This window comes from Phascolarctos cinereus, unplaced genomic scaffold (genome assembly GCF_003287225.1).
Source record: "Phascolarctos cinereus isolate Bilbo 61053 unplaced genomic scaffold, phaCin_HiC Scaffold_4;HRSCAF=312, whole genome shotgun sequence".
Classification (NCBI taxonomy): Eukaryota; Metazoa; Chordata; class Mammalia; order Diprotodontia; family Phascolarctidae; genus Phascolarctos; species Phascolarctos cinereus.
Window position 1 is genome coordinate 134,118,316 of NW_027555847.1, and position 256,355 is coordinate 134,374,670.

Here is a 256,355-nt window from a genome sequence, read left to right on the forward strand (position 1 = left end):
AAAGCACAGTGAGTCACACAAACAAAACTGGCTAGAGTGCTTGTGGCAGGATCAGAACCTACCCCGAGGACCTCCCAGCTGAAGCCCAAGCGCTAACTTCGGACCCGGGAAAGCTTCAGGGCCCCATAAGCCACAAGAGGACTGGAGGAAAATAAATGTGAGTTTGAATGCTGCAGGGTAAGTAGAGGTCAGGACACTGCCAGAATGGCACATTCAGTGATACGGGACCTAAAAGAGGCCAGGGTGGTAGAGTCTGCATCTGTCAACAAAGCCCTTGAGGTCAATTAAGTGGCCACAAACTAGCTCTAATTCTGTAGCTCTGATGGTGAGACTCAGACGACCACCCAGGGAGAATCAGAGATGGGGGGCCCTACAACTGGCACTCACTGGGAAATCCAAGGATTTTCACTCCCACTGTCTTCAACATGGAGTCAAAAGACTTCAGAGCTACCTAGAGAAAAAGAATCACATCAATTCAAAATAATTTCTGCAAGCTGTTTGGTTGTTTAAAAACAAGGAGACTTTAATTTATATAAAACAAAACATGTATATCACAGCTGAATTACATTTACTGTACAAAGAAATAAAAAGTCAAATAGAACACAGGAATGGTACAAGTGTCAAAACAGCAGCTAAGAATAGTGTTGATATCATAAATGCCAAAATCATTCAATTCTTCAACCCCTTCCTCCCCATGCCAACCCCACTCCCAATCCCCAAGTCAATTGTTTTGTCTGAAACTTCCAAAGAAAATAGATCCCATTTTGGCTAGGTGTCTGTAGGATCTTCCAGGTTTGACTTTTAGCATAGAAAAGCTAGGGAGGTCAGAAATGGGAGAAAGAGGTTATAATGAGCCTAAACTACCATCTCATTTCCCTCTGCTGCTATAAAGGCAAGAAACCCAATCCCTATCCCCACATATCAAACTGCAAATCAGTTAGTGGATGGGTGTTCCCCAAAATCATAGGATGACAATGACTCAGAATTCCCCAAGAGGCAGTGAGAGAATCTGTTCCAGAAAAGTCTCCCCAAGTCCAAAAACAATAACTCCCATGGCTATTCCAATTCATTCATTAGCCCGTGTTTCCCCTCAACATTCAGTTTTGAAGATGATGATTGTCTTCTGCTCCACTGGATTTGATGAGTTGGTGGCTGTGGGTGTCTTAAATACTGGCAGCCTTCATCTCCTGGGAAGGCCCAGTAAGAGACCATTTGCCCATAAATGCTAAGCATATTTTACTCTGCTCGTGAATTGCATGGGTTTCTAAAAAGCAGTGGGACTTGATTTGGGAAATTCCTGTTTGGGATTTGTTATGAAGTCTTTGGAGAAAGGGAGAGATGAAGATGCAACTAAATACACTGAAGGATGTTCCTGGCCAGCTACCACCGGCTGTCCATGGTTGCTGAGGGCAGTCTCCGCTCTTGGAAAGGTAGGAGCAGCTGCTATTTGTGGCCACACCAACACCGAGTTGGGAAGAGGTAGAATACAGCACCGATGTGACTCACGCCCAACACACCTCCCAGGCACAGATGTGGGTGAGACAGAACTCAGTGGGAAAGGCTTGAGCAGTGGGAGGAGTACAAGAATCAATCACAAGCTGAGGGCAGCGAGTGTCAAAATACAATAGCATGGGATTTTTATCACCAGTCTTTTGGTGACTGAGACACACGTTTAGCTCTTAGAAAGCATCTTCAGTGGTCCTCATGGACCAAACAAAAGAAACTACTTTGGGGATGTTAAAAGATAATATTTATCTCCCAAATTCACCTCACAGAATCTAATGAGTTGATGACAAATCTATTAAGTGTTGAAAATGGGTGCTCATGGTTCACAGTGTCTGTAAACCAGCATCCAGGGCTTTGTGTAGACTTCAATACTACTACACTCTCACTGACTTAGGACAGTTTCAGAGGGCTGTTATGCTTATTCTATTTTCTGACTGGCAGCAAAGAAAAGCATGTTTTTTAAGGAAAAGGAGTGATAAAAATATTAGGTTAGTATGCTGAGGCTGTTGGGAAAGTCAAGTCAATCTTATGCATAATTTACAAAGAAGAATGTGTGGCAAGCACATTTACAGTCATGAAGATGGACAGTGTCTACTTCTCTATGTCAGATGGAGTCCAAGAGTCCAGAATCATGGATTCGCTATCTCTGCAAAAGACCAAGGATAAAAGTAGCTCTACTACTCTTGGGTTTCCCTTAATCAAGTATTTAACAATTTGTGAATAGCTTTAGGGTCTTTTCGTTCTGGTAAATGCTGGCACAAATTTCATCTATTAAGCAACAAATGTGAGGACAGCATTGCATTTAAAGAGAGAATGATTTCCACGGCCAGTTTGGAGCAGCACATTTTCCCTAGCTAAAGAACATACTGGGTCATGGGAGTATATGAAGAAAGTGTTAAAATAATAATACACTGGAATAACCTCCAGATTTTTTCTCACTGTGAAACCTTTCAGTTTGGAGGCCTGCTAAAGCTCTCATGCCTTCAGAAGCAGGAAGTGATGTATGACAGGTGAAAACTGAGAGGACAGAGCAGAGCCAATGGAATAGGGAAGTTGTAAGCAGATGAAATCCAAATTGACTCCAGAAGCAAGCCCTGTGCTTCTCTAACTGCACACCTCCCAGCTTCAAGTGACTGTGCTTTTACTCTCTTGCAATGCCCACATTACCCAATACTGTATGACAGAGGTGAGGAGACCCACAGGAGCAAGTTGGTCCAGGTGTGTTCAGCACAGCTACCAAAAAGCAGGCAGAGAATGTGCAAAGCCAAGCCAACTCCCGGTCAGCATTCCTCCCTCTTCCTACTGGTGTCTTCATTTAATCCATAACATTCTTCCTGTTTTCCCATTGGGGTGAAGTGTATTCAAAGAAAGAACATTTCAAGCTTTAACAGTAAATTCCTTATTATCTTTGTGGAAAGAGTACTCAAACATCAAAAATACTTGCTACTGCAAAACACCTGTATCAGTTCATAGCTTTCCTTAAAGTGTTTTCATTTCCCCTTAGCAGATGCACTACTAATGAGTGCAATGCTTTTATCACATGGCTGCATAAAGGTTTCCCTGACTGCTTTTTTAAAAATTTACCCAAAAAAGTGAGATATTATATATACTTCTATATAAATAAGTGAAAAGGGCAGGCAAAGCTTCCTTTAAAATCCTTAACAGCCAGCTCCCCAAGAGCCTTTTTTTTTTGGCAATAGCAGTACTATCCACCGCAAATTTGCCATCCCCCAAACCTTTTCAGTCTTGTTTTTCATATTTTGAATCAAGGACCTCTATAGCACCGGCAATTCATTTATGAGTTTATGGGTTCATGTGGGAGCACAGCTTCCCCTCACCACACCCTATACCTCTCTAGTCTCCACTAATCCGTTCCTTTCGAGACTAGCTAAATTGTTTTCCCTCCCAGCAATCATATTTTTTTTTCCCACCCCCTCTTTGTCTAAGTGAAGAGGAAATCCCAAAGTTTTCTGGGTAGGGTGTAGGGTCCAAGTGTTCCCTGCCAATGACATGGGATCCAGCCAACCCAAGACTCCAAGCACACCATCAAGAACATTCCCTAAGTGAAATACCCTGGCAAGAGAGTAACCAAGGAATAACAGTGGGCTCCATTTTTTTCTTTTTTCTTTTAAGAGAGTTGAATGTGCAAACATTTGTACATGGGTGGGTGGGTGTGGGTGTCTTTACGCTCACTGAGTTCTTCATTTTGCTAAGAGATCTTGCAGTTGCTTCGTGAGCAGTTCTGTGGGGGGCTCTGTGGAGGACGGATGGATTTAGACCTCTTCAGGCTATTGCCTTTGCTGCTGCTCCCACCCCCGCTGCTAGCCAGAGAATACGAGCGTCCATGCATCATCACCGCATTCATTCCATTGGCCATAGAGAAGGATTTCAGGTGACTTTTGATGGTGACAGGCAGTGGAAGCTTGTCAATAAGATGGACTGGGGTACAGGAGACAATTGCTCGACAGCAGAGGTCCTGTAAACTGAACACTGAAGGAAAGCCAAAACAGAAAAGAAGGTAAATTTCTAGCATTCGCAAGGTTACATCTCTGATATGTAGCAAAGATGACCTGTGTTTCCTCTACAGAATTAGCAAATAAGTGATAGAATTATCTCATCAAAGGAAAATAATTTTTGGACACTGAAAATGAAGTTAAAAGACCGTTTAAGTTTAACTAGTTTAATTAGGAGCAGTAGCAAATGTGGAAGCAACAAAGAAAGAACAGAAATGGATAAACAAACACACTATCATAGATGTGGAGCTAGAAGATGCCTTAGAGTTCCACTAGTCAACCCATTTTTACAGATGAGGAAAATGGGGCCCAAGACTGGTTAAATACCTTGCCCAAGTTCACAAGGCAGTTAAGTGGATTTCTAAATTCTTCCCAGTTCTAAAATCTTTGATCATATCACCAAGTGGTAAAGCCAGGAGGTAGGTTCAGGCCCTCTGGCTCTAAATCCAGCTCCTTAATTCCACTGTCTTTTTTGGAGCCAGGACTTGAAGCAAGATTTTCTGAATCTCAGACCAGTGTGCTTTATGCTACAACATGCTGCCAATGGAATATCCCTTCAGCCCACTTACTAAAAGGAAAGTGCTTATGAAAAGCATCAGGACAGCTTCAATTGTCCACTTGATGGCACCCCTCTCCTGTTGGTCTGTCCAACAATAGAAGGGAATAATGAAAATTATTCCTGGTTCTGAGAAGAGCTGAGGACAACATTGAAACATTGCTTTGCTGAAACAAAGGCTTCTTTCTGGACCTGCAGTGTTTTCTTTAAAGCAACAGCTTTCAGTCTTCTTCTCTTACTATTTAGGAACTAATCTATACAAAGAGATGATATACAATAGTGTGGTTTTTTGTTTGTTTGCTTGTTTGTTTGGTTTTTTTTTTTGCACCAAGTCACAATAGGTTCTAAGATCTCTTTTCTAGCCTGAAGAAGTAATTGCTTACTGGAAAAAAATCAACCAAGTATTTTTTCTTGCATAAGATATGATTTTGTAGCAACCTTCAATTCTAAATTAATCAAATATTGTTTAATTTATTTAGCCTAAAGGAAAAAGAAAATCTGTGTGCTGTCACCCAGAGGACAACGGAACTATCTATTGGTGCAAAGCAAAAAAGGACTTCTAGGTTGCAGCCTTCTTACAATTTAGGCGGCCTTTAAGTGGACTGAATATGCCATTCATTATAGGCAGCCCTTGATTTTTAGAGTAACACATTCCTAGAAAGAGAATTGCAAACATAAAACAGATAAGTTTTCCCATAGGAGAAATGTTATATTTGGAGCTTATGCCCCGACCAAAGATTTGGCCATCAAATAGTCATAGGGTTTTTCAAGCTGGATGAAATCTTAGATTATCTAGTTCAACAATCTATTTTTGTAGCTATTTCTGAAGCCCAGAAAGGTTAAGTGATTTTCCTAAGGCCACTCAGGTCTTTCAGACTCCAAATTCCATGTTCTTTTCACTACACCATTCAGATGTTCAAAAATATCACAAAAGCTAAATGTGTAATTATAAACTTTTATAATTTTAGATAATAAAATACATAAATGTACTGTACAAATTGATTATACCCAAGGTGCCAATACATATGTACACTGCATATAAAACTACAACTGTATTAAAAATTTGATCTAAAAAGAACGCACTCATTATAAATACACATCAATCGCTCAACTCTGCTTTCTTAGACATTAGAATGACTTTTAGGGGGCTCCCTTAACACAGGGTGGGGAATAAGGTATGAACTGCAGGGTTTATGTCTCTCAAAAAGGGCAGGGATATCTTCGTTGATGTCTCTTTTTTTTCTTAATAACTTTCCTTGTCTGTAGATACATGTCACTTCAATCAGGTTCATTTAGCCTCTTTTCTTCACTTCAATGCCCCTTTCCTTCCCGCCAATCATCAAATGTAGCTAATGGAGGAAGAGAGAAATTACCAAAAGGCAGCCTGAGGAGTCAATGTAAAAGGGCAGTCATTCTCCTTTCTCTGAGGAAGGTGAAGATACCACACATAAGCCTGTGAATCTCAGAACTGCTTCTTTTTTCAATTTAATGTTTTTTTTTTTTAGGCAATTGGGGTTAAGTGACTTGCCCAGGGTCACACAGCTACAATTTAATGTTTTAAAAACACTTGGCTAAAGTGACCTTTCTATACATTCCTACTATACATGAGAAGCCCTGTGAAGGAACAAGAATGAGTGAAGAGAAGGGATGAAAAATGAAGTATAACTGGCATTAGCACTGAAGTAACAGAGCAAGGCAATTTCACAAAACTAGGTCATTGCCCATATTAAAGAATGTGACAACTTCTCAACCAGAGGTTGCTATAGCTAAGTGGCTTCTCTTGATTCCTAAGGGGAAAGGACTCCCCCATTTTCAACCCTTCTTAGTATGGTTAAACCAAAGTTCCTGAAGCTTTCCTCACCTCTGTTGGGCCTCCAGATCTTCTCCATGCCATGTCGCATGAGAACAATGCGGGACAGTTCTGTGAAGGATTCAATCACATTGAAGTTGCACAGGGGGCTGACCTCAAAGAAAGTCATGCAGTTTTTTTCGGCATAGGAGCGGGCTTGCTCTGTTGGCACCTGCCGCTTGAAGGCCAAGTGGAGCCTATTTCCCACCAGAATTCGGGGAACGCCAGGAGCGTGCTGAAGGAAGAAAACAGAATTCAGACCTGCATCAGGCAAAGAAAGGACTTGGCATGGAGGCTAAGGAAAGGAAGGAGATGGATTTAAGAACAGCTTTACTACTACTGCAAAGCATGGATATTTTTCTGACATTTTCACGTCTAACAGAAATTGACAAAGTTTTTCTTTTCTCTGGTTCTCTGGTTTAGGTGGGCTTAGAAGAGAATAAAATAGATTGACATCTTAACAGGCTATCTAAGCCAGACAACTCCAATCACTGTTCTGCTTCATTAAGACTATGGTCACTGGAGGCCCTTCTCAAGTGTGGCTGTGATAGCAGCAGCATTTTTCCAAATTTACTGTTTTGGAAAAGTCTTGAGTTTTTCCTGATACATTTCTATATTCAAAAAACACACACTTACCTCATCGATTTCCTTTATCCATCGATCTATGCCATCAAAGGACCAGCGGTTTGTGATATCATACACTAAAAGAATTCCCTATAATGGGGGGGGGGAGAGAAAGGAAAGAAGAGAGAAGATTTATAAACTTATAGTCATGGTTAATACATAAAGAAGCATTTATCTTGGTACTTACTCAGATACCTCAGGGAAAAGAGATTCCCATGATCTTTGTACCCAAAAGTAGAACATAGTCAACACTTAATACATGCAATCCAATATTCCTAGTAATTAGGGGCTACATTGCTCAACTGGGTGGAGACCAGGAACCTTATATTTAATAGTAAAAAATAAGACTGCCTATTTGATTACATGTTATATCTCCCTCCCTCCTTGAGTGTGGGATCCATTTCTTGTCTGTCTTCCCAGGGCCTGGCATTGTAGGTACTTAATGCCTCTCTATCTTATGAATTGCTTGGCAAGTTACATAAAATTATGAAAATCCTAAGCTTATTGGAAATTTAAAAGGGTACCTTTTGTAGTCTATGTGAAGTTCTGTTGACTTGGTCTTAATTAATAAAGAAACAAATTCAGGAAATCAAATTTACTGCTTAATATATCAACAGACCAGACTTAGGCAAGTCTGATCTTTTCCAAATTATTTCTTAGATTAAAATGCTTTATAAATGTCATAAATCAATTCATCAATAATCAATCCATCAGCAAGTATTTATTAGGTTACTATGTGACGGGCCCTGTGCTAGATGCTGGGGATAAAAAGAAAGCATTTGCATGCATATATGTTCACCCCCCAAAAAAACCGTTAGAAAAGGAGGGCATTAGCAGTACCTCCATGTTACAGAGGATCCCAAAGTGGGTGATAACATCCTCTGGGGGGCACTGGCCCGATCCAGGGGGGCAATAGTAGCCTTGAGTACAACTGGGGGTGGTAGTTGATGAATAAAAATAAGGGGGCAGTGGAAGCATAAAGAAAGAAGAACATTTTGAAAAACTGTCCACATATGTTTCACATATTGTGTAACAGTTAAAGTTGTAGTGATTATATCATTTTCCAAATAAATACACAAAATGCAAGTCATAACCAATCAGTGGTTAAGTCTACTTGAAAGGTCTTAACAAACAAGTGTTGGCAGGCGAACATGTTGCACATTGTTGGGAAGTCCAACATGCATGGGCAGGATTTCGTGTGATGACTTGTTTACAATATACTATATGGTTATATGATACAATATTGCATCATTAATATTTCAGTACAGGAAAAAACCCAATTTACAACAATTTACAACAAATGATTAAATTTATGATTTGTCATTAAAAAAAACAACATTAAAGGGTTAAAGAAAGCAGATTTCCAGGTGGGTGCTTAGTAATTTTTTTTAAAAGGGGAGGACCTGAGTTCAAATCCAGCCTCAGACCAAACACTTGACACTTACTAGCTGTGTGACCCTGGGCAAGTCACTTAACCCCAATTGCCTAAAAAATAAAATAAAATAAAAAATAAAAAGGGGGGCAGTAGGCCAAATAAGTTTGGGAACCTTTGATATAGAAGGTGGTGCTTGAGTTGTCTTAAAGGAAGCAAGGGATTCTATGACGCAGAAATCAGGAAGGGGTGTATTCCAAGGCATATAGAGACAGCTTGGTGGTAGTAGATAGTATTGGATCTCGAGCGAATAAGATCTGAGTTCAAATCTGTCCTCAGACATTCACTAGCTATGTGACCCTGCGCAATTTACTTAACCTGTTTGCCTCAGGTTCCTCATCTGTAAAACAGGAACAATAATAGCACTTTTCCCCCAAGGTTGCTAAGGATTACAAAAAGTTAGCTAAGCAGCACTGAGGTCCTTTTTTTTTTTTTTAATGCAACTTGGATTGCCAGAGTCATACAGTTGGTAAGTAACTGAAGCTGAATTTGAACTCAGGTCCTCCTGACTCCAAGACTGATGCACTATCCACTGTGCTACCTAGCTGCCCCAGCAGTGAGGTCCTAATTGAGAATCAATTGTATAAATAATTTTGCATCTTCTCCTGATTTTTTTTAAAGTAATTCTAGGTAGGGGAATGTAGATGGATAGGAAGAGAAAGCAAATGAGGGGAGGGGATGAACCAGGGTTAAGATGTCATGGATAGCATAGTGGAATGTCAACGGGGTAAGGGAATTCTATTCTGCTACTGAAGGCAACATTAAAATGGCTTATTATGGGGTCTAGGCTGCATAGGTAAACAAGTGAAGCTAGAAGGGGACTGTTAGGGTAAGGGCAATGGGTAAGGGTCTAGGGTCTAAAATCTAGATGAAGATAAAGAACACATTTGGTTATGAGGAAATGGTAGAGGTGGAAAGAAAGATTTAGGCAGAAAGGTAGAACTCTAACTTTAGTAGTTTGTTAAGAAATTTTGGTTTCCAAGGTACCTTTCTAGCTCTAAATCCTAGAAGGTGAGTGATGATATATTGGTGGGTGCAGAGATGAAGGTCCGAAGAACTAAGAGGATCAAAGAATTTCAAGGTCAAGATGTTCAGTCACTGATGACTACAGTTACCTCCTTTTCACAGATAAAAAAAAAAATTCAGCAATCATATATATAGACCAGTGAATAGCACAGCCAGGAGAGAATTTTTTCCAATTCCTGGTTGTAAGGTATTATAAAACCATACTTCTACTGGGTTTTTTTTTTGTTTGTTTTTTAGGCAGTTGGGGTTAAGTGACTTGCCCAGGGTCACACAGCTAGTAAGTGTCAAGTGTTTGTTCTGAGGGCAGATTTGAACTCAGGTCCACCTGACTTCAGGGCTGGTGCTCTATCCACTGTGCCACCTAGCTGCCCCCCATACTTTTACTGTTTATGGCACAAAGCATAGTACTCTGCATCATCCAAGAACTGCAATGTTTAATCTGGTAGTCTAGTAGTATCTCATAGCTTTTGAATACAAAGGAAAACCAAGATAAGCCCCACATCTCTCAAATTAGAGAACTAATTTAGGAGGTCCCAAATCTGTCAATCGCATATCCACAGAAATATTTCTCAGGAGGGTTAAGCTCAGGAGAAAACCATTACATTTTCCAGAAAGTATCTTTGAAATAGCCCCCCGGAGAGGGCAGAAACTCCTCTTCCCCTCCCCTCCCCTCCCCCCAAAAAACCAACCACCAGCACCACCACCACCAACAAAAACACAAAACCACCACAAGATTAAACTAAGAAAGAAGGACCAATCTGAACTCTTTCTACCTTATTCTCTTCTTAATAATTAGAAAGTCAAACCAATAGTGAAGATTGTATTGTAGAGGTCTAACCTCCTGGGTTCAATTCTATTGCAAGGAAAATTCATAATAGAGGGTCCAGCACCCCAAATCGTACGACCATAAGTTTAACAAAATAAAGCACGTTCCGTAAAATTAAAACAAAACAAAACTGAAAACAAAACCAAATGCAGCAAAAATTATAAAGGAAGAAATCCAAACTTATCAACATCCACATGAAAAAATGTTCCCAATCACTAATAATGGATCTATCAACCCTCTATCAGAAGGTGGGTAGCAAACTTCGTAATTGCTTCTCTAAGTCACAGCTAGTCATTCTACTGAATAGAGTTCTAAAGTTTTTCCAAATTTCTTTGCTTACAGTCTTGGTTACTATATAAATTGTTCTGGTTCCCTGCAATGAGTTTTACATGTTATTTCATTTGTCCTTCAGTTTCCTTGTGAAGTAAGTAGAACAGGCGTTCTCATTTTACAGATGAGAAAAAAAAAACAAGGCTAGGACAACATAAATTATTTGTCTATGGTTACACAGATAGTAAGAGGTATGAGTTGAAAAAAAGTGTTTTTCTGACTTTGAGTCTAGTATGCTCTTTCCACCACTGGCTTTGTCTTCCTATATTCTCAGAGACTGCCTTTGTACCTTGAAGATGAATTACAGCAGAGAGAAGGATTTCTACACTAAACTGAGTTCAGACTATAGCAATACTTCATGATAGTTCTCTGGTTAGGGGAACAACCTCCAAAAAAAATGGAGTAGGAGACGAGAGAGCACAGAAGATCATTAGAAGATTCAGATCATTATATTTTTCTTTCTTTAATTCCAGCTTTACCTGGAACTTTCATTTGTCCAGAAGAGGGAGAAAGAATGTTATTCTTTAGCACCACCATTGCCCTCCTCTAAATAAGGCTTATGTGATATTTTCCTATGGTATTTGCTAGGTTTTTTTTTTCTTACTATTAACTTTTAAATTTATTTAAAACAGAACTCTCAATAGAATGCATTTTTCAAAGTTAATAGCAATAATAAAAATATAAAACTGTATTCACCACCAGTGATCAAAGGGAATTCTAAGAATTATAAAATTTTAAAGCTGGAAGAGGTTACTTAGTCTGACTTTTTCATTTTTACAAATGAGGAAACCGAAGCCTTAGAAGAGAAGGAAGCACTGCTCAGGATCACATAGCAAATTATTGGAAGAATTGGCTGTCTTAGTCCAGAGCTCTTTCCACCATATCATGGGCACTAGTATCATTTAAAGAACACATTTCTATATTAAAAACAGCCAAGATAGATACTCCTTAGAGACAGAGACTACATCTTATACCTCTCCATACCTTCAATTCCTAGAACAAATACTTTGAACATCATAGCTGACATGTGTTTCATGATGATGATGATGTATTTATGGGATAAAGGCTATTTGAGCTCTGCTTATTTTTAGGTTTTGGTCAGCTTAGACTTATGTCAGGTGGGGTACTCTACATGCTTTAATGCTAATTCCAAAATGGGTTAGCACAGCCACTCTGCAAACCAGCTTCAAGTTCTTGGTAGCTTGGTCCACACACTGAACTCTGCCCCCAGGGGCACTCTGGGGATATTTATGCAGAGATGTTCCTGGGTTTTCAAACTAGAAACTTAGAGAATAGGATGTCAGTCACTTCAGGAGCATTTTACTGTGAAGCCTTCCAACAGTTCAGTGGATTAAGATCTGCTACAGGGACTTTTCTGTTATATCCCTTAGAGACCAATTACTCAGAATTTTAGAACTTTGGGATATTTCCACTCTACCATGGTATCATATTCACTTCTCTCTTCCTATGCCCCAAATATCTGAACATTTACACTATGTCTCAGGAATAATTTTCTGTGAAACCAACAGTGCTAACTAGAAAGAGTCATCTATAGTCAGTGAAAACAGATGAACAAGTTCTTCATTATACACAGGTCAAGGAACAACTAGAAGCAGAAAAAGATATACCTTACAATTTTCTCCCATCCTATAATGCTACTTTGAAAACAGAATTCAAGAAATAGAAATCAGAGTAAAAATTCATGTTATTTTTTTTCACAACTCCATTCAATATATATATAGTTTCAAAACTGCCACCTACTTCTCTATTAAAATGGATGGCAAAAGGAGAAAGTGTAGCTCACTACAATCGTTTTCAAAGATGACTTTTTCCTTTTGGAAAAGATAACCTTATACTCCCTTCCACTTAAAATTTCCTCCAAATCCTGGGAAATTCATGTCTAGTCCCTGAGGTCCTGTTAAAATATAAGAGAATGGATATAAATCTACCACTTTAGGTTCTTCTTCTACTCAGTACAGGCTAGCTACATGTACAGGTCACATCTTAAGGCCTATTTAAAACCAGCTGGCTCTACAAACATTATTGCGGGGGGGGGGGGCAGCACAGACCTTTATGGCCCAAACATTGAAGATGCTGGAAAAACAACCACAACTGGATAGCTCCTTCAAGCACCTCTCATATATTCAGCTATATTCTAAAGTCATTTCTATGTTTCTAGTGCCTAACTGCTCACTTCTTAACTGAAGCACTTTATCTGCTTCCCCCTCCCTTCAACAATCTTTTAGATAAACATAAGATCAGGCACGAGAAGATTCCTGGTGGCAAACTTTGCCACAATAATTTGGTGGCTATTTGGTAATGCTAGTTCCTACCTACAACATGTATCTTAATTCTTAAAGCCAAGTATAAATAGTAACAAGCCTCATCTTACAGAACATTAAGGTTCCTAGTGTCATTGAGGTTTTAAGCAGAAATATTTGTAAAAATCACAGGCAAAGAAAAGGTGATAGTTAAAATATATGAATATTAGTCAGAATTTTGCAATAATACATGATGGATAGTCTACGGTTAATAAATTTCCAGAAAAATTTTGTTATAAGAAACCCAAGCACCCTAAAAATATCATTCATCATTTATGTTTTCTTTAATTATGCTCCCATATTTTCAATAACTAATAAGGTATTGTTAAGAATTCCAAAACAGCACACCACCTAAAAAGGAGCATTGTCGGTTCTTTTAATTATTCATTATAATAAGTCTTGGGGAGGTTATTTATTTTTTTTGGTGAGGCAATTAGGGTTAAGTGACTTGCCCAAGGTCACACAACTAGTACGTATCATGCATCTGAGAATGGATTTGAACTCATGTCCTCCTGACTTCAAGGCCAGAGCTCTATCCACTGCACCATCTAGCTGCCTCCAGCAGAGATTATTTTTTTAACCCTTGATCTCTTTTTTCCAATGAACAGGCATTTATTTTCCTTCTCTTTCATCCCCTCCCACCCTCCTCCATTAAAATAACAACAACAACAACAACAACAAAGGAAAAACAAACCCTTGTAACCAATATTCATAGTCAAGAAAAACAAATTTCGGCATTGTCCATGTCTAAAGATATATGTCTCATTCTGCATCTTAAGTTCAGAGAGAACCTTAAACTCCAAATAACTCTTTTCATTCTAGCCAATGGCTGCAGTGGAGGCAGTAGAAATAGCACCATAAAATCCCCCAAAAGATGGGAAGAGCAGCTGAACGAGGGTATATACAGACAGGCCAAAGGAGATAGTCTTTGCTAGAGGCAAGACTATCAGTCATTTTTGTATATCTCCACTCCTCCCACATGAACGGTCCTTTGTAACAAAGGGAAATAAAAATCCGTTAAGCAAAACCAATGGACACACTGACGATTTTTGACAATTTTGACCAAATTTCATACCCACAGTCCCTTTACCTCTCCACTGGAAGAGGTTGGGGTGTAAGGCAACATACTTTTGAGAACGCTGAGACTGATTCTCAAACTAAAAGGGGAGGGAAAAGATACTGAATGTTTAGAAAAGGTCATGGATACCAAATGTTTGGAAAAATTAACTTAGTAATTACTGTTACAGGTAGGTAGTCTTACGTGACTGCTGTTGCTTTACCTCATGATTTGAGGTGCCACTGACATATGAGTTTGTCTGGAGAAGGCCAAGTTCTTAATATGCCTGTTAAAAATTCAACAGTTTTTTTCTATTTCTCTTAAACCTTTGCAAGAAGCCTTGCTGTGCAGATTTTATCACCGCTTCAATCCTCCCAAGATGATAATTTCTTCAAGGTAGTTCTTACAAAACTGGAAATAACTGCCAAGTATAGGTATCCTATCAAAATAGTAGCCACATGTGTCTAAGGCTACTGAAGATGTTGAATGTGAGGCAAGGCAAAATTGTTCAAAAGACTAAAGACAAGTTCGGAAAGCCCCTCTGCAGCCTGTCATGTGTGCCCATGCCCTATTAGCACTCTCTAAACCTTTAAGGTTACAATAAAGGTGAGACTTCCACTGATAAAGTAGATCAAAAGCAAAGTTCTTTTCACCTTATAAGAGCAACCCAATTTCAAATGGCACTGATGCCAAAGATTTACCACTTCCTTTCCTCCAAAGAAGAAGGAGCTCACTACTGCTGTGCACACATGAAGACTCTACACAGGCCTGGGAGGAACACACAGTGATGGTCCTGCACCCATTCTCTTCAGCTTGTGGCCTGTGGGCTGTACTATACCCACTATTAAATTTCACTTAGACACATGTTATATGTTGGGCCATGCCTTCACTCTTCAGTGGCATGTTGGTAACTACTTAATGATGCCTTTAGAGAGTATTTGCTTATAAGCATGTGTCACAATAAAAAGACTTCTTGAAACACCTAAAATCAGAAATGACTTATTTGAAAGGTCTCTGAATATTGATATCAATTCAGGCACAAGGAGACATAGCTTTCCAAAGATCTTTACCTGTGTCATGAATGATATTCAATGCAGATTCCAAACCAAAGATTCCAAAATGCTCCTGTTTGCTGATAACACTCTAGGGTTCTATCAAGCCAAAGAACACTACAGATCCTCCTTAAGGAAATCTACAATTATTCAAGGAAGTTGGTCCTGACTCTCCACAAAGAAAAAAAAAACCAAGTACACAAAAATGCTTGTTGCCCAGACAATGCTGTTTTATCTTAGATGGACACTGAAGCTGGACAATGACCCAGAACTGAAGAGAAGGAAGAGAATGAGTTGAATTGCATTTGTAAGATTGCAGTGCTTTTAAGGCTTCTCCCTGAAATAAAAGGGAATCTTTTTAACATTAATATTCTTGTGATGATACTATATGGCTGAGAGTCATGGAATACCACAGTCTCTGAAGAATTGCAGTTTCAGGTCAACTTCAAAGCAACTGAGAGGTTGCACAGCAGGTATGAATAGGCCATAACAAATTGCTAACAAAAGACTGCACAGGAGAAGCAGCATAAGGGCTATCCCAAAGAAATATCGCTTAGAAAAGAAGGCGAGCTGGCCACATAAGAAAGTAAAGCATTATTGGTGGACGGCCTGAATGTTCTAGTGAAGAGACCTAGAAGAAGGCCCTTAGCATACTAGATAGATTCCCTGTAAATGATTTATAAGAGAACATGCACAAGAATTATTCAGGATGGGAGGATGAGAAAGTGTAGCTAGAGTGCAATTTGCACTGAAGTCAGGAGGCACAATGATGAGATTTCAGATGCACTGAAGTACTACCAAAATGTTTTTGTTCTGCCCACTCCTCTGGTTAAGGTGCTAACAGGCATCTCAAAGTTAACATGTCCACAACAAAACTTATCATTCTCCCCAAACCCTCCCCCCTCTGAACTTCCCTGTTTTTGTCAAAAGCACCACCATCCTCTTAGTCAACCAGGTTCACAATCTCAGTGTCACCATTCTATCTAATTGACATGACATGTCTAATATGTTTGCAAATCTTGTTTCTATCTTCACAGTATCTCTTGTAAGCCCTTCTTTCCACTCTAGATGAAGCCTTCATTATCTCTTGCCTAGACCTAAATCATCAAATGCAATAGCAGTTCATCCAATCAACCCCACCCCAAAAACTGCCAATGTGATTTTTCTGAAGTGTATAGGTATGATCGTAATTCAAGGAGCTACAGTGGCCCTCTATTACTTCTACGATTAAATATGATTGGCATTTAAAGTTCTTCATAATCTAGTTCTACCTTTCCAGTCTTCTTATACTTTACTCCATTGGTGGACAGCCTGAATATTCTAGTGAAGAGACCTAGAAGGCCTTTAGCATACTGGATAGATTCCCTGTAAATGATTTATAAGAGAGCATGGACAAGAATTACTCAGGATGGGAGGATAAGAAAGTTATTCCAGTTACAATGGCCTTTTTATAGATCCTTGACTCTTAGCACATTTTTGCCCAGGCTGCCCCCATGTCTGGAATGTTCTGCCTCCTCACCTTTACCTCTTAGTTTCCTGGGCTTTCTTCAAGATTTGGCTCAAATTCTACTTTAGATGAGTTCTTTCCAGGTTCCCTCAGTTACTAATGCCTTCTCTTTTGATTTTATCTTATAATACCTGTATATACCTTTTATATATCTAGTATTTACATGTTGTCTTCCCCATAACAATTTAAGTTCCATGAGGACAGGGCCTATTTTTGTCTTTCTTTGTATTCCTGGTGCTTAGCACAATGCTTGCTGCATAGTAAACACTTTATAAATGAGAATATTAATTTTACAGATAAGAAAACCTAAATTTGGAAGATGTTTCAGAAGCAGGAATAGAACCCAGGTCTTCTCAAGTCCAGAGTTCTTTTCACTACAACATAACTCACAAGGAGTCTACAGAAATTTAAGACATTGAAGAAATTAAACTTTTTTACTGATGCCTGTCTTTTATGACATCACATTCATTTTAAAATCTACTTCCCCTTCCTAACAAAGCTAGCCTCCCTCTGTAACCAAGATAAAATGACCAATCAGCACTGGCCATCATCCGATCACATATGTAATTTCCCATATCTTGTAGGCCCTACTTCTGTTGAAACTTAATGATAAGATAAGGAAGACATGTGACTTAGCATCTAATGGAATCTGATGTTAAATAATACTTGTCCCATCTACTTCACCAGAGTAGCTGAGAACAAAGTTCCCTTTTAAGTTCTTCATAACTCAGTCCCTTCCTATCTTTATAGTCTTCTTACACTTTATTTTACTCCTTGAACTATACAAACCAGTCACACTGGGCTACCATACGATTTGTACATGTGAGCCTTTGCACTGGCTGCTGTACAAATCTAGAATGTTCATACTCCCTACCTCTGCATCTTGGAATCCCTGGTTTCCTTCAAGCATCAGTACAAGGGGCACTTCCTTCATGAAGCTTTTCCTGTTTCCTCCTCACACCCCAAGTACTAAGTCACCTCTTCCCAAAAGTAATTTGTAGTCATTTTTTATACATTCTGAATATACTCATATGTGTCTCCATGAAAATATAAATTTCTTGAGGGCAGGAGCTGTTTCCCTTTTATTTTTGTATTTCTAAGTACTTAGTATAAAATGCATCACATGTAACAGCACTTAATAAATGCTTGCTGATTGGCTGATTTATAAACTGTAAAATTAGTATAGATGTATTACTGTTAATTGGTTTTTAAAATTTTTATGAAGAAACATAGGAAGAATTTTCTTAGCAACTCAGATCTTGGACGATATTTGGGAATAAAAGAACTTAAAAAATAGCCTACATAATAAACAAGCTCACTACGGCCATAAAATTTTGCTAGAGATTTATTGCCTTTGATGTATCTGATACTTCAAAGCAAAAGAAAGAAAAAGCATAAACTTTCCAAATTAAAAAATCAATCCCTTCTTATATCCTTAATTTAGGCTTCCATTTTGTGGTATATTGGAGTCAAGGGACCTTAGAGGCCATGAAATCTGTTCACTTCATTTTGCAAATTAGGAAACTGAGGCTGAGATAGTTTAAATGACTTGCCCAGGGTCATACAGCTAATAAGTATCTGAGGGCAGCATTTGAACCCAGATCTCACTGACACCAAGTCTAGTACTTGATCTACTTTAAGGTGGAACCTCTCAAAACCAGAATCCCCCCATTTTGGCTTTGCCATTTACTAGTTGAGGGATCTTACTTCATCTCTTGGAGTCCATCTCCTCAAATATAAAATGAGGATGATAATACCTAACTCAGGATTTTTGTGAGGATAAAATATGATATGCACATAAAGAGTTTGCAAACTTTAAAGTGCTAAGTAAATATCAATTATCATCATTACTAGGTGAAGTGCTAATGAGTACACAGATATCAATTCAACAAGCATTAGGGGAGATAATAGACAAATGCATGAGATATAAAAAGAAAGTGCAAAAGGGAGGGAAGACACAAGGTAAAATTTGGTTTGGGTTTTTTTGTTTTTGTTTTTTTCTTAAACAAAAGGTTTATTTGCTCTAGGGTCAGGGTGAGTGCTCAGTCAAAGAGACCAAAGCCCACGTCGTCATCAGACTCCTCTTTCTTCTCCTCTGCAGCAGCAGGGGCTACGACACCAGCCACCAGCAGCAGGGACAGCAGAGCCAGCATTGGCAGCAACAGCGACAGCACCACCAGCAGGCATGGAGGCCAGCTTACTGCTCCCCTGGGCAATCACATCTTCTATGTTCTCGCCACTCAGCTCACTGATGACCTTCTTCAGCCGCTCCTCATCTGTCTTGATGCCCATGTTGTCCAAGATCTTTTTCAGGTCCTTGGGGTTGGGAGAATCATTGCCACTGAGGATGGCCAGGAGGTAGGCTGCCACGTAGTGCATCTCGGAGGTCTGGGTTCTACTCAGGTCTGGTCTGGCGTTCTCAGCCTAGTGCTGCAGAAATGGTGGTAGTGGCGGCGGCTGCAGCAAGTTCAACCTCGGTGGAGTCAAGGCCGGGAAAGGTGGGTTGGGTTTTTAAAAACAGGTAAGAATTCAACAGGAAGGAAGAAAAGAACACATTGTAGATGCTCAGAACAGCACGTGCAAAGGCTAGAAGGTAGCCAAATGTGGGAGTATGCATTGAAGACTGGGAGTAATACAGTTTGGCTGGAGTACAGAATATATGGAAGGAAGTCTTATGAAAAGGTAAAGTAACACCAGAGTGTGGAGTGCTTTGAATGTCATTCTGAACTTTACTCAAGCAATAGGGAGCTAATGAATGTTTTTGTCAGTGTAATGATAAGACCACATATATAAGGAATATTACAATAGCAGTGTGGTATGAAGAGAAAAGCAGAAGTGAAAAGTGTTAGGTTTATTGTGATAGTTCAGAAAAGTGGAGGGCTTACAATTGGGTGGCATCAGTGAGGAGAGAAAAGGAACACATTTAAAAATCAGAGAATCTAAGAAGTGAAAAGGACTTAGCTGTTATCTAGTCCAATCTTGGTAATAAAGATTCTCCTCTACAATGATGATGACATCAATCTCTGTTTGAAGAATCTCCAGTAAAGGGGAACCCACATCTCTCAAGGTGGCCAATTCCCTTTTTGGCCAGTCCTAATTTCTAGGAAGTTTTCCCTTCTCATTTGCATTGAGCTAAACTCTGCTACTCTGCAACTCCCACTGAATACTCCTAGTTCCCTCTAGAGTGAAGGAGAGCAATCAATCAGAAAGAGTTTATTTAGCACCTACTCAGTGCCAGACACTCTACAAGGTCCTGGGAGAAAAAAGAAAGTCTTTTTTCTTAAAGAGTTTATAGTCTATCAAAGAAACAAGTCTAACCACTCTTACCTCTGACAGCCCTTCAAACACTTGAAGACTATGTTATATCCCCCCTAAACTATCCCTTTTCCAGACTTATCTCTAACCCATACCACTTCCAGTTCCTACATATGATCCTTGTATGACAGACAACTCCAGGTCATTTATGTTCTTCCTAAAATGTGTTGTCTAGAATTGAACATAATAGCCCAAGTGAAATCTGATCAGGGCAGGCTACAACAGTATTACTGCCCAATTCTAGACATGGCTGCAGATATTTTAAACAGAACTGACAGAACTTGGTGATTGATTATAAGCAAAGAAGAAAGAGTATAGGATGATACCAAGAATTAGTACATGTGAGACCAGGTGAATGGTGTCATCTTTGACAGAAAAAGGGAAGTCAAAAAAGAGATTTTTAAAAAGGGCTTCCAACAGTTATACTTGTTCCTTCTTTTCTCTTCCCACTGTATCCTAGAACAGGCCTATACCATTACCTTCTCAAACTATGGCAATGGTCTCCTGACTTTGGAGAATGAAATGGAGTCAACTGCTCTGCCAGTATACCACAATACCCTAATAACATTAATCTGTCAACAAGTCAGTCAGTAATTATGCATTTACTAAGTGCTTACTATGTGCTGGGTACTGTGCTAAACGTTGGAGATATAAAGAAAGGCCCAAATATAGTCCTGCTTTCAAGGAGCTCACATTCTATCGGGTGAACAATATGCAAATAACCATTTACATACAGATTAACAGAAAGAAGGGTACAAGGAGTAAGGGGGTGGGGAAAGGCCTCCAACAAAAGGTGGTGTTTTTAGCTGAGCCTTAGACAGTGAGGAAGGAACGTGAAGGTGAGGAAGGAAACATTCCATGCATAGGGGACAACCAAGGGCAAATTCACGGAGCCAGGAGATGGAGGGTCCTACGTGAGTAATAGCAAACAGGCCAGTGTAGCTAGACTGCAGGTCTTTTCTCAGTCCTCATCCTTCTCAATCTATCTGCTGCCATCCTGTCACCTCTTGGATATCTCTTCTCTCTGGGTTTTTGTGACACTATTCTCTCCTGGTCGCTTCCTACCTGTCTGACTGTTCCTTGTCAGTCTCCTTTGCTGGCTCATCATCGACAACATATCCTCAAAACTTTGGATGTAACCCCAACGTTCTGTCCTGGGCCCATTTCTCTTCTCCTTTTGTGTTCTCTGTTTTGGCAAGCACATCAGCTTCCATGTGTTTAGCTATCATCACTATACAGATGACTCCCAGATCTACTTATCCAACCCCAGCCTCTCCACTCAAGATTCACTCATATCACCAATTGTCTATTGGATGTTTCAAACTAAATGCCATGGAAATATCCTTTTATTTAAAATTTTTTTAATTAACAAAAATTTATTGTTTCAGGTTCTTACCTAATCCACCCATTTGAAAAGAAAAACATCACCCTCGTGACAAACATGTATAGTCTGCCCAAAGGGCTATAAAATTATGCATACCCTTTGACCCACCAATACCACTTCTAGGGCTGTATCCCCAAAGAAATCACAAAAATGGGAAAATGAGCCACATGCAAGAAAATATTTATAGCAGCTCTTTTTGTGGTAGCAAAGAACTGGAAATTGAGGGAATGGCTGAACAATGAATGTAACAGAATACTATTGTTTCATAAGAAATGGTGAGCAGGCTGACTTCAGAAAAACCTGGAAAGACTTACATGAACTGATGCTGAGTGAAGTGAGCAGAACCAGAAGAATGTTGTACACAGGAACAGCCACAACGTGTGATGACTGACTTTGATGGACTTAACTCTTCTCAACAATACAAGGATCTAAGACAATTCCAAAAGACTTACGATGGAAAATGCTATCCACATCCAGAGAAAGAATTATGGAGTCTGAATGCAGATCAAAGCATACTATTTTCTCTTTTTTTTCCCTTTCTTGTGATTTTTCCCTTTGGTTCTAATTATTCTTTACAACATGCCTAATGTGGAAATATGTTTAATGAGTGTACATGTGTGGCGTACATCAGACTACATACTGCCTTGGGGAGAGGGGAGCAGACGTAGGAGGAAAAATTTAGAACTCAAAATGTTATAGAAGTAAACGCTGAAAACTTAAAACAAATAAATAAAAACAATTTAAAAACATGCATAGTCAGGCAAAAATTAATTCTCACATTGGCTATGTTGTGTGTGTCTGTCTGTCTATCCATCTCTATCAATACCTTGAATCCATTACCTCTCTATCAGGAAGCAGGTAACATGTTCCATCATGGGTCCTCTGAAAACATTGGTCACTGAAATAATTAGAATTCTTAAGTCCTTTAAAACTGTTTGTCTTTACAGTGTTATTTTCTAAACTCTTCTCCTGTTTCTGCTCTCTTCACTTGGCATCAATTCATACAAATTTTCCTTAGTCTCTCTAAAATCATCCCCTTCATCATTTCTTACAGCACTATAACATTCCATTACATTTATACCAGAATTTCTTCAGTTGTCCCTAAATGATGGATGTATCCTTAGCTTTCCAGTTCTTTGTCACCACAAAAAGAGCTGCTACAAATGTTTTTGTACATATGGGTCTTTTACCTCTTTCTCTGATCTCTTAGGGCTCTCCAGAGACATCTTAAAACTAAACATATCTAAAATGGAACTCTTATCTTTCTCCCAAAGTTTGGGTTCAAATTTTCCTATATCTGTCAAAGGCACCAACAGACTTTCAGTATTTCAGATGTGTAATCTTTTTTTTTCTTAAAGGCAATTGGGGTTAAGTGACAAGCCCAGGGTCACACAGCTAATAAGTGTCAAGTGTTTGGTGTGAGACCGGATTTGAACTCAGATGCTCCTGACTTTAGGGCCAGTGCTCTATCTACTGCGCCACCTAGCTGCCCCCAGATGTGTAATCTTGCCATTATTTACGACTCCTTTACTCCCTATTCACATAACCAAATCACTTGACAAATCTTGATGTTTCTACTTTCTCAGTATCTCTACCAGTCTATCCCTCCTCTCCACTGTTGTAGCTATCACTTTAGTTCAGGCTATCATCACCCCTTGGTCTAGGTAAGTCTTTCACCACTTAGTCCATCCTACATTCTATTGCCAAAGTATGTTTCCTTAAGCTCAGATACGATCATGTTACTTATCTCCTCAAACAATTCCAGTTGCATAACAATACTATTGCCTTTAGAATAAAATAAATTAAAATCTCTTTTGTTTTAATTTTAAAGTCCTACACAATCTGGCCCCAATCCACTTTTACAGCATCATACTTTTCACTTTAAACTATGCAATCAAACAAAGTAGCCTTCTCTCTGTTACTAACTCACAATATTCTATTTCCTATCTCTATGCCTTTGAAGTAGCTGTCCTCGGTGCCTGGAATGCACTTGCTTCTCCTCTCCATCTCACAGAATCCCTTTCTTCCTAAAAAAATGTAGCTTCAATATCATCTGCACAAAGACTTTCCTAATCCTTTCAAGTGCTAGTGCCCCTCTTCCTAAACTACTTTCTTTGTCTTTTGCATGTGTGTGTGTGTGTGTATGCATTAATTTTACCTTTACGCTGCATATATTATGTGCTCTTCTCCTCTCCCCCCCTCCCCCATTAGAATGAAAGTTCATTGAGAATAGGGATTGTGTTTTATTCTTTGTACTTGAACCCCCATGACCTACAACAGTGACTGGTACATAGTAGGTGCTTAACAAATACTTGCTGATTAAATGATTGAGTAAAGGCTAAGAAGTCTGATATCCTTTGACCCAGTAATACCACTACTAGATCTGTATCACAAATAGATCAAAGAAAAGGGAAAAGGACCTATATGCACAAAAATATTTATAACAGCTCTTTCTGTGGTGGCAAAGAATTGGAAACTGAGGGGATGCTCATCAATTGGGGAATGGATGAACAAGTTGCGGTATATGAGTGCAATAGAACAGTACTGTGCTGTAAGAAATGACAAGTAGGAAAAAATCTGTGAAGACTTATATGAACTGATGCAAAGTAAAGTGAGCAGAACCAGGAGAACATTGTACATAGTAAACACAATATTGTAATGATGATCAAATGTGAGAGTTAGCTACTCTGATCAAGACAATGATCCATGACATTTCCAAAGCACCCACGTTAAAAAATACTATCCACTGCTGGAGAGAGTTCCTAAGCCCTGGTTTGAAGTAAGAATACCATAGCCTCAGGTTGCAGGGATCTTTAACTAGAAACCTGGTACAGGTTCCATCTCCCTGACCCTGTAAAAAGCTTCAGGCTTCCATAAAATATGCTCCTGGTATGGGCTTTTCTGTTTGGATCTCTTTCCTAGTGTCAGCATGCGTTAGGCAGTCTTTCTGCATAGACTTGGGCTGGTAATATGCATTAACTGTTGTTTTTTTCTTGAATTTCTTGATCATTACTTTGTTTTAATAATCCTTTTTCATCCCTGCTAGAGTAGTTGTGAGATAGCTAAGTTATTCTGCTTCCATGTACTCTGTAATATTGAGGAATCTCTCTCCCATGGAATAAACCCCACTTTTTAGGGCTTTTCACATGAATAAATGTTTTCTTTATGTTTTACCAAAGGCTTTTTCTGCATCTAGTGAAATTATACATTGAAAAATTCTTACTTATGTGATTATACTAATTTTTTTCCTGATGTTGAACCAGACTTGGAACTTTGGGTATGAGTTTAATTTAGTCTTGTTTTCTAGATATATTTCTATATGGTCTATTTAAGATTTTACTTAAAATATGTGCATCGACAATTATTAGTGAAATTGGACTAAACCTCTTTCTTAGTTTTGTCTCTCTAGCTTTACTATCTGGACAATCTCTGTCTGAGAAAAAGTTTTGTAAAGTACCTTTTATCTCTATTTTATAAGAAAAATTTTCATACCATAGCTACACATTGCCTTTCAAACATCTGATAAAAAATCATTTGTAAATCCACCTGGCCCAGATGTTCCCTTCCTTTGGAAGTTTACTTGCTCAAATGTCTTTTCTGAGAATCTTTTATTTGTTTTATTAGCTTGGATATTTAAAATTTTTGTTATGCTTGCTTTTTATAAGGGAAAGGTTTCCATCCAAATAAACTATAAATCCTTTCATTTGAAAAAAAAACTTCCAAGTATATTTGCAATCACATTAAATGATGCAGTTATTCTATTACTAAAGCACATTTCTAATACAAGGGCTGATTTTCAGAGCTCAAAAAAGTACAGCAGGAATTACAGGCTAGATTACACACATGAATCCATCTTTTCTCCTCATCCTACCTAGATGGAAAGGAACTCTTCCAGGAAGAAAACAGCATATCTTACACAAAACATTTCAGTGAAAGGATTTTATTTCAAATTGGAAAAAAAAAAGGTACCCACAATAAAAATCTATTTAAACAAAATAAACTTCCTGGCAGGAATCTTAGGCAAAGAAAGAGAACTGCGTGCTCTGTGTGTGTTTCTTATTACTCATAACTGTCTTTTGATAGATGTAGAACCACTCCTACCAAGGGGACTTAGAGAAAAAACTATTTGGCTCCCTTCCTCAAGTAGACAGCTCAGATGCTAGAATACATATAGTGACTTAATAGTATGGAAAAATGTTATAAAGAAAATTTATCAAACTCCTTCCAATCCCCAAATAAAACAGAAAGAAAGTAACAAAAGTGCAGTTAAGTGTTGCTCTGGAGAACAGCAAAGAGAAGAGGCATGTACTTAGTACCATGAGTCTTCTTTCCTCATGTTTGCCTTGCTTGCCTGTCAAAAGCAGATGGGCTCATGTGATATGGCCCCACAAACTGTCAGTCACAGACATTACTGTACTGATTTATTTTCAGTTCAAATTCCTTAAATCTAAGCAGCACTAAAGAGAGGTTATTCACATAGATTTCAATTACTTCTTTCTTCCTTTCTCCTTCCTGCCTCAAGAATTTAAACAAATTCAGTCATGAAAGAATACTGAGAATGAATGACATCTGTCATGACAGAGATGAACGTGGGTGATAAAAATTGCTTCAACATAGGTTTTTAATCCCTGGAGAAAAACCATAAAATGGGAGAATTTCCAAGTCAATTCAAATGATTACCAATTCACTCTATTTGGCACCAGTAAAAAGCAGCACTTATGGAACTAGAACTACGTTACAAAAAAAAGACCGAGCCAGTTCCCCAACAGTCTTAGAACTACGCAGCTTATTTTTAAAAAATTTATATTAAAAACCATGGGGTCCCTATAAGTATGCAAACAAAGCAAGGTGAAGCATAAATTAGATGGATGGCTATGCTGTTGTATGTGCTATTAATTTAATTATAAGCATGATGTGTAAAGGTAGCCTTGATTTATAAGTTTAGGCATGGTTTACTGAGACACTATCCATCTTATTAGGATTATCATGGACCCACAGACATGCCGGTTCAATTTCTGTTAGCTACACACAAATCTGTTAGAAAAACCTCAGTCCTGGGGCAGCTAGGTGGGGCAGTGGATAGAGCACCGGCCCTGAAGTCAGGAGGACCCAAGTTCAAATCCGGCCTCAGACACATAACACTTACTAGCTGTGTGACTCTGGGCAAGTCACTTAACCCCAACTTCCTTGCCCCACCCCACCCCCAAAAAAAGGAAAAAGAAAAATCTGTCTACCAAAGCCCTTTTGCATTCAATTTGAGGTTTCAATTTCAAAAGATCTAGGTACTTGATAATTTTAGTTAAAGGCCTAACTTTGGGGAATCAGCTCCATTTCTCTCCTAGGCCACTGAAAGGTGCTAGAATATTATATAATGCACAATCACTTTATAATATTATACCTCACCTAAGTCCTGTTAAAGAACTGATGATAAAGTTGTGCTGATATATTTGTGGCGTGTTCTTAACAATTCTGATACTGAATTTTCAAACAACAGATAAAGATTAAATCTACATTTCTTTTGCCTCCATTAAATTTCCTCATTCTGTACACTCTCTAGTAGTAGTATGTGGAGAATCTGAATAGCATTATATCACAGAAACCCTAAAGAGAAAAGTTTAAAGAGGGGTAGGGGTTTTTTTTTTTGGTGGTAATGCATAGATTTTATTCAAATATCACTGTATCTGGACAGTACAAGCCAAAAGACCATGCTCACCCCTCCCTTCTCAGTGAAAGATCCCCAAGGAGATGGAGTATGGGGGCCTGGTGGGAAAACACTGTTACACTTCTGGGCACTAACCACCCCCAAGGCTTAGCACACAACTCACCTGATTCTACAGTCAAAGTTTTCAAACTGGGTTAAGAGCTCCCTGATTTCTGGACTCAGGTGTCCTGCTGCCTTGGCAGCTTCTGTAATAGGTTTCTGATATGCACCTTTCCTCTTAGGTTAAATGTTAGTTTGAAAAATTTAGAGAAAAGGGACAGTTAGGAAAAAGATACGAGATCTTACAGAGTATGAGGACTGAGAAAATGCCACTTGATTTAGTAATTAGAGGGTTATTAGTGACTTCTGTAAGAGCAGTTTCAGCAAAGGAATAGGGGTAGAAACCAGAATAAAGGAGTTAAAGAATATGTCAGAAGGAAAAGAATGTAGTGCAATGCTTCTTTTAACCATTTCCTCCTTTCAACTACCATAGGCCTCACTTTAGTTTCAGGTCCTCGTCTCTCATCAGAATTATTTTAGTAGTTTTCAAACTATCTTCCCTTATTCTTATCTCTTCCCTGTTCAATCTATCCTATGAAACTCAATTCAACAAACATTTATTAAGCACTTACTGTGAGTTATAAGGTTTGGATAAAGTGAGATACAAGGTTTAGATAAGATATGGCTCCTCCCCACTTGGAATTTACAATCTAGTACAATACGTAATAGCCAAATTCCTTAAAGTGCAGCCCACCAAAGATCTTCACTCATAACTTGGCCACAGTTTACTTTTATAGCCTTATCTCATTTTCTCTCCTAAATGTACCCACGCTTAAGGCGAAATGGACTGACTACCTGCCATTTTTTAAATAGTTTTGGTTCCAAAACCATTGAGTTAGTTTGCTTTGAACAAACATAAAATGTCTCCCACTAAAAGACTAGTTTTAGTCAAAAAATGAGATGACTTAATTAGCTAATTTTTTTTTTATCATGAACTTGACAAACACGAACGTTTCTATATACAAAAAACAGAAAAAGAGGATTGGAGATGAGTTCAAGGACTATTTATCATTTTTAAATTTTCTATCCTGAAAAACACAAAACATTGCACATAGTTGGTACTGAATAATGTTTAATTGAATTTAAAGCATTTTACTGGCATCTTTTAACGTATTAATGCATTATTTTTAAACTATAATTATTTGTATGTCATATCCCCCAGCTAAGCAGTAAATTCCATGAGTAGAGACTTTTATCTCCTCTAGCCTCTGGCCCAACCCTAGCCACAGAAGAGATACTAAACACAGAAATAACATCAGTTTTAATGCCCCTCCAAAATCTGCTACATTTTCCACCACTAAAGAATTTGAACCTATGTCTTCTAACTCCTAGACTAATGCTTTTCCCAAGCATACCACTGTTTTTAAAATACAAATTTTGGCAAATTTAAGAGTAAAGAAATATTCAGCCAAAATTCCAGGTTATCTAGATTTTGTTATCTCTGCAACATCAACCTCTCCTAAGGGTCTACAATTCAACAGTTTGTGACACTGACTTGGTCTCAGTAGAATGAGAAAGAAAAATAAAAAGATCAAGAGAAGGTGAAAGAAAAGTGAAAAGGAAACATTTAAGAGTAAGCTACCAAAAACTAATACAGACTAGTAACCATACTTTTTACTTTCGTCATTAATGGCAAACTAGAGTTACATGGCTAAAACATCCTACTCACCACTAGCTATTATTCCTTGAACACTAGTGAAGTGAGGAACACTCACTTGTGAAGAAAACCTCTACTTGTGACAGATCATCTGCATAAACTAATTAAGGAAAGAATGTAACATTCTTAAAAGAGGATTAAAACATGCACTTATGTACTTTAATTTTGTCACTGCTAACAATTCAGATTAAAAAAACACTAGAAAATCAATGACAAGAAAAGAAATTTTTAGTTTTACCTGAGCACCCCTGGAGTAGGATCTGAAAATGGTGCAAAACCTCCCCTGACCAGATGTATCCCTGAAACGCAAACAGAATTCAGAAAACTATATTGAAAACCCAAAACCCTGGCCATTCTTCCTTTTTCATTGTGCTCAACAGATAGGAGGGTTCTGCCTCAATGAACTAGGAAGATCAGAGGTAGGTAGATGCTGCAACAGAGAGATCACTGGACTTGGAGTAAGGAAGATCTCAGTTCAAATCCTGCCTCAGACACTTGCCAGTTGAGTAACCTTGGGCAAGTTACTTAAGCCCTCTCAGCCTCCATTTCCTCAATTATAAAATTGGGATAAGAATATTACCTATCTTACAAAGTTGTTATGAGGGTCAAATGAAATAACAAATGTAAGGTACTTTGCAAACTATAAAGTGTTATAGAAATGATATCATCATCATTATTATTATTAATATTAGATCTTATTTTGCATTTAACTTCACCAAAATTTTGCAAGGTGTTAAAGATTTAAGATTTAAGGAGGAAGATTTCCTAAGTGTGGGAAGGACCTAGCATACAAAGGCTGGGGACTAGCTCTTGTCTATTTGCCAATGATGACAAATCCTGTCAATAGACAAATGTTGTCACTAATATTTGTACCACCTACCTCACAGGGTTGGTTTGAGCAAACTTTATAAATTATGCATATAAGCCATTATGAATTACTGGATGAGAGGTATAGTACAGTTTAGAGGTAGGGGGATGGATGACTTCTCTTCCAGACCAAGCTATAGTTAAGACAAAGTATACATATTACCTCCATTTTTTTCCTTTGCAGGTTTATGCTTTCCTTCAATATTTGACTCTGCCTGAATTATTTATTTAATACTTATCTAGTAGTATCTGCAGCAGCTACTTATCAGAATACAGTTCATTGACAGTCTAGCTAACTTCATGGCTCACATTCTCAGAAGCTGCTACGAAATATTTATTCTAGTATGGCAATGCTTCTTGTAACACATACTATATGTGGCAGCAGAGATGAATTCCTGCTCTGAAGTGTTAAATAAAGGAATAAAACTATTTTGTGCTGTAAAAATTAAACCGTGTCAAAATGAATACATGGATAAAAAATCTAGCCCCTGTGACGAATAAAAACATTTTCTGGGTAATTAATAATCAATTTATTAATTAGGTTAGTCAACAATCAATAAATTGATGGTCAGTGTTTTTTCTCAGTAACCAAAGGGTCCAAGGGAGAACCTGAAAGGTCTTAAATTCTTTCTGAAAGGCAACACCCCTGACAAGTGATAATCAACCCTGATCGGTGGATGTTTAATGAGGAGATGAGCTAAAAATCTTTAGCTCCTCCTTCTGAGTACATGGCTTCATCATGAGACTCATGTGGGGCAAGGGGAAGCCATCTCCTTTTAGACCTCTCTGGCTAGTTTCTTCCTTCATGAGCTGGGTGGCTCTGAACTCTAATGGAGCAGGATGACCAAGGACAGGCAAAGGCTCAATCAGACTGAACTCAGGAACAAATCTTATCACTCAGCCATGCCCTTTAGAGGCTGACTGACCTTTTCAGGAGTTAGGTTCTAATAAAAACAATAGGAAAAAGGTGAATCACAAATTAATTGTTATTAATAATAGTATAATATGAGTTTCTCTCATTCCCTTTCCTAACTAAAGACTTTTGAATAGGCTGACAACTAGCACTGACAATTGCCAGTATGTCAAATACAGATGTCTAGGTGATGTGACTGACCTAAGGCAACTTAACTGTCCCTTACAAATGTCTACTTCCTTAGCTACTTAAAGACACGTCTTTGGAAATATAGTCCCTCTTAACTTTTTCTGAGGGATGATACTCTGGAGAAGGATGAAAAGGATGCCAAGATCTCAAGTCCTCTCCCTGTCTCTCCTCAATTGGACTTGATCTCTTTCAGCTCTAAAAATCCTAGGATTCTAGTGAAAAAATTATCATTTTATAGAGAAAAGGGGAACTGGATGTCTTTAACAATAAAACCTTTGAAGACTGCTTTCTCTGAAACAGAAGTTCTTGTATTACATATTGTGTTTAAAAAACAGAGACTTATTTTAAATGGGCTCATCTGCATATAAGTTAATCTAAATGAGCCATCTTCTTGTATGTATGTATCTTTACTTTTATCACCTAATGAAACTGGGACATAGATATGTGTTTTAAAATTTCACTTCCTTACCTACCAACTCACCCCATCTTTGAAGGTGCTATACCATCACCGGGTCAGACAGAAGAGCTTTCAACTAACTTTGTTCAGCAATATAAACTCACCAAAGTTCCAGCTTGACCCGTCTGCCATCCAGTAAAATTGTAGTTGTTTTATAGTCTATCCCTGTAAAAAAACAAACAAACAAAAAGGAGAAATAAAAATCTGAATGAAGAGAATGGGGCACAAGGAAACTAGGATGAGTCAAGACCCAATGCTTACTAAAAGCATTATTACCATTCTGGATGGGTCTGTAAAATTGTGTGGTGATGTAATTTTATCTTAGTCTCAGAAAGAATGCTGGATTTGCAATGAAGAAGACCTAAGTTCTGAACTATTTACCATCAGCAAGCAAGATGCCTCACTTCTCTGGACCTCAGTTTCCTCATTTATATAATGAGAGTTTTGGACTGGATGAGCTTCCTTTTAGCTCTAACTAAATCCTATGAGCCTATTAACAGATACTCCCTTCTCTATTCTCCCCCTCCTCTCCAACGAATATGTTTGGAGCACTAGGGAGCATAAAGTGATAAAATGACAATCTCAATGGAGAGTATTTTTGACTCTGATACTCCAACTACTTACCTTCATTATTTTTCTTCAGACAACAGGACATTTTTTTAAAATACCACTCCTCCCTCTTAAAACAATTTATCAACAGAGCAAAGTCAGTCTTGAAGACATTAGTAGGAACTGAAGTATTTGAAAATTATGAACTTTAATTTACTGTTAATTTAGAAACTCCCTGGCAGCATTTAGTTTTAGGGTTCTTCCCTTTTGCTCCGTATTTCAAAGTTTAAAAGCGCAATCACTTTTTTAACCATTCATAATATTTGGACCAACAGGCTAGGGTCGGGTTCATTTTCTTCACTAAATAATGCTTTACAATATTATTTACTCATTTTAAAGAACAATGATATAGTTTGAAGTTCTATCTACTTGGTTGAAACCTTCACTATCATTGAGATTTCTCTAGGAACTCACATATCACTTATTAGTACCACTCATTTGCCACTTAGATTGCCTTACATTTATACATTTATACATTTTTTTGTGTATACATATCTGGGCTTCATAGCTATACTGCGAATTTCTTCAAGTGAAGTGTCTAATTTTTTTTTAAGTTGGAAAAGATATATTAAGGAGAAAAATATATTTTGATGGGTGTTATTTTACAAAATATGCCATCTTTCTGTAACTGATAGACTTATCAGGCAAAGCCCTTCCTCTGGTCCCTGAATGATCTCAGACAAGATGTCCAAACTTATGGAACAACAAAGCAAGTACTCAAAACCTGTATATTTCACATGTTTCTCATGCTGAATGAGATACCAGCTTGATTTATTTCTTCAAAATCAAAATCTTTAAAACCATACATTTCATAAACATTTAAATATGCCCTTTTCACTAGGTTCAGTCACCCCAGACTTACTCACGATAAGACACAATAACAATAGAATAAATGCTTTAATACAAAAGCCTAGACTCTCAGCCAAAAAGCCTTTCATCTATGGTTTGAACAATATGGATGTAGATTCTAACAATTCTTCCTCAATACCAATGTCATTCTCTTGTGATAAATGGAAGGTACTTGGCTAATACTTCTATCTCCCCCCACTGTATCCCTACTCCACCTCCCCACACTTCACTTTGACATATCAAAAATGCTCACAGATTACTGACCGCCCATATCTATGAAATTTGAAAGATGGGACTTTTGTAGATGTAAATATAAGGGTTATGTGTAAGCAACTGCAACTCACCCCAAACATCCATATATGTATAAGTGTACTTAAAACATGCTATCAATTTACATAACTCAACTTCTCAAAGAATGGAAGACACTATGATTCAGAAAGTTTTTTTTCTTTTTTTTGTTTTGATATAGTAGAAACAGTGCTAGATTTTGGAGTCATTCATCTTGCTTATTACAAAGACCACCTTAAGCAAATCATTTAACCTCTCTAGGCCTTAGTTTCCTAATCTGCTAAACGAAAGTGCTGGACTAGATGACCTTTAAAGTCCCTTCCAGTTGTAAATCTATGATTTTATGATACCCCCCCCACTTAATTAAGTTCGCCCCAAAGAGTTAAGCAAAACCTATCAAATGTTATCAAACCATTTTTTATAGATATAAGAATATAGTTGAATTTTTTTTGTTTAGTTAATTAATCCAATTCTTTGTGACCTCATTCAGGGTTTTCTTGGCAAAGATAGAGTGGTTTGCCATCTCCTCTTGCAGCTCATTTTACAGATGAGAAAATTGAGGTAAAGGAGATTAGGTGATTTGCCCAGGGTCACACAGCTACTAAGTGTCTGAGGCCACATTTGAACTCAGGTCCTCCTGATTGCAGGGTCAGCATTCTATCAACTGAGCCACCCAGCTGCCCAGCTAAATTTTATTGTACCATAAGAAATGACTATGAAGAATACAGAAGACCCACATGTACAAAAATATTTATAGCAGCTCTTTCTGTGGTGGCAAAAAAATGGAAATTGAGGCGATGCCCATCAATTCGGGAATGGCTGAACAAGTTGTGGTATATGAATGTAACGGAATACTATTGTGCTATAAGAAATGATGAGCAGGCAGACTTCAGAAAAACCTGGAAAGACTTGTATGAACTGATGCTGAGTGAAATGAACGGAACATTGTACATAGTAACAGCAACACTATGGGATGACTGACTTTGATGGACTTAGCTCTTCTCAGCAATGCAAGGATCTAAGACAACTCCAAAAGACTTATGATGGAAAATGCTATCCACATCTAGAAAAAGAACCATGGAATCTGAATGCAGATGAAGTATACTATTTGCTCTCCTTTTCTTTTGTTGTTTTCTTTTATTTCTTCTCTTTTTGGGATTTCTCCCATTAGTTCTAATTTTTCTATACATCATGACTAATGTGAAAATATGCTTAATATTAATGTATAAGTAGAGCCTATATTAGATTACACGCCGTCTTGGGGAGGGGGAAGGAGAAACTTTAAAACAAAATGTTATGGAAATGAAAGTTGAAAACTAAAAATAAATTATTTAAAATTTTTCAAAAAGAATACAGAAAAGCATGAGAAAATATATATTAACTCATACAAAGTAAAACAGGCAAAACCAAGAAAACAATATAACTGTTAAGAGTAATTTTAAAAAAACAATAACCCTCAAATGCGGTGTAACTATAATGACTAAGCTTGGTCCTAAAAAAGAAATATACACCTCTCCCTTTAGAACAGGATATATTTAGAAAACTGATAAAAACAAAAGATATCAACACATTTTCAGAAGAGATATATCACTATTCATCAAATAAATTTGCCAGGGGAAAGCAAACTTCCAAATGTGAAAATCCATTTTGCCAGCAGCATGACACAGAATTAGCATTAGGAAATACTTTAACCTTTTATTCTTAAATGGAGAAATCTATATCAACAACACTTATATGATTTGCAGATATTCTTCTCTATCAGGGAAAGCTGTGCAAGGCAACATTTACTTTACTGACATAAAGCCTTTTTTTGTTGACACAAAGGATATATTACCACATGCTCTGAATGAGAGGTATTCATTAGCTCCTAGCGCTTCAAATAGAGAAATGGTTGATTAGAACTTATATTTATGCTTTCATTTACAACAAAACAATAGGAAGGCCAAAAGGTTTTGCCAGAAGGAGAGGGTACAACTTATATGTAATGAAATGAGCCTAGTGAGAAGTTCAGCTGGTCCATGTCCACCAATCTGCTCTCCCTCCTGGTGCTTGGCCAGGAAAATCTGCTTCCCTACAGGCAGCTGGGTAAAGTCAGATGTGGGAAAACAAATGCATCAAAATATCATAGTATTGAGGTCCTTTGATAAATAGTACAAAAACGAGCCTCTTCCTAGAATAGATTAATGAGTTCTAAGGTTTCTCAGTATTTGTTTCTGATACATATTGAAAAATAAATTTCCACTGTACCTTATTTAATAATAATAATAATTTAATCAATAATAAAAATTTAAAAATTCAACCAAACAGTTGCAAAACACAATAGCTGCTAAATTTTACCAAGACTCAGTTCTGAGCAAGCACATAAACACAAAGTGACTCTTCCTTTAGCTACACATCTGCAAGATACATTGGTCATTAACCTCATCTCTTACTCTATTTTGAAATGAGCACATATTAGGTAGAATTCTGGCACTGAGCAACACATCTAAGGAGAGGATTTAGTTGCTAAATTTTGCAGACAACTGGAATGTATAGTAGCAGTCACTCCCAGACTAGATATCCTTTCCATGTACGCAATAACCTTTTTGGAAGAAAGGCACTCAATTCTAGAAGAAAGACTTCTAAGGTTTTTTTGCCTATTGTTCTTACCAGTACCTAGCCATCTACTAATAGCTATAAATTTTATTGCCAACAAAACAAATGGCTTTTTATTTTCTAACAATGTCAGGAGTGGTCTGCTAAAGGAATTAAAGTGAAGCCCTGTTATAATGCTATAAAAAGCCATGAAACCTATTATCTTAAATTCTATCTACTTTTAGCATTTAATCACACAGAATGGACAGTTTAAACATTATCTTCAATTAGACATAGGTAATCAGTTTGGCCTTGCTTTCCTATAAAAAAAATATTCTTAGGTTCCTAGGTCCTGCCAATGACATAATAAAAAAAGTTCTAACATCACAAATGAACAGCTCAGTTTCATCAATGAGTACACCTCAATGCTTTCTCAGTGAAGGTCCCTCTGGTCACTTCTCTTTTAGACAGAACATGTTAGAGTATGAAGCTGATTCAAGAAAGCTTCTGCTTTATGGAGGTGCCAAGTAGGCACAAAAGCTCTCTGCTCAGGGAGGCAGCAGAACAGGATGTTTCAGTGTGTTCAAGGAATCTTAAAGTTGCTAAAATGCAGGCTGCACTATGAAACAGTGGAACATTATTAGGAGCCACAAAAGCCAAGTTGTTTTGAAATGCCATGTCCAAAGGGAAAAACAAAGGAAACTGGTCGTAGAGCAAGAGATGCTTTATTGCTCCTGCAAAGGTTGATATGATAAAGCACAAGAGATTTAAGTGAAACAGAAGGGAGTACTTCCTAGTAGAAGGAGCTGCTAAATATTACTATAAATTATTATTATATAAATATCATACTTAGTGAAGGAGGTTATGGCATCTCCTTTGGAGTTCTTTAAAATGGCTTTCCTGTCTGTTATACTTAACTTCATACAAAGTATTTCTAGAGAAGGGTTCAAGTAAAATCACAAAGAAATCTAAAACTCACTATTTCAAAACATCTTGTGTTTCAAACTTCTCAGCAGAATTATTCAAGCTATTTTCCAAGTAAAAGAAATTGGACAATCAGGCAAAAAGACTTTATCAAGCCTTTGATATGTACCAAGCACATACCATAACTAGTTAGTTCCTGACAAGGATGGACTCTATTCCCTTTCTAATGACTGCCTGGGTTTGGAGTCAGGAAGACGGGAGTTCAAATTTGACCTCTGACAGTTGCTAACTGTGTGACCCTGGGCAAGTCACTTAACCTCTGTCTCAGTTTCCCTATCTATAAAATGGAGGTCATAATAACACCTACCTCTTAGGGTTGTTGTGAGGATCAAGAAAAGAATTGTTAAGTGCTTAGCACAGTGCCTGGCACACAGTAACTGTTAGCTATTATAATTATTATTATTATTATTGACAAGGATGATATAAAAAATTATACATCTTGCTGGGTATAGACTATGTTTGATTCCCCAAAACCTTAGCTGTAATTTCAGAATCCCTTATATCTAGCTAGAATTTAGTGAATTTAATAGTTAACATATTCCAAATCTGAATTATTTTTTTCCCTTACATATTTTGTGAACACTTCTGACACTAAAACATTTTGTGGGATTGCAGAATTCTCACCTAATCAGGCCATACAAAAGGCAATTAGATTTCAGTGACAGCTATTACACTTTTCTTAGTCTTTCCCATTTAGATTTGGAAAGAGCTGTTATCAACAGATTCATTTCCTAATTTACCCCCATTATAAAAGTTAATACTGTGTCCCACTGATGTGTGGGTTCAATGAAGCCATGGGAACCAATGTTCCCATGACTCAATATCTTGTCAGCATCAAAACTTTGAGAAAAATAGGACTAGAAGGAGTAATTACATCAGGGTTTGAACCAAAGAAAGGCTTTCACACATGCTTAAGCTCAAGATGACGTTCCTGAAGAAGAGATCCAATTTATTTCCTGACAACTGTGTGACCTCTTCGTTTCCCTCCTTCCTATCCCTATCTTAATATGGATAATCTGTGGGTAACTATAGCTCTTTTGGGTTGAGGTTGCAAAGAATGAGTTGAATACTTGGATCCACAAGTCAATCCTTACCACTGACTCCATACCCGCCTCTTTTTCCTTATGTCTAGTTGGAACAGCTGCACTGAGGGTGATTAGGTTATTTTCTTTTCCTCTCATCTAGTTGACAAGGCAAGTAAAGTGATATCTCAAACGCTCACTGTTGAAATAAAATAAGAGAGTAATTGCTGTAACAGGCTACAGTTTCTTCTCAGTCCTGAAGAACTGCACTGTTTGTCACATAGTAAAACAAGGTCCATTTGTAAGTCTTCCAATAACTGACCATTGCTATTGTGTTAAAGTACACATGCACCTTACACAGAATACCAGAGGGTGAAGTTTCAAACTCCAGCCAGTCAGATGGCTTACTTCAACTGAAGAGCAGCTATGCTCGACTGCCTATAATTAGAAGTTAATTTTCATCTGGCTAGGTGCATCAATCATATCACCTTAACAAAATGCCTTTTGCAGCTGCGCCTCACAGAAAATAGTTATGTTCTACATCTATCACTAGATGTCGCTATTGGAAAACAGCTCTCAGCTCCTGTGTGTTATTTTCTGTTTCCTCACAACATAAGCTTTTTCCTACCTTCCCCACCCCCACTCAAAGTGCTATCTGCTTCTATTCTGAAGTGACTTTGGGAGAAACAAAACAAAATTTAGATAGTATGCTTAAAACTGGCTTTTCTGCAGTAGTGTGAGAAAGCAGTATTAATCAAAGAATCAGACAAGTCCAGAATTACAGCAAAAAGAAGACACTTTAATTCTCAAATATATTTCCTCAGAGGCAGGGCCAGACCACCTGAACTTATGGGAAGAAAGAGCCATTCGCCAGACAGCTCACGGTTCTGCCTCACTGCATCACAGTCCTATATTCTTCTTTGGCCAAATCATCTTCCTCAACAATAAAAGGATGGAATTGTTCTAGATCAGGGTAGCACTGAATACTATAAATGGAGCTACTCAATGTCTATGGGTGCTTCTTATGTGCCTTCTTCCAAAGTTGGGAGTTCAGAGAGAGAGGGAAAGGAAAAAAGTAAGGTGAATACAATGGTTGGAGAGAGGTACAGGGTCACCAATAACTGCCAGTTTGTCTACTGTATGGATCAGAGGTTCCTAACTTGCAGTCCAAGAAATTAAAAAACATTTTGACAAATATATTTCAATATAATCGGTTTCCTTTGTAGTCCTATGTATCTTATTTTATACGTTTAAAAACACTACTGAGGGGCAGCTAGGTGGCTCAGTGTCGATAGAGCACCAGCCCTGAAGTCCGGAGGACCCGAGTTCAAATCCGGCCTCAGACCAAACACTTGACACTTACTAGCTGTGTGACCCTGGCCAAGTCACTTAACCCCAACTGCCAAATGAATGAAAGAATGAATGAATGAATGAATAAAAACACTATTGAGAAAGGATCTACAGGCGTAACCAGACTGCCAAAGGGTTCCACAACAAGCTTAAGAATCCATGATCTAGATCAGATGTGTCAGACTTGTGCTGACCAAATTGAAACGTAATCTTGAAATGTTTAACAAATGAGTTCTTCCCCTGACTTCTTTGTCCTTCTCTTACATCCCAAAGTTCAATGGTTATAATTTCTCCAGTGTTCTCTCTTCATAAGCTACTTACAAAGAGTAGCTACTAATACATAACATATAGTTTATTGCTATACTACTCACACTACCCAGCTGCAACCTTTTTATGCACTTGAGTTTAAATTCTTAAATCTTTTGCGTTCTGCATATATGCTTTGTTAAGTTAATTTGGGAAGCAATTAGAGCATAAGGTACTCTAGACTTTGTTATCATAATCTTCCTTTATGTACTCTGGAATGTGGTTACTCAATCTTTCCTTGGCTAGTATACCACTTTTCTCCAACCCCCGCACCCCATCCAAAATATATTCATGACAATCTACACTGGTTTTTCTTATATCCTTTTCATATTACAAGCTCCAAAAAGACAGGAATTACCTTTTGGATATATGATAATGCCTGGCACATAGTAAGCTTTTAATAAAAGTTCATTGATAGATTGACTTGTCTTTCCTTTAGAATGTGAGCTGGAGAGCAAGCACTGTCTTTTGCCTCTTTCTGGATCCACAGGGCTTAGCTCAGTGCCTGCCACATAGTAGGTACTTAATAAGTGCTTACTGACAGACTTCTGTGATCATGCTGTACCTCCAAAGTCAGTCACTGTAATGTATATTTTCTAGAAAACTATTAACCTATCCTTAGAACTAACAACAGCATGAGAAGAGTACTATACCCCCCCCCATCCTTCTGCTTACTCAGTAGTCCTGATCAACAGGGTAAAAGTAGCCTTAATTTTGGCTTTCCTCAATTTAATATAAGAGAGCACTCTCAGTTAATAACTGTGAGAAAAAATGCTAAATAAATTACCAGAAAACAGCAACATAAAAAACTTCCAAAATAAAGTGAGGGATCCCATTAAGTCATCAGCAAACATTTAACCATTTACTACACGGCAGACACTGTGCTAAGCACTGGATACAAAAAAGGCAGAATGTCTTATATTCTAAAGATGAGGATAACATGTAAACAGTTAGATACAAGATCAAGATACATACACACATACACATACACACACACACACACACACACACACACACACACACAGAGCAAAGTAGATGGAAGATACTCTAAAAGAAGGCGGCAGCTATAGAAGCTGAAGAGACCAGGAAAAGCCTCATGAAGTAGGATGGGTTTTAGCTGAGGTAGAGGAAAGTGAGCAGAGCATTCCAGCTGTGGGAGTGAGCTTATAGGAAGCCAGAGTGCCATCTCAAGGCTCCACAACTAGGCCAGTGACGCTGTAACCCAGTGTGTAGAGAAGAATAAAGTACAAGAAGACTAAAAAGGAAGGAAACCACCAGGTCATGAAGAGCTTTAAATGCCAAACAAAGGAGATAATATTTGATCCTAAAGGTAACAGAACCGCTGGAATCCATTGAGCAAGAAGGATGACAGTTTTGCCTATGCTTTAGAAAAACAATATTGGTGGCTGAGAGGAGAACGAATTGGAGTAGGAAGAGACTTGGGACAGAAATACCAGTAACTGTTGTTTGTTCTGAGTTTTCAAAGAGGACCAATGACATCATAAGGTGATGCCTTGACTCGTGGGTTAATTGGATTTAAGTGAAGCAGACTTGCACAAAGTTGTCAGCCTCACTCTCTCTTCCAGAGTCAAAGAGTCCTGGCCAAGACAAAAAGTCAGAACGACTAGAGATGGCCCAGGACGCAATGAATGACTCTGGCATCTTTGATGTCTGACCAAGCTCTACGCCCTCCACAGGGCCTCCTTTAGCCTCTCATTCCACCAGGGGAAAGTCTTCACATGCTTGGAGTAGACCCCTCCCTAACTCACTGATGGGTCTGTAGCCTCTCAGTTACCCTTAACCTGATTTAACCCGATTTAACCCGATTTAACCCATCCACTGAGACCATTTACTGGAGTGTGGCTGCTGTGCATGCTACAGCTTCTTAAAGCCACAGGTGACTGCTGAATACCAGGTAGACACCAAAGGTGAATAAGCAGCCCTGAAAAGGGATAAGCAAACCTTCACACCAGAGCTCCTAGTCCTCCTAGAAGGCTATTCAAATAGTCTGGGTAAAAGGTGATGAGAGAGGGGCGGAGCCAAGATGGCAGAGTGAAAGCAGTGACTTGCTTGAGCTCTCCTCCAAACCCTTCCAAATACTCATAAAAAATGGCTCTAAACAAATTCTGAAGCAGCAGAACCCACAAAAAGACAGAGTGAAACAAATTTCCAGCCCAAGACAACCTGGATGATTAATCAGAAAGGTGTATCGCGCCGGGGTGGAAGCGTAGAGCAGCGCAGTGTGGGTGCACAGGCCGCAGCGTGGGCGCGCAGGCTGCAGCAAACCTGGAGCGGGCCTAAGAGGACTGAATCTCTGGCAGCTGTGGAGGTTTCCAGACTCCTCAATCCACCAATGCCAAAGACAAATTAGAAGGTCAGTGGGAAAAGTCTGTTTCTGTCGGTGCCTGAGAAAGGAAGGTGGGGTTTCAGCTCCATTCCCCAAGAGCGTGGCCCTGGGGGGTGCTTCCCGAGCTTCCGGGCCCGCAGACTGAGGGGGAATCCAGTGGCTGATCAGACAGGGATTGCAGGGATCTCTTTGCCAGTGCTGAGACAGGAATCTCTTGCTTTGCATGTGTTTGGATCTGGGCCACAGTTCTGGGCAGCGGTGCTGGGGTGAAGAGGAATGCTGGCATGGTGGAGCTTGTAGTGGCTGTGGAGAGGAACCCATCCTCACAGTTACAGGACAGAAAGGAGTACTTGTAGTGGCAGGTGAGGAAAGGAGTAAACACCTTGCCCCTTATCATACCCCTTGGAAGAACTGAAAATTTACAGGTCCCTAGAAGTATCTCTGAAAACAGCTATACAAACCCCCGAAGCTTGGGACAGTACATTCTCCACATTGGAAGCAGACTCTTACCTTAACAAAGAGTTTAAAACTCAAGTAATTGGCTGGGATCATGAGCAAGCAGTGCAAAAAGAGTCAGACTATATTATCTTACTTTGGTGAAAAAGAAGACCAAAATATACAACCAGTAGAAGACAACAAAGTCAAAGCCCCTACATCCAAAGCCTCCAAGAAAAATATGAATTGGTCCCAGGCCTGGAAGAGCTCAAAAACGATTTTGAGAAGCAAGTTAGAGAAGTAGAGGAAAAACTGAGAGGGATGCTAAAGGAGATCCAAAAAAATACTGAAGAAAATAACACCTTAAAAAATAGCCTAACCCAAATGGCAAAAGAGGTCCAAAAAGCCAATGAGGAGAAAAATGCCCTAAAAAGCAAAATTGGCCAGATGGAAAAGGAAGTCCAAAAGCTTACTGAAGAAAATACTTCCTTAAAAATTAGAATAGAGCAATTGGAAGATAGTGACTTTATGAGAAATCATGACACAGTAGAACAAATCCAAAAGAATGAAAAATTAGAAAACAATGTGAAATATCTCATTGGAAAAACAACTGACCTGGAAAATAGATCCAGGAGAGAGAATTTAAAAATTATTGGACTATCTGAAAGCCATGATCAAAAGAAGAGCCTAGACATCATCTTTCAAGAAATTATCAAGGAAAACTGCCCTGATATATTAGAACCAGAGGGCAAAATAGAAATGGAAAGAATCCACAGAGGTCCCCAAAGGAAAACTCCTAGGAATATTATAGCCAAATTCCAGAGTTCCTAGGTCAAGGAGAAAATATTACGAGCTGCCAGAAGGAAACAGTTCAAGTACTGTGGAAACACAATCAGGATAACACAAGATTTAGCAGCTTCTACATTAAAGGACCACAGGGCATGGAATATAATATTCCAGAGGGCAAAGGAGATAGGATTACAACCAAGAATCACCTACCCAGCAAAACTGAGTATAATCCTTCAGGGGAAAAAATGGTCATTCAGTGAAATAGAGGACTTTCAAGCATTCTTGATGAAAAGACCAGAGCTGAATAGAAAATTTGACTTTCAAATACAACTCAGTGGAACATGAAGAGGTAAACAGGAAAGAGAAATCATAAGAGACTTATTAAGATTGAACTGTTTACATTCCTGCATGGAAAGATGATATTTATAATTCACGAGACCTTTGTCAGTATTAGGGTAGTGGGAAGGGAAAAATTATATGTATGTATATGTAGATAGATAGAGGGCACAGGGTGTGCTGAAGATTAAGGAGTCATATCTGGAGAATAAAATTAAGGGATGAGAGAGGATTATACTCAGAGAAGAAGAAAGGGAGAGGTAGAATGGGGTAAATTATCTCACAAAAAAAAACCCAGAAAAGTCTCTTACAGTGGAGGGGAAACAGGGGAAGGTGAGAGGGAATGAGTGAATCTTATTCTCATAGGATTTGGCTTAAGGAGGGAATAACATACACATTCAATTGGGTATGGAAATCTGTCTTACCCTACAGGAAAATAGGGGGGAAAGGGGACAAGAGAGCAGGGGGATGATAGAGAGGAGGGCAGATTGGGAAAGGGGTTAATCAGAAGTAAATACTTCTGAGGAGAGATAGGGTCAAAAGAAAGAATAGAATAAATGGGAGGGCAGGACAGGATTAAGGGAAATAGAGTTAGTTTTTCACAACATGTCTACTATGGATGTGTTTTGCATAACTGCACACGTACAACTTATATTGAGTTGCTTGCCTTTTCAATGAGGGTAGGTGAGGAGGGAGGAAGAGAGAAAATTTGAAACCTAAAGTTTTAAAAACATATGTTTAAAAAAATGTTTTCACATGCTACTGGGAAATAAATATAGGAAATGGGGTACAGAAGTCTATCCTGCCCTACAGGAAAATAGAAGGGGAAGGGGATAAGAGAAGGAGGGGGGAAGAGACAGAAGAGAGGACAGAGTAGGGGAAGGGATATTCAGCATGCATTCCATCTTGGGGTGGGGGGAGGGGTGGATGGGGTGAAAATTTGGAACTCAAAAACTTGTGGAAGTAAATGTTGAAAACTAAAAATAAATAAATTTATATTTTTTAAAAGAAAGGTGATGAGAATCTGAACTAGGGTTGTACTGTGTGCACAGCAAGAAAGGGACATAAATCAAAAATGTTTTGAAGGTTGAAGGCCAAGGTTTGGCAATGGATCGAATATGTGGGAAAAGAGCAAGAATATTAAAAATGACACTGAAGTTGCAAGCCTGAGTGATGAGGAGGATGGTGGTGTTTTCAACAGTAATGGGGAAGTTGAGAGAAATGGAACATCTGGATAGAAAGTTAATGAGTTCTGTTTTGGACATGAAAAGTTTGGGATGTAGATGGAACATCCAATGCAAGGAGTACAAAAGAAGTTGCTGAGGTAGGGCTGGAGCTCAGGAGAGATACACAGATCTGGAAATATTAAAGTGAGAAGGATAAAGTATTTCTAAAAAAATTACATAACTACCTTAGCCTTACCAGACAACTGGCAGATGTCTATTTCAAAATAGCAGACAGTAATTCGCCCAGAAGGTGTTTCGTCTAGGACTCTGGGGACATATAAATACTGCAGTGGATTTGGACTTTCCTCAGCTACAGAGACTAATAATGATGAGGATGACCCATTCAGTCCCCAGAGAGGAACCATGAGACACAAAGGGATAGATAATTCTTGCTAAGCAACCTAGGGCAAGCTACATTCTTCTCTTCTTGCCAAGAGATAAAAAACACTGTGCTTGAATAACTGAGCTACTACTAAAAAGAGAAGTCAGACAAGGTAAGATCCTGGAACATAAAGCTTCATTTGTGAGACAGAAGTTCACTTAAAATAGAGCATATGCAATGACACCTGTTCCCCATGAGAAATAAGAAGGATCAAACTAGGAATGATGAGTATATTTACCTAAAAGAAAAATCTGAAAAGTACAGACTGGGACTTTAAATTTCAAAACAGTACTTAAGCTGATCAGAAGCTAATTTGAAACGTTTACTCAAAAAACTTTGACCATGGCCACAAAAAGAATCAAGTCTGTCTCCTTTTTTGTCTGCAATCCCTCTATTTACCAAGTTGGTATTATCAGAATTAATAAAACTTTGCTTTAAATGTTTTAAAAGTTAATTTTTTAGAAACAGCTAGATGGCACAGTGGATAGAGCACTAGCCCTGGAGTCAGGAGGATCTGAGTTCAAATTTGGTCTCAGACCAAACACGTAACACTAGCTCTGGGCAAGTCACTTAACCTCAATTGCCTCAACAAAAAAAAAAAGTTAATTTTTGGTTTACTGTAAAATATAAACATTAATTCCAAAGAGGCTGACAAATCTCTTTAAAATGGCAAGAAATCAGGTCAGTAAGAAAATTACGTTACACTTAAAAACCATTTGGGGAAAGATCATTATTCATGATAAAAGTTTGGTAACCTCCCTGTTTAGAACAAATACATTTTCGAGTTAATTTTATGTAACTTATAGGCAAAAAGGTAATCTGTGACCTCTTTCCCTCACTAAATTTAGAAATATTAGATCCATTGTACATTCTTTCTAACACCGAGGAGAGGGAGTGTGTGAGAGGAAAGCTGCCTGAACTTCCAACTCTAATAAGCCAGTTATTAGATCAGACAATTAGGCTGTTAAGAGTTACAAGAACCAATTCCCTTTCCATCCTTCCCTTCTCATGCCCACTCCACCCCGAAAAAGGAGACAACTTAAAATCCTTATATTCAACCCCCTTTTCCATAATATCTCTCAATTCCTGTAACTGAAAGAAAATGCAGGTCTTTAATGGCATTTCTGGAGAGAGAGCAAAACAGATACGGAGATGTTGAAACAAATGGGGTAGTGGTAGTGAAGGAATTCTATCAGTTTCTAAACTGGAGGGTACTAAGCAGTGACATGCAATCAGTATGCTTGCACACTGGCATTAGAGAACAGGCACCAAAATAATTCTGAATCCTACCAGACTAAGGGTAGAATCACCCCACAGGGGCAGCTAGGTGGCACAGTGGATAGAGCACCAGCCCCGAAGTCAGGAGGACCTGAGTTCAAACTCGGCCTCAGGCCAAACACTTGACACTGACTAGCTGTGTGAATCTGGGCAAGTCACTTAACCCCAACTGTCTTTAAAAAAAAAAATCACTGCACATAAATCATTTCTCTACTTACAAGACAATTTCTGTTTCTATCATGCATGTTAGGCATAGGCTTTTTTACCCCTTCAGTTATCTTTTAAAATTTTTATTATTCTAAATTTCACAAATACCAAACAGGAACATTTCACACTCAAAATACAGAAAAACAGGATCAAATGTGAATCTAAAAATCTCTTATATACAGCTTGCTTTAAAAAAGAAAGAAAAATACTACCCTTTTAACAAATAAGGGTAGTCAAGCAAATCAAATCCATACTTCAGCCATGTCCAAAATTATGCTTCATTCTTCAGGTCTGGTTCTAAGAGTTATTTCTCAATGACAATATTTTAGTTTTTAAAAATAACCACTACTAAAGGAAGAAATTTTAAACAGTAATATATCTGCTCAAACCAGACATCTTCTGAAACACATCTTTGGTCCAATAATCTTAATTCTATTTAGCAGCTGGGGAGACAAACACTTCTTGCAGAACCTAGCCAGGTCCAGCCTATGCCCTCTGAATAGCTAATAAAAAACAAGGCACATATGCTCTACTTGGAAACATGCATTCTCCAGGAGCCAAATCCTCAGGGAAAAGTTGCTGTAATTGTATGCATTCAATTCAAGCTGCCAAAAGGTTCCCCTCCTCCATTTTGTATAGAACATGAATTAAAGTAAACCTCTCTCATCTTTATACTGAACCAGTAGAGTCACAATTGCACCCCCGCATGCTGAACTCAGACAGGATTATAGGGGTTCATTTCCCACCTGCATTCTTTTATATACACTGCAATCTCTTGTCACATTCTCAATACTCTGATTAGAAGTGCTAATGCACAACACTAGCTAATTATAAAACTGGCAAGGCCTATTCAGCAAGTGAAATCTGGTAGTTAATAGCATTAATCATGGGTCACTGACTAATTCTGTATGATATGAGTTTACAGACAAATATTCAAAATTTGAATGTTAAGAATGGATAATCACTTGGAATTCCTCCTTGGTGAATGCTGACGATGGCATGCTTGTCATTTAGAGGTCACTTGTGAGCCACTTGGGTGCCTGAGGCAAAGGATTTCAGAAAGGAGCCAGATGGTTCTATCTGATACACTTGGATTGTCCAACTCTCTCCCCCAAAAAGAGTATGCAACTGCAAGCACAGTTTAACCACTAAAGACAATATTATTCCTTTCAAATTTCAATTCGATTTAGTATTTTGTTATAAATGGAACTATGTTTTTATAGTGTATATAAGATGCTTACTAGGAAAACTGGATATCGTTTAACTAGCTAGCCTAACACTAACTAAAGCTAACTTTTCCAAGAACTTCATATTAATGACAGTCTCCCCACCAAATTTGCTCTATTGTCCTGCTGATTAAAAGCTCCAGTCTTCTCTTTGCAACGCGGCTCTTGGAATCCCAAAAGCAGGCAGTTACTAAGGTATTGCCTAGAAACAGGCTTCCACAGATACTGCAATTTTGCATGTTACATAAAAACAGCTGAAAACATCCCCCAGTGACCGTGAATGTATTACTAACAGCATTAATGCCAGCAGAGCAGCGCAGTCTTCAACAATAAAAGACATGAACAAAAAAATTCTTTGGGGGGAAGGGGAAGTAGAACATAAGAATGTCAGATCTGCATACAAATAGGCTTGAGTATGGGCAGAAGAAGTCCTATCCAGGCATACAGGTAAACTGAATGATCAGTTAGGTCTTTTCCCATCTCTGGTCCTTATGTCTATCTCCATCTTGTCATATCAGAATCAGATTTTCAAAACAACAACAAACTGAAAGAGCTAAGAACAGGCACAAGGCTTTATCATAGAAAGCTCCTTCCAGATGAAACCACATCGTGGCAATGATCCCCCTCACCCCATCAAATGCTTATTATACGTCTCAATTTCCTAAGAGTACTTGAACCATTCTGCTGTACAACTAAGGCCAATTTTTAAAAGTATTAATATCTTTATTTATGTTTTTGAGTAGACTATAGTATATAACCAATGAAGAATTGTGAGTAATAAGACTAAAAAGAATCAAAGAACTGTATAATAGGAAGACACAAGACTGGTCATGTGGAAAGGAAAGATGACAGATAAACAGGGCACCCCACAACAACAGGAAGAAGCAAGGAATGTCTCCAGCGCATTGTGTGGAACCCTTTTAGTGAACTTTTGGGGGGACACAGACAATATTTAGATAGGGTACGTAGGCATGGATGGATTGTCACCTGCATTATTATTGGAGGCAACTTCCACAGGCTCCCAATACTATAAAGGGGAGGAGGAAGGAACATTTTCTGATCTTGTCTCTGGGATTAAGCATGGTTGGTTGCTTGCTTGTTTGTTTGCTTTTTCCTGTTCCTTCCTATTTAATTTTGTATATTGTTTTCTTGGTTCTAATTACTTTACTCTGCATCAGTTCATACCTCTAAATTTTTCATGGTCATCATTTTGCACCATGCAATATTTCATGATATTCAAGTACCAATTTGTTTTGCCATTCCATAATGGACATGTGCTTTGTTTCCAGTTCTTTGTGACCACAAAAAGTGCTGTTATTAATATTCTGGTGTATGAGACCTTTCTTTGTGTCTTTGACCTCCTTGGGACACATCCCTAACAGTGGAATCTCTAAGATATCAAAGACTATGGATGGGTATTTTAGCTATTTTCTTAGCATAACTGCAAGTTGCTTTTCAGAATGAGGAGACAACTCTAACAATAGCCTTATCAGTGTGCCTATCTTTCTGCAGTGCCTCCCTCATTGACTATTTCCAACTTTTTGTTATCTCTGCCAATTTTAGGGTTATGGGATGAAACTTTGGTGCTATTATACTTTGCATTTCTCTTATTTATTAGTGATATGGAACAATCCTATATATAGTTGTTAATAACTTGAATTCATCCTTTGAGAACTATCTGTTCTAATCCTTAGACCACCTGTCCAAAGGGGAGGAGCTCTTAGTTTTATATGTTTGGATATATATGTGTATATCCTACACACTACATATTTTTATCAGAGGTAATTTGATATGAAGATTTTTCCTATACCACAACTTCCCTTCTTATCTTAGTTGCAGTGATTTTGTTCTTACAAAAGTTTGTCATTTTCATGTAAATAAAATTACCTATTTTATCTTTTGTGTTTATTTCAACCCATTGTTAGATTTTAAAACTCTCTATACCAAATACTTGTGAAAGGTATTTGATATGGTTCTTTTAAAAAAAATTTATGATATATTACTATTCACGCCACAGGTTCATTTTTGAGCTTATTATGGCTTGTGATATGGGATGATAATTTAGACCTAATTTCTCCCTGCTTTCCAGTTTTTCTAGCAGTTTTGTCAATAAGGAGTTCTTTTCCAAGTATATTACGCTTACTGAATACTAGGCTATTGAATTCAATTGTTAGCTGCTTTGCTTTGGGCAAAGAAAGAGCTTCAGTATAAGTCTTCGTAAATGAAGTCCTCCACTACTTCTGTATTGTACCTTTGTGCCAGGCTTGTGATGTTTTCCAAATTTCTCATCTATTTCACCTTTCTGTCAAAATGGTCTGTAGCTTAAACACCGATTACAAAATTGCTTCTGATGTTGCTTCTACTGATCACACCCAAATGTTGTCCATCATACTCCCCTCACCCCTGACCTCAGTTCCTAGACTTTCTAATACAATGCTACTCTACACCACCTCTCCTTTTAACCAATTCTTTTCCTTTCAAATAAGGTATACCCTTCGAGAGCTGTATTCCAGATACGGGTCCCATACCAAGTCTTGCCAATACCTATGAGGTCAAATTTGTTTCCTTATATTCACCATGCTTGTCACTCATACTTCATACATTTGAGTTCTATCGCTCTATTAGCTCTATGAGTTCTATTAGCTCTCTCTAAAATATCTAACTTTATAGGTAGTTTTCTCTTCCTCCTCTCCTTTTTAATATTTGATTTGTAAAACTCCAGGCAAATACTCCACAGTATCACCACAAGTCTATTTCAATATTTTAAGCAACAGTCTAGAAATACAAAACTTAGACATCATCTTTTTAACCAGCTGCTCTTTTTAAAAATTTTATATATTTATTTTGAGTTTTCCACAATCACTTCCATAAGCTTTTGACTTTTAAATTTTCTCCTCTCTCCTCAAGATGGCATGCAATCTGATATAGGCTATACATATACATTCCTATTAAACATATTTTCACATTAGTCATGTTATAAAGAAGAATTAGAACCAATAGGAGGACCTGCAAGGAGGAAAATAAAACAAAACTCTGGAAGTAGATAGTATTTTCCCTTCATGAGACTTTCGGAGATGTTTGAGATCCTTGCAATGCTGAGAAGAGCTAAGTCTATAGAAGTTAGTCACTGTACAACGTGATTATTAACTGTGTACAACGTTCTCCTGGTTCTGCTCACTTCACTTAGCATCAGTCCATGCAAGTCTTTCCAGACTTTTTTGAAGTCCACCTGCTCATCATTTTTTATAGCACAAGTGTATTCCATTACATTCATACACCACAACTTGTTCAGCCATTCCCCAACTGATGGGCATCATCTCAATTTCCAATTCTTTGCCACCACAGAAAGAGCTGCTATAAGCATTTTTGTACATGTGAGTCTTTTCCCATTTTTATGATTTCTTTGGAACATAGCCCTAGAAGTGCTATTGCTGGGACAAAAGGTATGCACATTTTTATAGCCCTTTGGGCATAGTTCCAAATTGCTCTCCAAAATAGCTGGATCATTTCACAACTCCACCAACAATGAATTAACATTCCAATTTTCTCACATCTTCTCCAACATTTATCATTTTCCTGTTTTTTCAGGTTAGCCAATCTGATAAGTATGATGTGTTACCTCAAAGTTGTTTTGATTTGCATTTCTCTAATCAATAGTGGTTTACAGCATTTTTTCATATGACTAGATAGCTTTAATTTCTTCGTCTGAAAATCAGCTGTTCATTTTCTAAATTTGCCTTTTTTTTCCGAGGCCCTTACCTTTGAGTGGCAAGAGTAATGAAGACAGAACATGTGTGCCTAAGGTTTTCAGTTTTTTGCCTAATACTTAGCAGTGTTTTCTAGATGCATTCTGCAGTATCATTTGAACCACATGAATCACCAGAAGAGGATAATAGTCATATAAGATTGATAAGTTCTTTAGAAGTTCTCTTTATCTTTTTAATTTTGAAATTTAACTTAAAACACCCCAAAAAGAACATTTCCATACACAGAGCAAAACACAAGAGGATTTTATATGAAATCATAAATCTCCATTTTATAATGTTTTTCTTGGTGAGTAAAAACTGTCCTACTTGTCTATGCTTTCTTCAGCTCTCTTTTGAGAATTTTTAAAAAAATTACAATTGTTCTCTTCTTGGGAACATTACTACTAATTAACTTGCGCCCCATCCCAACTAAAACCAAAAAAGGAAACAAATTCTTGTAACAAATAAGTATAGTCAAGCAAAATGAATCACTATAGTGGCCACATTCAAAAATGTACGGCTCTGCACCTTGATTCCACAACCTCTGTCAGAAGGTGGGTAACATGTTTCCTGGGTCCTATGAAAACATGGCTAATCATTGTACTGGTCAGAGTTCTTAAGTATTCAAAGTTGTATTATGACGAACGCTGATAGACTTAGCTTTTCTCAGCAATGCAAGGATCTAAGACATCTCTAAAAGTCTCATGATGGAAAATGCTATCCATAGCCAAAGAAAGAACTATGGAGTTTGAATGCAGATCAAAGCATACTATTTGCTCTTTTTTTTTTCCTTCTGTTTTGTTTTGTTTCCTCTTTCTTGTGGGTCCTCCTTTTGGTTCTAATTCTTCCTTACAACATGACTAATGTGAAAATATGTTTAATAGGAATGTATATGTATAGCCTATATCAGATTGCATGCCGTCTTGGGGAGGGGGAGGGAGAAAAATTTAAAACTCAAAAGCTTATAGAAGTGATTGTGGAAAAAAGTAAATTAACTAAAAATAAAAAAGAAATATTGAGCAGGATTGCTCTCATAAAAACCTGGAAAGACTTGCATGGGCTGATGCAAAATCAAATGTACTGTGTACAAAATAATACCCATATTGTAAGATCAGCTGTGAATGACTTAGCTATTGGCAACGCAATAATCCAAGACAACTCTGAAGGACTAATGATGAAAATGCTATCCATCCCCAGAGAAAGAACTGATGGAGTCTGAATACAGATTGAAACATACCTTTTCATTTTCTTTATTTTTCTTGAGGTTTTTTTAAGTCTGTTTTCTTCCACAACATGACTATTATGGAAATGTTTTGCATGACTACGCATGTACAATGTATATCAAATTACTTGCCTTCTCAATGAGGGGTGTGGGGCAGGGAGGGAGGAAGGGAGAGAATTTGGAACTCAAAGCTTTAAAAATGAATGTTGGGGCAGCTAGGTGGCGCAGTGGATAAAGCTGCAGTGCATAAAGCTGCAGCCTTGGAATCAGGACTTAAGTTGAAATCTGACTTCAGACACATAACACTTACTGTGTGACTCTAAGCAAGTCACTTAACCCCAACTGCCTTACCAAAAGGCCAAAAAAAAAGTTTGGGCCAGCTAGGTGAAGCAGTGGATAGAGCACTGGCTCTGGAGTCAGGAGGACCTGAGTTCAAATCTGACATCAGACATATAACACTTACTAGCTGTGTGACCCTGGGCAAGTCACTTAACCCCATTGCCTAGCCTCCCCCCAAAGATGTTAAAAATTGTATTTACATGTAACTGGGGAAAAATAAAATACTGAGTAAAAAAAGAAAAAAGGTAAAACTTTTTAAAAGTTTATGGAAGTGATTGTTGAAAACTAAAAATAAATTAATTAATAATAAAAAAAGAAAATAAGTTTAATATGAATGTATATGCAGAGCCTATATCAAATTGCACACTGTCTTGGGGTGGGGGGAGAGGAGAGATGGGGAGAAAATTTGAAACTTAAAATCTTTTGGTAATGAATATTGAAAACTAAAATGAATTTTTTTAAAAAAAGACCTTTATGTATAAAGGAAAGGAAATTTGAATAACACAAGATTGTTCTGTACCAACCAAAAACTGTCAGAGGAGGAATGCGTTCTGAAGAGCAAAGCAGCTCCAGATCTGAGCCTAGTGAAACAAAAAGAGGGAGTCGAAATACGAACAAATGCATAAAATTATAAAGGAAATAATTTATATTGAAAAATTTTTTTTAATTTTTTTAAATTTACAGATACCAGGTTAAGAGCCTCTGTTCTAAGAGATCCTAAAGATGGAAAAGTGTAATTAATTTAATCCACCTATTTCAGAAAAGTTTGGAAATACAAACATGAACTGATGCAAAGTGAAATGAGCAGAACCAGAACACTGTACACAGTAACAGCAACGTTGTTTGATGATCAACTATGACTGACTTAGCTCTTTTCAGTAAAACAACGATCCAAGACAATTCCAAAAAACTCATGATGGAAAATGCTATGCACATCCTGAGAGGGAAATGATGGAGTCTGAGTGCAGATTTGAAGCATAGTATTTTTATTTTATTTTTTTCATAGTTTATTTTTTCCTTTTGTTCTGTTTCTTCTTTCACAATATGACTAATGTGGAAATGTTTTGCATGACTGCACATATATAACCTATGTCAAATTGTTTACCGTCTTAAGGAGGATGAAGGGGAAAGGAGGGAAGGAGAAAATTTGGAACTCAAAATTTTATTTAAAAATGAATGTTAAAACTATTTAAAAGAAAAAATTTTTAAAAACAAATATGATCCGCCTTTAAATATTACAAAATACAAAACACTTCCTTACAGCAAGTTCGTGGGAAAAGTGCCCAACCAATGTTACATGCTAAGTAAGTCACAAGGGAAGATCTCTTGACTCAGTCCAACAATCTTTTCAACCCATAAGGAGGCCTCTAATGGTGACAGCACACTCATTTAACTCTGCTGTTTAGATCTTACCTGAAAAGAAACTGGGATTCTGGGTTATAAACCATAAAAGTTAGATACATGAGGATAGTGCTCAACTCTCAAGGAGCTCCCAACCTCTACTCCATGAATACTGGTATTAACTTTCCAAATTATACGTGCCACTGAATCACTCTTCAGGAGTGAACTAATTTAAATGATGAGTCCCTGGAAGGGAAGAAACTGAACACAAAGCAGCTCCCAAGTTTCAGGTGGGTGTGGAAGTCACTCTACCAAACTGCTGACTGAATTTTAAAGGGCAAGAGTATCATTACCTAAATTGCTGACTCAGTCACCTTTAAAAATGGTTTTGCAGTGAGTACAAAAAAGGCAATATTGGAGAAAAAGGGAATTAAATAAAGAGGAAATTTCTTTTATCTTTTGAAGAGTAATAACACTGTTCTCCACTAGTCAACATCTTAGTAATACGGAGCTGTAACTATGAGAAATCCATTTTCCTGCATAACAATTTGATTCCACTGGGAAGTAGAAGCTGTAAAAAGAAGGCTGTTCTGAAAAGATGGAAAAACAAAAAAGATGGTCATGCTCTGGCCCTGGAGTGAAGTGGTGTCTGTCATCTTTCTGCAAACTCCATTTTTGGCAGCAGGAAAAGATTTAATACCTTCTCTGTGAAAATCTAATCATGTTTTCAGTTTTCAGCTTAGAATTGAATTTTCAAGACCAATTTAGTCATGAGGCTGTCTACATCTCCATTTGTGATTTCACTCATTTCTTTCAGTTCAATTATCACTTCTGAAGTCTATATCCCTCTCCTCAACTCTAGTTCTGTACCTTGAAATATCCGTGGGGCATTTTCACTTGGATTCCCCATTGGCACCAGAAACTGAGCATGTCCAAAACTGAATTTATATCCCCTCGATTCCCTCCACCCCAAGCCTTTCCTTTTCCTCCAAATTTACCTACTGCTTTCGAAAGTGACACTTATTACTCAGGTTCCTTTGAAGATGACTGATTCACGTTCATAATCTGGGAGCCATCTTTGCCTCTTCTGCCTCTTTTGCCCCCCATCCGCCATCCCAAACAGTTGCCAAGTCATTACGCTTCTATTTCCACAACACTTATTATATCCATCTCCTTCTCAACACTAACATCATTACTACCCTAATTCAAGCCCTTACAACCTGTCATCTAGGCTACTGTAATGATCTAACTATTATACTCTTTGTCATCATTCTCTCCCCTTTCTAATTCATCTTCTTAAAAAACTGCTTAGGCATAGAATCAACCATTCCCTGACCCTCCATTCAATGGAAACTGCTCTCTCCAAAATTACCAATGCCCTCTTAATTAACAGAACCTGAGAAAAGGTTGTTGGATCTAGTAATTAAGAGAATCACATCAGAAGCCAGAATGCAAGAAACTAAAAAGTTACTGGAAAGTGAGAAAGTAGAGTCAGAGAGTTTGGCAGTGAACAGAATAGCTTGAGGGAATTTTCAGGGTCAAGTGAAGGTTTTTAAAAGCTCAATCAATCTGAACATGTCTGTAGGAATTAGTGAAAGAATAAAGATAAGAGAGGGGGTGAGAAATGATGAACTCTTCCTCAGTAATAAAAGGAGGAGAGTATATGGATAAAGACATATAGGGGTTGTGAGACATCAAGTGGAACAGAACAGAAATCTCATGATGGACGACCTCTATTTTTCAGTCATGTAGGAGGTGAAAACATCGTTTGTTTTTTTTGTTTTTTGGTGAGGCAGTTGGGGTTAAGTGACTTGCCCAGAGTCAAGCAGCTAGTGAGTGTTATGTGTCTGAGGCTGGATTTGAACTCAGGTCCTCCTGAGTCCAGGGCCAGTGCTCTATCCACTGCACCACCTATCCACCCCAGGTGAATACATCTTGGAGGAGCACTGGGGGCTTGAGTAATTAAAAGTTTTGGAACAACCGTTCAGGGGAGTGGGATAGGGTCAATTAAGCTTTTAGAGCTATAAGGAATTGTAGAGATCTAGTCCCACTACCTTAATTTTGCAGATGCAGAAACCGAGGCTCAGAGGTTAAAATAACTTGCTAATGGCCACAACTAATTACTAGAATTCAAGCCTCTTATTTCCAGGTCAATGTTCTTCCCATTTCACTATTGTGCTTCTAAGAAAGGAGCAGGGGAGAAAAAAGGATTAAGGAAGCAGCAAAAAATTTAAAAAGTAGGCTCAGATTCTTAAAATCTAGCCACTGCTCATATTCCTTAAGAATCTAGACAATACTGGGGCAGCCAGGTAGCACAGTGGATAGAGCTCTGCCCTTGGAGTCAGGAGAAACTGAGTTCAAATCCAGCCTCAGACACTTGACACTTACCAGATGTGTGACCCTGGGCAAGTCACTTAACCTTGACTGCCTTATCCAAAAAAAGCACAAAAAGCTGTAAAAATGCTGAGTGAAATGAGCAGAACCAGGAGAACATTGTACACTGTAACAGCCACATTGTGTAATGATTGCCTTTGATAGACTAGGCTCTTCTCAACAATACAAGGATCTAAGACAACTCCAAAAGACTCACGATGGAAAATGCTATCCATATCCAAAGAAAGAACTACAGAATTTGAATGCAGATCGAAGCATACTATTTACTATTTTTTTCTTCTGTTTTGTTTTGTTTCCTCTTTCTGATGGTTCCTCCTATTGGTTCTAATTCTTACTTACAACATCACTAATGTGAAAACATGTTTAATAGGAAAGTATATGTATAGCCTATATCAGATTGTATGCCATCTTGGGGAGAGTGGTGGGGAGGAAGGGGGAGAAAAATTTTAAACTCAAAGCATATGGAAGCGATTGTTGATAAATCAAAATAAATTAATAAAAAGAAAGAACCATATCTGCTACATAAATACTTGAGAATCAAACATCTGATCAACACTATTTTTGTAAAAATTAGAATTTGTCCTTAAACACTCAACTTTGTCCAGAGAAGAATGCATAAGTAATGAAAAAGAGGCAAACAAACAAGCATTTATCAAGAACTTACTATGTGTCGAGCACTGTGCCTTTGGCCAATTCTTCCTTTCCTACCCTCCAACCTCACTATAGGTTTCAGATAGGATCTTGGAGGCAGTGTTCTTATTTATCCAGTAAGATTCCTATGTTTTAACCCAATCCAGAGTCTGAGTGCTAGAAAGCCATCTATTACTCTAGTCAAGAAGAAAGTAAAGTAGACTCTTTCTCAATCATCATCATCATCATCATCATCATCATCAATAGCTAACACAGCACTTATACTATGTGCTAGGCACTGTGCTAAGTACTTTACAATTAGTATCTCATTTGATCCTTACAACAGTCCTGGGAGGTAGGTGTTGAGGATACTGAGGCAAATAGAGGTTATTTGATTTGCCCAGGGCCACACTGCTAGTAAGCGTGAGACTGCATTGGAACTAGTCTTCCTGACTCCAGGCCCAGTGCTCTAGCCACTGTGCCACCTAGCTGCCTCACAAGTCACAAGTCACTATTCTGTATTTAGAAGGAGAACGATCACAAGAGAAATACATGAATTAAAAAGATTAAAATGTGGCAAATGACCATAGAAATCTAAAAATAAAGCATTTATCAAGACTATTGATTTCTTAAACATATAGAGAATCAAGTCAAATTTATAAAAGAGCCATTCCCCAACTGATAAATGATCAAAATACATTAACAGTTTTCAGATGAAGTAACCAAAGCTATCTATAGCCATATGAAAAAATGCTTTAACTCACTATAGATTGGAGAAATGCAAATTAAAATAATTCTGAGGTACTACCTCATGCCTATTAGATTGGCTAATAGGACAGAAAAGGAAAATGACAAACGGTGGAGGAGATGTGGGGAAAACAGGGCACTAATGCACTGTTGCTGGAGTTGTGAAACGATTCAATCATTCTGTAGAGCAATTCAGAACTATGCCCAAGGGGGTATAAAACCAAGCCTACCCTTTGACCTATCAACACAACTACTAGGTCTGTATCCCAAGAAATTTAAAAAAAAAGGAAAAGGAAAAGGACCTATTTAGAGCATCTCTTTTCTTGTGGCAAAGAATTGAGGGGATGCCCATCATTTGGGGAATGGCTGAACAAGTTATGTCATGTGACTGTGATAGAATATTATTTTGCTATGGGAAATGATGAGCAGGATGCTCTCAGAAAAGCCTAGAGAGATTTGCACCAGCTGATGCAAAGTGAAATGTACTATGTACAAAGTAACAGCAATATTGTAAGATGATCAACTGTGAATGACTTAGCTATTCTCAGGAATCCAATGATCCAAGACAACTCTGAAGGACTTATGACAAAAAATGCTATCCATCCCCAAAGAGAAAACTTGATGTATGCTACAGATTAAAGCATACTTTTTTACTTTCTTTTTCTTGAGGTTTTGTTTGTTTGGGTTTTGGTCTATGTTTTCTTTCACAACATGACTATTATGGAAATGTTTTACATGACTACACACATATAACCTATTATTAAATTGCCTTTTCAATGCAAGGTGGGGAGAGAAGGCAGAGAATTTGGATATCAAAGTTTTAAAACCAAATGTTAAAAAATGTTTTTACATGTAACTAGGGAAAAATAAAATACTAAATAAAATTTTAAAAAAAGGAACAGAAAGAAGCAATAAAATTTTTTTAAAAGACTACTGATTCATTGACACAAAATTAAAAATGATGATAGATTCTCAAGAGATGCAGAAAAAGCCTTTGAAGGGGCAGCTAGGTGGCGCAGTAGATAAAGCTCCAGCCTTGGAGTCAGGAGGACCTGAATTCAAATCCGGCCTCAGACACTTGACACTTACTAGCTGTGTGACTCTGGGCAAGTCACTTAACCCCAATTACCTCACCAAGAAAAAGAAAAAGCTTTGACAAAATACAGCACCCATTTCTACTAAAAACACTAGAATGCATAGGAATAAATGGACCTTACCTTAAAATGATATGTAACATTTATCTAAAACCATTAGAAAGTACTATCTATAATGGAGATAAGCTAGAAGACCTTCCCAAGACAATCAGGGGTGAAGCAAGGATGCCCATTATCACTTCAATTATTTTATATTGTACTAGAAACCTTAGCTATAGCAAAAATAGAAGAAAAAGAAATTAAAGGAATTAGGCAATGATGAAACAAAACTATCACTCTTTGAAGATAATGATGTTATACTGAGAAAATCCTAGAGAATCAACTAAAAAACTACTTGAAATTAACTAGCAAAGTTGCAGGATACAAAATAAACCCACATAAATCATCAACATTTCTATACATTACCAACAATGCCCAGCAGCAAGAGACAGAAAGAGAAATTTCCATAAAAAATAACTATATAAAATATTTGGGAGTCTACCTACCAAGACAAACCCAGGAACTACATGAATACAAATATAAAACACTTTTCACACAAATAAAGTCAGATCTGAACAATCACAAAAATATTAATTGCCCATGGGCAGGCTGAGCTAATCTATTCAGTGCCATACCAAACTGTCGAAAAATTATTTTACAGAACTAGAAAAAATAACAAAATTCATCTGGAAGAACAAAAGCTCAAGGATATCAAGGGAATCGATGAAAAAAATGCAAAAGAGAGTGGTCTAGTCAAAATCTAAACAATCTGGTAGTGGCTAAGAAATGAAGTGGTAAATCAGTGGAATCAGAGGTACAAATTACATTACAGTAAGTGATGGTAGTAATCTAATATATGATAAACCCAAAGATCCAAGCTTTTGGAACAAAAACTCATTATTTGACAAGAACTGATGGGAAAATCGGAAACCAGGAGGGCAGAAACTAGGTACAGACCAACATCTCACACTGTATACCAAAAAAAAGTCAAAATAGGTACATGATTTACACATAAAGGGTGATACCATAAGCAAATTAAAAGATCATGGAATAGTTTATCTGTCAGATTTGTGGATAAGGGAAGAATTTAGGACCAAAGAAAATATAGAGAGCACTATAAAATGTAAAACACATAACTTTGATTATATAAAATTAAAATTTTTTTAAATATAAATTTATTTTAGTTTTCAACATCTACTTCCACAAGATTTTGAATTCCAAATTTTCACCCCATCTTGCCCTTCCCCCCACCCCAAGATGGCATGCATTCTGAATACTCCTTCCTGTAGTCTGCCCTCCCTTCTATCTTCCCTCCCCCTTCTCTTATCCCCTTCCCCTTCTATTTTCCTGTAGGGCAGGATAGATTTCTGTACCTCATTTCCTGTATTTCTTATTTCCCAGTTGCATGTGGAAACATTTTTTTTAAACATGTGTTTTTAAAACTTTGGGTTCCAAATTTTGTCCCTTCCTCCCCCTACCCACCCTCATTGAAAAGGCAAGCAAGTCAATACAGGCCATACATGTGCAGTTATACAAAACACTTCCATAATAGACATGTTGTGAAAAACTAACTCTATTTCCCTTAATCCTATCCTGCCCCCCCATTTATTCTATTCTTTCTTTTGACCCTGTCCCTCCTCAGAAGTACTTCCTTCTGATTACCCCTTTCCCAATCTGCCCTTCTCTCTATCATCCCCCTGCTCTCTTGTCCCCTTCCCCCCTATTTTCCTGTAGGGTAAGACAGATTTCCATACCCAATTGAGTGTGTATGTTATTCCCTCCTTAAGCCAAATCCTATGAGAATAAGATTCCCTCATTTCCCCTCACCTTCCCCTGTTTCCCCTCCACTGTAAGAACCTTTTCTTGTCTGGCTTGTGCGAGATAATGTACCCCATTCTACCTCTCCCTTTCTCCTTCTCCTAGTATAATCCTCTCACCCCTTAATTTTATTCTCCAGATATAACCCCTTCATCTTCAACTCACCCTGTGCCATCTATCTGTCTATCTATCTATACATACATATAATTTTTCCCCTCCCACTACCCTAATACTGACAAAGGTCTCATGAATTATAAATATCATCTTTCCATGCAGGAATGTAAACAGTTCAATCTTAATAAGTCTCTTATGATTTCTCTTTCCTGTTTACCTCTTCATGTTCCACTTGAGTCTTGTATTTGAAAGTCAAATTTTCTATTCAGCTCTGGTCTTTTCATCAAGAATGCTTGAAAGTCCTCTATTTCACTGAATGACCATTTTTTCCCCTGAAGGATTATACTCAGTTTTGCTGGGTAGGTGATTCTTGGTTGTAATCCTATCTCCTTTGCCCTCCAGAATATTATATTCCATGCCCTGTGGTCCCTTAATGTAGAAGCTGCTAAATCTTGTGTTATCCTGATTGTGTTTCCACCATACTTGAATTGTTTCTTTCTGGCTGCTTGTAATATTTTCTCCTTGACCTGGGAACTCTGGAATTTGGCTACAATATTCCTAGGAGTTTTCCTTTGGGGATCTCTTTCAGGAGGAGATCGGTGGATTCTTTCAATTTCTATTTTGCCCTCTGGTTCTAAATTATCAGGGTAGTTTTCCTTGATAATTTCTTGAAAGATGATGTCTAGGCTCTTTTTTTGATCATGGCTTTCAGATAGTCCAACAATAATTTTTAAATTCTCTCTCCTGATCTATTTTCCAGGTCAGTTGTTCTTCCAATGAGATATTTCACACTGTTTTCTAATTTTTCATTCTTTTGGATTTGTTGTACTGTGTCATGATTTCTCATGAAGTCACTAGCTTCCAATTGCTCTATTCTAATTTTTAAGGAAGTATTTTCTTCAGTAAGTTTTTGGACTGTCTTTTCCATTTGGCCAATTTTGCTTTTTAGGGCATTCTTCTCCTCATTGGTTTTTTGGACCTCTTTTGCCATTTGGTGTTCTTTTCTTCAGTATTATTTTGGGTCTCCTTTAGCAAGCTGTTGACTTGTGTTTTTCATGATTTTCTTACATCACTCTCATTTCTCTTCCCAGTTTTAACTCTACTTCTTTTACTTGCTTCTCAAAATCCTTTTTGAGCTCATCCAAGGCCTGGAACGGACTCATATTTTTCTTGGAGGCTTTGGATGTGGGAGCTTTGACTTTGTTGTCTTCTTCTGGTTGTATGTTTTGATCTTCTTTGTCACCAAAATAAGATAATATAGTCTCTTTTTGTGAGGTTTGCTCATGATCCCAGCCAACTACTTGAGTTTTAAACTCTTTGTTAAGGTAAAAAGTCTGCTTCCAATGTGAAGAATGTACTGCCCCAAGCTTTGGGGGTTTGTATAGCTGTTTTCAGAGATACTTCTAGGGACCTGTAAATTTTCAGTTCTTCCAAGGTGGTATGATAAGGGTCGAGGTGTTTACTCTTTTCCTGGTCTGTGCTCTGGTCTCTGAGTGATGGGCCACAAGCAGTCTTTTCTCTCTTGGAACTGTGAGGAGGGTTTCCTCTTCACCACCACTACAAGCTCCACCGCGCCAGCACTCCTCCTCACCCCACGACCACCACCCAGAACTGTGACCCAGATCCAACCATGGGTAAAGCAAGAGATTCCTGCCTCAGCACTGGCAAAGAGATCCCTGCAGTCCCCCTCTGATCAGCCACTTGATTCCCTCTCAGTCAGTGGGCCGGAAGCTCACGATGCAGCCACTGCCCCGGCGCCCACACTCTGCACTCTGGAACTGGCTCTGACCTAGCTCTTCTCTCACCAAAAAAGCAGACTTTTCTCACTGACCTTCTAAGCTGTCTTTGGCGTTGGTGGATTGAGGAGTCTGGAAACTGCCACAGCTGCCTGTGATTCAGTCCTCTGAGGCCTGCTCCAGGTTTGCTGCGGCCTGCGCGCCCATGCCAAACTGTGCTCCTCTACCTGCCTGGTGAGATATGCCTTTCCGATCAACCATCCAGGCTGCCTTGGGCTGGAAATTTGTTTTACTCTATCTTTTTGTGGGTTCTGCTGCTTTATAATATGTCTAGAGCCTTTTTTTATGGGTATTTGGAGGGGTTTGGGGAAGAGCTCAAGCAAGTCACTGCTTTCACTCTGTCATCTTTTGACTAAAATTAAAAAATTTTTGCACAAACAAAACTAATGCAACCAAAATGATAAAGAAAGCAGAAAACTGGGGGAAAATTTTTTTGCAACAAGTTATCTCTGATAAAGACTCCATTTCCCAAATGCATAAAGAACTGAGTCAAATTTAAAAAAACATTCAAGTCATTCCCCAATTGATAAATAGTCAAAGGATATGAACAGGCAGTTTTTATACAAAGAAATCAAAGCTATTTATAATCATATGAAAAAATGCTCTAAATTACTACTGATTAGAGAAATGCAAATTAAAACAACTCTGAGGTGCCACCTCACACCTATCAGAGTGGCTAATATGACAAAAAAGGAAAATGTTGGATGTTGGACAGAATGTGGGAAAACTAGGACACTAACACACTGCTGATGGAGTTGTGAACTGATCCAACCATTCTGCAGAACAATTTGGAGCTATTCTCAAAGGGATATAAAACTGCAATACCCTTTGATCCAGCAATAACACTGCTAGGTCTATATCCCAAAGGCATCCCCAAAAAGGGAAAAGGACCTAGTTGTACAAAAATATTTATAGCAGCTCTTTTTGTGGTGGCTAAGAATTAGGAATCAGGGACAGCTAGGTGGCACAGTGGATAGAGCTCTGGCCTTGGAGACAGGAGGACCTGAGTTCAAATCCAGCCTCAGACATTTGACACTGATTAGCTGTGTGACCTTGGGCAATTCACTTAACCCCAACTGCCTCATCAAAAAGAAAAAAAAAATTGGAACTCAAAGAGATGCCCTTCATTTGGGGAAAGGCTAAATAAGCTGTGGTATATGACTGTAATAGAATATTATTATGCTGTAAGAAATGACAAGCAGGATGATTTCAGAAAAACCTGGATTACATGAACTGATGCATAGTGAAGTGACAGAACCAGAAGAACATTGTACACAGTAACAGCAATATTGTTTGCTGAAGAACTGTGAATGGCAATGCCAAAGGACTCATGACGAAGCATACTATCCGCCTCCACAGAAAGAACTAATATAGTCTGAATATAGACTAAAGCATGCTATTTTTCACTCTTTCATTTTAGTCTTCTTGTACAAAATGACTAATATGGAAATGTTTTACATAATTGCACATGTATAACCTATATCCCATTACTTACCATATTGGGGGGGGAGGATAAAAGAGGAAAGGGAGAGATAGAATTTGGAACTTAAAAACTTTAAAGAAAATGTTTAAAAAAATCAAAATAATGAAAAACTGTGAAATATCAATATAACTAAACATGCTGTATTTGTATTTAAATAACTATTTGTATTTAAATAAAATTTCAAATCATAAAATATAATAATTTTTCAGTAAAATTTTTCAGTTTTCTTTATTCATGAATAAATGGCTCTACAATTATTTAAGTCATCCTTTGTTTCAGTCACTATGATTTTATGGAACTTTATACAGGTGATGTGTATTTACAAGTAGATTAAGTCACAAATGTTTATGTCTTTTACTATCATAAATGAGGTTTTTTTACGAAGTTCTTTTGATCTTTATTTCTAGTAAATAAGACTGATATTTATAGATTAATTTTGTATCATGAAACTGCAAATTTTTATGCCATCTTTCTGTCTTAAAATCACTAAAATTTCTAACATGATGTGAAAGAGAAATGGTAAAAATGGGCACCCTTGTTTTCAGTAGGAATATTTCTAATGTTTGTCAATGGCAATATCATGATAGCTCTGAAACTATGACTGCACTTTGGATTTTATCAATGGCCTTTTCTACACCTACTGGTTTGAACAGCTTTGTTTATGTTGTATTATATTAGTAGTTTTTCTGATACTGAACAAAACTCACACAAGTCTTGGTTACAATAAAAAATTTTTCCATGCATAGCTGTATGCTGTGAGATAATGTTGCATTTAGCATTTTCCCATTCACTAAAAGGCATCAGTATAGCATACTGAAGAGCTAATTAGCCTTGGAATCAGAAACACCTGGGTTCAAGTCTTGCCCAAGATGCAAACATAACCATGTCATCATAGGTAAGTCAATTAACCTCTCAGTGCACCCAAGATAACTCTCTAAGACTATAAATCACAAAGGATTTGAAGATCTTTACTCATGGGAGGAGTTTCCACACCAGAAGCTCCTCACACTAAAGAAATCATAGGTCCAGTCAAAAAATCATTAGGGAAATTTGTAATTTTTTTTAAAGTGCTATCTTTGCTAAGGCTTTAAAAGGAACATTATATTTTCCTCACAGAAGGTATGGGAGACTGTTCCACATTTCTCTCTATTCAAAAACAATAAGAGGACTCTAAAGATTACTTGCTTTTGGAAGTTTTGAAAGAATTCATCTATAATCCTGAAATAGGCAGATTTATTTTTGTGTGAAGTAAACTCATTGATGAGTTTTATTTCTTCTTCCCAAGACTGGACTTTTAAACTATTAACTTTCTGTTCTTAGTTTATTTAAAATTTATATTTTTTCAACTAGTATATCACTATATGTAGTATTCCCTGTTTAAGTTTAATTTTCTCTTTTTCATTTAATTTTATTATTTTGCCATCTCTCTCCTTGTTTAAACTTTCTATTAGTTTATCAATTTTATCAGCCATTAAAAAGTTCTTGCTTTTAATGAAATTAAATTCACATTTTGAAAACATGAATTTGTACCAATGAGATATTTTTATATTAGGGAATGATCTGAGTATAACACAAAACAGTATCAGAGGTAAGATTTTAATCCAGATCCTGATTCTAGAGCCAGAGCTCTTCCTACTGTACTATCCTGATTATCAGTACTTCAACTTGTAGTGGAAGAAGTAATAAAAGAATTACCTAACATCTTTTTTTTTTACCTTACTCTAGTTACCTAACAGCTCTGATTGAGTATAAGGTGGAAAAGCTACAGAAGGGTGGACAAGAGATTTCCAGGAATTTTGGTCAGACTCTATAGTAGGGCTGAAGCCAGAGATTCCTTCTGACTCAGATTGGTAGGGCGGATTCACAAGCAGTGAGGTGGTGCAATGGAGTCTGGATGACCTGAGTTTTAATCTCATTTGAGACACGCACTAACAGTTTGTGACCCTGGACACGTCATTCACCTCCTTTCAGCACCAGGGCTACAGGTGGCAAGGTCATGCAGGCTCTGGGACTCTGGAGTAGCCTGGCTCCACAGGCAGAAACTGCAACAGGAGAGTTTTCAAAATTTTTTTCTTTTCTTTCAGGGTATGTGTGCAGTGGTAGAGAACTGGAACAAATAGTTACTATATTCTGTTGAAGGTATTCGGGCAGAGCTGGCTCCCCCAGTTTCCTTCTACTATGTCATTTTACAGGTAGTTCCCAAGAAAAACTTTATTCTACAACCTTACCTAAATATCAGACCCCTATTTGCACATCATTGCTTCAGGTTCTAAAGAGGATGATCAAAGTGACTCATGCATTTGTGAAATAGGAGAGATCAAAACATGCTTGCATGCCCTACCTGTCTGAATGAACAAGCTAGACGAGGTTCAATTTATAAAAGTTATCTGCCTGCAATAAAAGAAAAAGGACTGGTTTCAAGAGCAGTACTTAACTGTGTTTGCCACACCTTTCAGAGAAGTCAAGAACCTTCCTGGTTGCCTTTTGCTCCCTGGGTGGGAGGGCACAGTGTATGTTTACACACCAAAAGAAAAAACCTAGAAAAGTATTCTGAACTTTCTTGCCCTGCTTACTCTTAACTGTTCTGATAGCATGGTGGCAGCAGTGAGGTAGTTACGGCAATACTAAAGAAATAACAGGTGTTTGAGGGCATAGAATAAAACTTTGAAGCTGGATATTCTTTAGCAGGAACTTCAAGTTCTTTTCTCCAGAATTTTCTACTACTTCCTAAGTTCTCCTAAGACAATACAACACACTACAATATATATAAAGATACTTAAAGTCTCAAATTGAGAGAAATTTAGTTCACAAATCTATAACAATAAGTTGACAGTCAACATGGAATGTCCCAAAAATCTTAGTACAGTATTGAGCTTTAATAGTTTAATACGACACTAAGACTTTTAGGATTCCCAGTATAACGCTTTAAAGTTTAAAAATCATACAAATAGGGGCAGCTAGGTGGAGCAGTGGATAAGGCTCCAACCTTGGAGTCAGGAGGACCTGAGTTCAAATCTGGCCTCAGACACTTGACACTTGTAGCTATGTGACCCTGGGCAAGTCACTTAACCCTGATTGCCTCACCAAAAAGCAAAAAAAAAAAATCATGCAAATACATAATTTCATTTCAGCCTCAAAACGATCTTGTTGTGATTCTATCAAATGCATTATTACATTTTACACATAATAAGACTGAAGCTTAGAGAGATTTAAGTGACTTGTTGAGGGTCACATATTATTTATGAGTATTAGACAATTTTACCACTACAACATATGTACTCTCTTCAATCAACAAGGGAAAAGAAATACAGCATAATACGGAACAAACTCTCAACCCACTTAGTTTTTCAGCCAATGGACAAAGGAGAGAAAGCAACATAAACAAGGACCTCTTAAAAAGGTAACAAGAAAATAAGGCTTCCTGGAAAATACTGTATTGATCCAAATATAAGCCATGCCTTAATATAGACCATACCGCTACACAGAATATCTTTGAAAGACTACACATACACAGAAAAATATCAAGTATAAGTGGCTCTCAGGTTTTCTACAAGCCTAATTTGAAGAAAAGGTGTGGCCTATACTCACACCAGTATGGCAAACCTCCCTCAAAGGCTGCCAGTCATCTTGGGTGGAACCCTGAGAATTAGACTGTTCCCATGCTTCCAGACAGACAATTAAAAGGTAACAAAATACAAAGCAGACATCCTTATAAATAACTGGAATACAGTTAACCTAGGTCTTCTATTTTTCCAGTGGCAACAGCAGCAATAGTTGCTCCACACTATACCTTTTAATTGAGCTCGTGGAGCCCACAGTATAAGGGAAGACCTGTCTCTATGACATTTTATATCTGTCTTTTCTGCTATGTGCCAACAAAGAGACCAACATTAAAGAATGGCATATGCTACCTGTCCACAAAATACTCATCAATTTGTTGCAACACTGCAGGCTCTTTTTACCTTTTCCAATATAGGCAACTTTCCTGTTGGAAAATATCGAAAACATTGACTCTTTTTTTGTTCTTTACCATTATTTTGGGCAGATCTGTAAATTTTTACACAAGATCCTTTCCACATTTCAGTTTAGGGTTTCATAGGAAGTGTGGTAATTGGGCTTACAATGTAAACAAAAAAAAGACAAATGAGGAAGGCTGAATGAGTCAAAGGGTTCAAAAAACTTACTGGCTACAGACTGTAAATTCTGTCCCTTCTAGTTAGCTCTATAGCTAAAGTACGGTGTCAATAAAGTTAAGATTGAGGGTCTTATTCCTAAAAGAATAAATAAAAGAGAAAAACAATATGCTGCAGGGAAGATACATGCTCAGGTTGCAATGTATGATGAGCTCTCAGGTTTCTAATACTGCTAAGTTTCTATTATCTCTATTCCATGGCCAGAAAGAAAACCCTGGACCCCTGTCCTATAAGTGAAAAAAATCATTTACTTCATAGGCCACTACTGGGAAAAACACTCAAAGCATAAATCCTACTGTCTGAATCAGCAGCATCACCTTTGAACATGAAGGGCATATCATAAATTTACATTTTAATTAATCAGCAGTTAATTTCATAAACTAAGGATCCCAACTGGGACTCTCCTAAGTTTTCTGAGGAACTTCTCAGTAGTCCTAATACTTCTTCCTCTCACCTAAAAAACCAAAAAACTTAAGCTGATTAAATCAGAAAAAAAAATTATTTCCCTTCTTATCCTCCAAATTGTTTCCTCCAGGTTAGGTTTAAGAATACATTTTCTGTAGACTCTTCAAAGGAAATCTGTTGCTTCAGTCCCCTATTGAACTTATAGCAGGAAGACAGATATTTAGCTCCAGTACAGTCAAACCCAAAGCCTTGATGACTATTAAAATTTTAGAGATGAAGAAGCAGCAGGCAATATAATCTGTTATTTGAAGGCCAACAAATTAGCAAATTGCCAATGCTATAAATGCTCATAAAGACTAACAAAAAAAAAAACCAAACCACAAACCCCTAAGAAACAAAATAAGAAAAAAGGTATATTGGAAAAAGTAAAATTTTTTTCAATAAAACGATTTTTAGAACACACAAAAAACCTGTGTTTGGGAAGATTCAATACTAACTTAGAAGCTAAGTCAACATAATTGCAGCGTCATTGGGATAATGTACCCATTCCAGGTGTTACTGGTTATTCTGTGTTTCACTGAAGATATTAACTAGGTTTCACTGAGTATTTTTAAATACTTAAATTAAGAGGGAGGACAAGCAGTGACTGAATTAATGAATTTATTCATTTATAAAATTTAGGGCTGGAAGGGACTTGAAGTATGTAGTCAGAACTCCTCATTTTATAAACAGGGAAAATGAAGCCACAAGACATTAAGTAACTTACCCATATCCAGTAAAATCAAAATTCTAATCCATGTCCTCTGATTTCAAATCCTATGTTCTTTCCACCAGGCCATATTTCATTTCAAACATTTCCTAGCCCTGAGATCGTCTAAAAAAAAATGCTAAAGATAGGAAGCATTTTACTCAAGGCACAGCAGGCTGATTTCCTGAACACTAAGTATTTTCACACCTGATGGGAACAGTTTGCCTGTATCCATCTGTCTTCTGTATCAAAAACACACCCAACAATAACACGCTGACTACTAGATCTACACCCTGCCACAACCATGTCATATGACCCTAAGTAATGGACTGACAATAGGACTCCCATAGAACCTGGGCCACGATCAGATGACTGACACAAGACGAAATTCCACCTGACACACTCACACCCCTTAACATCCTTCTAATCATTCTCCTTTTTTTCTTAAGTCCCTTCAGCCCATCTTTGTAGAATCTAGAAGTCCACTGGGCAGTTCAGTAGAGGTGTTTAATGGGGGACTTTAAAATCTACCCTCTGCTACCCAAAAGAATATTTCAAGCAAAATATATACCTCCATATTACTGAATACTTGAAAGGGACTCAAATTCAAAGGGATTCAAAAATGCAGTTTGCTCTAAGCTCTAGCTGTATTCAACCTCTCTTCAACGCTTGAGACCTTTAAAATGACAAAAGATGGAACAGATTGCAAATTGTCATAGATCCCACACCCTTCTTGACAGTGTTACATTTTAACTACAGTGAAGGGATGAAGGAAAAAGGCAGTACCAATTATCAGCTCTTAATTATAGTCTTCAAAGCTATAGTAAATGGTCTGTCACAGTTTCCATTATACAGCTTGATTTCGAAGGAGGCAGGCAGATAAAGCTCGTACTAATGTACTAAAGAAAAGTCATAATAGCTTTGGATGGGACCTACTTTTAGAGGACTGATTATACAAGGTGTCCCAAAGTCTTCTGGTACACAGCTGGAACCAAATGGTGTTATTGATTCCCAGATTACATCCCTTACTGGCATATCTGGAGTAGACAACACTAACATAAAAGGTAATTTTCCTGAATTGAAAGTCTATTGTGGGGCACAGATACATAGTGTCTGGGATGAAGGCAAGGTTGTAATTAAATTTAATATACATTAAACACCTACTGTGTACCAAGCCTAATGCTTAAGGACTGGCTTAAGATACAAAGTTTGGATCAGAATGTACTTTTGAACTGATCCTTAGGAAAGAAAGGGTTTTAAAAAAAATTCAGGAAGACACGCTAATTTCAGTCCCTGATAGCTGAAGCAGCTTCCTGGATGGCTACAAAACAAAAATCTAAGCCAAGATCGAGTAGTTTAAACATATATAAGCAACAAAGATCTGGAGCTGTAACCTGAGCAGAAACTAAATTTATCTTACTGTTTTTATACTCCCTAATTACAACTGCAGTGCAGTTTGACTAATCCTCCCCCTTCCCCAAGTCCTTACCATTGCTGTAGGCGTAGGGGGATTCAGATGCTCCATCTTGAAGGCTCTCCAGGATTTCTCCCTTTCCAACATCACTGTCTCCTACCAGCAGGAATTTGAGCAGATAATCATAGCTCTTCACAGGGCTGCCCTGGGTCCCCATTCTCCCTCTCATTAGTGAAGAGGCAGGATCTGCATACTAAACATGCAGCCACACTGACACAAGACCACAGGTTCCAGCTTCCAATCTCTGAGAGATGATCCCCTGAGGGGGTGGTTGTTGAAGAGGGAGGGTGAAAGTAAGGTACTGATTCACCCTCTCAAAAGGAACTCTCCGTCCTGTTCACCTTCCATCACTGATCTTCCTGGTAAAAACACTCCTCCATCCTGACATAAAAGAAGATGCCAACTAAGTTATTAATATTCTTTATGGAGCACCACAAATGTTTTACCAAACCCAACATATGGCCTGAGAGTCCTCTGTAAGATGCTGTTCTCTTTGCTAAGGAGGGTGAAGTTGAGGGAGGTAAAGGTGACCACAAGAAGGGCAAGAAAAGCAGACAAATTTATTAGCCTGTATTTCAGGTTTTCACTTTCACTGCTCCCTCTCCTTAAAAAGGGATTGTCCCTGAAATGATTCAAACAGGACTGCAGCCAATATATATAATACATACACATATATATTAAATACCTCTTTCTACATATAAGTATATATAAATTAAATACCTCTATACAAAACAAAAACAATCTAGAGCATCTGAGAAGCCACAATCCAAACCATTACTAGGCAGGTCTTATCCACCCTCTTTACACTCTCTTATAAGGTTCCCTCTTCCCCCTGTCTCAGGTCTTTGCTCTCCTTAGCTTTTTCTTTTTTGGGGGGGTGGGGGAGTCCTCAAATACCAAAGACACGAGATCTGCTAAGATTTGGCCTCCCCGATCGATAAAATAAATAATTTAAATTCATGCCCATCTTCCCGCAGCTGTGTCCCCCACCCCCCAGCTCATTGTTCATCCCCACCCCACCTCTGAGCTTCCCTTCCACCAGCCGTGGGTGAGGGGGCCGCGGGTCCCTTCCCCCAGATCCCGTGCCCCTCGAGCCCGAGGGTCCCGGGGGCGCGGGAAGGGCCCACGAGATGGGGTGGGGGTGGAGGGTCAGGACTCGGGCGGGGGGTGGGCTTCCGAGTCCTTTTCCCTGAGGCGGACCGGCGGCTGTGGGGGCTGGAAGGCTGCCTCGTTCGAGACGCACCTGCTCCTCCTCAGGAGAGCCCCGAGGCGCGGCCCGGCCGACCCAGCCTGGCCCACCACCGATGTCGCCACCTCCTCTCAGGCCCGCGCCGGCTTCCTTCCCTCCCCGGGAGGCCGCCGCCCCAACGCGAGCCCGGGGCCGAGCGCTGGCTGACTGGGTGGGGGCCGCCCCCTCACGGCGGGAGGGGTGGAGAGGTGGGGGGTCCCGCCGGGAGGGGGCCAGGGAGGACTGAGCACCCGGGGAAGGCTGGGCGGAGTGTCTCCAGGCCGGCTGAGGAGCCGGTTCAAACGCGGCGATGAAGCAGTTCCAGGGCCGCCACAGCTTCCAGCACCCACTGCCACAGAGACCCGCCGCCCCGCCCCCCTCCTCGGCCAGCTCTCGCCCACAGGTCCCATGCTCCGCCTTCTAGGAATCCCGATTGGTCGCTCGCCACCCATCCTCCACGAGCCATTGGCCCGCTGAGCCCTCCATCACAACCCGCCCCAGCCCGCCCAGCCTACTTAGTACGCTCCTCCCTCTCCTCACCCACTCCGGCTAGACGACCAATTAGAAACTTGCGGCGCTAGGGTTTTTTTTGTGGTTTTTTTTTTTTTCTTCTTTGCACAAGCTTCCCACTGCGACCGCTGGGGGAGGAATGGCCCTCGACGTAGGAAGACGCCCTCCCTTCCGGGAAAACTACAGATCCCATCAGACCGCCAAAACACATTCTCTCGTGAGGCACCGGGGAAGAACGAGGCGCATTGCTTATTGGGAATTGTAGTTGTTTGCAGCCATCCTATCAGAAGCCGCGTGCGTGGCCTGGCCAATCGGCGCTCAGAGAAGTTACGGGCGGCGGGACTTCCGGTATCTGCTTGTGAGCGGTGGAAAAAAGTAAATAGAAGTTGGGGAGTTAGAATCGTCATATGAACCAAGAAGTTAAGGACGACACCGTTCCTTAATCTTGGGGAGTTACTGGGGTAAAGAAGCAGACTCAGTCCCTTTCCTGGGAGAGGCCTCAGTCTGCTGGGAAAGGACACCCGACTGTGCCTCAGAGTAACTCCCGGGATGAGGCGGGAGACTCGGGGAGCTTTCTTTCTGAGAACCCCAAGTTTGAAGAAGGAAGATAGAATAGGAAGGAATAAATAGCCATCAGTCATTAAATATGTATCATGCGCTACTATGTGCCACTCACTATGCTGAGTGTTTGAGAATACAAAGAAAGGTAGAAGACAGTCCCTTGCTCTCAAGGAATTGTAGTCTATTGGGGGAGCCAACATGCAATGACCTATGTACCAAGAATATACAGGATAAATTGGAGATAATCAACAGAAGGAAAGCACTAGCATTAAGGTGGAACATCAACAGAAGTGACCAAATTTTAAACCGTGTTAACAACCATCCCTAGCAGTAATGAGATTGACCTCAACCTATTCAGTACTGGGAAAAGCCCGAGGCAGATGGGGGGAGGGGGTTGCTGGAGTAACGGGCCCTGGGCCAGGCCTGATTGATACAGCAAGGAAATCTTGAAATGAAGTTTTTTTGGGGGAGGGGGGAAGAGTAGAATTCCAGATGATGGGAATGGTAGAAGCAAGGATTTAAGAGTTGGCCAGTGTGATATGCTTCATATTAGAACTTTCCAATTGGCAGGAACCTTGGAGTCAAACCAAGTCAACAAGAAATTAAAAGCACCTATAGTGTGTCAGGCACTGTGCTAAGCTATGGGGATACAAAGAAAGGCAACAAAACACAAAAAGCAGTGGAATCTTAGAAATCAACTAATCCCGTCCCTTTATTTTGTACACTAAGAAAATGAGGTCTAGAAAGAGGAAATGATTTGCCTGAGGTCATACCTTGTTTTAGTGGCAGAAGTAGAACTGGATTCTCCTGATATCTGTTCCTTTTGATTGCATGTCACAGATCTGGTTAACTGACCTTGGTGCTGTGTTCACTGTCATTGAGGGCATTTGACAACATGGCTGAAAGCATCATGCTAAAAAGCATGAGAGCAAGCGCACAGCCTTGTTTCACTCCATTGGTGACTGGGAAAGCAGGAGAGCACAGTTCATTATCCAGAACGTGGGTGAGCGTGCTATCAGAATTGCTTCCATTTGCATTGTCTTAACGAAGATTCTGAAGATCACCTGGCAGGACAGATACTAAGGTCCTTTCTCGAACTAAACTGCCAGGCATTCAAATTCTACTTCAGGGAGCGAAAAACTCTGATGGGCTGGCTGTTGGAATGCAAGAGATGTGCTTGCCAGAAAGACTATTTTATGGAGAACTCACACAGGGCAAGTGTTCACATGGTGATCAGAGGAAACTATACAAGAACACTCTCAAGGTCTCTCTTAAGAGCCTTGGAATTGATTGTGTGACATGGGAGACACTGGCAAAGAACTGCTCAGCATGGCATGCCCTCATTAAAGGAGCTATGTTCTATGAGCAAAGCAGAATTGAAGCTGCTCAAAAGTAACACGAGATGCGTAAATTTAGAGAATCCATTCCAAATGTTCACATGGACTATGTGTGCCCAACCTGTGGTAGAGCATTCTGAGCTCGAATTGGTGTGATCAGCCACAGTCAGACACACTATAACTTGACTCTAGCAGAGTGAGGTCATTTTGGTCCTCCTCAAGAACGAAAGACAACAACCAACCAACCAACAGCCACAGCTCTGAGATTGTGGTAAAGGTAATGAGAAGCGGAATTAAATCAACAAGCACTTAATAAACATTACAACAGCATTGGGTTACCATGCTAAGTGCTGGAGGGTACAAAGAAAGGCGAGAAATTCCCTTCCCTCTGGGAGGAGTGAGAAGTGATCTTGGAGATTCAGAACTTCTCCCCACTCCTCCATCCCCCTTCTTCCAGAGTTCTGACTTTAGGTTCAGTTTTCTTCTGGACATTACTGATAATGAGATGCATTAACAGCCCACAACCCAAGCTCGAAAGTAATTTAATCTGAAATAGGGAAGTCCTTTGTGTTCTACTCAAACTTGGGTGGAGACAGACTTTTTTGTCTAGGTAGCCCAAAACTGGGGGTGGTCTGGTATAGAGATTTTTTTTTCCTGTCCAGAGGTGAAACACTGATGGACTGACATCAGCCCCTGTTGGAAGGACATGTAAACTGTGCATCCTGACCTCAAAGTGAGCTCATTTCTGAACTGGGTCTTATGCATGCTACCTGCTTTGACAACCTAATTCTGTTTGTTTTTCTTACACCAAACTCTGAAGGTTGACAAGAGGTCACATTCTTCTACTGGGAGAAACAACATGCAAACAACTATATACAGGATTTCACAGGATATTTTGGAGGTAATCTCAGAGGGAAGGCACTGGCATTAAGAGGGATCGGGAAAGGCTTCTTGCATGTAGGAGATGAGACTTGAAGGAAGCCGGGAGGCACAGGGAGGGAGAGAATTCCAGGCTTGTAGAACAGCCAGTGAAAATATGCAAATTAGGGAGATGAAGGTTCAGGTTCTATCTGAAACAAGGAGACCAGGTGTGAAAGGGAGTGACGGTGTAAGATGACTGGAAGGGCAGGAAGGGGCCAGGTTGTTAAGGGCTTTAAAAGCCAAACAGATAATTTTATATTTGATCCAGGAAATAATGAGCCAGTAGAATTTGACACAGTCAGACCTGCTCTTTAAGGAAGATCATTTTGGCTGCTGATCAGGCTGGAGGATGAACTGAAATGGAGAAAGATGAGACAGGGAGACCAACCAGAAGGGTATTTCAGTAGACCAGGCATAAGATGATGAGTAGGAAGGGATATGTAGTGAGGCTTAACTGCTGCAGGACTGTTGCCCCCTGTGACCTAGAATATGACAAATACTATTGCAGTATCAAGACTGCAAGCTTTACCTTTGGGCTTTAAAAACAATCAGGTTTATAGTAAATTAGTGAATTGAATCCATGGTTTAGACTTACAAACATTTCAAATAGCTCAGATTTATTTAACCCGTTATGGTTTACAAAGTATATTCTGCACAACAATCCTTGACGTAGGTAGGAGTGCAATGTTGTCCTCCTGAATGGGGTGTCCCAGGGAAGACTCCTCAGCGTAATTAAGGTTTGGGATGAGGCTGAGTGGGATGAGGGTCCCGTGAAAACTTCTTAGACGGGGAATTCAACCCCCAAGTACTCCCCCCATGTCATTGTTAAGTAGTTAAAGTTTGCCAAGCCTGAAACTCCTGAAGAAGCCCCCCCTGCTCTTTGTTGATGCACCTGTTGCTATATTTGGATCACGGTGACCTGGCTGTACAGTACGGTGTCTAGCTTGACTGCACATCTTGTGTTCTTTGTTTTGTTTTCAGTTTCTATGGTACATTGAGACTGGGAGCCAAATAGTGGCCAGTTGGTGGGAGGGAGGAATTTGCCCATTAGGGTATTTAATCAGGTCTTTTGCTTCTGTCTGTGTCTCCCCTCATCAGAGCACTCTGGTGGAGGGACACCCAAATCTCGAGGTTTGATATATAATAATAATAAACTAACTTTCTGTTTCTCCTTGGATACCTCTGTGTTTTTTTTTTAATTTGAGTGGCATCCCACACACTCCCCCATTGTACAGTTGAAGAAGCTGAGGCTTAGATTAAGTAATTTGCCCAAAGTCATGAAACTAGTAAGTAGCAGAGCTGTTCAATAGGAATGTTTTAATAACCAAAAATCTATAAATGAAAACTTTAAAAGGGACTTTTGCTTTCCCCAGTAAACTGCCTTCACCAAAAGGTGCCAATGTAGGGAATAACCCTGATTAAGAGTAATAACAGTTTACACTTCCATAGCACCCACCTTCAGAGAGTTCAAAGCACTTGGCCTCATTATTTTTCAAAACTTTCTTGTGAGGCAGGCAGGAGGCAACTAATCTCCCCCATTATACAGATGAGTTAACTAAGGGTGAGTGATTTGCCTTAGGTCACACCTTGAGTCTGTGCCACAGCCAGGGCTTGATCATAATAGTCTGACTGGTAATTTTATAAGCCTCATTAAGTGCCCCCTTCAGGCAAAGTGCTTTGTGCTAAGTGGTGGGGATGCATACTTGAATACATAATAGGAAGGGGAGGGAGAGGGAAATGCAAAGATTTAAAAATGGTCTTTCTATATAAATGAACTTCAAAAAACTAAATCATGAACTAAGAATTAAATCCTGAACAAAAATGAAATATTTACAAGGCAAAGTGCATTATTGGGGCAATAGGTGCATTGAAATACATTTAGATAGGATACCTGAGTTGGGAGAAATTGTCACTTCACTAGATCAGTTCAGGAAGGCTTCCTAGAAGAAGTCATCTTCATGAAGTCTTCCCCTCCTTGCAGGCCCACCTCTTCGAAAAGGAGATCTCTTCATCAAATTTGCCTGAACCTCTCCTCTGTCCTAATGTCATTGTTATTTTGGATATTTGCTTTGTTCACCTCCCCCAACCCTTCTGCCCTTCACAGGCCTCTTAACAAAAGGATTTGTTCTGTAAAAAACTACAGGTGCTTTTTGGTTCCCTGAGGCTTACTTTACTCCCTTCCCTCTACCTTAAGAGTCTAGCCAATATGGCCGATCTTTAATAAACCTTATCTTTGGCTGAAAAAAAAAACTTAAGTTAAATTCATTTGGGCACACCTGTGTGTCATGATTTTGGGGTCTCAGCATCCCTAAACCTCTAAACCGCAACATACATATGTATTTATGTACAAGTTGTGTCATATTATAATGTAAGTTTCTTGAGAGCAGGGACTGTTTCATTTTTGTCATTGTATCCCTAGCAATAGTACATAAGTGTGTGTGTGTATATATACGAATGGTTTAAAATGAGGGATGGGGCAGCTAGGTGGCGCAGTGGATAGAGCACCAGCTCTGGATTCAGGAGGACCTGAGTTCAAATCCAACCTCAGACACATAATACTTCCTAGCTATGTGACTCTGGGCAAGTCACTTAACCCCAATTGCCTCACTAAAAAAAAAAATGAGGGATAAATATTAGTCAATAAATGCAACTAAATCAAAGCAAAAGCATTTACTAATATAGCACAGTAAAAACAGTACCTAAAAAACATCATTTCCCCACCCCACCCCCATAAAAGTGGGGCACATTTTTCCATAAATATACACAATATTCATGAAAAGAATGGACGTAAACTTAGAGTACAAAGGTAATGGGTGAGACATATGTTTAGAGAACCCATGTAGCTAAGGCATCCTGTGCCTCTAGTACTGCAGGGACCAGATGTCTGTTCTCTCCCACCCCAAAGCAGCATTTCTGCTAGGAAGGTGGCTTGGCGTGGCTCTCTAGATCAGACTTTTCTGAAATTTGAACCTTGACCAATTAGCCTAGTCCTCTCTTGAATCCACAGTGAACTTGGTTCTTTGCTGCCAGAGGGCTCTCTCCTTGAGGCTGCTTCCCTCCTTGAATGTTGCCTATCTATGTCTATGTCTGTGTCTCTCTGGAAATTATATATCTGTTCTTTGCCTCAAGCTCTGAATTACTTCCTGCAGGATACTGGTCTCTACTATAAAATGCCATGGATAATATGGAGGAAGAGGGAGAAGGAAATGGATGAGAATTCCCCTCTCACCCTACAAAGTAATTGCCTCTTAGACATTAGCTTCTTCTTTGACTGCTGACTCCCACTCAGACTGACTATAGAACCAGCCAGCTTGCTTTCTAAAGGCTACCCACCAGGGGTTTAGCCAATCTTCAACCAGCCTTTAGCAATTGTCCTTCCAGCTAAGAAACTTTGACAAGAGAGCCAGAAAGTAGACTCATTCATAACTCATTTTCTGCCCCGTTTTTATGCTTTTTGGTGAGGCAGTCGGGGTCACACATGTCAAGTGTCTGAGGCCATATAGATTTGAACTCAGGTCCTCCTGACTCTAAGGCTGGAGTTCTATCCATTTCGCCATCTAACTGTCCCATTCCTGGGGTTTTTTGTTTGTTTGTTTGTTTTTGTTTTTTTGTTTTTTGTGAGGCAGTTAGGGTTAAGTGACTTGCCCAAGGTCACACAGTTAGTGAGTGTCAAGTGGTGTCTGGTCTGAGATCAAATTTGAACTCAGGTCCTCCTAACTCCAGGACCAGTGCTCTATCCACTGCGCCACCTAGCTGCCCCTGTACAAATAAATTGTACTTTCTACAATTATAAACTGGACTGGTAGGGGGACACCAACTCTCCCCTTCTCTCAAGTTAAAGGTAATTTGATGAGGAGTAGTGGTGGTGTGATAGTGTACATGAGGGAGAAATTATCAAATGCGGTAATGTAAATAGAAGTCATTATTGTTAACATTAATTAAGTTACTACTGTGGGCAGAAGCACTGAGCTTGATGCTGGGAAGGAGAAAGGTGAATGAGGACTGAGTACCTGATAGTCTTACAGTCTTCTGGGACTAAACAAATTCAGTACCAGGGACTGAATATATGCTCTGAGAATCTGCCCAATTATTCTCCCTACCTCCATTTTGTTCTCAGGGATTGGTAATCAAATCAATATTGTCTTTACTATGAAGGGAATGACAATCTAATGTCCTTTAGCCCTACTCAGAGTCCTTATGATTCTAAATCATGGGTGGCATTTTCCTGAGCAGCACTCCTTACTCCTTCATACCCATCCATGTCAGCTCCAACCCTGCCATGTCACTGTCCCACTCTACCCTACTGTTCTAGGGTGCTTTCTGGAATACTTGTTTTATTGTTAACAAAGTGACCTCAGGGGCAGCTAGGTGACACAGCGAACAGAGCTCTGGCTTTGGAGTCAGGAGGACCTGAGTTCAAATCCACCCTCAGACACTTACTAGCTGTGTGACCCTGGGCAAGTCACTTAACCCTGATCACCTCAGTAAAAACCAAAAACAAAAAAACCCAAAGTGACCTCCATGTCAGACCTGTCTTACATCTCCCCCATTCCTTTGTACACTTTCTTATTTACTCATAAGTGTACGTGTTGTTTGCTTTCAATACAATGTAAATTCTTTGAGAACAGAAATTGTTGTATTTTTGGTTTTGTGTCTATAGCATATAATCAGTGTTTAATAAGTAGTTGTTGAATTAGAACATTGTATGAAGTGTCAAATTTTTAAAATGTACTGATTGTTTTGCTAAATTCTTTTCTCCTATTTTTTTTTATTTTAAGAAAATCTTTATTATAAGGGATGGATCTTAGAGAATCAATAGGAGAGGAGGAGGGATTTGGGACTGTTTAGGTGATGTAAAATCAAATAATAATGATCAGTTTTATCAAAAAATAAGAAAAATTTAATAGTATGGGAAGATAAGATGTACAAATTAGAAAATGATAAATGCAAAAGGATTTGTCAAAGAAGAATGTAATGAGTCAGTCAGTCAATAAACATTTGTTAAGTGCCTACTACGTGCCAGGCACTATGCCACCTCCTTGGATTCAAAGAAAGGCAGATGACAAATCTCTGCCCTCAAGGAGTTCACAGTCTAAAGGGGGAGACAACATGCAAACAAGCTTTATATAGGATAAACTGAAAATTATAGAGGAAAGACATGAGAATTCAAGAAGATTGGGAAAGAATTCCTATGAAAGGTAAGATTTTACTTATTTTTTTAATATAAATTTATTTATTTTTAGTTTTCAACATTCCCTTCCACAAGTTTTTGAGTTCCGAATTTTCACCCCATCTCCCCCCTGCCCCTACCCCAAGATGGCATGCATTCTGAATATCCCTTCCCCTAGCCTGGCCCCTCTTCTATCTCTCCCCCTTTCTCTTATCCCCTTCCCGTTGTTTTCCTGTAGGGCAGGATAGACTTCTGTACCCTATCTCCTGTATTTCTTATTTCCCAGTAGCATGTGAAAACATTTTTTTTAAACATATGTTTTTAAAACTTTAGGCTTCAAATTTTCTCTCTTCCTCCCTCCCCACCCACCCTCATTGAAAAGGCAAACAACTCAATATAGGTTATACATGCAAAACACTTCCATAGTAGACATGCTGTGAAAAACTAACTCTATTTCCCTTAATGAAGGACAAGATTTTAGCTGGGATTTTAGCCAAGAGGTGAAGAGAAGGACAGAGAGCATTCCAGGAATGAGAGACAGCCAGTGAAAATGCCCAGAGTTAGGAGATAGAGTGTCTTTTAAAGAAATGTCAAGGAGACCAGGCTCACTGGATTGCAGAGTATATAGTGATGGGGGGAGGGGAGGCAGGTTAGGAAGGGCTTTGAATGCCAAAAAAAGATTTTATATTTGAACCTGAAAGTGATAGGGAGACTCTAGAGTTTATTGAGTAGGGTGGGGGTGGGGGTGGGACATGATCAGAATAGCACTTTTAGAAAGATCGTTTTGAGAGCTGAGTGGAGAATGGACTGGCATGGGGGGAGACTTATGGCAGGGAAACCAACAATCCAAACCAAATCAATCCAATAAACGTTTATTAAGCTCCTACTGGGAGCCAGGCACTGCACTAAACATGGGGTTACAATTATAATTAATTATAATTAATGAAAAAGACAGTCCCTGCCCTCAAGGAGCTTATAAAAAGTTCAGTTTCTGCCTCTACAAAGGAAGGCATGGGATGGGGACTTGGGGGGTGGAGTTTGGTACTCCACCCTCCAGTTTTCAATCTGAGGGAAAGTAGAGGCTGTGGGGAGGTACTATTAGTCAGCAGCTGAGTTAGCAATGATGAGATTAGAGGTGATGAGTTTAACTGGGAAGGGCGTCTTGTTTATAGAGTTAAAACCGGCAGAGCAGCAGATGTAGAGCAGAGTCCAGGGAGCAGGCATTGCAGTAGTCCAGGCAAGAGGTGATGAGGGCCTCCATCAGTGGTGGAGGAGAGACACTTAACTGATATATGTATAATTCGGCTTCTGAGAAAAGTAGTTGCTGATTTGTTTGCTTTGAAAGTTCACTTGTCTAGGGGTGTAGATCTATTCATATTTCTTTTTTTTATTAAAATTTTTTCAATTATCAAGCATTTATTTTTTTCTCTATCCAATCTTTCCTCTCTGCCTCTAAAAAGAACAGATCTTTGTAACATATAAACATAGTCAAGCAAAACAAATTCCTGTGTTGGTTGGCCATGTCCAAAATTTGTCTCTCACTCTGCTTATTAGTATATTACTGCTCTTTCAGTAGGTGGGTAACATTCTTCATCACTGGCCTCTGGAATCATAGTTGATCACTTCATTGATCATAAGTCTTTCAGAATTGTTCATTTTGGTTCTTCTCATTTCACTCTTTATCATTTCATACAAAGTCTTGCCAGGTTTCTCTGAAACCTCTACTTTCATCATTTTTTTTAAAGCAATCAGGGTTAAGTGACTTGCCCCCAGGGTCACACAGCTACTGTCAGGTGTCTGAGGCCAGATTTGAACTCAGGTCCTCCTGATTCCAAGGCCAAAGCTGTATCCACTGTGCCACCCACCTGCCCCATTATTTCTTAAAGTATAATAGTTTTACATTCATCTATCATAATTTATTCAACCATTTCCCAATTGATAAGCTCTTTCTTAGTTTCCAGTTGTTTGCCCCTACAAAAAGAATTACTATAATTATTTTTCTTTTATCTCTTTAGAGTGTAGGCCTAGTAGTGGTATTGCTGGGTCAAAGAGTACAACTTAGTAACTTATTTACTTCTCTCTGCTTTTAAATTGCTTTCCAGAATGACTACCAATTTACAGTTTCACCAATACTGCATCAATGTACCTGCTTTCCTAGAGCCCCTCCTATATCTGTCATTTTCCTTTTTTATAAATTCTGTCAATCTGATAAGTTGTAGTAGAACTTCAGACTTCTTTTAATTTGCTTTATCTAATAGTGATTTGAAATATTTTTATATAGCTATACATAACTTGGGTTTCTTTACTTAAGAAGTGCCTGTTTAAGGATGACTTCAGAAAAACCTGGAAAGACTTATATGGTCTGATGCTGAGTGAAGTGAGCAGAACCAAGAGGACTTTGTACACAATAACAGCCACGTTATGTGATGACTAATATTGTTAAACTGAACCCTTCTCAGCATTACAAGGATGTAAGACATCTCCAGAGGCCTCGGGATGGAAAATGCTGTCCACATCCAAAGAAAGAACTATGGAAGTTGAATCGCTGTCACTTATTTTTACTTTCTGTTGAGTTTTGTTTCATCTTTCTGATGGTTCCTCCTATTGGTTTTAATTTTTACCTACAACTTCACTAATGTGAAAATATGTTTAATAGGAATGTAAATGTAAAGCCTATATCAGATTGTGCCCTGTCTGGGGGAGGGTGGGGATGGGAAGGGGGAGAAAAACTTTCAACTCAAAAGCATATGGAAGTGATTGTTGATAAATCAAAATAAATTAATGAAATTAAAAAAAACAGAAGAAGTGCCTGTTTAAATCCTTTCACCATTTATCAACTGGGGAATGGCTTTTATTCTTATAAATCTGAATCGGTTTCATAATTCTAAGGGAAACAGTTACTCTGAATCTGAGTTCTAAGACAGTTCCTCCTTTTGAATATGCCAAGCTGTGGAAAAATATGAACACTAGAACTATTGTTTTATTATTATGGAACAAATGTGATTTATCTGAATATAAATAGAAGATGAGAATTTGATTTCTAATCATAAGCTAAGGTGAGGTCATTTGTAGAGACAATGAGAGTCTGAACCCAGAAATGTAAGGGGGGGAGGGAGAGACAGAGACAGAGACAGAGAGATAGAAGGACAAATTAGTTACTTTACTAGCTGGACTTGAAACTAAAAGTGATGGATAATATAGTTGCTGTTGAGTAAGTCCAGATGAGCAGAGGGGAAGAACTTGGAAGCAGAGAATCAGAGGAATTATCCTGCCTATTGACTGGTTTGACTGAGACATTGTCCCCTATGAGGTGTTAGTAAAGTATAGCACAGATCAACCCAGACGAGCAGTAGAAGCATCTATTGAACATAGAAGGCACATTTATTAAGGAACTTATATGGATAGTTCTTGAGATAGAAGACATCAAAATTTACGATCCCAGTTGTGAGTTATGCAGGGGACATGGATTTTACTTATGTGCCTACTTGGAAGGTTTCTTTGTGTTTTCCTACACTTCTCCACAGATATTGAGTACATTGTTGGAAAGTATGGTCCAAGATTCTGTATGAATTGTGATGGATTATTTATTAATTTTCTTTAATAGGTGAGTATTTGTGGTGTTATTATTTATTTTGCCTTATCAGTAAGTAAATGTTTAAGATCCAAATGCATCATAATTGTGAGTGGTTGGCTTCATATAAATGGAAGGCTCAAGAGCTCAAATAATACAAAGGGAGTGCATTTTCCCACCATGGGGTTACCCCTAGAATGCTGAGAGAGTTAGAAATGTAACTGTCTAGTGGTAACCCTTCCCTGGAATCTAGATCTGCTAATGTAAGAACAGATTGGAGTGAACGAGCCAGTCTAGAAAGTAAGAGGTTCATTTCTTTCTTTCTTTCATAATAATTTATTTATTTTTAGAAGAAAAGGATTGAATGATTGTTGTTTTCTGGGTGGCAGGAAAGTCTAGAATAATGTTTGTTTTCCCCATTTTTTTTCTCCTACCATACAGATTCAAAATGGGTATGAGCCTGCACTACACCCCCCACCTGCCCATTTACTAAGTCAGTAAGATCAGAGATATTGGCTGAGTTTCTTTCCAAGAAGGTGCAAATACCCCTCTAATGAGAAGTCAAGTGATGAACATATCTCCAAAACCAAATGTGTACTTAGGATTTATACTCAGTAAGCCCTTTTTTTGAAGACACGTCCAATTGTTACCCAGTTGGCATGAAGAAACCACTGTCTCTAGAAGAAAGCTTCTTTTGCAGTATTAGTGAATCACTGAATATCTTATGTATGAATATCTAAGTTATAAGTTGGTCTTAGTGGGTTTTAAAAGTAATTAGTTTTCCTGACTTTTTCGAAGAATAATTACGTAAGTGCTTCTTGTTATGGGTGAGAATACTACTTTATTTACAGTTTTGTTTTTTCTATTTGCAGTTTTAATTGCTATATTACACCAAAAAGAACATATTTTATGTTCATAAAGTATAATTTTAGGTTCATTTAGAATATATTTTATTTAATAAGTTAGAATTCTTTTGGCACAATATTAAACACAGAAACTCCTTCCAAAAAACTACTTTATATTAGACATGTAATGCTTTTTATGTATACACTATATACTGGATGCAGTATGGTGTACAAGAGTGCCCTGTGTAAACAGACATATTTGCATTCCTTTCAGGAGTGGTTACAGATTCCTGGCTACAGAAGCCTATTATTAGTTGGGCACCTGTGCTTGCAACGTATTGAATGTATGAAGAATGAAATAAAATCAGACCTTATTTTTGTACAGTTTTGAAGTTTGAACTTGAAACTGACCACCTCTCCTTGTGGAGAGCTGTACAATGTGTAAATCTGCCTTTACCTTGGATGTTTCTTAACACATTCTAAAAAAAAAATTATTTATTTTTAGTTTTCAATATTCACTTCCATAAGATTTTGAGTTCTAAATTTTCTCCTCCCTTTCCTCTCCCCTTCCTAAAATGGCATGTAAGCTGATATAGGCTCTACTTATGCATTCATATTAAGCATATTTTCACATTAGTCATCATGTATAGAAGAATTAGAACTAATGGGAGAAACCCCTAGAAAGAAGAAATAAAAGAAAGCAACAAAAGAAAAGGAGAGCAAATAGCATGCTTCGATCTGCATTCAGACTCCATAGTTATTTCTCTGGATGTGGATAGCATTTTCCACCATGAGTCTTTTGGAGTTGTCTTAGATCCTTGTATTGCTGAGAAGAGCCTAGTCTATCAATGTCAGTCATCACACGATGTTGCTATTACTGTGTACAGTGTTCTTGTTTTGCTCATTTCACTCAGCATCAGTTCAGATAAGTCTTTCCATGTTTTTTCTGAAGTCCACCTGCTCATCATTTCTTATAGCATTACATTCATACACCACAACTTGTTCAGCCATTCCCCAGTTGATAGGCATCCCCTCAATTTCCAATTCTTTGCCACCACAAAAAGCTGCTATAAATATTTTTGTACATGTGGGTCCTTTTCCCATTTTTGTGATCTCTTTGGGATACAGGCCTAGAAGTAGTATTGCTGTGTCAAAGGGTGTGCACAATTTTATAGCCCTTTGGCCATAGTTTGGAGCCCATTTCTTATGCCTGGGGTATATGGGCCACTTGGTATGGCCTCCACAATTTCACCCCCTGCATGGGAAATGGGCTCCTTACTCTCTACACTGGCTTGCTCACTCCAATCTGTCCTTACACCAGTAGGTCTAGATTCCAGGGAATCAATGAGTTTTAAAATCTCTTCTTTGAGCAGTAAGATTTCTGTTTTGGTGTTTAGTTGGGCTTTTTATAAAGTTTTGTTTCTAGTTAAGTCAGAGTCTTCAACAAGCATTTATTAAGCACTCACTGACTACTAAGCACTGTAGCAATGGGGATACAAATATAAGCAAAAAGGAAGTCTCTGCTCTCAAGGAGTTATGTCCCAATGAGGAAAGACAGCATGTAAAAGGAAGGTGAAAAGTGGAGCATAATGGTAAATGTAATTTGTGAGGTTTTTTATGTTCTATTTGGTCAATTTTTGTAAAGATGCTATGCACATCTGGGTAATATATATATATGTACATATATATTTATGTATGTATATGTATATATACATGTATTTCTGATGATTTTTGAACAGGAATAGAAAAGGATATATGTGTTTCCATTATATACATATATCCCTTTCTATTATATACAGATATATGTATTTATATGCATGTGTATATATATATATATATATATATATATATATCCCTTTCTATTCCAATTTAATAATCATCAGGTATCCATCACATCTAAATTTTTTAAAAAATCAATTCAGGACAATAATTTATTATTTACATGAAAGTAAGTACATGGAAGTGCCCAGTTGTTGTAGCTTTTCTTTCTATTTCTCTCTGTAAATAAATTTATTTTCCCTTGAAATATGAAAATTTCCTTGAAATGTTGTATCATTCAGTGAATATATATTTAGTATTGATTATAATTCATTTTCTATGCTGTATTTATACATAACATAGTTTCTCTATTTCAATCATGTCTGGTTTTGCCTTGTATGAGGTCATAATTGCTACTTTTTTTGTCTGCTTAAAGCATAATAAATTTTGCTCCAACCCTTTATTTTATCTCTGAGTGAATCTTTGTTTTAAGTGTGTTTCTTGTAAACAACATGTTGATGGATTCTGCTTTCTAATTCTTTCTGCTTTGTGTTTCCATTTTATAGGTGAGTTCAACCCATTCAAATTCATGGTTATTATTGTTAATTATATATTTCCCTCAATTCTATCACCTTATACTTTTCCCTCTCCTTACCCCCAACCTCCTTCTTTACAAATGATATGGTAACAAGGGATTATGTGCCCATTGCTTCTTCCCACTACCCCTCTTATTTTCATCCAGACCCCAATCACATGTTTTTACCCTTTTTTTCTTTCCTTTTAATCTTCCCTTCATGATCTACCCTCCAAAGTTGGAATTTGCATATGATAGATCCTTTATTATCCTACCTTCCTTCTTAAATTCCCCTCCCCTTTCTTCGTTTTTGCCTGTTTCCCTATTTAGTTTCATGCTTTCCTACACCAAACTCTTTGTGTGTGTTTTCAACTCTCCTTTGCCTGGTTCAGATAAAAGTAAGGTTCCTGTGATGTCTACTTCCTCACTCCTCCATGTTTTTATAATCCTTTTTCTTGTGTATCCTGATTATATGAAATAAGTTCCATCCCTTTATCTCCCTTTCTTCTCTGGTGTATTCCTTTTCCCCTCCTTTTCTTTCTTAAGATAACCTAAACAGAACAAAACTACTCCCAGGCCTTCTGTTTGCTCTATTTTACTCTCTCCATAACAGACATTAGAATTCTTTCCCAATTAGGATGTAAACATTTTTTTCGTCAGATCTTTCTTTCTAATTCCTCCAATGTATTTACCTTTCTAGGTTATGCCTGACCAATGTGTTTGCATTTAAAAAATTCTATTTAGCTCTGATCTTTTCATCAGGAATGCTTGGAAATCTTCTATTTCATTAAAAATCTACTTTTTTTCCTCTATAGAATTATATTCATTTTTTCTGGCTATGTTACTGTTGTTTATAAACCTTGTAATTTCAAGCTCTCCTGTCCTCTATAGTTAGAGTTGTCTAGTCTATATTTCTTGTTTCCTTTTGGAGTCACAGTTTTCTGTTTGGTCAGTTATAATTTTCAGGGAGTCCATCACTTGGGTAAGGTCTATCACTTGGGTACTTTCTATTTTAAACTATTTTCCAACTCTTTCCTCCAGAGCTTTTGTTTCATTTTTAATCTCGATTTATTTCCCTGTGGAAAACCCATTTTTTTCCCCTTGGGGTATCTGTTTGTAGTTGTTAGGGAGTTATTCTCTTCTTACAGAGTAGATTTTGGGGTATCTTTGGATTTATAATAATTGATCAATATCTTCTTCATTTACCTTGTTAATCTTTGTCCCTGAATTGGGGCCTTGTGCCCCAATTGAGGCAGTTGAGCCAGGTTCTGCCTCCTGCTATGCTTTTGAGTGGGGCAGTAGGTCCTGTTTGGTCATGACCTCCACCTCCTGGCATTAGGTCCCCCTGGATCTTTGAGTTTCAGAGCACTGGATCTTCGGGGCCTTCTGTGTATCTCAGGATAGGGATAGGGACCCTGGAGCCCAAGTACCTGGACTTTACTCGTCTGAATGCTGTCACTAAGCACATGCATACCACACTGGTTGCTGCCCTTTGCAGTTGCTTCTGTGAACCCTGAACCCCATGAAACCTCAAAACCCCAATTTATTATCTAAGAGAGAGACAAGCAAAATTAGGGTATATGTGTCCACAGTTTAATTTCTCTCAAGCTGGCTTGACATGCATTGCATGGGAGTTCAGTACAAAACTGGGCCTCCCTAAGGAGACCAGTTCAGAACTGGCTCAAAAGGGTTTTTGGTGTTATATACCCTTTCAACAGGGGCTCATATCAACCATCATCATTCCAGACCACTTCCAGCCTCCATCTGTCTAGGCAGTAGTATCTGGCTCCACCCAAGCCTGAGTAGGATAAAATCAATTCCCTTTTGGATCAGGTTTGACCAGGATAAGAAGATTGCATCCAATCTCATTATCAGTGCTGTCCTTCTGGAAGAACTTCAGAAGAACTTTGAAGTTTGAAGGCTGGCAGGGTGGAGCTCTTAGTCACACAGATTACCAAGAGAAATCATTTTTCACACTTCCAAAGTTCATGCTGTAGGTTTCCAATCCCTTGGGGTTTTCACTAAGGCAGCCTTTTATTCTTTACGCCTCTAGGTACAAAACCTTTCAGGCTACATCTGTTTCTAGTGTTTTCCAGGAGGCTTTAAGCTTGTTTGGTTAAGCATTATCACCACCTTCTACTGTAGTCCTGTTTTCCTACTTGAAGCTGATTTTTGGGGGCAGTTCTGGGGTGGAAGAAGTTACTTACTATAGTTGTCCATTGGATTTCTTGATCATTATTTCATCTGATGCTATTTTTCTGTTTTTTGATGGATGTAGTGGAGTTACATCCAGGCAAGCTTCATGTCTGTAAGTACATTTTTTTTTAATTCCTGAATTGAAACTTTTTGTCAGTGCTAGGCTCTCAACTGCTCCTGCACCCTCGGATGGAATGATTACCCCATTTGGTCCCAGTCTATATTGTCAGAGGTCCTGATGCTGGCCTTCCTTTCCACTGACAGGTGTTGTGCAACAACATGCTTGCTGGTGCTGGGCTTACCTGTATCCTCCAGGTACAGAGTGCCAAGTTCTTCAAGGCTCTTGGAGGTGGCTCATGTCAGAGCCCTTAGGCTATGTGGACTGATTGCTGCCCTTTAGGTTCTTAACTATTCTGGGGACTTTTTTCTGAGGTATTCCAGTCTCCTACTCTGTTCCTTACTCTAGATCCTCTGGCTATAGTACCTCCTTAGTGCCTGTAAACTTCTGGCTGGCACCTTTTGTCCTCATTGACTGGATGAAGGCAGGTATAATAGTTTCCTTAGTTCATCATTATTCAGTTTAGTACTCTTGTTTTACATCCGTTCCGGAGTACATATACAGGCATTGAGCTGTCCTGCTCCTGTTCACTCTGACATTTTGTCTAGAAGTCTAAAGTGAATTTTCTGAAGCATAGTTATGGCCATTTCACCCCCTGCCCAATAAACTCCAGTGGCACCTTGCTCCTTCCAGGATTAATATAAAGTCCTTTGTGTGGAATGTAAATATTTTCACAACCTGGCCCCTTCCTATCTCTCCAGTCTTCTTGTACTTTACTCCCATGCCTTCTCTGATTGATCCGTATCGTCCTACTCGCTGTTCCTCCAATATGACAGTGCCATCTCCAAGTCACCGCACTGACCATCTCCCATTCTAGAATGTTCTCCCCCCACTCACTTCTGCCTCTTAGAATACCTGGCTTCCTTCAAGACTCAGTTCAAATGCCACCTTCTGCAGGAAGCCTTTTCCAGGTCCTCAGAACCTTCCCCTCTAAGTTCACCCTCCCTCTACTCACTACACATATTGTAATGTACCTGTGTTCTCTCACTAGTTAGAATGTAAGCTTTCTGAACAGAGAAACTGGTTTTTTCCCCTTAATTTATATCCCTAGCACTTAGCACAGTGCCTGGCATATAGGTTGATTGATCAATACATTGTAACCAGGACCCACTATGATTTACAAAACATTATTGTCTTTTCATTCTACCACTTGCCCATTCATTACATTCCTGGGGTAACAGTGTTTCACAAAACATGTCCCTATGTAGCATTGTGATACATGCCCCTCCCAAAAAAAAGGAACTAATTAAGGACATTAGATGAGTTTTGACTCATTTATCCCCAAATAAGAACAGAAACTGAGACCCAAGGGAGGGAAGTAACTTGCCCCCCTATTCCATGGCTAGTAAATGGTATAGCTCAGATTCCAAAAACCGGGATCTTCTGAGTTCAAGTTCAGTGCTCAAAATCCAATGCTCTTTCCAATGTTGCTACCTAGGATAGAGCTAAGAGTCTATAAACCCCCATAGGGGGAACATACCTTCTGTGTTGTTTTTTTTTTTGGTAGGCAATTGGGGTTAAGTGACTTGCCCAGGGTCACACAGCTAGTAAGTGTCTAGTGTTTGGTCTGAGGCCAGATTTGAACTCAGGTCCTCCTGACTTCAGGGCCGGTGCTTTATCCACTGCGCCCCGAAACATATCTTCTTTAGTTCCCTTTTATCTGTTCCTTGCTGATACCTCAAGTTTGTCCTCCAAACCCTTCTGCCCCCCAAGACTATTATTATTAAAAACATTTTGGACTTCATATTGACTATATTTTCATGTATTCCATTCCTTCCTGCCTCTCCCCCCCCCCCAGTCCTGGAATGGCCCAGCCCCAACAGTAAATGCTAATTAGTATATATGTAACAATTTAAGGTTTGCAAAGTGCTTTAACAAAAACTCATTTTATGCTAGGAGATAGATGCTATTATTGTCTCATTTTACAGATGAGGAAACTGAGGGGAAGGGAAGTTAAGTGACTTACCACAGATAGATGTTTGAGGCCAGATTTGAAGTCAGGACTTCCTGATTCCATGTCCATCTACTGGGGCCACTTAACTGCCTCCCTAGTGAGGCACTCCCTTACTCCAAATTTGCTGCTTTGCCCCTCAACTCCACTTAACAAGATGCCCCTCCCAGGTTAAGTTCACCACCTCTAATCTCATCACCACGTTGCTAACTCAAGCCTTGACACCACCTCCCTCCCTCCACCCCTTTGGGGGCCCAAAGGCTTCATTTTTTGGCTCACTCCATTCAGCATCTGCTGCTGGCCAGGTTTCAACGCCATGTACAAAATGCCCCTTTCAAGTTAAACTCATCACCCCTAATCTCATCATGGCTTTCCAGGTTAATTCATCACCTCTAAGCTCATCACTGGAATAGCCATCTCAAGACTTAGTTGATACCACCTCTCTCAGCTTCATTTCCCCTCTCATTCCAGGGCTGGAGGGTGAAAGCTTCCCAATGCCTTTCTTTTAGAGGGCAGAGACCGGGCTTTTTGGCTCCCTCCATTTTGCATCTGCTGCTCTGCCTGGTTTCTACTCCACCAGTTACCCCTGTGTATTTCCCTCTAACCATCCCTTCCCTGTTTTCCTGCCCTTTTTGTGTATTATCTCCTACCTTTAAGTAATAAACTCCTTGAAGGCAAGGACTGTTTCTTTTTATTAGTTGTATCCCCCAGCTCTTAGCACCAACCTCAAACATAATAGGCATTTAATAAATGTTGATTAGATTGTATTAACTGCCACCATTTTGACCTAAGAAAGGGCCCAGAGTGTGGGAGCCCTACTTCTGTCATTCTCCCTGGAGGTGTTCCTCTCTTTCCATATTCTTCCTGCTGAAGAACCAAAGCCTGGGGTTCTCTGACTTCATGAAAATTGGGTGAATTCCAATCTCTTCATATGTCCTGTGTTTCTCAGAACTTGAGACACTTGAGAAATAAGTATGTGAGGTTTATTGACACAAGACAAAAGTGCCTGGTTTGCTATCCCACAAAATCATGCAAATTTCCAAAATGCTCTAGGGTGGTCACTATAGCATATCTGCATTTGGGGGGTGAGGGTGGAGAAGGGTTTATGGGATGGATGGTTTCTGGGACATGCCAATGTGTGAGGAAAGATGGAAAGATAGCCACAGTCCAGGGGGAGAGGAGAGAGTCTAGGGGATGAAGAGGAGGGGCCTTGAGTTTGTGAGAACAGAGTTGGATCTAAGGGTCTGCTATGGATCTGTCTTCATTCACTACCTTCCCCCTTTTTCCTTCTTGTATTCATTCTCTGGGGAAGTAGCTAAGAAACTGGGAGTCTACCATATGTAATACTTAGGCATTATAACATTGTCAGTTGGGGATGAGGGTGGCTTCAACTTTTCTCATTCCCTCTCTTCTCTGATCTCAGTTTTTCTATATCTTTTCTGTATCTTTTCCTATTCAATCACCTCCTGAGCCACCCAGAGAGGGATTTGAAATCTCGAGTCTATTTCTCCTTCCAGTTTCTTGAAGCTAAATCTAAAACTGCTAATTCTGGAAGCTCCTGTCTGTTATGGAGAGAGGTGTGTTTCCCCTCCCAGCCTTTCTTAGTAACAGGGCATTTTTTACTTCCTAGGGCCCAGCCCCATAGGTGGGGGGACATGTCAGGCAGATAGGACACCAGGAAGCATGCTTGACTCTGAGTTAGGCTGGGAGCTGGAAACGGCAGGAGAAAGAAGTTGGCTGTGGGAGAATCACTTCAGCCATTACAAGTCTTTTCTTTACTGATCCCTTCTGTCTTCCAGAGACAAGGGGCAAGGGGGCTTCATAGGGTAAATTTTGTTTGGGGGGAGGAGAAAATCTCATTAGTCACAGGGTGAGCCCTAAACTGGACTCCAGATTGAGCCCTAATTTACGACTCACATAGAAACTCTAATCCTAGCCACTAAACCGCATTGGTAATTTCACAAATACCACCTGTCCCAAAAGTCTTAGTGCAGTTTTAAGCCATATGTGCTCTCCATCATAAGGAATGGAAAGGAAAGCATGGATGGCTTAGAAAAATCCAGTCCCAGTGATGGTGACAGAGGTCAGAGCCATGTCCTACTGATGAGAGGCTTTCAGAAAAGCTATTTCCATAAGTAAGGGAGAGGTAGGGGGTAGGGCAGGGCTAGTGGCCATGAGAATTGTGAAGAACAAAGATTGTCCCCAAGGTGTAACCCCTCCCTCTCTGATGAGTGCTAGGTGAGGACCAGAGGGAGAGGGAAGCCTTCAGTCACACTCCTGCTAAGGTCTGAAGCAGCAGGTCAGAGAACACTAGAGCCTGATGGGATAGACTGAGGATGCTCATGACGACTAGGCTGAATTTCTTCTATCATGGCCATGAGGCTCTGCAACAGGGGGCATCTTTAGAAGATAAACATTGTCATTGGAGTAAATAATTTATTATTCCAACTGGGAAGAGACCTGCTAACTCATAAATTACTTATGAACCTCCTTTGCTTGCTGGCCTGAGAGCTGATTTTCCAAAACATGTCAGGGAATAGGGGATAGGTAGAGAAAAGTGTCAAAGAATAGCTGTGGCATACTGGGGAGCTGCTGGAGGGATTTCCCAGGCACCTTGCCAGGGTAGGATATGCTCCCTTGAAATAGCTAGACCTGTCCCCAGGGATCCAAGTCCCATTTCCCTCTCTCCAATCAGGGTAGGCTGGGAAAATGCACCATTGCCTTCTGAGAAGTCCTACCCTGCCCTATCTTCATTGTTTTTGCTCAGAAGATTGGACAAATTCTCTGAATGCCAAGTCACTAGACTAATGGGACATGTGGCCATGAGAACCTCTACCCTACCACAAAGAGTTTACAATCTAATTGAGGACACAACGAATATACACATGGAAAAAAAAATAACTACAATATGAGTTCATATCTGCCAGAGTTCAAGTCTGATGTATTTGCAGAAGACTCTCCTCTTTGATGAAGAAAATGATTATTTGATGCTACATGCCTGCATAAGGGGCAGAGTTGGTGAGAGTTTGAGAGTCTTTGCTTCTGGCTTGGAGAAAGGATATGCTTGGTTCCAGGGTCTCTTCAAGAAGAACTGCCCCCAGAGAGAGAAAAAAAAGGTTTATCAAAATAAATAAAAATACAACAAAAAAAGATACTGTTAATATGTGGTTTTCTATTTGAGTCTGCCACCACTGATGTAGAAGTAAAGCCAGTGCTTCAATATGGCCTTTTCTCAGTCCTTCTTCTTCTTCTTCTTCTTTTTTTCTTTTAGGCAATTTGGGTTAAGTGACTTGCCCAGGGTCACACAGCTAGTAAGTGTCATCCTGGATTCTTCACTATTTCTCACTTCCCACATCTAAGCTGTTGCCAAGGCCCATCAATTCACGATGGAATAAGCCCCCTTCTCTCCTCTAACACTGTCACCATTCTGGTGCAGGCCTTCACCCTTGCATCACTGCAATAGCTGTGATGGTGTCTGGTGGTGGGTCTGCCTACCTCAAGTCTCTCCCCAGTCCAATCCATCCTTTATTCAGCCACTAGAGTGATTTTCCTAAAGCACACGTCCAATCATGTTACACACATACCCTTCTCTGTCCCCCCTTTCCCTACTCAATAAACTCCAGTGGCTTCCTATTGTTTCCAGGAGCAATTACAAAATGCCTAGTTTGGCATTCAAAGCCCTTCATCACCTAGTCCCCTTCTACCTTTCCAGTCTTCTTACACCTTACTCCCTAACAAGTACGTTTCTCTCCAGTGACAGTGGCCTCCTGGCTGTTCTAAGAACAAGGTATTCCATCTCTTGGCTCTGGGGGCAGCTAGATGGCACAGTGGATAGAGTATTAGGTCTGGAGTCAGGAAGACTCACCTTCTTAAATTTAAATCCAACCTTAGATACTTACTATGTGACTCTGAACAAGTCACTTAACCCTGTTTGCCTCAGTTTCCTCATCTGTAAAATGAGCTGGAGAAGGAAATGTCAAACCATTCCAGTATCTTTGCCAAGAAAACCCCAATGGGGTGACGAAGAGTCAAACAGACTGAAAATCTCTCTGCTTTGGGCATTCTCTTTGGCTGGCCCCCATGCCTGGAATACTCTCCCTTCTCTGCTCTGACTACTGACCTCCCTGGTCTCCTTTAACTCTCAGCTAAAATCCCACCTTCTACAGGAAGCCTTCCCCAATCCCCGTTAATTCCAATGCCTTCCCTCTGTTAATTATTTCCCACTTATCCTAAATGTAGCTTGCTTTGTATATATTTGTTTACATTGAGTCTCCCCATTAGATTGTAAGCTCCTCAAGGGCAGACACTGTCTTTTGCCTCTATTTGTATCCCTAATGCCTTGCACAGCACCTGGCACATAGTAAATGCTTAATAAATGTTTATTGATTGATTGAATATCCCTAATTTCCAGGTTGCCTCCTTAGAGGCTTTTGGGAATTTCTTGGGATTAAGGAGCTGAGATATGTTCTTCCCAGTAGGAGAGCTCATTCACTTGGTGTATTACCTGTTATTTTTTAATCTGTACAAATTCTCTGATTTGTGTGCATTGCTTGGGTAAATGGATTTATTAACTATTCGCCATTTACAATGGTCTTTTTATAACTAACATTTGGTGGGAAGTGAATCATTTTTGGATATAGCTCGAGGCACTTCTTGCCCTTTAAGGAATAGCACCCAGCAAAGCAGTTTGAACCTAAAAATCATTTTCCCCTACACTAACAGTATTTAGGAGGTCAAACGGGTTATAATTCTAGTCTAGTACTAGTTAGGTTCTAATCTGAGGCAAGCAGAATGGCCAGCCTTGTGGTCCCAATCTCATGCTCTCTTTCAGGCAAGAATCAAAATTGTCCTTGGAGAATGGGGCAGACAAGATTCCAGAGATATCTATTCATGCCTCCTTGTGAACCAAAGACAAACCCATGTGGATATAAACATAACCTACATAAGTTACATACAACCTACATAAAAGAGTAACAAATGAGTTGGATAAACAGAATATGCTATATGAATTCAGAGGAAGGAGAGATTATTGTGGGATAGGGGGATTATGAAAGGCTTCCTGAGGTATGAAGGATGTAAACCAGGTTTTGAAAGATGGGATAGGCTTTGGACAAGTGAAGCAGAGTAGAGAAGGAATTTCAGGAAGAAATGAAAGTATGGAAGCAGGCATGAACAAAGTGTTCTTAGTGGACCAATCTGACTAGTCAGGTTTGGGAAGGTTAGTTATGTGTGTTGAACATATTAATGAATAACGGATAGGTTGGGACTAAATTGAGGAGGACCTTGAATGTCTGACTAAAGGGTTTGGATTTGATCCTGTAAGCAATGGGAAATCATGAAAGTGTTTTGAGCAGGGAAACAAAATGTTGAAAGCAGTATTTTAGGATGATTAGAAAAGCAGGGAAGAAGGGCATCACCCTGGTAAAGCACCTCTTATCTATGATCACTGACACAAAGAGGGACTTCAGCTGTGTCCCTAGTACAGCTTTGATTGGAGGCAGCCATGGTGCGGGCCAGGAGTTGAGGGCTAGCCTTAGGTGGCCATCCTGAACTTTAATTATTGACCCTGGGCACATGAGAACCATGTGAATGCTTTAGGGAAAGAACCTTCTCACTCTCTGGCAGAATGATTTCCTAGACTACTGGATCATCTCTATTCAATGACCTTGGTTACCCATTCTTTGTGTTCCTATCCCAGCACCTAGTTGACATATAGTAAGTGCTTAATAAATGCTCGTCACCTGAAAAAACAGACTTCTGATGTGCTGCCTTGGCCAGCCTCACCATGCTCCAATTCCGTCTTCACTTTAACTATGAACTGGAAGATTTTGCAGTTTGCATGCATGGGAAACTGAAACACAGAGGCCTCTTAGGGTCACCCAACCACCTCCCTCTCTCCACGTCCCTCAGCCCCTACATCCACAGTTCAGAACAGTCCAGGGAATGGCATTTCCCTAAAGGATCCCATCACTTATTCAGCACTGCCCTCCCACCCAACTTCACTCTAGTTTTTATTTAATGAAATATTCATAGATGCCTGGAGCATGCTAGCTCTTCTCCTCCCCTTCTCAGCCCCTAGAGATTCTTTCTCTTTGTTAGAAAACTCCACACCTAGCGCTATCAGGGCCTTTGATGAGGAGCCTTGCTCTCTCATCATTGCCAGGCCCCTGTAGGGTACTGAAGCTCACTCTAACCCTCATCAGGCTGGCGTGGGTGGGAATCACACCATCTGCCCAGTGTGGCCAAAGGGGAAAAAAACTAGTTCTGCCAGTGGCCCCAGGGAAGAAGAATGCCACAGACCCAGAAGATACTGCTGCATTCACAGCATTTGGGGAGGGGGAAAGGGGCTCACAGTGAGGAGAATGCAAGTACACTTTTCACCAGGATGGACTGGAGTCTTGGACTCAGAACGCTGCCACCAGCTGACGCAGTTATTGCAGGCAGATGTGCAGCTCCTCAGGGTCCTTTTCCCTTTAAAGTCTCCCAAGTTCCACTACCCCTCAGCATCAGGCAGAAGGGAGCAGGTTTTCTGTGGTCAAGATCATCACCCCAGAGGGAAAAGGCAAGTCCGCTCAGGCCTTGGAGTCAGGAGGACCTGAGTTCAAACCCAACCTCAGACATTTGACACTTACTAGCTGTGTGACCCTGGGTAAGTCACTTATCCCCAGTTGCCTCGGCCAAAAAAAAAAAAGAAAGAAAGAAAAGGCAAGTCCTGAGGTGGTGTGCTGTAATGACAATCACTGTATGCAGCGTAAGGAGACCTGGCTTCTAATCCCAGTTTTGCCAATAACTAGCTGTGAGACCTGGGACAGATCATCTAGTTTCTCAAATTTTCTCATCTATAAAACAGATTAAGTCCCTATTTTGCAGGATTTGTTTAGGTTCACTGTGTCATAGTCATAATTTTGAGCACTAGAAAGGACCTTAGAGGTCATCTTGCAGGGAATCTTAAAATGCTAGAGCAGAGGGAGTAAAAGCAGTAACTTGCTTGAGCTCTCCCCCAAACCCCTCCAAATACTTGTTTTAAAAAAATGGCTCTAAACAAAAATGCTAAAGCAGGAAGGGACTTGAGAGATTGTTTAGCCTAACTCCTTCGTTTTAGAGATGGGGAAATTGAATCCCAGCAAGGGAAAGCAAATGAGATGATGGATGTAAATGCTCTTGAGGAAGAAAAGTGTTTTACTTATGCAGGGTATGCAATTGCTATTATCCTGGTCCCACCTCATACGGCCAACTCCATAAGGATAAAAGCAGGGCATGAAGGGCTTTACATATTTTCTTCTCCCCTTGAAACTTCTGTGGTACAGTGGGTGAAAACGGCAAAGCTTAATTTTGCCTCAGAAAATAGATGTTCAACCTTGAGCAAGTCATTTAACTACTGTGTACCTCAGTTTCTTCATCTGTAAAATGAGGAGGTTGTACTCCATGGCCTCCAATGTCCCTTCCAGCTCTAAATCCAGGAGAAGAATATGGGCATCCTTCCCACTTGAGACAGAGGCTCACACTTTAGAGCTAGCTGTTGGATTCCACACAGTCCCCACTTCACCCTACACTGGCGTATCCCATTCCTAGAGTCATAGGACTTTAGAGGTCTCTGATCTAAGCACTTTACTTTTAAAGATGAGGGCACTGAAGTCAAGAGAAGGGAAGCGACTTGCTCCATGAGGTCACAGAACTAGAAAGTGGCGAAGATCCCTTCACTAACCCTACACTCCTGACATGAACAAGGAGGATATGAATGCTGTGGCAGTGACTAGATTGGGCTTACTTTTTGGTTGTTCAGCTTGGCTCTTCAGAGGACAAGGAGGGCTGTGTTTCCAAACTGGGAAAGAGAAGAGCATAAAGCCTGTCCTATTGGTTCCTGATTCAATCTGGGCAGGTCTTAAAGAAAGCTTTTATGGAATTCTTTGATCCAGAGGATCAGGGCTAAGAAGCAGGTATTTGGGAGGGATCCAAAGGGAAGGTACAGAATAACTCTCATGATCTTTCATGCAATCACTTCTGTTCCCCTTCTGCTTCTAAGCCTGGACCTATATTCAGGTCCCTGGCCCTAGGCAGTTCAGAGGTTGTGCATTATAGGGGACTCCACTGCCTCCAATGGAAGAAGGCCTGCTGGTACAGGAAGGGAGTCCAAGTTTCTCACATCACATTAGATTAGGCAATATTAACTGGACCTATGTTGGGGTAGTCAGAGGGACCTAGCTGTGTTCTGCCCAGACAGGCTTATACTTAGGAAGCAGCAACAGGGCAGAGTCCTTCCTAGATGTGGGACTCCCTTCCCTAACCCCAGTTGCATGCTCCTAAAAAGGAAAAATGGATCAGGACAATATATGGGAAGGGCAATTCTGCTTCTCTGACTTAGGTCTAATTCTAATCATATGTAGGCAATATGCTAAACTGCTCCTAGTAAGAAATAACAGGTCAAACCCAAAGAACTCTCGCATTTTCGTTGCCATAGAATATCTACCCATGAGCTCCTTTACAAATGGGCTCTGTGGACTAGCACCCCCTTCCCCTGAGCCAGGTCACCCGTGTTTGTCCCCTGCAGCCCACTCATAGCACCCCATGACTACTACTGAAGGCCTCTGGGCTCCACTTCCAGTAACAGCTTCTGAGGAAGTGCTGAGAATTCTGGGGAAGTGATCCCCCATCATCCTGGTCTTCTCAAATCAGACCCAGACCAATGATAGGCAAGCTGTTTCTTCAGGAAGTCCTGTCATCCATTCATGATGTTGTGGTGTAAGAAGTTGAGAGGTTGTGACCCCTCAAAGATTGGAATACAGGACGGGCCGTCTGCAATGAATTCACAGACTCAAGCATTCTTTAATTCAAGGTGGCAAAGTTTATTGTTACGCTTTTCAGCGGGCAAGGATTCTTAAAGGATCCTGCAAGAGACTGAGAATGCAGCTAGGGTTTATATGGAAAAGAGCATGGGAAAGTAATGCCAGGGACACTGATGAGGTAATCCAAAGGTGCAGGTGTCTTTGGGGGCTATGGATGGGAAAGTACAGGGAGTATACCGGACAGGGAGGGAGATGACAGAGGTATGGATCTTTGGAGTCTGGCAGGAGGAGGAGTCCTTGGGCTGGCCAAGGACAAAACTCCTTGGGCTGGGCTAGGCACCCCTCTCCCTCTGTCTCGATGGGAGAATGTTCTGCAACAAGGGAAAGCTTTCTCACAACACAGGAACTTACTAAGGAATTGCGAGGCTTCCAGGGACATGATCTGAGGGCTGGGGCCTGAGCAGCCCAGCTCTGTGTAGCTGTACCAGCGAGAGAGACAAGGGTCGTGCTGAGGCCCATGCATGAATAACTGCTAGGCACAGTGTCCTTGGGCTGGGGAGTGGTTGTCAGAGACAGTGTTTCTGAGACTAGGGAGAAATTGGGGCACAAGTACAAGCACCCAAACATAAGCACCAAAGCACCCCATCAATGACAACTGTATGGGAATCCCCAAAGCACTCTGGAACTTCCCAGGTTGCTCACGGAACGATCACCTGTAACCTGGCTCGGGAGGCCATGAGGAAGCAGCCTGTCAGTGAGCCCAGCAAGACCAGTGCTGGGCCTTCTGCATGAGCAGCAGCACTCTCCTCGCTGCCCCCCCCTTCTGAAGTGTGCTAGGCATCAGAGGCCATTTTCCCCTCCCTTCCCCTCCTTCCCTTTGAGTGGAATAGAGACCACTTACCCAAATAAAAACTCAGAGGTATCTCCAGGTAGAAAACAGAAGGTTTTATTCTAGCAAGTCTCAGGGGTTGGGCGTCTCCTACCCAGGGCAGACTGGTGCAGAGGTGAAGCACAAACCACAGCAAGCGGTATACATAGTCTCAGACTAACCACTCCAAAAAGCCCCCCTCCCCACCTGTTTGTCTCAATCTCTTTATCCTCATAATTGAGGCAAGAGACCTCACAGTCTATATTTAGAACCCAAGAGATACATTTTACTCAAAACTAGCTTGGGAGCTAGAGGATTGCCTTATTTGGTAAAGTTAAGGCACAAAACAACAGAGGGGGTGGTTACAAAACAAGGGGGGGTGGGCAGGCAGCTGGTGCACAACCCCCTTCCCCAGAAATGAAAGTGAAACTTAGGCCCAGCTCATGCTGAAGCCTTACTACATTTATGGAGCATAGCTTACATCTTGCATGAGAAACTTTCACTTGTCCCATACACCTCTCTCTCACCTATTCCCTTAGAATAGACAGGCTGTTTAAGTGTAGAAGTAGTTGTGTTTTGTGTGTAGGTGTGTTTTTTAAAGGAAAATGAAAGCAAAACACCAAAAAAAGAGTAAAAAAAAACTGTTATTGGTTTTTTTTTTTTACTATCTGAATCACCTGTGTGTTTTCCAGCAGCCTCAGTAACTTGTTTACTTTGTACTCAACAGAAACTAATAAACTTTGAGCAGCCTTTAAAAAAAGTAACAATAAATTCCAGCTGTCTCCCAGAATTCATGTACAATATGCAAGTTCTCCCTCCCCAGGAAACCTGGATTCAGGCCAACTAGGGAAGGGACAGGGAAAAGCCAGGGGCTAGAGCAGATTTGTTTAGTGTCTGAAGAAGGTATCTGGTATGTATTAAATATCTGGCTAGTTATCGGCTTGGGTATTGGTATCTGGATGCTTCTTAGAGAATGCTCTTGGTACATGTTAAATGAGAAAGGTTTAAGAAATTATGAACAAAGGGGTTTCAAGCTTCTAAGAGGTCATTCCCTACTAGAGTAGGGGAAGGCACCTAAAGTTCCCCTTTGATACACCCCAGATCATATTACAGCAGGATTAAATGCACTGATGGAGAGGGTGTGATCCATGACACCAACAGCTACCATATCTGGTGAGAGGAGGGACATGAGATGGAGAACTGTTTCTGTCTGAGGACCACAGCTTCCTTACTTCATCTCCAGACAGCCAGTCCTGGGCTATGGGGTGCGTAGGGGAGAAATGGTATGAGGCATACTCACTACTTTCTCTTACCTTTCTCTTACCAAGACCAGCAAAGCACAAATAACCACCCTCCAAAACAATTTACAAAAACTTTATTCTCATGTAAGGAAAAGAAGGTTAAATCAAAAGGTGATTGGTTAACACAGTGAACCATGAAGACATCAAGTGCAATCCAGAATACTCTTTGTGTTCCACAACTTGGCTAGGCGTGTCTGCGGAAGAAGACATTTGTGATGCTAAATGCCTCTTTCCCTCCTGGGGCCAAACCTGGGAGTTACAGTGATCAACCTGTGGGCTTCTCAGAAGACTGAGACATGCTTAGTTTCTGATGAAAGGTAGGAAAGCAGGGGAGTGACTCCCTTTCCCATATTAGAAAGTGCTCCCCCAATACTCCCCCCATCTCAATGACCACTCTCCATTTTGTTCATCTCAATGGTTAATTTGGTCCTCATAGAGAAACAACAAAGTTAAGTTTCTAAGAATACAAAGCTTGGGTTGGGGTACTGTGGCAGACAGAAACTGGGGAATCAGAATCCTTCCTTGAGAAAACACCAGGTGGGAAGTCAGTCCCAAGTGTACCAGGAGGGTAGCACATAACAGTTATAGCAAAGTTCTTATCCTTATTCTGATTTCTTTTGCTCAATCTCATTTCTTTTGGATATATGCTAATTGTCATTTTAAAAAGCTTTATGGACTAAACAGCACCTACATTTTATAGGGGCTCTGTTCATCATGCACTTGGCAATGGACAAGATGATTTTGGAAGATGAACTTGGAATTAGAAAGTGTTCCCCTCCAACCCCTCCCCCCTAGCTGAAACTAAGGACACTGAAGGAGTGTTTCTCCCCTCATTCCAGAATAAGATCATGCACCGTGGGGTACTGACTCAACAGCATTCTGATGCTAAGCAGCGAAATGTGACCTATGCTTCCCACACATATGAGCAATTAGAACAGCAAGCTTCTTGCGTGGGGGTTTTCCTACTGTCAATACCCACGAGACAAGAGAGGCAACAGAGAAGAGACCAGTCTCCTAGAAGGATAGAAGGTCCAGGGCTGGGCTGACAAGTGTTTCCTTTCTGAACAAACACCTACATCTATTGTGACCAAAAGAAGTGACTACTCTAGAGCCTGGTAACCCACTGGGTACACCTTCTCAGGGGTATTCATTTAGTTGGCAGAATGGAAAATTTCACTAGTCAAAAGAGTAACCTTGCTTTTACATCAAGCTCTCAACAGCATCCACGGGATTGTGGGAAAACAACAGGAGAATGTGGGAGGAATTTTCTTGCATGGAGACATCAAGAGCTGATCATGTTGTTTTCACCATTTTTCACATACACTAAAAAGGAACAAATGAATCCGATGGGAACTGCTAGGGCAGTTGGAAGGATGCAGGAACCTAAAGGACTGCCTCTGTTAAGAGTACAGGAGGGTGCAAGAGACTGAGCAACTCAAAGCAAGATCAGTATTTTCTTCAAAATAAACTTTTAATACTATTAAATTAATAAAAGTCCTTATACTTAAAGCTTCCTACTAGACCTCAAAGGGCTTCCAAGGAGCTCAATTTCCACATTTGCTCTTTTTACAAATGAAGCAATGGAGGCTGAGAAAAATGATCTACTCCCAGGTTATTGCAGACTCAAAAGAGAATCCAGGATCCCTGCTTCCAAGGACCACTGATGCAGACTTTGACCTCTTCGTGGCCTTTTTATCTGTTCAGTTCTTGTCGATATTTTCCCACACATGTTCCACAAAGGATTCACCCAACATGCTAGGTTTTTTTGTCAGTCTTTTTACATTTTCTGGGTACCACCCTTGATCCTATCCCACGACAAGCCCAACTCCATCTCCAGTCGTGAATTTCCTCAGTGATATATCTTTTATGCCATGTCTTGCACACAGGGCACAAATGCAGCAGCCTACTTGTGTCCACCGTCTTTTGGGTCATCTGCAACTTCGACTCTTTTAACATTTTGGTGTTCCATGATTAATGACATTGTATCACAGGGAAAACATTTATGTAAGAAAATAGTGTTTATGCTGTGGAGTAGCTTGGGATCATTAAAAGAACTGCAAAATTCCCCAAAAGCAATCCATCCTGTTCTCTTCTTCCTGTCCAATATGCTGTCTTTGTACTCCCATTCAATTTTGAGCCAATTTACTATCCATCTGCAATCCATGTTGCAGATACACACACACACACACACACACACACCCACCAACTTAATGGTCTAGTCACCTAACTATATATCATAGTCAAGACAATGGGAATTTTGACCCATTTAGTTTTTCCTATATGAATTTCTGAGGCAGTCTCTTTTGGGAAAGCATGGGTCTCACTGATGAGGTAATGATCTGGATTATAATATGATTTGCAAAGAGGAATATCTCACTAACTAAAGGGGAAAATTCTCTTCCATTTATTGGACCTTGCACAATACACCTTCTGTGCAGTGGCAAATGCCTTTGCCAAGCATTTATTTCTCCATTTGTGTCACTCTTGATCTTAATGATGTTATTGAAGTTATCTTTGTAGTTGCATTTATTAAGGGTTTTTGCATGATTTTAACATGCACATGAATGAGTCCCCTTATTGATCTATCAAGTCAAATGCTTTTCTGAAACAACAAAAAATCTGAAATACGATCTTGCATTCTCTGCACCTTTTATTCAATAGAACTGACAGATGATTGTCTGCCTTACAGAAACATTTGTGAAAATTTGTCTATACCCTTATAATATTCAACAAAGATATTCTTTATATATGCATAGAACAGTCCATTAAAGATTGTAGAAAGATGAGAAAGTATACATGTAGCTTGCTAGTTATTAATGGTCTTAATCATCTTTTTGGATAATAATGCAGTCCATGTTTGTTTGTTTTTTCCATTGTTTTGGTATGTTCCCCTACCTAGGCTATCTTATTAAACAATCCTTCAGTGCTTTCATGGTTGCTTTACTATTAGATTTCTTGAATATATTCACAATCTGGTCTAGTGTTGCTCTGCACGACTATCTTCTTAACATCGGGGACTGAGGCACTAGGATTTACGTATGATGATTCCTCTGTCACCGGTTATAAAAATAGATTATGGAAATTTTGAAAAATGTGTTCTATTTTCCATCTATTTGCTGGCCTCCTGCCTGTTTCATTAATGAGCTCTGCACTGAGGATGCTGACCTCACTTGTCCTCATTGTCATCACTTTTTGTTGTCATATGAGGTGACTCTTGGGTATTTTGATACAGGTGTGATCTCCCTGCTGTAGGTACTTCCCCCAGTGATGATGATCATAACCAATCTATGCCTTTTCATCCTGTTTTAGGACACATCCTTCTATAAATTCTCTATAGGGGATGCTAGCGGCTTTTTCTAGATCTCTTTGATGTAGTATGGAAGCATACAGGCCATCTATTAGTTATCCCTCACTCACATTTGGCCCACTTTCTTTTCCAGTCATGTATTTCTGTGATGGCTTTATGTTTATCCTGTGGAATTCTTGGTGTGTGGTCTGCCCATGACCACCATGTATTTCTCCAATGTCCTTTAATTTTAACTTCACTTCTTCAGTGATTATGGCATTCTATGAGTTAAAGTCATACAGCTCCACTAGAAAAAAAAATATTATTTTAAAATATAGGTATTTGTTTCAGGAAGAAGCTTGAACTCAATTAAAAAACACTATACAATTTTATAAGTCAAGCTTGCCTGCTTACCTCCTCCTAATAAATTCTGAGCAGAGGACACAGTAATACTGTTTATAATTTTCCACCATCTTTTGTAGTATTCTAACAAAAGAGTTTATATTCTAAATTGATATTGCTTTTGGCTCCACGTTTTTACACGTGTCAAGGAGTAACTTAGTGAAAAAGCATTTATTAAACACAAGGCACTGTGCCAAAGAGATCATGTTATTGGTTAAAGTAGTTTTGTGGCTCTTTTGGCCTCCCGGTTGTGGTAACTGTTTTAAATCAGATAAGTTTTTGCAGGAAATTATAATCAAGTCATAACATTTACATTTTTCCATTTCCCTTTTTTGCAACATCAGTGATTTGAATAGGTCAGATTTATAGCTGTCATTTTCCCTTTATCTTTTCTTCTAATTTGATGTTATTTTGCCTGTTTCTCCTTCTAGTCAGTGTCTGACTGCATGACTGGATGAGAAGAGAACTACTTCTGATTTGACTCCCAAATCTATACCCAGTCTGTTAAAATACAGTGAATCAAATTTTGTTATATGGTTCAGTGCTTGCCTTATCTAATACCTTACCTACCTCTTGGAGTTGTTGTGAAGACTGAATTAGATAATATTTACAAAGGACTTGACACAGTGTTTGGCACACAGGTGCTTAATAAATCCTTTCCTTTCCTTCCCTCCCTCCTTTCTTGGGGACAGTATTCATGGCATTTTGCAAGATAAAATCAACTCTGAAAAATCACACCTCCTCAGCACTACCTGCCCCTGGGGCCCCTCCCTCTCTCTGATTGGAGAGGACATTGGAGAGTTCCTCTCAGGTCCTCCCCCATTTAAAGAGGGCACCCAGAGAATTCACGTCGTCATTTCCATCTGTCCCCTTTTCTGGACCTCATGAGCATTAGGGAATCCATTGCTCTGCAATATAAAAATCAACTGTAAAACTCACATCCTCAGACCACTTTCCACTCTGGCTCCAAGACTTCATTATGCTAGGTCACCTTCTCCCCTATCTCTTCCCCCCCCCCAACTCCCACTTCTCAGGTTTTTTTTTTATGCATTGTCTTTCCACATTAGATGGTCATCTCCTTGAGGTCAATGACTGTCTCACATCTTTCTTTGTATCCCTAGCACTTAGTACAGTGCCTGGCAGGTTGTTATTCAGCCAGTCTGCCTCTTTGTGACCCCATGAACCATAGCACACCAGGTCCTGGACCTGAGAGGCTCATCTTCTGATGTTGTGCACTTTAATACTGTCCATGGGGTTCTTCTTGGAGTGGTTTGCCATTTCCTTTTCCAGCAGATGATCTTTTGTCAGAACTCTCCACTATGACCTGTCCATCTTGGGTAACTACCCCTTGCAAAGCATAGCTCATAGTTTCATTCATCCCTCCTGGATCACTGCCTTCTCATGGGGGGGGGGGACTTGCATCTCACACACAGCAGGCACTTAATAAATGTTTACTGATTTATTAACATAAAAGTATTACGCTTCTGACCTTTGGCCTTTATGGTTTTTCAAACCTGTCATTTCTCAATGTTTTATTGATGATTTTTTTATACTAATAATTTTCCAGTAAGCGTTCCCATAAAACCCTTTCTCATAATAAAGAAAAACAGCTAAGTAAAATTCCAATCCAACAGCTACAGGATGGTGTATGTAACATTTTGTACCCATAGTCTATTACCTCTCTACTAAGAGAAGGAAAGTGTTTTTCATCATCAATCCTCTGGAATCAAGATTGATCATTATATTTAATCTGAATTTTGATATCTTTTACAGTTTCCATTTACATTATTAGTCATTGTGTGTAATTTTTTTTCCTGATTCTGCTTTCTTCACTCTGCATTGATTCATACAAGTCCTCCCATATTTCTATGAATTTTTCACAATGCAATAATATTATATTGCATTCACATATCACAATTTGTTCAGCCATTCTCTAATCAATGGGCACACACTTTGTTTCCAATTTTATTGCTACAATGAAAAGGGCTACTATAAATATTTTGGTATGGGACCTTTTAGGAGCATAGATCAAGTGGTAAGATACATGAGTCTAAGGGTATGAACAGTGTAAGCTGCATAATATATCAGGTTGTTTTTCAGAATGGTTGGACCAATTCATAGTTCTAACAATAGTTTACTGGTATGCTTCCCCCCCACAGTTCCTCCAAAATTTACTCTTTTAAAACATTTGATTACTTAATTGGTATGAGGTGAAACTTCAGAGTTGTTTTAACTTGTCTTTCTCTTATTACTGATTTTCATATAGTTGTTGACTGCTCTTTTGAAAACTGCATGTCGTTTGACCACTTATCTGTTCAGAAACATGCATCATGTTTTCCAACATATATTTTCATCCTTCTCATCTTTCTAACTGAAGTCACTAAGTATCAAAGTACTGGCTTGGTTTGGAGGATCTCATCTACTTCTTTGTAGAATTTCTCAGTGTCTTCATTCTCTACAACGGACGCTGATGCATAAGCTGCAATTATTTATATGGTGGGCTTTGCTTATGCTCATGAGTACTAAAAGATGACCAAGGGTCCTATTAGTTATGTTTCTAATTGCCATTATAAATGTGATGAAACCAATTCTGCTAACTCCTTTGTCTGACTTTCAAAGGAGACAAACATTTATCAAATGCTAACTTCACCGACAAGCTTAATTAAGATTGACAGTTTAGTAGGCACTGACATAGTCAAGATAAATTAAGACATGGTTCCTCTCCTCAAGGAGCTTACAGTCTAACTAGTTCATATCTTTTAAGGAGACAATTATCTCCTCCTAAGAAGTCAGTAGAATATAATGATCAATCTTGATGTCTATAAAAACTATTTCAGATTCTCCAGAGATGTAAATGCAAGGTTAGGAACAAGGGACTAGAGGATCCTAACTAGGAATCCAAGAGTTATTTCAATAGAAGTACTATAGTTCATATCAGTGGAGATAAATGGTAAAGCGCTCATTGTGTGTGTAAACTCAGAATACAAACAGAAGTGGGTTTGTCATCTGTGGAACCTGTCTTTATTCGTCCATATAGAGAAGCCTGGCTTCAAAAGGTACTTGCATCATCCAGGCCCCCATGGTGGCTCATTCTGAAAATTAATATCTCCATGAAATGTTAGCAACTGGAGAAAATTCTGCTTAATTGGATCAGCAAGAGATTTAGGCCATTTCCCCTGAGCCTCCCATTAAGTGGATCTTAAGTGGGTTTTCTAGGGCTGGATGGGTCATGACCAATGTAGGCATGGTGGTGGCTTTGATCTCCCAAAATTGTTGAGTTTACAAATGACTGTTTTAGGGCATCTCAGATGAAACCCTTCTGGAAAGCCCTTGGAAATGTTATTTTAGCAGGAAACACACCACACACACACACACACACACACACACACACACACACACACACACACAGGAAATGAGATATTTTTAGGTCTGACCATATAAGCTAACCAAAGAGATTATAATTATAGAGAGCAGAAAATCCTTAAAGGACGTTCTCTCTGTTCCATCCTCCAAAGAGAAATTTTACTCAAATAGAAGTGAGAGTCAGGATTTCAGAATCCTGTGGCAACATGAAAAGGAGGTGGTATCCAGGGAGAGAACCAAAATTTATAGCTCTGCTTATAGTAAAAATATGAATTTGAAGTTCCATTTGGTGCCTATTACCTTTAAATCTCTGACAAGTGGAAAGATCGATCTTGCACAATGTTTTTAGTACAATCTTTGAAATGAAGAGAACAAAGACTTCTGTAAAAATATATATGTATATATAGATGTGGGGAGGAGGAACATAGAAGATTCCAAACACACCTGTAAGAGGGAAAATATTAGAGAGCCATGGTGACAACTGGAGGCTTGAGTCACTTATTAACATTAAGAGGAGTTGATGTCCATTAGGATAACAGTGTGTGGCACAAATTATAGACTGTGGTAACTGAATCAGAAGAGAGTCTCAGAAAAAAGGAAAACAGTGAAAGGAGAAACTGAATAGTCCTATAGCAGCCATCTCTTTCTAGCAATGGAGCAGAGGTTTATCCCCTCACTATACCTACTGCCATCCTGAGTGCTTCAGGGAAGGGAAAGGTCAGTTTTTCAGCAAGAACACATGAACTGATATAAAAGAGAAGTACTTTCTACCATACCTGGGGAGAGGAAGCCGTATGTTTGTCAGCACATAGTCTGAATGCTGGTCACCAGCTTCTGAGATGTTCAATGACATACTCTGTTAAGTAGAGTGGGAAGGCAGCCCACACTGAACACACATGCCCACCACAGTCATGACTGACAGCAGCAACTGCTCATGGACAACAAAACTTACCCTTAGAAACTAAGCTTATAACAAAGGACCACGTAGGACAGAGGAGAGAGACGTGATGGGGTCCAAATGGACACCACCGTACAGGGACATCATCATCTTATGCTTGAGGCACCCAGCACGCTGACCTTTCTTTGAAAATAGCTGCTGATCCTTGGCCTGCCCAGGAGGAACTAATGTAATCAAGGATGGAACACTTCATTAAAACCCACATCCCCTCCCGCCAACCAGTCAATACTACCTAAGTGCTCAGATGGGAAGAGAAAAACGAAAAGAGGTCCCACAAGGTCTCCCTGCTTTAAACCTTGCTCCTGTCCCTGCTAAAGTCTCAGTTTCTTCACCAAAGGAGTTCAGGCAGCACTGAGCCAGCAGTTGTTGGCTTCAAGCTGCCTCTGGCCCAAGAGCAGCAAGTTAAAACGTTTGCTTTGGCTCAGGCTTGCACATTTGGCTGATTTCCACCCTTCAGTCCTGCTTGTCTCCTTTCTGCTTCCAAGGGTAGATGAGCTCACCAAAGAATAGCTTCTTACACAGTGAGCCCCAGGAGTCCTTAGGGTAACAGCTGTAGGTGGGGAGACGGTAGGTTTGTACCACACTGCCATATGACAAAGGATTGATCTGTAAATACACAACCGGGAAAGGCAGGAGCAAAGATGAGATGGTATACTTTGGACTTAAACTAAAGACAGTAAGGGTTGGCATAAAGTATGTATGTAACGGATTGTACACGTATAACCTATATCAGATTGCTTGCTGTCTTGGGGAGGGGGGAAGGATGGAGAAAAATTTGGAACTCACGATCTTACAAAAATGAATGTTGAAAACTATCTTTTACATGTAATTGGAAAAAAAACACCATTAAGTGCAAAAAATAAAACAAAATGGAATGAAGATTAAAAAAAAAAGGACAGAACTTTGGTCCACAGCTTCCAAAAAAAAGTATGCATGTATTTACCTCCCTACTTTAGTCTTGGTCTTTCTTACATACTCCCAACTGTGCTGCTGGGCACCCCAGGGGATCTACAGGAGGTAGAAGAATTTGCTTTTGGGCTCATTGCCAGATTTCCTCCTGAAGACTATGTGCCATGTTTAAATGGTTTTGCAGTAAAAGACACAGTCGTGCTGAGAATTCAGAGCAGTGCCACATATGCATGACATCTCTTAGAAGATTCCTGTTCCTTGAGGATGTACAGAGTGCAGATGCACAGGAAGTAGCTAAGGTCCCCGTTCAGGCGGCTGGTCACATCAAAGACCTCTTCTAGTCCTAGGATTTTTCTCAGTCTAGACTGAGGGCTTCCTCCATGCTCCAAACTTCCCTTCACTGTTTTCCTAAGCAGAATATCCTCAGGGGACTTTCTGGGATAACCCAAGGGATGTAGAACTAAGCTCAGAAGTGAAAGAACTAAAGACTTGCCATGACTTAGGCTGTGGTATGTCCTTGAATGTTTTCTTAACTAGATGTGCTCAGAGCGGAGGGGAAAGGAGTGGATCCTTTGAAAACTCCTGTGTCCCACTTCCTCCCTGTAATGAGGGGTTTTCAGCAGGATTATCTGGGTTGTAAAAGAAATAAGCAAAGTGATAACTGCTTTAAGTATATAGGAATAGAACCTACCCAACTTCTACCTTCTTGTTATGAAATTATAAGAACGTAAGTTCTTGTAAGAGAGCACTAAGTTAAATGATTACAGTGAGACTTGTATGCAAAAAACTATAATAACTTTTCACTGAATAATTTTAAGTTTCTGAAAACCAAATATAAAGTCCTACCTAAATCCTAGTTCGTAGGTCATATGGAACACTAAATGCACTAGGAATCAGGATATTTGGTTCTAGTCTTGCTTCTGGAAGATGTCTTCTGAACTTTGGGGCAGTCTACTAAGTACCTTCAGGACCTCAGTTTCCCCAGCATTACTCCTCACTACAATGCCATTGGGGAGTTCAGGTCCTTAGAGAAAACATTTTACTGAATTCCCAAAGGATCTTATGAAACTAAACTTCCTTAGATGGGTTCCAAGATGAACCCGACTTAGGTAGTATTCCTATTTATTGGAAATGGTATTTCAGAAATGTATCAGTGGACTAATATGGATCATGTTATGAATTGGTTTCAAGGAAAGGAAACTTTATCTTTATACTATTAGCTTGCTATTTCTAAACTTTTCCTCCTGTATAGGATCACAGAGTAAAAGAGCTGGAAGGGGCCTTAGAGATTGTCTAGTCTAGGCCTTGCTCAAGGTCACATAGTAAATAGCAGAGTTGACACCTGTACCCAATGGCTTCTGGTCCCTAACACTGGGCTCTTTTCATTCTATTTCTACAGGTTATCAAACTTCTTTAGATGGACTTACTGGACAGCAGAGTATAAACCTTCATTTAACTTACCAGGGAGAAAATAGGTAAGACAAAAAAAATCTTGCTTAGTCCATGTTTTGTAACTTCCAATGAGAAAGTATTGTTAGTGACAAGCCACTCCTACTGAAAGATTTATTAGTCATCTTTCCTATGTTCCTTCATAGAGAATGAGCTTTACATACTGAAGTATGAAGCTCTGATGTTTGTTGTTGCAAGGCAAAGCTGGGCCTGTAAAAACCCATTAACAGTTCCAACTTGTCTGAAACTTCACTTGAGTTACTACAGTGACTCAATATTGTTAAATAAGAACAAAGCATTTCCCAAACGGACTGCTCTGAGGTAAAAGGACCAAACCAGAGTTGTTAAAAAGCAGGCACATTTATAAAAGGCTTTATGTGCAGTCATTATTCTTGTTCCTAATTATGATCCAGAATACTCCTCCTCCTCCTCCTCTAAATAGAAACCAGTTTTATTTAAGACACTACAACCAGTAGGGCAAGTCGTTTGGAGGAAAATTGCTGAGAACAAACCAAAGGGAACATGCATTTTAGACAAAGCTGAATAATGTGGTCTTGCTGCAGGCTGTTTTATATTGAAGCACACTTTTAAAAGCACAAGGATCAGCTTCCTGAACTAAATAAACAAATGGTGGGCTTTCGTGACCTGGTACTAATGGATCCTCTTCTACAGAAAAGCAAATTTTCCTACTTCCTTCTCTCAGCTCTAAATGGGTCACTGTCTAAAATTAATCTGCTGGAAGCTGATGGCAGGTGGGGCTCTAAACTCCAAAAGATCACATTCCCACAGGTCCTTTCATAACTCAGCTATGCACAATATGTTCACACTCTTGGTTTAGGGCTGAGAATATTTTCAATAGGCTTGCTGAATAAGCTTAAAGAATAGCTGGTGTGTGGTTTTAAAATATATTTTTAACAAGAAAGTTGAGGTAACTTTGTTAAGGGAAAGATTTAATTGGCCAGTGAACCAGAAAATCCCTAGACTATGAATTATAATTTTGAAGGGCTCTAAGATCTCACAGGTTCTACTCTATTTCCATACAGTTTGTTAACTGTATCGCAAGTTTGTTAACTGTATCGGATAGGTGCTACTTTCTAGAGAGGGAAAACGACCCTGTCAGCAGTTGAATCTTCTTAGAGAAAGAAGCAAAACCAAAGCTATGCCAGCAATGTTGCAGGTGAGCCCAATTTATCCCCCCTCCCATTATGAGAATAGGCACATGAATGACAAATGGACATTTCTGAGAAAACTGAAGTAGAACAAAATGGCCTTCTATTCTCTTCTACCTTGTCCATAAAACTCAGAAAAGCCATCAGGGAAGGTAAAATTACTAGGGGGTCCACATTTTTGGAAATGTAGCTAATGTAGCTGGGATCTTTATGTTAGCCCTGGTCATAGCCACTGGCTGAAAGCAAGCATGATTTGGCCTGGTGTTACCTGCATCAACAGTCGAAGGGGTCTGCCTGCTTCCTGCTCCAGGACTCTGAACTTTACACCAGCTGAAAACCAAAGAAAAGATGTGTGTTGAATGAAGGAGAAACTGCTGTTCTTGGCTCACTTCGGCCTAGTCTTACTGTACCTAAGGGACAAACACTAGCGGGTGAGTCAACACAAACTGAAATCACCTGACTGTATGTGTAAAAAGACTAAAAATATCTGTCACCCCATTCTGCTTGTAAACAAAGGGGATGAGGAGGTGGAGGAAGAAATTTCACAGACAGAAAAAGAAATTTTCTCTCTTAGAAACTCAGTTCCAGGACCTAGAAGCCTATCTGGGAACTACATACAACTTTCATCCTCTCTCTTTTCTGAATTATGCCTTTTTAAAAAATTCTCATTTTTTGAGAGTGGAGAATAGGGGAGGGCTGACTATCAAAAAAACCTCACAAAACTTTTCTGAAACAAAGGTGAGATTTCTAACAGGGAGGGGAAAGGTGATTACTTTTCACAGCTGGGCTGTCAGTGTGGTGATAAGGTTTTTGTCTCTATTGACTACCAAATCAATTCAACTTAATGAAACTTGACTCCTCACTCCAATCTAGTTCAACCTACCTTCCACACTCTTCTCCACCATATGTCTGTCCTTTGTCCCAGACCAACTGGACTACTCACAAATTACCGCCTCTATGTCTTTATTTTTTGAATGCTCTCTTCATCACGGCCTGATAAAACTTCTCTCATCCTTTAAGGCCCAATTCCAAAGCAACTCATTCTTTGAGGATTTTCCTAATCATCCCCCATGTTTTCTCTTGGTCCTTGCATAGCATTAGATTTTTCTTAAGCTTTTATAGCTTAAGCTGAATTATATTATTACATAGTTAGTGTATAGCTATTGTATAGTTACAATATATTATTACATTATATTATATTGATATATTATAATGTATAGCTATTGTATAGTTATAATATACTATTATATTATATATTATATAATAAGTGTGTTATATCTTCCCTAGAGGTAGTATGACCTGGTGGGGAGAATTGTTCTTCAGTCATTTAATCCTGTCTTTGTGATCCCATGAACCATAGCACACCAGGTCCTTCTATCCTTCACTATCTCTCAAAGTCTGTCCAAGTTCATGTTTTTTTATTCCTTGACACTCTCTATCCATCTCATCCTTGACAGTCTCCTATTCCTTTTGCCTTCAGTCTTTCCCAACAGCGGGGTCTTTTCCAATGAGTCCTGTCTTCTCATTATGTGGCTAAAGTATTTCAGCTTCAGCTTCAGTATCTGACCTTCCACTGAATAGCCCGAATTCATTTCTTTAAGTATTGATTGATTTGATCTCCTTGCTGTCCAATGGACTCTCAAAAGTCTTCTCTAGCACCACAATTCAAAAGTGTTGATTCTGTGGCATTCAGCTTTCCTTGTGGTCTGACTCTCACAGCCAGACACTGCTATGGGAAAAACCATAGCTTAGACCTTTGCTGGCAAGGTGATGTCTCTACTTTAGTATGCTGTCCTTCCAAGGAGCAAGCTTCTTTTAATTTCATGACTTTGAACCTAAGAATATAAAATCTGACATTGTTTCCATTTCTTCTTCCTCTATTTGCTAGGAAATGATGGGACCAGTTGCTAAGATCTTAGGGGTTTTTTTTTTGATGTTAAGCTTCAAGCCAGCTTTTATGCTCTCTTCTTTCACTCTTACTAAGAGGCTTCTTAATTCCTCTTCACCTTCTACCATCAGTGGAATCATATGCATTTCTGAGGTTGTTGATATTTCTCCCAGCAACCTTAATTTTTTAGAAATTTTTAAATTAAAATTTTAAATAAGACTTGTAATCCATCCAGCCTGGCATTCTGCATGATGTAATTTCCATATAAGTTAAATAAATGAGGTGACAAGATACAGCCTTGTCATACTCCTTTTCCAATCTTAAACCAATCCATGTTCCATTTTCAGTTCTAACTGTTGCTTCTTGACCTGCATACAGGTTCCCTAGGAGACAAGTAAGATGATCTGGTCCTTCTGTATCTTTGAGGATTTACCACATTTTACTATAATCCACACAAAGGCTTTGGTGTAGTCAATGAAGCAGAAGTATATATATGTTTTTCTAGAACTCCCTTGATTTCTCCATAATCCAGTGAATGCTGGCAATTTGGTCTCTAGTTCCTCTGCCTCTTCAAACAGCAGCCTGCTCTTCTGGTAGTTCTCAGTTCACATATTGCTGAAGCCTACCTTGCAGAATCTTAAGTATAACCCTGTTGGTGTGTCAAATGAGTGCAATTCTTTGGCATTGCTCTTCTTTAGGATTCGGACATAAACTAATCTTCTCCAATCCAGTGGTCACTGTTGAGTTTTCCAAATTTGCTGACATACTCAGTGGATAGAGAGCTGGCCTCAAAAACTGAAGTCCTTCCCCTGATACATCTTGGCTAAATGATTCAGGGTAAGTCACTCAACCTCTCGGTGCTTTAGGCAACTGTCTAATACTGTTGATTTGCATTGGAAGAGGGAGTTTCTTCACCTGGAATTTTCCTTACAATACTATAAGGAAGGTAATGCAAGTGTTACTGTCCCCATTTTATAGATGACAAAACTGAGGTGTGGGAAAGTTAGATGACTTGTCTATTATTCCACAGTAAGGGGTAATGCAGAGATTCAAATTCAGGTCTTCTGATACCAACACCAGTACTCTCTTTTGATCCCATTATACACCAAGTAGGAGGCTAGATAAGATGACCTCTAAAGTTTATTCCAATTCACAGTTTCTATTGATCACCTAAACAGGTAAATCAGGCAGATAAATTTATATATAATACAGGCTAATCCAAGATCCAACTTGAATATGAAGACCTAAGTATAAATGTCTTTTTTGTGTAGAGTCTGACCCACCATAAATAAGGGCCACATGCCAGGCAAGAAAGGATGAATGACACTTAGGCAAAAATTGGGCCAGTGAATTCTAGGCCAGAAGGAATCCCATGATGCCTGGGGTGTGGTCACTTAGGTATAAGCCAGGCTTGTTGTGGGGGTCTTGAACCAGTTCTGATCACTCATGTGAATGTCCTGGGGATGCGGGTCTAGATCTTAGTGGGTCAGTTATACTGAAGGCCTCTGCCTAACCCTTACGTTAAAGGAATGCTGCAGACTCACATACTTCAGAGCTGAAAGAAGCTCCAGATCATCCACCCTAGCTTTAAGTCCTTTCCTTTTCTTCTTAACACTTCCCCAAAGCTAAAAATGCTAGCATTTTGGCATGTTATTATCTCATCTGTTTTGCAATAAAACTGTTGGGGCTGCAGGTGCTTGTTTTTCCTAGCGTCAAGCTGAATGGTGGCACTCAATTCTGTGTGTGAAGGGAGGAGTGAGAGGGCGTTATGAAGGAAGTCCAATCTGGCCAGAATTCGTGATCGATCTGTACACCAAACCGTTACTTTAGTTAGTTTTAAACTAAATCATGCTAATGTTTTCCCTTCAAGATGATCTGGAAAGTAACTGTCAGAGGTTTTTTTTGTTTGTTTGTTTGTTTTTTGGGTTTTTTTGGTCAACAGAGTTTTTGAAGAGCTTCAATGCCAAGACAAGAGTGATTCTGCTAATGGATAAACTAAAAAGGGTTGAGCTCAGACTTAGGAAGTCACTCAGCTGACCTGCCCTCTCACCTTTCTGGTCTAGGAACTGTGCTGGTCATGGTACAGGAAGTAACTTTCACTCATATTTTAATTAAACTTGCACTAGAAACTCTAGATCAAAGCAAATGGGTAGTAAGTGAGAGATATTACAAAAACACAACGAACATTTCTGCTCTGGGCCAGGACAGGTGTGAAGAAGTTGGTTTTTATGAACCAAGAGGTTCATTAAAATGGGAAGCGATTACAATCTGTTCCTTATATAAACAAGTCTGCCCAGCCTAAACCTAAACAGGTTTTTTAAAAAAATTTTTTCCCCTGCAACTACTTTATAACACCTATTACAGCTTTACTTTAATTTTTTGCCAGATATTCCTAACTTGATTTTGCAGACTCAGATTTGGAAGGAACCTCAGAAGCTACCTTGACCAACTAGTACATTTCTTTGGTTTAACTGGTAAAATGAAATACAGCTAATTTATTATCCAAGTCCAGGCTCACTTTGGAGCACAGAGTCTGACAGCATTCAGCCAATTAAGGAATCACTTTGGAATAAGTGGAATAATAGCAGACATCACACAGTACTAGATGCAGTAAGCACTTAATACTTATTGAATTCTTTTGCTAGCACAGCAAAACCAGTACCCAGACACAGCACTTACCTGCAAGTCTGTAGGACCTGCACAGCCGAAGACCAATAGAATAGAGGGGGAGGGAGTCTATAAGGTCCACTAGAAAATGGATCAGCCCTTGCACGATCACCACCAACAGACGAAGCTAGAATAAGAAAAGCAGCACTGTGAAAGGGCCTCCAGGAGAGACAAGCAGGTATTTTCCCTGCCAGCACTGCCCAATCCAACCCAACTCTGGACACCCTTGCTGCCATCATGGGAAAAAGGCTCTCTGCTTTGCCTACACAGCTAAAACCCCAGGGGGGACTGTACCTTTCTGATCTAGGAAGTCAGAAAAGTACATTGTTGGAGTCTGTGAAGACTACTAAAAATAGCTAGCATTTATACGGCTCTCTAAGGATTGCAAAACACTTTACAGATGTTATTCTCATTGAACTCAGACTCAGAGCATATTGTCTATTTTAATTCTGAAACCCAGGTGTCAAGGAGTCAAAAACAGAGCCAGATTTTCTAGTTGAAATTAGAAGTTTCTTAGCATTCTACAACATTCCCTGAAAAAGGAAGGCAACCAGGTAAGTCAAAGTTGGCAAGGAGAAATTATATAACACAGTTTCTTGAATAGTTTTGTCTGGCACACGACACAGTTATGATCCTTGCCAATAAGTCATTTCAGAACAACTACTACCACCTAATATGGAAACTTTGTCTGAAGAGGAGTAGAGATCAACCTGCTGGCTGATCTTTCAAAGACAGATGTGACTTCTTAAGTCCAGTAGTAGCTAAATCCGTTCTAAGGATTAACTGAGGTATGCAAAGGTAAGCACTATTCCAAGCCCCTCAGGGACCACTGAGGCCCCAGCAGAAATTTACTAAATCAAGGGTGGAAAATTCCTATCCTGAAAGACAGAAGGTAGCACAACAAGCCGTTTGCTTGCTGACTGCGTCCTGCCTTAAAGTCTCTGCTAGACACTTCCTTCTACCATTGGTTTCACTGCTTCCAGGACTTTTTTAGTCACTACAGATGGCCTAGTACATACTCTGTACATTTTCTTGTCTTCATATGCAAAAAAAAAAAAAAGGAAAGAAAGAAAAAAAGGGAATCCTAAAAAGGCTAACATTATCTATGCTTTGTTTCCCTACTAATTGCTTTAAAGAGCACCTATCAGCTAATGAGGGAATCATGAACCAGAAGAATGCCTACTGCTTTCTGTCTCAAGCTCAATACTAAGGTTTTTGGCATCAAAAAAGGCATGGTGGATGCTGACCATCTGCCAGATGGCCAAGGATCAAAGCAGACAAGTGATTATCTTAGCAATTCTGTATGGGAAAATTAAATAGAATCCAGGGGAAAGACAATGGACCAGGTTTTAGTTGAGAGACTTTTAAGTATTCCCTAGAGAAGACAGAACTTGGCAGTATGTACTTTTGTCTCTTTCACCTGTGGTCCTAGCAGGGAGTACAGCATATTAAACTGAAATGGAGCAAAAAAAAAACCAAACCAGATTGTGGATGATTTTCAGATGTCACTCATATAGTAGATCAATAGAATCAGACACTGGGGTTGTCCACTTACCAGAGTAAAGACCAAATAGTAGAGGGCTGTGGTGGGCAGAAGGAATAACAGGATGGTAAAAAGCAAAGTCCCAATAAATAGCTGTAGGACAAAACATACATTCACATATTGAAAGTTAACTGGAGGCAGAAGGACCTATACTTGAAAGTATCCTTCTCCTAAAACTGGAGAAACTTTGGGTCCCTTCTTTTTGCTCTGAACTCATCTTATAACTAAAAAGAACTTCAGCTAATCTTAATGGTTTGGTTTTCACAAGAAAATTCAATAAACAATTCACTGTCTCTGAAAGCTTCCTTCTAATAAAGCTGCCTGGCCCAGTTCAGTGTGTTGTATTTTAACTGTATCACAATTTAATTACTGATACTATAACGTTTGATCACTTACAGCCAAGAGAATGGCAAAGACTGATATAAAACTAGAGGGGCCAATTTTCTTCTTGCAAAGTAAAGGAAATATTTATCATCAAGGGAAGGGAAGAGAGATGCTAAAATAAGCATTTATTAAGCACCTCCTATGTGCCAGACAGTGTGTTCAGTGCTTTACAGATATTGTCAAGATAAAACAAAAACACATTTCAAATGCTAGACTGTCCAGATGGTAAGAACCCAATATCCTTAAGTGGTCAGAATTTGAACAGTTAATAAGAAAAAGACCCAATCCTGGTCCCTTGAGAACTTCTAGGTGAAAATACCATGGTCAAAGTAATTGTAATTAAAGCTTTTCTCAATAGGTCTTACTGGCCACAATCTACTTTTTTGTGCAAGATGGCTTTAGAACCTAACTCTACTTTCTAAACAGGTATGTCAGGGGTTAGAAGTGTTTCCAGGAAGAGGCTGATTGTTCCTTTTTGTTTGTTTGGTTTTTTGCTTAGACAATTGGGGTTAAGTGACTTGCCCAGGGTCACACAGCTGGTAAGTGTCAAATATCTGAGGCCGAATTTGAATTCAGGTCCTCCTGAATCCAAGGCTCTATCCACTGCACCACCTAGCTGCCCCTTGACTGTTCCTTAATAGGATTCCTAGGTCCTAGCTTTCCAGTAAATCTCTCCCAGCATAGGGAGGAGAGAATATATTATCATTCAAGGATGCCAACAATCAAATTCTGATTTAAGGTTAAAGCACATCAAGAGCAATAAGGTGTCATCATATACTCCTTCCCCACAATTTGGTCTAGAGTAAGCTTTAGTTAGCAGTTCCAATTAAGTTAGATTATAACGTTCAGTTGCTAAGACCCCTAGATTCCTGAGCACTTGACAAAAGCTCAAAAAGACAAAAGTCAAGAGGTCTAAACTTCTTCCTGGTGGCGTCTGGAACCAAAACACCTTCCCCATACCCTAAGTAAGAAAGACTAATGTCATTTTGTGGTAAAGGGGCACAGTGGGGCCTTGTGGAGAGGACACAACTCCCCAGGGCCTTGGTGTCTCTACAAGCTAATTGAGCCCACAAGCAGGTTCTAGATGAAGAGAAGGGGTAAAGGAGGTGGAAAATGTAAAGCTGCTTCCTAGAAGTAGGATAACTTGGAAATGCAAAGTGCTTTTAGGGGGCATTTTACTTTAAAAAATGTTACTCAGTTATGAATAAGGTATGTTGCTGTCCTCCACTCTTGATCCCTTTTCATTCCCTTGGCCTCTCTTCCTGGAAGTTCTCCTGCTCCTGTATCTCTGTTCATTAGACTTTGTCTGTGATATACCTTCTTTGGTTCATCCTATTGTCACAAAATGCAATGAACAAGAATAGGGTGGTAGGAAAGGGGTTCGAAGGAAAGGTGCCCCAAGGGGCAAAAAGGAATCAGGAGTAATCTAGGGAAAGAATGCTATGAGAACCAGAGAGAAGTGAAGGTCAACAATATGTACTCCTCATAACTGAATAATAGCTTCAAAAAATAAGCTGTCCCCAATCCTGAGAATTACTTCAGTACTACTGGCCATGATGAAGACACAACAAAGCAGAAAAGGGAAAATGAAATTGACTTGCCCAAGATCATGCAGTGACTTCACCAGTGGTACTTGAATATCATGCATAAACAGAAAACTATTCCACAGGAAAAAGAGGAATAAACATTACCAGGAGCTTTCTATTCTGGATTCTCATCCATTTAATAATTCACAGTAGATGAAAACTGATTACCCTCAAAGCAAAATGTATTGGAAAGCCCACTGGATTAAAAGTGTCAGGTTAGGCTTTACCACTAACTAGCTATGTGATCTTAGGCACGGAACATCACCAGTCCGGACCTCAGTTTCTTTGTCTGCAAAATGAAGGGTTGGACTAGATAATCAATAATATTCTATGATTCTATGAGATGCCACTGAAACTGCTTGGTTAACTCTTGGATCCCATCCATCCCTGTCCTCTCTTCCCCTTCTCCCAAACATATACAGAATACACAATGTTATTTTGTTCTATCTTAGATGCATGGACAAGCAGCCTTCTTGTATAAACCAGTTCTCCCTTGTAGGCACATTTTAAATCATGATAAATAAATCTTTTTTCCAGGACTGTGCTTTCCACCCATGGCCATTTGTTAATTATTAATGTAGGAAAGAGTAGAGTCCAGTTATGACTCAATACCTTCATGACTATGCTTATTTAAGGTTTCTACTACCCTAAAAAACTGGATACTGGCTCTTGGCCTTAACCATTGTGGTTTATTCTGAAACTGTACCACAGGAAATAAGCAGGATGGCCTAATAACGTTAGAAGGTGAGGAAAAAACCCAAACACCGGACTGACCTGCTTGGAATTACTAGGTTAAAGGCAGAGACCAGGACAAATCAGGCAGGGGGGATGTTCAAAGAAGACTACGCTGCTAAATGGCCAATATTGTGGTTAGAAAACTATACAGGGGTGCAGAAAACTGCAGGCAGCCTGATAGAAGGCTCTGGTTCTTGCAAGTTTGCTTTTATTTTACTATTTAAGTCTTTATCCGAAGCATAAATAATGATATATATCATGAAGAGCAGGGAAAACAAGACCCTTTCCATGAGCTCAGGCTCTTCTAGTGCAAGAAGTATGGTGAAAGGAGTGGGAAGCACCTCTATTTTAGTCTTGAACAATGGGTAATTCAAAGGACTGGCCTGTACAGCAATCTGAGCAGAAGATGGATTTTAGGTTGCACACCAAATGCTAGAAACTGCAGATGAAAGCAGCCTACATTGTATTCATTTCCAAACACTGGAGTATAAGAATTGCATATTTTCTGCTAATACCTGATCCAAATCATAGGAACAGGAATCCACCCGCTGCCTCAGGACATTCCATTTCTTTCCTCGGAAGAGGCGCCAGAGAGAAGACAAGCCATAGATCTTCAGACAATACAATCTACAGAAAAAAGGAATGATTCAAGTAATAATCATCTAGGACTCATGAGTCCTAGGAGATGAGAAAAACTGGGGATTCTACAACAAAAGTATTTATCAGAGGTGACCTAAGATGCTTAGTAGGATGATTAGGTGAGTGGATATTTTTCATTAGAGGGGCAGCTAGGTGGCACAGTGGATAGAGCACCGGCTCTAAATTCAGGAGGACCTGAGTTCAAATCCAGCCTCAGACACATAACACTTTTACTAGCTGTGTGACCCTGGGCAAGTCACTTAACCCCATTGCCTAGTTCCCCCCCCCAAAAAAAAGATATTTTTCATTAGTTACTCAGAAAAGCTAGGTTATATTTTTTTTCTTTTTTGGTTTTTTTTGTACAAAGATGTGATTTTATTAATGTAGGGAGTTCTAGTGTGAGGAATCTCTTTCTAACAATTCTGATTGGCAGCTGCTGTTCAACTTAGCACTTCAGAGAAGAATCTAGGGCAATGAGAGGTTAAGTGATTTTGCTCAAGGTCACCCAGCCTCCGTCCATTATGATATGTTCACTCTTGAAGATTATTTTCACAGGAACAAATTACTCCTCCCACCCATTAACTGTCCTACTCTAGTCCCCAGAAACTTTTAGTATACTAAGTCATGATACTAAGTTCACATTTCCTTTACATTTTACAAAGTGCTCTTCCTATAGGGCAGACTGTGGAAGTATTATTATCCCCATTTTAAACTAACTGAGTAAGCAGTGGCCCAGAGGGTTTAAGTAATTTGTCCGAGGTCCCACCACTAATAAGTGGGTATGATGCAAAGACCACTGAATTTGGAGTAGGAACACCAGATTCAGATTCCAGCTGTGATGGAAGACTAGCAGGTATTTCACCTCTCTGAATCTCGGTTTCTCAGCTGAAAAATGAAGTCACTGGCTGGCCTTTATTGTCTCCTCCAGTTCTAACTCTCCAGAGCTCAGACTCAAACTTTTATTCCATGTCCAGTGCTCCTTCCACCACACCAAGCTGACTCTGAGTGTACTGGATAGCTCTGTGGAGTAGGGTTTTCCAGATCACACCCTGCACTATCTGCTTAAGATTTTGGTCTTCCTCGTCTACACTTCTCTGTGGAAAGTTTTAACTAATAAGGAGATTTGAAAGAGATGGTGTGAAATGAGCTTAACTTGCTCTGCTGTGAACCTGTGGGCATGGTCAGAGGTCTATGCTCAGCTCCTTGGGGGAATAATTATGCCAATTGTACCCACCTGGCTCCATAGACATAAAAGCAGTAGATGTGGAAAGTGAGGAGTGCAATGATGTCTGAAAGTATGGACAACACCACCGTGAGACCCAGGCATGCTGAAAGACCTACATACCACAGGATCATTTCAATGAATGGGGACAACAAGTGGATATAACCTAGAAGAAAAGAATAATTTCCCTTATCAGAAGGTCCGTCAGAATGATTTCAGTTGGATGTTTCTCTTGGAGCAGCTTTAAAAGTTGGAATCACCCAAAGCACACAAGTCACACACTAGGAAACTAGGCTTCTGTCCCTATCTAACTGTAGAGGGCTTGGTCTGACAAGTCTGAGGATTTAGGCCAGGCCGGGTTTTACCTATTGCCTGTCCTTGGTCTGAGGGCTGCCTAAGTCAGAACACAGGCTCTCCAACCCGCCTTACTACGTCTCTCTTGAGAACAGAAGGACACTTGAAGATAACGGGGAAGGGAGGAGATGGTTCGGGGGGGAACTCCCCCTAGTTACTGTTCCCATGAGAAAAATAATTGCTGATACTTCATCTTTGCTACTCTGGGTTCTGTTCCCACGAATGAGGTATAAAAACCCTAGCCCTCAGATCAATAAACGGAACCGGTTCTCTACCTGTTACCCACCTGGCCCGAGTATTTCTTTATCTCTCTCATACTCGCCAAAGTATAAACACAAAGTCCATGACATCTAACAAATGGCTTCAAACCATCTTTTAGTCACTTGTGCCCCTCTAGTTACTGTGGAATAAGACCTGACTCTCTCCTCCCCATAGTTTATGTGGAGACCACATCTGTAAACCAACTACCTCCCACTACTTTCTTGAGAGCAGGGAACATCTCACTTTTTTTGTTTCTCCCCAACACCGAGAATATTTCTAGGCACAAAGCAGGCACTTAATAAATTACTTCATACCACTCTTTCCTGCCAATGCTACTAGGGCCTTCTCATTTCCCACTGGGGCATCATTTGATAGCAGAGCACAGAAAACAAGGAAAAGCTGTACTTACTAATCCAAAGGTGAATGTGGTAGAGAAAGAAGCGACCCAACACCTGGTCCAAAGCTCGATTCATTTTTAGACCAGCAGGAACTCCCATCAGCCATTGCAGCAGGTCCTGGAGTTCCTGGGCTACATGCTGTCAACATAAAGCAAAAAGCCCATAGGAGAGAATGATACTGAATCTAAAGTTTGCAGGTCTTAGCTCTGAGGAGTTCACTGACAGAGCAACGTAAGCTTAAATAGGAGATACATTATTCTTCCACAGAAAACAGGACACAGAGGTTAAAGAACTTGCCCAAAGGCCCATGGCAACTCAGAAGTAGGTCAGGGAAAAAGGACCCAACACAAGTATGAAATGGACCAGGCAGCCGCATCGTCCGTATTCTGTCTCGTTGACCATCAGTACCAAAGGAATGTTTCACTGCACACGTGCAATTCTCATTCATTTCATTAAAAGTATAGATGCACAACTTAATCTCTTTTAAAATGTTTTACTGGTGACTTTTGTTTGTTACAGCATTTATTTCTCAGTATGTGCCTTTCCAGCCCTTCACTCATGTGCTGCTGCTCCCCCCACTCCCAATTATCAAACATTCTGTTGTAACAAAGAAAAAGTTCTGCAAAACTGACTGCTAAAGCAACTGGGTGTGCAACATTCTGTCCCTATAGTCCCTCACATATCCACTGACAGGAGAAAGTTTGGTTCATCATCTGTTCTCAGGAGCCAAGAATGGTCACTGCAATGACTCTGACTTCAGCTACCTGTTAGTACTGTTTTCATTTACAATGCTGTAGTCATTCTATAGAACAATTTAATTCAACATAAGTGGAATGAGGGCAAGAAACTGATGTAATCTCAGAGCATTATCTTGATAAAGTGGAAATAGCAGTGGACTTTGATTTGGAAGACTTGGGTTTGAATCCCATTGACTGGTAAGTTACTTACTCTCCCATTGATTAGTAAGTTATTTAACATCTCTGAGACTCAGTATCTTCATCTATAAAACTGTGATCCTAAAGCATAATCCTGTCACTCTCCTGCTCATGAAGCTTCAGTTGTTCCCTATGGCCTCTAGGATAAATACAAACTGGTCTACCTGGGATATAAAGCTCTTCACAATCTGGCTTTCCAGACTAATTGCACACTTCCCTTCAGGCCCTCAATGTTCCAGCCAAACTGGCTTCCTTGTTGTATAGTACCTTCTATCTCCTCACCCTGTGCCTTTATACAAGCCATCCCCATGCCTAGAATGGTCTTGCTCCTCACCTCTGCTCTGAAGAATCTGAGCTTCCTCAAAACCACAGCTCAGCAGGCGGACTTCAGAAAAACCTGAAAAGGCTTACATGAACTGAGGCTGAGTGAAGCGAACAGAACCAGGAGAACATTGTACACAGTAACAGCAACATCGAGTGATAATCAACTGACTTATCTCTTCTTGGCAATACAATGATCCAAAACAATTCCAAACGACTCATGATAGAAAATGTTATCCACATCCAGAAAAAAGAATTGATAGAGTCTGAATGCAGATCAAAGAACATTATTTTCATTTTCTTTATTTTTTCATGGTTTTCCTTTTTGTTCTGTTTCTTCTTTCACAACATGACTAATATGGAAATGTGCTTTACATGACTGCACATAAATAACCTATATCAAATTGTTTACTGTCTTAGGGAAAAGGAAGGAGAAGAAGGGAGGGAGAAAAATTTGGAATTCAAAATCTGATAAAAATTAATGTTAAAAATTGTCTTTATATGTAATTGGAAAAAATAAAATACTATTTAAGGGGGAAAAAAAAAGCACAGTTCAGTTGTCATCCCTCAACAAGAGGGCTTTTTTGATTGCCTCAGCTGTTAGTTCTCTCCTACCAAATTACTTCATATTTACTCTGTATATATTCTGTTGTAAAAGAAAATATTTTGTAAAGCTGAAAGAGAACATAATTGTGAATTACTATTAATTAAAATTATATATTCATAAATAAGCACTGAATCAACAAGCATTTATTTATCTAATTAAGATTTAGGTGCTAGAGATACAAAGACAAAAAGCAAGCAGTCCTTGGCCTCAAGGAGCATACACTCTGTGGGAGGAGAAAATACATGTAAGTATATACAAGCCCTCTTCCAAGTAGACAGAAGATGACCTTCAATGGAAAGGCACTAGCAGCTGGGAGGAGGGACAGGCCTGTGCCAGGAATAGCCTCCTGCATAAAGAGGTACTTCAACTTAGTCCTGAAGAAAATCAGGGACTCTTGAGACGTAGAGGAGAAGGAGGAAAGAATTGTAAGCAGGTAAAAGGCCAGTGAAAAGACAAAGAGATGAGAGATAACATGTTCTGTGTGAGGGACAACAAGTAGGCAGAACCACAGTATGGCTGAACCACAGAGTACATGGAAAGGAGTAATATATATGGGAAAGAGAGAATGAGACAGAGCAAGAGCAAGAGAGCCAGCCAGATCATGAAGAGCTCTAAATGCTCAACAGGGGAGTGGATATGTGATCCTAGAGATAAAAGGGAGCCACTAGAATTTATTGATTAGGGGTGTGGGGTGGGAATTCAGGTAACATGATCAGATCTGCACTTTAGAAAATATCTCTTTAGTGACCATGTGAAGGATGGACTGGAGTCAGGAGAAGCCCAACACAGAGAGAACAATCAGGAAGCTATTAGAATAGGCCAGGCAAGAGGTGATGAACTAGGGTGGTAGCTGTGTAAGTGGAGAGTGAGAAACACTGGAGAGAGAAATGATAAGATTTGGCAACTAACTGGATATGTGGTATGATGGAGGGAGAAGTTGAGGATGATCGTGAGTTTGGGAATTGGAAGGATGACGATGCCCTTGACAGTAACAGGAAAGTTCAAAAGAGGAATAGATTTTCTGGGGAAATGTAATGAGTTTTGTTTTTGAGATGCTTATGGGATGGATGTCCAGTTTAAAATGTCCAATAGACAGTTGGTGATGTGTGACTGGTGCTCAGGAGACAGACTAATCCTTCTGGATATATAAATCTGGGAGTCATCTTCATAGAAATGATAATTAAACCTATAGGTACCAATGGAGTCACCAAGACAGTAAGGAGGAAAATAAGAAGAGAGTCTAGGACCAAGCCTTGGGCTCTTGGACTCACCTCTGGGATATGGATGATGGCCCAGGAAAGGAGACTAGAGAGGAGCAGGCAGACAGGCAAAAAGTTTTAAGACTGATGATAGCTTATACCCCTAACTACAGTACTGCCTTAGACTCAACAATATGACACAGTAAACAAGGAGGTGGGTTTAGAGTCAGAAGAGCCTGCTTGTGTCACTGGGGCAAGTCATTTGACTTTTCTGAATCTCAGTTTTTTCCTGCCCAGGCATTTTCACCCCCATCCCTAACTTCCCAGCCCTGACTGGCCTGCAATGGGTAGTTCATGAAGCTGACTGACTGATATTTTCCAAATAAGGATACTCCACAAGCATGGGATGAACTGTGTCAACAAATGGGTAAAGAATATTTAAAAGGACTAGGTTGGCATCGCCATGATCTCTAGGAAGACTATGTACAACAGTCCAGTAAAGACATTTAGCCAGTTGTCACTGTCTTCTGTATACTTGTCCTTGAATTCCAACTGATCTAAAGTTTACTGTGACCAGAATAGAGAACGACAGTGACACGCAGAATGGAATTTAGGGGACTGCTATGCATAAATCTTCACTATGTACTGTCTGAGGAACCACCAACCTAAATGTGAGAGACCACCCATCCTATAACACTTTAGGAGTGGGATCCTTTCAATAGCATATGCCAGGTCGATGGTTTTTGAACAACACATGATCAATATTTTTGTATTACTATAGTCCAGCCCTCTTGTATTGATGGTTTTTCAATGCCACTTGAGTAGTAGCAATGCATAAATGAGGTGTGTATGTATATATACATACACATGTGGATTTGCCCTCAAATTCCTGAAGGATTTATTTGGGACTCAAAGGTTTTTTGGAGTCCCTAATAAATGATTTGAAAGTAAGTTCACTTATTCCTTTTAGTATCAAAAACATAAACAGAGTTAGCAGAGCAAGACAGCCACTACTCCCTAGAGCAATCGGAATAGTAATATTCCCTCCCTGCCTCAGGAGTAGATGTATGTCTTTCTTACTCCTCTTTCCCTCCCCCACCTGGAATGCTGAGGACCGATATTAGAACCCTGCTACGCCACCATCTAATGACGGATGACCCCTAGATCAGACAGTCACATCCGTGAAGGAGTTAGTTATCAGTGCATTAGTATTAATTAATATGAGAAAATTAATACCAGAGAACCAATTTCCAAAAGCAGAGCTTGTGAAAAAAGACAATCCTTGAAAACAGTAACTGAATTTTTAGCTTTGTCACTAATGCTAAATTTAACAAGAAAGTGCAAAATATGACTTCACATTTCAAAGAGATGCAGAGGAAGCTTATGGAATTCTAGAACACTAGGTGTATTCATTCTGTTCATTTTCCCACCCTCTAAAAATCCATCTTTCTAGTCTAGTACTTGTTTCTTAATTCTTCCAACATTTACCTTATCAGTAACTGTCATGAAAGCACCACTACTCTGTGCCAACAAATCTTGCCCTTGCAGCTGAGAACAGAAGACACTTTATAAATAGAACTTATGTAATATTTAAAGCATAAGAGCCTGGCAACAGGAAGAGATTTTCTTTTTAAAATTAAATATTTACATATCTGTGCAATTTTGAAGTCAAAAGGTTTCCAGGCAAGGGTGTCTAGGGAGCTTTGCAATGATTAGAGAAGTTAATCCCCAAACCTGACCATAGCACTACAATTTTGGGTATAGGCCCTGCCCAAATATCCCAGCCATATTGCTTTGTAGACCTTTTTGCCCCAGTGTGGGTTTCCAGATCTCCAAAGACTTTGCTAGTTTTTAGAAGAAACAGAATAAAACATACAAACCCTCTGAACTCAGACACTTGATCTGCCTCTGCTAAAAAAAATGAAAAGACAGGAGAGAATAGGGAGGTAGTGCCTCAGTAAGAATAATAATAGTCCATATGCTATAAGGTTTGCGGTGTGCTTCACCTACAACATCTCACTTGATTCTCATAACAACCCTGTGAGACCGATGCTATATTAGGATACCGAAGACAACAGGAATTATCCAGAGCAGGAATGTTCCCCTTAGACAAGAATTCATCTGAACAGGGCCAATAAGTTAATGAGAAGAGAAGTTTGAGAATGTTCAAAAGATCATGAAACCAAGGCTATGATCTATAAATCACTGACAATTTTAGATGTATATGTTGATACTTCATGGAGAAAAATGGGAGTCTGTCGCTACAGGACCCTATTGCCACCAGCTAGGCCTTATATATCTAAACTGCCTTCTATTGAGAATGATCTCATTTAATCTGAGGATTACTGAAAAGTCAGTGGGCTTTTTCTTTCGACATGTCACGTGCACATTATTTTACGAACTTGGGAAAAGGAATGATGCGAAAAGACCAGTGTGATTTGTAGATGCATACAAGAGACTGCCATGTGGACAATTAGGGAAAGGGAAGGAGAAATAATGTAGGTTTTGCTTGGTCTCCAATGGGTATTAGTTATTAGGTGTCAAGGCAAAGGTTTAGGCTTCATAAAGAAGAAATATCCTAGCAAACAGGACATTATGAACATGGGATGGGATGATTCACGAAGCAGTGAGCTTCCCAACATTGAAAGTTCTCAGACAAGAGCCAGGTGACCATATGTCAGGAATTTTGTAGATAGAATGGGTCAAATATGGCTAGGGCTAGATGAGACCTCTAAAATCCCTTCCAGTTACAGAACTGTATCATTCTAATAAGAAAATCAAAACAACAATTTTAACTAAATGAAAGGAAGGGAAGCTGGTTACAGAAACATAAAGGTAAAGAAAATCAATGAGACAGAATGCCATTCAGAGGGAGTAAAATCACATTACCAGGGGCAGGTGGGTCGCACAGTGGATAGAGCAGCAGCCTTGGAGTCAGGAGGACCTGAGTTCAAATTTGGCCTCAGACATATTACACTCACTAGCTGTGTGACCTTGGGCAAGTCACTTAACCCCAATTACCTCACCAAAAAGAAAAACAAAAAACACCCAAAACCCTACATTACTGAATTAATCCTTTTGTGTCATGTAGAAAAATTGCAAAATCAGCCTAAATCCCAACAAAACTCCTTTACTTCAGAGGTGAGGATATAAGAGGCAAGCAATAATCACACTAGGAATTATTTATTTCCAAGAGTTCAAAGTGCTAACCATTATTTTATAAATTCTCATAGAATCTCTGAGATGTTAGAGGAAATGGATATTACTGTCCCCATTTAGCCAATGGGGAAGCGGAGACAAAGAGTTTAAAGGTAAAATGAGAAGCACCATCTCATCAAATCTGTGGGAGAGCCAGAAGTAAAATCATATTTTTCATGCTTAGCTCAGTATAGGGTCTCCTTCACATACTAGCATAATTAAGGATAGAGACTAAGGAAGAATATAAATCAAAACAAAGGTTACCAGGTTCCATGGTACCTAAAAGGCCCAAAGGACTCCTAACTCCTAGCAGCCACAGGGAAATTCAACAACAGTGAGGACAAGGCATTTTTATGGCGGCTGTATGGGAAAATGCAGTGAAGCCAACACTGTCCTCTCAAATATTCAAAAAGACCTGTGATCTAATTGCTATTTAGGCATGCCTGTCTATACTGCGTACCTCCCGACCACATTCTCCCATTTACCACAGAGGGTCCTCCTAACATGCTAAGAACTTTCCTAGATTTCTTTTGCTATCCAGAGGATCTTAGTAGGGTACTCTGGCTGTCCACCTATCACCCTCTCACGCTCATCATATGATCAGTCTATTTTCGTTTATATCCATTTCCCTGATGTCATCTTTTTCTCTTGCTCTTTTTTCAAAGTTCCTGCTAGGGGCAGCTAAATGGCACAGTGGATAGAGCACCGGCCCTGGATTCAGGAGGACCTGAGTTCAAATCTCGTCTTAGACACATAACTTCCTAGCTGTGTGACCCTGGGCAAGTCACTTAACCCCACTGCCTAGCCAAAAAAAAAAAAGAGAAAGAAAAGAAAAGAAAAAAGCCAAAGTTCCTGCTCATAATCACCATGTACCTCTTCACTGACTTCTGTATAATATTCGTTTTTAATTCTTTGGATCTCTATCTCACAACCACAGAATCACACCAGGAGAATATTGATACTTAAAAAGATAGGCCTTTATTTCTGAGAGAAGCTTGAGTTCATTAAAAGGAGCTATGCAATATTCTGAAAGCAATTCACTTCCTCCTGTTTAATTCTGGGCCCAAGTCATTGTCCATTTGTGCTATCTGTCCCAGATACACACACTGAAGGACAAGCTCCAGACTGACCAGCAGACACCGTCCTTATCTACTTGGCCCTTCTTCTGTAGATGTTCAGGCAGACTCTTTTGAGGGGTTACATATGTCTTCCAGGAGATTTTTCAGCATTCTAGGACTCTATACCACCAGCACGATGTCATCTGCAAATAGAAACCTCTGAAGGACCCCACTATCCATAGAAAATTCCTCTTCAATGTGAACTCTACGCTGAATCTCCTCCACGAGAGCAGGGAACACCTTTGGCCAGACTGCATCTCCCCGTTTTAAACCTCATGTGGTATCTGTGATCAGAGAGTCACTGAACAAGGCTCTTACTGTTATAGCTTTCAAAGAACCCTGAATGACTTTAAGGTATGGAGGCATGACGCACACCTTATTAGAAGAGAGCATTTAACATGGCTTTTTGCATTCAAATGCCTTATGAAAGAAACAACCAATAGCAGTGGTGGGATTTTACATTCTCTACTTTCCTTCAGTCAACTGTATGATGGTAAAGATGTGGTGAATTGTAGAACACCACTTTTAAAAACCTACCCTCAGGGCAGCTAGGTGGCTCAATGGATAGAGCTCCATACTTGGAGGCAGGTGGACCCGAGTTCAAATCCGGCCTCAGACACTTGACACTTACTAGCTGTGTGACCCTGGGCAAGTCACTTAACCCTGACTGCCTCACCAAGAAGGAAAAAAAAAAACCTTACCCTGTTCCTTACCTTGCCTTCAGTATATGTATGTGCAGATCGTTCTTGTAAAAATTTTGTATAGATGGGAGAGTAGGCATATAGGTTGTTAGTTATGGATGTTCTCTCAGTCACCACTTTGTCCTCCCCCATCTTTGACATTTCCATGTCACTTCAAATAACCTGCGAATCAATATGTCAACACTCTTGCAATTTTGTCATCTCTGCCACAGATCACTAACTACATACATCTGTTGTTTGTTTGTTTGTTTGTCAGGCAATTGGGGTTAAGTGACTTGCCCAGGGTCACACAGCTAGTAAGTATCGAGTGTTTGCTCTGAGGCCACATTTGAACTCAGGTCCTCCTGACTTCAGGGCCGGGGCTCTACCCACTGCACCACCTACCTGTCCCGAACTACATCATCTGTATGACTCACTGCATTCTGACAAAATAAGGCAGGGATCTTCTACTTCCCCTTAAGGAGAGGGCAATAGAATCCCCAGAAATTGTGAGATGACTCAGGCAAAGCTTCAGAGAACAGGTTTATGCATCCACACTCTGTGGTAGAGATGTACCAAATAAAGTAAGAGGAAAACAAAAAACAGGAGAAAGGAAAGAAATTCTCATAAGGAAAACCGAAAGACAGACTAAAGAAATGAGTAAACTAAAAACTCTTTCAACAATATGGGGTAAAAGAACGCAAGCAGAAATCTCCAGAAAGAATAATAACGTAACAACTATGACCAAGAATCCCAGAAAAGAGAGACTATATAAAAGAAGACTTAAATAATTAGAGGAATATTGATTTTTCATGGTTGGGCCATGACAATATAACAAGAATGATGATACTACATAAGTTAATTTATAGATTTAATGTCATATCGATCAAATTACTAGGGAACTTCTAAGGGATTGCTAAGGTTTTTTTGAGAACTAAGTGAAAGGATAATAAAATTAATTTACAGGAACAATAATCTTAAGGGAAATTAAAAAAAAAAAGAGTAGGAATAAAGGTGCCCTAACAGGACCAGATCTTTAACTACTATAAAGGAATAATCATAAAAAGCAATTTGGTACTGGTTAAAAAAAACAGAAAAATTCATCACTTGAACAGATGAGATAAATAAGACCCAGATACAACTGAACATAGTAGCAGATGTTCAATAAATTCAGACACCAACTAACAGAGCAAGGACTCCCTATTTGACAGAAACTTCTGGAAAAATTTGAAAGCACTTTGGCAGAAGTTAGACCAACATCTTACACCACATAACATAATAAACTCCAAACAGGTATATATCCTAAATATAAAAAAGCCATATCATAAAGAAGTTGGTGGAGAAGGGAAATAGATACTTTTTTATTACTCTGGCTAGGGGATAATAAAATAAGGGATAATAGCCATCATATAAGACAAAATGGACAATTTTGGTTACATAAAATTCAAAAGTTTTTGCACAAGAAAAATCAATGTATTTAGAACTGGAAGGGAAAGTTACTTTGGGAAAAAAAATCTTTGCAGCAGATTTCCCTTATAAAGGTATGATATCCAATATATATTTGGAATTGATACAAGCATAAAAAACAAGAGTACACATTCCTCAATCAATAAGATAGTTCTTAATGAAGAAATCATTTTCCTATTAGCAAACAAATAAAAAAATACTTCAATTCACTAACAATGAGAGAAATGGAAATTAAAGCAACTCTGAGGCTCTACTCCATCATATTGGATAAGATGACAAAAGAGGAAAAAGGCAATTGTTGGTGGAACTCTCATGCTAATACACTGTTGGGGGAGATATAAAGTGGTCCAATCTTTCCAGAAAGCAATTTGTAACTACGTCCCAAAAGTCATTAAACTGTACCTACCCTGTGACCCAGTGAAAGCACTTCTAGGCATATACCCCAAGGATGCCAAAGATAAAGGGAAAGGATCAATATCTACAAAAGTATTTGTGGCAGCATGTTTTGTTGTAGCAAAGAAATGGAAACAAAGTAGCTACCCATCCACTGAGGAGCAGCTGGACAAAATGTGACAAAGGAATGGAAGAGAATATTATTGTATTATAAGAAAAACATATAGCGGGCCGCTAGGTGGCGCAGTGGATAGAGCACTGGCCCTGAAATCAGGAGGACCTGAGTTCAAATCCAGCCTCAGACCAAACACTTGACACTAACTGGCTGTGTGACCCTGGGCAAGTCACTTAACCCCAACTGCCTAAAAAAGAAAAAAAAAGAAAAAAAAGAAAAATATGATAGATTCAGAGAAATTTGAGAAGACTTATAAGAACTGATGCCAAGTGAAATGAGCAGATTTAGAAAAGTGATTTACATGATGACCACAATATTACACAATATTGTAAAGGACAACAACTCTGAAAAACTTCAGAGCTCTAATCAAAACAATGACCTTTAGTCCAGACATGACTTTAAAGGACTGATGATACAGCATGCCTTCTATTTCTTGGCAGAGAAGTCACAGACTAGAGGTCATTAGACTAAAGGTACATTTTCAAACATGAGCAATGCATTAATGTGCTGTGTTTAATTATACATATTTGTTATAATGGTGGACTTCTGTTCAGAGAAGTATGAGTTAATAGATATTTCCAGAGATGCAAAAAACTTTTAAAACAAAGAGCACTGATAAAACATTTAAAAATACACACACACATACGAAATTCAGAAGGGGGGATAAATGGTAATCATCACTACTTTTTTTTGGGGGGGAGGGAGGAGGCAATTGGGGTTAAGTGACTTGCCCAGGGTCACACAGCTAGTAAGTGTCTAGTGTTTGGTCTGAGGCCACATTTGAACTCAGGTCCTCCTGACTTCAGGGCCGGTGCTGTATCCACTGCGCCACCTAGCTGCCCCAATCATCACTACTTTTAAAAATCTGACAGCCAACTTAAAAAAACAAGCTGCACAGAACAATTTCTTATACTATTCTCTTTTTTGTATGTTGAAATAGTTTTGTTAATGACTGAGTTCATAATAAAAACATTTTAAAGAGACTAGAATAATGTAGCTAAAACATTTAATTTTTTAAAATTGAAGGAAGACATAATGAGCAAAATTATAGCTCTTAAAGAATTTGAAAAAAGAATCAATGGTTTAGAGCAGAAAGTAGAAGTTTTTAACAAAGCAGTGGATACCCTGAAAAAGAAAATGGAAGAGATGGAACATAAAATGATTTGTATTTATAAACAGCAGATCCAAAAGCAGGTGTCATGGTCCAATGCCCTTTGAATACTGTGTGTCCATCTGCCCATGGTACTAGGCAGATGGAGGATTTTTTTCATTGTGCTTATATAATGGGTTGTAGCCAAAACCCTGCTGCTTCTAAGGTTATTATAAGAGAATCACACCAGGGCAGGGAGTTTACTTGTTCTTTCAGAAATCAGAAATATTAATACTGGGTTAGTAACAGAAGGAGGTAGCTACATCTGATCATATGAAAGAGAATGTTAATTTTGTTTCATTCAACAAATTACTATATGACAAAATTATCCTCCAGTTAGAATATTTCTAAATTGGCTATCTCCAATAAGTGGCAAAAAAAAATCTGGTTTTAAGACCAGAATATGGTCTTTAAAGACAGGCAAAATGGCACAAAATGGGTTTAGAATTAGGAATGAGAGTAAAATATTTTATTCCTTCTTGGCTCCATTTCAAGTTCTACCACTACTATGTTTTCTCACATAAGTCACATGACTGTATAGATGAATTTCTTTAGCTGTAAAAAACTTATTTTCTGAGCCTTTTTTAGTTGCCTTGAACAGAGGAAGTTGGTGTTAACTATTGAATACATTGAAGATTTTAAAAGATCAGCTGTTTTATTATGAAATCTGCTTGTGTTTCTATAATTACTTTACATTTTAGTAGTAGAAGTAATGGCATTCTGGACTTTTGAGTTTCATCAGGCCAGAACAAAGGACGCAGGCTGTAGTAAGGGTACTGCTACCCTCTCCATACTCTGCCCCCCCCCCATAACTAAGTATTCAATGACACCGGCAGAGCTTTGGGGAAAATCAATGGGCCAACAGATCTTTCTGAACATGCAAAGCATTGTTCTAGCTACTCTGAAAGAATGCAAAGAAATTTAAGTAGAAAGGGCTTTTCCCTTTAAAGGGAGGAAGGAAGATGAACCTACTCCTCACTCAGTCATAGGACTTCAGGGCTGGAATTTCAACTTAACTCACATCTGCAACTGGGATGAGAGCGTCAGCCAGCTGACCAATCCGATTCTTCCTGTATAACCAGGATAGCAGCATGATCCCCAGAGCCACGTCAAGAAGGAGGGAAACAAAGATGTTGGCTTTCCTGTGACAGTGGTAGAAAGGTAGAAAAGTAAGGAAATGAGATAAAGTGGAGAAGTACTTATTTAGAGTGGGAAGACCTAAGTTCAAATCCTGGCTCTGTTCCTTACTACCTTGGGTAAATCACTTCCATCCCTCTGGGATTCAGTTCCTTCATCTGCAAAATTAGGGGTTGGATAGATTATCTCAGTGCAAAATTCTATGAAAGGTAGAACTTGGTCTTAGGATGGTCTAAACTAGCAATTAAAATACACAGAGGAGTTTGTCTCAATAACAATAACAACTTATATATGTATAGGAGTTTACATTACAGAACACTTTTATATCCATCCTTCTGCTGTAGCCTCATTATGAGCCTGTGAGCTAGGCAGGGCGCAAATTATTAGGCAGAGAAATCTGCCCAGGGTCTGCACAGGCATTAAGGAACAGGGCAGTATTCAAACGCAGGGCTTTAGTCCCCCAAGGTTAGCACTCTTTCCCACTGCACCACCCTCTTGAAGGACCCTTGAAAGGTGTTTAGATGGGAATTACTTATCAGGACAAAAGTAGGCTATTTGTACTGTTTATTAATTCCTAAAGTTAGAGAGTGATAGCGAGGGGCAGCTGGAGAGATAACAGAAGATCAGAACTCTATGCCAAGTAGTCTTCTTTAAGGTTTGCTATTGTGAAAACCCCAAACTGCCCTAGGGAAGGGTTATGCCTCAAGATGCCAGACGGAAAACAAGAGGGTGAGCATACTGTACCTCATCAGCTGGTTTTGGTTCTCAGCTTTCTGGTTGCTAAAGACGAATTTGAGATGTTCTAGTCGATATCCAACCTGCTCACAAGTTGAGAGTTTGCTCCATATGAAGGACAAAGGCCAAAACTTAAATATTCTGCAGAAATAACATAGAACAATACATTTCTGCCACTAGAAAAAGGACAGAATGTTGCATGTCAGTACTAACAGTGTAAAAAGATTCCATTTTGCCTGAATTTTTGCCTTTTAGAAGGTAGGGGAGTGAGAACTGCTCTATCATGGGCCCATGAGCTCCTCAAAAGCATCCAGAGGTCTGAACCCTGGGTAAATTTGAAAGGTTTCCGTATTATACTAGCTGCTCTGAATCATTTCCAAGAAAAATCTGTATGAAAATGTGAACTGCACAGACTGGAATCCCCTACCCCTAGGATTCAGGTGCTGTAGAGCACTAGTGAGCAGAGACTGCTCTTGGACTCAGGACCAGAAGATTTTGGTTTAGTTTAAATGTCTGCCACAAGGATAAGTCACTCTGCCTCTCTGAGCCTTGGTTTCCTCATCTATACAATGGTAATAATTCCTGCTCTCTCACAGGTTTACTATGAAGCTAAAATGAGGTTGGATAATGTATGTGAGAGCTCTATAAAAGGTATTATTATTATTACATATGAGGGATAGATAATTAAATGAAATGGACTCCATAAGAAATAGAAAATTAATCTGACTGCATTCTTGGTATGGCATGTTATAATTAACAAGTACATGGTTAAAATTAACTAACATTCAACATTTACCAATGGACTAACTCAATGTACATCAAACCAAAAGAAAACTGCTTCTCCTCAGGTGTTAAAAATTTAACTTACCAAATAAATCAGCAAATAGAAAATTGTGAAATCAAAAAGGTACACATTGACTAGGCAGGTGTTATTTTCGTGATCACTGAATATTTGAATGATCGCGGAACATTTGCTCAGCGCAAAGCAATAACTTGCAGTTACACATTACGTATACCATATAAAGGTTTTAATGTAACAATGTCTTGTACTCCATTTAGACTATGAGTTCTTTGGGGGTCAGGAATTGATAGATGAAAAATAAATGATGATTCCTGAATTTCAGCATTCTGATAATCATATCATTTCTGTTAGTTTTATTGTTGATATGGTCAATTATGCTGATAGTTTTCCTAATATTGAACCAGCCGCGTAGTCCTGGTAGAATTTCAGCATTCTGAAAAAAACCAAAGTAACTCTTACCAGGAAAGGAACAGGTAGGCTTTCACAAATAATATTCTATGACAGAGCACATCCTTACAGTCACATGACTACAGGTAAGAACACACCACCCCTCTGTGCTTACTGTTTGATGACCATAATGAAACATTTGGTCTAGCAGTGCAAAATACTTCACAAGGCTCTTTTCCTGCAAGCTGTCTTCCATGAATACATTAAAATCATACATGAAATTTTGAAAGTTAAAACAATGGAAATTACTTTGTTGGCCAGCTACTGACTACAAATGTCAAGGAAAGCACTCTCTATCAGCATCTCTATGGCTTCCACTCCATGGAACAACACACCCCTCTCTTGGATCAGCTTCCCTTTTCGGGTTGTTCCCTCCTTTAGACTGTAAGCTCCTTGAGGGCAGAGACTGTCTCTTTTTTCTTATTTGTATCTCCAGAGCTTAGCAGAGTGCCTAGAAGGTGATAGGTACTTAATAAATGTTTATATTCCCCAAAGGTACTTGCCACTGTCATTGAGGCTGTCCAGTGCAGGTGAATGAATGAATTATAAAACAAAAAAAAGCAAAAAAACATTTACTGAGTACTATGTGGAAAACACTGTGCTTAGCATTGACTGATGGTACAAATAGAAAAGACAGTCCCTACTCTCAAGGAGCTCACAGTCTATAGGGGAGACAACACACGTGGAAGGTTTTAGCTTCAGTCAGTTAAAAAGGTCCCAGGGTCCTTAGGGTATAGTGGCAAAGCAGAAGGCAATGCTTCTTCTTTAAAGTCATTTCCATAGATAAAGTTATGTCAGTTTCTGATGTCGAACCATCTGCTGGTGCCAAGCTTTCTTTTCTGGGTCTTCAGTAGCTGTAGCTGCAGCCACTGCAGGAGCAGTTTCTAGGCTGCGTTGGAGGCCACTGGACTGAAAGCATGGCTTGGGCTGCTTCCAGCAGGGTCTGGGGGAAGAGGGGGTGGTGGTTTGACTTGCCTGGCACCTCTTGTCTCTCCCCAAGGTGCCATGCTGCTTCAGTTAGGCTGGAATGCCCACCCTGTGGGTGGCAGCAGCTGTTGGGACGGCTGGCCCATCTCCACAGAAGGAGTTTCCCTAGATTCTGGCTGCAGTCAGACTGGCAGTCTGGGGGGTGCTGTCACTCCCAGGGTTCTTGTACTTATCCGCCTATTGGTGGCAACTGGTCAGTAGTTGTTGCTGGTGGTGATAGTTGGAGGTGGAAGGCCCCCTCTCTACAACGACTTCTGTGCTCAGTAATGGGTATGGGGGCTGGAAGCAGGCCTAGTGGTTTCAGGGGCACTCAAGACTCTTGGGTTTAGGCTTCCAGGCTGTCTCAGGACTTGTGGGGAGATGGTGTCAAGGTGGTGGTGGTTTGACTTGCCTGGCAGATGATGCCTCCCGTCTCCCCACCTCCCCTATTCCCCAAGGTAGGAAGGAAACAAGCATTTACTAGGGGCTTCCTACGTGCCAGGCACTGTGTTAAGTCCTTCACAAATACTATCTCATTTGATCCTCACAACAACCCTGGGAGGTGGGTGCTACTATTAATCCCCATTTTACAGTTGGGAAAACTGATACAGAGGTTAAGGGCCTTGCCCAGTGTCATACAGTTACTAAGGCTGGATTTGAAACCAGGTTTCCTGATTCCAGGCCTCCATCTACTGTGCCACCTAGGGTGCTTTGCCACTTATTTGTGGATTATGCTGTGCTGATGGCATCAAATTGTGGAATGCTGAAAAGCTTCCTGAGATAAACAATTACTCAAAGGAATTCAGAGTTTAATCCAATTTGGGGGAGGGGGAAGGAGCAATGTGGCAACATGGAGAGAAAGCTGGCCTTGAGTCAGAAAGATCCGAGTTCAAGACCCTGCTCCAACGCATACTGGCTGTACAACCCTACTCAAGTCATGTAACCTTTCAGTGGCCCAGGCAACTCTCCAAGACTAAATATTTCAGAGATGGTAATGATCTGCATTGGTAGAGGGTGTGACCTCCCTGGGAGTTCCCTATACCAGTGAAATCACATATCCAGTTGAAGAAAACTCTTACCAATCATCTTCTGCACTCTCTGCTGGCCTGATACTGGCTCAAGGCAGCATGTTGGCATACAGGCTGGTTAGAAAGATTCTTTTCAGTTGGATAAAAGTCATATTAAATCATATAATTTAACCTATCTCCTTTAGGTTACATAAGCCCCAAAGGAACTTGATTGTTGGAAATATTCTGCAATTACAATGGTTTTCCACCAGGTGGTGCCAGGTGCATTTATGTCAGTTGTAATTAGGAGTACTTTATAGCACCAGAGAGATGGAAATGACTCTAAAATTTATTCAGTCCTATACCCAAGGACTTTTTTTGTGTGGGAAATTATCTGTAGTATGTCTTCCTAGACCTTTTGACTCCCTGTTGATTAAAATGTTCTAACGAAAGCTGCTTCTGTAACTTCCCTAGGGAAAGTTCTTCCCCTAAGGTGATAGTTCTCATTTATCAGGAGGGTATTTAAAATCTATATATATCTATATATATATACACACATACACACACACATGTGTGTATGTGTGTATATATGTGTGTGTGGGGTGTGTGTGTGTATATGTATATGTATATGTGTGCGTGAGCATTCATCCTGAATTTTCGTCTCCAGTTTTATTCTCACCATTTCTTGCTGCCTTTCCAGTATGCAATGTTAAAATGATTCCTTTTGATTGCTTGGGAAATCCTACTTTGGGTACAACAAGACAATGAGAAGAGGTTAGCAGAAGAAAGGTAAAAGAAGGACAGAATTATCTGTTGTCCTTCTGCCACAGTCTGGCTCCAACTTACCTTTCTAGACTTTTCATGCTACTCCCCTTTGTATACTCTACACTCCAGTCAAAGCATCATAATCACTATCTCCCAGACATATGCTTCACCTCCTTATCTCTGACCTTTGGGCCTGATACCCTATTCCTGAAATGCCTTCTCCAAATCTGCCTGCTGACATCCTACCCATCCTTGAAGGCCCAACTTAAATGCTGTATCCTCCAGGAAACCTTTTCTGAGCTTCTCAACCAGAAGATATCTTTCCATCTGATTTCAGAGTACTAGAGTACTTTAAAATCCTCTGATGTGCCTGCTATTATTTTCATTTGCATTTACACACATACACACACACACACACACACACACACTTATATAGGTATATAGATGTATGTGTATATCTAACATATGCATATATATAAATATATGTGTATGTATGTATACACACCTTATCCTCCCTCCTCCCCACACACTATTGCAAGCTCCTTGAGGGCAAAGGCTGTGCATTAATTATCCCTATATCTACCCTAAGAGATCTAAGTACTAAGTCACAGTACACGTGACATGTGCTTAAAAAACTGTGTGTTGAATGATGAAAAAGGATTTTCCCTATAAAAGAAAGGAGCATGTTCTGAGAAAACATATTCTCGAATGGGTGTTGACCACACAAACAAAAATCAAATTCACCTCTAACAGCAAGAAAATCAAACTCCAGTTTCTAAACGGGAAATAGTAAGAGAGTAAGTTCTCCTTAGTACTTTTCCCTTAAGATTCTTCCTAAGAGGCCTGGCTCACTGAAGTGATCAACATGTATTAATGCCAAGCAGTATGCATTTGTTGATGTAGTCACTGTATTTGGCGCATACTTTAAGCCATCTTAAATTAGAAGCTCCTAGAGAAAGAGCCATGTTGAATACACTTTCAATGCCTAATTCTGTAAGTACTCAATACCACTTTACTTACAAAGATGATCAGTCATTCACTGCCAGGCATATGTGAAATAATACCTCACTCCTTAGTCATCCTGGTTTGTGTGAGTGCACAGACACACATCGGTACATACGAGTATATATACACACATGCATACACGTCCAGGAAATCCTGTGCTTCCAGATTACCTATTATACCACATTATCAGTTTTATAGTCCAGAATCCCAGTGTGGCCTTAGACTATAGTAAAGTACAGAAGACATTTTTACTATACAAAAAATAGACAAGTTTAGGGAACACCCCCAAAATATCTACATTGTATTAAACTTAAAACCATCATTTGATATGACCCAGTATGCTTGCGCTCTGGAAACAAGTTAGGCCTAAGCTCTGGAAGTGATAAGAGCACGAGCCTAGGGCTCAGAAGACTTTGGGTCTAGTCTTGGCCCTGCTCCTGCTAGCTTCCTGAACTTGGCAAATCACTTAATGACTCTGTGCTTCAGTTTCCCCATTTGTAAAATGAAGAGTTTAGTGAAGGTTCTTCCCCTTCTCCTGTTTATTGCAATGCCATGTAGCCAGTGTGGCAACTTCCATCTAGATCCCCTTCTCCACTTGCTTTTGGCAGTAGAGTACATGACCTCTCATCCTCTACATTCCACGATTATGATCATAAGCAACTGTGCCTGCTGAAAATTTATTCTTATATGAATGAAGAAGCATTTATTAAGCACCTACTATGCACAGAACACGCACATATTATTTAATATGATCTTCACCATAACCTTGTGAAGTAGTTAGTACAAATATTATTGTCCCTATTTTACAGAGGAGGAAACTAAAAGGAAGATGTCCATGGTCAAAGAGACAGTGAGCACCCTGCAGCTCTGGGACTTAAGCTCTAGTCTTCTACAGCTAGGGCTCTTTTCACTACCACCCAGTGTCACTCCATGGCTGCCCCATTACCACAGAACTACATGATATAACTCCACCATGAGCCAAGTCTTGTGTTATCATCTGCCTCTCTGGCATATGCCCTTTCTTCTTCATATAGAAGACCTATCTTAACATTAGCATCATAAGACATGTGCTGGAGTCTTATCATATATTTTGACCAACACCTATTCATTTACCGTATTCTGGTACCTCACAAACCTAGTTCAAGGATGATAAAAGAGAAACAATTAGAGTTACCTACCTGCTCCTACAAAGTCCAGAGACAAGGGAAAGCAAGAGTGTCAGCAGCATACACACGGGCACGGATGCCTGCTTTGCCAGTTCCACAATGATGCTGGCCTCCACACCCTCCGACTGCCAGTGGCTCAGTTTGAGGGGCCCATCGTCGTACCTGTCTGTCAGGAACAGCACCTCGCTTCTGGCCACTGTGTCAAACACAGCTGCAAGTTTTGAAGCATCAGGAGCAGGGATGACCCCTGGCTGGTTATCCAGAGACATCTCGGGGGGATGCAATTGGGACAGCATGGCTTTGCGCTGGTCATAATAGATCAAAATGATCTGATCTTCTTGAGGGGTGCCAGCTTGTCTGGAAAGGGTATGGCAGGTCCAGAACTTACTTCCTTTCTCTTTGCTAAGCTGTAGCCAAGGCTCATGAGAAAAAATGGTGCCCAGGTCATCTAAGAATTTGCCCAGGCTCTCTTCCTTCTCCTGCTTGTTGTTACACCAAGTGCCCAGCACGACAATTTCCACTTGGCTGACCTTCTGTACTTCAGAGAGATACTGCTTTACTTGGAAAGGGATGAAAGGGAAGTGGACGACAGCTAAGATAACTGCAGAGTTCTGCTCGGGGATCCACCGGCCGATCAAAAGGCCACTGTCTGCTGAGCAACAGCAAGAAGGGAAGAAGACCTTGAGCACCATGATGGGAATCCTGAAAAAGAAAACAGAGCAAAGCTCAGATCCCTCTCAAAGTCATGAGGAAAAAAAATAGCTTCCAAAGTGAAACAATAATTACGAAAGCCAAAGGGAAGCATGACATGTCTAGAGTCTGAAAATGAAACTCTATCCAAGGGCCTTTTCTGAGTCCTGGAGATTCTTAGTGTTCCTGGAAAACTTCTATTTAAGCTAATGGTAGAAGTGGCAGCTTGCAGCTAGGTTCTGATCAATTTAAAATCTTGAAATAACCCCAGGATAAGAACGAAAGAGGATCATCCATCTTAGAGAGGTTTTGGGTGATGGCAGGTTGGGTAAATCAAGACTTGCCAGAATTGACCAACTTTTGTAGGTCTGGTCGCATTAGACTTCTCCAACGGCGTCTGGTGATACTCTACTCTCCAGTGGCCTACTGCACAGGTAAAACACGTAGAGATATTGACATATTTCCAAGTGAAAATTACACCTGACAAGGGATCTGGGGAATTAACTACACTGAGTTGTTGCCATGGCCAACATGCCCAAGTTACTTCAGTAGATTTTAAGGAATATTCAACTCACTACTCTATGAGACAGCTGTGGTACAGTGCACGGCTCATACTTGTATTTCAAAACCAAGAAAAATGAATCAAAGAATTTTTATGACTTCTTCAATATCACAGAGTCCATCCAAAGCAATGAGGGGGTTTCAAAAAGAAATAGAGGAAGGGAGGGTGAGGGAACACAACCAAGAAGATGGGAAAGTTCCAAATTTAAATAGCAAGATGTGATCAGAAAGAAGTATCAGTACATGGAAGAGAGATCTGCTGGACAAAGAGGTTTTCTAGCTCCTATAGGAGTATTTGTAGCATGGGGCCCTGCACTTAGCAGGTACTTAACAAATATCTATTGAGTTGATTTGTTAGAAGGTGGACATGTTCCCTGACAAAAAGCTAAAGTATCTACTAAATTTCATAAATATAAACATTCCATTTCTATTCTAGCAGATAGTACTCTGGGAAGGACTATTATTTTCTCAAATACCCATAGGATACCTACGTCTATATTTCAGTGGCAATTTATTAACATCCTACTCAAGCAACTGAATAACTCTGACCTCAAAACTTGTCTGGGATCGTTCAGAACAGACACTGGGGTGTAATGGGAAAAGCAACAGACTAGGAGTCAAGAGACCTGGGTTCAAGTCCTAGCTCTGCCACTAACCAGTCATGTGACCTTGAATATGTCCTTTCACTTCTCCAGACATCAGCTTCTTCATCTGCAAAATGGAAATAATATTTGAACTATGTACTTCAAAGGACTGTTATGAGGAAGCATTTTGGAACTTTAAAACATTATGTGAATGTGAATTATTATATGTAGCTAACAGTTTTTTCAATTTTACATCCAGAACACTGTTCAATGTTCATTTCAATTCATGCTAGAAATTGGGATGGGAAAAATACCAGTGTCCCCAGAGATAGAGAAAAATAAGTTACTCAGTTTCCTTCCTGAGAGAAATGCACTTATAAATCTCACATGCTAAGGAGAATTCCTGTTTATCTATCCTCAATTTGACCTTTTAGCAGCAGAAAGAACTGTCTTGAGCAGTTACAATGATTGAATTGTAAATGATCTTGAACTTTTCTTCCCTAGGCCTTCCCTTTTCCTAACGAGTGAGTTCCAAGACTCACAGGAGGTTTGTTTGGAATTTCCCTAGAGTAGGTAGGGGCTATAATTTTTGACTCCTATTTCCTGTAGATTAGACTTTGACTTTGAAACAGGATTCTATGCATCTTGTGAGGGTGAGGGAGAGTGATAACAGAAAGAACAGGGCTGAACATAAGAACAAAATTCCATGAAATTTGTTTACCTAAATAGTTTAAAAAACAAAGCAAAATGCCTATCATTTTCACCTTTTCAAAAGTTGATCTTTAACTATGTTCCAATAAGCAAGAAACAATCATACCAAAGGATCACTGATTTCAAGTTGAAAGGAGCCTGAAAAGAAACAGAAGCTGAGAAAGGTTGTGACTTGTGTGATCTGGGCAAATACATATAATACGAATTTTACTTGGTTTAAAACATTCCATGGAATTTTGTTTTGATCACAAAAAATGTTTCTGCAGTTCATTCATGTATTCAACAGTGCCTCCTACATGGAAGATAAGTCATACTTCTATCCCTAACTTTATTGAGCTTAAGTTCTAGTGGAGGAGATCAAATTCATACAAGTCTTTCTAATCTAGGTTTCTCTGAAACCATCTCCTTCATTATTTCTTGTAGCACAATAGTATTCTTTTTATTTTTTGGCTTTTTTTTTTTTTGGTGAGGCAATCGGGGTTAAGTGACTTGCCCAGAGTAACACAGCTAGTAAGTGTCAAGTGTCTGAGGCTGGATTTGAACTCAGGTCCCACTAACTCTAAGGCTGGAGCTCTATCCACTGTGCCACCCAGCTACCCCCAGCACAAAATCTTCTATCACATTTATATGCCATAATGTGTTCCCTAATTGATGGGCACCCCCTTAGTTTCCAATCCTTTACCACCACAAAAAGAGGAGCTCTAAAGATTTTTGTATATACGGGCACTTTTCCTCTTTGATCAAAAACAGTAAGGTAGTACAGTGGATAACGGTCAGGAAGACCTCAATTCAAATTCCCTAGCTGTGTAATTCTGGGCAAGTCACTTAGCCTCTCTTGTTCTCAGTTTCCCTATTTGTAAAATGGGGATAAAAATAGCACCTATCTCCCAGGATTGTTGCAAGGATCAGATGAGATATTCATAAAGTACTCTGCAACCTTAACGTACTATATAGATGCTAGTTACTATCTTTTTGGAGTTTATAGACTTAGTAGTGGCATTTCTGGGTTAAAAGGTATGTACAGTTTAATAGCTTTTGGGGCACGGTTCCAAACTGTTTTCCAGAATGGCTGACCCAGTTCATATTTTCACCTACAATATATCATGTACATGTTTCACCACAGCCCTCAAAACATCTGTCATTTTCCTTTTTTGTCAGCTTTGTCAATGTGATAGATTCTAGGTGATGTACATTTCTGTAATTATTAATGATTTATAGTCGATGACCAACTTTGATAGACTTAGCTCTTCTCAGCAATAAAATGATCTAAGACAACTGCAGGACTCATGATGGAAAATGCTTATCCACATCCAAAGAAAGAACTATGGAGTCTGAATGCAGATTGAAACATACTATTTTCTTTTTTTGTTTCTTTCTTTCTTGTGGTTTTCCCCTTTGCTTCTAATTCTTCTTTACAACATGACTAATGTGGAAATATGTTAAATATGATTGTACATGTATAGCCTATATCAGATTGCATGCCATCTTGGGGAAGGGGGAGGGGAAGGAGGGGGGAGAAAATTTAAAACTCAAAATCTTATAAAAGTGAATGTTGAAAATTAAAAATACATATAAACATATAAAATATACATACATTTCTTTTTTGTGAGGCAACTGGGGTTAAGTGACTTGCCCAGGGTCACACAGCTAAATAAATATATATTTTTTAAAAAGTATTAATGATTTAGAACACTTTTTTCATTTGGCTGTTGAGAGCTTGGATTTCTTCCTCTGAAAACTGCCTGTTCATATTCTTTGATTACCAATTGAAGACTGGCTATTATTCTTATATATGTGAATAAATTTTCTATATATCTTAGAAATAACACTTTATCAGAGAAACCTGGTACAAAGATTTTTTCCCCTCATTTTTCTGCTTCTCTTAATTTTGCCGTACTGGTTTTATTTGTGCAAAAACTTTAATTTTGTGATCAAAACTGTTCATTTCTAACACTGTTGAAAAAGATTTTTTTTAAAGACTGGGTCTCCCTAATGAAAGTAAGGGGATTATTCACAGGCTAGATCCTACCCTGATTAGCTCCATTTCCAACCTGAGCTATTTGCCCTTCCTTAGGAAACCTAGGATCCTCCAATCCTGGGGGCTTATCATTTAAAATTTTATTTATTTTTACTTTTTTCTTCATTTCTTTTTTTCTGTTGAGGGCAGCACCACCCTCCCATTTACTCAGGCTTGCAACTAGTATTTAAATCCTCATTCTCACTCACCTACATATCCAATCTGTTGCCTTACCTTGTTTCTACCTTCACAACATTCCTCATATATGTCCTCTTCTCTCCACTCACACAACCACCACCAAGTTCAGGCCCTTGTCACCTTTGTCTGAACAACTGCAATAGTCTCTTAACTGATCTTCCTGCTTGTAATATGCCTTTTTTTTTTTTGCTTTTTGGTGAGGCAATCAGGTGAAGTGACTTGCCCAGGGTCAAACAGCTAGTAAGTGTCAAGTGTCTGAGGCAGGATTTGAACTCAAGTCCTCCTCACTCCAAGGCTGGAACTCTATCCCCTGGCCACCTAGCTGCCCAAATAAACCTCCAATCCCAAATGTACCTCTGACCATGAAACCCCCTATTCAATGAACTCCAGGGGCTCCCTGTTACTTGAGGATCAAATAAAAAAAAGTCCTCTCTTTGGCATTTAATGCCCTTCACAACCTGGCCATTTCCTGTACTTTAAGTACTTTATTTCCCTTCACAAACTCTACAATCCAGCCCCACTGGCCTACTTGTTCCTTGCACACAACACCTCATTTCCTGCCTCTGCACTGTTGTGCTGTCTGTCCCGTTTTTGGAACGCTCTCCCTTCCTGCTGCTTGCTTAGGTTCCCCTGGCTTCCTTGAAGACTCCTTTCCAATCCTGCTTTCTGTAGGAGTCCTCTCCCAGGCCTCCCAGCTACTAATGCCTTTCCCACTGAAATGTACTCTGTACATATCTTATTTGTACCTAGTTATCTTCATTTGTGTCTCCTCCATTAGAATGTGAGCTACTTAAGGGAAGGGCCTCTTTTTATCTTTCCCAGTGTCTGGCACATTTATGTAGTACATATTTAATAAATGAAAATTGATTGAATGGACCTTAGAGAATGCGTAGGATTTCAACAGGTGGAAAGGGATAGGAAAAGGATATTGTAATCATAGAGAATGTGAAGAGCAAATAGGATCATAAAATGGCAGAGCTGCAAAGGAGCTCAGAGATCACCTAGTGGAAGGTTTGGCAGGAGTCTAGGGTATGTAGGCTTTAGAAAGCAATGGGAGATGAAAAAACAGCTCTTGAATATCAGTCCAACAAGTCTAGTCTTTATCTATTAAGATGACCTTATAGTCAAACATGGAATCAAAGTCAGGAAATGAAGCACTCTTTTTTGTTGTTTTTCTTTCTAATTTACAAGGGGTGGCCCATCTGAGAATCTGATTTTCCTCCATGGAAAAAAAAAGTTTAATCCTGTCCAAACAGTGGTTTCTTAGAAAAGATAGTTTTTTTTAAAAACCTACAAGGTTTTCCAAAGTGATCTTTCATAATTCTTGCAATGCCTACCTCACAAGGTTATTATGAGGAAAGTACTTTGTAAAACCCCAAAACAGTATGTAACAGGATTAGTATTAGTAGTATTGTTTCCCAAGGCTTTGCAGCTAAGATGATGTTTAAAACGTTTAAGAGTTTAAAAAATATTACTTGTGGGCATACAGTTTAGAAAGGATTGTTGGTCAAGCATTTATCTTTTCAAACAACCATTTAAGCACATGGACAGTAATCACTGTCAGTAACAATGTCAGGAACATTCACATCTGTGACTATTTAACAATTGATTAGAAACAACTGTGCTTCAAATCTGTAAGGATCACTAAGCTACCCTCTTTCTTGTCACAAACCACACCATTATTTTACCTGTTTTGCACATACATGTCCTTGACCACAAGAGGGATGAATTATGCAAGAAAATGTGAGAACTCTATTAACACTAAAAACAAAACAAAACAAAAACCTCCAAAGCCCATATTCTTCTGAGATTGGGCACAGAATCAAAGCAGCTTAGATTAGAAGGGTCATTAAAGGTCTAGTCCAGTCCTACCTGAAACATTAATTCTTGTCTTTAATCTCCCTAACAAGTGGTCATCTAGCTTTCATATGAAGACCACTCTTGACAAAGAATTCTCTATCTCCAAGGAATCTCCTTGTTTAGAAATTCTGATTGTTACGAAATTTTTCCTTATGTTGGGCCAAAAATAGCTTCTCTGTAATTTTTCATCCATTGGTGCTAGGTTTGTTCTCTGGGGCCAAGCAGAATGAATCTAATCCTTTTACATATGAAGTAGTAGCAATCTAATACACTTATGTTCTGTTTGGTATAATAGTTATTTATATATATACCAGGAGTTTCAAAAACAAATCAAAAGCCTGGCACTAAAGCTTTAATGGCCCTGATGGGATACTTCAATTATACAGACATCTGTTGGAGATCCTCCTCTGCCAAAAGCAGAGCAGCTAATCATTTGTTGATTTGCCTTAATTATAATTTCATCCATCAAAAGGTTGAAGAACTAATAAGGAGAACTGCTATTTGGGTGTGATGCTTAGCAACATAAAAATAAACAGGTCGCCTGGCTGGAAATAACGTAATTGTGGAGACAAGTTGATCAATCCATCTTAGGATTTATGATGGTGAAGAAAAAAAAGGCAGGGCAATGCTGTATCTGACACGAACCTAAGACTTTTGGAAATCAGATTTCAAAGGGCTCAGGGAAAGGACTGGTAGGATATCACAGTCTAAAATTACATAGGAGTCATTCCAGGAGAAATTAAAAGTGTTCAAACATGAAATTATGAAAAAAAACCCACCACCACAGTAATTCTAATGAGGACAAATTATCTAAAGAAAGATAAGTGTGAATAGGAAACTCACCAACCAATTCAGATTTTTAGAAGACATGTACATAAGATGGAAGAAAGGGCAAATAATGAAGGATGAAAACAGCTATTTGTCTAGCAACACTGGAAAAAACAGGATCAAAGAAGGGATGGGACTGTTATTTGGGGTGAATAGAACGATCACAAAGGACTACAGACGGAAGAGCTGATCAACTCTTATTTTGATTCTGTTTTCTCTGCCAAGTAGAACAATCTTTATATTTGAAAGGACAGAAAAGTAACAAGGAGTTCATACAAGAAATATAACAGAACACCTAACTGACCTTAAGAAGTTCAAGTCACCTGGCCCATATAAACTACACCCTAGGGTAATGAAAGAATTGGCAGATGTAATTGCTGAACCACTGCCAGTGACTCTTCAAAGTCTGTAGAACAGAGACATCTCAGAGTTGGATATGGACAAATGTCCCAATTTTTAAAAAGACAATAGAGTCAGCAGACTATAGGCCAGTGAGCTTCACTTCAATTGCTGGAAAAATCACAGAATGTACATTAAAGACTTGGTTAAAGAAATACTTGGAAAGGAAGTGATGTCAACAAGTAGGAGGCACAGTAGATAGACTGATGTACTTAGAGGCAGAGACCCAATTCAAATCTAGCTGCAGACACTTACGAGCTGTGTGACCCTGAACAAATCACTTAACCTCTCTTGGCCTCACTTTCCTCTTAAAAGTGAGGATAATAAGAGTACCTACCAGGTTGTTGTGAGGATCACAAGAGATAACATACGTAGAGTGTTTTGCAAACTTCCAAGTGCCATATAAATGCTGGTTATTATTATCATCACCATCAAAAAACCTTAATAGTTACTACTGGCAGACCAGAGGAGTGTCATCAATATAGTTTATAGATTTTAGCAAAGCATTTAATAGAATCTCATGTTATTTTTGTAGGCAAGATAGCTAGAAAATAATACGATGAGGTAGATTCTGAATAGACTTGAATGTCAGGGCCTCAGTAGTAGTGAAGAATAGTTTGATGTCAGCTTGAAGTTCTCTAGTGAAGGGCCCCTGGAACAAGCCTATGCCTGGCCCTGTGGTGTTTAACATTTTTTCATTAAATTTGGATATAGATCATAGGCTTGTCAAATGTACAGATGACAGAAAGATGGATTAGCAAAAGCATTTGAATGGGAGATAAGTATCCAAAATGATCTTGATATCAGATTTGTTAGTCCAAGTCTGATAAAATGAAATTTAATAGAGATAAAAGAAGTCTTACACCGTGGTTTTAAAAAATCAAACAGGTAAAAGATGAAAAGTGGCTAGAGAGTAGTTTGATAAAGATATGGGAATTTTAGTGGATCAAGGGTCAATATGAATCAATACTGTGATATGGCAGTCAAAAAAGTGACTCTGATCTTGAAGAGGCATAGTGCCCAGGACTAAGGATTTAATGGCTCCATTGTACCCTGCCATGGTTATACCACCGTGTATTGAATTTGGGGAATGACATATCAGAAAGGATACCAAGAAGCTGGAATTCTGCCATATAGGGGAAGGCCACAAGAATAGTGAAGGCTTTTTGGCCCTAAAGGGCATAACTAGGAATAAGGCATAGGTCAGAGTAGAAATTTAGGCTTGACTTAAAGAAAAACTTCCTTATCATTAGAGTTGTCCTAAAGCAGAATGGGGCTTCCTCCAAAAGAGTGGATTCCTTCCTTACTAGACCTGTTAAAGCAAAAGCTGAAATGACTCCTTGTCAAATATGCTATAGCGAGGACTCTTCTTTTGGTCTGCATCGGCCTAGGGGGCCTCTGAAGTCCCTTCTAACTGGGAGATTTTCGGTGCTGCACACACCTACTTCCCTCACCAGACTGCAAGCTCTTGTGCGGGGATGTCTCGTCTTTGTAGCCCCTTCAGCAAGTAACACAGAACCTTACACATAGTAGACACTTAGTAATTGTTGAATCATACAGTGTCATCTTATGTAAAAGGCAGCAAATTCCTTTTTTTTTTTTTAGCAAGGTAATTGGGGTTAAGTGACTTGCCCAGAGTCACACAGCTAGGAAATATCATGTGTCTGAGGCCACATTTGAACTCAGGTCCTCCTGACTCCAGGGCCAGTGCTTTATCCACCACACCACCTAGCTGCCCCAGCAAATTCCTGTAAGTACATGGATGAGTTAAGGAGGCAATAGGAAACAGGAGAATTTAGTGCACATTAGTCTTTTACTGCTCACTTCAGGAAGGTGTTGTAATGCTATAGAAAGATCACTTACCACTCTGGCCTTGGACAAGTCACCTCCTGTCTTGGGGCCTGTTTCTTCACAAGGGTGTAGAAGAAGGAGCAGGCAGTACTTATAAATCAAAAAGCACTATAGAAATAGGGGCTATTATTAACGGGCAGGTGAAAATGCCCTTATTTCTTGAAAAAAATTTTGAGTTCCAAATTCCCTCCCATTGTAATTTGATATAGATTATAACCTATAACGTGCGCAGTCATGCAAAACATATTTCCATATTAGTCATGTTGTGAAAGAAAATAGAACAAAAAAAAAATCAGTATGCTTCAATCCACATTCAGACACCACCAATTCTTTCAATGAAAGTGGATAGCATCTTTCATCATAAGTTCTTTGGAACTGTCTTAGGTCTTAGGCAAAGTCATTCACAGTTGTTCATCCTACAATATTGCTATTACTTTGTTCTCCTGATTATGCTCACATCACTTTGCATCAGTTCTTGTAAGTCTTCCCATGTTTTTCTGAAAGTATCCTGCTCATCATTTCTTATAGCATAACAGTATTCCATCGCAAACATATACCATAACTTGTTCAGCCATTCCTCAAATGATAGGCATCCCCTCAATTTCCAATTGTTTTCCACTACAAAAAGAGCTTTTTTATTTTGGGGGGGTATATAGTTTTGTATATATAGGTCCTTTTCCTTTTTCCTTTTTTGTTTTTTACTGGTGGTAGTGCTGGGTCAAAGGTATGCACAGCCCTTTGGCCAAACTGCTCTCAAGAATGGCTGGATCGGGGGCAGCTAGGTGGCATAGTGGATAGAGTACTGGCCCTGGAATCAGGAGGATCTGAGTTGAAATCTGACTTCAGACACTTAACACTTACTGTGTGACCCTGGGCAAGTCACTTAACTCCAACTGCTCCCCCCCTCCCCGACACGAATGGTTGGATCAGTTCACATCTCAAATAGTACATTAGTATTCCAATTTTCTCAAATTCCCTCCAACATTTGTCATTTTCCTTTTCTGTCATATTGGTCAATCCATTAGTTATGAGGTGATATACCTCAGAGCTGTCTTCATTTGGAATTCTCTAATCAATAGTGATTTAGAGCATTTTTTCATATGACTATAGATAGCTTTGATTTCTTTATCTGAAAGCTGCCTGTTCATATCCTTTGACCATTTATCAATTGGGGAATGACTTATATTTCTTATAAATTTGACTAAGTTCTCTATATAGTTGAGAAATGAGGCCTTTATTAGAGAAACTTGCTATAAAATTTAACCCCCAGCTTTCTGCTTTCCTTTTAATCTTTGCATCAGTTTTGTTTGTGCTAAACCTTTTTAATTTAGTGAGTCAAAACTATCCATTTTATATCCTGTAATGCTTTTTATCTCGTTTTGGTCATAAATTCTTCCTTTATCCACAGGTAGACTATTCCATACCCCCTTAATTTGCTCTTAGTATCACCCTTCATGTCTAAATCATATAACTATTTTGACCTTATCTTGGTATATGGTGTGAGATGTTAGTCTATACCTAGTTTCTGCCAAACTGCTTTCCAGTTTTCCCAGAAGTTTTTGTCAAACAATGAGTTCTTGTCCCCCAGGAGACAGGATCTTTGTGTTTATCAAACTATGGTTATCACCTACTGTGTATTATATACCTAATCTATTTCACTGACCCACCTCTCTATCTCTTAGCCAATACCAGATTGTTTTGATGATTACCACTTTATAATACAATTTGAGATCTGCTACGGCAAGGCCACCTTCCTTCAATTTTTTTTTTCATTAATTCTCTTGACATTCTTAATCTTTTATTCTTCCAGATGAATTTCAGTATTAGAAAATGCCCTTTTAGAGGTTGCCGTGTAGAAGCAGTAAAGTTCTGGGCTTATACTCACTGGGTTCAAATTAAGCCTCTGACACAGTCATAAAGAAGCCAGTTTGCAATTTACAGAACATCGGTCCTGGATTACTCTGATCATCTATGTCTTCCAATCCTATTCACTAGCTAGTCAATACAGCTGGAATAAATCTCACAATAATGCTACCTGGGCACACTGCAAATCCATGTTATCAAATAAATGCTTAATTAAAAAAAAGATGAAAACCTAATTAAAAAACAAAATTTTAAGAATTTTATGTTATCCAACTTCAACTGGGGCCTCACTGCAGCAAAGCAGTTCTTTTATTCCTCCCTAATTTATTCTTTATCTCACATCCCACAGGAGCTATTCCAAGCCTTCTCTTCCTTCTTCAAATGTTTCACAACTCTACTTCTTTCTACCCCCAGCTAAGGACCCACCTCTTACTTTACTGAGAAGATTGAAGTCATTCAACATGATCTTTCTCTTTTCCTCTTCTTTTCATTTTAAAACCCCTGGACGTAATTTCCCATTCTCCTCTGCCAAAAGAGGTGGGCCTTTTCCTTGCCAGGGCCAGCATCCCTACATGTGCCCTTGAACCCATCCCTTCCTATCTTGCCTAGCAAATTGCATGCTCAATCATCCTTTCCTCCTGAATCTGCAATTTCTATTTGCTAATTCCTCTCTTGCTACCTTCAGACTTTTTCAAGTCTCACCCATCCTTAAAAGATGTTCACTAGACTCCGCCATCCCCTCAAGCTATCATCCTATAACTCTCCATTCTTTCTTAACCAAAGTTCTTGGAAAAAGCTGCCCCTGTTTTCTCTCCTCTCACTCAATCTTTAATCTTTTTTCAATCTGTTTTCTGATCTCATCACTAAACTAAAACTATCCTCTCCAAAATTATCAATGATCTCTTAATTGTCTAATCTGAAGGTCTTTTCTCAGTTCTCATCCTTTTCAACCTCTCTGCTGCATTTGATTTAACTGTAACCTCTATGCAGATGAGTTGTAGACTTTATACCCAGATAGATTTTCCTTGAACTTCAGTCTCATATCCACAATTGCCTATTGTACATTTCAAACAGGACGTTCCAGAGACATCTTCAACTCAACATGCTCAAAATTGAACTCATTACCTTTCCTCCTAAACCCTTCCCTCTTTCAAACTTCTTACTTCTGTTGCAGACACCACCATACTTCCATCTTGGTAACCTTGACATTAACCTCAACTTTTCACTCTCCCTCACCCTATAGTTCTAGTCAGTTGCCAAATCTTGCATCTTTACTTTCACATTATCTCTCATATCTGACCTCTTCTTTCCACTCACACCTCTACTGGCTCAGCTCAGGACCCCAGCACTTCTTACCTAGAGCACTGCAATAGTCTCCTCATAGGTCTCCCTGACACAAGTCTTGCGTCTCTCCAGTCCCTCCTATATCCTGCTGCTAAAAGTAAACTTCCTTAAGCAAAGATCTGACCAAACGATTCTTCTACTCCCCCAATTCCAATGGCTTCCCATTGCCTTTAAAATAAAGTATTACTTCCTCAGTTTAGCTTTTAAAATCCAACACAACCTACCTTTCCAGTTTCACTGGATATTGGTTCCATTACTGCAATCCAGTCAAACTGGCCTTCTCTCTATTCCTTATACATAACACCTCATTTCCCATCTCTGTGCCTTTGCACTGGCCATCTCTTCCATGCCTGGAGAAATGCTCCCCCCTCGACTTTACCTTCATCTCATAGAATCCATCTCCTCTTCCTTCAAGATGCAGTTCAAGCATTATGTTTTAGTTGATACTCCCAACTCCTAGTGCCCTCTCTCCCACATTATCTTGTAGTTAATATATATAGATATACATACACATATATGTATGTATTTATTCACTTTATACTTATGGTATGTATGCTTTATCTCTAGCACCTAGCACAGTGCCTGGCACACAGCAGGCACTTGATAAATGCTTACCGATTGAGGGAGTTCCCACACTGGGAGTTCCTTTTGAAAACAAAAAATTACAGCTCCTTCTTGTGTTCTCATGAAATTCTTACAAACCTTCTAAGCTGGAGTTCTGTTGAGGGATACAGTGATATGGGGGAAAATGTACAACATTTTAAGAGTGTGCAGAGCAAACTTGTTCTCAGTTTCTTTTGAAGTTTAATGTAGTTCAACATTAGACAGTTAATTTAGTGAAATGAAGTACACTACCTGCCAGATTTTTTGGAGGGAAGATGTCACTTCTAAAGGATGGAGTAATGGGATGAGCCCAAGGTCACAAGGATCAGCTCTGATGACTCAGAGCCAAGCACCTGATCCCAACTATGGAATGAAGAGTTTCTGATCACAGCTGATCTTCAATTCTTTGTTATCGGGAGAGAAGATTTTGGAATCAAACCTGTTGCAAGAGGTTATCATCTCCTGTGTCTGATCTCATCATTTTTTATCATTCTAGGAACTGCTGAGACTAGATCTATTACAGGTTTTTTACTATATAACACTGTGATATGTGTTTTTTGTTTTTTGGCTAGGAAATGGGGTTAAGTGACCTGCCCAGGGTCACACAGCTAGTTAAGTGTCCAGTGTCTGAGGCCACATTTGAATTCAGGTCCTCCTGACTCCAGGGCCAGTGCTCTCTATCCACTGCACCACCTAGCTGCCCCTGTGATATGTGTTTTACAAGGTGTTTGTGTAGCATAGATATATAAGTAGTGAACCCAGAATTCTAGTTCTGGAGTGTCAAGTGAAGCCCCTGTTACAAATATGAGGAATAACACAAGTAATCTGGAAACAGTCATTTTAAAAATTCTAGCTTAACACAGTAACAGCAATATCGTACTATGATCAACTGTGAATGACTTAGCTATCCCAGATGATTCCAAATGACTTACTATAAAAATGCTATCAACCTCCAGAGAAAGAAGTGATGAAATCTGAATGCAGGTAAAGCACACTTTTTTTTAAACTTTATTTTTCTTGGGTTTACTTTGGTTTTTTGTCTGTGTTTTCTTCCACAGCATGGCTAATATGGAAAGATGTTTTGCATGACTGAACATGTATAATCTATATAAAATTGCTTGCCTGCTCAAGGAGGGAGGAGGGAAGAGGGAGAGCAAGAATTTGGAGCTCAATTTTTAAAAATGAATGTTAAAAATTGTTGTTACACATAATTGGAAAAAATAGAAAAATTTTCACTTGAAAAACAAAAAATAAAAATTCCAATTTAGTCTAATACTGCATGGCATTAAGGGGCATTTTCCATACCTGCTAATGAAAGATCTTTATGTCTATAGAGAAAATGGACCAAGGAAGGAATTCAGGTGTCAAAAGTGGGTATATAGTCCTAGACAGAGAAAGGAAGAGATGTTTAGTAATAGCAAAAATGGTTCACATTTATAATAATCACGGCATTTATATATTAGAGTTTGCAAAATGTTTCAAAATAACCTTGTGAGGCAGGCAGTTCAAGTACAGGAACCATGTACCAAAAAGACAGACTAGTGTTTTCTTGAAAGATTTTCTTTTCCCTTTCCACCTACAGCTCCTTTAACTATTTCAACTATTTTAAACACACACACACGCATGTATATGTGTGTGCATGTACATATCACATGTGATATCACACAACATATATGATATTCTATATCTACGCTACACAAAGTTGCAGCTACACAAGTGTCAAGGATGGCAAGGTAACACCCATCCCCATTCACAACCCCTCAGACAGCTTCCCTTGCGGGGGCACCCACCAAACACAACCACAACAAAAATGACCTTACAAATCACCACCAGTTTTCCAACCCCTTCTATTCCCGCTCCAGTACAACAGGGAAACAAATAAACAAAGCCAAATGGTTCTGTCACTCGCTAGCTTCCCCAACACCCCTGCCCCTAGCAAGTCTATGCTTCTGGGCAGCAGGAGCCTGGAGATGGAAGAAAAAAGTTAACAAAACAAAACAAAACTACTGGAAAGAAAGAAACAGAAATTAGTTCAGTCATCTTGGCCAAAAATGAGTTAAAAAAAAAAACCCAAAACTTTAACACTACCATAAATCAGTAACAAACAAAAATCAGTAAAGAACATTAAGGAACATTTCTGAAAATCTACTTTGAAAAAAATCCAGGTTCTCCTTGCAGAAAAAACTCAATCAACCCCTTTCACAACTCAAACAACTTGCTTCCCTTGAGGGCCACCCAGGGAACACAACCACAAGAAAAAGGTTGACCTTACAAAACCAGGAGGAGTTTTCTTACACCTTCTACTCCAGCCCCAGAACCCCAGAGAAACAAATAAATGTTCAGTAAGGAGCCAGTTAGCAATGAACACAATAAGGAGAACCATGTGGTCATTTTCTAGGCTTTTAGGTAAGCTTCACTGTTAACTGCCCTTGCTGACTTGATATAAATAAAAGTTCATTTCCAATAATCATGTAGTTTTTAAAAGTTATTATTATTCTCTAAACCACACTTTTTTTCCCCCTCTCCTATTACTTCGGGAAGAAAATAACAACATTCTGTATTTATGTACTTTACTGAATGAATATAAATTGTATCCAATAGTCATACTCAGTTTTGAAGAATAGTTTTTAAAAGTACTGTACAAGTTAACTTAAAAATTTGATTTACTAGTATTACAGCAACCTATAATTAACCTTGTAAATGAATAAACTTTAAGCTCAACCTGTCTTCTGCTGGCAAAAGCAGGAGACAAAGGAACAATAATTAACTACAGGAAAGACACAGTCTGGACTACTTTATTCCCTGGTGGACTACTTTGTCTTCTACTATGAGGGCTAATGGCCAGGTTTGTGAAATGCCTTTAGATCAGTTACACAGTAATACTAAAGAAGAAGCATAGACAGCACTTCAAGTTACTGCCTCAAAATCAAGACCTGAAACTTTTCCTTCAGGAACCAACTATCTCAGACCTGGAGTTAAATCACCAATCCTGCATTTAGGCCAAAGCTGTTGCTATGTGCCCTGTAGCTATGGATCTAAAATACATTTCCAAACAAAAACCTTCAATTTACCAAAGACTTATGCAGTGCCTACCATGTGTAAGGTATTGGTGCTAAGTGCTGGGGAGATATAGACAAAAAACATTCCCTACCTTTGAGAAACTTAAACTCTACTGGGGTAAAAGTCTCCAGTAAAATATATTCCATTGATGTCAAGCATTTCAAGGCTAATAGAGACTACTATAATATTATCTATTTTTAAAACTTTTCTCTTACTTCAATTTTAGATGGGGGGGAGATCTAAGAGGGGAAAAGCAAGCATGTCTTTACACCATCTGTCGATGGCTCAACAAGAACTGACTTGCCACACAGGAAAATTAAGTATGTTCTACAAGGAGTTGTTGCTACTTTAAACTCTTATCAAACTTTGACTTTTCTCCTCACATAGGACTTAATTTTCTTCACCAACTAGTACTAGGTTTTAGAATCATTTGCTTCCAAATACTGGCACTAAGTAGCTTTCCTTCTTCACACTACAGCAAGGAAATTAGAGAGTAAACACAGATGAATTAAGCTACCCCTACTGAACAGGGTTGGAGTTGTCTCAAATCAGGCTGCACAATAACGTGATAGTCTTTCTAAGGTCTATGCAAGCACCCTTCAGGTCTGCAAACATATACCAGCAAAGCCACAAATCCTTTGGGATCACACCTGACACTCTCTTTTGATTCTTATTTTTTCTTAGAAGGGCCTTAGAGGTCATCCAGCCAATCCTGAAGAGACCATGAAGATTCAAGTATCAATCCTAGCTTAAATTCTTCTCTGGATAGACTAGGCAAGGAAGAATCAGGAACTTAACCCAGTGTTCAATAAACCAGCAAACAAAAATTACTTAGCAAAAAACTCCCTACTTGGCAAAAAGCTGCAGGGAAAACTGGAAAGCAGTCTGGTAGAAGTTAAGCTTGGACCAATACCTGAAACTACTGCATATTCCACAATATATTCTAAATGGATGTGTAATCTTAATATTAAAGATCATACTATAAAAAAATTAGAAGAGAAGTAGATCATATAGCTTTCACAGTTACCTGAAAGAGATGCAATTAAAGATAAAAGAGAGCTATGATTACATCAAACTAACAGCTCCTGCACATACCAAATTAACTCTAACCTAGAAGGAAAGTTGTTGAATGTGAGGAAGACATCTTTATCAAATTTCTCTGATAAGGATTTAGAATTCAAGAATAATACAGGGTGTCCCAAAAAACTTAGTGAAGTTTAAAGTTTAAAGCTAAGCTATTAAGGCTTAAGACTGCACTTAGGGACACCTTGTATAAACAATGAACATATGTATAATACACAGAGAGAGAGAAGAGAGAGAGAGAGAGAGAGAGAGAGAGAGAGAGAGAAGAGAGAGAGAGAGAGATACACATATACCAAAATCCATTGCCCAGTAAAAAAGTGATCAATGAATATTAACAAACAAGAAGGCTTACAAACTATTAACAGCCATGGGAAAGAATACTACAAATCACTATTAATAAGAGAAATCCAAATTGAAACTACCCCGAAGTTTGACCTTAGCCCCACAAACTGGCAAAGGTAACAAAAGATGGGAACACTCAATGCTGTAGGGGGGCTGTGGGAAGATAGACTCAGTAGTGCATTGTTAGAGCAACTGTGAATCAACATACTTATTCTGAAAATCAATTTGGAATTATGCAAATAAAATGACTAAAATGTCCATACCCTTTGACCTAGATATTCCATTACTAGGCTTATACCTCAAGGAGACCTTTGATAACAAAGTCCCCATATGCAATAAAATATTTATAAGCAGTACTTTTTAAGACAGCACAGAATCAGAAACAAAGCAGACGCCCAGCCCACTGATTACAGCAGCCTAAACAAACTGACACGTGAATGTAACAAAATATTAATGGAGAGTATACAGAAGCATGAGACGATTAATGAACTAATGACCATGAAGTGATGCAGAGCAAAGAAAGCAGAGCCAAGAAAACAATATACACAAGGACTTCAACAATGTAAACAGAACCAAATAAAAAAACCAAAAGTGAATGTTGCAAAATTACAAAGAATAAGCATGACTAGAAATAAGAGATATGAGAAGACCTCCCCACCACCACCCCATGCAGCGATGGCAGGTGCACAAGTGTTGTACATTGCACATATTATCAGACTTTCTCAACATACTGATCAGGTTTATTTTCTTTTTCTTTTGTCTTAAAAAAAAATAGAGAGGGGCTCTCTGGGCAGGGGAGATGGAAGGATACTGGAGGAAATCAAAGTAATGTAAAAAAAAAGGCACAAAAAAAATTTTTTTTTGCAAGTGGAGTTAAGTGACTTGTCCAGGGTCACACAACTAATAAGTGTCAAGTGTTTGGTCTGAGGCAAATTTGAACTGAGGTCCTCCTAACTTCAGGGCCGGTGCTCTACCCACAGTGCCACCTAGCTGCCCCTCATCAAAACCTTTTTTTAAAAATTCAGCTTGGAATGAATCTTAATTATAAAGCCCTTAGCACAGTGTCTGACACATAGTAAGTGCTATGTAAATGACAGTTATTATTATTGTTGTTGTTGTTGCTGCTAAATTCTGGAACTTGCTCAAGAGCAGTGGTGCCAAATAGCAACCCTTCTGGTAGCACGTTACCTTAGAAAATGACATATTCATCTATGTATTTTTATTTCTTTTGCTAAATACTTCCTAATTCCATGTTCTGAGTGTCGCAGGCCAATATGGCCCAGGAAGTGTGTGCTTGAGTACTCTGCTCTAGAGTATACCTAATATCATGGCTCCAGAATATATGGAGGAACCCTCCAGAATTAAAATAATCTTCTCAAAAGCAGAAAGGCATTAGCGGAATGTTTCTTGAACTTTCCAAAAGAGGAAACTTAGGTTTTTGACCAGGCTGATGCCACTGGCTTGCTTTGTGATCTTGGCAAAGCAGTTCTCTCTGGGATTCTGTTTCCTACTATGTAAAATAAGCGAGTTGGTCCAGATGATCTCCAGAGTCCCTTCCAATGCTACAATTCTGTTTGACCGGACAAGGAGATTAAGGCCCAGAAAAAGGGCAAGGAGGCAATCCATGGCTAGCAGCTGCAAATTTTTGATGGAAAAGGCAAAGTGTGTTAAAGTCAGGAAAAACTTCCTAACAATTACAGCAGTCCAGAAGCACACTTGTCAGGGAGGTCTTTAAAGCAAAAGCCACTGGCAGGTATATGTGTTGGGCCAGAAAGTCTCTGAAGTCCGTGTAACTCTGAGATTGCTAGAGCTGGAAGGGACCTTAAATGATCACCTAATCCAGGAGTTCCCATTTAGTAGTTTGAAAACCTCTTGGGGGATTGCAACTAGGGTCCAAGGGATTCACGTTAAAAATTCTGTCACTGTACAATAAATAATTTGCCCAATTGTCTTAAAAATATAACCTCTCCCTTTGGTATTGAGCCAAATATTGTAAATCTTTGTTCAAATAAAAAAAGTCCACCATCAAAACTAAGTTTATGTATGATTACTAGGTGTTGAAGTGGACAGAGTGCCCTGCCTGGAATGAGGAAGATCTGAGTTCAAATTTGACTTCAGACACTTAGCTGCGTAGCCCTGGGCAAGTCACTTAACCCCATTTGCCTGTTTCCTCATCTGTAAAATGAACTGGGGAAGGAAAAGGCAAACCATTCCTGTATCTTTGCCAAGGAAACCCCAAATGGGGTCATGAAGAGTTGGGCATGACTGAACGTGATTATCCTGTTAGACAGACATCTTCCAAGTTGTAACTTATTTCATTTAAAAGTTATGTACAGTCAACAATTTGTAAAATAAATTTAATATTAAGTATTGCCAATAATAGCAAGGATAAGTTTTTCTAGGTTATTTTAATTTTTACAGAAAATCCCATATAAAGTATTTGCAATTATTTTAAAATTAGTTTTATAATCTAATACTTAGAATTTTCATAATCATCGGTGTAAAATATATCTTATAACTGTATACTGTATACATATAATTATATAATATGTATAACATACCATATACATATAATCATATAGTATGCATATAGTATGTATAGTATATATAATTTATTATATATAAATGTATACAAAACGCATTTTCTTTTGGGGACAAAAGTTATTACTGTAAGTAAGCACTTAATGAATAAACCTCCATCTAAAATAAATTATCAAAACCCTTTTTTTTAATTGTTGAAAAGGGTTTGCATAACAAAAAACTTTGGGAACCCCTGAGCTGGTCCAACACTCTACATTTTATACGGCAGAATTCTGAGCTCCAGGAAAGGGAAGAGATTCGTTCAAGACGACACGGACAGTCAGTGGCAGAGCCAGAACTCGAACCCCAGGCTCCCCAGTCCCAGACTCTTCCCGTCCAGCCACCAAGGTCACAGCGCCAATCGCTGACAGAGCAGGGCGGCCGGAAGCCTTTCCCGACCCCTCCCGGTCACGGCGTCCAATCCCCAAGCCCCCTACTCCGGCTCCGGGCTCCGAAGCCCGGCCGGCCCCGAGCCGCCCCCAATGCGCCGGCGCGACCTCCGCCTCCCTTCCCTCCCCTCCCCTCCGCAGGAGCTAGCTCAGGCCGGGAATGGTCCCCACCTCGCACGTGCGGCCCAGGGCCCGGGGCTTCCCCTCCGCCCCCGCCCGCCCCAGTCCGCCCGGCTCGGCGACGTGTACACACCGGCTTCCCGGGGCCGATCTCTCGGGCTGCAGGCGGCGGCTCCGCGGAGCTCCGAGCTGCCCGTGCCCCGTAACTGCCGCGCCTCCTGACAGGAGCCACATTTCCGCCCGTTGCTGGGCAGTGACTACGCCGTGGGTCCTTCCCCCCAGAGACTCTCGGCTGCGCGCGCGGGGTTCGGCTCGAACGTTCCGCCGGCGCGCTGCGCTCCGCTCTCCGCTCTCCGCTCTCGTCCGCCTTGGGGAGAGAGGCCTGAGCCCGCGCTGGGGAGCCCGGCCAGGCGGCTCTTGTCCTTCCGCCTTGGCTTCAGTCCCCATCCTCAGGGGAAAGGGAATGGAGCAAGAGGAACCCTGAAAGGGTCACCCCAACTCCTCATCTCCGGGGCCCACTCAGGGGAGGCCCCCCACCCGCCCCCCAGGTGCTTGGTCTCAGCCCAAAACCCAACCCCAGACTGACCCCTAAATCCTGCCTAGACAGACTTCAAGACCCAACCCCAGACTGACTCCTAAACCCTACCCCAGTTGTTTAGTTGTTTTGTGCCCCCCCTCTTTGTGACCCCATTTGGGGTTTTCTAGGCAAAAATACTGAAGCGTTTTGCCCTTTCCTAGCTTATTTTACAGATGAGGAAACTGAGGCAAACAAAGTTAAGTGACTTGCCCAAGGTCATACAACTAGTAATTGTCTGAGGCTGGATTTGAAGTAAGGTCTTCCTGACTCCAGGCCTGGCACTCTATTGCCTGTGCCATCTGGCTGCCCAAAATCCTATCATAGGGTAACCCCAAAACCCAGACTACCCCCCTAAAGCTCCACATTTGCCTTCCTAATCACCAGTTGGCAAATAATTAGCCTTGGCCATAAGGAAGAGGAGGAAGGAAAGTGTAGATAATGATGCTCCATCCTTCTTTTCTGCTAGGATCATAGCTCCTTGCTCATTTAGTCAGTGGTCACAGACACAAGGCCAGATTTAGGGTGTTGGTCTGTGGCTCAATCTATAGATGAAGTGGCCGGGGTCAAGGCTGTGGATAAATTTTGGGGTCAGCCTAAGGCTGTGGATGGATTTAGGCATCAGTCTGGAGCTAGGTTAAAAGGTCAGTCATAACTTCTGTCCATTCCCATTTAGAGGAGAAGGAGAAAGAACTGCTAAAGTCAGCCTTCTAAAATATTCTTCACCATTTCTCCAACTCAATCCATCCTTTGGATTTCTCTCTAATCCTGAAAATGACCGTTTCTATAGGGGAAGTATATGTCATTTCATGGATATACCTTTTGTTTTCTTTGGGATATTTAATGGACCATAGTGTTCAGGCTCTAGTTTATAGTGCTGTCTACTTCATCTGCTCCATGTTCTCTTTTGTGTTACTTCAGGACAGAAGGCATGGGGAGACTTCCCTAGGGTGGAGGAGGAAAGGATAGGGAACCCTCCCTAGATCCTCCCGGTATTCTGACCCTGCTGATAATCACCCCACCCCACATCAGTACCTAATGCTACCCAAAGATTGTCAGGAGGGAGGCCCAACCCAACAGCTGCTGTAAGCCTCTGTAAGATCCAAAGAAGTGACCATTGGAGAACAAAACACCTTTTTTTATGCCCCCCTTTATTTAAAGGATATTGAGTACTCCCAAAAGGGTTTATGGCATATCTCCCTATTTAACATTTAATTCAGATCCAAATCCTCCCCATCCCAAGACTCTGCAATGAGCGCCATGTCCTAACCTTGACAGTGAGCCTGAGGAATAGAGGGGACCCTGCACTGTGCAGACATGAATGTGGAGTCAAGAGATGTATGTTTGTTTGAGTCCCAATTCTACCCCTTAGTTTCCTCATCTATAAAATGGGTATCCTAATATTTGTACCATCTGCCTCGTAGAAAGTGCTTAGAAAATTGTAAAGCACTATGGAAATGTGAGTTATTAATATTATTGGTTATTACCCCAAGCATGACCTGGACCTCCTGGACTTTCCATACAGTGGCCAGGTGCCATGAGGGTTTACCTAGCCTGATGGGGAACCACTTGGCCACCCATTCTGGTCTGGGAACAGAGATGGTATAAAAAGAGCATAGGATCATGGATCTATTAAAGCTGAAAGGGACCTTAGAGGTCAGCCAAGTCCAGCCTCCACGTTTTACAGATAAGGAAACTGAGGCTCAGAGAGGTTTTCCCAGTTTCACACAGTTAGTAAATGTCCAAAGTGGGATGCTGCAGAGATAAGTGCTCTCCATGGCTCCTCCACCCCCAAAGAACTGTGATACACAAGAGAGCTCTAAATCCACATGGATTCCATTTCCTGGCGCTATTGCTCTTAGCCAAAGTTCCCTCTCTTGCCTGCCACCCAGTGAAAAAATACACAGACACACCTTATATCAGCTGGGTCCAGGAAATCTCCAGCAATGGGAAGTCTTGTTGTTGGGACCAGAGGAGCAGCAGCATTAGAAGCTTGGACAAATTGAATGAGCTGAAAACCAGGTCATTATCCCATCAGAACTCCCTTCCTGTCTTCCCTTGGGCCCCACCTACCCTCAGGCCAGCTGGGGGCTGATAAGAAAGCTGGAGAATTTTCCTAGGGAGGTAGTAGACCCAGGCAGTGGGTAAGAGTTAATATAGGAGACTCAGGTCTAATATGGCAGACAGGCAGAGTGAGGGGAACTGGAAAACCTCAGAATACAGAACATAAGATTTCAGAGCTAGAAAGGACCTTAAAGGTCATGGAGTCTAAACCCCCTAGTTTACAGATGAGAAAACTAAGACCTGTAGAAAGGAAATAATTTCCATAGCCTTTAACTTGACTCGTTTCTTTCTTGATGCTTCTGGAGGGAGACCTGCTCCAGAACCAGACCCTCCAAGGTCAGGCTGGTAACATGTTCAAGCAGTTGAGAAATATCTCTAGGGCAAAACACTAATCCAGGGCTTGCTCCCCTATGTCAGCAGCAAAGGGGTGGATGAGCTGAAAAAACACATCCACCAGACATGTTCCCTTCTCCTAACCACAGCTACTGCTTCTCAAGATTTTCTACCTGAATCACCCCAGCCTTCCAGGGCCCGGGAGTCACCTCCCCCATAATAACTCACTATTCATCCCCCCCCCAACAATACCCTCCACCCCAGAGAAATCTTATCAGGAGAGGCCAGCTCAGTTTCTACCTCCTCCAGGAAGCTGTCCCTGACTACTCCAACCCAACCCACAGTGGTCTTTCTCTTTCCCTAATTGTCAGTATGGCCTTTATGAACTGCCTATTCATAGTTAATGTTTATGTTTCTCATTTTTTTCCATCCGAAAACAGGAGACAGATGGGAGTGAGCGGGGAGGGGATATGGCACAGAAGAGTCAGTAATTGGGGGTGAATTTGTGAATTTGAAATCTGTTAAGATTTCAAAGAAGGAACCTTAGAGATTATCTACTCTAACTCTCACAATTGAGAGATGAAGAAAACTAAAGGCCAGAGGTCTTAGGTTCATAGTGTTGAAAGGGACCCAAGAGGCCACCCAACCCAAACCTTTCATTTTACAGATGAGGAAACTGAGGCATAGAGAGGTTAAGTGACTTTCCCAAAGCCACATAGTAAGTGGCCAAACCCCAGTTGAAATCCAAGTCCCCTGTCACTATATCTAGTCCTCTTTCTGTTACAGGAAAGAAAGTTTTTAGCTGGGAGAGTCCATGCACCTGGGTTTGGGGATAGGGGAGTTCTGTGAACTTGGAACTTATAATATCCTGATAAAGACATAAATTACACTGTATTTCAGTATAATTGGTTTCCTTCATAATCTTATCCATATTATTTTGTGCATTTAAGAACATTGTTCTGAGAAAGGGTCCATAGGATTCAACAGATTGACAAAGGGGCCCCTAATAAAAGAGAGGTTAAGAAACCCTGAACTCCAGGGGCCAACTTTATCCCCTCAAAATACTTCACTTAAGGAATAAGAAAAAAAATTCAACTTTCTATGGCATAAATTGAGTCCTGTAGATAGCTTTCTCCTCTGTAAAATGAGATTTGATTGGATTTTTGAAGTCCCATCCAATTCTAAATCGTGTGATCATGTTTGGATACAGTGAGAAAGATCTATCACGGTTAAGACAAGGATCTTATTATGTATCTAACAGATAAAATGATAAGTAAGTTGTTGTTTTGTTGTTTTCAGTGGAGTCGATTCTCTGTGACCCTGTTTGGGGTTTTCTTGGCAAAGATATTGGAATGGTTTGCCATTTCCTTCTCCAGCTCATTTTACAGATGAGGAAACTGAGGCCAGGGTCACATAGCTAGTAATTATCTGAGGCCAGATTTGAACGCAGGAACATGAGTCTTCCTGCCTCCAGGCCTGGCACTCCTATGCACTGCTCCACTTAGCTGCCCCATGATAAAAAGAAATGGATATCCATAGTTGTTGACTTCCTCAGAGACTATGAAGTCCTTCAGGGAAGGGACTGAATCTCTGCTGCCTCCTTTCTCTACCCCCAGTATTCTGTTCCCCCCCCCTCCCGGCAATACTACAACCTTTTACATAGCACAGTAGATGAGGGGCACATAAGAGACTGGGGAAAGACTTGTTGGTTGATTGGTTGATGCTGGATTAACTTTCGGACCCAGAATCTCTACCTGGAGCTATGTGAACCCCATTCAGCCCCCTACTCCTGGGAGTCAGGGCCAAGAGTCCCAGAAACATGGTGCATGTCAGCAAATAGCTGTGATGTTCCATGATGTGTTTCTCTCACTCCATTTGGAAAGAAACTTTTGCAAACTGGAATAAGTCTTCTCACAGTTCAGATGGGGAAAGTGAGGCACAGATGCAGTGCATTCTAGCATGGATAGTCAGGACAAGAACACAGGACTTCTGACCCTTGCTTCTTGAAGTACTGGTACTCACCTTAGTGTCTGGAGCAGAGAATCTCCCTCTCTTCCCGCCCTATGCCCTCTGTCCTATCTTAAAGGCTACATTTGGTATTTAAAGATTTTGACACAGTTATCTCCATTGTCAGCTACCAACAATCGACCATGGGAGGCACAGGCCACCCCTGTAGGCCTCTGCAGACCTTTAGATACCACTCTGACCGGGGGCCCAGCCCTTGGGAATAGGGTTACTTCTTTTCGCTGTTCATCAACAACAATTATGTTGCCCTGGGCATCAGTGCAGACACCAGCCGGGTTACCAAATGGGTGCTCAAGCCGGCTGCCCAGCGAGCCCAGTGGCTGATGAGCATGGCCAAAGAGCTGGACATCTCCACACTCTTCACTCACCACAAAGCCCCCATCTGGGCCATTACTCACATAACGGGGGCCGCACAGGCCTGGGACAGTGGTCAGACCAATGGCCTTGAGTGATGAGCCCAGTGAAAAACTGTGGACTAAACCTGAGACATAGTCTGCTACCAGGAAGCGTCCCAGAGCATCCACTCCCAGTCCTCTCGGGGATTCAAAGGTCAAGATTTTCGCCCATTCACCTTGGGAGGCCTTAGAAGGGTGGTAGAAGGCATAGACTGCTCTATGGACCAGACTGCTGACCAGTACTAACCCTGACCCCGTCACAGTCACATCTTCTGACACAAAGGCTCCTGTCCCTGGCAGGCTGCAAGGGAGAGAGTGGAGAGAGTGGCCAGAGAGGTCAAGGATTTGGATGCAGGGGGCTTCCTCAAAGGTCAGGTAGAGCATACCATCCACGGAGCAGTGCAAGCCTCTGACCCCACCCGGAGTGGGGATTCGTCTCAGAAGCCGGTCCTGCTGGAATCGGAGGAGGTGACCCACATGGTCCAGCTCCACACACAGGCCTTGGCTTTGTTGCGCCAGTTGGTGAAGGTGAGGGCCAGTGAGCAGTCCCAAGCCTCTAGGGTGTTCCAGGAGTGGGCTGGCCACCTGTAGGGTACGATCAGATGTGGCTTGAAGGGCATGCATGGCTCTGAGGAACCTTTCCTTCTGTTGCCGACGTGTGTCCAAGGCATGTGCCATCTACGCCTCCTCCAAGCCAAAGAGAGTGAAGATAAGGAGGAACTTCCTAACAACCAGAGCTATTGGCATGGAGTTCCCTGTCCCAGGAAGTATTCAAGCAGAGGCCAGATGACCGCTTTTCAGGAATACTGTAGAGGGGATTCCTGCAGGGGGATGGGAAGTTACAGTAGATTACCTCTAAGTGCCTTTTCAGCTCTGAGATTCAATGAGTTTATAAAAGGAACTAAAGTGATCTTTCTTTAGTACCTGTACTGCCAAAGCCCACCTCCTCAATGAAGCCTTCCCAAGAATCTCTCTCCCCTCCACTTGTGGAACATCTGCTCTTTACCACTCAGTCCCCTTCCTTTCGGTGGAATCAATTTAAATTTGAAGCTCCCAAGAAAAATGTCGATATTCCACTGTTCCATCGCACCCCTGTGCCCTACCATTTAGGCACCTTGGAGGCAGGAGAAGGCATTCTTTCCTGTGTCCTTATGTCTGCAGGGACTATGGGTCACTCACTCCCTCTACCTTAGAACCCATCCCAGAGGAAAGGATAGATTTTAAAGCACTATCAGTGGAGTCTTGAGGAGCTCTGAAGAGATCACAAAGGGAGCCCCCTGACCCAGGACTAACACTCCCCTCCATTGAACTACTGGCCACGATCACCCTGGCTGTACCTTCTGTGCAGCTTTGGGACCCAAATATTCTGGAATTCTTCCCCTTTTATCCCTAAATTCATTTGCTAATGGGCAGACTAAGATACTCTGACTGAGGAGGGGCTCCCAGTCGGCCCTATCTTGGGCGTGGAAGTGGGGGATGTCAGTTCTTCCTACCTATTCAGAGCCACTGGGGAACTTCAATCTCTACTCCGGCTCCCCATACACCACGGAAACCCTTTGGAGAAAGGCAGGAGAACGTGGGTTCTGTTGTTAGAGACCAGACTTTTGTTGACACAGCTCAGCATAGCCCTTCCCCCTGGGTTGTATCCATTCTGGGACTGAGAAGGTGAGAGAGGGAAAAGGAGTAAAACCATTGGATGGGTTCCCAGCCACATCCCTGCAGGGCCCCTGGGGCCAGAGAAAAACCTTGACTAGTGCCTCCAAAGAAGAGCATGGGGGCTGGGCAATTAGAAGAGTTTGCTGGGAAAGAGGGCCAGGCTTTGGGAAAGCAGATTCTGAATCCTACTGGACAGTGAGTGAATCAGTTGGAAATGTTGGTGGGGAGAAAGTTTTGTGTAAAATGTGGGTACATAACAGCATTTAAGCTGAACAAATGATGGTATAGGCAGGTCAAGAAGCATTTATTAAATGCCTTCTGTGTGCCAGGTCCTGTGCTAAGAGCTGGAGGGCAAAGAAAGGAAAAAAAAAGTCCCTGCCCTCAAGGAGCTCCCAGTCTAATAGGAGAAAGAACATGCAAACAAGATATATATGAAATAAATTGGACATGGTCAGCAGAGAGAAAGCATTAGCATTAAGGGAGATTGGGAAAGGCTTCTTGTAGAAGGTGGCATTTCATCTGGGTTTTGCAGAAAGTTAGGGAAGCCAGGAGATGGAGATGAGGACATAGAATCCTAGGCATGGAAGAAAGAGAGTGAAAATATCTCAGAGAAAGGATACCTTGTGGGAAGAATGGCAAAGAGGCCTGTGTCACTGGGTCACAGAGGACTAGAAAGTCGGGGAGGGGCCAGGATGTTAATAGCCAAAAGGATGACTTTTTGTTTGATCTTGGAGTCACTGAAGTTTGTTAACTTGGGATGAGGCATTCCCAGGCCAGAGCTTTAAGATCATTCTGACAGTTGAGTGTAGGATGGGCCAGAGTGGGGAGAGGCTTGAGGCAGAGAGATCAAACATATAGCAATAGTCTAGGTTTAAGGCAATGAGGGCTTGTCAGGGAAAGAAGGGGAGGAGGCGAATGATGAGAAATGCTACAAGGTGGAATCAATAGGTCTTGGCAACAGATTGGATATGCAGGGTGGGCTGAGAGAAAACTCTAGATTAAGGAGACCTGGATTTTTGCCCTGTCACTGTGGGACTTTAAGCAGATGCCCTGTCTTCTCTGCTCCTCTCTTTCTCCATCTGCAAAATGAGAATACTCATTAAGGTATCTCTTAAGAGTCTGAAGTGGATGATTCAGGGATTCTTGCTGTTTCTCATTTTAACCACCAGGGGGAAATCTAGACCAAAATAACCAAGACAGAAAGGCAAGAAAAGAACGGATCCCGTACTGAGTCATAATATAGTCAACCCTCTCATTTATCGGGACCCAAAGCAGCGTAGGATCCAAAAGTTCATTTCTGTTTGACTTTGGAACGCATCACGTAGCTTTGGCAGGGGTGGAGACCAACATCTTTTTTTTCTTTGTGTGTGTGTGTGTGTGTGTGTGTGTGTGTGTGTGTGTGTGTGTTTTCTACTTATTTGTTTATTTTTAGTTTTCAGCAATCACTTCTATAAGTTTTTGAGTTTTAAATTTTCTCTCCCTCCCTTCCTGCCTCTCTCCCCAAGACGGCATACAATCTGGTATAAGCTCTACATATACATTCCTATTAAACATATTTTCATATTAGTCATAACATATTTATTTTCCTGGGTAGGTCTGGCTCCTAGTGAGATGAGTTCCCGTTTCCTGGATACACACCAACAGCTCTAGGGATAAATGTGTAAGGAAACCAGACTGGGAGGAAATCTTTGCATTGGACAGTCCACAAAACAGAGCATGGAGAGCCTTCTTTTTCTGTACTTGCCTCACTCTCCCTTTTATCACAGCTGTTGATGCTACATGTGTTCCTGGTGTAGTTGAACCAGTCTCAGGTTTGGAGACAAGAACCTCAGTTCAAATCCCTGACTCTGGCATTTATGACTGACTGACCTTACCCAGGCAAGACACTTTCTCCCTCTGGGCCTCAGTTTCTAAGTTCATAAAATCAAGAGGTTGGACCAGACCTTTATAGTTCCTTCTACCTCTACATCTATAATCTATTAAAAATGTAAGTTCTTCATGAATAGATTGTATGTCATTTGTCACATCCTCCCTAGTACCAAGCAGTACTTTTATGTCTTTTATACAGTAGGTATTTAATAATTTTTTTTTAAAGGAATAAATGACTGACTAGCTGAGAGTTGCCTGTCATTGGGATCGTAAAACTCTCAATAAGTGGGGAGAGATGGAGAAGGGCCTAGCACATCCTAGGCTGAGCTTCACATCTTTAACGGTATTTAAAAGCCAAAGAAAGGACTTTTTAGTTGATCCTGGAAGTGAATAGGGAGTCTCTTTAATGCGTGTGGAGGGATAGGAAGGACATTGGATGAGGAGAGCTTGTCTCCATGAAGGAGGAGAAAACGAACTTGGGGTGAATAAGAGAGGCAAGTTGAGAACCAGGGTCAAGTTTTTCTGTTCCCTGATAGAGACCAAACAATAAGAAATGGGGTTTTGCATTGAAGCATGCAGGATTCAGGTTAGACCAGGTATCTGTAACCTGTTTTGTATCATAGACGCAAAAAGCCTGGGGGCCTCTTCTCAGAATAATGTTTTTAAACATGTAAAATAAAATACATAGCATTATAAAAGGAAATAATTATTAAAATACAGCAATCAAAATATTTCTAAAAACAAGGTCATGGGCCCCAGTTTAAAAACTCTGGTTAGACTAAGAGAAATCATTTCTTTTTTTTGGCTAGGCAATGGGGTTAAGTGACTTGCCCAAGGTCACACAGCAAATGTTATGTGTCTGAGGCCAGATTTGAACTTAGGTCCTCCTGAATTCAGAGCTGGTGCTCTATCTACTGCACCACCTAGCTGCCCCTAAGAGAAATCATTTCTAATCTTCCAGGGTTTTGCCATCCTTGCCAAGGGTCTGAGGGCACTTGTCAACTCTCCTCTCCCACAACAACGCTCCACCCTCTTATAATATAATAACAGCTCACATTTCTATCATGCTTTAAAGTTTACAAAGTGTTTTACACACATTCGCTCATTTGCTCCTCACAACAATCCTGTGGGGTAGGCACTACCATGTTGGTGAAGAGCTTGGGCCTCAGAAAGTTTCAGTGAGTTGCCCAGTGTGACACAGCTTGTAAATGGCAGAGGTGGGATTAGGTTTTCCTGACTATTACCAGCACTCTGCAGGAGAAGTAACAGAAAGGGGCTATGGGCGTGTTGAAGGAGAGGAGCACTGTTTAACCTTTCCTTCTAAAAGGGAATTTAGTAGAAAAGGCCCCTGTGAGAAAAGATTTAGGAGCCTGGGAATCACAAAGCACTTTCACACTTACAGCATCCTTTGAACATTAATTCCAGGCCCATAAGGAGGGTTGTAGGGAGAGGGGAAGAGAACAAACAATTATTAAGAGCCTGCTATGTGCCAGACCCTATGTTAATAAATATTCCATTTGATGCTCACAATAACCCTGGGAGGTAGGTGCTATTATTTCCCCCATTTTACCGTTGAGGAAACTGAGGCAGACAGAGGTTTAAGTGACTCAGAGTTACACAGTAAGTCTGAGGCTGGATTTGAATTCAAGTCTTCCCGACACCAGACTCAGAGCTCTATCCATTGCCCTATCAATGGGACAGGACCTAGCTAGAAGTTTCTTGTCACTGAATCCAGTTCTATATAAGAGACATTGTGCTGTAGTGGAAAGGAGTCCAGGAATTAAGAGCAGAAGACTTTGAAAGGAGTCCAAGAATTAAGAGAAGAAGACTTTGATTAGCCTACAGCCCCACTAATTGTCTGTGGCTTTGGATAGGATGTATCACCTTTCTGAGCCTCAGTTTCCCCATCTGAAAAAGCAAAGGAGACAGCAGTGTCCTATAGTAGAAAGAACTCCATCTGGAGCCAGGGAACCTGGATCTGAACCCTGGTTCAGTTTCCTGTTTGAATAACATTGGGCAAGTGAGTTCCCCTCATGGGCTCATCTGTCTTCATCTGTGAAATGGGGAGGTTGGATTAGAAGGTCTCTTCAGTCCTTTCCCAGTTCCAGTTGTATTACCTGTTAAGTATTAGCAAGGTCTGCCTGGTTAGAACTTCAGTTTCTCAGCTGCTATCTCCCCAAGAAGAGAGTTCCTTTTCTCTGTAATCTCACCCTTAATGATCTCCAAGTCAGTCATTTTTTTCAGTTGTGTCCAAATCTTCGTGACCCCATTTGGGATTTTCTTGGCAAAAATACTGGAGTGGTTTGCCATTTCCTTCTCCAGCTCATTTTACAGATGAGGAAACTGAGGCAAAGTGACCTGCTTAGGGTCACAGAGCTAGTAAGTGTCTGAAGCCAGATTTGAACTCAGGAACATGAATCTTCTTGACTTCAGGCCCGGCACTCTTATGCACTGTGTACCTAGCCACCCTGATGATCTCCAAAGCCCTCCTCAAAGCATCAAGCCCTAGAACTTTTGCTTTTTTAAATCAAGTGTTGATATATTTTTGTTTCTACCCAACACACACTCCCCAACAAACACCCAAATAGCACCCCTACCTAGTACATTTTCTAAAAACAGTTAAGCAAAATTGTCTAATGGTATGACTGCTAGTGATAGCTCAGGCCCCCTCCCACCTTTGTGGCTGCCTGACTATTAATAGAAAGGAGGGGTATGCTCTTTAACCTTAGTAGTAAAATACCTAACACTGGTCGCTGTAGCCTCTCAGTGTCCAATTTATTTCTATTGTTCTGGCTACTGTATGTGTTGGTGTTTCTTCTATATGTTGTTGTTCAGTTGTTTCAGTCGTGTCTAACTCTTTGTGACCCCATTTGGGGTTTTCTTGGCACAGATACTGGAGTGGTTTGTCATTTCCTTCTCCAGCTTATTTTACAGATGAGGAAACTGAGGCAAACAGGGTTAAGTGACTTGCCCGGTGTCACACAGCTAGTAATTGTCTGAGGCAGGATTTGAGCTCAAAAAGATGAGTCTTCCTGATGCCAGGCCCAGCACTCTGTGCACTAAGATGCCACCTAGCTGCCCCACTCTTCATATGGCATGACTTTTTTTTGTGTGTGTGAGGCAATCGGGATTAAGTGACTTGCCCAGGGTTACACAGCTAGTAAGTGTCAAGTGTCTGAGTGCAGATTTGAACTCAGGTCCTCCTGACTCTAAGGCTGTAGATCTATCCACTGCGCCATCTAGCTGCCCCTTATATGGCATGACTTTAAAACTCCACTGCCTGGTTGACCTCTTTCTAGTTTCTAGCTTATCGATGTCAAAAACGTGGGGCCCAGAACTGTCCCAAATGTGATCTAACCAAGATCAGATGAGATAACATTTGTAAAGCTCTCAGCACAGTGCCTGGCACTTAGTAGATGCTATATAAATCCCTATTTCCTCCTTCTCCTCCCCAAGCTAGAATACCCTATCACTCTCCTACTCAGTAGACTCCACTGGTTCCTTGTTACCTGCAGGATCAGACATAAACTCTGGCTGGAATTTAATGCCCATTACAACCTGGCCCCAACCCACCTTTCAAGCCTTATTGCACTTTATTCTCTGCCTGCCCTCCCCACCACCCCATACTGCAATCCAACCAAATGGACTTTTTGCTGTTTCTCATGCATGACTCTCCATCTCATGCCTCTGGGCACTGTCTGTTCTCATACCTAGAATTTGCTCCCTCCTCGCCTCTGTCTCTCACAGTCCTTAAATTCTTCCAAACCTTGGCACAAGAGCTCTCTTCTTAAGCTTTTCCTCATCATCTCTTCCTGCCCTACCCCCCCATCCCCAAATCAATTATTTCCTTTCAAATCCTTAACAGCTTGTATCTATTTTGTATCTACTTTGTATCCCCAAGAACTTACCATACTGTCTGACACATACTGAGTCCTTAATAAATGCTTCCTGACTGACTGACTGACTCCCTTTATAGATGGACCTGTTGTCTCTCCTGACTAGGCAGGAGGTGCTTGCAAGCAGAAACAGTTTTCACTTTTGTCCTTGTATCTTCACACCTAACATAGTGCCTAGCACATAGTAGGTGCTTCACAGATGCTTCTTGATGGATTCCTTAATTTATTATTATGAATACCTTATTTCTGAAAGCTGTCTCTCAAGTTTTTATTTTGGCTGGCATATCACATTTGGTGACTAATATTTAGCTTGCAATATGCTAAAGTCCCCAGGTTTTGTTTTTTTTTTTTTTACTGGAAAATGCTGTCTAGTCATGATTCTCCCATCTTGTACTTGTGAGGTTGATTTCCTGAGCCTATGTCTATGACTTTACATTTATCATCATTAAATTTCATCTTATTAGATTTGACACAATGTTCTCTATCAAGATCTCCCCCCCCCCAGATCCTGGTTATATCATTCATTGTGTCAGCTGTTGTTTCCAGCTTCCTATCATCTGAAAATTAGATAAGCAGGCTATCTATGCCTTTATTGAAGTCATTAATAAAAATGTTAAACAGCTCAGGATCAAACGCGCATACCTGGGGCATTACAATGGAGACCTTCCTCCAACTCCTCATCAATTAATTTAATGCCTGTACTTTATGTTTGGAATTCAAACAGTTCTGAAACATCTAATTTTGCTATTATTTACTATAGGGTCAGATAACTATGGCCAATGGTCCTTTTGGCCCAGTGTCTGTTTTTCATACAGCCTACGAAATAAAAATGGTTTTTACATTTAATTTAAGGAAAGTTTTATTGTATTTAAAAATATGAACCATTCTTAGATCCCTGGCAGACTGGGTCAGCTCCTGGGCAATAGTTTGCCAGTCCCTCACTAGCCCATATTTTTTTTTATCTTGTCCACAAGAATAAAATGAAAAATAAAATATTAAATACTTAGCTAAATTCTACAGTATAATAACATTACATTCATATACCATTGTGTATTTGATGATTCCTCAATAGTTGTGCACCTATATTGCTTTCACAGCTTTTTGTTGACCACAAAAAAAATGCTGCTATGAATATTTTTGTATGTAATGGTTTTTTCTTGCTGTCAACCCTCTTGGCGTATAATCCCAGTAGTGAGATCTCTGAGCCAAAGGGTATGAACAATTTAGTAACTCTGTTTGTATGATTATCCCTGGACCTTCTTAATCTTGGAGCTGGCTTCCTAGCTTCAGACATCACTGATTACCTGCAATTTTTTTCTGCAGCTGCTGTCATCCCTGGGTGCTCTACCTCCAACACTCACTTCCTCTTTCCCTTCTCCTCTGCCAATATGCCATTAAAGCTCATCTTCTCTCTTTCTAGGTTTTATCCACAAAGGAAAGTGTGAATAATTCAAAAATATTATGCAAGTGAAGAGCAAAGGTAATCATTCATGTAGATAAAAGTTCCTACCCAGCCTAGGAGAGAAAGCACCCTTCTGCCTAACTCTAGGTCCCAGGCTGAATTCTTACCCTCCAGTGATTCCCTGATGTCTGATGTATCCTTCTGCAGCATGGCCCACAACAAGTATTCCCTTTCTCTATACCCAGTTTGCCAGGCAGATTGACTGCCTTATTTTAACCCCCCTCCAGGGGAGTGACCAACTCAGATTCAGAAGAAATATGGATCAATATTTCGGCTCCTGGTTCTACTCTTCATTTCAGCAGAGCTTCTTGAGTTCAAAGGGCATTCCCAGATACCCAATCCACAAGTCTCAGACTCCCTCTAGCTCAGAAAGAACAAGTCTTTGAAATCAGGTTCTTATGAACTCCTCACTTGCTAAGCTCTCCCCCTCTCTCCCATAAGGGAGAGGGAAGGAAACTTACAGGATCATAAGAGTTAGAACTAGGAGGGACTATAGCGATCATCAAGTCTGACCCCAATGGAGGATCAAACTGGGACCGGAGAGGTCACAGGATCACAGATTGAGAGCTGGAAAGGGCCTAATAGTTCATGTAATCCAACCTTCCCATTTAAAGAGGCCGGAGGGAGGAATCACAGGGGTGAAGCAATTTGTCCAAGGTCACACAGGCAAACAGCAGACTAGAACTCAAACTCAGATCCTCTGGTTACAGATCCAGAGTTCTTTCTAGTCTGCAACTCTGCCCCTACTTGCTACACAAAAAAATACAAATAGAAAAAAGCAGTTTCCTCACCATTTTAAAAACAAGCTAAAACATCCCTCAAAAGTCACAAAGCCTGGCCTGATTTTCACATTTCCTCTGCTCCCAGGTTGTTGAAAGAACATATTACTCCCCTCTAAGACTTAGACAGAGATATTAGTCATATCTAGCAATTTTAGGTTTGCAAAGAGCTTTAGAAATAATCTCATTTGATCCTCATGACAGCCCTGGGAGGTAGGTACTAATATTATCCCTGTTCTACAGATGTAGAAACTGAGGTAGACGGAGGTTAAGTGACTTGCCCAGGGTCACACAGCTAGGAAGTGTCTTTGGCTAGATTTGAACTCCTGACTCCAAGTCTGGCCCTCTGTTGCCTCAGAGTTCCTCATTCTGAGTCCAGGGTTTTTTTCTGCTCTGTTACTGTTCCCCTCCTTTGAACCCTTGCAGAATTTACAGTTTGAATCACCCAATTTAAGCCTTTGCTGTTTCCTACCTTGAGTGTGCCCTGTCTCCCTGGTTAGACTGGGAGCTCATTAAAGGAAGGAACCATGCGTGATAAATCTCCTTATTTCCCAGGCTTTCCATCCCCACATCGCCTCTTCTTCGTTAGGTGTTCAGGAAATACTTCTTGATTTGTCTTCGAAATACCAAGGTGACAGAGGCAGGGCAGTGTTTATAGGTGGGGAAACAGGCCTAAGAAAGGGAAGATGACTTGTCGAGGGAAGCCAGTGGCATGGCCAAGACTAGAGAACCCAGGTCTACTGGCTTTTCGTTGTGTCATGGTGTCCACTGGAGTCTCTATTTTTTTATTTTTATTTTTTTTAAGGGCAATTGGGGTTAAGTGACTTGCCCAGGGTCACACAGCTAGTGAGTGTTATGTGTCTGAGGTCAGATTTTCAACTCAGGTCCTCCTGTCTCCAGGGCCAGTGCTCTATCCACTGAGTCACCTAACTGCCCCTGTCCACCAGAGTCTTTAAAAACAGAAGCTTGCCTGAAGCTACAGAATTTGAAACAGTATCTTTAGAGAACTGAGGTTGGGTAGCCTGACAAATACAATTTTTCACCCCTTAATACAGCTGATCGTTGTGAAGACAAAGGTCTGAGAAGGGGGAGCCAGGATGGTGGGCTTTTGTATTACCTGTCAGTGACTGGTTTGTCTCTGCGTAGTAAGGAAGGGATTGATGGTGGTTTGGGTTCAAGCCTTTCAGTTAAGGGCAGCTAGGTTGAGTAGAACAATGAATTTGGAGTTAATGGAGCAGGGTTAAATCCCTGTTCTGCTACTTATATTTGTGACCTTGGGCAAGTCTTTTCACTTCTCTGGGCCTCAGTTTCCTCATTTGTAACATTAGGAGGTTGGATTAGATAATCACTAAAATCCTAAAGCCTATGATCCCCTAAGCATATGCCCTGACCCCTGGAACCTCCACCACCTAGAGAGGGCCTAGTGAAATCTTTGGATGACAGAGAAGTCTCTGATGTCAGAAAACTTTCCCCTGCTAGACTTCAGACTCTTCCTCCATTGTTGTGACAAGACCTTGGCTGCCACGGCTGCTCACAATGTGGGGTTGTGTTTTCTCCAGGGGTGGAGTCAATCCCATAATATGCACCATCCCATAATACAGCGCCATAGGCGCGGGATGCTCCAGTGGTCCTGAAGTGCCGGGCGGCCCAGCCTACAGAGAGGGGGGGCTGAGGTAGGGGACCCCCTGAGTCCTTGATGCTGATGCTATCTCCCCAGAAGCCATCCCCCCGGGGCCCGGCTGGCCTCCCAGAACAGATGTTTAATGGGCCGGTAGGAGCAGGGGGCCAAGACCTGATGAGACCAGTCACAGCCAAATGGCTGATGGTGGGCATGGCGACAAGGCCGCTTGGTTGTTAGAGGACCATTGGTGAGGCCAGCCCACCTGGAGACCTCAGGCCCTGGGGGCAGTTTTAGATACCAACTTTTATCCCACCCCCCTATAGTTCCCTGAAAGACAAATCTTTCCCATGGGAGGAAAACAAGGAACTCAAACCTACCTAAGGGCCACTCTGTACATTAGCAGGAAATTTGTAACATCCTCTTGAATATTTGATTCACGTCCCCACTCCCTTTCCCATCCCCCCATCATTCCCCCTTATACAAAGAGAGAAACAGCACAGGAACACACATTCTCCTCTCCCTCCCCTTCCCCCCACCGCCTTTCCCCATGTCATATAGCATTTTGCCTTTACTTCCGTTATCATGTGTATATTCCAGTTCCATGTGGGCGCTCTTTCTTAACTAGGTGACAAGTTCTATGGGGGTAGAGACAATGTCTTATCTAAACTTTGTACCTCAGGCTCTGCATACAGTGCAATTAATGTTTGTTGAATGAACCCAGTAGTAGGAGGAACTTTGGGCTTGGAGTCAGGAGTCTTGCCTCGGGCTCTGCCAGTAACTTGCTAGGCAACCTTGGACAAGTCTCTGGGCCCTAGTATCTTCATCTGCAAAAATGAGGAAAGTCTCTTCCAGCTCTGCCATCCTGCGTCCTGTAACTAAGGGCCATTAGGTAACCTTCATTCTTTTTTTGCTAGGCAATGGGGTTAAGCGACTTGCCCAGGGTCACACAGCTATTAAGTGTTATGTGTCTGAGGCTGGATTTGAACTCAGGTCCTCCTGAATCCAGGGCGGGTGCCCTATCCACTGCATCACCTAGCTTCCCCCTGCACCCTTCATTCTTAGAAATTTTGTTAGCTGACATCCAAATAACTTGAAGGTTCTGGGATGATTTGGCTAGGAAGTCAATTGCTTCCATATTCTGCCTGCTCAGGGGAGTCTTTCATACTTTCCAGGAAAGGTGGGCTCAGTCAAAAGGAAAGGGATTAGTGAAGGGATAGAGATCAGGGATAAGATGGGGCACAGGAAAGAGGACAGGAGCTCACTGAAGCAATGGAAAGAGGAATGGGAAACTCAGTGGGAGGTATGGAGGCCTAGGAAGAGAATGGAGGGTCAATGGTAAGGCAAGGTTTAGTGAAGGGTTAGGAGCTCAGTGAGGGGCTGGGGGCTCATTGAAGAGGAATGAGGGATCATTGAGAGGAATGGAAGCCCGACTGGGAGCTCATTAGCCAGCGTTGACAATTCCCCAGCCAAACCTAGGTTACTGCAGGTAAGGGGATGGGAAGGTCAGTGAGAAGACAGCATAGTTAGGGGTATGGGGGCTTAGTGAGGGAACGGGTGCTCAGGGAGAGAGTGGGGAGCTGAGTAGGCGTTACAGGGGCTCAGTGAGGACATGGGACCTCCTAGAGGGGGAACTGAAAGAGAAGGATGATAGGGGAAATGGAGGCTCAGTGAGGGGGTTAAGGGACCCAGAGAGAGAACAGGACATAAGCACTGTCACATTCATTCTGAGATTCCATTTCTTCTCTTTCTAGAGATTTGTGAAACCCTAAAATCTTTTTCTACCAGGTACACCAAGACTGGCACCCAGGCTGAGAAAGCGAACTTATCTGGGGAAGGGGAATCCCAGAAGACAAGAGCAGGGAGGGGGATTTAGAAGCTCAGAGCTAGAAAATGGGTATCAGAAAGTAAGGTCTATGGAGGAGTCAGGCCAGCCCCATAGAGGGGTGGAGTACTAAGGTCTCCTCTCAGGGGCGGGGACCATATGCCATCTCTGTCCTTCCTCAGACCTGGAAGGTATTCTACCTGCCCTCTCCCCACTCCCCCAAAGAGAATTTCTGATGGCTGAGCCTGGCAGCACCCACTGTGGGAAAGTGAGAGAATTGGTGGGGACCAGGCAGGCTGGGGGTCAGCCGGCTGTGACTGCCGATGTCTATCAGACTGCCTGTCCGTAAAGGGGCCGGAATGCATGGCCATCTGGTGCCGTGGCCAGAGCTGGGGAGCCCCAGGCACAGATGCATCAGGATAAGCAGGGGGCTGGGAAAGCTAAGGAGTTAGGACTGTGTTCATTCTTTCTCTTCCCTTTGGTTCCCCCAAACCCTTCCTCCTATAGGGCCCCACTGAGCATGCAGCCTGTGTGCCCTTTGCTCCAGGCTGGCATTTAGGAAAAGGGAGGAGGGGAGTTCCTGCAAGAGGCTAAGGAGCATAGTTTTATATCGGATTCAGGAATTCCCTGGTCCAGTCCTAATTCTGGGCAGCTAGGAGGCACAGTGGATAAAGTGCCAGATCTACAGTCAGAAAGACTCATCTTCCTGAGTTCAAATCTGGCTTCAGACATCTACCAGCTGTGTGACCCTGGGCCAGTCACTTAACCCTGTTTGCCTCAATTTCTTCATCTGTAAAATGAGTTGGAGAAGGAAATGACAAACCACTTCACTATCTGTGACAAGAAAACCCCAAATGGGGTCACAAAGAGTCAGATATAACTGGAAAATGACTGAACAACAAGAAATCCTAATTCCGTGCCTCAGTTTCTCCCTCTCCTGAAAAACAATAAATATCCACCTTCCTCCCCTTATCTATAGGAGCCTATAGAGAATATGGGAGTATGCAGAGTACAAGAGGAGTTAGGACCTACAGAAAGTGACCTAATGCATCTGTAAGGCAAACTGAACAACTAGGTGAAGGGAGCCTCAGTTTCCTGGGAAATGGCGCTCCTTGGAAGCCATCCCTTCTCTGCCTCACCCAGAGGACTGACACCAACACTAATGCACAAGAAAGGATTCAACCTGGGAAGCAGGTCTTCTACAAATATACTCTTAGACCCTACCTTGAATAAATTCTTACAGAACTGTAGGATGTAGAGGTGAAAGTGACCTCAGAGAGCGTCCAATTCAGCCCTATGTTTTATAGAGAAAAATGAGACCCAGAGAGAGAAAATAACTTGCCAACGGTCACTTAAGTGGTAAGTAGCAGAGCTAGGATTCAGTCCAAGGTCCTCAGACTCCCATTTTTTTTCCCACTCCACAGCCCTCCCTTCCAGGTCAGTTGGCTCGGCCCCTAAGTATGCTTCTGGTAAGTCAGTGTGAGCTGGGAGGGGGTGGGGAGTGGTGGGAAATGGACAGCTTAGACCAAGAACCACAGCTAGACATCCTGCAGTTGGCTACATTTGGAAACCTGCTGGGGAAGGTTCGAGGAATGCTTTGCGGATTATACACTGGGGGGATGGGATGGGGGTGCAGATTATTTGATTTTTAAATTCTAAGTGTCTGTCCTTTTAGAATATCTACTGTATGGGGACTCTCAGTGATTTTGGATTATCTGCAGCTTCTATTTTTGGGCATTTCTTATTTTAAAAAATTATCCGTGTGCTTTTAATTATAATTTTCTGCTATTACCTGCCATTTGGAGATTATTCATGGTTGGCTTCCTTTTTGATATTATCTGCTATTTTGGAGGTGATCTGTTTTTGGATCATTTGTGCTTTTGATTTATCTGTGGGCTTTTGATATTTGCCTATTTGGGGAATATTCTAGAGAAAGAAAAACTGTCTGAATAATAAAGAGCCCCCAGAGCCCACCTGGGCAGAAAGGTGGTTTATATTTTTACATTTGCAAAACTGTGAACAATAAATAAAGGTGACTGTGCAGCCTCCCCCAACCCCTGTCACCCCCATTACTCCCTCTGCCCTCTTCCCATTTCCCCAGAAATGAATAATCACTAAGAACCCAGGAAGTGATTGTCCTTCCATCCATGCACAGTATAGGGTATCCAAGAAGCTGTCCCCTTCCTGAGGGGGCCAGAGGGAGGGTAGCCATCATACCAGTTAGGGGAGGGTGAAGGGAGATAAAAGCGCCATCTTGGAGATGGTGTATGGCAAAAGGTCCTAGGGTTAGGGTAGGGTTGCTCAGGGCAAATATCCTTTCCCTTTAGGCTAGTGCCAATGACCACCCAGCTCGCTTGCCCATGGAGGAACTTTCCCCAGGGCATCTAGAAGGGAAGGTATTGAGCTCAGGATCAGTTCACCTGAGTGAGTCTGGGCTTCAGTAATCTTCTCAGGCCACCCCAGGCAGGGCTTGCTTGAGGCAAGACTTGGGAAGAGTTCCTACCTGATCTCAGCCTTCATTTCTCAAGGGACCCTTCAATCTGGCCTCCTAACTGGGATATCATCTTCCTTCATCCACATGGAATTGGGGAGGGGGAGCACTTCTTTTATACTACATTTGGTGTGGCTTATGTGAAGATCTGATTATATAGAACTGTATAGGGAATTTCTTCATGAAGAACTCAGTAAACATTTCCCTAGTGGGGGTGGTGAGCTGGGATGGTTCTGGAGAGTGCCTTTGGAAGGTGGACCAATAGAGACTCGAAGTGGGGCTCCAGAAATTGGAGGGAAAACAAGGAAAGATTCACAGGATTTAGGACCAGAAGGGACCTTAATGATCATCTAATCTAATCTCTTCATTTAACAGATGAGGATAGTGTCAGCCAACAAGGTTAATTGACTTGTTCCCTGGTCACACGGTTAGTGAATTTTTGGTGTAATCACCAAGGAGAAAATGTTCAGCCTTTGTCCTTGGGCAATGGGGCCAGACCAATTGGGAGAGGACTAGAAAAAAAAGTTTCTGCCTCTAGGGTTAGATTACAAGCCTCTCAGAAGATCTCTGCTCTCCCTAACTTCATAATCACATATTCTCTGTAAATTTCTTCTTTTCTTTAAAGTCTAACCCTAATAAAGGATAAGGAGATGTCATGAGTACAGGGGGCTCACAGGTAAGGAAATTTCCTCTACCAATCTGGGTCTGTACCTTCTCTGCAATTTCTAATTTTAGAGAGTTGCCTGAGGCATTGACATGTTAAATGATTTGCCAAGATCACATGGCCCTTATTATGTTAGGCAAGACTTGAACCCTGGTCTTCCTGGATCTGAGAACAAGTCTCTGTCTACTTTCCAGGCAGACCCTTGGAAAGAAGCCAAAATTTGTTTCTAGGGTGCACCCAGTGGATAGAAGTTCCCTTCCATCTCTAAATCCTGTAATTCTCTGATTCATTCACTCTGATAGGGGGTGGTTCCTGGCTTGGCCAGGACTGGTTAAGAAAAAGATTAGGCAGGCAGCTAGGTGGCACAGTGGATAGAGCACCAGCCCTGGAGTCAGGAGGACCTTGAGTTCAAATCCAACCTCAGACACTTGACACTAGCTGTGTGACCCTGGGCAAGTCACTTAACCCCATTGCCTAGCCCAAAAAAAAAAAAAAGAGAGAGAGAGAGATTAGGCTATGGAGCTGTTTTGGAGCTGGGCAGAAGGGTGGAATAAGGCAGAGAACAGTAGAAAAGAAAGTGGAAGACAACCTTCAGCTGAGATTGGATTTAGTAGGTTCCCCTCTTTCTCCCTAGGGTCCCTTATATGGGGAGCTATTTCCCAAACTCATCCTAAATCTACAATAGCACCAGATTTTCCATACAATGAGGCCCTTGTACCAGTCTTAAGGGAAGGGGCATTTATTTCTCCAGAACCCTGGGAAGGGAGGAGGTAGTAGGGACAATATCTGGAGAGAGGGTGCTTTGGCTCCATTCAGCCTGGGGGGTATGTGAGGGCAAGTGGAAAGAGAGAATGGAAGAAGGTAGGAGAAAGTAGAAGAGAGTGGGGAAAGAGAGGAGGTTCTGGGACATAGAAGGGTAAAGTGGGCAAGGTGAGAAAAACCTAGTGGTCACAGATGACCTCACATCAATGATGCTAATGAACCAGCACAGAGAAGAAAGACCAGCTTTGGATGGTTGGGCAGTTTGGGGGCAAGGGTATGGTTTGGGTGGTGTCCAGGGCCCTCATCATTTGGGCTTGGGGATTGCAGAAAGAGCTACTGGGCTGAGAATCAGAGGAAGCAACAAAGTGGTTATGGCTGGGGTGGCACACCTGGAATAAGATTCTCCAGAGGGCAGTGCCCAAGGGGATCTTGAGCTTTCTGGAAGGAAGGAGTTGATTCTGCCAGAGCCCTTTCTCCTGGGGATTCAGATGGTAGAGAAGGGAGACCCAACCCAGTCCAGATAAACACTGAGTCTTTGGTTCCTGAGGGACACAGATGTTTCCTCCTCCCCAGGGGTTATGTTTTCATCCCCTACCTGACTCATAGCCCCAGGAGGGAAAGACTGGAGGCTTTGGTACCCACCTGGGGAATGTCCCTGATCTGAGGTGGCCCATTTTCTGGGACTGACACAGGGGAGTTGGGCAGATACATAAGTCCAGGGCAGTTTGGAGGATGGGGGAGGGGGGAGACCAGGTCAGACTTCAGTGTTCTCAGGGCTATGGAGACATGTGGCTTCTGGGTCCCCAGGAAGGACCCCCATCCCACTTCGGGGTCCCCCACCCCAACCACCTAGTGGCCCTTCCTCAGGAGCCAGGAGCTGGGGACCCCCAGGGGTAGACCCAGACCCTCCAGGGGCTCTCCCATCAGCACCCAGCAAGACACTGGAGTCTGCCTCACATTTAGTGGTATGGCCATAGAAGGACTCTGTTGCCAGTGTTGGGGGTAGAACTGTAATGGGCACCCCAGGTGATTCTGAGGATCCTTGTCTCCCCTCTGGCTGGCCCAGCTGCAGGAGCAGCAGATCCAAGGGGGTCTTGGTGGTCTCCAACCTAGTTTCCTCCCAGCCACCCTCTTCCAGCTCCAGCCCAGGAGGGGATGGCCCTTTGTCTGGCACTCTCTTCACGGACAGGTCAAGGGGCCCCTCAGGAGGCCTGGTTGCCTTCTCCAGGGCCTGGTGAATGTGATAAAGCTCCCGACGTATCTTTCCCAGCTGTTCCCGAAGTGGGCCCTGAGTGGGACCACCCGTGGTAGTCAGTTGGCCCAGCCGTCTCTCCACTTTCTCATAGTCTCCCAAGGCTTTAGACAGGTCTTCTCCGATTGGACCTGGGCTCATTGGCCTGTACCCCTGAGGTGGTTTGCCAGGGGGTCCATCCAGGGCTGGGAGCCCATGGGAAGTAACCTCAGCACTGACAGTATCAGAGTCTTTGGGCCAAGGGAGCAGGGGTGTAGCAGCCGGCACACTGCAGAGGGAAGAATCATAGAACAAAGAATGTTGGGAGACAGCTGAGATATCTAATTCATCCACCCCACCCCATTGTACAGATGAGTAAACTGAGACCCAGAGAGTGGAAATGATTTGCTTAAGATTACACAATGGGTAGGTGGAAGGCCTGGGAACAGAACCCAGGTCTTCTGGTTCTCAGAGCAGTAATCTTTCTCCTCTTCCTTGCTGAGAGGGAAGGGGCTGTTAATGAGGACCAAGGTAATTGTGGACACCACTTATAGCCGGGCTGGCTGTCACGCTCTCTTCTAGTAGTCTGGTCATAGGGCTCCCAAATCTCCCTTCTCTGAGAGGAACCTTTGCAACCTGCCTCCTTTGGGGGTCACATTGTCCAGACCCCTGCTTCTTGATAATCTCTCTGGTCTCCTAAACATCTTTAGTGACCTCCCCTGGTCCTTTTTAGCTCTCGAACCTACACCAGCCAAAACCTCTCCACCCCCCTAACTTCTCAGGGCCCTTGCATCTAGGAAGTAGAGTCAGGCTTCAGCCCTTGGAGGAAGGTGGGTGGGGGATACAAACAGATAGAGTCAGAGAGAAGCCCAGAATTATGCCCTATCGATGGGGCATTCAAAGCTCCCATGCCCTGGGTAACTGGTGGACATGGGGAAAGTAAAGCTAGGTATGGCAATGGGATGGGGGAGTCGCAGCACTGAAACGCAGGTTGTGCCGATTCCTCACTAAGAAGGTGTTGCGGGGTAGCTAGGTGGCACAGTGGATAGAGCACTGGCCCTGGAGTCAGTAGCGCCTGAGTTCAAATCCAGCCTCAGACCAGACATTTGACACTTACTAGCTGTGTGACCCTGGGCAAGTCACTTAACCCCATTGCTTAGCAAAAACAAAAACAAAAAAAACCCAAACAAAAAAAAAGGCAGCCTTGAATAAATCCCTTCTGTTCTCCTGGCCTCAGTGTCTACCTTTGAGAAATACAAAGAATATTTTGGGCTTCAATTTTTACAGAGGCAGAGAAGTCCCTGAAAGCCCTTCTCGGCTGCTGTTGTTTTTAGTCATGCTTGACTCTCTGTGACCCCATTTGGGGTTTTCTTGGCAAAGATACTGGAATGGTTTGCCATTTCCTGTGTTAAAAGTGGGGAAAGGGATGGTGGGGACCTTAGAAAACATCTAATTCAACTCTCTCATTTTACAGATGAGGCCCAGAGAAAGTGATTTTCCCAAGTTCACAACTAGTAACAGAGCTGAAACTTGAACCCAGGTCTTTGGACTCTCAAGTCTGGTACTCCTTCCACTGTTTAACTGTCCATCTCCCCCACTCTGCAGAGCCTAGAGGCCCCTGTGGCATCTCCACATTGTCCTTGACAAAGAAGAGCCCTAGACCACACTCCCCATTCTATATAGAGGCAGGGGGAAGGCCTAAGGAAGATGTAGAGCCATCTAGAATGTGTGACCAATTCATGCAGCTGAGACCCAACCCATCTCCCAGGGAAGCATCTATAGGAGAACCATGTAGTTAGTCTGTACTCTCTGACCAGTACCTCTACCCACTCACCTCCTCTGGTAGTCAAATTTCCCCAGTGGCAGGCTGTCCACACCTGAGGGATCCTTTAGGAAGTCAAGTCCACTCCCAAAAAAGGACTTTCTTTTCAGAGTGCTCATGGCTGCCATGGGGCTGGCTAGAGCCCCCTGGGCCTTCCTGGAGCTAGTCCCAAGCATGCCTCGGTAGATCTCTGATGATGGTGTTCTGCCTGACCCAGTAGCCTCCTTCTGGGAACCCCGACACCTGCCTTCCTCTTCCTCCTCTTCTTCTTCCTCCTTGGTTCCCGGAGGCCCAGCTTTGAGCTCCACCTCCTGGACTGGGTCCCTACGGGAACTCCGGGGCCAGGAGGCAACAGCTTTGGACATTGGCACCTTGAGAAGCCCTAGAGCTGTGGGCATCTCTCCTGGTGTCTTAGCTGGGAGGGCAAGGTTTGCTGGGGCAGGTTGGGCATCTGTGGCTTTCCCACTGGGTGTTCCAAGGGCATGCTCAAACAGCAGTGGGTAGTAGAATCGTGGGAGGAAGGCTGAGCGTTCAGGGCCTTGCAGAGTCTGGAAGGGTGTAGCAGTTGCAGCTGCAGCAGCTGGTGGGGGCAAGAGTTGAGCAGCTGATGCCAAAAAGGGCATCTGGGCTATGGGGGCATGGGTGGCAGCAGTACCAGTGGTGAGTGTGGGCCCCAGGTAAGAGAAGAGCCCAGGGCTCAGGGGGTAATTTATGCCCAAAAGGGACAGGTTGAGGCCCTGGGCCTCCTGATAATCGCTATAAGCTGGAGGGGGATAGCAAGGGATGATGCCACTGCCCTCAGTGCCCACTGGGGTCAGATCTACACTGGCTCTGCTCTTCTGGCCACCAGCCACCAGCCTCCATTGTTCCATAAGGAGCCCACCAGTGTTCAGAGGTTTCTTAGGTGCCCTTCCTACCTTTGGCTTGGTATCAGTCTCTGGTGACAGTGTCTCCCGGCCTCTGCCCCCGGCATTCCGGAGGGAGAAGACATCAGTGATGATAAAGTCAGGCTCTGGTTCCCTGCTCTTGTCTTTGAATCCAAAGAGGAGGGCTCCCACATCGGTTTCACCTGGGGCTCCAGCCTTCCTACCTTCACTGGGATCCGTGGTCCTCAAGAGTCCACCTGCCACTTCCTCCTCTTCCTCCTCCTCAGGAAAAGCTCCCCCATCCTCACTGGGTGGCCCTGGCTCTGCTGGGGAACTGTCCCCTGGCCTGGGCCCTGGTCTTGGCCGCTTGGGTGGGGCTGGGTCGGAAAGGTCACCCTTGGGCAGGCCCCGGGACCCCTCGGGAGTTGGGAAGAGCCGTAGCTCGGGCTGGAGAAGATGGCCCTTCTTGTAGGCCCAGTCCGAGGAGTCAATGAGCAAGGACAGGGAGTTCTTACAGAGGCTGTACTTCATGTGGTTGTACAGGTGGGACTTCTCCATGCAGGTGAAGGGGCATTGGAAACACTTGTAGTTGTACGGTTTGCCCCAGGGCCTCGGGATGTAGTGTGGCTTTTTGGGCTTACGCTCCTTGGGCTTGTAGGCGGCACCAAGACGGCAGCTCCCAACCTCCTTGGACATGGCCGCAGACAGCACAACTCCACGCTAAGAGGCCTCCCTGGAGATCATGGGCCAACCTATGGCAGAGAGCTCGAGGTCAAGCCCTGCTGGCCCCAGCAGGCTCCTTCCCACCTCACCCAGCCCAGAGAAGGGCCCGAGTCTTGCCTCTTGGGACTCCAACATCACGTGCCTCTCTTTCCTTTCCTTTTCTCTCATCTTTCCAAATAAAAGACCTACAGGTTCTCTCCCTTCCCCTCATTCCATGTCTTAGTGGGTCCCTACCTCTCTCTCCCGTGTCTCTGTCTCTGTGGGTCACTGTCTTTCTGTTTATGTCTGTTTTAGCCTCGGTCCATTTTTCTCTCTCTCTGGGACTGCTAATCTCTATCTTTTTGTCTTTGCCATTCTCTCTTCCTAGCTCAGTTTTTCTGTGTCTACATTACTGTCTTTTTTTTCCCCTTAGTTTTTCTGTCTTTGTTTCTCTGTTTCTGCTAATATTTCTTTTCATATTTCTATCTTCCTATGTGTGTTTCTGTTGCATTAATCTCTCTCTCTCTCTCCTCTCCTCTCCTCCTCTTCCTCTCCCTGTCCCTGTCTCTCTGTCTCTGTCTCTTGTATCTCTGTCTCTCCTCTTTTTCTCCTGTTTTTGGCTCAGCATGGTACCCTGCCCTCAACCTACCTATACTGCTCCCCAGAGGCACAAACACAAAAAAGTTCCCTGTACTGGTATATCTGACATCTACTCATTTTTGCTCTAAGTGCCAATCCTTTCCTTGATCCTCCCATTTTCACCCCAGGAATTTCCCACCTGCCGGGACCTCAGCTTCTCCATCTGTACAATGGAAAGGGGAACTGTACTGAGCCTGGTGATAGGAACGGGACATACAGGCCCTAGGAATCATCAAACCACAGAAGCCCAAAAGGGATCTTTGAGAGGATTTTGTCCAGCCTCCCCCTCTGTGCAGAAATCCCCTCTATAACATCCCTCAAAAGGGATCTTCACTTTCCTGATTGAACACCTCTAGTGGCAGAGAGCTCACTACCTAATGAAACAGCTCATCTATTGTTAGACAGCTTAGATTGTTAGAGAATTCATCATTATGCTGAGCTGAAATCCGCCTCCCTGTATCTTCCACCCATTGCTTCTAGTTCAGCCCTCTGGGGCCAAGCAGCACAAACCCAATCCCTCCTTTAATGACAGCTCTTCAAATACTTGAAGACAGCTATCATGTCCCTGCTAACTCTTCTCTTCTCCAGGCTAAACATCTCCAGTTCCTCGGAGGGATCCTGACAGTGAGGGTGGCCAGACACAAGTAATTTCCTCCCCTTCTCTACTGGCCTGCCCCACAGTGTCCTCCTATCCTATCTCATGAGGAATGGAGGAGAGTCGAACTGGAGAATGGAATAGAAACAGACAGAGACAGAGGTGGCTGGGGGAGGGAAGGAGGAAAGAGACAGACACTGTAAAAGAAGTACTGGGGTGGGGGAGAATGTATGAGAGATGGAGATACAGATGGAGTAGGTTCCGAGAGGGAATGTGGTGATCCAGACTCAGGACAAAGAGAGAGAGGATTATCAGAATGAAAGGAGCACACACACAGACCTTGGAGACTCATACACATTCACTATATGCTCCCAGAGACATACTCACAGACACATGCATACACATATAAGCATACTCACTGAGACACTTAAAAACACATATGGAGGCAGCCACACTCATAAACATACACATATAATCTGTGTTTGAAGAAACACAAAAACACATCTCACATAGAAAGCAGTCATTGACAGACTTAAAATTATATATGACACTCCCAAGGCAAATTTGTCATGTGAATGTTCCCTGCCTTTATAGCTGATTTTGTTCCCTCCTTCTTTCCCCCCTGCCCCAGATAGAGGCTACTTTAGACTCCAGTTCTCACCTGCCCTACCTCTGGTCTCCTTCCCCCAAGGTTATTATAGTTGCTTCTGAGAGACATTTGTGCCTCTGGGGAGGGAAAATCCAGTATGGCTTTAAGCATAGGTTTATCCAATCCCCTGGGGAGCTTGTCTAACCTCATCCCCACATTTGAGAGTTTGCTCCCATTGGCTGTGGCTTGGGTTCAGCCCCACCAGGCAGGGGAAGAACTCGAGTTGTCAAGCAGCCTGGGTATCTGGTTGGGAAGATTATGGGAAGCCTAGGTGACTTTGGACAAGCCTATCTAAATATGGAGCCTCAGTTTTCCCATCTGGATAATGGGAAGGTTACAGTGGCACATGTTATTTTTCCCTCTCCTGCCAGCTACATTCTACTGCCTTATACCCCAGAAGGCCATAGGATAGAACAGAATCAGAGTTTTGGCCCAGAGTGGGTGACTAGGAAGGTCTTTTGTGTATGTATACAAATATGTGTACATACACATATATACATATGTAAAGTACATATCAATATATGTTATATATATATATATAATTACACACATGTATATGTATGCATATATGTGTATGTATATTCCTTGGTTGGGATGTCCTACCCCAGGGGCAGGGCACCCTGGGTCACAACTCTGATTCTTTTCTATCCCACAGTCTTCTGCAGCGCAGGGGAGTAGAGTGTAGTTGCCAGAGAAAGAGAAAGAAAATGTGTCACTGTATACTTCCCATTATCCAGATGGGAAAACTGAGTCCCTTTTATATGAAGGGACAGTGGGGAGGTCCATCCTTCCAGGACTTCCATGTTAGTAACTACTGAGGCTACTTGTGAAAGCTACCTCAAGGAAAATGAAACCCTAAATAATGCTGAGTGCCTGAAATGTGGAAAGAGGTTGTAGCAGAGATAATAGAATAGAGGAGATTGATAGGACAGGGTTGGACCCTTAACCTTTATCACTCTGTCAGGGACCATGGCATGCAGGGACAGACTGACCCTCCTATAGTGCTGAGAGAAGCATTGGGGGTCAGCTGGATCCAGCTCCTTCTGCCTCTACAAATCAAGGCTTGATCTACTGTTTTGCTGATTGTCTGAACTTAAGAAAGTGACAGAGGAAATGTTAACGTTGCAGATTAAACTTCAAAGTATGTTGTACATACAGTTCCCTCCACCCCACCCCCAGAGAGCTGGTTGTTAAACATTTACTACTTTCAGGACTCAAAGAGTCATGGTGGGGGAAGCTGGAAGGAAGATCATAATCCATAGACACAGAGCCATGGAAGACTTTAGAAACCATCTAGTCTCCTCATTTAACATTTAACTGAGGCCCAGGAAGAAGTGATTTCCTAGGGTCGAAATGGGAGTGAATAGCAGAGCTGACATTCTAGCCTAGGTCTTCTGAACTTGTGCTCTTTCTGCCCCTCTGAGGTCTGGGAATTATCTTGCTCAGTCCTTGCTTTTGTGCAAGGTGAAGCCCAAGTTGTTCCTTGCTTGGTAGTTCAGTCCATAGGATCTTACAGGGGCCTTATAGGTCACCTAGTCCTGTCCCTTCATTTTACCTGAGGGATTTAAGGGCAAGAGAATTTAGGGGACTTGTCCAAGGTCATAGAGGTAAGAGGCAGGGTCAGGATTCAAACTTTAGGACAGAATGGGGACTGGTTGAGCAGAGGAGCTCCTGGATGTAGAATGCCATCATTCTGGTCGCTTCTGGAGCCATGGAAAGAACTGGGCTCTAGGTATTGGAGAGACTCAAATTAGAGTCCCTGTTCTGAACTTCTGTGACTCCATCCCTGCAGTGTTCCTTCCACTGTCTTCCCAGTTCAATAAACATGTATTAAGCACCTAAAGTCAGCATCGCATAGTGGATTGTAAGCTGGGTTTAAATCCTATCTTTGAAACACACTGTGTGACTCTGGGCAAGTCACTTTACTATAGGCAACTCTAAGACTATAGAAATTGTAATAAAGCTTTGGCAAAAGGAAGTCCTCCCAGATAGTTCCCTACACTATCATGGATCTAGGTTTTTGGTTTGTTTTTTTTTTTTCCCGAAGGGGTAAAAGCATGCTAGGCACTAGAGAGAAGTGGGCAGGGGAAAAATTCTCAGCTTGGTACTGCTCCCACCAAGTGTCTTTGGTGAGGAAAAGGAGGGCACTCCTGCTAACTAGGTTTTATCCCACGCTGGTTACCAGCTACCCAACTCCAAGAGCTGCCCTTTTCCCAGACAGCCTCCCACCCCACAGGCCTCAAGACTGGTGGGTCTGGGATGAACTGGGGAAGCGTGTCATCCAACAGGGCGATGTGCCCTTTTATCATCAGATCAATCCAACTCACCCAGCAAGGCACCCTCCTCATCTCTTCCCACTCCTTGCTAATATCTTTTTTTTTTTTGGCTGGAGACACAGAACTGAATGAGCAAATAGCCAACTAAAACAATTGGACACAATGCCAGGGCATAAAACCGAGCAGAAAGACCCCATCTGACCCTCTCCCATCCCCAAGTGCTGCCATCCCGCCACAGGCTCCCCGAAAAAAGCTGCCCGCCTGGGGTGCACCGGGGACTGGGGCAACGGAAGCAATGCTCAACTCCGCTGGGTACTCGGGGGTTCTCCCGCAGAGCTCCCACTGCCCGGAGCATGTGCCAGGAGCCCGCTACTCCAGAGACTTCATGCGGAGGAATGAGAGAAGGGAAGTAAAGGCCCATGACCGGCCCCTCCCCCCGAACCCCCTTCTTCTCCCGTCTCTCCATAGGACTGCTTTTCTCTCCAGGGAGAGGGCATCTTAGAAAGAAGGGGGTGGTCCGAGCTGGGGGCAGCGCTCTCCTCGTCGCCTTCCAACCCTGGACAACCAGCTAGTGGAGCGGTTTCCTCCTCCTAACTTTCCCTCAGTTTTTTAGTCCACCTGGGCCAGGACCCAGAGAGAGAAAAATCAAAGCTTCCTCCCCTCGCCTGGATCCTTTTAACTTAGCGCCTCTAGAAACAATAAAAATTTCAGGACTCACGTTCCCCGGAACCGCCTGCTGGAGCCCACCTTCTGCGCTGGGACCCTGGAGATGGGGGCGCGGGGCGAGGGGAACCCTGGGGACCCCCCTCTTGACCTCAGCGCCCTCCCAGTGCCCCGGGGGCCTCCCGGGAGCCCCCGGCAGCCTGGCGCCCAGGGCAGCGCTCCCCCCCTCCCTGCGGCCCCCGCCTGGAGGGCCGGCCAGCCGCCGAGCAGGGACACATCAAACTCAAGAACAGAGGCTGGAGCTGCAGCCCCGCGCCCCCCTTCCCGCGCCCGCTCGCCCGCCCGCCCGCTCTCCTCTTGGCTCGCTCGCTCTCTCGCTGGCTGGCTGGCGCTCTCTCATTTGTACCGATTTGCCCCGGGGGCGGCTTTCTGATTTGCAGCGTCCCTCGAAGGGCTGAGTTTGGGGAGGAGAAGGGAGGGGGGGTAAGACCGGGGAGACAGAAGCTCCGCTTGCCAAAAGCGGTTCAGTCCCAGAACGGGCACAGACGGAGCAGGCTCCGAGCAAAACCAGCTGGGGCGGAGCAGAATGTGCTTAGTGAGAGGCTGGTTTGTGTGTGTGTGTGTGTGTGTGTGTGTGTGTGTGTGTGTGTGTGTGTGTGTGTGTGTGTGTGTGTGTGTGTGTTTCATGTGTGTGCACTGCATACATGTGTATTAATGCCTATAAGTGTGACGGAGGAGGGCAGCCTTCTACACCTGTCATCTTCTCCTGTGGCTCTCCTTAGGAAGGGGACTGGGTCGTGAAGCCTATGCATGCATGTATGTGCTGGTGTCTCTATGTGCCTCTAGGAGCCGAGGTGGGGTGGGGGATGTTCTTATGGGGTCTTCTACCTCATGCCTCTCTTGCTATGGGGGTTGAGGTGTCCAAGGGGATGTTGTTGGTGGCTGGAGGGGTGTGAAAATTGGGTCCCCTGCAATACTTCAACCCTTCCTGGCTTGACTAATTAATACTTACATCCTTATCGCCCAAATGGAGCTGCTCCCTCTCCCCCTTTAAAATTCTCTCCACTCAGCCAGTGGCCTCAGGGGACGAAGTGGGCCCAAAAGGAAAACGTCCTTACCTGCCTCAACCACCCCAATCTGGGGCTTCCAGCAAGAAAACAGAAAGACTGGCCTGCACTGGAGTAAACATCTGTCCCTGACAGAAGAAACTGCTCTTGTCTGGATTTGGTGAAAGCCCTAGGAACCTCTCCTCCCTTGCCACTGCCCCCCAGTACTCCAGAGCAAGTATAGACATTTTCCTCCTGAGACCCACTGAGCAGAGACACTCAATCATCTTGTAGGTATGAAATAGAGCTAGGGTTGCTTCTGGGGAAAAGAGTCTGGGTCTAAGGGTTGGGAGATCCAAGTTACAATCCCTATTCTGGACCCCAGTTTTCCCATTTGGAGAATACAGATAAAAACACTCAGGAGACTAAACTGAGAAAGTGCTTTGAGTTCTTAAGAAGAAAGCCACTAATTCCTCATCTGGGTTGTTTCCCAGGAGGAGGCAGTAGCTAATAGCAGAAGGCTCTGGACTCTTTCAGCTCCCTGTCTTAGCCTCAGGGCACAGGCCAGAGGACCAGAGAAGGAAAGTGGTGTGGACAAGACATCCTGCCCTTTTGGGAGCAGGGGAACCCTAGCCACCCCATTCCCAACTCTAGACAATGGAGAACAGACCCCTTTGTCCAAAAAAATGAATTATTGGCCCCTGTTGGGGAGCTAAGAACCACTGTATAAAGGCAGTACCTTTTGGTCTTAGGGGGAGAATTGGACTCCTGGTAGTCTTCTCCTCCATCCCTCTAGTACCTTCTAAAATTGGGAAAGTCTCAATTCTCTCATTTATAAAATGAAGGGGTTGAAATGTATGTCTTCTACTTTCTCTTTCAGTTTTAAATCTATGACTATCTCTCAAATTAGGGGCTTGGGCCCCAAAGTTCCTGACACTTTCCCATGTTCTTGCTATGTATGCTATATCTCAGTGCGCTGAATGTGTGTTATTGTAGATATTTTTTGCTCACATCTACATATGTGCCTATTCCTGTGTGGATATGTGTATCTTTTCTATGTGGTTTTCTTCCCATTCAGTCCTCAGGTGCTGGATGAGTCATTCAGTGGAGCTGGGGAGAGGTGAAGGAAACAGAGATGGCTCAGAAGAAGCAGAGAGGGGGAGCAAAGGAGGCTGAGGCAGGAGTTGAGAGGAGGGGTGGAGGAGAAGGGAACAGAAGAGGGGCCAAGGAATGGGAGATGGGACCAAGGATTGGGGGAGGATCCTGGGAGATACTGTTAGGGAATGGAGTAGGAGGGACAGTAGGTCAAAGAATGGGAAGGGGAATGAGGAATGGGAAAGGATTGGGAATAAGAAAGGGATCAGGCATGGCAGAGGAACAAGAAAGGATCAGCGAAAGCGAGAGATCTGGGCGTAAAAGAGAAAGAAAGGGTCAGAGACCGGGAAAAAATGGTTAGGGGTGGGAGAGGAGGCTCAGGACACAGAAAAAGGCAGTTAGGGACTGAGAGAAGAGGAAGAGGGAGTCAGGGAAGAAAGTGGAATTGTGGAGAAGATCTGGAAATGGGAGGAGGGGCTGAGGAGAAAAAAGGAGGAAGGGGGAGATTGCCGGTGAGGGCTGCGGTTTGAAAGAAATGCCTGCAGACTGGGGTGCCCATGTTCCATCACTTGTTCAGTTGTGGGGATAATGCTGTCCAGGTCAGCGTGGTGTGTCCCTGGGCCTGGTCCAGCTGAGTGCTGGTTGGGAGTGGGGCATGGAATCTTGGGGCTGAGCTGAGTCCAAGGTCCCTGCTCCTCCCTTCTCCTCTCCTAGCCTCCCTGCGGCTGGCCTCGCCCCCAATCTGCCACCGTGGGAGCAGCCACCTGTGCAGCAGGGCTCCATCTGGGATCAGGGATGGGGGGGCGGGGCTCCTGTGTCCCTGAGTAGGGTCAGCTCAGAGCTAGGGGGAGCTGACATGATGGGGGGGAGATGGATGGAAAGGGGAGGAGAAGGAAGAGTCCAGGAATCTGAGCCGCTTTGTCTACCAAGAGGTTCTGTCCTCTCTGTTTCCTACTGTCCCCACCTCAGCCTGGCTGTATGAGGGTTGCTCTGAGTGCTTCTGCCTATATGTATGCATGGGGTTGTGGGTGTCTGCTGTGTACGGACAGCTATGTATGCTCATGTGACTGTGTGTTGTATGTTATGTGCTAGTGGATTACTGGAAAATTGGCATCATACAGAACCTCTTACAATGTAGGGTCTTAATGTTACATAACAATCACAAACACAATAACTCCCCCCCAAAACAGAACAGAGGCCTAAATAGTCCAAAACAATGGATAATGCAAAACAATTCTTACTGGGGCATGCATGTAGCTGGAGATTTGTTATTCACATGCATGGGGCATGGATGTAGCATACACATGCAAAGTCACATATACATTTCCCTTTCTTTTCAGACCTTCTCCTGCTCATGTGTGTGTGTGTGTGTGTGTGTGTGTGTGTGTTGGGTCCGGCCTTAGTAGGTAACAGTCTCAGACCCCACACCAATTGGGAAACTGGAAGAAGGGAAGGCCAGAGTCCTTTCCCCAGCTTGAAGCCCTGTGGGAAGGTTTTTTTTTTTGGGGGAAAGGGAGAACCAAGGACAGGGCTCTGGCCCAGGGAGCCAGCGAGACCTGGGCGGCCCTGTCAGTTCCCAGTCAGTCCCTGGACACTTCAAACCCACAGCCACCAGGAGCTACCCAGGACTATTACCTCTGCTCTCATTTAGATCCTTCAAACTGATTGGGTGCTCGTTAAAGGGATAGCCAAGTGGGACAGAGGCTGCAGTAACTGGGAAAATTTCTCCCTGAGGAGCTCTGCCCATGCACCTTCTTGGCCCCATAGGACTCTGGGTCTGTCTCAGGTGGGAGAGCCCAACTGAGGGCACTCCTAATCTGGTCATCGGTGGGCTGAGTGGTGATGTTGGTGGGCATATATATACTTGATTTGAATTATGTGCAGGATTTGATTTACTTAAAACAGTAAAAAATGTCCCAGTCAAAGAGGTGGGTTCAGTGGGGGAGACTGGGAGGAGTGTCAATAAGGGGATAGAGCTTCAGACAGGAACTTGGAGGATGTGGAGCTCTGAGAGAGAGCCAGGATCAGTAAAAGAATAGGAACTCAGGGAAGGGAATGGGGGGTGCAGATCAGAGAGATGAACAATCAGTAAGGGGATGGAGATCAGGGAAGGGAATGAAAGTTCAATCAGCGGATGAGGCCTCAAAGAAGGCAATGGCGGTTCAAAAGGGAATGGGGGCTCAGAGAAAGAACCAGGGCTTAATAAGGAGATCGGGGGACTCAAAAAGAGAATAGGGACTCAGTGGGAAAATGGAGGTTTCAGAGAGGGGTTGGAGAGTTAGCAAAGCTTCTCTGAAGAGACTGGGGTTTAGTGAAAGTACAATGGTTCAGTGAGGGAGAAGGAAGCTCCCTGAGGGGACCAGGGACTCGAGGAGGGATTGAGGGCTCAGTGACAGATGAGACAGGATGGGGCCTCAGTGAAGGCTATAGGGGCTCAGTGAGAGGGGATGGGGGGTCAGTGCTCTTACTGTCGCTCCGAATGGCATTCAGCCACTCCCTCGACGAATCTCGGGACCTAGCCTGCAATTCTCAGCTTGTCCTGGGAGTCTGTGTTTGGGTTCTGTGAGCTTCTCTCAGAACAGACAGGCTCCCCCGAGGAGGGATGAGGATGAAAAATGTTCATGTGGGTCGGGGCGACGGCTGCGGCTGCACAGAGACCATCTATCAAGTGGAACTCACAGCGGCACAGCTGTGCCTGCCCTGATGCCTCCTGCCCCCTCAGCCGCCTCTCCCTCCCCATCCTGATCCTCCCCCGCCCCCAAGCCCTGGCTTGAATAGGGGAGGGGGCCTATGCCCTATTCTTGGAGGAGGGAAGAAAGACAGGGAACCTACCTGGGAGGGGGGATCCTGGCCTCTAGCCTGAGACTGCAGGGGCTGTAGTCTGTCTGAAGGTGAGCGTGGATGGATATCTGAGCAGAAAGCTACCTAAGAGGGAGGGAGGCTCACTCCCCACATAAAGTGGAGTTGGGCTTCTGGCTGAGTCAGACTGCCATCTTTCTTTAGTTGCCCCTGAGGAGAGAAGAGGTATTTGAGGTGGACAGCATAGTGAACTAGGGGAGAGAGGTAGCAGGAATTTCATGATACCCTGGAGCCAGTGGGGTCTGTAAGAAGAAGCCCACTGGCCCCTCTACCTCTAGCAATGGCTCAAACCCTTGTTTGGGCTGGGGGCTCCCCCTTTCTCTAGGAAGTCCTCAGGACAGAGAGCATCAGCTGCAGAGCAGCTCATTTGGTACTCTGCTAGCCTGGCAACCACCACACTCACATATATACATACACGCCCTCAAGGAAATAGGTATACAGGCACACACATCCCCATGGTAGGTGAAAGAGACCGTGATATGTACACCTTAACACAAATACTGACATGTACCCGGAATCAAAACACTGACCCACTGCTAACCCAAAGCATGCTTCACGGAGAAGCACTCAGATGTCACTGTACATTTACACTCTTCCTCCCATACCTGAACAGCCTGCACGTTGGATGTGGTGTCATGGAACAAAACCCTGGGCTGGGAGTCAAAGAGACCAGGGTTCCTGGCCTGGTTCTGTTAGTAACTCCAATGCCTCATACATAGAAAGCACTTGAATTAAAAAGTGTGTTGAATTGAATTGAAATTGCTGTGTGATTTCTGGTTGGTCTACTTCCCTCTCTGGACCTTGGTTATCTCCTCTGTAAAAGAAAGGGGTTGGACTGAATGCTTTCTAGGACCCCCTTCCTGCTTTATGGTGTACATGGTACAGTGCACACACAAGCAAACTCTTTAGATGTATGGACACAGACACAACATGTCAGACCCTTTCTGCACATGTTGCTTTGGGAAGGAAAGGGGCAGAAGAGATAAAGAAGGGACTAGGCAGAAGGAGGGGTAACTGAGGACTTCATAATAAACCCCATAAATGTTGCAGGGTTTCAGGGTATGTTTGGGGAGAGGAAAGGGGGAGGATCTGTGGGTCTGAGGGGCCTGAAGAATGCTTCTGTGGAGGCAACCTTAGCACTGGGTCCAATATTTCTCCCTCACCAGCCTTCTGCTTTTCTTCTCTCCAGTCAGTTTTCCTCTCCCCTCTTCTTCCATACCCATCTTGAAGATGGGGATTCACAGTGAAGGGTTACAAGGAGTGGGGGGGCGGGTGATGCCGAGTCAATGATTGGCAGCTGTTTTTTCCAGTAGGATGGGACTTAGGTTCAGGAGGCTGGGAAGGTAGAGGGAGGAGGGGAGTACTTGGGGGAGAGCTCAACTGGGAAGCAAATGCTCCAAGCCCCTCATGTTCTAACTTAGGGTGGGGGGAGCTAAACTGGAGAGCCTGGGAGATGGGACCAAAGAGAAGAGGCCTTTTCTGCAGCCTGGCTGATTTCCCCCAACGAGACTGACAATTTCAGGGATGTGGTCATAGGATCTTTGATTTAAAGCTGGAAGGGATCTTAGAGACCATTGAATCCATCCATCCCCCTCATTTTAAAGGTAAGGAAAATGAGGCACAGAGAAATTAAGTGATTCGCCCAGGGTCATACAACTAGCAAATGTCTGAGGCAGGATTTGAACCGAGCTCTTTGTGATTCTAAATTCAGTGCTTTAGCCATTATACCATTCTGCCTTCTAGGTGTTTGGAACTTGCAGGTATGAACTGGGAAAATCTAAACAGATGAATAGTTCTTTAATACCACCAACATCCTCCACCCTCTTCAACTGTCTTTGGCTTTTGGTAGCCCAACCTAAAGATGGCGGAAAGATGTGAAGGGAGCCACAGACACAATCAGAGCTGCAATGATTTTGAGATTACTTAGTTCAACTCCCTCATTTTAGCTAGAAGGAAACTAAGTCCCAAAGAAGGACTTCCCCCAAAGGAAGCAAGTTGGGAACAAAGGTGAGGTCTAGAACCCAGAGCTCTTCCTTCCCAGCTCAGGGAAATTAGTAATGGGGAAATCTCTCAGGAGCCCCTCACTTGGCATGCGGTGGGGAGGAGGACATGAAGAATTTAGCTGGGCACCAGGGAGCTTGGATCAGGGTGAGATTGAGGGTGTAAGCTCAGGCCAAGGAAAGGACTCCTTTCCTCATGTAAATGAGATGTGAAGTCAGAAAATTCTGACCTAGGCCTTGGGATAACCTAGCTGTTCCCAGGAAAGGTGGGTAAGAAAGGCCGTACAGGGAGCCGGCTCTGCAGGCATCAGGCAAGGACTCCATCTTGATGGCAGCCTAGATACCATCTTCAGGTGATGGTCCAAGTGGTGGTGAAACCCTGGGGAGACTTGGGACCATGATGGGAGGAATAGCCCTGTATAGCTTAGCACCAAGCACCCTGATGCCAACAAGACTAGCCCTCAATCCCCACGAGGAAACTCCCATTGCTGATTTCCAATAAGAAAGATCACCTCCTCTGGCTCCACCAATCCTGACACTCCTCTGCCACTGCATTTGTCAATGCCTTAGATTCAATCAAGCCCTGTGCTGGCTGAGGAAGTCTCCCTTCCCCCACCTGCCACCCCCTGATGACACTGAATGACAGAGCTAGAAGGAACCTTAGAGATTCTCCAGAGGACACTGCTCTTGCCTTCCCCACCCACATTTTACAGGGGTAAAAACTGAGGTCCAGAGTGAATTAGAAGCAGAACTGGACCTAGGACTCTCTCAAATGAGATAATCTCCAGAAAGCATCTTGAGAACCTTAAGGTACTAAATAAATATTGATTAGCATTAGTATTATTTCACTACAGTGTGCAACCAATATCCAGGGTAACCACAATGCCTTTATTCAGATGACTCAGGACTATAAAGACAGACAGGCAGGCAGACAGGTGGGCAAATAGTTATTAGACCTTGATTGACTTCTATTGCTATCTCCAATTCCCAGTTTTGGGGGCTGCAAGTACTTCTAATTGAGGGCTGGAAGATTTTTTAAAAAGCCCTCAATTAAAGAGTAAATCTGGGAATTGAGTCATTCCAGCCCCACTCTGATGAGGATCTCCAAGAATGCTGCCTAGGAAGACTTGACAGAAGTCACTGCCCCAATGGGTGCCCTGGGGAACAGCAGGCCAAGAAGTCCGGGCTGTGGACTGAAGCATGAGGAGGAGCTTTTTGCCATGTCTGTCCTCTCTACCCTCTAGTGCTCCAGGGAGGGAGAGTTAGAGGTCAACCTGATCCCTGAAAGCCAACATATCTTTATGGATCCAGAGGGGCAGGGAGTAATCAGGCTAACTTTTCCAAGGCTGGGTGGGGATGGGGGTTCCCTGGTTTTGGGAAGCCTAGTCACTTTCCCAGAGCAGAGGTCAGGGGCTTATTGTTTATTTCCATTCCACTCTCTCCGACCCTGCCCCCCATATTCAATGAGGACAATTAACAGAGACCCTTCAACATAAACTACATATACACATACACAAACCTGTACACATATTCGTGCATGAATGTATCCACATACAGAGACATGGACACAAACGCATACCCTCTCTTTCCCCTGTCTGGCCAGATTCCTTCGCTTCTCACCCAGAGCCCGAAGGACTTCCAAACTTCCTTAGCCCCTGGTGGGGCTCCAGAGCGTGGGCTGTCTGGTAGTTCTAGTGGTGCTGTTCCCTGCACCTGCCCATCGGGTGCCCGGCTCTTATGGTGAAAAACCTTGGCAAGAGACCTTCAGCCCTGCCTCTCGCCGCCTCGGCCAGTGAGCTGTAGTGTCAAGGAGCAATGAATTGGGCGGCAGATCCCACTTCCCTCACTTTGGGCACTTTCATGCACACACAATCCCATGCCAGCCTCCAGCTCCCAAGCTCCACTCCTCCAGTCCTCCCCCAGCCTGCCAACCGGCTGGTCCTGGAACCTGGCCGGCCCTCCCACGCCCGGTGCCAGCCTTGCCTTACCTGAGTCCCCTCTGGGCCTGCCCTCCCGGCTCAGAGCCCCTCCCTCCTTCCCCAGGGCAGTCCGTAAGTGGCTCGACTGGGCGGGCGGCTCGGGTTCCGGCTCGGGCTCGGTCTCCGGCTGCGTGCGCTCTGCCAGGCTCCTGTGCTTCTCGCCAGCGAGTGAGTGAGGAGCAGTTCGGGCTGAGCACTAGGTATATATTGTCTGGGAGTGTGGCCTTAGGGCCTCTGCAGGGCGGTCTGGTGCCGTGCCTGCCCCTATATGGAAGACGCCATCACATGCTTCTCCGCTCCCAGCCAGGGGCCGGGTGGCAACACGGGGGGAGGGAAGCGCACCAACTTCAGAACCGGGCGAGAAAGCCCACGCCGGCCGGCCCCCCGCCCGCCAAACCCCGCCGGACTCTCACCTGCCCGGGACTCAAACTTCTCCTGGCACAGCTTTTCCTGCTTCTTGTGTGTCTCTGGCTCCCGGCTGCCCCTTTTATGTGGTGCTGCTGCCTGTTTCCCAGACTGCAGCAGCCCGAGAACTGGGGCGCGGAGGGTTAACGAAGAACCCGGCGAGCATCAGATCTGGAAACTCAGTGCCTTCCAGGGCCCCCATCCCCTCCTTCCCTCCCTCAGTTTTCATCATCAGCTTCATCCCCATTTCCAACCTTGGCCTCCAACTGCACGTGGGCACCAACATCATGCCCAGAGACCCATCTAGTCCTCGTGTCCACCTCTCGGGAACTTATGGCCTAGGCGAGGGCACATGGAAAGCAGACCCGAAGCGTTGAACCCTATCGTGAGGTATGTCCATTTGCATGGGGGCAGTCTCCATGGGGAGGGGGGAGGGATGTAGTAGAGTCATGAAAGATCAGAGCTGAAAGGACCTTAGGACATAGAACCGAATATGTCAGAAGGGGAAGGGATCTTACAACACAAAATATTAGAGTTGAAAGGGACCTTAGAACACAGAATGTCAGAACTAGAAGAGATCATTTAGTTCATTTCTTTGATTGTACAGGTGAGGAAGCTGAGATTCAGAGAAAGGACAAGTGACTTGCCCAAGGTCACACATTGTCAGGGACAGAAACTGGATGACAGTTGGGTCTGACTTCCAGTCCATATCTAGCAGTACTGACCTTCTTTGAAAGAAAAAGACATTTGAAAAGCTCTTAACCAGGTTCCCAATCCACAGTTGTAGCCCCTAGGGTGAAGAGGCTCTGAGCTTAGCCCCTAGACTGATCATCCAGGTCTAGAGGGGGCAGGCTCCTTTCAACCCTCCCCTGGGATTCTGTCTCACCTGTCCCCCCCCAACATCCCCCCATCCATTGGCACAGCTGGCTTTGGTGCGATTTTCAACTCATTCCTCACCCTGCGTACAAGTAGAGGCTGCCTCCCATTGTTTATAGATTCTCAGAGCTGGAAGGGATCTCAGAATCCTCAAATCCAACCCTGACCTGAGCAGAAATCCCCATTCTAGCGTTCTGGACACTGGTTATACTTCTGCACAGAAGAGCTTTCCACCACTTCCAGGGACCCCAGCCACCTCTGAGAAGTTTTCCTGTGTCTCACATCAATACCTCCTAATACTATTTAAGCCAATCTCCCCAGCTCTGTGCTCCTGTCCTCTGCCTCACCTTGGGGCTGCTTGGTGTTCTACAACTATGGAAAGTCATCTCCTTACAGAACTCCATGAAAGCTCCTGTCCTGAGGCCCATTTGTTCTGCACTAGAACTGAATATGGTCCAGGCCTCTGAGGAGGATGAAGCATTCAGGTCCTGCTCCCTCTGCCCCTTCCAGGTAAGCCCAGTGACAGACAGATGAACTAGGAACTCATTCCAGGGTCAAAGGGCCAAGGAAATCAGACAATCACAGTAGGACTTCAAGGGAAGGATGGAGGCAGCATGGTACAGTATTGGACTTGGAGTCATGAGAGAAGTCATGGTCATAGCTCTATCATTGACTAGGTGTATGACCTTGGACAAGTCACTTCCCCTTCTAGTGCATCAATTTCCTTACATGAAATTTCTTACCTGTAAGATAAAGAAACAATTAGATGGTCTGTATGATCATTCCCAGCTCTGATATACTACAGCACTAAGATAGCTTTTTTTTTTTTTTTGCTGCTTAGAATCCTTTCAAGGCTCCCTACTGCCTGTAAGATTAAATTTAAATTCAGTCAGGCATTCAAAGCCTTCTATAACCTGGTTCTTACATAGCTTCCCCACACAAATTCTTCTCCAGCCAGAATGGTCTCCCCAATCACGTCTCACACATTCCTACCTCTGAACTTTTGCTGATACTATTTCTCCTGCCTGGACTGCCTTTCCTGATCTGTCAAAATCCTTCCTATCTGTCAATCTTCAACCGTTGCCCCATCATCTTACTATATAAGGATCTTCCTTTTCTGAATCCCCACAACAATGACTCTCTATGGCCTTCATTCATCCTTTTAAAAAAGAGTTTAATTTATTTTATTAAATATTTGCCAATAACATGTAAAAAAATCTTCATTCATGCTTTAGCATAGACTGTCTCTAGTCTTAGTTCCATATGGGTGAATTCTATCAGGCAGGGTCCTCTCTCTCTCTCTCTCTCTCTCTCTCTCTCTCTCTCTCTCTCTCTCTCTCTCTCTCTGTGTCTCTCTCTGTCTCTGTCTCTCTCTGTCTCTGTGTGTGTGTGTGTGTGTGTGTGTGTGTCTGTCTGTCTGTCTGTCTCTCTCTCTCGGAACATAACTAAACCAAGGACTAGGAACATGTACATGGCACGCATGAATAAAGACTTGCTGAATAACTGAAAGATGGATTTAGAGAAGGAAGGGACAAGGATAGTGGGGCAGGGAGAATATGAAGAATGACACAGATTGCTGGGTTGTTGAGTCCAGGAGACATCCCATTGTTTATTGAATTTCAGAACTGGTAGGGACCTCAGAGTCTTCAAGCCCAATCCCTATTGAGCAGAGATCCCCTCTATAACAATCTCGACAGCTGGTGATCCAATCTCTGCTTCAATACCATCCATGATGGGTAGCTCACTACTGTTGGAGGTGTCCCATTCCATTGTTGTACAGCTGATTCTTAGGAAGCTTTTTGGTATATTGAGCCCAAGTCTGCCTCCCTGTAACTTTTCCCACAGGGTATTCATTTTATCATCTGGAGCCACAGAATTAATCTAATCCCTTTCCCATGTGACAGCCCTTTAATTTATTTGAAAAGACAGTTCATGGGGGCAGCTAGGTGGCCCAGTGGAAAGAGCACCGGCCCTGAAGTCAGGAGGACCTGAGTTCAAATCCGGCCTCAGACCAAACACATGATACTAGCTGTGTGACCCTGGGCAAGTCACTTAACCCCAATTGCCTAAAAAAAAAAAGAAAAGACAGTTCATGGTTCTTTTGAGCTTTCTCTTCTCCATTCTCAACACCCCTGCCTTGGCCCCCAGTTCCTTCAAACCGTTCCTTCTACAACTCAGCTTGGTGTACTCATTGGGACAAGTGTCCCCTGTTCAAGTTTCCCTCTAAAATGTGCTCAGTTCTTGTGCTCAGTCTCTGTGGGAAAGACCAAGTGGTCAGCACCACCTCCCACCCCCAAATGACCTCTGCCTTGATAGTCCAAGACATTCACATTTTCAATCAATCCATGAGTCAACATGCATTTATAAAACTCCTGCTATGTATGCATCAGGCACAGTGCTATGTGCTGGGGACACAAAGGATGAAACAATCCCAGCTCTTAACTGAGCACAGAGTCTAAGGAAACCGTGTCCCCAAACTCTGCTTTTGTCTATTCTTTGGTAAAGGAAGGTTTGTAGCTTCTTATGCATATAAAAATTTGAAAGTTCTTTTTGGGGAGTGAATGCTCTCAGTTTGTTCCAAAACTGTGCCCCCCACACCCCAAACTGTGTCTCCTTTACCCACATATCAGTTCTGCAAAGGAGGAACAGGGATCTTAATTTCTCCTTTCTGGGGATGAAGAAGCTGAGGCCTGGAAAGGAAATGGGTCTAAGGGGGCCATCTGTGCTCTTGCTGGGGCTTTTCCAGGCAGCATTTCTGCAGGAAGGGCCCTCCACGGCCAGGCCCTCCCTCTGCGTGCTCCACTGAGCACCCTCTGGGGCTTCCCCAGGAGCCACTGCCAGAGAGCTAGTCAGAGTACAAATACACACGTGTGTATGCCTGTGTGGCTTGCCATGCACTCTGTGTGTGTATGCAGAAGCCAGCATGAGGGTGAGGCATGGACAAGAGCGGGTTGTGCCCACAAAGAGGGTGTTGAGTGTGCTCTGATGAGTTGTGTGTTGTGTGCTGCCAAATATATGGACATAGTATTTGGGCTGGGAGTCTGGGCACATATGTGGGCAGGGTAGAGGTCATGTATGCAAGCCTATGCTGCTGATCTCCGATAAGTGCGCCAGTGAGGGGGCCCACAGTAGGGAAATGGGGGTCAGGCTTGGGTGTCAAAAAGCCAGAGGGGAGAGGGAAGATTGTGATGTGGTGAGAGAGTCCATGCTAGGATTCTTTTTCCTGCCTACCCCACTGGGGCCCTGGGAGAGGAGCAAGGATATATGTAAATAGTAAAAGGGAATTGTGAGGGGAGCAAAAAAGAGCCCTGAAGGGTGAATAGAAGAAAGGGGGATGGGGATGAGGAGAGGGTTATACATTCCCTAGGTTCTCAGTCTTTCCATGTCCTTTCTGTTTCCACTGGCCAGCCCTGCTCCCCTAGGTTACATACACACACTTGGTCACACATGCTGATCTATCTGCCTCCACCAGGTAGATATAATCTGCTCCTCACCCCCATGCCCCCTTTAGTGACCCTCATTCAGTGTTTTCTATCACATAATGCAGGCACAGATATGCAGCATATATGCTCACCAAGGCACACAGGTACTACCTCTCCTTCCTTTTCCCCCTCCCACATCCCAGGCAGCTAGGTGGCACGGGTGATAGAAGGCTAAGTGTAGAGTCAGGATTCAGGAAGACCTGAATTCAAATCACACTTACTAGTTGTGTGACCCTGGGCAAGTCACTAAGCTTCTGTCTGCCTCAGTTTCCTCATCTGCAAAATGTAAATAATAATTGCACCTACCTCCCAGGGTTGCTGGTGAGGCTCAACATAATATTTTATAAAGCACTCAGCAAAATGACTGGCAAATAGTGGGCACTCAATAAATGCTTGTGGGGCATCTAGGTGGCGCAGTGGATAGAACACTGGCCCTGAAGTCAGGAGGACCTGAGTTCAAATCCAGCCTCAGATGAAACACTTGATACTTACTAGCTGTGTGACCCTGGGCAAGTCACTTAACCCCAATTGCCTAACCTCCCCCCCAAAACCCCCCCCCAAACAAACAGATAAATAAATAAATCCTTGTTCATGAGTCCTCTTCTTCTTCTCCCTAAGTCTTCAGCCTCTACAGACACTCTTCCCTGTTGAGGCAGAGCCTGGCCTCTGCTCTGGGCTAGGGAACAAGAAGGATGGAGGCAAGCCAGCAGAGATGGAGAGGAAGGGGGGAGGGGGGAAGGGAAGGGGGAAGGGAGATGGGGGTGGAGTCTGCCTTGAGGAATTCTACCTTGACTCCTCCCCATCCTCTTGCAGCTGAAGATACTCCTTTCTAACTAATGTCGGAAGCTCAGCAAGCAACAGGTGAGAGTCTACTTATCTCTCCCCACCCCGCGAGTGAATATTCACAGGAATGGAGCTGGGGGGTGGGAGAAGCACGTCTCTGAACATGTATGTGTGCAAGTATTTATGGCCATACATGTATATAGGAAGCATTGTGGTACAGTAGAAACGGCCTCAGCTTGGGAGTCACAGGATGTGATACGGCCTCTGGGGCAGCTAGTTGTCACAGTGGACAAAGCACTGGCCTTGGAGTCAGGAGGACCTGAGTTCAAATCCGGCCTCAGATGAAACACTTGACACTTACTAGCTGTGTGACCCTGGGCGAGTCACTTAACCCCAATTGCCTAAAAAAACCCCCAACACAAACAAATACAGCCTCTGACAATTGAGGGCTTTGTAAAATGAAGAGTTTGAGCTGATGGCCTCTGAGCTGCCTCCCAGCTCTAAAATCTGTGATTCATGCATGCATCCATGAGCATACACAGGAAGGAGTAGTCATATAAATGAACATGTATGTGTGTGTAAAAAGGTATGTGAGTGGATCTGCTTATGCGAGTGTGAAGGTAAACATGTCTTTGGGATGTGGCCGTGGGAGTCTGTGTGTGATAAGTACAGGAGGTGACTGTGCCTTCCCTTTGCTCCTGCTGGGGGGTGAGCAGAGGAGAAAACAGTGTGGGCTGGGTCTCCTGAGCTGCCAGCATGGTGTCCGTGGGGCCAATGGCAGTGGCTCTGAGCAGCAGGTGTGTGGGGGGGGGAGGCAAGGGAGAAGGGCCATTAGGAGCCATCAGTCACACACCTGTCATGAACAACACTGACATCACTGAGTACAAACTATGTGTCACCAACCTCAGGACTCCCCGCGTGGCACCCATCTGGGATGCCTTCTTCCTCAGCCTAGGTCCCACCAGCAGCCCTCTGGACCAGCTCTGGGTGCTTGAGGCCCAAGCATATGGGGTCTGAGGAGGACAGAGAAAGGTGCCCTGTGGAGAGACTGACACCCCCAGTCTGCAATCCTCAGCACCCCCTCTAGGATGGACACCTGTGAGATCCTGAGGGAAAGAAATACATAGACAAAGAAAGACAGAAAGAGATAGAGAACAGAGAAAGAGAAAAGAAGAGAGGGAGAGAGGAAGAGACAGAGACAGAGGGAGAGAAAAGACAAACAGACATAAAGAAACAAAGACATAAAAAGAGACAGAGATATAGAGCCAGAGACAGAGAAATGCAAAGACGGAGAGATGAATACATATCCAGACACAGAGAGCAAAAGAGTCATACAGGGACAGAAAGATGAAGAGGGAGATACAACAAGAAATAGCATAAAGGGAGTCTGAATGCAGACCGAAGCATATTCTTTTTTACTTAATTTTTATGTGGGGGTTTTTTTTGGTCAGTATTTTCTTTCACAACATGACTCATATGGAAGTACATTTTGTGTGACTGCATGTGTATAACCTATATCAAATTATTTGCCTTCTCAATGAGGGGGGAAGGGGAGAGAGAATTTGGAACTCAAAATAAAAAAAAAAGAATATTAAAATTGTTTTTACATGTTATTGGAAAAAATACTATAGTCACACACATGCACACAAAGAAATAGCATGAAAGGTTAACATGGAAACAGGCCAGACACGCGGACATAAATCAGGGTTCCTAGGACAAAAAAACACACATTTCAGCTGGATATCCTGTGAATACAATGAGACAGGAAGGACTGACTGTTGCTTGTCTTATTTCACTACAGGCAGAGGGGGATGCTGAAATGCCTAGAGACTAAAGGAGTTAACCTGGGAAGGCTTCCTGGAAGAGGTGAATTTAGATGAAGATCTGGAAAAATGGAAAGGGACAAGAATGAACATGGACAGAGGACTTTCTAGGCCTCCTACCATGCTGGTGGGGAAAGGGTTAAGGGAAGTCCCTTTACAACTTGACTTGGGCTTCCTCTCCGCAAGCCTGGGCTAGCTTATTCTTACTGACCTGCTGCCGCCTTTCCCCAGCTCTGATTGGCCCAGGCTGCTTTCAGGATACATTAGCTCCGGGCTCAGGATGGCCAGAGCTGCCCTATCTTCTCACCTTGGGTTACATCTTCCTGCTTTGCTTCTCCCAGGGCCAAGCAAAAGTGCCAGAACTTGGAGGGCTATCTGCTCATTTGCATAGATTTGTGTGCAATTTGCATACATTCCCACAGACTGAAAGGGAGGGCATACCCAGCGTCTGGGGTTCTCTCTGCCGCCCAAGAATCCTAAATTATGGACTTTTACAGCTAAAAAGAGCCCTTAGGCCATAGACTGTCAGAGTCTGGAGGGACTTTAGAGATCACTGAGTCCTGGGGTTTTTAACCTGGGGTTCATAGACCCCTAAGGGTCCCTTCAGGGACTTTGGGTGAAGGGGAATATGTGAACTTGGGTAGGAAAAAAAATTACATCTTTATTTCAGTGTAATGGGTTTCCTTTGTAATTCTAGGGATTTTATTTATTTTGTGCATTTAAAATCATGCTTCTGAGGAGGGGTCCATAGGCTCCACCAGATTGCCTAAGGGCTCTCTGACTCTAAAAAGGTGAAGAACCCTCAATCTTCTCCAACCAACTCATTTTACAGATGAGGAAACTGAGGCCCACTGATGGGAAGTGATATGACCAAGGTCACAGAGTGTGTCAGTAGCCGAGTTCACACTAGAACCCAGAACTCATGATACCCAGTTCAGGCCTCTTGCTGCATTCCCCAAACTAGGTTTCATCTCAGTTCTAATTCCCTAAAGGAGGTGACAGGGGAGGTAGGTTTGAGCTGCCTGGTTTGGCTCTTTTCTCTCCATATTCCTGTTTTGCATTCCTTGTCACTCCAGGACCTTGTAGGGAAATCATTTTCGTGATAATGGCTGATAAAGGGTTAGGATGTGACTTTTCCAATGAGATTTGCTTTTTTTAAAAGTAAGCTTCAAAAATATAAAAAAAACAAACAAAAACCGCCCAGAGCTTTGATGGTAGGATTTCAGGCACTTAAGTTGGTCAATGTGGAAAGTATTTTCAGGTCTTCTCATTCACTCATATTCTTCTGCCACATGGGACCATCCTAGAACCTTCAGTGGGGTAGTAGAGGCTGCTAGGTGGTATAGTGGGTAGAGTGATAAGACTAGAGTCAGGAAGAGCTGAGTTCAAATCCAGTCTCAGATACTCCAATCAATAAACTATAGTAAGTGCTGTGCTAAATGCTGCATGACCTTGGGCAAGTCACTTTACCTCAGTTTCCTCAACTGTAAAATGGGCATAATAATAGCTATTACCCCTCAGAGTTGTTGTAAGGATCAAATGATATATCTGTAAAATGCATAGCACCAGGCCTGGAACATAGTAGGTGCTTAATAAATGCTTATTTTACCTTTGTTTTGTAGTTGAAGGAGTAGAGGATGTGGGTTGGGAGGATCCTAAGAATAACAAAGATTTAGAGCTGATAAGAGACCTAACCCCCACTGATTCAAACTAGGGCTCTGTGACCCCAAATCCAAGTCTCTTTTTATCACCAAGTACTCGATAATGAGGCAGAGCAGAAAGTACATGAACTTAGAAATCATGGGACAAGGGATAGATTGAAAGCTTGGAAGGGAAATCAACAAGCACTTAGTCTAACTCCATTTTACCGAGTCCCAGAGAAGTAAAGTGACTTGCTGAGGTAGTAAATGAAGGAGGAAGAATTTGAACTGAGTTTCTCCTGACTCTGGAAGCACTGTACTGTGATCAAATTCAGGCTGGGCCTTGGTTTTCCTCATCTGTAAAATGGCATGGTAATATTGCACTCTCTACCTTACCTGGTATCTGTGAAGAAAGTTCAAAGCATTATGTAAATGTGAGCTGTTATTTGTTGTATGTGTGTGGGGCATATGAGGGAGAGCAAGGGGATATAAAGGGGTACAGATGGAGCCTTTGGGAAGAAGCTCAGTGTGTTCAAGCCCCTCTTCTATCACCTCGTATGACCTTCAGACAGTCAGTGCTTCTCTCTGCCCTCTGCCCCGTCTGGCCCAAGAGAAGGAGGCTAGAACCCTAGAACCCAACCAGAGGCCAGAGATCAGGAAACGCTCCATGGCTCTACAGGGGAGTTGGGGCTCCTGGGGTTCCAATGGAGAGAGTACTAGCTTGTCCAAGGTCATGGTGTGGGCACTTGGGAGGTAGAGGGAGGAGCCGGGGCCTGCCTGGGCAGAGAGCCCAGCCTGCCCGTCCGCCTGCCTGAGTTGGCTCAGCCCAGCTGACCATGCAGGAGGCCCGGGGCCTTGGAGACAGCTTGAGTCATCTCCTTGCCAGCAGCTCAGAGTCTGAGAAGGAGCCTTGTGAGGATTGGGGGTGGGAGGCTGGGGGTGGGGAGCAACTCAGTGCTGGGAGGTGGGGGGAGGACTATGTGTATTCACTCAATGCTCTCAGTTGGACAGAAATCAGGCCCCTTCCCTGGACCTAAAAAGACCCAAAGCCCCTTCGTATGCACCTTGCAGAGAGAGAAGGCCTTCGTGCCTGGCAGATTGGAATCATGGACCTAGAGCAAGCCCACCTAGCCCAACCCCCTCATTTTACAGATGAGAGATTTGATACCAGGTTAGGTTAAGTGACTGGCACGAGGTCACATGGGGAGTTGGTGTCAGGGGCAGAATTTAAAGCAAGGTCCTTTGACTCCATTGCCAGCTCTGGGACAGAGAACCAGTGCCTGTGGGTCAGCAATGGGCAATTAATGGGCAAGACACAGTTTGTGACCATAGACCAAATGTGTGTGCGCACACTTGTGTGTTCGGGGAGGGGGGCAGGGTCTGACCTGAAAGAGAAAGGTCCAGGGCAGAATAGTGGGAGGAACTGGGCTTCTTACAATACTCAGAAAGCAAACAAAGGGATGCAGTCAGGATCGGATCATCATAGGATCACCGTGTCAGAGCTGCAAGGGAGCTTAGAAGTCCAGTCCTATCATTTGTAAACGAGGAGACTGAGGCCAAGACAAGAGAAAGGCCCTAAAATCCCCTCTATTGCCCTTAGCTACTCACTGTGAATAACATAATAATATTTATAAAGTACCTATTATGGACCAGACACAAGCATTTTACAAATATTATTTCATTTGATGCTCACAATGACCCTGAGAGGTAGGTGCTTTGTCATTTTACAGATGAGGAAAATGAGGCAGACAGGTTAAATGACCTGTCCAGGGTATTAAGTGTCAAGGGCCGGATTATGAACTCAGGTCTTCTTGACTCTAAGCCTAGCACTCTATCCACTGTACCACCTAGCTCTCCTAAACTCACCCTTAAATTCTTTGAAGTTGCCCTTTAAAATGTTCAAATGTATGAGCCCCTGATTTGCTCTCCCACTACCCCCTCCACTCCTCTCTCTGCTTCTTAGGTGGTCTTGGCCAGGTCTTGCAGGGCTGGAATGAGTTGATCATGGCTGTCTCCAGGCCTGGAGAACACTCCTACTCCCAGGTGGTGGGGCAGGTGGGCACTGAGACCCCTGAGGACTCAGAGTAGGTGCAGCCAATGATGAACCTGATGCTTCCCGTCACCTCTAGCCCTCCCCCACTCTGCTCTGAGTCCCTCCTGCTTCTCCTCACCATTCCTCTGTCCTTTCTGGATCCTGGATTTATTTCCCTCTCTTGATGCAGGGCATCCTCTGGACCATCTGCGTCCCAGCTCTGTTCTGGTCAAGGAAGTGGGGGTTGGGGGGAGGGAGGCAGACTCTCTTACCCAATGTAAAGGACACTTGAGCTGCCAGATTCAAAAGTATAGGTGGGCAATTTTTAAATTAAAAATTTTTATTTTTTTGTTATTCTTGTACTTGTCAAAATCATCAAATACAAATATTTCCATATATAAAGGACAAAAATAGAGGACTGAAAATGAGTACAATGCAAAGTACAGTTTGCATTAAAAATATTTTATATATTTGTATATGTATATATAAATGCAATATGTTAAATTCAGAAATATCCTGCTTGTCTTTGTTTCCTTCTGAATGTCCTTCTGGGTCTCTTCTGTGTATTTTAAAAAATGCTTCAATGACCCTCTTTTCTTTCTTTTATTCTCTTTCTTGGAGGGGCATCTTTATTGCTAATCCCCCTCTCCCTTTCAAATTGCTGCCAAATTAAAAACAAACAAACAAACAACCCTCCCTTGCAATAAATATGTGTAGTCAAGCAAAGCAAATTCAGACATTGGCCAAGTCCAAAAATGTACATTTCAATCTTCCGCCTGAGTCCCCCATCTCTTTGTCAGGTAGTGGGGTAGAATCCTTCATCTTTGGTCTTTTGGAGTAGTGGTTGGTGATTGAATCAATTGGAATTCTTTAGAGATTGTTTTTCTTTACAGTATTGTGGTTATTGTATAAATTGTTTTTTGATACTCGTCATTTCACTTTGAAACAATTCGTGTGAGTTTTCCCAGGTTTATCTGAATCCACCCCTTTCACCATTTCTTAACAGTGTAGTAATATTCCATTACATTAAATTGCCATAATTTGTTTAGTCATTCCTCAATTAGTGGACACCTCCCCCCATGTGTTTCTAGTTCTTTGCTACCACAAAAAACCTTAAATATTTTCATATATATGGGTCCTTCTCTTTTTCTTTGATTCCTTTGGGGTATATGCCTAATAGTGGCATCGTAGTGACTTTTAGGGCATAGTTCCAAACTATCGCTCATCACAGCTGGGTCAATTTGTAGCTCCTTCAGTAATTCAGTAATGTGCCTGTCCTCCACAGCTCCTCCAACAATTGTCATTTTCCTTTTTTGTTATCTTTGCTAATCTGTTGGGCATGACGTGGAAACTCAGAGCTGTTCTTATTTGTATTTCTTTTATTATAGTGATTTTAAGAATTTTTGGCTATTGATAACTTGAATTTTTTTTTGATGATGGCCTATTTATGTGCTTTAACCATTTTATCTCTTGGAGAATGGATCTTTTTTTTATAAATTAAAATCAGTTTCTCATATACTTTGGATAGCAGACCTTTATCAGAGAAATTTATAGCAAAGCTTTTTCCATTTAATCATTTTTTCCTAATTTTAACTTCATTAATTTTGTTTTTGCAGAACTTATTCAATTTTAAGTAATCAAAACTGCTCATTTTATCTGCCTATCTATCCCTGTTTAGGATGATATTTGGTAGTGAACTATTATTCCCCTATGCATTGTTGTGAAGAACATTACTTCCCTTCCTCCTGTATGACCTTTCATACCTAAGTCATATATCCACTTGGAGCTTATCTTGGAATATGGTGTGAGATAATGGTCCAACCTTAGTTTCTGTCAGGTTGCTTTCCACTGTCCTAGCAGTTTCTATGAATAGTGAAACCCTTTCTCTAGCAGCTGGGGTCTTGGGTTTTATCAGATACTGCTACTACATGTGTTTATTTGTCTATGTTTTGAACCTATATGTTCTACTGAACAACCTTTCTATTTTTTTTAACTAATACCAGAGATTTGGAAGTGCTAGACCCTTTTCCTTCCCACTTTTCTTCATTATTTTCTTTGAGATCCTTGACTTTTTGTTTCTTCAGATGAATTTTGTTATTATTTTTTCTACATCTATAAAGTTATTCTTTGAGAGTCTGATTGGTATGGCACTGAATAAGTAAATTAGTTTAGGTAGTATTGTCATCTTTATTATATTGGCATGGCCTATCCATGAACATTACTATCTCTCTAATTGTTTAGGTAGGCTTTTTACATAGTATTCAGAAGAAGAGGTATAGGCACAGTTGCTGGAATCACAGAACCTTAGAGTCTGAAGGGACCTCAAAGGTCACCTAGTCCAATCTGGACTTAAACAGGAATCTCCTCTACAATATCCCCAACAAGCACCATCTGGCTCCTCTTGGAAGACCTCCAATGATGGGGAGCTTTCTACCTTCTGAGGCAGCCCATTCCTTATTGAGGTTCCGAACACATTGGGTCTGGTACAGAACAGAGAGGAGGAGAAAACCTTTTTATATTAATTTATTGCCTATTTTCATTTTTTATCTGATGCTTTTCCAAGTACATATTTATTGATTTGACTTAAACATACTTACCTTATCCCTCACCTAATTATACAGTAGTTTCTTCTCTCTCTGTCTCTCTCTCTCTCTGTCTCTCTCTCTCTCTCACACACACACACACACATGTTCCCATTCAGAGGAATTTTTTCATGTTGGGCAAAAACGTTTGGGGGGAGGTTACACATGGGGCAATGGGGCAAAACAGAACAGTCTGACCTTAGGTACCATCATGCTGGAAAAGGAGGTGGTTCAGCCCTTGCTCCCATTGCAGGTGATGGAGAGAAACCATGGCAACTAAGGACTGGTCACACACTATTGCTACCTGGGTGAGCAGAGGACCTCCAGGTAAGCTCAGATTGTTTTTGGGAAATGCCATTCCCAAAAAGAGTATCCTCCAAATGTCAGTGCCCTAAGAAAAAGTCTAAGTCTTCACACTGTTCTTGTTATGGCTCTGGCTGCACTCAGATAGTCAGTTCCCTTATGGCTCCTTTGCCTCTGCCCACATACATACAGATAAACACTCCTGCTGTCAGACTCAAGACTCAAATACACCATATGTATACACTGTTTTATGTTTGCAGATATGCCAAGTTATCACACACAAATTCATACAGTCACTTACATGCATTAATAAAAATCACACATAGGGAAAGCCACACATATTGACAAAGATACATAATCAATAAAGAAACATTCATATATATAGTCTCCCATAAAGACACAGAATATCATGTACACAGATATACACAAAGTTATATTAGAAAAAAATTCACACAGAGGCCCCCACAGTCTCTATCACATATACATGTAGCAAAGACCCATGTACTAAGTAACAGCCACATAAAGTAGGTTCACATGAAGCAACACACACACACACACACAGATATACATACAGGGACCACAGATTTCTTTTCTCTCTTACATGCGTCTGCACACTTCTCTTTCTCTCTCTCTCTTAGCCCCTGGCAAATCTGGAGGTCACACAGCTGGCAGACATCTGTGCCCTGGGGCATGTTCCATTTCTCCTCACTTTGCCAACCTCAGCCTGCTGCTGCTGCTACTGCTGGTGGTTGTGGTAGTGGGTAAACCCAGCCCAGGTGGTGAAGACTTACCCCAGTGTGAGATTCCTCTGCCATAGAGGATATGGCTAGCAGAAATAATTGCAGCTCCCTGACTATCCTCAGCGTTAGGGATGGCACCTGCTGGTAAGTACTCCCTTTGCCCAGTAAATGCCCAGTCAGAAGACCCTCTCTGTGGCTAGAACTGGCACCTCTATCCCTGGCTCCCTCCTTTTCCAGGTGACATAATCCCATTGCATGGGAGGGTTCTATATATTGGGGTGCATATGTTTGGTTGGTAATATTCCACTCCTGGTTAAAGCTTGCAAATAAGATAAAGAAGGTAGCTTACCAACACCATCATACAGGCATTAAGGTGGCACAGAAGAAGAGAGAAGGAACCCCAGGGATGCTAACTCCTGTTGCCTCTGTGCCAGGGGAAAGAGAGATGGCCAAGGGTGATTGTGGCTTCTGGATTCATGTCCATAAGCTCATAGAATGTCAAGGAATGGAAGACATCATCTGAGTGAACTAATTTTACAGATGGGGAAACTGAGATTCAGAGAAGGGAAGTAGGGACTAAGATTAGAGCACAAGTCTTCTTCCTTCCAGTACAGAAGTTTTTTCACTACATCCTGCTGGGACAGCTCGTAGTCATCAAAATCATGACATCAGGAATGCCTATCTTTAGCCCCCCTTTACTCCCTGCTCTGTAAAAATCTCCCAAGGAGGAAGAATATTTGTTATATTCATCCATTTATATGTTGCTTCCTTGAGCCTTCATCTATAAAATGAGAAAATCGAACTAAATAATCTGCTAGATTTCTTGCAATTCTTGCTCCTGGGATTCTTCCTCTGTTCTGTCTCTAGCCTTCATTCCTGTCTTCCCACCTCTGCTTCAAGAGCTCTATCTGTAGCCCCTTGACTGGACTCTTGTAATATTCTTCTCTTTCCACTCCCCTGCTCAAAAATATTCCTTTGCTCCCTGTGGCCCATAGCACAGAGTCCAAATTCCTTGGTCTGGCATCGAAAACCTTCCATGATTTGGATGCTATCCACCTTTCCAGCCTTAATTCACATTCCTGTTCTTCATGAACTCCGTGTTCTAGCCAAATGAAACTCTAATTTGTTCTCTGATCTTGTCCTGCCCTCATCTTCCCCTGTGCGTGTTGGAGGCCATCCCCTGTGTCGGAAGCATCCTCTCTCTTTATGCCTGTCTGTTGAAGTCCTTATCTTCTTTCAAGACTCAGCTTAAAAGTCCAGCATAGGGCTGAGATTTGATCCCTATGGGGGACCTGGACTGTGTCCCAACCACTAACCCTAAACCTGATTACATCTGTCATCCCACAAGCATGCACAACTGTCCGTCTTAAGGAAGACTGGACAGGAGAGTGTGGATGATTCAGTGAAGTCCATCCCCACTGCTGGGAAAATATAATTCAGAACCCATATCCCATTGACATCAGGAGTGTTATCTTTGTTCATGAAGGACAGCATTTTTCCTGGATGGAACTGGGAGTCAGGAGACCTGAATTCTAGTCCTGGCTTGTCCACTAATTTTTTTTGAGATTTTGGGCAAGTCATTTTCCTTCTCTTGGCCTCCGTTTCTTTATCTGTAAAATGAGGGGGGTGGAGAGGGTTGGATTTAATGGTCTCTAATGTCTCTTCCAGCTTTAACATTCTAGTTTCTATTTTTTTAATGGTGTCTTCCAGTCCTGACATCTTGTTCTAACATTCTTTGTTCTAAGGTCTCTTCCATTTTTGACATTCCATTATTCAATGAAAACCAGGCTGTGGACCCAAGGGAAATGTGTTATCTTCCTCACCTCCCTCCTACTCTCTACACCTTGGACTATGGCACGTCTCAGCAGGGGAGCTGGTATTTAGAGACTGTCAGAGTGACCCTGACATAACAGGTGCTTAATAAGTATTTAGTTGAATGAATACATGAATGCATATCTGAGTGGTGTTAGGGGGAGTTATGGGCAGAAGTGGGCTTAGTGGCTGATTATTTATTATTGGAACTTCTTAGATTCTAAGTTCCTTAATTAGATCCCCTACCAACACCCCCTTCTCTCATCACCTCTGCACCCTCCTCCCAGGATATGAGGAAGTTAATTGCTGCTCATCTCAGCAATTAACCCTTTCCACCCACTCTGTTCCCAGCTTTTCAATGTTGCTTCCATTAATGCCCAGGATGTGAGAGCCATGGGGAAGTGGGAAGGGATTAATGGTGTCAGACTCATAGGATGTTAGATTTGGAGGGGACCTAGACATCACCTAGTACAACCTTTTCATTTCCCAGATGGGAAACTGAGGCCTGGAAAGAGAAAGTGACTTGCTTTAGGTCATACAACAATTTATTAGAGGTCAGGAAAACAGAGACTGTAGAGGGAGGGACGCCAGGGAGCTGGGGGAGAGAAGTAAAGATGCTAAGGAGACTTCAAGAAGGGCCAGAAAGGGATGGTGGAAGAGGGTGGGGGTGGAGCATAGTGTTGGGGGGAGACCTGTCACATCATATCAGTATCCCTAGCCAGGCCACGGTCCCAGTTTGCTTCGCCTGGGAGTCTCCCTCAGGGCCTGGACACAGCATTTCTCTCTACGCTTCTGGGGAAGAGCTCAGAGAACATATATCAGAGATGCAACCTATACTCACATGGAAAGGTACACAGACCAGTGCTAGGTACACACTTAAATCACAGATAGTGGAAAGACAATGACGGGCCTGTACTGTATGTGTGGGTAAGCACACGGCCCCTCTGCTTCACAGCCAGAGGCAAACACACGTAAACTCTGTTTTTAATTTGCCACTCAGGCCTTTTCATCTGTAGCAAAGTCTTTTTCCTCTGGCCACCTCCCTCACCTCCAACTCAGTGTGGGCTCACTGACTAGTTTCAGCCCTAAACAACACACTGAGGGAAAATCTGCCACCAGAAAATCATTCAGCGTCATCTCAAAGCCAAAGAGAAATAGTTTGGGGCTTACACACTTTTAGGTTTGCATTACTATACCAGTGTTCCCATCTCACAACCCAGTGCAGAGCCAAAACCAGGGCAGAGCAACCAGGACTCTTCCCGAGGGTGCCAGTATCTGGGTTGGGGAGTTGCTTCCAGAGAAATCTAGTCTGCATATCTCATTGTCCCCTGACGGTCTGCGCCATCTCACCAATACCCTGGATCGTCATCCCCGGGATCCCAGGCCCAGGCCTTCCCGTTGCCTCCATGGAGCCATGAGCGGGACTCTTTGGAGAACATGTTGCCTACTTTCCTGGGGAAATAATATTCAAGTTCAGACTGTACTCTGTACAACTACCACCTCTCGCTACTATTTTTTGGCTATAAGTAGAAGTCCTCGTTATACTCTAACTTGGAGGATTAAGAATGGAGATTTGCTTGTGTGAATAGAAACAGTAACGTGCCCTCCTCTCATTATATGACAGTGCAATAGGAGAGTATGAGATCTGGAGTCAGGGGACTTGGGTTCAAATCCTGCGTTGGACACTTATCTATTGAGCAAGTCACTCATTCTCTCAGTTCTTATTTTGTTCATCTGTAAAATGAGGAGTTTAGAATGGATGACTTCCAAAGGGCTCCTTCCAGCTCTAGAAAGGGCTTGGGAGTCAGGAGACCTAGACAAAATTTCCACCATCACCATTCACTCACTGGCCAGTGTGATGTTGAACAACTCTGTTCTGTTTGAGCTCCTTTTTCCTCATCTGTAAAATGGGTATGATGATACCTGCCTTCATGAACTTATGGGTAATTGTGCACACACAAATGAGGACTAGTGGTGATTACTTGTGTACACATGTGCACACAGGGTCTACATAGATTGCCTACAAAATGCCCCATTTTGTAAAGGATCTTCCTCCAGGTTCTGATCCTGGTGGTACTTTCTGTGTACCGGGGACCCTGGCTGTATATATATCTCCTGGCAGTATATCTCCTAGACAGTCATTGGAGGAGCCTGATGTGGGGGAGGTGGTCAACTGATCACCTCCTCTCTTTTGTGGAGGCCCCTGTGTTTGTGCACACAGACCCTTGGGCCAGCCCTGTACTAGGGGACAAAGAGAAACTCAAGCATCTAGGAAGGACAGCTGGTGGGAGGGGGGAGAGAGACAGAGAGGGAAAGAGAGAGAGAGAGAGAAAGAGAGAGGGGGGAGAGGGAGAGGGAGAGGGAGAGAGAGAGAGAGAGAGAGAGAGAGAGAGAGAGAGAGAGAGAGAGAGAGAGAGAGAGAGGGAGAGAGAGAGAGAGAGAGAGAGAGAGAGAGAGAGAGAGAGAGAGAGAGAGAGGGAGAGAGAGACAGAAAGAGAGAGAGGGAGCGAGAGACAGAGGGAGGGAGAGAGACGGAGGGAGAGAGACAGAAAGAGAGAGAGAGAGGGAGAGAGAGAGAGAGAAAGAGAGAGAAAAAGAGAGACAGAAAGAGAGGGAGGGAGAGAGAGAGAGAGGGAGAGAGGGAGAGGGAGAGGGAGAGAGGGAGAGGGGCATTAGGTCCGAAGAGTGGAAGACTAGGTTAGATCTGCTTTTCTGAGATTCAGAGGAGCTTGGCCAAGAGCTAGGGAGTTCTCCAATCCCTGAGTTCTCAGCCATTAACTGATAAACACATGCTCCCCCTCAATAACCGCATCTTAACCTGGAAACACACACTAATCAACGTATGTAAAGTACCTGATAGGCAGTAAATGTCAACTGCTATCACTGGTCAGCCATTAAACAGTTATTTATCCGCAACTTGGGACAGCCAGGTGATGCAGTGGATAGAGTGCCAGGCCTGAAGTCAGGAAGACTCATCTCCCTGAATTCAAATCTGGCCTCAGACACTTGATGGCTGTGTGATCCTGGGTAAGTCACTTCATCCTGTTTGCCTCCATTTCCTCATCTATAAAATGAGCTAGAGAAGGAAATGGCGAACCACTCCAGTAGTTTTGCCAAGAAAACCCCAAATGGGGTCACAAAGAGTTGGACACGACTGAAATGACTGAACAATAAAAAGCCCCAACTATGTGTCAGACACTGTGGTAAATTCTGGGAATTAAAAAAGAAAAAGCAAAATACAGCCCCTGCTCTTCAGGTGCTCCCAATCTAACAGGGCAGACCAGGGGCAAACGAATGTGCACAAACAAGCGATGTACAGAGTGAACAGCAAATAATTAACAGAGGGAGGATGCTAGAATTAAGAAGGATCAGGAAAGTTTGTAGAAAAGCTTGTAGAAAGCTTGTTGAAAGATTGTAGAAGGTGGGATATTAATTGGAACTTGAAAGACACCAGAGAAGCTAGGAGGCAGAGATGAGGAGGAAGAACTTTCCAGGTATGGGGGACAAGCAGAGAAAATGCCTAGAGCTGAGAGATGAAGAGTCTTATTCATGAGGTCAGTCAGTGTTACTGGCTGGATGAAAACACGGAGGCTTGTAAGGTATAATGATTAAGTACTGGGTTGATTAGGGAAGTTCTGACCTTATGGAGAATTGAGCCTTTATTTGAGACTGAAGGAAGTGGACAGGCCCATTTTCCCAGTCTGTACTCATCTCTGTTAGAAATCAATTAGTTTATAGTGTTGTGGGAAGAACCATGCCTTTGTGCTGGGCCTATAAAAAAGGGGATGGATTTGGTCTTTCCCTTCCAGCTAACTGATGTAATTACAGAAAATAAGGGGCAGGTAGCTGGTATTAATATACTAAAGAAGCACAAAGACATAACTAAGTCTTGTCATCCCTTTTAAGAAGTTCAAGATCAGATGGAGCTGTCCCTAGAGGCATTGAAAAAAGCTAAGCAAGCCAAGCCCTGGAGAGAGGTGAACAGTTTGAGATTAGAAACAGCTTTATGGAGTGTGACTTCTGCACCTTTCCCAGAGGGTAGCAGGAAGGGGAGGAGATTTTTCTCTCCCCCAGACCACCATCTCTGTTGACCATGATATCTAGCATTAGATCTACTTACAACATCCAACAGCGAGCAGTTTGGAGAGTCAGGCATTTAGAGGCAGGGAACAGAGGTGCACGCTCTCGAGACACAGCCTCAGAGAGGCAGCATTCAAGGTAGGAAGCAGCTTTGAAGAATGAGACCTCTGGCAAGCTCACTAGGGATTTAAGAGAGAACTCATCTCTGGCAGCATGGAAGAGAGCTGACTAGGAATTCAAGAGAGAACTCATCTTTGGCAGCATGGAAAAGAGCTCACTAGGGATTCAAGAGAGAACTCACTTCTGGCAGATGAGATTCAAAACTGTGGAGAGGAGCAGACCTAAAGAGTCCAGCAACCCACTCAACAAAGATGCTATACTTAAGGGAGGAGCAGGTGAGGGCTCCATGAAAGGAGAAAGGACATTGGTTTCCTGCAGTACCAGAAGCAGGAGTTGCCTTGGCTATGCATTTTCCCCACATGTATGCCTTGTTACTAATGTACTCTAAGTTTTTGCCCACTCTTCTCACAGGCACTGTGTGCATCTATGGGACAATGTATCCCAGTTTTATGGGGAGAATGTCTTATAATTTGTGTTCTTATGCTATGTTCATAGATGCCTTTGCTTTGAGATAATTATGTCTACTGGCTGACTATTAAAGGAAAGTGTACCAGTGGAGGATCATGAACTATAGTTTTAGGCATGCAGAATCATTGGGTACCTCTTAAAGCTTAAGTTGCTAGCCACCATCTGGAGAGTCAACACATGAAAATGGGTGTAAATTTGGGGGAGTAACCTCAGAAGAGGTGCCACAAAGAGCAGGTCATTTGGCTTATTTCACCCTTATTTGTGAGATATTGAATAAAGAGATACAGTGAAGAGCAGACTCAGACCCCAGAGTAATTATTCCACTTACCTGAGAGCTGCTAATGGCTGCCTTGGATCAAAGGAACATGGGAAATGTCTGTGCTCTCATCCATCTGGCCCAAGAGGAAATCGTTGGAACCCAGTTTCCTAGCACCAGTCCTGCAGAGATAGTTATGTAATCTTCCAGCCTGAGAGATGGTAGCTGTGAAGAGGAGAACCATGTAGCCAAGCAGTGGTAATTACTTAACCCCAATTCCTGGAGAGAACAGAGGGGGATTTTTTGGGCATAGCAATTCCAGGATCCAGTCTACTAGAGAGAGAAGGGGAGGTCCTTGGCCGAACCAGCTTCTTGAAGGAAAAGAAGAATATATATATGTGATCTCTAAAGCTGGAATATCAGCAAGCCACAATATGAAGGATTAAAAAACCTGGACTTTGCTCTCTGCTATTACCATGAGCCATTTGGACATTTCTGGTCTGATGTGAAGGGGATTGCTTTTTTAGCAACTCCAAGTGTATTTTCCTTCCAAGGGGAGTACAAGCCCTTAGGCTGGATGCCTATGCTGGTCTCTGGGGTGGAAGAAGGACTCACCAGCATGCCAGAGAGCTGTTCTACAAGCAACCTCAAGTTTGTTTCCTAAATTCCATCATAGCATTATGAGTCTGGATGATGGTAGGGTCTTGAGGAAAAGTGGGACTTTCATGAAAGGGAATCGAATTACGTTAATTGTTTGGGGGCTACTGTGAGTCCTTTAGGTATTATCTGCATTGTTCATGGGCTCCTGTGAGTTCTTTGAATATTCCACATTTTCTGTGGAGTAGAATAAAGGCTCTCTTATACCCAATATGCATTGTTACATTAAATGCTTGTAGAGGATCTGGGGACCCTTTCACTCACATCTATGTAGACCTAAATACAACCTATATTTGAACTATATTTGGAGGTTTGCTCAGGGTAAACTCTGGGCAGGGGCAAATAAAGCAAAAGAGTGTTTTGGAGTGGTCACCAAGATTGGACCTGGTCTGTCCAAGTCCAGAGTCTGTAGTTCTGGGCTACACTGATTATCCAGCTTCCATGTATAAAATCGTGCAACATCCAGTTTGCTCTCATTGTGTACAGATTTGATCAAGTCCAGCTGCTCTTTCTGATTTCATTAGGGGATGTTGTCACTCCATAGGTTTAGGGGTTGGGGAAGAGCTTAGACACCATCCAAACCATCCCTCTTATTTTATAGACGTAGGCCGGGCCTGAGGCCCACAAAGAAGATGTCATTGCCCCCAGGTCACACAAGTAGAAAGTAGTAGAGTGACCCCGGTCAAAGAATATTTATGTTTATATGTGTATATTCCTGAATCTAAGACATATTTTCCCATAAATCTCCCTGTTTCAAGCCACAAAGCACCCTTAGGTGAATAAGTCCATGATGTATCCTGATCTCATTTCTGAATCCTGAAGTCACTTGTTCAGCTGTGCCTTCCTCATATCATCTGGTAGTGAGGTGGTGGAGTCAAAGTGCTGGCATATCTGTTCCATTTCACATCTGTTTGTTGCCCTCCTGGGTCCATCTACAAACACTTCCAAGACGATCTGGTTTAGTCTGATCTCCCATTAAGCCCTCTGCAGGGTCATTTTCTCCTCCAATGCTTTTTTGCTGCTTTATATGGGGACATTCAATCTTGGCAGACCTGTGATATTTTTCAAATTAGCTTATATTCCAAATATATTCCAAGTTGTCATTGACCATGGCTGCCATGTCTCTTCATTTGGCAAGGAGAGATATTGATTGTGAAAAAAATTTCAAAGAAGGGAGGAGTTTGAAAATGTAAACAATTATAGATGAAGCTTTTTTTCCATCCTTTAGCTTTTATTTGAAGATTTCCAGTGAAGGAGAACTCACAACCAGCAGAGGGGATTCTACTTTGGGATCACTCTGACCCTTGAGAAATCCTTCCTTTTTTGAAGTCTGAATCTGCACCCTTTTTCCTTCTATGAAGCCTGAATCTGCTCCCCTTCACCTTCCGCTCGTTGCTACTGGGGTTGTCCTCTGGGGCCATGCATAGATGAAACTTTTTTTGAGGGGGGGAATGATTAGGAAGACATACTTATGTGGATACCTTATTTTCATCTATAAAATTTTTATTTTTATGTGGATAGATCTTCTGTAGATGGTGTGTGGAAGAACACAAACAAGAATGAGAATAAGAAGGTTGCTATTTACACAAATGGAGGAAATACCCACCACTCTAATGAGATCACAGCTTTATTGAAGTATTGAATAAGAAGCATAAACTCTTCATTAGAATGGCCTATACACATTAAGTGCATTTTTAAAGAAGTACAAGAAAAGAACAGGCAGACTTTTGCAGATGATTTTCTATAGCAGACCACAATCTTTACAGTTACACAAATGACTGAGAATATACAAAATACCAGCTTCTGCTGTTTATATTTTGATTTAAAAAAAAACATTTGACTTAGCAGAACAAAATGCAGCCTCGAAGGCTATCTTTAGTTAAGATGACTCTCATACATATTTTAAAATTATATGTCTCAGTGATAGATGCAACTGGAAATGTCTGTTCAACAAACTGCTAATAAGTGATATCAGACAAGGTGGAAAACATCTGCTCACCTAAAGCGTCTATCAGTAAAATGGTAGATGTCCTGCCCAGAGTCCAAACCAAAGAACAGTCCCTAATTGATGGTGGGGTTCTCCAAATGTTCCTATTTGCAAAGGAATTATAGTGATTATATTGTGCCATGGAATATAACATAGCTCTCGGTGAAATCCACAACAGTATAGTACATCTATGTGGGAAAATCAAAGTGGATAAAACATGCATGGTGTCCACATTATCATATGCTCTGGATAAAAAGGCGGAGAGAAGTTGAAATCTCTAAGTATGGAGAGAGAATTCACACCAGTTAATGATTACAGGTCTATCAAAGAACCCAAGCGAGCACATCCTAAATCATGATTATTCTACAATAAACCATCAGCACGCAGGTCGAACCACTGGCACGCATGAAGCCGTTAGCACACTCAACTGGCTACGGGGAAGGGTTTGGGAGATCTGAGTCCAGAAGATCTGGATTTGAATCCCCTCTGATCTTTATGAGCTCTGTCATCAGCCTCAGTTTCCTCATCTGTACAATAATACTTATAATGCCCTCCTCCCAGAGGTGTTGTGAGACTCAAAATAGATCATACATATAGAGCGGCTTGCTAATCTTGCATTGTAAACGGTTGGCACGATGACTCCTTTGGCATGCTGTCATATATTGACACATTAAACTAACCATTAGGAGGGATCAGTTTACCCAATTAGCAGATGGGGAGTGTGATGTTGGCCAGATGGATGGGAGAGGGTCAGGGTAGGCGTAGTGTGTGTGTGTGTGTGTGTGTGTGTGTGTGTGTGTGTGTGTGTGTATATATATACACACCCGCGCCTTAGTACAGGGGCTTCTGGGTCCACATGAGATATGAGCGTTTACAGACCAACTTTAGCTACTTCACAATTTTCAGGGTCCTTACTGAGTCCTCCAGCTTCCTGACTGGTGAAATTTGGGGGGGAGCACTGAGCCCTAGAGTAGGGAGTGGAGTAGAGAAAGATCCTCAGAATCAGGCTTCCCTCCTGGCCCCCATTTCTGGGGCTGAGGTGGGGGATGGTGAATCAGCCAAGGCAGCAATTGCTGCCTTGCTCCCAGCTGACGGGGACCATATGTTCGAGAAGAGGAAACTCACTTGTCGTTTTGCGGCCCCCGGGGCCCAGCCTTCATGGGCCTGTCACAGATGATTTTCCCTGCCTGAGTGGCAGGCCCGCCCAGCTCCAAGGCCCTTCACATGGGCGGGTGGGCAGTTGTCAGGGGAGGGGGCATCACTGCCTTCTGCAAACGCCTCAACTTAGCCTCAGCTTCCACCAAACTCACCCTCCCTTCGGATCTCCCAAACACCCCCTCGGACTTCCCCTCACCTATCAGACCCCCCAACTGCCCCTTTAAACTGGTTTCCCTCATACCTCCTCAAAACCCTACCTCAGACTTTCTAAATCCCCCCTGTCCTCAGGACCCCCAAGCTTTCCCTCTCATGAGACCATCTCAAACTTTCCTTACTTCTGATCCCCGAAACTTTCTGAGCCCCCAGATTCTTCCAGACACAACCTCATCAAGATTTCCAAACTCCTCTTCCCCCCAAATTTTCCCTGCCCTCATTCCCTCAAGCTTTCTCCTTAACCTTCCACACTCCCCTCTCTGACTCAGACCTCCTCCTTAAACTTCAACAAAAGCAAAGACTCTATAGCGTCTCTGGGGAAGAAAGCAAAGACTGCATAAACAGAGACAGTTATCTGGATTCCGTGAGGCCTCAGTTTCCACATCTGTAAAAGTAGATGCCATCTCTCTGTGGCCATTGACAAAATGACTGCTTGGTTTTGTGATGCCAAGGACCGTAATAGGGCTAGCTTTGCCTCTCCTTCCCATTGCTGTCTCCTTTCTTTGACTGGAGGATCCCTGTCAGTCACCCATTCCCTTCTGTCCTCATCCTGGGAGGGAGAGCTAAGAAGGGGAAATGTGTGTTATAGTGAGGAGGGACATGTGACATTCCAGGCTGGAGTTTCTCAAAGGTCAATCCTTATTGACCTGGAGATGGCAGGTTTCCCCATCCCCCCAAAGTCCCTCTTGCCTAGAATTCTCTCCCTACCCCCCACCCTCAGGGCAGGTTCCTTAATTGTCCTGGCTGGACTAGGAGACCGGAGAGTGCCCCTCCAGCCCCTCGGCAGCCTCCAGTGCTTCTAACCTGCGGCCGGGCTGGTAAGAGCCGATGACCAACCGGCTATTTGCCTGTCAAGAGTTTGCTACCCAGACACACCGCCCCTGTCAAATTAGCGAGCCCAGAGCTGTAAGGGAGGCCACCGCGGCTAATTTGTACATTAACTGGTTCTGACAGAAATATTTCACAAGTGAAAACACAGAAACTGCGCCTGGAGAAAACACTCAGCAACCAGGCCGCCCAACTGGTGTGTCACTGTGTGGGGAAGAAAGGCGGAGACAGGAGAGAGACCCAGCGACAGTGAGCAGGGAGAAATGTGGGGGAGGAAGGCTGTTAGGGAACAGAGATTGAGAGATGAAGGGAGAGAGATTCGGGGGGAGATGGAGGAAAAGAGAAAAAGGTGGGGAGACAGAGGGGGAAAAGATGGGGTTGAGATTGAGTGGAAGAAATGTAGGAGAAAGATAGGAGAGAGAGATGAGTGAGTGGAAGAGGTAGATGAAGGAAAATAGAGAGAGAGATGGGTAGAGAGATAGTGGGGAAAAGAGATTGGTAAATGAGAGATGAATGAGTGAAAATGGAGAGAGGGATAAGAAGAGAGAAAGCTATTATAGAAATAAATCGAGATGGGGCAGTGAGAGAAATGGGGGATTTGAGAGAGACTGGGAGGAGAGACGGGCAAAGAAGGAAGAGAGATAGAAGAGAGTGGTGAGAAAGAGGTGGGAAGAGAGACAAGAAGAGAGATGGGGAGAGTCATTGGGAAGACAAAGAGGTGGGGAAAGAGAAAGATGGAGGAGAAACATGGGAAGAGATGTGGGAGAGAGATGAGGGTAAGAGATAGGGAAAGGAAAACAGGGATGAGGAAGAGAGAGAGAAATGGGGAAATATAGGGAAGAGAGATGGGGTAGGAAATTACTCCAGAGAGTTAGAGAGGGGAAGATGAGGAAAAAATATAGGAAAGAGGTATAAAGGAGAGAGAGAGAGACAGAGAGACAGAGACAGAGAGAGAAGAGATAGGGAGAGAGAGAAGAGACAGGGAGAGAGATGGGGAGACAAAGGGAGATGGAGAGACAGAATTAGAGGGGAGCAGTGAAGAGATGGAAAAACAGTGACATGGGGGCGTTGGAAAAAGAAGGTAACAATGAGAAAGATAAGGAGTGATAATGATGGAGATGAAGAAATGTAGCGGTGCAGAAACAGAAAGGTAGACAGAGCCAGAGAGACAAAGGAGAAACTGAGAAAGGGAGAAAAAGCTGAGACCAAAGAGAAAACCTCAGGGGGAACAAAGGAGGAAAGAATGGAACTGTGATGGTGGGTTAGGTTGAGAAGAGGAAGAAGGAGAGAAAAAGGAGAAAGAGGAAGGGACAAGACAATTTAGAGGAAAAAAGTGCAGGAGGAGGGAGGTTTTAAGAGAGAAGGTGATAGGAGTATCATCGTCCTCAACTAGGTAAAATCCCAATACAGTAAGACAAACCAGTGATATACTCTGCCTTCTTCTCCCTGTCCTTCCTCCCCTCCCAGTATTGAGCTAGAACACCCTGCAGTCCCTCTTGTTGGGACTCCACTTTCCTCCTCAACCCCATCCACACTCCTCCCTGAAGAGTTATTTTTTAGATAGGCTCCGTCTGAAGGGAAGAGGGGAGAGAGAAAGGGAGATGGAGTGGGGAGTAAGCATTTACTAAGTGCCTACTATGTGCCAGGCTTTACAAATATCATCTCATTTGATCCTCACAATTACCCTTGGAGGTAGGTGCTGTTGTTTTCCCCGTTTTTACAGTTGAGAAAAGTGAGGCAGAGAGAGGTATAGTGACTTGCCTGGAGTCACACAACTATTACGTGTATGAGGTTAAATTTGAACTCAGGTCTTCCTGACTCCAGGACCAGGGCTTTCTTCACTGCACCAAAAGGGCAGCAGAGGGGGAGGGGCCTCTCCCCAGCAGGGCCACCATCGTTGCCCTACAAGATTGTGAGAATGAATGTTCTTTGAGGGCAGAGATGATTGGATTTTTTTATCTTTAGATCCCTAGTTCTTAGCACAGTGCCTGGCCCAGGGTAAGCAGTGTGGCAGCTACACGGTTCAGCAGATAGAGTATTGCATTTGTTTGGTTTGCTTTTTTGTTGTTGTTGTTGTTTGTTTTTTGGTTAGGCAACGGGTTTAAGTGACTTACCCAGGGTCACACAGCTAGTGTTATGTGTCTGAGGTTGGATTTGAACTCAGGTCCTCCTGACTCCAGGGCCAATGCTCTATCCACTGCGCCACCTAGCTGCCCCTAGAGTATTGCATTTGGAGTCAGGAAGACTTGAGTCTGAATCCTGGCTCAGCTACTCACTAGTTGTGTGACCCTGGACAAGTCACTTAACTTCTCAACCTCAAGTTCCTCATCTGTAAAGTGGGGATAATAACCAACACCTGATTGCTGTGAGGATAAAATGAGATAACATATGTAAAGTGCTTTGCAAACTTAAAGGCACTATATAAATGTTAGCTTTTAAAATTATTATTATTATTATTATTTTAGGCAATTGGGGTTAAATGACTTGCCCAGGGTCACACAGCTACTAAGTGTCAAGTATTTGGTCTGAGGCTGGATTTGAACTCAGGTCCTCCTGACTTCAGGGCTGGTGCTCTATCCATTGCGCCACCTAGCTGCCCCAGATTTTATTATTACTACTACTAATAAACGCTCGTTGATCATTGTGAGATCAAATGAGACAGTGTTTGTAAAGCACTTTGCAAACCTTAGAGGACAACATATACACACATTACATATATATACTCATGTATATATATATACACACAACATATATACACATACACATAAGTATGTACATTCACATATATACATATGTACTTTTTATATACACACATATTTACATGCAGGGCAGCTAGGTGGCGCCATAGTGCACAGAGCACTAGGTTTAGAATCAGGAAGACTCGTCTTCCTGAGTTCAAATCTGGCCTCAGACACTTACTAGCTGTGTGACTGTGGGCAAGTCACTTAACCCTGTTTGCTTCAGTTTCCTAATCTGTAACATGAGCTGAAAAAGGAAATGGTAAACAATTTCACTATCTTTGCCAAAAAATTCCCCCACCGTGGGGTCCCAAAGAGTTAGACATGACTGAAAAGACTAAACAACAAAAATATATACACGCATATATGTATCTATGCATATTCATATGTTAGCTATTATTGTTACCATTATTATACAGAGAAGAGATGAAGTGGTGGCATGATGGTGATCCCCAAGGGACTCTTGGCTCATTTTCCATCTCTTTTTCTTTTCCCTCTCTTCTGTATCTGCTCCCTCTGCCTCTGTCCTACTTCCCCAGCCAGGGGCCTCAGGACCATGAAGACTGTAGACCTCTTTGGCAGGTGGGCAGACAGAGAGATCCAGATTTTCATCCAGGTCATGGCTGCTAACCATGAGTGTTCCCTAAGGCTCTGTTTTGGGCTCCCTTCCCTTCCCTTCCCTTCCCTTCCCATACTGTTTTGCTTGGTGATTTCATCAGCTTCCATGGATTCAATAATGATCTCTATGCAGATAATTCTCAGATCTATTTATCCAGCCCCTAACTTCTTTCCTGACTTCTAATCTTGCATCTCCAATTGCCTACTGGACAGCTTGAACCCATAGATATCTTAAACTTGTCTAAAACAGAACTCATTATCTTTTTCCCCAAAGCATCCCCTCTTCCTAACTTCCTTATTACTGCTGAGAGCAATGCCATCCTTCCCGGTACGTAGGTGCCATCCTTAACTCCTCACTCTCTCTCACCCCTCATATCCGATCTATGACAAATTCTCTTGATTCTACTTTGCACCATCTCTTGTCTACACTCCCTTCTTTTTGATCCCTCCACAATCTGGGTGTATCTCACGTTTGGATTATTGCAGTCCAGTCCTGGTTGATTTCCTTGACCCAAATCTCTCCCCATTCTAGCCCACCCTCCACTTGGCTATCAAAGTGATCTTCCTCAAGCACAAATTTGATTGTGTCTTTCCCTGCCCTCATCCTCCATTCAGAAAACTCCAGCGGCTGGCTCCCTGTTACCTGCAGGATCAAATATAAAACCCTGTATTTGGCTTTTAAAACCCTTCATAACCTGGTCTACTTCCTACCCGTCCAGTGTTCTTATGCCTCAGTTCCCTCTATATAACTCTCTGACTCATTTTGCAAAACACTCCAACACTTGACTCCATGCATTTTTCCCTGGCTGCCCTCCATGTTTAGAATCCCCTCCCTCTTCATCTCTACCTCCTGACTTCTTTTACATCTTAGCTAAAACCCATCCTTCTTCAAGAAGTCTTTCCCACTCCTCCTTAATGTTGGCACCTTCCCTCTGTGATCACCTCCAATTTATCTTTTACGTGTCTTCTTTGTATGTAGTTGTCTCTCCCCCTTAGATTGTGAGCTCTTTGCCTTTCTTTGCATCACGGTGCTTAGCACAGGGTCTGGCACAAAGTAGGTATTTAACAAATGATTGTTGATTTGACCTTCAGACTAAGAAGCATTGTCAGTGAGAAGACATGAGCAGTGTCAGAATCATCTGGCTGGTCAGGCTGTTCCCTTGGATTAGGGCTCCTGCTTTTTTCCACGGGGTAAGGAAGACAGCCCTGAGAGTTTTAGAAATTCTCTATGGCTCTCAATTATCCATCCCCCTTGACCTCAAACAATCCATCTCCTTTCCTCCTATCTAAATCCTGTCCCTCCTTCAAGGCCCAGCTAATGTTCTACCTCTTCCAGTAAGTCCTTGGCCCCTCCACAAAGCCCCAAAGTAGTTTCTTCCTTTAAGTTCAGACATAGGATACAGATTGAAACATCATTTTTTTTCTTGGACGAGGCCAATGTAGGAATTTGTCTTGCTTGCTTATACATGTTTGGAACAGAGGTTTTGTTTTTCTTGTTTTCTCAACTGAGAAAATGGGAAGAGGTAGGAGAGAGAGGCTGATCTTCATTTGAAAAAAAATAATGAAAAAAGTGCTATACATGTGTTGTCTCATTGGAACATAACAACTGAGGGACAGAGGTACTATTATTATTCCATTTTACAGGCAAGAAAACTAAAGCAGACAGCATCTAAGGGCCTTGCCCCAGGTCACATAGCCAGTAAGTATCTGAGGTTGGATTTGAACTCTAGGCTTCCTAATTTCAGGGCCAGCACTCTGTCCATGGTGACACTCTGATTTTTAAGGTGTCTTAGACCTAAAATCCTCTGAAACATTTACTCACCAAATCCATGGGCCCTTTTCTAAGCCTCATTTTCCTTGACCTTGCATTATTTGACACTGTTAATCATCCCCTTCTACTTGACATTCTTCTCATTCAACTTTTATGAAGCTGCTCTCCTGCTTTCCCTTTTACCTCTTGGACAGCTCCTTCTCTGTCTTCTTCCTGTCCCCACACAGATTTAGCTGCTCCCCAAACTTCACCCTTCAGTTTTCTTTTCTCTCTCATCCATTCTTTCTCTTTCTCATTTATTCTTTCTCCCTTCTCCCCTCCCTCCTTTCTCTCTCTCTCTATCTTTCTCATTTAGCTTTCTCATTCTCTCATCTCTCTCTTTCTCTCTTCTCTCTTTACCTTATCTCTCTTGGTCATCTCTTTTTTTCCTCTTTCTCATTTTTCTTTGGTTTCTCCTCTCTCTCTTTTTCTTTCTTTCTCTCCCTCTGTTGACATGCTCTCATCCACTCTCATGGCTAATAAATGCAATTATTATTATTGCAAGTACTTTTAAAAATGAGTACATAAAATTGGGTTTATTTAGCTGATTTCAAATGATTTTTTTGGGTAGGTACATTTACAAATAATTTTTTTTTAAATTTTAAGTGATATAAAGGACTTTTTATAAAAAAAGAATCCCACACTTGGTACAAAAATTAGATCAGGCACTGGATAAAAGGTTGCTTTATTTTTTTTATTTTTATTTTTTTATGAGGGAGATAAAGCAAGTTTTATTACAAATGAGAAAACTGAATTTTGGAGAAATAAAGTGATATGCTTAAGGTCACACAGCTGCTGTTCTCATTGTCCTTCATTTTCTTTTTATCTATCTATCTATCTATCTATCTATCTATCTATCTATCTATCTATCTATCTTTAGTTTGAAAGTACTTTGTAACAATTAAATACTATATATATGCAAATTCTTCTTCCTTCTCCTTCTCTTTTCTCTTCTTGTACTACTACTAAAAGTCTATGTGTATGACTTTCTTTTTTAAATTAAATTTTTATCTTCAATTAACAAAAATTGATTTTCTTTCTCTCTTGCTCATCTACTACCATTGGGAAAAGGAAAAAAAAAACACTGCAAGACAAATGTTATCCTCATTTTATAGATGAAACTGATGCTCAGAAAATTCACAGATGTTCAGAGACCTTATTTGCCTCTTGAGATCTTTTGGTACCTAAATGTTATTTAAAGGGTTCATTATCCCTCTCAGCCTTGTGGAGTCCGCAAGGTTTACTAAGTGTGTGCCATTTATGACTTTATCCAAGTCTCTTACTACATGTTACATATTCCCAAGGATTCCAGTAGATAAGTGGTCAGAGGATATGAACAAATAATTCTCAAAAGAACTACAAACCGTTAACAACCTTATGAAAGAGTGCTCCAAAATAGCGGTGTCAAACTCAAATAGAAATGGATCTGTGCTCCCTACCCCTCCATATTGACTTAGAAAACCACAAATTGACATTACCTATGTCATAATGTATTTTATTTCTTTTGTTAAACACTTCCTAATTTCATTTATGTTTTTGGTTCCACTAGGGAGTTTTTCTGGCCTCCACCTGAGACTGACACCTCTGATCCAAAGGACAAATAATTAGAGAAATACATATCAAAACAATTCCTAGGTTTGACTTCATCTAGCAAATTGGCAAAGACGATAGAAGATGAGAATAGTCAGTGCTGGAGGGACTATGGGAAGAGGGGTAAACTAGTGCACTGCTGTGGAGCTGAGAATTGGTCCAACTGTCCTATGAAATAAACTAGAATTATGCAAAGGAAGTGACCAAAATGTCCATACTCTTTACCCCAGAGATGCCACTCCTCGGCACATACTCCAAGGTCAATGACAAAAAGAAAGGCTCCATCTACACCAAAATACTTATAGCAATACTCTTTGCAACAGCAAAGAAAAAGAGCCAGAATGGATGCTTGTCAATTAGGGAAACAGCTAAATAAGTTGTGGCACATGAATGTAATGGAATATTATTGTGTGGTAAGAAACAAATATGATGAATACAGAGAAGCAAGGGAAGTCATAGGAACTGATGTAACTATAACAATGATGTCACTATGATGACAATATATATTATCAATATATAGCATATATATTGTCACTACAACAATGTAAATGGAAAGAACAAAACAATCACAACTGAATGTGAAATTACAATGACTAAGATTGACCCCAAAGAAGAGTTATCATACATAAGGTATCACCCCAGCTTCTTTGCAGAGGCGGGAGACTAGGGGTGTGGAATATTGCACATAATGCTGAATGTGTTCAATACATTGCCTAGTTTTGCTGAACTGTCTTCCCCATTCTTTTTTATTCTTTGTTATAAGAAATGGCTCTCCGGAAGAGACAGGAGGGTGTATTCCATTGGGAAATGTAGGTTATCAACAAAAATTTATTTTTGAAAAGCAGTGCCAAAGATTGATTCCTGAGAAGTTGCACTAGAGACCAAGTTGACAATGACCCATTAAGGACAATTCTTTGGGTTTGGTCATTTAATGATTTCCAAGGGCAGCTAACTATACTACTATCTAGCCCCTAGCTCCATCTTATTCACAAGTGCAGCACGAGAAACTTTGTCAAATGCAGTGTTGAAATCGAAGCATATAAGCTAGGTCTATAGCATCCCCCTGACCCTGGACCCACCCTCTCATTGCTGCCATCTCTCCTCCAGCAGATTTCCCCCACTATCATTCCTATTGTCTTTAAAAAAATTTTTAACCTGTACCTGTTCCATTCCTGCTGCCTACAGACATGCTTAAGTCTTCACTATCCTTAAAAAACCCTACTGGAGCCTCCCATGCCCTCTATCTATCTATCTCTCTCTCTCTCTCTCTCTCTCTCTCTCTCTCTCTCTCTCTCTCTCTCTCTCTCTCTCTCTCTCTCTCTATCTATCTATCTATCTATCTATCTATCTATCTATCCCTCCCTCCTCTCTTCAGCTAAACTCCTTGAAAAAAACTGCCTACACTTAATACTTCCATTTCCTGCCCGATCCATTCACTCCTAAATCTTTTGCATTTGGTCTCCTGACCTTATCATTTGACTGAAACTGCACTCTCCAAAGTTACTAATGATCTCTTAATTGCCAAATCTAATGGCCGTTTCTCAATCTTTATCCTTCTTGGCTCTCTGTAGCATTTGACCCTGTTAACTACTTTTTCCTCCTGAGTATTCTCTTCTCTGGATTTTATGGCACTGCTCTCTATGGGTTCTGCCACCTTTCTGACAACTCCTCGATATCTAGATTGCTAGATTTCTTCCACTAACCACAGGTAGCCTCTGAGGCTCTGTTCCGGGCCTTCTTTTTTCTTCTCTACCATGTCACTAAATGATCTAATCAGCTCCCATAGGTTAAATTATCGTCTCTATGTTGATGGCTCGCAGCTCTATATATCCATCCTTAGTCTCCCTCTTGAGCTTCACGACCACACCACTATGCTAATGATTCTCGAATCTAATTATCCAGCTTGAACTTCTCTGCTGATCTCCAGTCTCATATTTCCAACTACCTATTAGACATCGCAAACCTGAGGTCCAGTAGACATCTTGAACTTGACATATCCAAAACCAACTCAAAATCTTCCCCCACCCCAAACCTTCCTTTCTTCCAAACTTCCCTGTCACTGTTGAGGGAACCATGCCATTCCTAGTCCTCCAGGCTCACAACCCAGGTGTGATCCTTGACTCCTCACTCCCTCTCACTTCCCATATCCAACTGGTGCCAAGGTCTATTGGTTTCATCTTTGTAACATCTCTTTGATGCGCCCCCTTCTCGCCCCTGCCACTGCCACTGCCCTGGTGCAAGCCCTCATTGCCTCATGCCTGGACTACAGAAATAGCCTGCTGGTGGGTCTGCCTGCCTCAAGTTTCCCTGTTCCAGTCCATCCTCTGTTCAGCTGCCAAATTGATTTTCTGACCATGTCATCCACCTACTGAGTACACTCCAGTGGTTCCCCATCATCTCCAGGATCAAATATAAAATTCTCTGTTTGGCAAACACAGCCCCATATGACCTACCCCACCCCTTCTAGTCTCCTCACACCTTACACCCCTCCCCTTGCCCCATTTCCTTGTGGATGCGATGACATTGGCCTCTTTGCTCTTCCTTGAACAGCACATCTCCATCTCCCGACTCTGGGCATTTTCACTGCCTATCCCTTATGCATGGAATGTTCTCCCTCCCCAATTCTGCCTCCTGACTTCCCTGGCTTCTTTCAAATCCCAGCTAAAATCTCACCTTCTGTAGGAAGACTTTCCCAATCTCTCTTACTACTAGTCCCTTCCCTCTATTGATTTCCTATTTATCCTGTAGATAACTTATTTTGTACAAGCAAATGTCTCCCCCATTGAGCTCCTCAAGGGCAGGGACTGTCTCTTGCTTTTCTCTTTTTTATTTAATTTTTGTTTGTTTGTTTTGCCTGTCTTTGTATCTCTAGAAGTTAGTACAGAGCCTGGCACATAGAAGGTGTTTATTGAATGTCTGACTTTCTATTGAACATTTCAAATTGGATGTCTCATAGGCATCTCAAACTCAACATGTCCAGAACAGATATCATTATCTTTCCCCCCAAATTCCCCCATCTTCCTTGTCTCTGTCAAGGGTACCACCATCCTTCCTGTCACCCAGGTCTGCAACCTCAATGTCATCCTTGACTTCCTACACTCTCACCCCACATAGCCAATTGGTTTCCAGTTCTCGTCATTCTTAGAGCCATCTCTTCCATACATCCCCATTTCTCCACTCATATCACCATCACCCTAGTTCAGATCCTCATCATCTCTTGTTTGAACTATTGCAATAGCCTCCAATTTTTTTCCTTGTCTCAAGTCCCCTCAAACTCCTCTACACAGCTGCCAAAGCGACCTTCACCAGGCACATCCTCCATAGATACATGGGCATAAAAATTTTTGTACAGATGGGAAAGTAGGCATATAGGTTGCTAATTACTGTTGTTTTCTCAATTGCCCTTTTTTGGGACAGTAATAGCATCTGATATTTTTCTTAAGCATTTGGTATACTCCCCATTTAAGAGGCTTTGACATGTGATCTCTCATTAGCCTCAAAATGATCTCACCTTCAGCATAGATCTCCTTCATGAGTAGATGGTCCAGTCTAGCCTAACTGTTCTTTTGGCTCTTACCCTGCCTGGAAGGCTCTGCTCCCCTTACTTAGGCTTCTTAGTCTCTTCTTAGGCTTCCTTCAAGACTTAACTCAAATTGCCCCTTCTGCAGAAGGCCTTTCCTCATCTCCCCAGTTGCTGGTGCTTTCCCCTCTCAGATGCTCCTCCATCTACTCTCATATGTATCTTGCATTTACCTAGTTCTTCACATATTGTCTCTTGTTAGAATGTAAGCTCCTAGAAAGCAATGACTTTTTTTTTCCCTATCCTCAGCCCTTAGGATACTGCCTGGCACATAGTAGGTGCTTATTAACCAAAACCTGTAGACTGACTTTCTAGCTTCGTTTTCATTAGTGTCATCTCTGCTTCCTCAGGCGACACACTAGGGACGAGATGGAGTCCAAATCTGATGGCTCCGCTGTCACCGATGGAGAGAAGAGTTTGTTATAACAGTCTTGACAGATTGTTTCTATTTTCTTCCTGCTTGTTGTCCTTCTTCCAACTTCATCCTTAAATGCTTTCAGGATACCCTGGTCAATTGGGTCTCTTCCTGCAAATCTGTTCTTCCTTCTACCTCTTCCTGCTGTTTTCTTTCCAATGCCGGCGCTAACCTTCCACCATCCTCCTCCATAAGGTTTGATAAACAAATTTCTATTCTAATTGGTGTTGCACTTGGTTTTCATCTCTCTCCGTTTGGCAGGGAAACCAAATGTTTGCTGGCTAAAGCAGTTTCTAGACTCTTTGGGGATTTTTACAGTATTGACTGATTTATACTGCTTAAACCTCCTTCGGAAATGGCGATAGTCTGTATTGATGACTTCTCTTTTATCCATTTCCCATTTTTCAGCATCAATATCTTCTTTAAAAAGGTCAAATTGGAGTTGCCTTAATGGAACTCTATCATCTCATTTTCTTCTTTCTTCTAATTGGGTATTGATTTTGGTTTTTGCTCTAAAAAGCTCTGACTATACAGACAGCCCATTCAGAAAACAGCATCCAGTCATCTCCTGTCTGTAAAAATAGAATCAATATTGGTTTTTTGAAGGCTATTCAATGATCATCATATCTAGGGCCTTTTGACTCCCTTTTTGATTTAGTATTTTATTTTTTCCCCAGTTACATGTAAAAACAGTTTTAACATTCTTTTTTCCCCCTAATTTTGAGTTCCAAATTCTCTTCCTCCTTCCCCCTCCCCCATTAAGAAGGCAAGCAATTTGACATAGGTTATATATGTGCAGTCATGCAAAATACATTTTCACGTAAAGTCATGTTGATTTCCTTTTTGAAGAAAGTATCGCTGACATACAAGATTGAAGCTTCTGATAGTGTAAAAAACCTTTGGTCTCTTTCATTTCATACCTATGCATACACAAACACATGTGTGTATACATATATGTGTGTGTGCATGTGTGTCTGTATCTAGATCTGTCTTCTCTATGCCCATCTATTCATTAGAGTCACCAAGTACTAAATTATATGTTAGAGGGTCTTACTAAATTCTTCATATATTTCGATGTCCCTTTATCCTTGGCAATAGACTTTGGTGCATAGGTTGTGATTATCAATTAATTCAATCAATGAACAGGCATTCATTAAGCACCTATTATGTGCTAGGTCCCCAGTACAAAGACAAAAATGAAACAGCCCTTGTCCTCGAGGAGCTTATATTCTATTGGAGCTATATTTACAATGGTCTTTTTTTCAGATATTCATTATTATCATTGCAATATGAGATGACCAGCGGACCCACCAAATGAATTTTCCATCTCCCTCCCTATCTCATGTTGAAAATCTCTGGCTCATGCCAGGGGTATGTTGGAGCCAGCCTGAACCAACTTCTGAGAGATGGTTGTTAAATTTTCAGTGTGGGCTTTACACCTCAGAAATTGGCAATTATTACATACATCTCAAGGCTTGATTTATTGTTTTCATAATTGTCAAGACTCAAGATGCAAGATAAAATCAGCTCTGCTGACTCTTATTTGTAACAACAACGACAACATTCAGCTTCAACTTCCTTTTGTCTTTTAGTTATAGAGAATGTCAAGATATGATTTAGCGGAAGATCTACTCAGTGGTCATTGGATGAAGCTCTCACGTGGAGAGTATTATCAGCTAAGTTAATGCTGACAAAGGATCTAAGAACTGTGATTCTTAGAACCTTTCACTCCTCTCTCATCACATAACTGCAGACATGGAAGAGGACTTGCATAGGACTAAGGCCAGGGTTGTTATCAGGCTCAAATGACTTCATGGATACAAAGCACTGTGTAAACCTTAAAGTGCTATATAAAGGCCAATTGTTATTAATATTATTATAATAATTTTTTAAATTATCCTTAGGTCATCAGGTCTCCAGTCTGTTAATGATTTCATTCTCTGACCCTTCTACTACATTCCTGCTGACCTCAAGCAATGTTTACAATGCAATAGAAGGTTGTACTGGTAACTATTTAACAATGGGGCTCTGGAGAAAAGGAATGTATGCACACATACTTTTAAGTTTAATCTGTATTATGAATATTTTATCAAGTCTAGACAATCAACAAAATAATAATCAAACCCAGATCTGCAGAGATTTCTAAGGTGTCAATGCTTAGGCTGAAAATTTAACAATGGGCTTTAGTAAGCAGGTTAGAGCTGGCTCCAGCACACTTTTTTTTTAGGGGGGGTGAGGCAATTGGGGTTAAGTGACTTGCCCAGGGTCACACATCTAGTAAGTCTCAAGTGTCTGAGGCCACATTTGAACTCAGGTCCTCCTGATTTCAAGGCCAGAGCTCTATCTACTACATAGCTGGCCCCCCAGCACACTTCTTTTTTTCTTTTTCTTTTTTGCTAGGCAATGGGGTTAAGTGACTTGCCCAGGGTCACACCGCTAGTAAGTTTCAAGTGTCTGAGGTCACATTTGAACTCAGGTCTTCCTGATTCTAAGGCTGGAGCTCTACTGACTGTGTCACCTAGCTGGCTCCCTAGCACACTTCTAAACCCTTTTGAAATCTACTTTCCTCAAATTCAGGGTACAGAGGATCATGTCAGATTATGCTTGGTTTTTCCTTTTCTTTTCTGTCACGAACTCCATGATGGAGTGGTCATTTGCCCTCAAAGGTCCTATCATTTTTACTTTGGCAACTAGCTTCTCCTTGTTAGTTAGAATTAAGTCCAATTTTCCTTGTTACTTTCTCCGTCCTTTAAAGGATGGAATTATCATGAAGGCAAATCATGGATCTACCAGCTTCTCTCATTTTGGTGGATTAAGTACCAGCAGTTTTCTGGATAGCTGAAGTCTTCCCATCACTACAAAATCATTCTTCTCCACCGGATTTGTTTAAAGAATCTGTTTTAAAAATGCTTCATCTAATTCTTTGTTCTGTCCAGGTAGTTTCTAATCTGTCCCTAAACATTACCTCTGTTTCTATTAGTCTGTCTCTATTAGTCTCCTTTGTTTTTCCCTCTCTCCCATGTTCCTGGATTTACCTTCATGAATATAGAGTCAGGGAAGACCTTAGTTCAAATCCCGCCTCAGACATTTACCAGCTATATGACCCTGGACAAATCACTGTCTCTGTTTCTCCCAGTTTCCCCATCTGTAAAATGGGGATAATAAAAGCACCTTCCTCCCAGGATTGTTATAAGAACAAAACAAGGTAATAGTTGTTAAAAAAAAAAAACAAACTTTCAGACTTTAAAATGCCATACAAATGCTAGTTATTATTATGAATATAATCTTATTTTTTCAATCTTATTTTTGATACCATTTGTTTTTACATCAAGTATATTCCTCCCTTCCTCTCTTCAACCCATTATAATAAAGTTGAAAGAAACCATCCCTTATAATAACCATCCCTTATAATAACCATCCCTTATAATAAACCATCCCTTATAATAAAGTTGAAAGAAAGAAAGGAAGGAAGGAAGGAAGGAAGAAAGAAAGAAAGAAAGAAAGAAAGAAAGAAAGAGAAAGAAAGAAAGAAAGAAAGGCAGTTCAGCAAAATTAACACTATGTCTAACAATATAGGCAATATTCAATATTCTTGCTCTCCTACCTCAGCACTGAAGGGAGAAAAGTACATTAGGCAGTGTCCAGTTTCTGTTTTTTGCTTTTTCTGTGTACACTGCTGTAGTAATAGTATACATTATTTTTCTAATTCTATGTACTTTGCCCTTTATCAGTTCATATGATCTTCCCATGCTTCTCTAAGTTTTTCATATGTGGAATTTCTTACGTCATATTTATATTCCAGTACATTCACATGCCACAATTTGTTCAGCTAGTCTCCAGCCAATGGGAACATTGTTTCTAGTCTTAGTTACCACAAAAAGCACCACCATGAATATTTTCATCTAGATGGGAGTCTTGAACTGTCTTCAGGTATATGCCTAACAGTGGGATTTCTGGATCAAAGGGTTCAGATACTTTAGTCACCTTAAAAAAATGTTTTTTGGTAATCTTGTTAAGTAACGCCACCCCTCCACCTCTACGTTCTGTTCCTTTTAATAGCCTGCGCCTTCTGTATTGTACCTTGAAATTTACAAAGCTCTGTACATGTTATTTCATGTAATCCTCACAAGCCTGTGAGGGAGGTGTAATCATTATCCTGATTTTACAGCTGAGTAAATAGAGGCTAAAAGAGATTAGGTGACTTGTCCAGCGTCAGATAGGATTTGAACTCATGTCTTCCTGACTCCAAGTCCAGGGCTCTTATCCACTCATCACCTAGTTGCTTCATATTCCTTTTGAATTAATTATCCCTTTTCTGAGACAAATTTGGGTTGGTTCCTTCCCACAAAGTCTCAGTGATACTTCTGAAGTCAAATTTGCTTTCTTGCATTAGGACTGTGCTATTCCTTACCAATCCTTTTTTTTTTTTTTTGGCTAGGCAATGAGGTTAAGTGACTTGCCCAAGGTCACACACAGCTAATAAGTGTCAAGTGTCTGAAGCTGGATTTGAACTCAGGTCCTTCTGACTCCAGGGCTGGTGCTCCATCCACTGCACCACCTAGCTGCCCCTTACCAATACTTTGTACATTTATAGATAGATATGAGGCCATTGGTTTTAGTGATACCTCTCTTCTTTAATATTGTCTTCTATGAACATCAATAATAATAATTATATTATATTTTTATATAGCACTTTATATATAGCTTATATAGCTTTTATATAGCACTTTATATATATAGCACTTTAAGGTTTACAAAGCACCTTGCAAATATTATCTCACTGTATCCTCACAACAACCCTGGCAGGAAGGTTCTATTATTATTATTATTCCCATTTTATAGATAAGGAAATTGAGGTAGACAGAGGTTAAGTGACTTGCCCAGGGTCACACAGCTAGTAAGTTTCATAGGCCAGATTTTAACCTGACTCCCAATTTCAAGACTATTTACTCTACCATCTAGCTCCCTGTTCCTCTCTATTTCTATTTCCCCTTCTACATTGTATCTGCTACTCTCTGTGTGGTACCAGTCTTGTTAGGTCTACACATGCAGTTTTCTTCCTCCTCCTCTCTTTCAGCTTAAATCCTGCTTGATTAAATTTGCAAGACTCTAGACAGACATTTTTAAGTGTTCTTGTTAGGTTCATTCCATCCCTTGCCAAGAGTCTATCATATATTTTAAGCCATATTGGTGTCTTTAAGCAATTCTTCTTTTCCTCCTCATTGAAATCAGTTATTTCTGTTTATAACTTGGGAATTCCATTCTTAAGAGTTTCCCATCCTTCTAGGATAAACTACCTGGGAAAAAAAAATTGCTCATAGGCACATAGAGCTGGGACTCTAAATACCTAGATATAAAATCTGGGTATTTGTAAATAACCTCCTGACCAGAGGATCTGGGTACAGAATTGGCTGTGCCTTTTCACTGAAATCTCTCTGGATCATGTGCCCACTCAGGAAGACCCTGAGAACTTCAATATCTGTCTCATGTTGAAAATCTCATGCCATGGGTATGTTGGAGCCAACCTGAACCAACTTCTGAGAGCTGATTGTTACATTTAAATTTCCTCCTCCTCCTCCTCAGAAATTGGCAAATATTACATACACCTCAAGGCTTGATTTATGGTTTTCACAATTGTCAAGACTTAAGAAAGCGATGGAGAAAATGTTAATAATGAACATTAAACTAAAAGTATATTGGGTGTATATTCTCCTCCACCCACCTACCCACTCCATCCAGTTGTTAAACATTTACCAACATATCACTGCTTATGCTCCAGTTCGGGGAAACACGAGAACTTCATTCTCTGGCTCATTTTACTTCCCCAAAAGGGCATTTAGCTTTTTGGCAAGTACTCAGGCTAATAAAAGTATTAAATATAGGAAAAAAAGGTTTATTTACACTATAAAAATTTACATCTAACATAGAGGACCCAGTACTGGATGTTCAGGGGAAGAAGTTCCACTCTACTCCCTATCCTGTACCCAGATGTGAGGTCCTGTTCATTAATGGCAATGCTTGGGGGCAGCACAGCTTGGGTGCACAGGGCACCAGGCCTGGAGTCAGGAAGACTCATCTTCCTGTGTTCGAATCTGGCCTCAGACATGTACTAGCTGTGTGACCCTGGGCAAGTCACTTAACTCTGTTTGCCTCAGTTTCCTCATCTGCAAAATAAGCTGGAGAAGGGAATGGTAAACCACTCCAGTGTTTTTTCCAAGAAAACCCCAAATGGGGTCACGGAGATTCGGAGAAGACTGAAATGACTGAACAAGATCTTCTAAAGAGAGGAAGCAGGCTCCCCATTCTTATATTCTTTGGCTCACTAATTACCCCAATTTGGGGTTAATGTTATTTTTGACTCAGGTCTTGGGGCTCCCCAAGGAGGAAGTAGGAAAGGAGGTACTCTGTGTATAACATGAATTGGTTGTAGGACAGGAGGCTTCTTTATCTATAAAAAGTAATGCTAAACCTAGAAAACCACGACACAACTTAATGGAAAGATTTAAACAGGATTCAGAAACTTAGCTTAGAACCGTGGTTACAATCTGCTGGGAGATTGGGAGTTAAGCCTCCTGAAGACCTAAAACAGCTTAAAAGGCTGCTGAGCAGAGGTTTACATTTCACCTTGGCCCGGCAATCTGCTGGCACCATCCTGACAGTGAAGTGGCAAAGGGGGCTGTTCTGGTTTCTGGTGGCTTCTCTCTGATGTGGATCCTTCCCTTGCTGTCAACAGTGGCTGCTAAGGTGGATGTTCTGCCACTGAGACCACGCCAAGAGATGGTAGTGCTGTTGTAATCCAGACCTTTTGAAACTCACAAGGTCAGGTACTCAGTGACACACAAAAGAACCAGGCCCTACACAAGCTCACCTGGTTGAGTGTCCTCAACGCTACCTATCTTGAGAATGGGATTGCCATTATACTGGGGTAGACAAGGAAGGCTGGCCTCCCTCCCTGGCTGGTGGAACATCTTGTCACCTGGAGAGCTGCAGCCTAGCGGCCACTGGGGGTGGAAATGGCCTCTTCTTTTTAAAGGTCCCCTGAGTTATCAGCTGCTCTAGCTCAGAAGTCAGTTAGGGGACTCTCCATCATCTCTCATTGCAAGTACCTGAGCCACGCATGACTCAGGTGAAATGGGCTCAGCCCAAGCTTCCCCCAAGGTGGTCACCAGGCATGGCAACTGCACATACACCTAGGTGGAGAAAGGCTCCCATTACATGAAAAAGGAGTCCTACATAAGCCCACAGATAATCAAGGAAACTCCCACAGGGACTATAGAAAAGTACTCACATCCAAATCTACAGACAGTCGAGAAAACTCACTTCCTGTTGGGACTTATACAGTTCTTCTGAGTTATACTATTTATTGTAACCCAGAAAATTATTGTTTATTTCTGGCTTAGTCTTTTCCTTGTCCAACAAGTTGTCCACCACTTCCCCATCTCCTTTCAGCTACCTCCTCTCTCTGCCTTAATTTCTCATGTCTAGATCTTCTAGGCCTGGAAGCTTCCAACATAAACATTTCCTGTTTCCTAGATCATTGGATCCAGCGACCTCACAGTTGGAAAATCAAGTATATTCAATGGAGCAGGATTCTATCCCTTCCTATAAAATACCTGAGCCACAGTGGCTCCCTAAGATGCCAAGACTCCAGAGCTATCAGAGATGCTCTGTTCTTTTTTTTCTTTTTTTTTTTTTGGCAATTGGGGTTAAGTGACTTGCCTAGGGTCCCACAGCTAGTAAGTATTAAGTGTTTGGTCTGAGGCCGGATTTGAACTCAGGTCTTCCTGACTGGTGCTCTATCCACCGTGCCACCTAGCTGCCCCAGAGATGCTCTGTTCTACACAATGAAGACAGCCCCAGCAGCCCCAGTGAGAACCATAAAAGATCAACATGGACTTCTTCCTCCCTCCGTGGTCCAAAGACTCCCCACGAACCTGCACAGTCCATATGATTCATTAGACCAGAGAAAGGCCAAGAACCTGGTTTGCTTTTCCATGCTGTGGCCCTTTCTTCCTTGGTTCCAGCTCTTCCTCCAGTCCTTAGTTCTGTGATTCTGTGCTGCACCAACAGTTCTCCCTACCCTGGCACCATCACTCTACTGCCCCTTCAATGTCCCCATTTGGGCACAGTCGCTCTCCTCCGGGGTGGGGTGGAGGAAGAGATGCAGGAACCAATGGAGGTGCCTGGACTCAATGACCTTCAGTGCAAACCTCACTTCAGAGCAGCACAGAGCATGGTGTCCCTATCTGGTGCCAGCTTTCTCCCTTCAGAGGCCATTCAGGCCTTTTCCCAGGTCTCCCCACTGCTTAACATCTCTCTGCCAAGACCACTCCCACCTGACACTCACTGCTTCCAGGCCGGGGTGGTGTCTCTTCTCTGTAGCCAATATCGCTCCCCTTGTGTGGAAATAGCACTCCTGTACATGCTCCCAGGAAATTCCTAATCTAATGAAATTATGTGTGGAATATGCTTTGCATTTGCAACTAAAAGAACTAGTAAATGCCTGCCATTATTATAGTGCAGTGCCTCTTCCTAGCAAGCACTGGGCAATCCAAGGAGACCAGTACTGCTTCTTCTTTTTCAATGCCATGCTCATTCCCACCTCCACACCTTTGCTCATACCATTTCCTTAGCCTGGAATGGCTCATCTTTCCTTTCTGCCTCTCCAAATTCTACTCATCCTTTAAGATTCCAATCCTACCTCAAAGAATCATAGGTTTTCTGAATTGGAAGGAACCATTGAGGGCATCTTGTCCAGATACCCACCCTGAGCACACTGGAATCTATCTCTCCAACACTGCCCTTGACATGTACTTGAACACTTCTAGTGAAAGGGAGCATGTTATCTCATGAGGACATTGATTTCACCACTGGTTAGCTCTCACTGTTAAAAGTACTTCCTTACATCAAACCAAAATTCACATATAACAACACTTATAACCAAAATCCTTATAACAACATCCATCTCCTGGTCCTGGTTTTTCCATTGGAGCCACGTAAGTAGTACATTGGACAGAGTACTCAACTTGGAGTCAGGAAGACCTGACTTCAAATCCAGCCTTAGACGCTTACTAGTGGTGTGACTCTAAGCAAGTCATGTAATCTCTCTCTTCCTCAGTCTTCTCATCTGTTAAATAGGGATAATAATAGCAACCACCTCCAGGGTTGCTGTGAGGATAAAATATTTATAAAGTTTAGCATTTATTATATTTATAAACTGCAAACTTTAAAGAAACTTTAAAGCACTATATAAACCCTAGCTATTCATAATACTAATAACTTATTTATGTGGTATGTTAAGGTTTGAATGGGGCAGCTAGGTAGTGCAGTGGATAGAGCATTGAGCCTGGAGTCAGAACATTCATCTTCCTGAGTTCAAATCTGGCCTGACACTTACCAGATGTGTGATCCCAGGCAAGGTACTTAACCTGTTTGTCTCAGTTTCCTCATCTGTAAAATGAGCTGGAAGAAGAAACATCAAACTGTTCCAGTATCTCTGCCAAGAAAACCCCAAATGGGGTCATGAAGAGTCGGACATGATTGAAACAATAAGAAAAAAGGTTTCCATAGCACCTTCCTCACAATCCTGTGACTGTAGATAAGAATGTCTATTCTCTTTTCCACTTGACCATCCTTCAAATTCCTGAAAATAATGATTATGTCTCCCCTAAGTCTTTTCTCCAAGCCAAACACCCCTAGTTTCTTTAACTTTTACCATATGACCATTAGCCTAGTCCCCATCATCCTTCCTGGTCCTTCACCTTTGGACATGTTCCAGTTTATCAACATTCCTCACAAAATGTGGTAGCCAGAACTCACCACAATACTCCTGATGTGGTCCAATCAAGACAGGATAGTGGGCCTGACCATAACCTGCTTCATCCTGGATGTCCTATTTCTTGGCATGTAGCTGATGCTCATACATAGCATAGCAAAGCTGATAGGATTTTGGCCTTGGAGCCTGGAAGACCTTAGTTCAAATACCATCTCTGACACAGGCTGGCTTTGTGATCCTAGACAAATTGTTTTACTCCTCAGTGCTCCAGGTAACTGTGTAGAGAAGGGTGCCTACTTACATTGGTTGAGGTAGCTTTCTCAGAGTGAAATTCTCTATTCCAATGAAATCCCAGTTCCAGTTCCTGTCCCTCTATGCATATGATGCTGGATTTGGAGTCCATTTAAACCTCCAGCTCTTTCTTCATTTAACTGGCTATTCTATCAGGTTTCCCACGTGAAACTTTCCTATTATTGTAGCCTCTTCTCTCACTCCATAGTGTTTCTCCACAGTACTAAAATCGAGTATGATTGTTTTTTTTAATTGTTCAACCTCTCTCCAATGGTACGGGGGATTTCTTGACTGTGTCTTAGTGTTTCTGAAATGCTCCTTCCTGCTCCTCCTCCCCAACAACCCCTCCCCCCCAATACTAAGTACATAATAAGGGCTCAATAGAAGGGCCGACTGACTGGCCAGAATGTGAAGGCACAGGATGGAAGAGAAGGGGAGCCCAACTTTAGTACAGGGCGAGCATGAATGATGACCTGAGAATGGGCTGGGTTGGCAACCAGGGTCCAGAGGGATAGGCCCTGGAGGAATGGGGGCCAGTATAAAGGAGAGAAGGTCATGTGATTCATCCTTGTCTCCTCAATTTCACCTTGTCTGTCTGCTGGGAAGTTCTTCCCCCATGTCTGAACCTCTATTTCTTAGACTCTAGCTCATTTCTTTCTGTGGTTATAGGAAGACAGGACTTTGAACAGGGAAGGGTCTCAGAGATCAGCTAATTCAGTACCCTCATTGTACAGAGGAAGAAACTGAATCTCAGAGGTGAAATGATTTGTCCAAAGTCCCAGAAGTAGTAAATGGCAGATGTGTTATTTCAATGAGCTAAGGAGGTTTGGCAAAGGCCTAATAGGGAGAGATGTCAGGCAGGACATCCCAAATCAGGAAAAAGGGCCAGAGAATAGGAGGAGAGTGCCGGTAGGCAGAGAGGGGTCGGGTGAGAGGACATTAGAACTCCACGCACCTGAGTGAGGTCTCTTACAGGGCTTAGTCAATGACAAGTTCCCCCAGGGAGCCAGCACTGTGAACAGCCAAGATCCTCAAGTGGGCCTGCTGTACAGCTGGGCCAAACCTGGTGAGGGTTCTGACCCCCTGGGCTGGCCTCTGTCAAAATGTTGGGGATGCAGTGAATCCCTTCCTCAAGGGGGTAGGCTGGGTGATCTCCACTCAAGGACCTGGAGTCAGGTGGGCTCAGAATGGGCTGGACATTGATCCCTTTAAACAGGACAAACCTGAAATGGGAGGAGGGGGATACAGGAAGATGGAAAATAAAAAGGAAACCAAAGAAGGCTAGAGGCTTATGGGACTTGTGGGGGAGTGAAGGGAAATTCCAGGGCAGACCATGCTAAAGGGGCTTAGTGGCTGCCCCAAGGGAGACACGTGGGCAGAGAGTAAGCCTGAGGCACCCTGGGAACTAAGGGGTGAAAGGCCCCTCCAGAGCCTGAAGGCCCTAGGAGCTACCGTCCTGGCCTGAGCGTCCCCAGGGATTTCTTGCCTGCTCACTCAGGGGATATGGGTGCTAGGTGTCAGGAGGAGGGGGAGGGGGCTGGGGCAGCAGAAGTCCAGGTGGCCCTGGAAGCCTGGGCCAGGGGGAGGAGGGGGGACTCGGGGCGTGTGGTTGTGCCCGGGTCCTCGGGAGGGGAGCAGACAGGGCCTGATATGTTATGGCAGGTCCCCCGCTGCCTGGAGCCAGCCCGGAGCGAACACTGCTGATGGCTTTAATTGCTTTCAGATTCGATAGCCCAGCCCGTGACAGGCTCTACGGTGCCACCCGCTGAGCAGCTGCAGAGGAGCCCATTGGCCTTCAGCCCCCTCCCTTCCTGACCTGGACCCTGAACCCCCCACTCCTGCCAGAGCCCAGAGCCCACCACTTCCTATCCCTCCCCCCAATTACCTTTCCTCTACCTAGTACCTTGCTCTCTACCCAGCTTCCCCACACAGATCCTTTCCTTAAACCCCAGACACCATACTTCCCCCCACCAATTTAGCTTCCCTCTCCCTCTACCTAGTATGCCCTAACACCCCGACATCAACACACCCCACTCCCACTCCCCAAGGACCCAGACCTCACACGCTCAGACCCCACACTTCTGTCATGAGTCATCCTTCTATTTGTCCACCTCCCACCCCTACCCGACAGGACTGCCAGGCGAGGAGACCTCAGGACTGTGGGTAGGTTACAGCAGAAGTCTCTGAGGCCTGCAGGGGTGGTGGGAGGATGGTCTGAGTTGAGGAGGGGTAGCTACATTACAGACAAGACCTAAGGAATCAAG

At 41.8% G+C, this 256,355-nt stretch overlaps 4 protein-coding genes, 1 long non-coding RNA gene and 1 pseudogene across 11 annotated transcripts; 1 reads left to right on the forward strand and 5 right to left on the reverse strand.

The window, feature by feature from the left end:
- Positions 1–497: 497 nt before the first annotated feature.
- RAB40C (RAB40C, member RAS oncogene family) lies at positions 498–72,833 on the reverse strand. Of its 2 annotated transcripts, none has more exons than XM_021006785.2 (7): positions 72,702–72,833; positions 70,949–71,314; positions 31,247–31,307; positions 28,955–29,015; positions 7,061–7,138; positions 6,437–6,659; positions 498–3,996 (listed from the first exon to the last, which is right to left on the reverse strand). In XM_021006785.2, the coding sequence occupies exons 2-7, from the start codon at positions 71,100–71,102 to the stop codon at positions 3,716–3,718; spliced, it is 858 nt and encodes a 285-aa protein (XP_020862444.1). In that variant the 5' UTR covers positions 71,103–71,314; positions 72,702–72,833; the 3' UTR covers positions 498–3,715. The 2 variants fall into 2 exon arrangements, with proteins under 2 accessions (XP_020862444.1, XP_020862443.1); XM_021006784.2 differs by lacking the exon at positions 72,702–72,833 and adding an exon at positions 72,177–72,545.
- LOC144456813 (large ribosomal subunit protein P2 pseudogene) lies at positions 17,946–25,045 on the reverse strand (annotated as a pseudogene).
- Positions 72,834–101,380: 28,547 nt separating the features above from the next.
- PIGQ (phosphatidylinositol glycan anchor biosynthesis class Q) lies at positions 101,381–168,757 on the reverse strand. 5 transcript variants are annotated; one of them, XM_021006721.2, is made up of 12 exons: positions 168,682–168,757; positions 159,926–160,004; positions 145,124–145,813; positions 138,963–139,094; positions 138,103–138,223; positions 125,850–125,976; positions 124,838–124,991; positions 123,480–123,591; positions 120,272–120,352; positions 118,729–118,843; positions 114,430–114,491; positions 101,381–111,240 (listed from the first exon to the last, which is right to left on the reverse strand). In XM_021006721.2, the coding sequence occupies exons 3-12, from the start codon at positions 145,801–145,803 to the stop codon at positions 111,088–111,090; spliced, it is 1,737 nt and encodes a 578-aa protein (XP_020862380.1). In that variant the 5' UTR covers positions 145,804–145,813; positions 159,926–160,004; positions 168,682–168,757; the 3' UTR covers positions 101,381–111,087. The 5 variants fall into 5 exon arrangements, with proteins under 5 accessions (XP_020862380.1, XP_020862381.1, XP_020862379.1 ...); XM_021006722.2 differs by lacking the exon at positions 168,682–168,757 and adding an exon at positions 166,328–166,417; XM_021006720.2 differs by lacking the exon at positions 159,926–160,004 and having other exon boundaries at positions 168,682–168,754.
- A 744-nt stretch (positions 168,758–169,501) lies between these two features.
- Positions 169,502–173,166, reverse strand: NHLRC4 (NHL repeat containing 4). Its single transcript, XM_021006725.2, has 2 exons — positions 173,079–173,166; positions 169,502–172,406 (listed from the first exon to the last, which is right to left on the reverse strand). The coding sequence occupies exon 2, from the start codon at positions 172,261–172,263 to the stop codon at positions 171,253–171,255; it is 1,011 nt and encodes a 336-aa protein (XP_020862384.1). The 5' UTR covers positions 172,264–172,406; positions 173,079–173,166; the 3' UTR covers positions 169,502–171,252.
- A 15,402-nt stretch (positions 173,167–188,568) lies between these two features.
- On the reverse strand, positions 188,569–207,126 carry PRR35 (proline rich 35). 2 transcript variants are annotated; one of them, XM_021006862.2, is made up of 3 exons: positions 207,039–207,126; positions 191,673–193,278; positions 188,569–190,127 (listed from the first exon to the last, which is right to left on the reverse strand). In XM_021006862.2, the coding sequence occupies exons 2-3, from the start codon at positions 193,220–193,222 to the stop codon at positions 189,362–189,364; spliced, it is 2,316 nt and encodes a 771-aa protein (XP_020862521.1). In that variant the 5' UTR covers positions 193,223–193,278; positions 207,039–207,126; the 3' UTR covers positions 188,569–189,361. The 2 variants fall into 2 exon arrangements, with proteins under 2 accessions (XP_020862521.1, XP_020862523.1); XM_021006864.2 differs by lacking the exon at positions 207,039–207,126 and adding an exon at positions 198,106–198,241.
- Positions 207,127–207,222: 96 nt separating this feature from the next.
- LOC110222043 (uncharacterized) lies at positions 207,223–216,011 on the forward strand. Its single transcript, XR_002328269.2, has 3 exons — positions 207,223–207,824; positions 212,606–212,653; positions 214,377–216,011. It is a non-coding gene; the product is annotated as an uncharacterized LOC110222043 (long non-coding RNA).
- Positions 216,012–256,355: the final 40,344 nt, after the last annotated feature.

What these genes read in the sequence shown, in the direction of transcription:
- PIGQ (XM_021006718.2), bottom strand. Translation starts at nt 166,428, where the DNA reads ATGTGGCTCCTGTCAGGAGGCGCGGCAGTTACGGGGCACGGGCAGCTC. An exon ending in ACTATTTGGTCTTTACTCTG is followed by an intron (nt 118,844 to 120,271) that starts GTAAGTGGACAA and finishes TTCTTATTCTAG; the next exon opens with CTTCGTCTGTTGGTGGTGAT. An exon ending in CCCTTCGACTGTTGATGCAG is followed by an intron (nt 111,241 to 114,429) that starts GTAACACCAGGC and finishes GTGTATTTACAG; the next exon opens with ATCAATCCTTTGTCATATGG.
- NHLRC4 (XM_021006725.2), bottom strand. Translation starts at nt 172,263, where the DNA reads ATGGCACATGCCTTGGACACACGTCGGCAACAGAAGGAAAGGTTCCTC.
- RAB40C (XM_021006785.2), bottom strand. Translation starts at nt 71,102, where the DNA reads ATGAGAGGGAGAATGGGGACCCAGGGCAGCCCTGTGAAGAGCTATGAT. An exon ending in CCTACTCCAGGGGTGCTCAG is followed by an intron (nt 7,139 to 28,954) that starts GTAAAACTAAAA and finishes CCCCCATTATAG; the next exon opens with GGAATTCTTTTAGTGTATGA. An exon ending in GGATAAAGGAAATCGATGAG is followed by an intron (nt 6,660 to 7,060) that starts GTAAGTGTGTGT and finishes TTCTTCCTTCAG; the next exon opens with CACGCTCCTGGCGTTCCCCG.
- PRR35 (XM_021006862.2), bottom strand. Translation starts at nt 193,222, where the DNA reads ATGTCCAAGGAGGTTGGGAGCTGCCGTCTTGGTGCCGCCTACAAGCCC. An exon ending in AAATTTGACTACCAGAGGAG is followed by an intron (nt 190,128 to 191,672) that starts GTGAGTGGGTAG and finishes TTCCCTCTGCAG; the next exon opens with TGTGCCGGCTGCTACACCCC.